The sequence below is a fragment of the Phacochoerus africanus genome, chromosome 8 (assembly GCF_016906955.1).
Source record: "Phacochoerus africanus isolate WHEZ1 chromosome 8, ROS_Pafr_v1, whole genome shotgun sequence".
Classification (NCBI taxonomy): domain Eukaryota; kingdom Metazoa; phylum Chordata; class Mammalia; order Artiodactyla; family Suidae; genus Phacochoerus; species Phacochoerus africanus.
The window spans coordinates 85,632,758-85,918,430 of NC_062551.1; the positions used below are offsets into that span (position 1 = coordinate 85,632,758).

At 49.1% G+C, this 285,673-nt stretch overlaps 3 protein-coding genes, 1 long non-coding RNA gene, 1 other non-coding gene and 1 pseudogene across 7 annotated transcripts; 2 read left to right on the top strand and 4 right to left on the bottom strand.

Annotated features, from left to right (window-relative positions):
- Positions 1 to 10,377: 10,377 nt before the first annotated feature.
- Positions 10,378 to 37,486, bottom strand: SRSF4 (serine and arginine rich splicing factor 4). The gene is made up of 6 exons (XM_047792934.1): positions 37,240 to 37,486; positions 20,316 to 20,458; positions 19,324 to 19,436; positions 16,898 to 17,112; positions 12,096 to 12,185; positions 10,378 to 11,849 (listed from the first exon to the last, which is right to left on the bottom strand). Exons 1-6 carry the CDS (start codon positions 37,344 to 37,346, stop codon positions 11,048 to 11,050), a joined length of 1,470 nt encoding a protein of 489 aa, XP_047648890.1. The 5' UTR covers positions 37,347 to 37,486; the 3' UTR covers positions 10,378 to 11,047.
- A 6,237-nt stretch (positions 37,487 to 43,723) lies between these two features.
- On the bottom strand, positions 43,724 to 76,472 carry MECR (mitochondrial trans-2-enoyl-CoA reductase). Of its 2 annotated transcripts, none has more exons than XM_047792935.1 (10): positions 76,247 to 76,472; positions 63,041 to 63,138; positions 62,444 to 62,575; positions 54,320 to 54,463; positions 50,897 to 50,999; positions 49,734 to 49,836; positions 48,720 to 48,793; positions 46,382 to 46,442; positions 46,156 to 46,228; positions 43,724 to 44,786 (listed from the first exon to the last, which is right to left on the bottom strand). In XM_047792935.1, the coding sequence occupies exons 1-10, from the start codon at positions 76,420 to 76,422 to the stop codon at positions 44,626 to 44,628; spliced, it is 1,125 nt and encodes a 374-aa protein (XP_047648891.1). In that variant the 5' UTR covers positions 76,423 to 76,472; the 3' UTR covers positions 43,724 to 44,625. The 2 variants fall into 2 exon arrangements, with proteins under 2 accessions (XP_047648891.1, XP_047648893.1); XM_047792937.1 differs by lacking the exon at positions 76,247 to 76,472 and adding an exon at positions 76,038 to 76,191.
- LOC125134857 (U6 spliceosomal RNA) lies at positions 74,902 to 75,008 on the bottom strand. Its single transcript, XR_007136844.1, has one exon. It is a non-coding gene; the product is annotated as a U6 spliceosomal RNA (small nuclear RNA).
- A 6,037-nt stretch (positions 76,473 to 82,509) lies between the features above and the next one.
- PTPRU (protein tyrosine phosphatase receptor type U) lies at positions 82,510 to 173,386 on the top strand. 2 transcript variants are annotated; one of them, XM_047792938.1, is made up of 30 exons: positions 82,510 to 82,695; positions 99,055 to 99,186; positions 102,036 to 102,307; positions 102,863 to 102,944; positions 103,059 to 103,174; positions 103,575 to 103,749; positions 104,327 to 104,620; positions 117,189 to 117,497; positions 124,510 to 124,619; positions 124,936 to 125,137; positions 125,492 to 125,594; positions 128,009 to 128,282; positions 129,025 to 129,061; positions 129,837 to 129,975; positions 136,730 to 136,887; positions 148,136 to 148,326; positions 149,008 to 149,083; positions 149,574 to 149,650; positions 156,327 to 156,363; positions 156,983 to 157,080; positions 157,161 to 157,277; positions 158,346 to 158,500; positions 161,762 to 161,897; positions 162,418 to 162,567; positions 164,326 to 164,499; positions 167,227 to 167,367; positions 170,018 to 170,143; positions 170,277 to 170,434; positions 171,783 to 171,918; positions 172,166 to 173,386. In XM_047792938.1, the coding sequence occupies exons 1-30, from the start codon at positions 82,623 to 82,625 to the stop codon at positions 172,226 to 172,228; spliced, it is 4,311 nt and encodes a 1,436-aa protein (XP_047648894.1). In that variant the 5' UTR covers positions 82,510 to 82,622; the 3' UTR covers positions 172,229 to 173,386. The 2 variants fall into 2 exon arrangements, with proteins under 2 accessions (XP_047648894.1, XP_047648895.1); XM_047792939.1 differs by having other exon boundaries at positions 156,983 to 157,071.
- Positions 173,387 to 249,912: 76,526 nt separating this feature from the next.
- LOC125133345 (translation machinery-associated protein 7-like) lies at positions 249,913 to 250,126 on the bottom strand (annotated as a pseudogene).
- A 28,546-nt stretch (positions 250,127 to 278,672) lies between these two features.
- Positions 278,673 to 283,818, top strand: LOC125134085 (uncharacterized). Its single transcript, XR_007136553.1, has 2 exons — positions 278,673 to 281,642; positions 281,930 to 283,818. It is a non-coding gene; the product is annotated as an uncharacterized LOC125134085 (long non-coding RNA).
- Positions 283,819 to 285,673: the final 1,855 nt, after the last annotated feature.

Sequence of the window (285,673 nt, forward strand, 5' to 3'; positions counted from 1 at the left end):
GTCTTTTTGCTATTTCTTGGGCCACTCCCGCGGCATATGGAGGTTTCCAGGCTAGGGGTCTAATTGGAGTTGTAGCCACTGGCAACACCAGATTGTTAACCCACTGAGCAAGGGCAGGGACCGAACCAGCAACCTCATGGTTCCTAGTCGGATTCGTTAACCACTGTGCCACAACGGGAACTCCTCTCCTTCTATTCTAAATGATAACTTTGCTTGGTAGATTGTCCTAGATTGCAGGTTTTTCCCTTTCAGGTCTTTTTTTTTTCCCCCCATTTCTTGGGCTGCTGCCAAGGCATATGGAGGTTTCCAGGGGGTCAAATCGGAGCTGTAGCCACCGGCCCCCGCCAGAGCCACAGCAATGTGGGATCCGAGCTGCATCTACGACCTACACCACAGCTCACGGCAATGCTGGATCCTTAACCCACTGAGCAAGGCCAGAGATTGAACCCGCAACCTCATGGTTCCTAGTCAGATTCGTTAACCACTGAGCCACGATGGGAACTCCTCAGGACTTTGAATGTATCATGCCACACCCTTCTTGCCTTCAGAGTTTCTGCAGAGAAAATAGATGATAGTTCTATGGGGGTTCTCTTGTAAATTATTTTTTTTCCTTGCTGCCTATAGAATTCTCTCTTTACAACTTTTGCCATTTTAATTATGTTATGTCATGGTGTGGGTCTCTTTGGGTTCATCTTATTTGGGAACCTCTCTGCCTCTTGTTCTTTTGGTTTGGGAAGTTTTCAGCCATAATTTCTTCAAGTACATTTTTGATCCCCTCCTGTTTTCCTTTTAGAACCTCTATTATGCATAGGTTGGTATGTTTTATATTACCTCAAAGATTTCATATGTTGCTTTCACTTTTTAAAATTTGCCTTTCTGTCTGCTATTCTAACTGGGTGCTTTCCATTATGCTGTCTTCCCGATTACTTATTTTTTGTCATTTCGTTGGCTAGTCACTATTTTCCGATTGCTTTTTACCTCTGAAACTGAATTGCCTATCTTTCATTGGTTCATCTTTATAGTTTCATAGTTACTTGTTACTGTGCTATGCATTTGTTGATAACTTTTCTTAATTCATCTAGTGTTTTTATTACTACCTTTTTGAACTCAGGGTCTAGTACACCAGTGAGTTTTATTTTGTTATTTGCTCTTTTAGAGGATTTCTCTTGCCCTTTTAATTGGGAGTATTTAAATGCTTTTTTAAACTTAATTTTCTGTCTCTATGAATTTCAGAGAAAGAGTTACATATTGTGGTCTTGAAGGGAGTGTCCCTGTGTAGACTCTGTGTGTCCAATGTCTTTGATGTGAGGGCTGGTTTTGGTATGGATGCCAACCATGTCTTTCCTCAGGGTGTCTGGCTGATATCACTTTGATAGGGAGTGTGAATGGTGTTGGAGGGTCTAAACCCCTTGCAGGGTGTAGGGTAGAACTTACTCTCTGTTCAGTGACTGTCACTGCCCTGTGAGGGGTGAGATTTTCTCCCCCATGGTTAGAGTAGAAGCCCTGAGGATCAGGCTCTGTCAGGTTCCATTCCCCTTGAATGTGTGTCCTGCCCCAAAGGAGGGAGACCCATGACCTCAAAGAGGTCCAGTGCACCACCTCTGTAGGTTCAGATGCAGTCCAAAGTCATGTTTCTTCCCCTGTGTGGTTGTATCAGACCTAGCACAAGGCTATGGCATGGAATGGATGGGGCTGGAGTGTTAGCTAGGCAGGGGGTTGGGGCATTGTAGCTGCAGGAATTATTGTGCTGCTGCCAGAGATATGGGCTGCTTCTGTGGCAGTCCTCTCCCAGGACCTGTCTGCCCCAGATCCAGTGCCAAGTTGTGGTGTGCAGTGTGCAGGCTAGAACATTTGCTAGGCTGGGGGGATAGATCACAGCATGCTGGTTTCAGTATCTGCTGTGGTGTTGCCACAGGAGTGTTGACAGCGGCCTATGCCACTCCACCAGGACCACACCCCAGGTTCCCAAGCTGTCTTTGTGTAGCTAGACCCCATCTTTTCCCAGGGCCTGACTGGCTCAGATCTCACACCAATCTGTGGTATGGAGTGGGGCTGGGGTGTTTGTCTTGCTCAGATTGGGTAGTATGGCAAGGTGGCAGCTGCCAGTATGGAGCTCTCTTTGCTCTATTGTTGGCAAGCCAGCACCCACACACTCTACATGAGTAGAGCCTAGGCTCCTCTAGCCCTTCTGTCCCAGCAATTTCCCAGTGGCTGAGGGAGCTTGTCTTCTCTGTGCCTGACCTGTCTGGGATGCCCAATCTGTGGCTTGACTGGCTTGCTCCCTAGGGTGAGGGTCCACCCATGTGGACCTTTTCATATCCTTCCCAGGGCTGGAGGTGCTGACTCTATGACTTTTGTCCATTCTACCAAATTATGTGAAAATCTTTTTTTGCACCTCTGGTTGTATAGGAGTTCCAGTTAGTTTTCCGTGAGAATGCTTCCACATGTAGATGTGTTTTTGATGTGTTCATGGGGGGAGGACATGATGTGTGCATGTCCTCCTCTTCCGCCATCCTGATCCAATCAAATCCTTGCACTTCTGGAGTTCCTGTCGTGGCACAGTGGTTAACGAATCCGACTAGGAACCATGAGGTTGTGGGTTCGGTCCCTGCCCTTTCTCAGCGGGTTAAGGATCCGGCCTTGCCGTGAGCTGTGGTGTAGGTTGCAGACGCGGCTTGGATCCAGCGTTGCTGTGGCTCTGGTGTAGGCTTGCAGCTACAGCTCTGATTCGACCCCTAGCCTGGGAACCTCCATATGCTGAGGGAGTAGCCCTAGAAATGGCAAAAAGACAAAAAAAAAAAAAAAATCCTTGCACTTCTGATGTTATTTTTTTTTTATATAATTTTTTTCATTTTCCCACTGTACAGCAAGGGGGTCAGGTTATCCTTACATGTATACATTACAATTACATTTTTTCCCCCAGCCTTTCTTCTGTTGCAACATGAGTATCTAGACAAAGTTCTCAATGCTATTCAGCAGGATCTCCTTGTAAATCTATTCTAAGTTGTGTCTGATAAGCCCAAGCTCCTGATCCCTCCCCCTCCCATCAGGCAGCCACAAGTCTCTTCTCCAAGTCCATGATTTTCTTTTCTGAGGAGATGTTCATTTGTGCTGGATATTAGATTCCAGTTATAAGTGATATCATATGGTATTTATCTTTGTCTTTCTGGCTCATTTCACTCAGTATGAGATTCTCTAGTTCCATCCATGTTGCTGCAAATGGCATTATGTCATTCTTTTTTATGGCTGAGTAGTATTCCATTGTGTATATATACCACATCTGATGTTATTGATTGTGTCTTTTTTATTGGTTAGCCTAGGTAGAAGTTTTTATCAATTTTTTCAAGACTCAGCTTTTGGTTTTGTTAATTTTTTTTTTTTTACTGTTGATTTCCTGCTTTTAATTTCATTGATTTCTGCTCTAATTTTTGTCTCTTTCCTTCTGCTTACTTTAGATTTGCTTCTTCTAGTTTCCTAAAGCAGAAACTTCAATTATTGATTTTAGATTTTTTTTTTTTTTGGCTGCACCTGCAGCATGTGGAAATTTTTGGACCAAGGACTGAATCTGAGCCACAGATGCAACCTATGCCACAGCTGCAGCAATATTGGATCCTTTAATCCACTGCACTGGGCCAGGGACTGAACCTGTGCTGCTGCAGAGACAATCTGACCCCACAAGTTGCTGTGCCACAGTGGGAACTCCTCAGCTCTTCTTTTCTGGTAGATTAATTTAATGCTATAAATTTCCCTCTAAGGCCTGCTTTTGCTGCATTCCACAAATTTGGATAAGTTAACATTTTCATTTAGCTCAAAATATTTCTCTTGAGACCTCTTTGACTCATGTGTCGTTCATAAGTGTCTTGTTTAATCTCCTTTTGGATTTTCCAGCTACCTTTCTGTTGATCTTTTTTTTTTTTGAAGTATAATTGAAGTATATCGTATTAGTTTCAGGTGTATGGCAAAGTGATTCAGTTATGTGTGTGTGTGTATGTATTCAGATTCTTTTCCCTTATAGGTTATTACAAAGTATTGAATATAGTTCCCCATGCTATATAGTAGGTCCTTGTTGGTTATCTATTTTATATATAGTAGTGTGTATATGTTAACACCAAATTCCTAATTTCTCTCTCCCTACATCTTCCCTCTTTGGTAACCATAAATTTGTTTTTCTGTCTGTGGGTCTATTTCTGTTGTGTACTTAAGTTCATTTGTACCATTTTTTTTTTTTTTTGGATTTCATATATAAGCAATATCATGTATTTATCTTTGGCTTACTTCACTCAGTAAAGTATATATATATCCATTCTTTTTTACTCATAAAGGTTATTACAAACTATTGAGTAGATTTCCCAGAGCTATACAGTAGATTCCTGCTGATTATCTATTCTATACAATAGTATGTGTTACTCCCAGCCTCCCAATTTCTCCTTCCCCCCAACGGTAACCATAAGATTGGTTTTGAAATCTGTGAGTCTGTTTCTGTTCTATAAATAAGCTCCCCTGCATCCAAAGTTTTGTGTCATGTTTTAGATTCCACATGTAAGTGATATCATATTTTTCTCTTACTTCACTCAGTATGATAATCTCTAGATCCATCCGTGTTGCTGGAAATGACATTATTTAATTCTTTTTAATAGCTGAGTAATAACTCCATTGTATATAATGTATCACATCTTTTTTTTTAATCCATTAATCTGTCAATAGACATTTAGGTTGCTGCCATGCCTTGGCTATTGTGAGTTGTGTTGCAGTGAACATTGGAGTGCATGTACCTTTTCAACTCATGGTTTTCTCCAGATGTAAGTCCAGGAGTGGGATTGATGGATCATGTGGTGGTTCTGTATTTAGTTAGTTTTTTTTTTTTTTTTCCTGGAGGGGCCACACCCACTGCATATGAAATTCCCAGGCTAGGGCTCGAATTGGAGCTGTGGTTGCCAGCTGATGCCACAGCCATAGCAATACCAGGTCTGAGCTGTGTCTGTGAATTACACCACAGCTCACTGCAGTGCCAGATCCTTAACCTACTGAGCAGGGCCAGGAATCAAACCCCTGTCCTCAGGTGAACTAACTGGGTTCGTTGCTGCTGAGCTACAAAAAGTCTGTTTGCAGACTTTTTGATGGCTATTCTGAGTGAGGTGAGGTGATGTACCTCATTGTAGTTTTGATTTGCATTTCTCTAATAGCAATGCTGAGCATTTTTTTCATGTGCCTGTTGGCCATCCATGTTTTCTTTGGATAAATGTCTATTTAGATCTGCCTAGTTTTTGGTTATTATTTTTTTTTTTTGATTAAGCAGTTTGTATATTTTAGAAATTAATTCCTTTTCTGTTCCATCATTTGCAAATATTTTCTCCCATTCTGTAGGTTTTTTCATTTTGTTTATGGTTTCTTTTGCTGTGCAAATGCTTCTAGTTTAATTAGGTCCCATTTGTTTTGTTATTTTTTGGCTACAAACCTGTGCCACCAGAGACAACACCGGCTTCTTAACCTGTTGTGCAGAGTGGGAACCCTTCCATTTGCTTGTTTCCATTACTCTAGGAAAGAGATCCAAAAAGATATTGCTGTGATTTACGTTCTGCCTGTTTTCCTCTAGGAATTTTATAGTCTGTGGCCTTACATTTAGGTCTTTAATCCATTTTAAGTGTGGTATATGGTATTAGATAATGGTCTAATTTCATTCTTCTACACATTGTTTTCCCAGCACCACTTATTGAAGACACTTTTTTTCTACTGTATGTTCTTGCCTCCTTTTTCATAGATTGACCAGTGGTGTGTGGGTTATTTTTCTAGATTAATATTGTAGTCTGAGACATAGTTAGCATGATTTCTATTCTTTTCAGTTTTGCTATGGTGTGTTTTATGGCCCAGAATGTGGTCTGGCTTGGTGAGATGTTCCATGAATGCACATTCTGCTGTTGTTAGATGAAGTATTTTATAAATATTAGATCCAATCATTGATGGCACTGTCCAGGTCACCGGTCCTTACTTTTCTGCCTGCTGATCTGTTAATACTGACAGAGGGACATTCAGGTCTTCAACTGTAATAGTGGATTTGTTCCTTTCTCCCTACAGTTCTATGTGCCTCATATATTTCATGCTTTGTTATTACTGGTGTACACACTAGTCATGTCTTCTTAGAGAACTAACCTCTTTACCATGAAGTAATGCCTTTATCCTTGATAATCTTCCTTCCTCTAGAGTCTGCTTTGTCTGAAATACAGCCACTCCAGCTTTCTTTCGATTAGTGTTACCATAATATCTTCTTCATACCTTCACAAAACTTTACTGTCAGCAAGAAATCCATTTTGATTTTTTTTAGGAGGTTCCCAGGCTAGGGCTCAAATCCGAGCTGTAGCTGCCAGCCTACACCACAGCCACAGCAACGCCAGATCTGAGCCAGGTCTGCAAACTACACAGCAGCTCACAGCAATGCTGGATCCTTAACCCACCGAGCAAGGCCAGGGCTCGAACCTGCATCCTTATGGATAGTAATCGGGTTGGTTAACCACTGAGCCAAGAATGGGAACTCCAAGAAACCCATTTAAAGTATAAAGACAATATACCTTGGGTCTTGTTTTTGCTTCGGCCTCCCCTGCAGCATGTGTAAATTCCCAGGCCGGAGATCGAATGTGAGTTTCTGCTGTGATCTATGCCACAGCTGTGGCAAGGCCAGCTCCTTAACCCACTGCACTGGGCCAGGGACTGAACCCACACTGCCACTGAGGCAGTGGAGGATCATTAACCCACTGCGCCACAGCAGGAACTCTGGGTTTTGTTTTTTAATCCATGCTGGCAGGCTTTGTCTTTTATTTAGAATATTGACATTTGAAGTGGTTACATACAAATTTAATATCTACCACATTTGTTAGTTTTCTATCCTTACCCTTGTTCTCTGTTCCTACTTTTGTTTTCACTCTTTTCAGGGATGGTAAGGAAATTTAAGTATGGAAAGAAGGGTACATGTGGCTTTTTAGCATACAGAGTTGAATTAATAGCAGGTCTGTGTATTTCCTCGGCGGCTTCCTATTTTGGGGAAATTCCTATGAAGTGCATTTTGTAAGCACTGATGCACTGTTTCCCACTGTAGGAGCTAAAATGAGCTGTCCTCCTTCTCATCACTCTCTGGCATCTAGAGGACCTTTTGATTCTTGATGAAATGACAAATTAAAACCCATTGTGGCGTATCGGAAATGAATCCGACTAGGAACCATGAGGTTGTGGGTTCGGTCCCTGGCCTTGTTCAGTGGGTTGAGGATCCAACATTGCTGTGAGCTGTGGTGTAGGTCAAAGATGCGGCTGGGATCTGGCGTGACTGTGGTGTAGGCTGGCAGCTACAGCTCTGATTAGACCCCTAGCCTGGGAACCTCCATATGCCACAGGTGCAGCCCTCAAAAGACAAAAAAAAAAAAAAAGAAAAAAAAGTAACATAGCAATGGGCTAGTGGCATTATCCTATATAACAACTTTGATTTTTTTTTTTTAAGGGCTGGATGTACCCAGGCTAGGGGTCAAATTGGAGCTGTAGCTGCCAGCCTACACTGCAGCCACAGCAATGTAGGATCAGAGCTGCATCTGAAATTTCCACCACAGCTCAGGGAAACATTGGATCCTTAACCCACTGGGAGGCCAGGGATCAGACCCACATCCTCCTGGATACTAGTTGGGCTCATAACCTGCTGAACCACAACAGGAACGGAACTCTTCATAGGCCCATTTTAAAAGCACCTGACCCAGGAGTTCCCTGGGGAGGTCAGTGGGTTGAGGATCCAATGTTGTCACTGCTGTAGCTTGGGTTGTATCCCTGGTCTGTGGGAACTTTTGGATGTCTCGGGTGCAGCCAAAGAAGGAAAAAAAAAAAAAAAAAAAAGGAGATAAAAGCATGTAGCTCTTAGCTCATAGTTGCTAGAGGCAAATTAATCAAGCTTAGGGTATTCCTCTTGCAGCTTCCCAAGGTCCTTCTTCCACTGGACTGTGGATAGGCGGCAAGGTGGGGGCAGGCATCACCCAACTTTAGTTTCAAGCAATACTGCTACCCTCTTGCTCAATTTGTTGTCTAGGGGATGTATTCTAATCTCTGGTGCATGTTGGAAGTAACAGATGCATTCCCATCTTTCGTTACTTCTTTTCATTCAGAATTTAAGGAGTTCCCATCACAGCAGTAATGAATCCGACTAGGATCCATGAAGATGCAGGTTCTATCCCTGGTCATACTCAGTGGGTTAAGGATCTGGTGTTGCCATGAGCTGTGGTGTAGGTTGCAGATATGGCTTGGATCTTGTGTTGCTGTGGCTGTGGTGTAGGCTGGCAGCTACAACTCCAATGTGACCCCTAGCCCGAGAATTTCCATATGCCATGGGTTCGGCCCTAAAGAGCAAACAAACAAAACAAAAAAACCCCACCAGAATTTAAGTAAACACATGAGTTCCCGTCGTGGCTCAGTGGGTTATGAACCTGACTAGTGCCATGAGGATGCTGGTTCAATCCCTGGCCTTGCTCAGTGAGTTAAGGATCTGGTGTTGCTATGAGCTGTGGTGTAAGCTGGCACCTGCAGCTCTGATTCGACCCCTTGTCTGGGAACTTCCATATGCTGCAAGTGTGGCCCTAAAAAGCAAAGAAAAAAAAATTTAATATAAATGAATTTTAAAATTGTTGGAAAAAAATGATTGTAAATCCATTCTATGTACACAAAGAACTTCCATACCCTTATATTTTTAATAAATTCATTTGGTTAGAATTAATGTGCCTTAAACATTTCAGTGAGAACTTTCCAATGCTTGTGATATTAAGTGACAAAGTTTATTATATGGGCATGACATTAACTATGTTCAAAATATGAACAGGAAAAAAAGCTTAGCAGAGAATTTGGGCAAATAAAGTTGTGTTAGAGACAGTGAAGTTAAGGTGAATTTTAAAAAATCAGTCTTATTTTGCTTTTTAGGGCCACACCCATGGCATATGGAGGTTCCCAGGCTAGGGGTTCAATCAGAGCTGTAGCTGCTGGCCTACGCCACAGCCACAGCCATGCCAGATCTGAGCCGTGTCTGTGACCTACACCATAGCTCATGGCAACGCCAGATCCTTAACCTGCTGAGCCAGGCCAGAGATCGAACCTGCATTCTCATGGATGCTAGTTTGGTTTGTTAGCTGCTGAACCACGATGGGAACTCCTTAAAATTTTTTTTACACTTGTAAAAAATAAACAGAAAAAACCCTCAAAGAATCTTCCAATCTTCATGGGATAAAATCGGAGAATGCCAAATTCTTGTCATCGACTAGAGAGCAACTTGAGGTCTGAGGCAGTGGGAATTCTACTGGCAGGAATCAGCCCCTGTCAGGATGACACAGGAATGCAGGAAACCCCTAGGAAGGTGGAAGGAGGCGCCTTGGTTTGGCTTCCCAGTCTGTTCCTGAAATTCCAAGTTTCTAGAACTGAACTCTGTCTTCATCTTCCCCATTCCTCAGCAGGTCTTCTACCATCTTGATCACCTGACAGTCCCTTTCTCAGGTCCCCTGTTGATCTTTCTCTTTTGTTCCCTCCTGTTACTGCCTCGTTCAGGCCCCAGAGCAGCAGCACTCACTGCTGACCTCCAGTCTCTCATATCACCTATGGTTAGATCCATCCTGTGGCACCAGAGCGCTACTCCCTGTATCCTCTATTCAAATAGCTTCTATGTTGCCCAAAGGCCAAATTCCTCCTCCTGGTGTTTCAAGTCCTCTAACTCTATCCATTTTGTCAAATTTGCTTCTCTTATCCCCATTCCCAAACTCTGTGTTCCCTAAGTGCCTGCCCAGTGCTTTACCAGCTCCATGGCTGTGCTCACAGACATGCCTTTCAACAGGAAGGCCTCCCAGCTCCAGAGGGGCAGCTCTAGGTTCCTCCTGCTTTGATTAATGCCTCTCCACACTCCGAGGGTGAAGACCAGGGTGGAACCATGCAACTCTGGTACCTCCTACAGAGATAGGTCAGAAAATACAGAGACTAGTGGGACAAAGATAATTCTGCATGGTTTTCCTTCCTGGTTTTTGTCCAAATCCTAAGGCAAAGACGTATTTTATCCTTCTGATTCCTCGTGGCAAGACATTCATCAAACAGCACAGAAAAAAGAACTCCAAGTTTACGAGGAGCTCATCCAGTGATGCTCTCAGGTGCCAATATGATTCACTTTTCACCAGCTTGGCTGTGTGTGTTTCAAGAGGAAGGATTTGTAAATTCCTAAGAAACTTGACTTTATTCTGTTGGGTGAGAAAAATCCTTTAGGAAAACTGTTGGCTCCCTAAGCATGCTCAAGGAACAACACAAGCCATTATAACTGATCTTTTTTCTTAGCATAAAAAGTTATCAAGGACGAAATGCAACTTCAATTTAAGCACCATGAAATTTTGTCAAGCAAAAATAGTCTTTATTCAAATTTAATGGAAACAGGGGTCACTATACTTTGCAAGACAGGGAAAAATAAAATTAAAAAAAATTCTTTTCTTTTTCTTTTTTTTTAATATAAAACAATATAATCACAATACCAGAATATGGAACTCTACAGTTTATTTCCTATGGGTTACTGCAGGTATCAATTTTCCTCGACTGTGCTATTCACAACTTTGTTAAGTCCAAAAATATGAAACCAAAGTGGTAGGAAACTTAAGACTTAGCACTTTCACTAAATGGCATACATCAAAGGGCATCAATTCAAGGGCAAAAGAGTTGAACTCACCATACCTACCTATGTCATCATTCCAGCCTTAAAGCCATCCAGGTACTGAGCTCCTTGTAGCAAAGGCCAGGCCTGAGAGCCAAGGCATTTTGGATATTCTACTGTGGGCCATGAGTAAAGGGGGTTTTCAAAGAGAAGATTGTTTTCAGTCGAGCAGGAAGGCCTGGCGCCAGGAGGCTTTACGGAGAGGAAGCACTTAGATTTAACAATTGTAGACACACCATTAGGGGAGTTAAAAACGTACAGTAGTGACGTATGTTCTACTTCAATCACTTGTGCTACGGCTACCAAACATGTACAAAAGACTTCTCGGGTAGTTCCAGCTGTGGTCGTAGCCAGTTAGGACCTTGAGTGGGACCTAGATCTAGACCGGGAGGGCGATCTGGACGCAGACCTGGATCTGGACTTGGACCGAGATCGGGTTTTTGATGCGGACTTTGATCTGGAGCGTGATTCCGACGGGAGGTTTGGTTTTGATTTGGAATTGGACCTTGACCTTGACCGGGTCTTCTGAACAGTGCCAGCATCCTCATTCTCCCCTCGGCCTTCCCTCTGGCCGGACTCGGACTTGGTGCGTTCCCGCTCCTTGGAGCCTGAGCGGGACCGTGATCTGGACTGGGAGCGGTCAGTGTCTTCCTTCTTCTTCTTCTTGCTGCTGCTCGACTTGCTGTCTCGTTTGCTGCCCCGTTTTCTGCTTCTCTCGCTCTTGCTGCGGCTGCGGCTCCGGCTGCGGCTCTCCTCCCTGCTTCTCTTTCTCCCTTTCCTCTTGTCCTTGCTTTTGCTGCGGCTGCGGCTCCGGCTGCCGCCTCGGCTGCGGCTGCGGCTCCTGCGCAGGCTCTTCTCCTGACTCCGGCTCTTCTCCTTGCTCCTGCTCCTGCTCCCGCTGCCCCGCTTTTCCTCCACGCCCCTCTCCTGACTCCGGCTTCTACTTTTGCTCTTGCTTTTGTGCCTGCTAGGGCTGCGGCTTTTGGACTTGCCGGTGTTGTCGCTGTTCTGGACCTTTTCCTCAGCCTGGTCTTTGCTCTTGCTGCGGCGCTTGTCTGCACTGCGGCTGTGGCTGCGGCTGCGGCTCTTCTCCTTCTTGCTGCGGCTGCGGCTCTGGCTGCGGCTGCGGCTCTTGCTCCGGGAACGGGAACCTGACCTGAGGAGACATGGGGATGGTCAGGTCACCCTTCAGGCTACTTGTGAGGTGGAGAGACTGAAGGGATGTGTGGAGCTACGCCCCATGAGGTGAGGCCTGGCTGGTGCCAGCCAAGGACTGCTTTCTGAACCACCACGATTCTAGTCCAGACCTGGGAAAACTGGGGTGAGAGAAGCTTGGGAACACAATCAACATCAAAGTGGGAAACGGTGCAGGCTGCCCTGTGTGAATGCCAAGAAGACATACCTGGATCGGGATCTACTCTTAGAATGACTGCTTTTGCTGCTGCCACTTCGGCTTCTGCTCTTCCGAGAATGTCTGCTTCGAGAGCGAGACCTAGAGAGAGAGAGAAAATTTTTTTTTGTTTGTACCCTGGGTATGCAGAAATTCCAGGGTCAGGGATCAAACCCATGCCACCACTGTGAGCCAAGCCATAGCAGTGACAATGCCAGATCCTTAACCTGCTGTGCCGCAAGGGAACTGTGAGAAAATTTTTAAAAAATACTTGCTGACAAAACGCTGGTTAGTAAAGAGTCAGTTATCTTTTCAACCAAAAAATATGCATGGCACTGGCTTGGTCCAGGCATGAAGTTGAAAGAGAACTCTCTTCCATGCTCTGGGCCCAGGGATCCAGTCACCTGCAAACACTTCATCTGGATGACTTACCTGAACCTTAGTGCTTCTAATCTGATTCTGAATCCACTTCCTCCCCAGAGCTGCTCTTTTTGCCGGGTTCCTTCCTTATTCCCACTGATGCCAATGTTATTTACCAGTTCCTCATCCCAGGAACCACTGCCATCCTCGACTCATCTCTCTCCCCTACTCTCTTCTGCACTGGTGGTTTGTCTCCTTTTTTTTTTTTTTTTTGCTATTTCTTGGGCCGCTCCTGCGGCATATGGAGGTTCCCAGGCTAGGGGTCCAATCGGAGCTGCAGCCACCGGCCGGCCTACGCCAGAGCCACAGCAACGCTGGATCCGAGCCGCGTCTGCAACCTATACCACAGCTCATGGCAAGGCCGGATCCTTAACCCGCTGAGCAAGGGCAGGGATCGAACCCGCAACCTCATGGTTCCTAGTCGGATTCATTAACCACTGCACCACAACGGGAACTCCCGCCTCCTTTTTTTGGTTGCACTTAACAACATACGGATATTCCCTAGCCAGGGACTGAATCTGAGTTGCAGCTTCGACCTATACACCACAGCTGCAGCAACGCCGGGTCCTTAACCCATTGCGCCAGGCGAGGATTGAACCCACGCCTCCCCAGTGACCCAAGTGGCTGCAAATTCTTAACCCACTGCACCACAACGGGAACTCCTGGTGATTCTCCTCTTAATCTTCCCCAGACGCCCCTCCTCTGAGCAAGCACCACCACTCTTCCTGGTATCACAGAAGCCTCCTAACTAGCCTTCCCTCAGACACTTGTTTTTGTTTTTGGCTGCCCCTGCAGCTGAGGAAAGATCCTGGGTCAGGGACTGAACCGGCGCCTCCACAGAGACAGGCTGATCATTAAACTACTGCGCCACCATGGGAACTCCCCTGCATACACTTTTGCCCTTCACTTATTAACTCAATTCACTGAGACCACAGAGCTGTTTTAAAAATATAGTTGACTCCTGAAAAATAAGGGTCTGGAGTGCATGCATGGGTCCACTTATACATGGGGTTTTTCCAATAAACACATACTACTAGAGTGCTCCATGCTCCGTGGTTGACCGAATCTATGGGCATGGAACTATGGGTATGAAGGGCTAGAGCCCCTAACCCCCACGTTGTTCAAGCATCAACTGACATTCCTGCTTAAAAAAAATCAAGCTTTACTAAACCAAGACTGTGGAGTCTTATCATTTCCCACCAAAAGCAACCAGGGCTCCTTGGGGAAAACGACCAATTCCAGGGAGTAGGGCAGGAAATGCAAAGATGGAACATCTCATTGTAACAGAAAGAGAGAGACCTTCAAAGATCCCTGGGCTCTATGAAAAGCCTCTTGCACAAAATGTGTAATCAGTATCTCAATCACACTTCTCTAGACCCAACTTCCAACACTTAGGGGATAAAGTACAAGTTCAACAAAAACAAAGAGGAAACAAATTCCAACTGAAGAGACCCAACAAGCCCCTGCAATACATGACTGGATGGATCCTGGCCAGTAAAAAAAGACAGCTATTAAGGCTATCCATGAATAACTGGGGAAATGTGAACAGAGAGTCTAGGTATTAGATGACTTCAATGTTTTAGGTTAGAAAACAGAAGTGTGGTTATCCTCATTTAAAGGGGTGAAGTTTTAATTTCTACAACTTCCCTTCAATTGCTACAGCAAAGTAAATGTATAGGGTATATCTATAAATATACTAGAGGAAGGCGAAAATGTAAACAATTTTGAAGCTATAAGGAGGGCATATAGGTGTTCCTGAACATTCTTTCAATATTTTGTTTGAAAATGATTGCAATAAAAAATTTGGGGAAATATTTAGTAAAGCAAAACCAAAAGATACAGAAGCCAACCTGAAGGATTCCCAATGCCCAAAGACAGAACAATTTGAGCATACAAAATTGACTGCAATGGATTTAACGTTAAATATATAAACACCTAAGAATTTACTCAAAATGATAATTAAACAATCAACCTCGGAGTTCCCGTCATGGCTTAGTGGTTAACGAATCCGATTAGGAACCATGAGGTTGCGGGTTCGATCCCTGGCCTTGCTCAGTGGGTTAAGGATCCGGCGGTGCTGTGAGCTGTGGTGTAGGTCACAGACATGACTTAGATCCTGTGTGGCTGTGGCGTAGGCTGGCAGCTGCAGCTCCAATTCGACCCCTAGCCTGGGAATCTCCATATGCTGCGGGTGCAGCCCTAAAAACAAACAAAAAACAACAATAAACATCATCACCACGTTTGGGGGTTGATAAAGCACATTCAATATTTTGAAAATTGGTAAATGAAGGTATCAACTTTTATTCTGCATTTCCAATAACCTATTTTAGGATAACAAGAGGGAAGAAGAGGGGAATCATCCTTTAGAGAACTATAACCCTTAAACGCACAAAGAATGAGAAAATTAGAAAAGCATTTTATAACCACTACTGAAGGTACCGGTTACCAGCAGACACTAGCACTGCTAGGTGGAATGTGGATGCAGAATTCTATAATGGATGGCTACCACTGTCAGAGTGGGACATCCAGATATCACGTAAGTGCTGCAACAGGAAGTGCAAAGCAACTGCTAAAATATTGTTCTTACTCTAAATGCCCTAAAGATCTAACTATGAGTTTGTAAGAAACATGGGGATAGGATAAAGGAAGGCGTTACAATACACATCACCAGAAAGGTGCAATCTGCGAAATCTCGACAATGGAAAAATCTTTAAAACAGAGAACCATTTCTTCAACAACTGAATGCATGGAAAATAAAGAGGGTGGAGGAGTATAAAACAATGTAAAAAGGAGAATTAAGAGACATGTGAGGAGTTCCCGTCGTGGCGCAGTGGTTAACAAATCCAACTAGGAACCATGAGGTTGCGGGTTCGCTCCCTGCCCTTGCTCAGTGGGTTGACGATCCGGCGTTGCCGTGAGCTGTGGTGTAGGTTGCAGACGCGGCTCGGATCCCATGCTGCTGTGGCTCTGGCGTAGGCCAGTGGCTACAGCTCTGATTGGACCCCTAGCCTGGGAACCTCCATATGCCGCGGGAGCGGCCCAAGAAATAGCAACAACAACAACAACAACAACAAAAAGACAAAAAAAAAAGAGAGATGTGATGGGACTGCAATGATCTGGCTGGGATTCTAACATGAACAAATCAACTACAAAAGACATACATATTTGAGGCAACTGGGAAAAGCTGAATACAAATGTGTTGTGATATGGCTTCATGATTTTATTTAAAAGGTAGAGATACCCAGTGAAGTATTTATAGGCAGAATGCTAAGATAGCTAGACTTGCCTTCAAACAATGCAGCAGGGGGTAGTGATGAAACAACCCTGCGAAATAAAATGTACTGAAGCTGGATGGGTGATAAGTATGAGGAGATTCAAGGTTCATTAAGGTATCCTCCATGATAAAAAGTTAAAAAACAGGAGTTCCCGTCGTGGTTCAGTGGCAATGAACCTAACTAGTATCCCTGAGGACATGTGTTCTTGATCCCTGGCCTCAGTCAGTGGGTTAAGGATCCAGTGTTGCTGTGAGCTGTGGTGTAGTCACAGACACGGCTTGGATCTGGCGCTCACTGCTGTGGTGTAGACTGGCAGCTGCAGCTCTGATTCAACCCCTAGCCTGGGAACTTCCATATGCCTTGGGTACAGCCCTAAGGAAAAAAGAGGAAAAAAAAAAAAAGTAAAACACAAAACAGCAAAACTTAGACTAATGACCTCCCATTGCTCCTAAATCCTTAACAGGGCCTGTGGCTCAGGAGAATCTGGCCCTTCTCTGCCCCAAGCCACTCCTCTGCTTCCCCTCCCTACCCCAGGGCCTTCCAAATACGGTATTCTCTCTGCTAGAAAGGCCCTAGCCCCTCTCTCTGCCTATCACCTCCAACTCATTCTTTGGGGCTCAGCTTCTATGACACGTCCTTAAGGAAGCCTTTGTCAGCTCTCCAGATGAGCTGTGCTACACACTTTTCTTCTGACACTCTCTTACAATGGCAACTATTTGCTCAATGCCAGTCTTTTCCACCAGACTGAGTTTTTATGAGGGCATGGACCATATGTGTCATGCCCCATATGCAGAGTAGCTGCCAAGTAAGACACAACTCTGCACTCCTGAGAGGCTGGAGCATCTGGGAGAGTAACAAGGGGCAGTGGTGCTGTGTGCCCCCAGTAATGGAATGGGCTGGGGGATGCGAGAAGAAATGTGAAAGGTCAGTGATGCCTGCGGCAGAGAGGGCACTTTACTGCCACTTGTACTCATACAAGAGTTTATGAGTTTTACAAACAAAAGTTCAGGTCGAAGTTCTGAGTCACCGAGTCCACACAGAACCACAGTACTGAGACCTCAAGAGGAGAACAAAAATGGATCATCTATGTGCTCATTAATGAATTTGCAGCAACAGTACCTTGAGTGACTCCGGCTCCTGGAGTAGGACCGGCGTCGTCGAGAACCTGGTTTGTCTTCAACTAATCTGATTTTTCTGCCATTGACTTCAGTGCCATCCAGTTTTTCCAAAGCTCTTTTCATATCAGAGTAGGACACAAATTCAATGACCCCCTCGTTTTTGCGTCCCTTATGAGCATCTGCATAGGTCACTTCTCCTGCCTGACGCATATAATCCTAAAGAAAAACAAAATCCCCAAATAGGTTAAGACAAGTTTTGTGAAAATGTCTAACACAGTCATCAGAAGGAAAGTTTTCCTTCTCCTTTAGGAAGCGTTCCTCAGAATGAAGTCTCCTCCTAAATATTTCCAGCTACACACCTTTTACTGAGGTTCTTTAAAGCCTCAGGTACATGGTAGAGATAATAAATACTTAACTGTTCCTTAAAATAGTTTTGTTTGACCATACATTTTTTTAGTTAACTGTAACTTGCTAAATTTTATAGTGCTAAGTTCTTTGTTTTCAGAAGTTCAAGTAACTAATGTTTAAGTCAGACCTTTTACATTTCATTATCAATCCTTATTGAAAATATGCATAGGTGTTGATAAATATCTAAGGTAAAATGTAAACAATTCGTAAATGGATTATGAAGGACAAAAAGACAACAGAACAACACTGTTGCACTCTGGCTTCCAAGTAAAATGACCGCATGTGCTTTCACTACTCCAAGCCTCTTTCCTCATTCTCCTTGAGGATTTAATATAATCCAACAAGGAATACAATTAACATGCTAGAGAAATACTGAAGTGATCCATAAAGATGATGAGATATGATTAGTGTTTAAGAAGAAAATGAAATTTGGATAAATTTAAACTTAGGGACTTAGGTCCAATTTCCTCATGTTTCTTTATATATAATATATACTCAATAAATATTTGTGGAATGAATACATGACTATTCAAGAGCAATTCATTTTTGCTATTGTTTTTTTCTTCGAAAGTTTTTCAAAGTTATGAACACTTGGAGTTTCCTAGTGGCTCAGCAGGTTAATGATCCAGCATTGTCACTGCCCTGGCACATGTTCAATCCCTGGCCTGGGAACTTTTGCATGCCACAGGTATGGCCAAAAAAGGTTACAGGAGTTCCCGTTGTGGCTCAATGATAAACCTGGCTAGTATTCATGAAGACTCAGGTTCAATCTCTGGCCTCACTCAGTGGGTTAAGGATCTGATGTTGCCCTGAGCTGTGGTGTAGGTTGCAGACATGGCTCATGATCCCACATTGCTGTGGCTGTGGTGGTGGCCGAAAGTTGCAGCTCTGATTTGATCTCTAGCCTGGGAACTTCCATATGCCACAGATGCAGCCCTAAAAAGGACAAAAAAAAAAAAAAAGTTACATATGCTGCATGTATGCCATTTGGTATTATTCCTTTGTTCATTGCATTATAAAATGTTTACATGTCATAATATATATTATGTTCATTGCATTATAAAATGTTTACATGTCATAATATATATTACATTTTTTATAATTAGTGTGTCCCGTACTTTTTCTGAGGATTTCCCAATTGTTGGGACTTTTAGGTTTCACATACAGTCTTTTGTTATTATCAATAATCTAGCAATGAACACCTTCATGCAGAATTTCTCTACTGCAACTGAACTATTTGCGGGATTGAGGGTTCTGAGCAAAATGCAAGGAGTCCATATAATTTATCATCCAAACTGGGATATACCTGAGAGTAAATGAAGATGTTATTAAGTTATGCCATGCCTGGGACTGTCCTGGGCAAGTTGAGACACATACAAACTCTGATAAAAGGGCCTGAAGAGGAGTTCCCTTGTGGTCGGGGGTTAAGGATCCAGTGTTGTCACTGTAGCAGCTCGGGTTACCACTGTGGCAAGGGTTTGATCCCTGGCCCAGGAACTTGCACATGCTGCAGGAGTGGCCAAAAAAAAAAAAAAAAAAAAAAAAAGCTGTGGTCAGTACAATGGATGGCCAGTACAGCACTGGATCTTAATTTTTGACATCAAAACTATTTCAGAACAAATACTGAATGAAAATCAAATAAACCTTAGAAAAGAACATGGATCAGATGGTCATTTTCACCAATGAGGACCTACATTGGAAGTGGACACTAATACTGCAGAAAACCCTGCCAGTTGCAATGTTTTCTATTATTAGGGAGAAACTACATTGCTATTTCTCTGTAACATTCTCTAAAGAAGAAAATTTCATGTAACATAAAATTGTCCACAGTGTGCTGGGCCCATAATGTAGAGCAGTAGTGAGATTCTAACTTTTTTTGTTTCTACAGAAGCTTTAATTGGAAGATTTCCAAATGCTTTGGGAAAGCTTTTGGGGTGTACTTGGGCCTGTGTAAAATGACCCCTTTTCCAACCTTAACTCCTACTGAACTGTACCCCGGAAGGTGAAGAGGGCCCAAACCTTTAGGTCTTGCCAGCTGCATCGACTTGACAAATTCTCCACAATAAGTCTGTATTCTGTGCGGGTAGGAGGGCCATATTTATCTCGGCCACTTCTTCTATAACCATATCCACCTTGGAAGGTTCAAATAGATGAGATTACTTTAGTGGAGGAAAAGGAAAAAAATGATACAGCACATATTCCCCTTAAATATACCATCACCCCCACCCCAAATAGCATATATGTTTTAACTCTATACCCACCCCTCAATTCTAATCTAGATTTAAAAAAAGCAATCAGCTAAACACGAATATTTAATTTAATTTACAAAGTTGTAAGTATATATATTCATTAAAATTTACGTTTAAAATCAACATGCATAAATTAAAAACTATTAACAATTTAGAAGTAAGTAACCAAATTACTAAATCAGTTACTGGTGTTACTCACAGTGATTAAAGTTTTTGTGAATATTTTATACGAAAGAAAGATTTTCAGGCACCTATTTCAGTTTAATCTCATCTGTGTCTAACCCTTGGGATCCTCACCACCCAGGTCTAATGGGGAAAGGTTGCGGTCGTCACATGGCTTCCTGTTTTTGGTCGGCCAAGGGCCACAATGGTTCAAAGAGCCACGCATGGAAAGGTAACCCAAGGTCAGCAAATGGAACAGGCAGTCATCTTAGCCTCAAAGGATTCTTTTAATTAAAACATTGAGGTCTTTGTTAAATCTATGTTAAACAATTGCATTACAGAGAAAGAAAACAACAACACAAACACACATCATTAAACATATTTATAAAGTATTAAAACAAGAAATTTGTCATTAATTTAATTAAAATTAAACATTATTAAAGATGTTTATTCGCAATTTTACATTTAAAAAGATACATAATTTATAAAACAAATGGCTTAAATAGCAATACATTTCAGTGTAACATTAATTAATTAATTAAAAATTCACATTTAATAACAGAGGCATGTCACCGATACACATGCCCTTTAAATGCTTACTGCGTCCAGAACCGTAACTGCCATCTCGTCGTGGGCCGCGGGCATGCTCAACAATTACTCGCTCACCACAAAGGTCTTTGCCATTCAGTTCATAAACAGCATCATCTGCATCTCGCAGATCATCAAACTCCACAAACCCATATCTAGAAGAGAGCAAACAAAGTCCTGGTTGGCACCATTCTGACACGCGGCTTTGCTAACATTAAAGAGAAAGCAATGAGGTTCATGCTTAGCAAAGGTTAGGCGGGTTCTGCAAAACTACAGATGAGCTTTCTCTTCCCTTCAGCTGAAACCACTCTGCCTGGTGCCCACAGGCACTGCAAAAGGGCAGGGAGACTTCTCAAGGTAGATTCCTGTTTCTCTAGTGGGAGGCTGGCTGAGTATACGGAGACCACTTCTTCAGTTCCCCATGTAACTGGTGGCAACTGCAAAGACCTCCACAGGGATGCTTGGTATAAGGTGTTAAAATATGTAATTCTACAAGACTGAGTATTTGCTCTTTCAAATCACATAAAAATTCATCTTTTTTTAGCTTTATCCCCAAAGTGGTATCTTAGAGAATAATTAGACCTACATTTAGGCACTGTGTCTTCTTAACTGTTAAATCATGTTTGGAATAATAAACCAGGTAAAAAGAAAATCAAAGGACCTTAACTAATCAGTGAAAGAAAAAGTTTTAAGCACCTGTTCCTCTACCTAAACAAGTAAGTCACAAGTGAATTACCTATTCTAGAAACAATCAAGTGAAAAAAATGTGGAGCTACTCTCTTCCCCAAGACATTCCAAATTCATTTTCATGACATTTTAGGTAGGCTGGAATTCTGTAAAATCTATATACAACTGTGCAAACTTCTTTTAAGTAGTGTTGCTGGGAATTTCCCAGCAAAAAGGTTTGGTGGTTTAACATCTATCTGAAAGAAAATAACCCCACACCACAATCCAATTAATGCCTGCTGAAGTGTACAACTTACACAACTAAAATGCAAAGTATGTTAAGATATTTTTAAGCAAGTTTAAACAAACGCCCTATTAATCATGTCATCAACCAACTTTTAGTTTGGTCTAATGTGGCTATGAGAAGTCTAGCTTTGTTAGCACTGCCTATACTTAAAAACCAAAACCATCTTGATCATGCTGGATCACAAGTTACAAGCAACATCTTTAAACAGAGCTACGTAAGACACTGAGTAGCGTTCCCCTGCATTTAAACACACCAGAACTGGAAACAGGTTATAAGATTGGCTAGAAGTTCATCTAGCCTGACCAAAATTATTCCAGTTTCTTTAGCAAGTAATGCTGTACTCAACAACATGTTAAGCAAGTGAGAGAACTCAGAATTAAGGAATACCTCCTTTACTGGAGAGTTCCTTTCAAACAAGTCTCTCAAGGTGACAATGTATACAGCTAAAAATTTTGGAGGGTTCTTTATGCTGAAATATCTGTAAGTGGCATTGAAACTTTAAGAAGCACTGAATCTCAACTGCATTAAAACAGAGTAACACAGAAACATCTAGTGATTAAGGGGAAATGTTCTGTGTAAGACAATTCAGGAGACACCTGGCTCAGCTTATGGGTTATGAAGTCTTTAAAACATGGTTTCATACTTCCATAAGCTGGAATTGCTAAGCAGCTTAATAAGAATGGTTTTGACCATGACTGCTATATTTGACAAAGTAATGCCTCTCCAAATCAGTAACTTACTAGTTAAAAAGTGCTTTATCATCACGAAAAATCTATAATAGAGAAAATATACTACAGCTGCCTTTTCTATATAGAGTGGGTCATCAGGAAAGTCATGCTAGCATTTTCTGAGACAAAATTAAAGTGCTCATAAAAAAGATCAAATCTTTTATTATTTCTAAATAGATCATAAAGTTCCTCCTGCCCCTAAAAGTACCTTCCTTAATTTAGTTATCAAGACCCATCACAGGTCTGCTTTGCCCACCTGCCCACATGCCGAGTATAGAGGGATGAGAGAAAACATTCGACAAGGGCATGATGAAATGGCCTCCATGCCACTCTAAGAGTTCACACTGGTTCAGCAACATTCAAAGCCTTTAACTCATCTGATGTGAAGTTAGAACAATGCTGACTCCTGAGGATTAAACAAAGAAATCACAGAACACCCTGTTTTCTTCAAAATAATTAGGGTTTACAACTACTCAGGAGTCAGAGAATGCAAGACCCTAAGCCCTGCAAGTCATCTGAAACAGCCAGGCTTCTGTTAACAAGCAACGCTTGTCGGAACTTCGTGGTAGTGCTTCTCCCAGATTCGAGGATCACCCTGTGTGTGCTCTGTCTGTTCCAGGCTTACAGAGCTCACTCTGACCAACAGTCTGTTACATGGAGGCACAGTGATCTTAAATAAATAAATAACTCAGTCAGCCAATCCTCACAGAGACCAATCTCTATTCTCAGTCAGGGCTGAAGCAAGGCATGCCTTGTCAGTAATATTCTTTTCTGAGTTCCAGGGATTAATCTGTGCTATTAGAAGAAAATGACCCTACAGTCTTTCCCTAATAATGACTTCAATTCTAAAAGGTCCCAACAAGTGGGCTGCCTAGTAGCCACATTTTGGGGATATTCTAGTCACTTATTCAACAGCTGACTTGAGATCAAACTTATTTTACAGAAAAATCTTGGCTACTACTTTGTGAAAAGCCACAAACTCTATTTGGAGCATTCTAATGTCAAAGTCCAACTCAAAGATTAAATCGGGAGCCCGACAGTCACTTCTCTCTGCCACTGACATGCTGAGGGGGCCGGGAAGATTAACCGAATAACCTCCTATACCACAAACCATCCCAGATAGGATTCCTGTTCTCAGAGCAAGGTAAAGACCCGATCAGTGGCTGGATGCTTCTTTCATGTCACTGTTCAACTGTTTCACAGATGAGGAAACTAAAGCCCACAGCATTCAGTAATGTGCATAAAATAGCAAAGCTGACACGCCAAGTCTGGGGCATGAGACTAAAGAACTCTAACTATTAAGACTGGAGCAGTAGGAACTGGCCTGGGTTCTATTCCTGGTAAAGTAATTCTGAAAAGTATGCATATATATTTCTTGTACGTATGTAAATATGTATTTATTTGCCGCACTGGTGGCACACGGAAGGTCCCAGGCCAGGGGATAAAACCCATGCCACGGCAGTGACAATGTCAGATCTTTATCCCACTGTACCACCAGGGAATTCCCTAAAGAGCATTATTTAAATCACTTTATTTCTCTGGGTCCTAGATTATCCATGAAATGGGGGAGCTAGACTATCTATCTCTCTTTTTTCCTAACATCAAAAGTATGACAGCTAACTGTTAAAATTAGTCCCCTTCTGGCTCAATGATGGAATAATTTAAAACCAATATGGAGGCACCAGAGGTATATGACAGTGACAAATGAAGAGGGATAAGTTTAATTTTTATCATTTAAATATCTTTGAAAACTAATTTCTGAGTACTTACTTTAGTTTTATTTCAATAGTTTAACTGTCTCTGAATTAAATTTAATGCCTTCAAGAAAGTAAAGCTCTCCCTGGTAACACCAATCTTTTTAAATTGATCTTAATGTCCCTTTGTGCTTTGTAGCAAAAACCATGAAACTGGGGGTTCCTGTTGTGGTGTAGCGGAAATGAATCCGACTAGGAACCATGGTTGTGGGTTTGATCCCTGGCCTCGCTCAGTGGGTTGGGGATCCTGTGTCGCCGTGAGCTGTGGTGTAGGTTGCAGACACGGCTCAGATATGGTGTTGCTGTGGCTGTGGTATAGACCAACAGCTGTAGCTCAGATTAGACCCCTAGCCTGGGAACTTCCATATGCTGTGGGTACACTCCCCCCCAAACCCATGAAACTAATCTCCTCTCCCCAAAAGTACTCTTTTGAATCCTTTGTCAAAGGAGGGATATAAAACATGCACATGAGGAGTTCCCATTGTGGCTCAGTGGTAATGAACCTGACCCGATGTGGTCAGGATCTGGTGTTGCTGTGGCTGTGGTGCAGGTCAGCAGCTGCAGCTTCGATGTGACCCACAGCCTGGGAACTTCCATAGGATGAGGGTGCGGCCCCAGAAAGAAAAAAGAAAACACACACATACACGTATACACACTCTATGTGCCAACATGCATGTATTTATGTAGGCAGGTCATCTCTGGTGTGACCTGTAAATAAGCCTCACAAACACAATCCAGAAGACAAATTTTTCCGTTTTAGCTGACACCTTTCCTCTTCTGTTAAAAATGACCATCTTTCAGTAATTCTAGTATGAGAATGAAGAAATAAAGGACTTAAAGAGGAGAAATCTATGACAAAAAAATCCCTCTCAGGCAGGGACTGATTTGAAAAAAACCCAAAAAACAAACAAAAAGACAACCAAAACCCCACCAATGTGCCTCATCTGGTCTGGCTCCCAGACGCCATGGCTTTGCACCTTTCTCTTTAGGCCTATGTGAAAGAATAAAAAGCAGGGACTATTAAATGTAAATCTTTTCAATTAAAAAGAAAAAAAAAATCCTTTCTTCAATGTTTCTATGCTATTGCCTTTTCCCAACTCTTTTCCTCTGGATCACATTTAATCCTGACAAATTTAGTCGAAAAATGATGGAAGGGGAATTCCTGCCATTTTCCAAGAAAAGTGGGCACCATGATTCTTACCAAGTATAGACAGGTATCTGGACACCACAAACAAAAAGCCCTGATGAATTATGTGGGCTGTTCTAAATTTCTGTCCATTCTTATACCACAGCCAATGCTCCGGCTATCAGTGGTTAACTCTAAAATGCTACAACTGGAATGACATGTTTTTAAAACAAAGCTCTCCAAGATGTCAATTTTAGAAATGTTAATCATACTTTTTCACCCAAGAAAAATGATCACTTGAGTTTGTGCTGTTGCTGAATAGTCCTCCCCTGATCCTAGCATCTCATTCCAGTGGTCCCAAATACCACCCTGTATGTCCTACCGAAGAGGATGGGGAGTCCATCTCCCCCCTCAGATGGCTTAGGGCCATCTCTGTCTTCCAAACATCTTCACTGAACAGGAGTGAATAAGGGGTGTGCACTACCAGCTGACGGATGGGGAGGGGGGACAAGGAGCGAGGGAAAGCAAGCCTCCATGCGTGTGCCTGCTGTCGCCCGCCAACACTGCTTACCAAGGGGCACGCCTCGGATGTTCTCTCTATAAGAAAAATTTGCCCCTTTCCACAGTAGATCTCCGCTCACCTTTGTCCTAAAACTGTGCCACATGCTTTTCTCTTTGTATGTGGACATGACAGTCCTCAGCCAACCATCAGCAGGATGTGAGTTTTGTTTCCCAATGTGGTGAGCCATTCCCACATTCACTCATTTTCCTTGCAAGAACCGAACCTCTCCATGGCTGGTCAGGATTAGGGATGTTGCTGTAGCCAAGGAAAAATTTTCATCTGTTGAAGTTAACCCACGGGGTGGCTTGAACCCTGAAACTAGGGTCAACAGCACTGTACTTTAAGGGCAGAGCCCTTAAATCTACCCTGAAAGAAACGGCATTCAGTGAACAGGAATCAAACAGCTCTTTGAAAGCACTCAGTGTTGGTCCTATGCTTCAGCCAGCTTGTGTTATAAGGTGAAAAAAGGGGACATTGATAGGACAGTAATAAAAAAGAGAAATTCTTGCTGTCTGTGTAAATTGCTTGGAAAACTGCAGAAAGACATTTCTGCAGCCAGCCCTTTAGTGCTCAGGTGAGGCCAACTCAGAGAAAGCTTGTGAATGACAACAGAGTAACTGCCCCCAATTCCAAAGGTCTCCAACATTCCAGGGATGCAGTGGTCAGGCCCTCCAAGTAGAATTAACCAATGCCACATCCACTGCTCTGGGTCACTGATTGTGGTTGCAATCTGACTATCCCACTAAGAGGGTTGTTTATAACCCACGACTGGGAGCTCCTACCGCATGAAGTAGGTTCCTGAGATCCTTTTATCCTGAAGAAGGAGGCTACTCTGGGCATTCCGGCCTCCCTCTCTTTAGCCTCAGAGGAGGGAGGGCCATCAAGGCCACCCGTGGAAGGTGGATGACTTACCCGTGCTCACTGAGTGGCAGAGCTGGGGTGCGACTTCAGGGCTCACCAGTACCCAGTCTGGGGCTCTTTTCACGTCGGCAAACTGGCAGTTCCCGCACACCAAGAGCTCTCTGATTAGAGCTAGTGTGGATTCCTGGTCTGCAAACGTTGGCCACAGCTCAGTCTGCACTTGATCTTTCCCCACCTTCAAAGAAGAAAACCTACCTCATGATTCCTCTCTTCTGGGTTCTGACCATCTGATTCATTCTTAACAACCCGGTGACCTGTGTCTGCTGCTCTCTGCTTGCCCACTCAGTGTGCTGCCTAGTTCTATGGCATGTTCCTTCTGCTGGGCCCTCAGGGTTGCCTCTTCCTGTTTGAGCACCTTACTTCATCCTAGAATATGGCTATTTTTACTCAGTGAACTTGTCTCTTTACATGTAGCAAGGAAAAGTCAGCTACTATATATATTGTTCTTTTGCTCAGAGGCCTATATTGACTCCTGAAGATCTTTCTTGATACCATTCTCTAAACCTGGAACACCTTGATTACACAAGGCGAATCATAGCAACGGTCTTCCACAGACTTGAGAGTTCTTTCATGAAGTATCAGAAACTTGCCTGACTCCAAGCATTTTAGCACTATTTCTAGTATTAGCACTTCTATTCCACCTGATGTTTTAAATGGAAATGTTTTGGTGACCTTTCAAGCCTTGTTCTTTTTACTTTATGCTTATCTTCTCATTTGATTATGAGCTCTTTAATATTAACAGAGGCTAATATTTACCACAGTACCTGGCACACAGTAAGTAAATTTACCTATAACATTTCATTCATTCCTCATATCTATTGAAGAATGTACTCCTACTCCCATTTTACAATAAGAAAAATGAAGCTGGGAGAGGCTAGGCAACTTGCTTGTAGTCAAGGAGTTCCTGAGTGGTGTAGCTGGATTAGAATCCAGGTCCATTTGACTCTAAGACCCAAGCTCTAAACCACAAGGTCACAGTGCCTTTGTAAAAACAGGTGTTTTTTCTCTCCCATAGTCCTGAGCATAAATATTTCATTCAACAACGCTGCTGCTTGACTTGATAATCTAACCTCAAATAAGCCAGGCTGTATTAACATTTTTTTGATAACAGTGGGGTAAATTCTCCAGAGGAAAAAAGAAATTGATCTCGGGGCAGGTGAAACACCTCTAAGCTTGGGATATGTGACAATCAGGTTACTTTCACTCTTGTCTTTTGGTTCCCATTAGCCAGTGTCAGCCATCTGGTCCTTCCGAAAACATGTGTGGGTTCAGAACATAACAGACTAGAAGAATAGAGGAAAAATAAGATTATTCTGTGCAATCCCCATTCTGGAGGCCCCATATCACCCCCTGGAACCTGTTTTTGGTTTTAAGGCTCAGCAAAAATTAGACCAGCATAGAGATGATGGAAAGTTGGGCCTAGAGGTAGTAGGTGTGAATGGATATTGAGAGTATTATGTATTTAAGAATGCACTTAATTAGTTCTATAAGGAATGGTGACTGGGACCAAAAAATATAAGCATGAATGGTGTGGGGGAAAAAAATGGGACCAGAAATCAAAGAATACTGTAAGGTTTATACACTTCCAACGACACAAAGATTACAACAGCAACCAAAAAAGTACTTTGCAGATGACAGACATCTATAATCTGATTTAATTCCAAACTACTGTTAACAAACTACTCTAGCCCAGCAGGACTCTTTCAAGTTCCTTTATAATAACATTCACAACTCTGAGGTTTACTGATAATCTCACAGATGAAGAAACAAAGACTTAGAGCAGTGAAGTAACTTGCCAAGGCTACCCAACGCCTGGGACTCTTCAAACCTAGATCCTAACCCAAGATCAACACTTGATCACCGTGTTCTACTTGTCTCCACACCAGTGGAAAGAAGTGGTCCCTAGAGCAAACAGTTGAGAAACACAAGCTTTAACACAAAAAATCAGTTACAGCAAACGATGTGCTGTGGAAGATAAACACCTACATGAATATTAGTATCTTATGAGGAATATTAAATGGCAAGAAATGCCATTTCTGCATCTGATGTGTACAAAGACTAGGAAGTTGTGAACATCCTTTAAGCAACTAACTTGTGGAACCAAACCTATACATCAATTATCAAAATTTTAACACTAATCTAGGAAAATAAAGATAATAAATCATTAACAAAATACCAGCCCATCTCTGAAGGAATATTCACATATTGGAGGAAAAGAAAACAGAAATAATTCTAAAAATTGCAGTGATAATACAAAATTCCCCCAGCAAACAGGGGGAGAGGAATTTGTAACCAAATTCAAATCTAGTCTTACTTTGTAATTGTTCAGTGCGCCTACCTGCCATTTTGTTTCAACTATCCAAAACTATCTCAAAAATGAACTAAGCCACTTCACTTTTTACTATGCTGCTACCATATTTCTACCCTATAAAATGGGACTACCCTGAGAAAGTAACATACTTGGAAAGAGTTTGCCGATCATCTATCACAACTGTTAATAACCCTTTTGTCATAATGAAATGTATTATTGTGACTTTGTAAAGTCAACATGGGTATTTGCCTTAAAGGGGGGTGAACACAATCACACCTGCGTCCATTTCAATTTTCTGACACTTATCAACACTAAGGGTAAATGGAATTAAAAAGGTTTCACAAGAAAAAGGTCAACTATTCCCTGATGACACACTAAAGTTCAAGACTTAATCACAAATTAAAAGCAATTAAAAACTCAACAGATGAAAGTCATATTACTAATTTAGAATAAAACTTGGAAAATCAGAATGTTATTTGTAATTAATAAAAGAAAGGTGTGTACACTCGGCAGCCAACACTACCTCATTCCACACCAAAGCTACACACAAAACCAATTTGCACTTACCTCTAAAATGACAGTACAAATTGGGTGACAGGTGTTAAAGCCTCTTAGAGATTAGGCCTTTTGGGAACATCTTGGATGTTTCCATGTCCCCCCTGCCCCCAAGGTCCCTGGCCTGCAATAAGTTTCTTTCTCTCTTTGGTTAAAGATTCCACTCCCCATGTTATTTCTTGGGAATACCTTTTCCTTGAAATCTGTCATTCACTTAATATTTTAATGGATGTTTCGAATTCCTTAAACATTAATTGATCAATAGCTTCATTTCATCCACATGAAATAACTTTTCTCAAAGTCAGTGCTTCTGGTCTGTGGTTCATGACCCCCAACCCAAGCCTCCTGCTCTCCTCTTTCACTTCTGATGGCTGAATTCAAACCTCCCTTCTCCAGCTTCCCCTTCTCTCTAGGTCTCGGAAGTCTCTGTTTGTGAAGGGCCCCATCCAAGCACAAGATGTGGTTGGAGGCCCTCGCAGCGGGATAACAAGTGTCCTGTAAGTGCTTCTTCAGGTACTGTGTGCAGTTCCAGGACCTCTAGACTTTCATCTCAACACACAGGAAAGTCATGTAGGGTGTTTCCTCAAAATACCGGTGTGCAAATCCAGAGCACGATCCATCCCTCACCTTCAGGATACTCCAAGACAAGACAGCCCTAACAATGACAACAGGACAGAGACTGTTCACAGCACTTACTGGCACAAACCCAGTCAGCCATCACAAAGCCAACACCACCTTTCAGCTCTTCAAAGTGTAGCCTGAGGAGGAGAATCACTAGTGGTCTGTCTAGGGCCAACATCCACCTGTTTCACTTTTAGCAGTAATTTGTCAGCTTGCTGGAAGCCTCTGCAGAGAGACTAGGGAATGAACAGACCGTGGAACCTGAACTATCTTCTCATCTGGAAGGAAACAGTATGAGAGCGGCTTTAACTACACTGCCTATACCACATCTGCTATGTGAACAAGAAGGATCTTCAACTTCCAAAGCTGATCCAGCCATTCAATCCCCTGTGCCTCAGTTTCCCAGTCACTACAAACTAGAGACAATATCTGTTTGTTTTTAAATTTCAGTGTTTGCTTACAAATTTATAAATACCACCCCCAACAGTATTCTCTTGGATGCCTGAAGCACTTTCCTTCTGAGGAGATCAAAATACAATTTTCTGTTGAGGTTACTCCGAAGTATCCCCAAATACTGGGAACCCAAACCACATTTTACCTAGTCCATATCCTGTGCCTACCTTTTAAGAAGGGAAAAATACTTCATTCATTTGATACCTTAATGAAGAAGGGAGGAGCAAGCTACTCAACTGAGGAACAGAGATTTAAAATGACTTGGCCAAATAATAACAGGTGATGTTTATTCTTTTTTTTTTTTTGCCTTTTAGGCCCATACCTGCGGCATATGGAGGTTCCCAGGCTAGGGGTCGAATCGGAGCTACAGCTGCCCGCCTATGCCTGTACTATGCCACGCAGGATCCCAACCTCATCTTCGACCTACACCACAGCTCATGGCAATGCTGGATCCTTAACCCCCTGAGCAAGGCCAGGGATTGAACCCACAACCCCATGGTTCCTAGTTGGATTCGTTAACCACCGAGCCATGACGGGGACTCCATGCTCACAGTTTCTTATTTAAGAAAAAGTTATTGGTTAAAACACCTGAAACCATTTTCACCTGTTAAATTAGCAAAGATTTTAAACAATATGGCTGCTCAAGGCTGGTGAGGCTGCCATGATGGGCACGCTCACACACTGCTGGTACAAGTGTAACAGGCACTGCTTTGCTTGACAGGTAGAGCACTGAGAGCTTTGCTTTGTTCATTCCCGCTGTGACAGAGGAGTTTTACTTCACAGAATCTGTCCTTAAGGAATGATTAAAAAAATGAAACAGAAGCTTTATGCACATGATATCCATCACGAGATTATACACAACAGTAAGAATTTATTTATTTAATTTTATTTTTTAGGGCCACACTTGCGGAACATGCAAGTTCCCAGGCTAGGGGTTGAATCAGAGCTGCAGTTGCCAGCCTACACCACAGCCACAGCAATGAGGGATCCGAGCTGCACCTGTGACCTACACCACAGTTCATGGCAACGCTGGATCCCTGACCCACTGAGCGAGACCAGGGATTGAACCCACATCCTCATGGATAGTAGTTGGGTTCATTACCACTGAGCCACAACAAGAACTTCCAGAACAGTAAGAATTTAGAGACACCTAGGAAGAATGGTTGGGTAAATCATGATACAGCCATAAAATGGATTTATGCAGCCATTAAATGATGTTTATGAGAAAGATTTTAATGTAACAGAAAAAATGTGAGAAAAACTAAGTAGAAAAAGTGGGACATAAAATTGCACTGAAGACCCTGTTAAAAGGATTCTTTTTTTTTTTTTTTTGTCTTTTTGTCTTTTCCAGGGCTGCTCCTGCAGCCTATGGAGGTTCCCAGGCTAGGGGTCTAATGGGAGCTGTAGCTGCCAGCCTACGCCAGAACCACAGCAAAGCGGGATCCAAGCCATGTCTGCAACCTACACCACAGCTCACGGCAACACCGGATCCTTAACCCACTGAGCAAGGCCAGGGATCGAACCTGAAACCTCATGGTTCCTAGTTGGATTCATTAACCACTGAGCCACGACGGAAACTCCCTTATGTTAAAAGGATTCTTAATGCTACTTCTTTTCTACTTTATGATTTTGGTACTATCTAAATTATCTATGATGGGATTTCCCACTGTGGCTCAGTGGGTTAAGAACCTGATTAGTCTCCATGAAGAGGCAGGTTCAATCCCTGGCCTCACTCACTGGGTTAAGGAACCCGTACTGCTGGGTGTAGGTTGCAGATGTGGCTCAGATCTGGCGTGGCTGTGCTGTAGGCTGGCAGCTACACCTCTGATTTGACCCCTAGCCTGAGAATGTCCATATGCTGCAGGTGTGGCCTTAAAGAGGAAAAAAAAAAATCTACAATGAACCTGTATTTGTTTCTAATCTGTCAAAAAGTTATTTTTTTAAAAAAAGTTCTTGAATCTGTTATGCTCGGTATACTAAATGGATAAGGCCTAAAAGGCTGCAAGTTAACTTCTTCATATATATATTTCAGACATTCTAAATAAAAATGTCACAATATTTAAAAATTATGATAAAAGGTAGCTGAAAATTCAGAAAAAAAGGAACTCTTAAATACAGCAGGTGAAAATATAAATAAATACTATTTGTTTAGAGAGCCATGGAAACCAAAAGGTAGCAAAAGTTAAAAATGTGTAGTTGGCTCTCCGTATTCATAGGTTCTGCAATTGTGAATCACTACATGCTATGCTAGTTCAATCAATGGGTGTGGAGAGATGACTATGGGACTTGAGCATCTGTAGACTGGGTACCCACAGTGGGTCCTGGAAACAATCCCGCGCACATCCTGAGGGATGACTGTATACACTTTGACTCCAAAAGTCCATTTTCTAGAATTTGCCCTAAGATTTACATAAAGGGTATTCGCCATAGTGCTATATCTGTAAAACAGTGGGAAACCATACAATGGAAATGTCTTGAAATATGGTTTTACTTACGTACATTACATAGTATGTACATGTGGGAATACTATGTAGCCCTTAAGAATTAGACTGTAGAACACTTAATGACAAAGAAGAGGATTAGGTTGTTAGGTGGAAATAGGTTACAAAATAGAATGTGAACTATGAATTCAAGTTCGCAAAAAATACACAATAAATATGTACTTTTTTTTTTTTTTTTTTAGGGCCGCACCTGCGGCATATGGAGGTTCCCAGGCTAGGGGTCTAATTGGAGCTACAGCTGCTGGCCTATGCCACAGCCACAGCAACGCCATATCCGAGCCAAGTCTGTGACCTACATCACAGCTCACAGCAACCCCAGATCCTTAACCCGCTGAGTGAGGCCAGGGATCGAACCCGCAACCTCATGGTTCCTAGTCGGATTCATTTCCGCTGTGCCACGACGGGAACTCCCGTAAAATTTTTATAATCAGAAATAAATATGTGCTATTTTTAAAATGTTACAGAAATTAAGAATGGTCCTTTAATAATAATCCAACAATTCAATTAACCAGAAACCAATAACCTGGAAGACTAATTATATTTTCCTTTGAAAGACAAGGAAAAAAAAAATGTTCTCATCAAGGATTCAGTCAAAAGAGAAAATCCTGTGTAGGTTCTGGGGTTGGCAGTGATTCATTCCAGTATCTGAGGCCTAACAATGCCCTACGGTGCTCAGGGACAAACAGAACAACACATTACTCACTGAAAGTCTTAGCTTGTTTAAAAAATTAAGTAAGATATCTTCTACTGGAAGGGATTTTAAGCAAAGGGTGAAAACAAAAAACTTCAGGTAATACTTAGATATCAAATCCATTACATAGATGAGAACATCCTTGAAAATTCTCACTGTTCACAATTCCACTGTAATATGAAACACAGGTTTTGGAAAGTTATAGCCAAGTTTCCCTGGAGAGTTTAAACTCTTACAATTAACCAACTAAAACCAAAAACCAAAAAAACCTCTCAGTGGTTTGGGGGTTTATCTGTCTAGCTACTAGCCAAACAAAATAAACTTAGGACATGATACGTTTCACTCATTAACTAAAACATGGAAAAATTAAAATATGAAGATCTATGACCAAAACCACAATATTCTGTTGCCACAATTCTCTGGTGGCAAGAGAAAGCACTGCATTAAAAAACCATGTACACGTCAGAGGAAAAAAGTGATTTACTTAATAAAAAGGAAAGCTCATGGAGTTCACAAATAAACAAAGACACCAAAAGTTATTATAGAGTTGGAGGGCTATTAAGTCTTTGCTTCCTTGACCCCTGCGGCCCCATGCCAGCTCTTGCTGGAGTGAGTTAGTGTGGCAGATAGGAATGTACGAGATCGAGATCTGAAGGGGATCTGGACTTGTCTATATTTGGTCTTGGGAGATTTACATCATGTTTGTAGTCCCAAACTGAACCATCTTTCTAGGAATTCTCTAAAACAAAGATAAACTAGATTACGGTTTTCCGGTACAATAAAAGCAGGTAATGAACTCCTGTATACACCTTCCTTTTCCTAATCCCAAAAAAGGCCCATAGAATGTTCTTCTGGATACTTATCTCCTTTGGAGGGTGCATTTGCTCCCTCATTGGGTCAACTTTCTATTATACCACTGATTCATGCCTATTTAATTCTGAACCTCACCCACAAGCCTTCAGCTCAACACATCTGTCTATTGATACATCTCACCTCTACAAATCTGAACTCTTCAGCAATTCTTCAAAGCCCCAACCATCCAAAATCTGCTTCTGAGTTTCAATTGCTAATAACTGCAAACCAGATATGTTAAAAATGCTCAAGGGGCTATCCTTCATAAGTTTCCAGGACTATAACCTTACACATGCTAAATTATGCCATCCTTTCAGCCTCCTCTGCTCTTCTGTCATCTCATACAGTCCACTCTTGCTTGAAATACATCTATACCATTGGTCCCTTGTTCAGAAGTCATCTTCCTCTTCAATAATGTCTGAATGCTGCCAGGAGGTGCACCTGTTTTGGTGACTGTCACACCTGCCTTCAAATCCCTAAAATGCCTTCCCATTCCTTATTCTCTTGACTTTCAATCACAGATTTCATGCATATCATGGTTTAGCAGCAGAACTGTAAAATGAATCACTTCCCCAAGAGACCCATGTATTCAGGGTCCTGGAAGGATTGGTCCTTCCTCTTATATCACCATTTCTCAGGTTGCTCAATTACTCCCTCCAGAGCATCTGAACTCCTATCCATAATTTTGAATGTTTAGTGTAAAATCTTAAAAGTTACTTCTGATTTATGTTGTTCAGCTTCTAGGTCATTCATGAGACTCAATCCAAGCTGGACTGTTTTATTGTTTCTCAAAATTGTTCCTTATTCGACCATCACCAGTTATGACATACACTATTCCCAGACACTTTGCTTCAAGCCCCAGTCAAACTGTACTTCAAAGCCCATTTCAAACAAATCTTTTCAAACAAACTATTCTAAGTTCCACTTACTGAGTTTACACTGAGGGCAAGAATTTCTTAATTTAAAGTGTGTGTTATAAGCACTTAATTTACACAAGAGCAGAACTGTTTTTCTGCCTCCTCCCCAATTCATTTAGCACAATAGCAGGCACATTCGTTAGCAACACAGATGATCCATTAATTACTTTTCCCATTAACATCAACAATCATTTCCTAAGTAACCTTAGAAAACAGACTTCAATCATTACCTGAGGAACCTTAGAAAACAGACTTCACCAAATATGCTTCACACTATTAAACACTCAACAAGCTAAGATGTGTCTCCTTATGATCATGGTCAAATCCCTTTGATAGCTACCATTTACAGCAATGAGCCAAATGCTTTACAATTATTACCTCTAATCTTCCTTTTCCTTGTGGATGAGGAAACTCAGTATCAGAGAAATAACTGGCCCACAGATAGTAAGTGGTGAAGCTAGGATTTGACCCAGGCCTGCCTGATTTCAAAACCTAAGCTTTCCTTACCAAATTTAATTATCCCGACAACTTAATTGGGCTCTAAAAGAAAATCTGTAAGTTTAAACTCGATTCTCGATCATTCAGATATATGATACATATCACAATAACAACCTCCCGCCCACTTTATCTAGTATAAGAACTGAAACAAGTAATTTCCGAAGACTTCTACTCTAAAAGAAATCAGTATTCATAATAAACACTTGATGACACTTTCCTTAGCAAGAAGGTGATTCTGCCTAACAATTAATTTGAAATAACTTTTTAAACCTAGGCAACAGTTTGAGTATATTGTAGCTTCCAATATTTTCCAAATGTGCAACTCAGGTATTTTTCTTAACTTCTCAAATGTTAGCTGCTAGCATTACATTGGGAGTAAACTGTAGCCATAACAAACCTGTTGCAAAGCAGGTCTTAAAAAAAAAAAAAAAAAAAGCCAAGAGTTCCTCTTAACACCCAAGGTTTAGTACACTAAAATGTCCCCCTTACTCCTTTTATTTTTGTATATCCATGCCTTTGTATACCCGCTAACATTTTCTGGTTCTCACAGTTTCCCCTTGTTGATTATCTTCTCCAGGCCTGACTCCTAATCTGTTTTCCCAGAAACTTGTAGCCCCCTGTGGGCCCTGCTCTACCAAAGTCAATTAGGAATACAAGTAACAGAACACACCCGGATAGGTAGCAAGTTAGCAGTTTCAAGCTGTAAGTCTCCGTTTACATCAACTAGTTAACTAGTTACCGGGGCCATTATTCTCTAACAAATTCTACAAAGACAAAGCAATTTTTTTGCCAAGTTAGAGAACGGAAACCACAGCATGGAAACTTCGTACGCAGTCTTAAAGATAGCATGCTAAGACTCTAATTTATCCTTGTAGAGGGAACAGTGAAGGCTTTCGGCACCACACACGCCGATACTTTCGAAACTGTCACTAGACCACTCAAACCAGAGTCTCCCGCTCAAAAAAGTGTAGCACAGGGCAAGTCTAAAAAGGGTGTCCCTTCAGAGCTCCCGTCCCTGGGAGAAATGCGCTGTGATCATCTGATCCATTAAACTGGGTAAGAAATGAAAAGGGAGCAGGAAATCTGTTTATTTCCAGCAGCCCTTAGAGCGGGAAAGGTCTGTCTCTACCGGAGATCGACCAGGCCCTGGGAAGGAAAAAGCCAGACCTCCCCAGCCGTCCTGGAGCTGTGCCCTCTCCCGCCCGGAGTCCCAATCCCACTCGGGTTTTCCTTTTCCCCGTCCCACTCAGAGCCTCACCATCGCTCCCATTATCCCTCCACCACCCCCACCCGCGCAGGCGCAGTGGGAACCGGGGCCTACCCGCGCCCCCGAGGCGCCGCGACTATGGCGGAGCGGGAGCAGGCCGGTAGGCGCTCTGCGCGGGGTAGGCGTCCCTCTCCCGTCCCCGAGGCCTCCCCGCCACCGCCAGGGTCCCATCCCCACCCAGCCAGCCCCTCCTCCGCCCTCCTCACCCGTTCTTCAGATCCACCTCTAGGATCTTCCCGTAGCCCTTAAAGAAGCGCTCCACATCGCGCTCCCGGGCCTGGTAGCTCAGGCGGCCGATGTACACCCGCGGCATCCCGGCAACTGCGGCGGCGGCTTGGCCCGGCCCCAGCCCCTTAGGCGGCGGCCGGCGAAGCGAGAGCGCGGCGACGGCGGCGGCAACGGGCGGGCGGCGGGACGGACGCAGCCGAACCCGGCGACGTACGCGAGCACGCAGCTCGCGAGCACGCGCCTCCCCCGCCCGCCCGCGGAGAGTAACGGGGGGAACGCGCCTTCTTCCCGCCCTGCCGGAGGTGGAGGCGGGGCCTGTCCGGAGGCGCGCCGGCGCAGGGCGGGACCAGGTGATCGACAGGCGGCGCGGGGGTACATACTCTCGCGAGCTTGGCGCGAGGGGCCTGCGCCGCTCGCGCAGCCGCCGGGCTTCGCCCCTCCCCCGGAAGTGTCCACGTCCCCCTCCTTCCAGCCCTGCGAGCATTGCTGCTTTTGTCCCTTGAACCCGGAGCTGTATCGACTCTAGAGCAGATTTGGAATTAAACCTGGCTTCTAATTGTCTGTGACCTTGAGCTCATTACGCGGCTTTCGGCCTCGTCTTCTCTGTAAAAGGGGGATTAGTAATTCCAGCCTTCCAGAGTTATTCCTAGCACCTCGTAAGTGCCCAATAAATAATAGCAATATTATTTTAAAAATAGGACACTTTGCTTCAGTGGAAGCAGTGTGCAAAGTAGAGACTAGAACTTTGGAGCTAGATTAGGCTTGTCACTGGCTAAATTATTAAATTACCAATTTAATCTATTTTCTGACTTGTAAAATTAGAATAATTTATCCCATCTCAGTGGACTACCAGGGTAACTAAGAGAGTATGTGGAAGGGCTTCAGTATCTGGGACGTGGTAGGAGCTCAGTAAATATTGGTTCCCTTCTCTCCTACCCAGTTTATCTAGAATCACAAAGGAGTTTTGTTTCTTTGCTGTTTTTATTTACTTCAGAAATTGTATTTTGAAAGGTAATTCATTAACTGGTTCAAATGATATACAGTGAAAAGTCTTCCCATCTCTGTCCTCTGGCAGCCTAGTTCCCCACCCCCCCACTCCCTGAGAGGCACACAATATAATCAATTTCATAAATGTTCTTTGAGGTATTTTACACATATAAAGCAACTTGTGGTGTACTACACGTATGGTTCTGCATTTAATATAATTTGAAACTCATTCTGTAAGAGTACAAAAGGAGCTTCCTCAGGATTATTTTTATGGTTTATAATATGCCATTTTATACACTGATTTGTGTAATCAGTGCCTAGGAAAGGACATTGAAATAGATTCAAACCTTTGGTTATAACTGCTTCAGTGAGTAATTTTGTATACATACATATATGTAGGATCTATTCCTAGAGGTAAGATAGTTGGATCAAAGGGTGTGGGAGGGCATAGTTTTGATAGATTTGCTCGATTTTCCATAAGTATCTGTTTCTCCATCTCATCATCACATTATCAAACATCAATCTGATAGCTGAAAAATGGTGTCTCAGGATAGTTTGTAATTACCTTGAGTGAGTCTTATTTCCTATGTGTAAGAGACACATTTTCCTTTTTGTGTCTGTTTATATTTTTCGCCTGTTTTTCTTATTATTATATAATTAGGAAAATGAGCTCTTTGTCAAATGAGTTGTGAACTTTTCCTCAGTGTGAGTTTGCCTTGCAAAAACAAAGGATGTTTATGGATTGAATTTATCTGTCCTTTATTTTTCTTTGATTCTGGATTTTGTGTTGTAGTTTGAAAGGCCTTCCTCGCTTAGGTAAAAAAAAAAAATTTTTTTTTTAAAAACCAGTCATTTGTATATTGTTACTTCTAGGGCTTTTTTTTTTTTTTTTTTTCCTGCTATGCCCGAGGCATGCACAAGTTTCTGGGCCAGCGATGGAACCTGTGGCATAGTAGTGACAATGCCAGATCTTTAACTACTAGGCCACGAGGGACCTCCTAAGACTTACTTTTATGTTGCAATCTTTGCTCCATTTGGTATTTAGAAAAGTGTGAGGATCATAGTTACTATGAAGAACTGATGCTGACCTTGATTGTTACATAATCTGGTCAACCTGGGGAAAGAGCACCCCCCTTCCTTGAGAGGAAATGCCTGTCTCCAAAACCTGCTTCTCCTCTGGAGCTCCCTAACTCAGGGAGTGGCATCTCTTTCTAGCAAGGTGCCCAAGTTCAAACCTCAAGCACCACATGCATTCTGTCCAGTTGATTCTCACTTCTAAATACTCAAGAATCCATTTACGTCTCTCTACTCCCACTTAACTAAGCTAGTTAAGGTTTGGTCATATTGTTTACACATCAAGGCTTTAAAATTAAACATGCTGCTCCCTCTGCCTGGAATATGGCTGACTTCTTACTCAGGATTTAGACCTTCTTTGCCCACCTTCTCTCAGTACCCTCATCACTATGATATTGTTACTTTTTTTCTTTCATAGCACTTGCCACACGCTGTAATTACCTCATTTATTCACTTATTCACTGTTTTTCTCCTCCACTAGAATGTAAACTCTTTGGTATCAGGGGCCATGTCTTTTGTCTCCTGCTGTATGCTTTCTACATAATAGGTGTTCAACTATTTACTAAATGAATAAATGAATGAGTTCTCACCTGGACTACTTCAATGGCTTCCTGATTCTTCCTTTTTCATGCCTCTCAAAGAAACACAGACTCAGGGAAATTTGAATTCTTCTGACTCACAGTCAATTATCACTGAACAAAATCAAGGAGACCTGAGAAAAGAGGGAGCCAAGGCCAACTGTGGGGCCAAAGGGATTGGGATTGACTGGTATGGTGACCAGATAGGGTCAGGGGACCTGGCTTCTGGTGCCGGCTTGCTTCCTGCTGGTGACCATGTCACCTCCTCTCTCTGCATCTTCCTTTTCTGAAAAGTGGGGATATTAAAATTTCTATGACAGCAGTTCCTGTTGTGGCTCAGCAGTAACGAACCTGACTAGTGTCCATGAGGACGCTGGTTTGATCCCTTGCCTCGCTCAGTGGGTTAAGGATCTGGCATTGCTGTGAGCTATGGTGAAGTTCGCAGACATGGCTCGGATCCCATGTTGTTGTGGCTGTGGTGTAGGCTGGCAGCTGTAGCTCCAATTTGGCCCCTAGCCTGGGACCTTCCACATGCTCCGGGTGCAGTCCTAAAAAGATAAAACAAACCCCCTCCCAAAAAAACCTGTGACATAGGCAAGTTGTAAAAATCAAATGAAGATGCATGTGGAAGTGCCTGCATGCTGCAGAGGGTCAGGGGCACAGGGAAAGCTTTCTTCCCTCTCAGGGTGCCAGCTTACCTTCAAGTCAGCCCTCCTGTCTCCCCAGGGTTTTCCTGCCTTCAGATGCAGGGAGATGCTGTACCAGGACTGAATCTCTCTTCTTCCACCGTTTCCTCTGGCTGTCTCAGCTGGCAGAGTGTCCTAGCATGGCACCTGTCAATAAGCTTGGGGCTGGTGGGAGTTGCTGCGAGCTTCCATGTACCAGGACAGACGCTTGGCACACACAGGTTAATGCAAGAACCTTTTTCTTCTGGGCTTTGGTCTTTCCTTGAGGAAAGCAGGCTTAATTATCTCATCTCCCAAGACACCAGTCATCAATATTATGGCACTGGCTGTAAGCAGATGAGGGGCGGATGCTAGGGGAGCTAGTCATCAAGCCTCAGGGCTTCAGGTGTGCCCAAGCTTTGGTTTAGGAGGTAATGCCTATTTGTCTTCTTTCCTTCTCCTGGAGCCAAAGGATTCTCCTTCAGCCATTTAAAAAGGATACTGTTTACTTCATGGGCCAGAAGAGCTGTCCCAGCTCCACAGAGATTATTCAGCCTGAAGATTAAAAAAAAAAAAAAATCTCCTGTATTTGTAAAGAAAGGATAAGATGATCCATTCTAAGTCAGATTCTCTTTTGACATTGTTAGGTCTCAGGCTCCTTTCCTCTGCTGACCTCATTAAATGTTGGTAATCCCTACGTTGGTCTTCAAATTATAGGGAGACTTGACTCATCTGGGAATGTCTGATGTTCTCTTTCTTTAGTACCTCCCTTCTCCAAATTGTCCCCCAACCTGCTGCCAGAGGGATCTCCTTTCCTTTTTCTTCCTTCCTTCTGGGGTCAAATCGGAGTTACAGCTGCTGGCCTACACCACAGCTCATGGCAACACTGGATCCATGACCCACTGAGCAAGGCCAGGGACTGAACCTGCATCCTCATGGATACTAGTTGGATTCGTTTCTGCTGTGCCATAACGGGAACTCCTCTTTTTTTTTGTTTAATATTTATACTTCTTTGTTTTGTTTTTTAGTGGTTTCTGTAGGGTTTACACATCTTTATGCCAGTCTAGCTTCAAATATTATAGCACTCCGTGTATATAGTATGAGAATCATACAACCGTAAATATCCATCACCTTCTTCCTGGCCTTGGTCTGGTTACTTCACTAATTTAAATTCCTTGTGTTATAAATCACACAATACACTGCTATTAGTTTTGCTTTACACAGTCTGATCAATTAAAAAGATTAAAATGAGAAAAATGTTTTTTTATATTTACATATTTATACATATATATGTACACACCACTTCTGTTGCTTGTCATTCCTTTGTGCAGAATCATCTTTTTATCTGATAGTTTCCTTCTGCCTAGAAAACTTCCTTAACATACATAGATCTTCTGATAGTGAATGCTTTCACCTTTTGCTGGTGCTAGAGGGATTTTTCTAAGAGGGATCTTCTGGCTCAGAAATCTTTTGTTCCCTACTGCCAAAAGGATATAGTCCAAATTCCTTAGCTGGGAATCACAACCTGCCACAATTCAGATTGTGATTTTTGTGAAATTTTCAGCTTAAGATGATTGACATGATTTCAATATAAACTAAATCATAGCATATTTATCAGTTATGATTAGATTCAGAGAAAGCCCAAGCACTAAGGGCTTAAATAACACAGAAGCTCGTTTTCTCATCTCAAGTCCTGAGGTGGACAGTTGGCCTCTGGGTGTCAGGAACCCAGGCCCCTTTGATCTTGCTGCTGTCCGTTCTCAACATGGTCAAAGACGGCCATGCAGATTCCAGGAATCATGTTTGCATCTCAGTCAGGAGGAAGTGAAAGGGGAAGAAAGAGGCATAGGATGGATGCCAGTTTTATTTTAAAGAGGTTCCTAAGAAACTGCCACCTGCCACCTCTGCTTACATCACATAGGACAGACCTTATCAGCTGCAAGGAGGCAGGGAGACTGTTTGTGCCAGCTACCACATGCCCGCCTAGAAGTTGTCAGTTTTAATTCTTACGAAGAGAATGGTATCTGGGGAAAACGAGAAGATTCTGACATAAATGTCCTCTCTATAACTTTAATCCTTCCCTTAATCAGTAATGCTTGTCCCCCTCCCCTGCCTGTGAAAATATCATCCTTTAAAGGCCAGCCTAAATGCTAGCTGCCGCCCCCCAGAGGTACCGTTCTCAGGACACCCCTCCACGAGGTCTCTAGCGGTGCTAGGAATCTTCCTCCCCGTCTGCCTCCTGAGCCTATACTAGGGGCCCACTGCTCTCCACGGCTGCAGGCTCCTCCCAGCCCCTAAGCTCAACCTTGTGGGGTGCCCTGGAAGAACTAATCTTAACTTTCACTCCTGCAGCCTGTGGGCAGCCACCCCCTCCCCGCTCAGACTTTTTGCACTTGCCCACACTGATCAACTGCATGAACCATCCATCTCACTAACCTTGAGGACAAAGGACAGGAGGGACTTGGGCGAGTGGGGGTGTACAAAGTGGCAAATCTTATCCAGGGGGCACCTGCAACCCTTTCCCAGCCCCAGGCTGACATCAATCCTCTTCTCCAGAGGACAAACAAGATGCTCCTGAAGGCAAGAGGATTGCACAGGGTCCCGTGTATGGGTCGGTGTGCAACAAAACCCGAGAGTCCTCTGGCCTTCAGAGCCAGTTCCCACATCACTCCACTGCTTAAAATCCCTCAGTGCCCCCTCTGTCTCAAGGGTAAGTCCTGAGCCCGCCCACTCTGCCCACTGCCCCCATCTCAGTCTTCGCATGCCCCCCACGTCCTAGCCAGGGGCTGTACTCGCCTGCAGGCAGTTCCCCCACCGTCAGGCTCTCTTGGGCCTCCACTCTGCGGTGTGCTGTTTGCTGCCTTTGCTTGGGGCCTTCCAGAGTGGCTGTGACCATACCTCCTCTGGGAGGCTTCCTTAAACCCTCAGGTCTGAACACCTCGGTGCCAGCGGCTGCGTTAGTACACTGTGCAGCAGGCCAGCCCGGGTCGCCCCAGCCTCAGGCACACTCGGGCTCCCAGTGAGTCCTCCCCCAGCAAGGCTTCCGAGCGCAGGGACAGAGAGCCAGGTGGTGAGGGGAGACGTCCCCGCGTCTCTGGCGCTTTGCTCTGAGGGATCACGAAGCAAACACCAAAGAGGCACAGCGTCAAACTCTTCTCTTTGAATAAAGCTACTCATTTTTTAGGGCTCAGCTTCAAGCTTCACTCAGGAAGGCCTAGGACAGAGCCTTAGTCATGAGCTCAAGGCACCGCACGCGTCTTTAGCGCGCTAACCGCTACGGTAATTACCGCGGGACCAGTGACCAGGGCTTCAACGCGGGGCTTCTCAACAGCGGCGCTGCGGCGGGAGGGAGGCTGCGCTCTGCACAAAGGCGCTCGGCGGCAGCGCCGACCTCTCCTCACTAGACAGCGGCAGCACGCCCTCAATTACGGCAGCCAGAGAGTCCCCCGGGGGCAAAAGACCTCAGGCTGAGAACCACCGGTATAACTTCTACCTCCTCTGTCAGAACAGACGTTCCATGAGGATGGTGTGGCCACAGGAGAGGCCGTTTCTGTGGTTTCTCAGCCTGGCACTGCTCGTCTGTGGAGCTGATCTTCCCCTTCCCCGTCCTGAGCTGCAGACCACCTGAGAATGAGTCGGACCTTCCTTTTCAGAAGATCCCGCTCTGTGGGCTCGGAGGGCTTGAGGGCAGAGAGGCAAAAGTCTCTGACTGGCTTTTGTACCTGCCAGCCCTGCCCAGGCGTTGCTTTCAGGGAGGTCAGAATGACAGCTGGATGAGAGGTGAGGGCAGGCGAGGCGGCTTCTTAGTGCTGGGAGATGGCCTTCTTGATAGGGATGACTTCTGCTGGTTTGTGTTTGCTTGTTTTTAGGAAATTTGGACTTTATTAGACACCCTGAGGCTGGCCCTGGGAAAGCCTTGGCTGCCCTCCTGATTCTCTGAGTCAGAAGTGACAGGAGGGAGAGGAACAGCCTGCGAAAGGGCGGGGGGCCCCAAAGGGAGGGCCTGAAACCGGTCCTGCTGATCTGCCTCCCCTCCCACTTAGCTCTGGCTCCTCTGGGCTCACCACATGGTGAGAATCTGCTTTGAAGACACGAAGGGCTGCATGGAGGCCTCCAGGGCACGCTGGTAGTCCTGCAGGGGGACCTCGCAGCAGGCGGGGGCCAAGAGCTGGCCTCGGCGGATGAGGTCGCACAGTGTGAAGATCAGCTCCTTGAACTGGTCTGTGGGAGGGTGGAGGTCAGACAGGGGAGCAGCCACAGGCTGGCGGGCCCATGACACACGGGCCTCCCCTGTGGGCAGGAGCTGGCACCAAGCTCCAGGGAAGCTTTGAGAGCCCAAGGGCTTGGCCAGGGCAGCCTGGTTCCCGCCTGTGTTCAGGATAGTGAGGGCCAGGGTGGGGAGAGAAGCACAGAGAGTAGCCCCCAGAGCTGATGAGCAGGCAGCACGGTGGCTGTGATGGCTCAGGCCCACAGAATCTGACTGGGTGTAGCGGGGAGTCCTGAATGGTGGGAGGGCAGGATCACTTTGAGGCAGAGAAGCCAGAAGAGGCACAAGGCAGGGGTGGGTGATGCCTGGCACACCAACTGATGTGGAATAGATGAGCTCTGCTCGCAGAAAAGAGCTTTTTCCGAGAGCCCAGGCCTCCTTTGGAACCTCACCAGTCGAGGTCACCCACATGCCCTCCCAGGGCCTGCCGCCCACTCAGGACCCCGTATGGTGGGGGAAGAGGAGAAGCGAGGGCCGGGCTGAGAAGTGCTTTTTCACACACATCAATTCATTCAACATTCAAATCCGGTCACAGCCCTTGCTTAAAACGCTTCTGTGGCTTCCCATTTCCCTTTAAGATAGAGTCTGAGCTCCTTAAAGAGGATTTTATAGTCCTTGTGTAATCTTATCATGCCTATCTGTCCAGCTTCCCATCTCTGTGCTAGGCTTTTGCACATGTTCATTTTTCTGCCCGAAACACCCCATTTACGCCATCACATGCCTCCCCCTGACTGGGACAACTCCATGTCATTCCTCAGGCTCAGCTTGGGGCCTGTTCTCCAGGAGAGGAGAATCTGTGCCTGCTCAGGTTCTGGAGCCAGAGAGACTGGCTGTTCACCTCCTGGCTGTGCATCCTTTAGGTGGGGGTGACTTGGGGCCAGCACTTAACCACTCTGAACCTCAGTTTCCTCCTCTGTCAAACAGGACTAACAACTGTTTGAACAACTGGGACATTTAAACTGAGGCAGAGGTCCAGTACCTTGCCCCGTGGCTCACAGCTCGGCTCGGTAGAACCTGTAGCCAGTAATGGCGGTTCCAGAGTTTGTCCTCTCTACGCGGCTGTCTTCCACGGCGGGCTTCCCCACCATTAGCTGCCAGGGGGGCGGCAGGGACTGCCTTGTTCTGTGTGGTGCCCCAAGGCCTAGCCCACTTTAAGCCAATAACTATTTGCTGACTGCAGCTGGGTTCAGAGATTGTTTTCCTTTATCCTATTGTGAGGCTGGGGATCTGATCACCTCTCCAGGGCTCAGAGTGGCCAGTCACTTCCGCAGTAGGCACTGGCCTCTTGTGTGACTCTTGGTAATGGGGCCATCATCCACTTACCTGGATTGTGGTCCTTCTTCCACTGGGACATCCAAAAGCCCCGAAGTTTGAGATCTTTAAAAATGAGCAGGCTCTGTGGACACAGGAAGGACATGCTGGGGCTCCAAGGCCATGAACTTAGGGCACTGCTTGAGGTTCTGATGCCTCCCAGGGGAGGGGCACTGCCTGAGTTTGTACCAGTGTGGTGTCCAAGCCTGTGTCCAGGCATATCTCCCCACCAGCTTACCACAGAGGCGACGACGGGCTGCTTGGCCATCCCCCCGTAGGTCACCATGGTTCCTCCAGGCCTGAAGAGTCCAGAGAGAACAGAGTGGTCGCAGGTAGAGACAGAGCCTGTCTTGAAAGAGCTACAGTGCTTCCATTCCACCCCTGCCTCCTAAACCTTGTTCTCAGAACCCCTGGAAGTAAAAAAATACAGATTCCTAGGCCTGACCAGCCCTAATGAATCAGGAGGTGAGGATCTGTATGAAAAACAACAGGAAACGAACAAGCAAACACCCCCTCCAGAGGACCTGGCTGTCCAGCCAGGGTTGGGAGCCTACTGATCTAAGCTCCTAGTCAGGCTTTGATGAAAACCCTCTGTACAAGCTCAGGACCCGAGTTCAGCCATGTGCGTATGTGTGTCTATGTGTATGTTGTGTGTATGTGTACAAGTGTACGTATGTGCGTGCAGTGATGTGACCTTGGGAACTGGCAACGGTGGGCCACACCGTCTGTCGTCTTCTGTACACACTCAAAGGCCCAGTGAGATGCAATAGCTCTGCCGCTAAGGAATAGTGTGGACAGTGCAGGGGACGATGGCAATTGTCAGGACCTGTGGCCTGATACCCACAGCCACCCCAGTGGTTAAACAGGAGAGAGGCTCCTAGACCTTTTAAGATGAATAAGCTTGGACTCACATGTCTGACTTAGCCTGCGTTCCCCTCCCAGCATATCTGGCTCCTTTAGGAGCCTGTGGATCAAGGATGACCTGAGGTACATTTTGGACGACACGAGGGAGGCTCTGTAAACTACAGAATGGAAGAGGCTGCTGGGCATTTTGGTCTTAAGTTCCCTTCATGCCACCTGCTCTAGAAAGTAGTTCCTGGGGAGACTGAGCCCTGCCTCTCTGGATCCACACCACACTTGGTCTAATCAGAACGGCTACCATTCATTGGGTGTTTACTCTGTGCCAGGCGCAGGCCCGAGCATTTTACACGTACCAGCCAGTGGATCCTCAGAGTAACGCTAAGGGAGGATCTTCTGACTCGGATTTTGCAGATGAGAAAGCTGGGGCCCACCTCTCATGTTCAGAGAGGTTTGTGCTGACCTCACAGCCCCTCGGGCTCAACTTCTGGAGCAGAAAAGGTTTAGCTCCTCCATTTTATTGACAGAGAGACTGAGGCCTGGGTTGTTTCTCGTGTACTGCCTAACTTTTCATAGGTTCACAGCTGGCAGGCAGCAAAGCTGAGACTTGACCCAGCCTGTAATGCCTACACTCATAACCACTGGGCAAGGCTTCTGCCCACGAGTGATGTGGGGATCACACTTGGCCTTGGAGGCTGCTGCACTAGGGCTGAAGAGGTGCGCTCAGGAGTCCCAGTGACCTGGGCAAGCTAGGGGCCCTCTCTGGGCCTTGTCTGGATGGGGAGGTGCCCCTTGCCCAGAGGGGTGTGGGAGGGGAACGTCAAGCACGCTGCACGATCTGGTACATGGTAAATGCCCAGTGATTGTTACCACGCTCTTTGATCACATGACCCATCTTCCCATCCAGCCTGCGAGTTCTAGAGGGTTCCCTCAGAGTCCCCGTCTCTGTACCTAGTGAGTACTCTGTACCCCGTGGCCAGTGAGTGCTAGCAAATAAGAGTTAACAACATTGGCGCTTTGGTTGGGAAGTGTCCTTTTCGGTGCCCTTCAGTTCAAGAAGTTTAAAGGAAAAAAGACCGGAAGGACACTGTTGGCAGTGTGCATCCCCCACTGTTGTGGGACGATAGGTAAGTTTTGTGCTTACTTTTTCCTTTGTACTTTCATATGCTTTTGAGATGTTTTATGAGTATGATGTTCTCTCTAACATTAGAGTCTGTTTCATTTAAAAAACAGGTTGTTTTTTTTTGCTACACCCATGGCACACACAAGTTCCCAGGCCAGGGATCAAACCTGTGCCGCAACAGTAACAACACTGGATCCTTAACATGCTGAGCCACCAGGAAACTCCTAGAATCTATTTTTAAAAGCTAATAAAAATTTTAAAAGTTAATAAAAATTTTAGAAGCTAATAAGCTAGGACTAAGTGACTTTTTCAAATGCCCCTAGGTTATGAATCCCTAACTGCTCCCCTATCCCAGAGCGCCCAGCAGTCTGCTTCTGGGGCCCCTTGGAAGACGAAGCTGGACAGGTGTCTCTGTGAAGGGGGAGGCTGACAAAGGACATGCCCAGATACCTAGGACATGGCCCGAGTTCCATCTTCCTACTCAGGGTCATGCTGACCTTGGCCTTGGCCATTGGGACTTGGTCACCTGGTGGTCCTCCTGGCTAGAGCCTGGGAGGGCACCAGCACACTGGACCCGTGGGGCCCAGGGACTTACGCCAAGTGCCGCAGCAGCTCTGTGGAGCTTTTCCCGCCAACACAGTTGAGAGCAAGCCGCGGCTGGGGTACGTTCTGGAAAATATGGGAGCTGCAGTGAGCGAGCTACCCCTCTGCCACAAACAGCACTTCCCTGGTCCAAGGGCTGCGTCACGAGGGAGCGAAAGGAATAGGACGTTTATGTCTTGGGAAGGGGCTTTTCTTCACCAGCTTAATCCTGTTATTTGGCTTAGGATTTTGTCCAAAATGCAAGTCTGCTGGGAAAGGACAGACAAAGGGCATCTACGTTCCATTGTGATGGACTTCATTTCCCGCTCTTCTGGACACTAACGACTCAGCTTATGTTAGATGTGCTGACCTCCTGCTTCAGAAATATTCTCAAGAGGTGGGTGTTCTCAAGTGAGTGTGTGCTGGTCCCTCCAGGGTTGAGTGACAAGAGGCTGAGATGTGGTTTGGTCACTTACTAGGTGTGCTGGGGAAGGTTAAAGGGCTTTGAGTTCAGAGAGACCTGGGGCCAGCCCCGACCCCATAGCTTGTGACCGTGTGGTTTTAGTTAAGGCCTTTCTTTTTTCCAAGTCTCCATCTTCTCATTTATAAAACAGCACAGAGGGCATCTACGTGGCAGAGCTTTTGTGGGGGTTGTTTTGTGGCAGAGATTTTTTGTGCGAAACTAGAAGAGAGGTGCTTTGGAAAGGTGCCTCAGTTTCCTCAGCTCCTCTCCCAGTCCTGAGTGTCCCATCGGCTGTGTGGGCTGCTGTAGTCCATCACAAACACAACTACAAATCACTCAGGGGTTCCTAAACCTCGCCTGCCTCTCCTGGTCCCTCATAGCCCCGGCCACTTAATGCACGCTGGCCCCCGGCGAGGGAATGGGCTTCACCCTTCCAGGAAGTGATGAAGGAGGGTTCTGGGAAGGAATGGCGGGGCTAGTGCCCAGCTTTTCTAGTTCAAGTGAATTTCTTTCTTCAGGGAGATGGGCCTGGGATGGAGGTGCAATGTCCCTCATCACTGGTACCTTAAAGAAGTTCTTCATCTCAGGCTTTCTTAGTTCTTCTTCTGTGACAACGTGATCGGCCCCCAGATTCTTCAGTCTGTCCATCAGCTTCTGGATGTCAGGTCTGGAAACAAACACAATCCAAGGTCCCTGGTCACATCTGCTCACTTTCTCCACGAAGGCTCCCAGGACCCCTCTGCCACAGCTGTGAGAACCCGTTTCTCATTGTGGGAAGCTGGGACTGGCTACCCAACCTCATCACACACCTGCATCTCTTGGCCTCAGTTTTCTCACTGGCATGAGAGAGCAAGACTAGGTGGCTTCTACTGCCCCTGGCACCTCAAGGATGCTAGAAACCATCTGTGCAAGGGGAAAGGTCTTTCATTTCCCGATTTCCTCTACTGGGATGGCAAACTCTGCATCCTCACCCCCGCCCCCCCTTTCCAAAGGGCTCTTCAGAGAGTTGTGCAAACACACTCCAGCCCAGGAGTGGCTCTTTACCGAGGCAAACAGAACAATTTTTGTTAGCACAGCTGAGAGGACGGGGCACTAGAGCGATTGTCAGTTCTTCTACTAAGACTGGACTTCCCTGACCGCCACAGCCATATTCGTGGACAGTGAGGCTTAAGGAAGCTGGATGATATGAAGAGAGAACAAACCAGAAAACTAAGCTTGCTCTGATTTGCTGTGTCTTCTTCCTGAGCAAGTGGCTTCCTCTCTCTGAACTTCAGATTCCTCGTCTGTAAAACAGTGATGACAAACCTGTCCCAGCTCCTTTATGTCTGTATTGAGTATACTTCAAAGTATCACACAAATGCAAGGGGAAAAGGGCCCTGGGTCAGTTCACAGAAAGAATAATGCAGCTTAAAACATTCCCAAATGTGAACTGTGGTTTTTGAAAACATGAGACTATCACGTCAAGCATCTCAAAAACTCTGAGCTGTTCAGTAAGGGCCTTCTCTACCTCCTTCCTGCATTCTGTTTACATTTCAAAGATTCACTCATCCTATAGCCCAAAGCTATTGGACTTCAGAGCTGGAGGCTGGCTCAGCTGTTGGCAAGCTGCGGGCCCACGGAAAAGGAGGATTGTGTAGGCAAGGGCGCCACCTGGTGGGGACACGGGCACCCACAGCAGGCGAGGCAGAAAAGCCCAGTGTGGGCAAGGAGTAGGCCTTCCCACGCACCTGTCTCGGACCACGTTGATGGTCCTCAGACCCAGGGCTGCGGCGATCTGGATGACTGCTTGCCCCACTCCACTGTTGGATGCATTCTGGATAACAGAATCCCCTGTGGAGCCAGGAAGAGACTCAAGTTGAGACCCGTGATAAGTCAAGGGCTTCTAGCCTGGGATCCTATTACAGGGCCAGAGGAAGAGTCTACAAACTCTCAAGGGATCCAGGACCTGGCTGCTGAGCCTTGGAGTGCCGCTCACTTTTCTCCTAGTGCCCCTAAACCTCTACACCCATGATGCCTGCCAGGATTTGGCAACTCACAGTTCACAATGGACGCAACTTACACACTGCTGTGTAAATGATTTTGTATCCATCATTCTCTCCATTTTTATGTCCTCAGTCTCTGCTTATGTTATTTCTTTGGTTTGCATGTTTTCCTCGTTCTCTCTCCCTTTGTGTTGAAATCCTATGTATCCTTTGAAGCACAGCTTGTGTGTGGCTTCCTTCAGGAGGCCTTCCCAGGTTCTGCCCCCATGTGCTCCCGTCGCATTCTGTGGCCATCTCTGTTAATGCTCAAGGGCAGCCCTGATGTACACTTGGTCATATCCACGTCCATTTCTATCAATGGCATGCAGCTTCTTGAGGGGAAGTCACACTGCCTCAAAATGGGATTAGAACCGCACTGAAGAAGCTGGCACCCCTGAAACAGGGTCCTCCAGATGGCCTGTGGTCAGAGCCCTGGCCTAACTTTGGACTTAGTCAATGCAGGAGGCAGTATGGTGTGCTGGGAAAAAGCGTGGGCTCTGGAAGGAGATGCACCAGAGCTGGGCTATGAATCCCAGCTTCTCCACAACTGCGACCCAAAGTGAATGAGGTGGGATGAGTCACGTCCTTTTTTTTTGCCTTTTCTAGGGCCACACCCACGGCATATGGAGGTTCCCAAGCTAGGGGTCTAATCAGAGATGTAGCTGCCAGCCTACGCCACAGCAATGCAGGATCCGAGCCGCGTCTGCTACCTACGCCACAGCTCACGGCAACGCTGGATCCTTAACCCACTGAGCAAGGCCAGGGATCGAACCCGCAACCTCATGGTTCCTAGTCGGATTTGTTAACTACTGCGCCACGACGGGAACTCCAGTCATGTCCTTTTTTGTTTTCTTTAAGGGGCACACTCATGGCATATGAAGGTTCCCAGGCTAGGGGTCTAATTGGAACTACAGCTGCCGGCCACAACCACAGCCACATCAGATCCAAGCCATGTCTGCGACCTACACCACAGCTCATAGCAAAACTGGATCCTTAACACACTGAGTAAGGCCAGGAATCGAACCCACAACCTCACTGCTCCTAGTCGGATTCGTTTCTGCTGTTCTATGACGGGAACTCTGAGTCATATATTTTTTGAGCTCAGTTTTTCCCCCAGAAAACAGGAGTCCTAGGAGCACCCCTGGGGCTCCTCATTATAGCCCAGTGCCGTTGTGCCCGGGTAAGTGCTCTGTTCTCCTGAAATGCCATGTGGGTTTTGAGAGGCAGCAGGGATTTCCTGCTAGAGGATTTTTCTGGAAGAAGAATACCACCCTCCTTAGCTGGGGTCAGCCTACAGATTGTCACCCAACGGTGAGGTATGAAACCAACCTAGTGGGTTCAAGCTTTTCTTTTCTTTTTTAAGTTAAAATTGAGGAAAATATAATAAAAAATAGTGGAGTGCATCACACATAGTGAGGGTAAATATTATTCCATGAAAGTCTGGTTCTCGTTACATATTCATATATGTCTGTGTACTGGATTCCAATGTTAAATGTAATTCTCATTACAGGCCAGGACCACACGTTTCACACCGGCCCTGGGGCAGGAAAGTGGAGTGATGTGCTGTGGGCATTTGAGGTGGGTGGTGGGTTGTCTGATGCGACTACTATAGCTGCGGCCCAAGTCCAAGGGGGCCAATGGGGATGGGGCATAGGTGACCCAAGCATCTGCCACACTAGGACTCGAGCAAAGGTCTCTGCCCACACCTGCCGACTTTTTCCACTAAAGGGCCCTGGGACTGCGCCGCCACAGCAGTGAGAACCTGCGTTTCTCTTTGTGGAAAGCTGGGGCTTGTTTCACCAGCCTTGGGCAAAGCCACCACCTCAGATGATCACTCTCTGACATCTCTCAGCCTCAGTTTCCTTGTCAGCATGTCAGAGCTGGACTGGGTGGTTTCTATGGCCCCTGGCAGCTCACGGATATGTGTGGTGTGTGGGGTAACCCCCCAACCACCGGGGACAGGACTTGGTGGGTAACTGGCTCAGCCTCCTGTCATTGGAGGTTAGGTCTGAGGAGGGTTCTGGGAGGTTTTGTGGAGGGTCCCCCAGCAGGATTGGGCCCTGGTCACCCATGGCAGGAATCAGCCTTCGCTGCTTTTCCTCTTTCACTGTCCCTGTCCCTACTCCTGCTTCCCGGGGTCACCTCCCCAGTGAGCTGTCTGCCCCCAGTCCTTATCTTAGGCTCTGCTTTCAGGGGAAGCCCACATGAAACACCAGGTTTTGTCCTTTCCTTACTGAGGGGATCTTACACAAATAATTTACCTCTCGGGACCAGTTTCCTCATTTGTAAAAAGGGAGAATCACAACAGCCTCACACCTTTACTGCACTGTGTGCTAGACCCTGTGCTAAGTGTCACACTGCATGATTCAGTTAGCTCTCAGGAGTCTTCACTTTCCAGTTTACAGATGAAAAGTCTGATGAATTGAGAGGTCAGTTCTCAGTTAGTGAGGCGAAGCTGAGGTTCCTTCCCAGGCTATGTGCCCAGGGCTTGAGCTCTTTTTTTCCTTAGTGGCCACATGTGGCACATGGAAATTCCTGGGCCAGGGATTGAACCTGAGCCCCAGCTGTGACCTATGCCACAGCTGCGGCGAGTTGCTAGATCCTTTAACCCACTGTGCCAGGACAGGGATTGGAGCCACTGTAGTCAGTTCTCAACCCACTGTGCCATAGCAGGAACTCCCAGGGCTTGAGCTCTTAACCCATGCTATAGACCTCACTGCACTGCTCTGACGATCCGGCACATCTGACGGGGCAACGCACGTGAAGTCACGTATGGGGACTGCAAAGTGTTAGAGCGATGCTGAGTGGAATCACTAAGTTCAGCATTTTACTGAAAACACAGGGACTGCGTCTATCTTGTCTGGCTCTGTAGGCCCGGAGCTCAGCACAGCTCCATACATTTTTGCTGAATGACAGAATTCCATCCCAAGCTCTAGGGAATGTGACCCTTCAGCGGTTTTCCAGGACCTAGGCTAACAACTTTCCAAGTAAAGCAGTGATAACACACTCACCAAGGTCAGGCTGTCTTCCTTGCAGGCCCTCACCGGTGAGTTCCCAGGTCTTGGGGTCAGGATGCAGGTCACAGCCCGGTTGGGAGTGCCTGGCCTGCTCCCCCACTGAGGGTCCTACCTGGTCGCAGCTGCTCAAAGTCCATCAGCATCCTGTAGGCTGTGCAGGGATTGACACCGAGGGTGGCCGCGCTCTGAAGAGGGATGTCCCTTGGTACCCTGATGAGCACATCCTCGCTGAACACCGCCTCCGTCTGCCAGGTTCCTGGGTAGGAGGGAGCCGGGGGGTAAGGAAGGACCCCCTCCACACCCAACCCCAGTTCCCCTCCTCAGTAGACCGGCATCCAGGACAGCAGATTTCAAGAAATGCTTGGAGAAAAAGGAAAATCCTGAAGTCTTTTTGACTGTCTTTAATCCCTCCTGAGAATTATGTTAGGGAGCCTGTTATTCCCACATTAGTCTCTCTCAGATTTAGCTAGTGTCACATAGCAGGTGGCTGAGGATCTCAAACCACCGGATTCTGAGGGTTGAGACAGCAACATCATCGCCAGGGTGGAGAAGCTGAGAAAGCCCCATTTCCCACTCAGCCCTCATTCTCACCTAAGGCAGGGTGACTTGGTGGTATTATGGAAAAAAGCATGAAAGTCGAAGTTGAAGGCCTAGGTGTGGGACCTGGCTTTGCTGGTCTGCCAGTCTGAGCCAATTTCCAGGTCATAGAGCTGTGGTTACTCTAATATGTAGATGACACTAGCAAGGAGAGACTGCCTGGCCTCCCCCAAGAGCTACTGCATCGATCAAATGAAAAAAATCCTACAAACTGGAAAAAAAAAAGCTCACTAACCCCAGCCCACATTCCAGTTACAGACACACACACACACACACACAAAAGAAAAACGTTTAAACTTCTCACTCAAAACAGGGCAGGAAACTGAGGCCATGACTTGCCCAAGGTCGCCCGGCTCCCTGGCCTCTGTTGGCAGATACTCATCCGACATCAGCTACGAGCCTGGCCCTCAAACAATGCAGACGGGGTCCATATGTCCATGGAGCTCTCACACCAGTGGAGCAAAACAGGTAAGACATGAATAAGCAGGTATGAGAATTACAAACTAAAAAGAGAGAGTAACTGTGGAGAGAATTACTTTAGAGGGGAGTTGAGACAGCTTCTCTGAGGAGGTGACAGGCTAAGAGTTAAAGGATAGGGATGCAGCCACTCAAAGGTCATTAAAGAACATTGAGAAGAGGAAGAAGTATGTTCACGGTCACTGAGGCAGGACAGATGTAGGAATGGAACCTCTGGAGGGGAGATAGTGGTGGGAAGAGTGGCCGGAGAGGTAGCTGATGTGGCTCAGGCTGGATGGACATCACACAGGTTTTCATGATCTTGGCCCACAGTAACTGTGAGTTATGTTCCTTTTTTTTTTTTTTTTTAGGGCCACACCTGTGGCATATGGATGTTCCTAGGCTAGAGGCTGAATCAGAGCTACAGCTGCCAGCCTACATACACCACAGCCACAGCAACGTGGGATCCGAGCCTTGTCTATGACCTACACCACAGCTCATGGCAATGCTGGATCCCTAACCCATTGAGTGAGGCCAGGGATCAAACCTACATCCTCATGGTTACCAGTCAGGTTTGTAACCCTGACTAGTAACTGCCGTGAGTTACATTCTAACTCAGTATGTGCACATACATAAATGTACACACACACACACACACACACACACACACACACACACACACAAGAAGCCAAACTGAAACAAAACTTACTTTGTGTAATGTACTCTTTTCTATTCTATTTTAGCTAAAAAAAAAAAAAGTTTGTAACCCACTGGATTGATTTTGCTAATGGGTCACAGCCTGCAGCCTGCAAAACACAGGTCTCAGGGTCAAGGGTAGAAAACAGATTTTGTCAGTGAATGGGAGGCTTCTAATTAAAAAAAAAAAAGGCTGAGATGATTGGCTTTATGCTTTAACATTACTCTGTTGCTATGTGGAAAAGACTGTAGGGTAGGGAGGCCAATCGGGGCTTCTGGAGGGTCCAGATGAGAGGTGTTGGTTGCCCAACCTTTGGCAGAGGGGATGAAGAAAGCAGACAGATTTATGTTTGAAGCTAAGAGTCAACAGGATTTGATGACATTGGGTGAGGGGTGACAGGTCTGTACCCACACAGGCAGGATCCAGTATAAAGCAGAAGTGAAGAGGACACGGAGTCACACAGACACACATTCAAGCCCTGGCTTGCCGAGGACTTGCTAGGTCATGCGGCAGAAACGACTTGAAGCCTTGCTACCTTGGTGTCTGCGATGCCTCGGGGCCCTTGGCCTCCCCTGTGGCTGAGATTCTAACAGGACCGGGCACTCCACGGTACAGGTGTGAGGACCAGGGGCAGCCTAGACTGCGAACTGTGCTGCAGGAGGGGAGAAGCAATGGAGGCTTTAGGGGCCAGGAACGGGGGCCAGGAGGCAGGAGTACTTTCTATTAAAGGCTGTGTCAATCGCAGAGGTTTCTGGCTGAGAAAATAAAGAGGTTGAAAAACCAAAGGATTTCTTTGGAGCCTGGTTTTCAAATTGTCAGTGACAGCTTCATAATCAGTGCCCCCTTCATCTTGGTCAACATTTACTGTATTCTACTCTGTGCCAAATGCTTAGTGTAGGGCTTTCTAGGCATGAAATCAAAGGTGTTTTCTAATTTCCCTGAAAGGCAGGACAATGGAAATTCAGCTCTTGACACGGACTTCTGTGTTCTAATAAAACTTAAAGAAAAAAACCCAAGAAAACCTGGCATTCTCATTGCGGCTCAGTGGGTTAAGAACCTCACATAGTGTCTGTGAGGATGCAGGTTTGATCCCTGGCCTCGCTCAGTTGATTAAGGAGCCTGCCTTGCTGGAGGCTGCGGTGGAGGTCTCGGATGCAGCTCAGAACCCTGTGTTGTTGCGGTGTAGGCCAGCAGCTGAAGCTCTGATTCAATCCCTAGCCTGGGAACTGCCATATGCTACAGGTGCAGCCCTAAAAAGAAAAAAAATACATAAAGTGACAGAAATAAAGTACGATGTTATAAAAAAATGTTCTAAGGCTTAAACATGGATTTCATAAGACATGAAATGGGGCTGGGCAGTCTCTAATCCTCTTCTTAAGAGAACTTTGGGGTATAAGGGCCACATCACATCAGCCTCCAGGGCTTTAAAGCAGAAACCCTGGGAATTCCCTTGTGGTACAGTTGGTTAAGGACCTGTTGTCAGATCCCTGGGTTCAATTCCTGGCCCGTGAACATCCACATGCTGGCAGTATGGCCAAAAAAAGAAAAAAAGAAACCCTTAGACTCTGGAGTTGGAGAGACCAGCTTAAAAACCCCAGCTCTGGGAGTTCCTGCTGTGGTACAGTGGGTTAAGGATCGAGGTGCAGATTTGACCCCTGGCCCCGCAGAATGGGTTAAGGATCCAGCATTGCTGCAGCTGTGGCCTGGATTCAGTCTCTGGCCCACCTCCCCAAAAAACCCTGGCTCTGCCACTCACTCGTTGTGTGATGTCAAATGATCACTTTACCCTTTCTGAGTTGCAGTTTTTCTGACCTATGAAATGCAGAGAATAACACTCCTGTCACAGTGCGAAGATTATGTGAAGATGTTTGTGCTATCATTGTGCCTTGTACACAGTAGGTGTGCAATGCCCCTTGCTTTCCTTTTCTGATCTGAATCCCCTGGCCCGAGTTCTGAGGACTCCCATGTGTGACTGACCCTTAACCATCTCCGTCATTTAATGTGGGGGTCTCTAAACTTTGGCCAATGGGCCAAATATGGCTCACCAGCTATTTTTGTAAATAAGGTTTCATTCAATCCAGGAAATTAAAACAGTGTGGTATTCATTCAGGGAAAGAACCAATGAAAGAACAATGAAGAACACAGATTTATATACAGGAATGTAGTTTATAAAAAACATGGCACTCCAAAACAAGAATGATGTTTGAATAGTCAGATTCCCTGGCAGGGTGTGGGGAGAGAACTCTGAGGCATTGCTTAAGTTTTCTTTTCTTTTTCTTTTTTTTTTTTGGTGGTCTTTTTAAGGCCACACCTGCAGCATATGGAGGTTCCCAGGCTAGGGGTCAAATTGGAGCTGTAGCTGCTGGCCTACACCACAGCCAAAGCAATGCAGGATCCTAACCATGTCTGTGACCTACACCACAGCTCACTGCAACGCCGGATCCTTAACCCATGGAGCAGGGCTAGGGATTGAACCTGCGTCCTCATGGATGCTAGTCAGGTTCGTTTCCACTGAGCCACGGCAGGAACTCCGCTTGCTTAATTTTTAAGCTTTTTAAATATTTTATGAACTCCATGAACTAAAGTCTTAGAATATTAATAAAGTTTCACTGGAACACAGCCCACTTTTTATTTATGGCTATTTATTGTATTGTTTATGGCTATTTACAATGGCAGAGTTGAGTAGAAGTGGAATAGCCTGCAAAGCCTAAAATATTTACTAATTGGCCCTTTAAGAAAAAGTCTGCTGACCCCTGACCTAACACATATGGAAACTTAGTGTTTGCAGAGATCACTTCATGCATTCTCTCAGGTGAGATATACAAGGCAACGACTATTAGCTCCACTTCAGAGACGAGGAAACTGAGGCTCAAAGTAGTTGTGACATAAACAAGGTTATAGAGGGGAGGTGGAAGGAGAGCCTGCCTTGTTCCCAGGCCAGTGCTTGTCACCCCCCGTGAAACTTGCGAGCGTTAAGTGTTTTCAATGAAGTCAGTTTGCACATTCTCTGGCTCCATCTCCCTTGGGACTGATTGTATGTGGGAAAAGGCTGGCTATAGGCACAGCAAGAGCTGAGCAGCTCAGTACAGGAAAAATGACCAGGAGCAGGTCAGTTGAGGAGTTCCCATCTAGTGGAACCCAACTAGGAACCATGAGGTTGCAGGTTCGGTCCCTGGCCTTGCTCAGTGGGTTGAGGATCTGGCATTGCCGTGAGCTGTGGTGTAGGTTGCAGATGCGGTTCAGATGTGATGTTGCTGTGGCGTGGTGTAGGCCGGTGGCTACGGCTCCAATTAGACCCCTGGCCTTGGAATCTCTGTATGCCGTGGGAGGGGCCCTAGAAAAGTCAAAAAGACAAAAAAAAAAAAAAGAGAGAGAGGAGTTCCCGTTGTGGCGAAGTGGTTAACGAATCCGACTAGGAACCATGAGGTTGCGGGTTCAATCCCTGCCCTTGCTCAGTGGGTTAACGATCCGGCGTTGCCATGAGCTGTGGTGTAGGTCACAGACACGGCTCGGATCCTGTGTTGCTGTGGCTCTGGTGTAGGCGGGTGGCTACAGCTCTGATTCAACCCCTAGCCTGGGAACCTCCATATGCCGCTGGAGCGGCCCAAGAAATGGCAAAAAGACAAAAAAAAAGACAAAAAAAAAAGACAAAAAAAAGAGCTGGTCAGTTGAGGACTTAGCTGTTTAATGATTGCTAAACATCAGTCTTCACTAGGAGAAAGACCATGTCTGTTCACTGCGGTATGCTAGAGCCTGGTACACTGCAGATGCTCATAAAATGTTTACTGAATAAACTGAATTAATTATCATCCCAGCAATGATAAAATCCTCATCTTCTCCAACTGGCACCTGGTTTAAAAGAATTGCTTTTCTCTGGGGAGAAATCCCTGTTCCGTCTACCACCACTACCACCACCAGTACCACCTCCATGCATGCAATTACCCACACACCTGGCACACGTCCTTAATTCTCTCCAATATAATTACCAAGTCCTCTTATATCCACCCGGTCCCTCCAGTCCTACAGCACTGATTGTTCAGACCCTCATCATCTAAAGCCTGGATTGCCCAGCCACCTCCTTACTGACTTTCTGCCTCCACCCTCTGCCCTTCCAGAGCATTCTGTGCCCTGCACAAATCTGATCAAATCACTCTTCTTCACTCTTCATCAGGCCCCCACTGATGGTGGGGGCACATCCTCCACGACCGGGCCCCAGCCGACCTCTCTACCTTGCTCTTCCCATCCCACCCACGACCCAGCCACGCTGAGGCACCTGCAGTAGTGACAGTGCCAGGTCTTCTCCCATTGCCACACCTCTGCCCACACTGCCTTCCCTGCCAGGGAAGCCCTCCTTCCCCAGGTCCACTGGCTGCACTTCTCCTCAGTCTTCTAGACATAGTTTAGGCATCACTTTTCTGCAAAGCCTTTCCTAATGCTTCCCAAGAGAGGACCCCTGTCTTTGTGGTCATCCTGTGATTACGGCACTCGTTACACTGCTTTCTATTAAGTGTTGTTTCCCCACTCCCAGCCAAGAGCACTTTGAGGGCAGAGGCTGTGTCTGACCTGTGTTGTTGCCCTTCATTCCGCATGGGGCTGGCCCAAAGCACCAGTCATTATCCAGGGCTTCCCTGCAGCTCTCACTTTGCTCACATGGCTGGGCTCCTTCCCTGCCAAGGGGGCTGTAGGAGAGGGTGGGGCCATTCTTGGAGGCATCCCTGATCTCAGAGAAGGAAAGAACTTCTAGTAGACTCCTGGTACCATTTTTTCCTGCCTGGTACCTTTTTCTTCCTAGAACTTCTCCCTCCTAACCTCTGGGGCTGTTAACTGCAAGGCCCCACCCTCTACACCACAGAGGCTGGCAAAAGACTCCACCAGGGCAACTGGAGTGGCCCAACCCCGTCCCCTGGTGATAGGTTCACAGATGGGCAAGGACCCAGGCAGGGCTGGTCAGAGCCCTTCCAGGGGATGGATATGGTTGTACCGGAGCTCCTGCACTTCCCACTTCCACAACCATTTGACTTCTTTTTTGGTAAAATAAGTTTGCGTTGAATCCCCTAAGTTATAACCCAGAGGGTCCTCACATTGGAGTGTAGAGGGAAAAGCATCCAAGGGGGCTTCCTCTTTTTTTTTTTTTTGGTCTTTTCAGGGCTGCACCTGCAGCAAATGGAAGTTCCCAGGCTAGGGGTTGAATCAGAGCTGTAGCTGCTGGCCTACACCACAGCCACGCCAGATCTGAGCCACGCCTGCGACCTACACCACAGCTCATGGCAACACCAGATCCTTAACCCACTGAGCGAGGCCAGGAATCAAACCTGCATCCTCATGGATACTAGTCAGATTCATTTCCACTAAGCCACAACGGGAACTCCAAGGGGGCTCTCTTTTCAGTTTGCTATTTAAGTTTAGACAAGGGCTGCTTCTTAGGTGTCAGTTCCTCATATGTCCAATGGGGTGGATGGTGGTTTTGCTCCCCTCTCGTGGCTGCTGTCAGGATCCATCTGTATAATGTCTGTGCCTCAAAACCCATCAAGGGCTAAAAAACAAATCTCGCCAATGACTCCTTACCACATACCAAAGAAAATCCCAATTCTCAGCGTGGCTTCCACAGGGCCTTCGCGAGGTGGCCCCAGGTGCTCTGGCAGCCCTCTCCCATGTGCCCGCGCTCTGCTGAGGCTATGCTGGGTTTGCCTCCATTTTCAAAACTCATCTTTATGTCCTTGCTCGTTTTAGTTCCTCCAAATGTCATGGTTTGGGACTCATCTCCACCTACCAAAATCCCTTCCAATGACTCCTCCTCCATGAAGCCCTGATCCTTCCTGAGACTGTCTTCTTCTCATGCAGAGCAGGCAGAAGTGCCCTCTGCTTCCTCTTCCTTCCTTACAGCACTCTTTTTTTTTTTTTGTCTTTTTGCCTTTTCTAGGGCCGCTCCTGCGGCACATGGAGGTTCCCAGGCTACGGGTCTAATCAGAACCGTTGCCACCGGCCTACAGCAGAGCCACAGCAACTCGGGATCCGAGCTGCATCTGCAACCTACACCACAGCTCACGGCGACGCCGGATCCTTAACCCACTGAGCAAGGCCAGGGATCAAACCCACAACCTCATGGTTCCTAGTTGGATTCGTTAACCACTGCGCCACGACGGGAACTCTGCAGCACTCTCTTTATTGAGGTTGTTGGTTTAGAGATTTCTTCAATTAGATTTTAGCCTCTTAAGGGCAGGGGCTGTCTTATGTGACTCCCCACTGCACCCGACAGCAGGGATCTAGGGATGTAGGGTCCAGAGCCACAGCTCCGATCAACATGGGCCCACTTCCTGAGCAAACGGAACAGAACCGCCCCTCTCTGTGTCTGGCTCATCTCCAGTATGCGGACTAAATGATAAACCCTAAACTGAGTACTTACGCTGGCCAGTGAACAAATGTGTTCTGTGCAGGTGAAATTGGATAGAAAAGAGCAAAAAGCTGCAGACACCTGGAGAAACTCACCCAAACCGGCATTTGCTGGAATCACCCAGTCTCTGGGCTTCACCCCGGTCACATGGCTGCCCACTGCCACCACCTGTCCAACACCTTCGTTCCCTCCAACAGCCGGCAGCTGGGGAAGGAGGCCGTAATTTCCTAAGGGGGAAGAGCACAGAGGGTCATCCAGTGTAGCCCTGGGCAGTGAAAGAGCAGCGATTCTGGAGTCAGACCTCAGCCCCACCTGGCCTCTGCCTGTGACCAGCTGTGTAAGTAACCAACCTCTCTGAGCCCCAGCTTCTTCATCTTTAAAGGGGGCTAATCCTCCTCAGCTTCATGGTTATTATGAGGATTAGATAAGATAATGTAGGAAACGAGCCCGAGCCGTATTGCAGGCACTTCACCAGGGTTGGTTTGTTCCCCGCTGCAATCTTCCTAACTCTTGAAAAGCCTCACATTCCAGAGAGAGGAGGCCAGAGGGGGCTCGCAGCCTGCAGACGGCTCATCTGGAGAACAGCTGCTGCTAATCACAGGAATTTCACACCCACACCTGAGGAGGAATGAAAACGAGGTGGTGGCTAAGCAAAAAAGCCAATTAACACAAGCCGCAGAAACCAAGGTTACCTTGGATCATATTGATGTCAGATGGATTGATAGGGGCCGCCAGCATCTTCACATGGACATCCGATCCGCCCACAGCAGCCAGCTCCAGGTTCTTCAGTCTAAGCACAAAGCCAAAGAGAGATGTTCATGTCACCCAGGCTACACGGGGAGTCTTTTGCTCCAATCATCTCCCCAAAGTAGGTCAGGCAGCAACATTTTTGAGCCGCCTTTATGTGCCCGGAATTAGGGTTCTGTTAGAAAAGAGAGGGGGTAACTATAAGCATATAAGGAATTAGCACAGGAGACAGGACGACTCTCATTAACTGCAAGTGGACAAGGCCTTGTGACCTCTCAACCTCACTGCCCCGCTGTAGGACAGAAAAGTTAGAACTCTGCAGGCATGGATCAGTCTCACGTTTTCCAAAACTTGCCTGATTTTAAGAGCCACCTGGTATGCTTACTAAGAGTACAGATCCCAGGTCCCTGCTCTGACCTTCTGAGTCAGCATCTCCAGATTAGGAGCACTCTAAAGAGGTCTTATGAACAGGCACAACCAGGAAACCCTGGGTTAGCTCATTGTTCTCCTATTATCTTTCCCCCAACATGCACGGGGAGAGGAGACACTTCCGTTAGTTGCAGTGGAGGTGAAGGAAAGAGACACATGGCCCAGAGTTGGGAAAGAACTCCCTGGGTGATGGTGATGCCCCCTGCCCCAGAGCGATGTCCCTTCTGGATGAGGATGCTGGTCTGTCAGAAAGGATGCTGGCTGGAGACCTGTGGGTCTTAGGTGTGGGGCTCCACCACAGGATGGCTGTGTCACCACAGGCAGGTTTCCCTGCTGCTCGAGGTCTCTGTTTCTCTATTTATAAAATGGAAGTGATGCCACTACTGTCCCCCTTTGCACTGGATCACTTCCAAGAGCTCCGCTCATTTCAAGTCTATGTGGTCATGCTCTCTGCTCACGGTGTGCGCGCCCCGCACATTAGGGGACCAACATCTTTATCCCCTGGAATGTTGGTTGATGGGTAAAACCTGCCCAGTGACAATACCTATGTGCTACCTTTGCTTTTTATAAAAGGAGACTTTTCACCAACTAGAAAGAGCTGATCAGTATATTAGGCCAATGGATCCTTGTGACTTTCTAATTATCAGACTCTTTTTCTGTCTCTCTCTACACCTTTGACTTCATGTTTGCAATGCATTTCTCTGCCCAAATGTACTTGTCAGGTAATAATTCTTATTTTCACTTACTAAAGCCACATCTAACTGCCAACGAGAGGTTCTTAGCTTTAGGCAACAGTGTCACTGCACTAAGCTGATGTAATTCCACCCACTTCCTGCTGAAATCCGACCTTTTAATTATACTCGAGGCTCCACTTGGAATAAAAGTGTGATTTCCAAGAAGTGCCTTGTACTGGTAGTAATACTGGTGGCAGGTATTTATGAGGTGTTTATTATACACCTGGTCCTGTGCAAAGGGCTTTAAATGCATGATCTGATCTAAGGTGTAACACTCCTGTGATGGAAGGATGAATATTCCTGTTCTATCAAGCAGGAAATGGAGGCTCCGAGAGATTATGAAACTTATGCAGGCTAAGTTAACTGGTCAGGGCAGAGCTTACCCACTTTCTGAGTTGATGCTCTTAATTACCATGCTCTGTGTTAGCACCTGAAATTAGTATGGGACTCCCACTGACTGCCCATGGGGCCCCCTGGGGACCCAACCTGGGGATCCCTGTACTGGATTATGACCAAAGTAAGGGAGGCCATGCTTTACCAAGACTGAGAACCAGCTGCAAGAAATCAAAATAGAAACACTCTCTACAGAAAACGGTGAACTAGGAAGGAGCTGATGACCAAGGCAGAGAGAATAAAGGGCCTTTTTCCCCTTCTAGGTTAAGTATTAAGGAATGTATGTATTTGTATATAGCTGGAGGAGGAGGAGTCCTTGTAATAATAGTAACTACTGTTCCAGCACATGCATACCAGTCAGGCATTCAGCTAACACGTTTTCAGTGCCAGCTTTCATACTATTATTCTGATTTTACAGCCCAGGAACAAAGGCACAAAAGAGGTAACTAGCTTGTTTAAGGCCACGGAAAGTAGTAAGTGGTTGATCTGATTTGAACCTGGCAGTCTGATGCTAGAGAAGCCAGCTGGTGAAGGGCTGACCCCAGATCAGGCTGAGGGCACCAAGAGGAGCACCAGCCCGGAGGGGTGTGCAGCCTCGATCTCTGCTGGACCCACCTGGGGAGACGGGGTGGGGTCTGGTCTAGAAAAAAAAAAAAATGAAACTACTGCTTTCTGGTTTCCAAAGTCTTCCCACATCCTGGTGGGGTCCTACCAGGATAAGCAGAGAGGCATCAGCGCTGTTCCTCTGTGAATGCATGTGTGTAAAAGTCTGCATTCCAGAGAAAAATCCGGCTCAGAGCAAATGGATTGTGGACTAGCTGCTCCTTTATATCATCTGTACCGCTTCTCTCTTGCATTTTGACAGATCATCAGAGTTTTTCTGTAAGCTGACAGAGTCCATGTGCTCCAGCTACTTAAAGACATATCTTCCTGGACATTTTCTACACACTCTCCCCTCAGCCCAGAATTCCTTTTCCAGCCTCTCCCTGAAGTGAGAAATTCAACTCACCCTTTAAGACCTGACTGAAATTTTACCTCCCCTAAGACGCCCCCTGACCCTCTTCCTGGTCCTGAAGAAAATCACCTGCTCTGCCCTCTGTGCTCCATTACACAGGCTGGGGGGCTACACCATTTAAGACCATCTCATACAAGTTTATTGCTTTCTAGGTTATGAAGTCTTTCTCTACATTTTCCTCAATTGGTCACAACAAGCCATAAGCTCACAATCCTTTTCCAACTCTTGGGGCCAGATGTCCTCCAGAGCTCAGGACTGTGCTATCTGCACTGCTTCCTGGGGTTGGGACAACACTCCAATCAGACATGTTTCTGCAGCAAAATGCAGGAATATTCACACCAAGTGGGGTGAGTGGTGACTCTATAAATACTTCACTTTAGGTTAGGTTTTGCCTCCAAATGACTTATGAAAACAAAACAAAACTGTTAGTTTTCAGAGCTTTCTGGATTTTGGAGTGCAGACATGAATTTGAATCCAGGTCAGTTCAGTGTTCCTTTTACTTAGCACTGAGTTTCAGAATGTCTTGCCTCCCCGATAGACAGTGAGTTTAGGGAGGGTAGAGAACTTTTAGTCTTAACTCAGTGTTTAGCCTCGTGTTTGACACCAAAATGCTGCTTTTTAAAGAAATTATTCCATTTCCCCTCTAGTGAGAAAATGTGGCATAAAGGCGAGTGATTTGGGGAATCAGGCATAGGGGTTCAAACCACAGGGACTTAGCTGTTGAGGTTGGTACTTGTGCTCCCTGGTTCTGGTCTGTTTGGGAAAATACCCTTGAAGAACAGGTGCAAATAAAGATGGAGATTATCCTTAAGAGAGTCCAACTGAAGCAAAAACCCATGCCTCTTTTCCTCACAGGTAAGTGCAGATCCAATTTGCAATAAGATTAGAGTTTAAAAAAAAATCTAGATGACCACAGTCAAGATGAAAATACAAGTAGAGCTCATTTCACAGAAAAAGGGTAGAGCATGGATCTGGAGTGAAACAGCAGTTCTGGGTTTGAATCCTACCTCAGTCACTGACCAGCTAGCTAAACCTCCCAATACTCAACTGTGGAATGGGAGAAAATGAGCAGTCAACTCACGGGATTAAATGAGTTAGTGGACACACAGCTCTGGCTAGAGAACCTGACGCACACAGATGCTGAAAAAATGGCAGCTATTATCGGTGGTAGGAATATCCAAGGAACCCTTTGAAACAGCTGGCTATACCTCTGAGAAAATCACAGATCACTCAAAGGAAGATGGCAACTTTTCGGCAAAGTCAAGGAAATCTAATCCAACAAATATTTATCGACAGACCTACAAAGGGCCAAGTACTGTGCCAAGGACTTTAAGGATGAAAAACATAGTATCTGCTGCCTGGGAGCTTGATGGCTTGGGACTGACACTCGGAAACACAGGAAGTGGTTTGTGGTGCTAACGCTGACGGAGGGTCTGAGCAGCTGGAGGGACTTGGGAAGGCCTGATACGTTAGTTAGAGCTTGAAGGGGTTTACTGGGTGGATGGACTGAGGGGTGCCTCTCCAGAGGGACTGGCAAAGAATCTGACCTGATGGTAGGTCGGGTACAGGTGCAGGCTGGATTAGAGCTGAGGGAATGGAAAGAATTTGATTAACCTGGAATCTCTTAAATAAGAAGTGGCGGTGATGTCACTTAGTGACTGATTCATGTGGGGCAGGGTGGGGAGTCTCTGATGGCTCCCAGGCTTCGGGCTTGGGCAGCAAGGTGCTGAGATAAGGAGGGAGTGGCTTACTGTGGAAGAAAGAGACCTGAAGCTTGAAGAAGGTGGCCTGCTGTACAGGATGGAGGCGAGGGCTCTGTGCTGGACATACAGAGCTATGTCAGCTTGTGAAGGTGGAGTTGGGCAGCAGATGAACCTCTCTGGGCGAACTAGCTGGACAATTAAATGATAACCAATGTTAACAGCTTACTAAGCTCCAGGCATCGTGCTTAGCATTTTATATACAAGATGTTGTTTGGTTCTCAAAATATCTATCTGGAGGGTGTTGTCACCCTAATTTTCAGATGGGAACTGAAGCTCAGAGAAGTACCTTGCCCGAGGTTAAACTGTTAGTAAGTGGTAAGGCTTGCTCTTAAGCTTGACTCCCAAGCTCAGACTGCTGAACACTAAGCCGGGATTCCCTACGCTGTGTGTGTGGAACTTCCATCCCGGGAGATGGTGTCAGGTATTCCTTAGGGTCTGAGGCTTTTGGGAAATGCTGCCTCCTCAACTCCCTTTATCAGATCCAAACTGCGTTATCAGTCATAAAGGCTCTGAGAAGTCTTTCAGTAAAGAAACACACAAGGGGGTTCTTTCTGGTTTCTCTGTAATCTAGAGTTTCCAGAGTTAACTCAGCCGGGAACACTGTCCTCACACCACACTGAGTAACCGCCTGCCCCTAACAGCAGTTTGAAAAATGCTGCCCTGGGCTGCAAGGCACTCCGGTTCTCTTCTTTGTCTTCTGCGAGCCGCCTCGCTGCTCTGCCCCAGCTGAAATTCACAGAAGTGGGAGGGAAGGAGAGAGCGGCAGGAGATGGAAAGTTGACGCTGCAAACACAGGTGGGTGAGGGCGGGGGACAGGCCCGACACTGGCTGCTCGCCCAGGGGGAGGTGTGTTGGTCCAGCTGCATCTCACCAGGGGGACCAGCCCCAGCCTGCCCCATGGAATGCCATCAATACCACAGACGCTGCTGCTCCCGCAGATGCAGACAGTTCTAACAGCGTCGTCAAGGATACCATGCTGCCAAGACAGGAAGGAAAATGGGGCTGAGTCTGAATTCCAGGAGTTCAGACTGGGTGGACCTTGGGTGTAATGAGAGCAATTTCTTCCTTTGCTGCTGTTGTCGTTGTTTGTTTTTTTAAACTCACCAAAGGAACTGGTGGCTGTGTTGTGGAGTGCAAACGAGGCACCCAAACAGAGTCTGGCTGGCTCTCAAGGCACTTTCCCAAGACTGTCCAGTTCCTTCCCCTGTGGGTGTAATGGCGCCACGCAACGTGGAGGGATGCCTCTGTCTTCACTTGACAGATCCCAGCCTGGATAAGGTCACAATGGCTCCTTTGAGGCCAAGCTGTACACCTGTGATGCCATATGAACTACAAGGGAGACAAAAGCAGGCAGAAGAAAGAGCCCTTTTGAGAGGGGAGAAAAGAGACCAGCACTCTGGGGACTGGCTCAGTTCTACTGGCTGTGTAAGGCGGCCATCGGCCAGCTCTGCTAAGATAGCGTTCCTGCCTTCTGCATTTAATTAGCAACCATTTGTCCTTATCTTGCATCTTCCACTCAATCACCTCAAACTGGTCGCTTGTCACTTTGTGCAGGAGGACCTGTCATGGGCCACAGAGACTTTCTCATCTGCTCACTACAGAGAGCCAAGGATGTGTGTTCCGTCACTGGGCACTGGGTGAAGGTAACCCGATGTCTTACGGGCCCTCCCTGGTCTGTCTGCAACCCCCATGGTCACAAACAAGACGCTTTCTGTGATTTAGTGAAATGCCTGGCATGCTGGGTACTGTTCTGGGATTTGATTAATAATTAAAAGCAGGGCACAACTGGGAAGCTGTGGAGGAAGGAAGTTCTCTAGCTCACAGCTCGCTCCCCAGCAGGGGATGTTGGCGGCCGCTAATGAGTCCTGAGCTCTCAGGGAAGGCTCCTTTCCCAGGGCAAAGCTCATCTGTTCCAAGTTCCTTGGTGTGCGGGCAACTCCCACTTGCCTCCCCCTGCCTCTTACAGTGTCTCCGCCTCAAAGTCATCTTGCCTTCCCACCATTCAGGACTTTTTGTTCTGTAGCACAATCACTTTGAATGGAAAGGAATCAGAGACTGAGGGCAACTTCTGGAAGTTTCTACCGGAGTTGGCAAAAACCCTTTCCCTACCCTCTCAATCTCCTACTTTCCCTCAACTAAGATTACCAGAAAGCTTGCAAACCCCATAATATTCTACCCCTGCTAACGTTAGGAAACTTGCTGAGGTCGAACTCTCCTTTTGCTTCAGAGAGCAACACTGGGCCACGGTGGGGGGCAGAGTCCCTGCCTGCGGCTGCTTTTATCTCTTTGCGGGTACAATGCTGACCGTGCAGCCTCTGCCTGGTGGGCTAATGATTACGTAACTAACCAACGGCAAAGTGAGGCTTTGGTGAAATCTTGTGCACAGGACTCTGGATTTCAGGCCATACCATCAATCCCTGGAGGCTTCTGGAGCAAACGGTGATGAGCAGGCAATCTAACGCCTGCTTTAGCTTCTCAGATTCATCAGGGCTGGACAATTGTTGGATCAGAGGACTCAAGCCTCACAACCATTTCCATGGCTGCAATATTATGTTGAGAAGGATGCTGAGGCCTCATCTTGTCTTGGCAGGAAAACGTGTTGTTTGAAGAGGATGAAGTACAGAGGTGTGTAGGTTTTGAGGTACATAGAAAAGGCAGCTGTGCAGGTTTGTCACTGGCACAGATGGGGGCAGAGGGACCACATGCACGTCTATGTTTACTGCTGTTGACCTTGGTCAGCACCTTAGTTTCCTCCTTCCTTCCTTGGGCTGCACCCGCAGCTTATGGAGATTCCCAGGTTAGGGGCTGAATTGGAGCTGCAGCTGCTGGCCTACACCACAGCCACAACACCACCAGATTCGAGCCGCATCTGTGACCTACGCCACAGCTTGCAACAATGATGGATCCTTTAACCCATTGGGCAAGGATAGGGATTGAACCTGCATCCTCATGGATACTACTTAGGTTCTTAACCTGCTGAACCACAACGGAATTCCTTTTCTTTCTTTTTATTTTACTTTTTATGTTTTGCTTTTTAGGGCTGCACCAGGGGCATGTGGAAGTTCCCAGGATAGGGGTCTAATTGGAGCTGCAGCTGCCAGCCTACACCACAGCCACAGTAACGGATCTGAGCCGCGTCTGCGACCTATACCACAGCTCACAGCAACACTGGATCCCCAACCCACTAAGCGAGGCCAGGGATTGAACCCACAATCTCATGGATACTAATTGGTTTGTTTCCGCTGGGCCACAATGGGAACTCCCTCTATCTTTTTTTTTTAAATGGCTACACCTGTGGTATGTGGCTATTCCCGAGCCAGGGACTGAATCTGAGCTGCAGCTGTGACTTATGTGGCAGCTGCAGGCAACACTGGATCCTTTAACCCATTGCACCTGGCTGGGGACAGAACCCATGCCTGCAGAGCAACCCGAGCTGCTGTAGTCAGGTTCTTTTTTTTTTTTTTTGTCTTTTCTAGAGCCGCTCCTGCAGCATATGGAGGCTCCCAGGCTAGGGGTTGAATCAGAGCTGTAGCCGCCGGCCTACACCAAAGCCACAGCAATGCGGGATCCAAGCCGCGTCTGCAACCTACACCATAGCTCACGGCAACACCGGATCCTTAACCCACTGAGCAAGGCCAGGGATCGAACCCGCAACCTCATGCTTCCTAGTCAGATTCATTAACCACTGAGCCACGATGGGAACTCCCTGTAGTCGGATTCTTAACCCCTTTCTTTTACCAAAAAATTACTGAAAAGGATGGAGACTGTAGTGATGCCCTCACTCTAATGAGTGGTGGGGTTGGGACTAGAACCCAAGCCAGTGCTCTTGCAGGTGGTCTCCAAGGACACACCTTGAGCCACAGAGTAGCCCCGTGTTATCTTTGCTCTTCCTTCTCTAAAATGAAGATCCTTCCCATCTCACTCAGGGTGGGACAGGCCCGGAGCCACACCAGAATGCTGCAGGAGCAGCTAGGAGGGCCAGACAGCAATAACTTGGAGCTGCGGGGCCGTGGCATTCCTCTCAGACGGTCTGGACACTGAAACCCCGTCTACAGTGCAGTTCATTGGGGGTGTGCTGCCAAGTTTCACCTTCAGTGGCAAGAATGAGGAAACAAGGGTCCAAGGGCTTGGCCCCAAACAGCCTAGTGTGAAGTCCAGAGGGAAGGTGATGTGCGAGTGTCACAGGGTGTGGAACCCGTGATCTCAGGCTCCCTCCTGAGCCTGTTTCCACAGATGCCTCCCTCAAGGATCACATACTGAGCACACTCTATCTGTTAGGCAGACCCTCTGGGCTTCTGCCCATGCAGGTTCTTCTACATGTTCTCTCCTTGTACATGGCCCACCTGATCTTCAGGGGGACTCAGACCTCGTGTCTAAGCAAGCATCCTGACCACCTGAGGGGGTCGGGTGCCTCTCTTCAGGTGTCCATAGGCTCTAAACGAAGCTATCACAGCGCTTACTGCCCGGACCATCTCCCGGAGGGCAAAGGCCACAGATTATTCATCTCTGCACCCTCAGTACGCAACACATAGCAGGCCTCAAAGAAGCGCTGGCTCACATGTTAGAGTACAATGAGTTCTGTCACCTCCTCCTTCACTCACGACCATAGAAAAGAACTTCAGAAGACAAGCAAGCAAGCAAAATCCCAGTTCTCAACAGAGCGCCAAATCAGAATGATAACGAATTTTGTAAAGTCCTGGAATTCTGGTTTAAAAACCAAGTCTTGCGCAGAGTTTTGGTTTCAAACACCGATGCCAAGTATAAAAGTAAGAAATCCCCTGAGAGTAAACAGTGCCCTGCAGTGAGAACTCACTACCTACACAGCCTGGGTCCCCACCACCTGCTTCCCAAATTCCATCTGGCTAAGACAGAACGGGTATTTGTCCAAAGGTTTCACAGCTTCATTTCATTCTGTGCTAGCAGCAGGCAGGTGGGAAAGCCAGGATGACTAGGATGCTGTTTTATGAAAGCTTCAGGATCCTGAAAAAGGGGAGAGACAGAGGAGAGCATCCCTACCAACTTCCCCACGGTGGTGGGAGGGTGCGGAGGGGGTGCCCTTCCTGTGAAGAGTAGAGACTTGGGATCACCTGAATGACCTATAATTTCACCTTTTCTTCTGACCTATCTAATCCCTTTTTTTTTGGCTGCACCCATGACATGTGGAAGTTTCAGGCAAGGGACTGAACCTGAGCCACAGCGGTGAAAATGCTGGATCCTTGACTACTAGGCCCCCAGGGAACTTCTCTTATTCTCAATTTTATACTCTATCTCATGCTCAAAAAACATTTGAGATGACTGTCATTGTTTCTTCAGGTCTATGTCTATATCACCGACTTTTAATGAAGAAAGGACATCCTAATTCTATAACCTGGGGCTTCAAAGTGTCTTGAACCTCAGTTCCCTTATCTGCCAAATGGTGATAACAATGACCAACCGGGATTACTCTGATTTTTAAATTTCATGATGCATGTGGAGAACTTGGCCCAATGCCTGTCACAAAGTAGGCACACAATATACGAGAGGTGTTTTTACCATAAGATCTAGGAAATGCTAAGTTCTAAAAGGGGACTTCCAGGAACAAAAAGAACACACTGAGTTTCCAGAAATTATCTGATAGAAAATCCAGAACTCTGCAGGAGGGCAATGGCCAAGGGGACCTCTGGAGTTTCTGGAATGTTTGTAATTCTCCCATGTCTGTCATTTTCTTCAGTCTTAACTTCATTTAGATTGGCAGTTCTTTTTTTTTTTTTTTTTTTTTAATTTTATGGTAAATGGAAACTCCCAGGCCAGGGATTGAATCTGAGCCTCAGCTGCAGCAACGATGGATTCTTTTAACCCACTGCGACAGGCAGGGGACTGAACCTATGCCAGAGTGACCCGAACCACTGCAGTTGGGTTCTTAACCCATTGCACCATGGCGGGAACTCCCAGGAGCTCAATCCTTTACATGAAAAAAGCCCAGGTGCTTATTTAGGGGATTCATTTAGGGAGGGTAAAAGAAACTCTAAGAGACCAGAGGAAAAGGCTCAGTAGAGTACAGCTGGAATATTTGGGGCCAAGGAGGCACGAAGAGAGACATTCAGAAGGTCGACATGAAAACAGGAGGTCCCTGGAGGCCTCATTTTGAGGAGTTCGGCAACATCCCCCGACCCAGATCCTTACTCCCTTCCTGCTGTTTCCAGAGCTCCGGTCATAGCAGCTTGGGGAACACTCTGCTCAGACACCATGACCCCACCTGGTGCAACCTGACCTGCTCATCCAGTCACTAGGATGCTTAAAGGACACTTGATTCTTTCTGTGACAGTGTGGTTACCCTAAACCACCTAAGATGTGACTACAAAGGAGAGAATCCCAGTCTCTGGCCTCGGTCCATCCACGAACAAGTCAGGTTGCCTGAATCTGGGTCAGAAGGGAAAGCTGCCCTGCGGGGGAAGAGAGAATGCCTGCCTGTCTGACAGTGTGTATCCACTAGGCAATGGCTCTCAAGCCAGGGCCATTCTGGACCCCCCTAAGTACCACAGGAGTAGCATTTGGGAATATGTAGATTCCACAAGTGACCCAGGTAACTGAGATGTGAAGCCAAGGTTGAATAAATGCTTCATGGAAGTTATGTTTTGAACTTCTGGGACATTATCAGGGTTCCCACACAAGGAGACAAGAGAAGCTGTCTTTTTTTTCCTAAGTGGCATTTGCAACCAGACCAGTCTGCTTCAGCTTCCCTGGCTCTCCAAGTGGAGGACATCAATCAGGAGGCAGCCGCACTCAGGCCTTTTCTGAGGGTCCCTGAACACTGGAGATGCCTTCCTCATCACACAGAACTCAATTTATTACGGAAATTAGATTCAGGCTCAACTAGCATTTTTGAAGCTCCTATTTTGTGGCAGGTCCTCCACCAGACACATAAACTACAAGCCTATGAGAGACTCACTACATTGTCTCCATTTGGGATGCATTCCTGGAAAAAGAGTGTTCATCAGAGATGTATCAACTCATTACAGCACAGCGCTCAGGGAGATGTCTTTCCGACATGGTGATTTATCACCTATGATCAACATACAATTTGGGGTTTATTTATTTATCTTTTTAGGGCCACACATGCAGCATGTGGAAGTTCCCAGGCTAGGGGTTGAACCGGAGCTGTGGTTGCTGGCCTACACCACAGACACAGTAACGTGGGAACCGAGCCGAGTCTGTGACCTACACCAGAGCTCACAGCAATGCCGGATCCTTAACCCACTGATCAAGGCCAGGGATCGAACCTGCATCCTCACGGATACTAGTTGGGTTCGTTAGGGCTGAGCCATGACGGGAACTCCTAATTTGGGGCGTACTGACTGAAGTTTCTTCTCAATATTCTTTTCAATTGCTCTAATGGTGGATGGGGCTAGGCTGAGTGCATGACCAGGAAATTGTCTGAGGCTTATCCCCTTCAGCTGTCAAAACATCTAGCTTGAATTTTTTTTTTTTAAAGTAAAAATATGGAACGCTTCACAGATTTGCATGTCATCTTTGCGCAGGGACCATGCTAATCTTCTCTGTATCGCTCCAATTTTAGTATATGTGCTGCTTAAGTGAGCACTCTAGCCTGCATTTTAATCATGAAAATAATTCCTTGTTTGCTTGTCCTTTGGAAAACAATCAAACCATTTTGCTGGGAATCAAAAAGTTGTAAACAAGGGAGTGCAAGAGAGTATGCAGGTGCTTTTTGCTGAAGAGCATTCATTTTATTGCAGCTGATTAGCATTATGAGCTATGACTATATTGTTTCTATTTTTAAATGGGATGAAACCGAGGCTCAGAGAACCTCAGTAACTTGCCAAACACACAGAGCTAAGATAGGAAGGACAAAGATTTGACCCTGGGTCTTCTGCTTTTGCCCCAGTGCTACTACAGTGGCCCCCCACTAGCTCTTTTGAATGACTGTAATCATTTATGTACAGATTTACAATCAATGAAAAAATTCATATACTGTTTTTATCAGCTGCATGCAAAAACCATGGACTAAGATTCAACAGAATTTTAGGACACGATCATAAAAGTAACAAGGGCGCAGAGGGGCTGAGTGGCTTGTCCAAGATCAAACAGCTACTTAGAGGCTGAGCCTGTTTTTGACATTCAGTCTGTATGGCTCCAAAACAGGAGCTGTTTTTAACTAGTTAAAGACACACATACAGTGCAGTGGAGGGCAAATTACACAAGAGGGGACTCTGAAGCCATGGATTCCTGTCTCAGTTGCACTCTTTATTAGCTCTATCACTTTGGACAAGCCCTTTGCCTGCTGTAAAATGGAAACAATCATCTCTGACCTACTTTCTGGGATGTGAAGATCTGAATGGATGAAAAAGTATTCTGAAAATCCTTCCATAAATTAATAGACCATAGGAACTCATGTAGGCCAGTCAGACAGACCTGGGTTTAAAAATTCCCACTCAACCACTTAACTGCTTTGTGTGACCTTGGACTAGAGAGTTTACCTCTCTAAGTCTCCGTTTTCTCATCTGCAAAGTGGGACTAAATCAAGTACCTACCCCAAAAGACTGAGAGCATCCATTTACACAGGGACTGCCTAACACATAGTACAGAACTAATAAACGTCAGCCACTGTTACCGTTATGACTGTGCCTCTCAGGTTTTCAACTTCTTCGAAGCACGGACTTTCTGAGCTACCACACGTGACCTGGACAACAGTTTCGGTCCGATTATTCTCTGCCTTCCTCCTCGGGCTCCGTCTCTCCCTTTCCAGACCCCTCTCCACGTCCGGTCTTAAAGCCCTCCAGGAACCCCAGCCCCCTGCCCCGTCTCGGCGCCGTGTCTTACTCGACGACCTTGGCTGGGTCCCCGTGGTGCCCATAGACCAGCGCCTGAACCCGGGAGGGCTCAGCAGATGCAGAGAAGGAGGCGGCAGCAGGCCGGCGGCGGCGGGAAGCGGGGAGCAGCCACCGCAGCAGCTGAGCCGGGGCTCGCGCCCCCCAGAGCGCGCCGCAGCCCCACATGCTTTCCCCAGTCAACTCTGTGTCGGACGCTCAGAGATACGTCATCTTCCAGCGACTGCGCGTCAGCGTCCCGGCTCCCGCCGCCTGACCACGCCCCTTTCTCCTTTTCCGCCCCGCCCCTTCCTCCGAGGCCCGGGCGGTGGCGCTTGGGGAGACTGTCTGGGGTCCGCCACACGGTGGGCGGAGGGATGTAAGGAAGTCGCAGAGTCTGAGCCAGCCAGAGTTGAACTAACAAGAAAAGTCTGAGACTGGCCTAAAACCGTGTTTACGGTCTGCATTTTGATCTTTGATTTTGAGAAAGACAATTTCCCTCCTCTGGCCTCCTTTTCTCCTCTGACATTATCTCATTTAGTCTCCGCTGAGTCTTAAGTGTAGCGTGGCAAACCTAATTTCCCTGCACAAAGTAGAGTAGATGAAGCTGATGTGGCGGTACTAGGACTGAGTTCAGAGATAGAAGAATTAGGTTCAAATCCTAGACCTGCCACTCTTTACCTCAGCCGCCCGGGGCAAGTGACTTACAAACTGAGTCAGCTTTCTCATTGGCGTGATGGGGCTAACATACCTCCTTCAGGATTGTTGTAAGGATAGGATATAACAATAGAATAGCGCATCGTAAAATGCAAAGTGTGTTCAGATTATAAGGGAGGGATCACAAGAAGGAGGGGCCCATCTCAAAATGCGCAAGGTGCAGAAAGGGACTGAATGGGACAATGGAAGTGCTTTGTAAAAAGTTGTAGCCCAGGAAAGATGCTAGATCATAGTGGAAAGAAGATGTGAGCATAACTAAAACCCCATTTGAGTGTTAGGGTGTAACAGAGGGCACCGCTGGAGTCTTAGATGTTTGGGGTCAGGGTGGGCTCTTGGAAGAGGTGCTATTGGAGCCAGTCCTGTGACTCGAAATCTTTAGTATGCATAAAAACCACTTGAGGTCCCATCTCAGACCTACAGAATTAGGATATTGAGGAGGGGTCCAGAAAACCACGTTTCTTATAGCTCAGGAATGTTCTAAAGTTCCCGTCATGGCTCAGTGGTCAACGAATCTGACTAGGAACCATGAGGTTGTGGGTTTGATCCCTGGCTTTGCTCAGTGGGTTAAGGATCCGGCGTTGCCATGAGCTGTGGTGTAGGCTGGCAGCTACAGCTTAGATTCGACCCCTAGCCTGGGAACCTCCATATGCAGTGGGTGCGGCCCTAGAAAATACAAAAAGAAAAGAAAAAATGTTCTGATGCAAGTGACCTGGGGAAAAAAGTTGAGAAACACTGAACCAAGGCTTCAAAGGATAAGAATTCCTTACACTGGATTTTATTGACCCCAAATGTGCCAACTTAGAGTCTTTTCTCTGAAGAAGAAAAGAAAGTGTTGAGATGAAGGGTGCAGGTGCTGGATTCTGGCAAACCTGGCTTTGAGTCTTGACTCTGCTATTTGACTCTGGCAAACCTAGCTTTGAGTCTTGACTCTGGCTTTGAGTCTTGACTCTGCCCAATTGTTGGCACATGAAAGCATGTAATACATGATATTGAGGTTATTGTAAAGAGTAAATGAGAAATGTCACATGCAAAACATCCAGACTGGCTCATAGTACATGCTCAAAAATTGTTTGTACTTGTTTTTATTATTAAAGTTGGTGTCCCATGATGGGGGAAAGACTTGGTCCTACATCACACACACACACACACACACACACTCAGTCTTGCCTGTCTTCTATTTTCATGGTGACACACAGTTCTACTTCTGTTGGAAGACTCCCTAGGTGAATGAGCTGTCATTGTCTTCTCTACTAAGTTGATGCCTCTGAATTCCCTGGGCAGCTCAGCCAGGAAGCCTGAAGAATCACTCAGCAAGTATTCCTTTCTGGGGCTGCACTTAGTCCCCTCTCCATTCTAATAGCCCTCACTTTTGGTCCAGGACATCAGCTCTTATTTGCACTTTTTTTGATAAACTTCTTCCTGAGATCCCCTCCCTTCTTTCTCCTTCCCCATGTCCTTCTTTCTCAGTCCTCATGAATGACTTTTTTTTCCCTAAAAGAAAGTCCAGATTTTGTCCTTCCCTTACTTAAAGTCCTTCCATGACTTTATAATAATAATCAGAAAGTACCAGAAGCCACAGTTCTTTGTAGAATATTGTGATCTATTAAACTTAAATTTGTAAACAAAAAACTATGATTCTCTGCTAATTCTATCATTCTAGCACACTATCAACAAGTTCTAAAATCTTTAGAAAAGAGTGTGGAGGAAAAACACCTTAAACAACAGTAAACTTTTTTTTTCTCATTATAATTAGTCTATCTTCCTACAAATTAGAAAAATACAACTGTGGTTAATTCAACTGCAGGGCCCCTCAGCTTGGCTTGAGGAATGGCTGGGTTCCCCCAGGAACACAGTTTGAGAACCACTGATTGAGGGGTTCAGGTCTAATTGTTCCATCCTTACATTTAAGACCCTTTGTACTATGACTTCCATGCTGTCTTTCTTTTTCTATTGGACCATGCACAGCATATGATCCAGCCATACCTGACCCCCACATTTCCTAGTATTCCATATCTCATGCCTTGACTCAGGCTACTCCCTCTGCCTAAAATTCTCTTCCCTGCCTTGAGTATCCAGGAAACTTCAGGTTCAGCTGTCATTTCTTTGATGTTATTTCCCAACCTCCTAGGCTAAGTCAACCCTTGCTGCTTTTGTGTTTTCTTCGGATTGGTTTTATGACCTTTAGGACATAGTTCTTATTTATTTATGTGCTCATTTCCTCCTCCAGGCAAAAGTGGGGCCATGTTTAGTTCATCTCCATGACGCCAGCACCTAATATGGGGCCTGGCACAGAGTAGGTCTTCATGAATATTCCATGAGTTGAAAGTAATTAAATTTCCTCATGGCCTGGCCCTGTCTGTGGTACTGTCTCCTTTTCCCTAGATTTGGGCTGGTCACTCCAGGCCAGGACTTTCCTTTTCCCTTCCCTCTTCTCTCAAGGATTATAGAAGGTTGTGGTCTTTTTCAAGTGAAGCAAAAGGTTTCCTTTTCATCTCCCCACCTGCTACTTGTGTTCTTTTTCTCCCTGCATCCATCATAGTCCCTACCCTGTAGTCTTCTGTGCAAAGAGCAGAGGACTGTGGAATCAGTCTGGTCTAGGTCTGAGCCCTGGGCCCATCCTTTACTAGCTGCATGACTTTGAGCAAGTGTCTTATTCTTTCTGAGCCTCAGTTTCTACATCCCCCAAAATGGGACCAATGGTAAACTCCTGCCACAAGGCTCCTGCAAGAGTCCTCTGCAAACAGCAGCATCCTTGCTTGTTTCTTTTGTTTTCACCTTGGCTTTCCTTTTCTGGATGGTCCTTTCAGTCTCTTCTCTGCATGTTTGCTGTTGGTCTCTCCCCCTAAAAAGTAGGCTTCTTAAAGGTAAGAGCCATATCACCACTCATTCATTCATTCATCCATCCATTCAATACTTACTGAAGACTGACTACATGCCAGATACCAAGCAGTGGGATATAAGGCAGAGTCCTTGACCTTAGGGAGCTCATGTTCTGGAGGTGCAGAGACATAATGAATACATGATAGAATAGGTGCTCTCTTTAAAACTGTATTAATTCCCTTTTCCCTGACTTTTTCTCTCCCCTATTTCTCTAGTATATTTCTGTCTCATATACCAGAGAACTTGCCTTTTTTTTTTTTGGTTGTTTATTCTTGTCATTGCATTGGAATATAAGTTCCATGAGAGTAGGGATTTTGATCTGTTTTATATCTCCACTTTGGCTTGGAGCAGTTGTCGGACAAAGGAATCAGTATCTAGCATCTGTTGATTTCTTCCAGATGGATGACAGGTCTTAGCTTCTATTCAGTTCAAGCCAGATGGCCTTGATTCAAATTTTGGTGCTGCTGCATACTATGAATAATCTTGGAAAAGTCACTCTCTCTCTATGTACCTCAATTTTCTCAACTGTGTAATGGGAATGATAGTGGTGAGGATTGAATGAGTCCATGTAGATGAAGTACATAGGAGGTGCCTGGTCTTACATAGTAATGGGCAACTACTTTGTGGTCATTGTACAAGGGCTTACACTGCACAAAGGCCTAAATAAACTTAACCCGTGTGGCCAGGGGATAGACAAGAACCAATGAGAGTCAATGAGGGAGGCAGATTTCATGGCACAAAGGGAAGGATTTTCTTTCTTTTTCTTTTTCGGCCACACCTGTGACATATGGAAGCTATTGGGCCAGGGGTTAAATCCATGCTGCCTCAGAGACAATGCCAGATCCTTAACCCACTGCATCATAGTGGGAACTCCAGGAAGGACTTTTTTTTTTTTTTGCCTTTTTGGGGCTGCCCTTGCGGCATATGGAAGTTCCCAGGCTAGGGGTCAAATTGGAGCTGTAGCTGCTGGGCTACACCGAAGCTCACAGCAATGCTGGATCCTTAACCCAGTGAGTGAGGCCAGGGATGGACCCTGAGTACTCATGGATACGAGTCGGGTTCATTACTGCTGAGCCACAAAGGGAACTCCAGGAAGGACTTTTTAAAAGCCAACATCGCAAGGAGAACTAGCTGAATCCACTATTACAGTTGAAGACTTCAATATCTTTCTGTCAAATGAACATATCCAGCAGGCAGAAAATCAGGAAGGACATAATTGAACTCCACAACAGCATCAATCAACTGAATATGAAGGTCATCCAAAGATCGCTTCATCCAACAACAGCAGAATATACATTGTTCCCAAGCTCACATGGAATTTTTACCAAGAGAGACCACCTAAAGGGCCATAAAACACAACTTACACTGATTGCTCTCAGACCACAATGGGGTTAGACTAGAAATCAATAACAGAAAGAGTGCTGAAAAATCCCCAGATACTTGGAGATTAAACAACACACTTCGAAATAACACCTGGGTCAAAGGAGAACTCTCAAGAGAGATTGTAAAATTTCAAACTAAGTGGAAACTAAATGAAAATGAAAACACAACTTACCAAAATGTGTGGGATGCAGTGAAAGCAGTGCTTAGAGGGAAATTTATAGCACTGAATGTGCATATGAGAAAAGAAGACAGATCTGAAATCAATCATCTAAACTTCTGCCTTAGGAAACAAGAAAAAGGAAAGCAAATTAAATTCAAAGAAAGCAGAAAAATGATAAAAATTAGAGCAAAATTAGTGAAATGGAAAGTAAGAAATCAATAGATAAAAATCAACCACACCAGGAGTTCCTGTTGTGGCTCAGTGGTTAATGAACCTGACTAGTATCCACGAGGGCATGGGTTCCATCCCTGGCTTTGCTTGGTGGGTTAAGGATCTGGAGTTGCCTGAGCTGTGGTGTAGGTTGTAGATGGGGCTAGGATCCTGCATTGCTGTGGCTGTGGTGTAGGCCAGAAGCTACAGCTCTGATTTAGCCCCTAGCCTTGGAACCTCCATATCCTGTGGGTGTGGCCCTAAACAGACCAAAACAAAACAAAACAAAACAACCAAACCAAAAGCTGGTTCTTTCAAAAGATCAATAAGTCAATAACCCTCAAGCTAGAATAAGAAAAGAGGCAAAGGACAAATGACTAATATTAGAAACGAAAGGTGGGACATCACCACAGATCCCATGGACATTGAGAGGATGAAAAGGAATACTGTGAACAACTCTAAAAGCTAGAGTTTCCAAAGACCCCACCACCTGCTCTTGGTAGGTGATGAGTTCCCTGTCCTTGGAGGTAACTATGGGTGAGCCTTTGAAGGAACATAGGTAGAGGGGATTCAAGGATTGGAAGGGGCAGAGGCCGGGTGTCCCTGGGTCTTTGTCCTAAAGAGCTGTTTGAGAGCTAGGAGTGGGTAGCAAGCAGAGGTGTGGGCCTGCTCATTTAGGAATGTCGGCGCCGGGTAGGTGCAGAGGTTGGGGGGCATCCAGGCCCAGCCAGGGACCTCGAGGGGTGGGGCGGGTGTGTGGTCCTGGAGTGGGGGAAGGGTGCGCCAGGGCTGTTGGCGACCGGACCGGGCGGCGGCGTGCGCGCGCGCGCGGCGGCCAGCAGGGGGCGCCGCGAGACCGAGGAACGCACGGCCGAGCCTGACGTCAGCGCCCCGCTTGCTTGGGCTCCCGCTCTGGACTCGGCGCCAGTCCCGCTCAGCGCCGCGCCGCTTCGCTCCGGCTCTGGCTCGCCTCGGGCTCGGCTCGGGCTCCGGCGGCAGCGCCCCCCGCGCCGGGCCCCGGGGCAGGCGGCGGCGCACCATGGCCCGCGCCCAGGCGCTGGTCCTGGCGCTCACCTTCCAGCTCTGCGCGCCCGAGACCGAGACTCCGGCAGGTAAGTGCGCGTCGGTCAGACCCAGCTTGCCCCGCGGAGCCCCGGGGCCCGTGGCGTAGCTCGGAAGAAAGTGGGAGTGTTGGCAGACGCGGCGTTGCGAGTCTGCTCCCTGTGTGTCTTAGTGTTGGATGTGCGATCTTATGCTCAGGGTGTTTGTGTGCCTGCGACTATTGTGTGTCCGTGAGTTATGTGCAAGAAAATGTGCTGTGTGTGTTGTGTGTCCAGGAATATGTTGGGGTGTTATGTGCATCGAGGCATGGAGTGTGCGCTGTCTTGTGTGTCTGCCAGTGTGTAGTGTGTGTGTGCGGCCAAGTGGATTGTGTATCTGTTGTGTGTCCATCTGAGTTCTGTTGTGTGGCTGGAGTTGTATCTGCTAATGTGTTGTATTTGTTGGCATTTCGTGTGTCCTAGCTCGGAGTGCTGTTTGTTGTGTATCCACGAATGGGTTGTGCGTTTGTGTTCTGCGTGTGGCAGGGAGTGCTCTGTGGATTGTGCCCGCATGTGGAGCAGGGGACCGGTGTGCGGTGTGTGTGTGCTTGCGAGACCCGTGTACGTGTGTGAAGGCGTGGGAACGGTCCGGAACGCGTGTGTCCGTGCGCTGTATGCGCGATGTGTACGTGTGGGAGTGTCTGGGGTTGGTGGTGTGCGCCTCCGGGGGCTACGTGGGTCCGAGTGAATGCCAAGTGTGCCGGGAATGCGTGTGTAGGAGCGTGTCTGGAGCGGATGTGAGTGTGTGAGTGTGTCCGTGCGTAGCTGGCTGCGTGTCCAGGAATGTTGCGAGTGTGGTGCACACCGGGGCCATGGTTGAGAGTGTGCCCGGGGCCGCCCGAGGGGGCGGCGGCAGGGTGTGTGTGTGTCCGTGTGTGAGTGTGAGTGTGTGTGCGTGCGTGGGGGGCGCGCGGGCCCGGAACAAGTTGTCGTGGAGGCGCCCCCTCCCTCTCCCTCCCCTCCGCTCCCCTCCGAGGTCGGGCCGGGCCTCAGGCTCGGGAGGGAGGGATGTGGGCCGGCGGCCGCGACTCCGACATGTCGAGCTGTTTGTTGTTTCGCAAGTTCGGCCCGGAGCGGCGGGCGGCGGATCCGAGGCGGCGCCGGGGCCGCGGGGCGCAGGGGCCGGGAGCGGGCTGCGCCGGGAGCGGGAAGCGGACGCGGGGGGCCGCGGGACGCGCTGAGGCCAGCGGGCGGGGAGGACCGGGCCGCGGCTGCCCCAGGGACGGCCAGACGGGGGCCGAGTCCCGGCGGGCCCGGCCTGGCTCCGGGCGGCCGGACAGCGACCCCTCCCGTGGCTCGCGGGAGGCACCGCGGACGCCGGGGTCTCCCCGGACCTTCCTACGTCGACTCCGCAACTTTGTGCGGCCTCCCTGCCGGCCGTGTGTGTGAGTGTACGTGTGTGAGCGTGTGTCTCCGTGCTTCTGTGTGCTGTATGACTGCGCCGTCTCTGGGTGTGTTTCTTGGAGTCCGGCGTCTTTTGGTGTGTGTGTGTGTGTGTGTGTGTGTGTGTCTGTACGTGTGATCGCGTTTCTGACTGTGTGTATCCAGAGCTGTGTCTGTGTATCTGTGTGTGCTGTGCACCATGTGTTGGCTGTGTGTGTTGGTGTGCTGTCCACCCCCCATCCCCCCATCCCACCCAGAAGCCCGGGATCCCAGACTGTGGCCCTCTCCAGCCGAGTTGAAGTTGCACCCGATGCGTCCCTTGGGGCGGGAGTGGCTGGTCCCCTCCCCCGGCCTCAGCAGCACCATCCCCTTCGGTTGGGCGGCTCCAGCCTGCTACCCGGGGCACTGAGTAACGGGGAGACGCCTGGAGCCAAGACACATGCAGAGCCACCTTGGCCCTGGAAATACTCCTTCAGGCGCTGGCCTCAGAAAACTGGCAGCCCTGGATCAGTTCGCTGCCTCACTGCCCCCTCGGGCCTCTCTGGTGTTGCTCCCTAGGCTCTTGCCACTGGCTCTGAGCAGAAGGTGGGCTCTGTAGCCCCAGGCCACCTCTGCACCGTTTTAGCTTTGACTCCTCGGTGCTTGAGAGGACCCCCAAGGCAACCTCCCTCTTTATCCTACCCCAGCCCCCACTTCGTCCTGCAGCAGCTTTGCCCCGCTCCCCAACCCTGAGATCAAGGGGAGAAGGTACTACATGCTCCCCATCCCTACCACCATCACCTTAATTCTGAGAACCCTTGGGTGCCCCAGCTCCTGCCAGCAGGGGGATTGTCAAGAACTGAGGTTGAGTGAGTTTTTGGGGCCTCAGTTTCCTCATCTGCCCCATGGGCTTCATAATAAAGGTGTGTGGTACTTGGTAGATTGTAAAGTAAGGCTCTGTGCGTGTCACAAAAGATGGTTTTGAGGACCACTACCGGGCCCCAGAGGCTGTGATTTGAAGCCAGGGGGACCTGGGTTCAAATCTGCCTCCTGTACTTGCTGTCCTTGTGACCTTGGGCAAATCACTTCACTTCAACGGTTCCTGGCACCTGTAGCTATTATTACTAGAGCTTAATTCAGAAGCCTTTAGTAGAAGGGGTGTGATCTCCCCTCATCCCTAAGCTGGGCAGAGTCAGTCCAGCTTCCCGAATGCCTCCTGAGCACCCCCTACCCAACCAAAGGGTGAGTGGTGATGTCTCTGAGCCAGGCAAATCTGGCAGTAATTTATTCCGCTGCGTTCTAGCTCATTTTGTCCTTTTGGTTGCTGGCGTTGTGGATAGCAGGAATGAGGGAGAGGCTGCCCAGTGGTTTCAGGTTGGGCAATAAAGGCTTGTCTGGGCAGCTGGCCCTTCTCCTTGGGGGTGAGGGAGGGACTCAGCAGGAAGACGTGAGAGTGGCCAGAGTGGGAGGTGCTGAGGCCCTGGGTGGCCTCCTGCCCAGCAGTGGAATCAGGGAAAATCCAGGGTGGATACCCTGCTTGCTCCAGGCATGCCATCATCAACCATCCTTCTGTGCTTTCATCAGCTAAGCTAGACCATTGGGGGTGGGGCGGGGGATAAGACAGTGGCTTTTCATGCAGGGCTGGGTTAGTTAGAGATGCTGGAGGGACCTTGTGCCCTCCTTACTCCAACCCCCTCCCCCTCCTCCAAGCCACTCTCCCTGCATCCTGATGCATCCTACTTTTATGATGGATCTCTCTTTATCTGTCCCCTTCTCTCCATCCTTAGCCATCTTTCATATGCAGGAAGGCCTCAGCCTTTTCCCCCCTCCATGGTGTCAGGGATCTTCCTAAAACACTATTTGAAACCCTGGTTTGCAGGCTCCCCGTTACCTCCAAGCTTAAGGTCCTTCTCCTTAGGCCCTCTTGGTTGCTCTAACCCCTCCCTGCCTGTGCAGCCCCATCTGCTTTTGTGCTGCTTCTCCTCTGCATCCTGTGCTCTGGCCAGTCTAACCCACTTAGCAAGACCCACTGCCCACCATTTCCTCTCTGGGCTTTTGCACAAGCTGTTTTCTCCCCAGAACTCTCTAACTCCACCTCTTCACCGGGTAAGCTTCTGCTCCTCCTTCAGGTTTCAGCTTAGACATCACCTCCTCTCTGAAGCCTTCCTTGGTTGTTCCCTTTTCTAGCCCAAGAAGGGAGGTTGGGGGTTGATTTTTTTTTTTCATAGCACTGTAATTATTGTAATTACAGTTTATTGGTCCTTTCTCCCTTAAAAACCGTGAGCTCTGTGGGCACGGGGATGGGTATTTAGTTCACCGCTGACTCATTAGTGGCAGGTACAAGGCCTGACCCATTCCTAAGGAAATACACTGGACACGAAAGAATGAGTGATGTCCAGTGGGTCAAGTTCTGAGCTGGAGATGCCAGGTGGGGGCGCACTGACTCCACTGAAAGTAGAGATTAAGGAAACAGGTTTCCCTCTAGGAATCTGGAAAATTCTGCTGCGGGATCCTGTTGTATGTGAAAAGACCACATAGACAGCGTCATCTGGGACCTGTGAGTTGGGGAGGTCAGCTCTCTGCCTGCCAGCCCCTCCCCCAGCCACTGTCCTCCGTCTCCCCCACCCCCCACCCCCACCCTAGCCTCCCAGCAGCTGGCAGCCCCTGGTCTCCGCTCTTTGTGCTAGAGGCTCGGCAGTTGGTGAGAGGCATGGAGTCCCAACCGTCAGTCTGAGCGTCTGGGGAGGAGGGGCTAGGGCCCTCTCTCTCCACCCTCTGTCCCAGATCTTGGGGTGAGCAGGTGGGGTCACAGCCTCTGTCCTGGCTGCCTGTGAGCCCAGGAAGGGAGGAGAGCTTCTCCCTGAGGTGACCTCTGCAGGTGGGGTTTGAGGAACCCACTGAGGTGTGGGCAGGTGTGATCCAGACAGCCAGGCAGTCAGACTGGGGGAGCTGTGTGTGTGTGCGTGCATGTATGGTTGTGATCGTGTGTGTATATATACATAAATAACTGTAGCCTGGGGCACGGGGCATATGAGTGACTTCTCAGGGAGTCTAGCCATGTGGTTTTACTGTGTGGCAGGACCTGAATTTGGAGTTGGGAGGCTACACTAGCTGCTTCATTCCCTGGGAAGCCTGATGCTGGAGTGTCTGGGTATCCAGGTGTCAAATTCCTGGAGCTTGGGAGCAGAGCTATTTGGATGGGTGGTGTCTCAGGTTGGGGTGTGGGTGTCCCAGAACCAGGATGTGGGAGAGTTAGGGTGTGTCAACATAAGGTTATCCCAGTGTCTCTGGGGCCAGAGGTGGGTGTGTCCAGGTGTCTGGGAGTCCTCAGGTAACTGGGTTTGGGGGAAAGTACTTGTGACCAGATGTGGGGCTGTCCAGATGCCTGGGGTGTCTGGGTGTGGGTACCTGAGTGTCTGTATATTTGGGTGTGGGGTATACAGCAATGGGGTGCCTATGCCTTGGTGTATCCAGGTGACTGTGAGTTGGGCTGTAGGGTGCTCTTCGGTCAGTGTGCTTATTTATATGTTTAGATGCCTGTGTCTCCAGGAAAGGGGTGTACATGTTTGGGTGGGAGCATCCTGGTGACCGTGTCCAGCTATGGATCAGGGACTGAGGCTCTGCCAGCTCAGCCTGTGGCACTGACTTCCCTGGTCTTGCCTCTTGATCTCCCTGCAGTCCCCAATGCCAGGATACTCTGGAGAAGGCTCCAATGGTTCTGTTTCTCTATGGTTAGTTACTCTGGAGCTGTGTTATCCAATAGAACTTTCTAAAATGACAGAAATATTCTCTACCTTCTCTTTCCAATATGGTGGCCTCTTACAAGTGGCTCTTAGATTTAAATTAGCTAAAATGCATTAAAATAAAAATTGAGGAGTTCCCGTTATGGCACAGTGGTTAATGAATCCGACTAGGAAGCATGAGGTTGCAGGTTCGATCCCTGGCCTTGCTCAGTGGGTTAGGGATCCGGCATTGCCGTGAGCTGTGGTGTAGGTCACAGACATGGCTCGGATTGCGTGTTGCTATGGCTTTGGCGTAGGCTGGTGGCTGCAGCTCCGATTGGACCCCTAGCCTGGGAACCTCCATATGCCTTGGGAAGTGGCCCTAGAAAAGGCAAAAAGACAAAAAAAAAATATATATATATATAAATTAAATTAAAAAAAAATTGAGTCCCTCAGTCTTACCAGCTAGATTTCAAGTCCTGAAGAGTCACCTGTTGTTAGTAGCTATTGTATCAGTCAGTGCAGGCAGGTAGAGACTTTTTATCTTTTGGCCATGCCCATGGCATGCGGAAATTCCCAGGCCAGGGATTGAACCCATGCCACAGCAGTGACCTGAGCTGCTGCAGAAACAGTGCTAGATCTTTAAGCCGCTGAGCCGCAAGAGAAGTCCAAGAGAATTTCCATCATGACAAAAATTCTATGGACAGTGCTGGCCTAGAGTTGCAAGGCCTGTGGCATCTTTAGTGAGGTCTGGACACCTCCAGGAGTAAATAGACTATCGCTTAGTGGCCACTGAAGGAGGTCTTGCTGAATCCATGTCCCCTTCTCTCCAGCCCCATCATTCCTTGCCTGGACTGTTGCAGCAGCCCTCTCCTTGGTTTCCATTCTGCCATCATCAGCCCACCAGTGCTTCTACCACCCTGGGATCTGAGTGACCCCTCAGGCACACATAAGATGCTGTCCCTCTGTTGCTCTAAGCTGAAGACTCTTGAGTACCCAGGGGACAAAACCCAACATGGCAGATCAGGCCCTGTGCGACTCAGCCCCTGCTTTCCACAACAGCTTCGTGTTTATGCCTCTCTTCCTCTGAACCCACTCCTCCCTGTCTGCCTTATGATCCAGGCTCACCAGGCCAGTGCTGATCCCAGAACCTGCCAAGCCCTTTCACAGCACTCAGCCTTTGCACATGCTGTGCCTTCTGCTGAGAACACCCCTCCCATCCCTCTCTCTTCCCGGAGGCCCACCTGCTTGCTCAGCCTTGAGAGTCCAGCTCCGATGTCACTTCCCCAGGGAAGCCTGCCCCGACCCCTCCCTGTGCAGTTGGCCAGGTGTCTCACATGATGCATGCATGTCAGTGAGCCACGTGTTTTCCTTCTCCTTCCCCAGTAGGCTGGGAGGAAGGGCTGGGCTGGGTCTTTGTCATCTCCCGTCCCAGGGCCTTGTACATGGCATGTTCCCTCTTACTCTTTGCACTGAGGTGAACCCTGGGTACACAGAGAAGGCTCAGAGGGGGTGGAGGGTGGAGCTGGGGCTCTGGAGGGCAGTCATGGTTGGGGGCTTGGGTCCCCCCCCCTTCGGCTGGCCCTGGGCAAGGCTGCCACTGCCTGAAGAATGGCTGGGGAGGACCCCTGGGGTGGGCGACTCAGAAGACAGCTGTTGCTGGATGACTCAGGAACTCAAGCAGATTCCCGGGGTGGAGACTCCAGGACCTGGTGGTGAAGCTGAAGGCATGGGGAAAAAAGGGGGCCTAGAGGCGATCCTGAAGTTTTGGAGTTGAGTGTAGAAGGAGGAGAAGATTGGGAGAGGGAAATAGGGAAGCGGTGTTGCTGGAGAGATTTGATGGGCAAGATCACAGCCAGGGGCAGAGTGACAGTTGGGGGATGGGGGCCAAGGCTGGGGGATGGCAGATAACTAGTAATGAAGATATATCTGGGGGATGGGGACAGCTGAGAATGAGGGGACAGGTGGTGTTGGGGGAACCGTGAGATGATGGATGAATAGAAGGGGGATATGGGACAGCTGAGGGACAAGAGGTGACAACTGGGAGTATCAGAAGCCTATCTGGGAGGGACAGGTGGATCTCAACAGAGAGAGTGTGAAATACATGGCTCAGGATGTGTGGACGTGTGCATGTGTGTGTTTACGTATGTATGTGAACACTCTTGTGGTTGTGCCCGTGTGCCTGTTGTGCCCATGTGCCCGCACCTAGAGGGTGGTGGCGAAGAGCATGAGCTTGGGAGCCACACTGTCTGGATTCCGATCCTCGCTCCACCACTGCTGGCCGTGTAAGCCTTGGGCAAGTTACTTGACCTCTCTGGGCCTTTTGTGTTCTCATCCGTGAGATGGGGCTAATAATGAAACTGGGATGCACTGTACGGGATTGCTGTGAAGGTAGGTTTTATATGCATATGTGTGTAGTTTAGGACAGGTCCTGGCATGTGGTAAGCATCGTATGTTCTAAATTATTATTAAGTGTGTGTGTGTGTCTATAGCATCCTGGGTGCTCAGAAAAGTTTGTTCTTGGCCGCTGAGGAAGCCCAGGCCTGGGAGGAGTGATGGTGGCAGGAGTGCTGGAGTGACCAGCCAGGTTCACTGGGCCTGGCTCACCTCTCGCCACCCTCCCCTACCCGTTCATCCCACGTCCCGCCCATCCAGTGTCAGGGCCTCATCCAATAGGTCTCCCTCTCTGTCTGTCTCTTGTCTCGCCTCACACTGCCCTGCCCTGGGCCCAGGGCCAGGGGATGTGCTTTCATTGTTCAAAAGCTTTTCAGCAGAATCTGAATTCATTGTTGGCCTGCCAGCGCGCTGGGGCCCTGCTCAGATATAAATACCTGGACAATGTGCTCAGTTCTGGCGGCAGTGGTTTCATCTTGTGCCCTTGAAGAGTCACTGGGGTGGAAGATGCTGGGGGTGAGAGAGGAGGTGGGGGGGAAGCCCCCAGGGTAGATGAGGCCTCAGCCCCCAACCCACGGGGTAGCCAGCCCAGCCTGGTTTCTGGGAGCCGGTCCTCCCCTCCCGTCCAGTGCCTCACAGGGAGGCATATGCCACCTCCTTGCCTCCCACTGCAAGCTGCTCTGCATTACGGCCCCAGACTGCTGTGGGTATGTGCTCTCTGGGGGTCCTGGAACCATTGCTTCAGGACTGGGCCATGTGTTGCATCCTTGCACTGCACTGCATCCGAGCCCTGCACCACACAACAGTACTTGGATCCCCTGTGGCACTGGCTGTGTGGACCCTGCACGTCTGTATGCTCCACCTGCATTGACCCATTGTGCTGTACCTGCATCCTGCAATTGTGCTGCCACTTGTGTCTTGTGGGTCTCTTCTGTGTGTGCTGTATGACTCTCTTGGACGTTGCTGTTGCATTGGACTTGTGGACTCTCCTGGGATTGGGCACGGCTCCTGGCCGTGCACCACTGCACTGTGCTGACAGATGGCATGCTGCCGCAACACAGCATCTGTAGCACAGGGTCCCTATGTGCTGCACCGCCTGGTTGCAGTGGGCATCTGCACTGCACCGGGTATGGCCGGGCATAGTCTGTCTGCATTCCACTGTCACTCTGTACAAACAGTGCCACTTTGCTCAGTGTAGCACTTCTGTCGCACTGCCTCACTGCACTGCACTGGAGAGGGGAATTCTCCTGGCCCAGCCTGATACACTCTGCTACTGCCACTATAACACTGCCTGCTATGTTAGCTCGGCTTTTCCCTGTCTGTATTACCACTGAGGTATCAGCTGGTGTCCTTTCCCAGGGTCCTGTTAGCAGCCCCAGTTGAGCAGCATCTTTGCTTCAAGCTGCCTCACTGCAGTGTCCCTCTGGCCCCCACTGCACGCTGCCCGAGGTATCGGTAGCTACACTGTAGCTTGAGGCCACTTTGTTGGGCTCGGGACTGCTGTGAGTTTTTACAGGCATTACCTTTGCAAGTACCTGGCTTTGGATCTGTGCACTGCTTGCTATTGCTGTCCTGGACCTCTGCCCTGCACTGTACCTGCTCACTGTTGGGTTGGGTGCAATCTACTGGATTTCAGGACCCAGATCCCTTGCACTGAATCCCCTGTTCCACATGGCATCTTCACAACATCCCAATTTGGTGCTGCTTTGTCCCCCAACCCCTCTCTCAAATCTACACTTACTGTACTCCTTGGGACTGCATCCAGCTTGTATTCTAGCCCGGGTTTCCACACCCAGCAGTTCCCTCCTCATGGCACCGCGTCCTTCTTTTCCCAGTATTTCTGTACTCTTCTGCATGCCTCCACTAGACATCCTTTTGGCGAGAATTCATGGAGTGCCAACTCCGTGCCTGGCCCTGAACAAGTGTCTGGAGAGGGAGAGAAGCTACCACCTTGGCATTCCTCCATACACCTATCCCTTGGCGCCGAGTGCCAGCCCAGAATGTCACCAGGTGCTCACTGGTGCACTGTGATTCTGTGCAGCTCTGGGTCATGCCATGGTGGATGTGGCACCTCTCCCCTGCATCTGTCCTGCTGTGCTGTTCCAGGGGTCACACGAGGGTCTGGGCACACTGCTCTGCTCCCCTGCATTGTGTAACTGCACTCTGCCCCTGTGCACTGGGAGCTGGTGCCCTGCATCCTCAACACACCACACCATGGCACCTCGTAGCCCTCTCTTTCCCCCGGACCTTTAGAAAGTACAGGTCTTTGCACTGTGTGTGTTGGTACACAGCCCTCTGCCTCTCTGTTCTGCCCTCTGTTTTTGCATGACATAGGGTGTCTGCACTGCAGAGGTCTTCGTACCTTTGCCTACGGTACTTCTGCACAGAACAACCCTCCATTCAGCCCTTTGGCTCTTTATGGAGTTTGGCCACACCCCATTGCTTCTACTAGACAGCCCGATACTCCCAATATGGCAGCCCTGCTGTTAACTTTGGAATTTGCATGTTGGTCTGGGAGATAGGGAGTGGATTTGGCCTAAGTTTCCCCTGCTGTAGTTGGCTTCCTTCTATCCTCTGTAGAGATGGAAGTATGCTAGCATTGTTGGGTTCTGCATTGGCTCCTGCAGGGGGTACCGGCTCAACTTTCTCCTCCTGTGGCCTGGCCCTGGGTGACCTTCTTGGTTGCAGCCATGTTGAGTTCTAGATGATTAGAAGGTGGGCATATCGTTGCCAGCCCTGCCCTTGATTAATTGCTCATCAATTATTTAGGGCTCTGGGAGTTCCCATCATGGTGCAGCAGAAAGAAATCTGACTAGGAACCATGAGGTTGCAGGTTCGATCCCTGGCCTCTCTCAGTGGGTTAAAGATCCAGCATTGCTGTGAGCTGTGGTGTAGGTTGCAGATGTGGCTCGGATCTGGTGTTGCTGTGACTCTGGCGTAGGCCAGCAGCTATAGCTCCGATTGGATCCCTAGCCTGGGAACCTCCATATGCTGTGGGTGTGGCCCTAAAAGGACAATAAAGACAAAACAAAATTATTTAGGGCTCTAGAAGGCAGCTCCAGGGACCCCCGGCCAAAGTCTGATTGTGTCGATCTAGGCAAGGAGAGCAGTAAAGTGGGCTGGGCCAGGTCTCCAGGCTGAAGTAATGGTCTTTGAGTCTGAGTGCGGTTGGTTAGGATCAGACTAGTTGCTGGGATCATTGGGTCCGTAAGTCCAGCCACTTTTGATACTCCATTATATGTAGGGCTTGGGGATGGGGTTCAAAGGCATAAGAGACAGTCTCTGACCTCAAGAAGGGGGGAGGTAGAGGTTAGACTGGCCTGAGGTGGAGCTGTTATTGGGGTGGAGAACAAGAGGTGGGGCTGGGTTGGACAAGAATGTCCAAGGGTGAGTCTGTGTTGCTTCCAGAGTTGTGCTGGGCCACCTAGACAAGGGGTGTAGTTTCAGATGATGAAATAGACCAACGTTGTTCTTGGGGTTGTGCTTGGGTTCCCCAGGCCAGGGTTGGGGCTGTGCCAGGAGTTGTGTATGATTCCAGCCCCTAAATTTATAATCTGTTGGGAGAAGTTTTGTTTCTCCTAGGGCTGTCCTTTGGGAACTGAATGTTCTATTGACAAATCAAAGGGAACAAAAATCTCATTGCAAACAGACTCTGTTTACCTAGGGTCTTCAGAAAACACTGACCGTGGCTGGCAGCTGCAGTTGGCACAGAACACCATTCCCTGTCTAATGGAGAGGAAAGTCTGGTGCTCCCATGCATGCACACACACACACACACAAACACACACACACATTCATGACACTCACCAATCACACTCACCTTCCCCTTAGGCACCTGCTTATTGGTGAAGATCCCCAAACATCTCTGCACATAAGCACACACCTACACACCCAGAACCTCACAGCACACCACCCGGGGATCCACACTTTGAGACACCTCTGCTCAAATACCTCTCCTGCATAGTTTCTCCCTCTGCCCTCCAGTTACTCTTGCTCACATGCCTGCTCGCACGAATGGAATCAGAATTTTAGAGGTGGAACAGCCTTAGAGGTCTCCTTGGTCCCCATTCTCATTTCATAGGTGAGGAAGTAGGGCTTCAGAGAGGGCAAGCCACCTGCCCCAAGTCACACAGAGTTAGAGGCTCAGCAGGAATTAGATCCAGGCCTCCTGCCTCCCAGTTGAGTACTCACTAGGCAGTTCCAGGCTATCACTCTCACAGCCATGTATGTGTGCATGTGTGCACTGCCCCTCCACCCCCCAATCCACATGTGCAAATACACGCCTGTGGAGGGGTAGAGAACCCCACACCAGCGAGACCCCCTCCCACACTCTGGCTCCTCCCGCAGAGGTTGCTTTGCCCCTTGCATCACCCCATCCAGAGCCCAGCCGGATGTGGATAAACCATCATCCTGCCTTCCCAAATTGTGGCTGACGGTTGCTCAGGCAACCGCCTGCCAGATTGGGGAGATTAGCTGAGGAATGTAGCTGGGCCAGTTTGAGCTGAGGCTGGGGAACTGTGGGGGTCCTAGGTTGATTTAGCCCACCCTCTCAGGGAGGCCCTGGTAGAGATGGCATACCCAGGGAGGGGAATGGTTTTCTCCCTGTCCCCAGGCCAGCTGTGACTGTGTCCCCAAGGCTTGAATGAGGCTGAAGGAGGAGAGACTGTGCGTGAACATTTCACTGTGTGTGTGTCTGTGTGTGTTGAGCATCTCTGTCATTGTGATTGGAGTGTGTGTCATCTGGGGACTTGAGGCCCCTTCCTCACCAGTTCCTGACATCTGACTCCCACTTTCTGATCCTACAGAGCCCTCTGGGGAAGCCACCTGCCCCCCTCATGGCTTACAGGATGTATCACTTCTCTCATTTGAATCCAGGTGTTTCTGCGCTCAAACACCTATTGTGCTTTCCACACTCAAAATGAGGCCGGACTTCTCATCCTGGCATTTGGCTCTCCAGGGTCTGGCCTCAGCCTCCCTCCCTTTGGTCTCATCTCCCATTGCTGAGGCCAGTCGGGGCTTCCCTCTGTGCCCAGGACGCCCTGTGTTCACTCACTACCTCCCTTTGCCCCAAATGCCCTTCTCCCCATCTCTGCTGGCCAGAATGGTGCCCGTCCTTCCAGGCTCTGCTCAGATGCACCCACCTCCAGAAAGCCTTCCCCTTGCACCCACCCTCCTCCCCAGGGTCCCCCTTGTGGCCCTGATCCTCCTCTGCTTCTCATTCCCTCACCTCCACTCGGATTAGGAGGTCCTTGTGGGCAGAGCTGAGTCTTAACCATCCATGTGCCTCTACTAATGTCAGCCTGGGGCCTGCTTTGTATTGTCTGTGAGCGAATGGCCTGTGAATGGAAATGAATTGGCACATGCGACCAGCAGACTAGCAGAGCTTTGCTTTGTTTGTGCCTAGTGTCTTCGAATACAGATCGGTGATTTAAATCCCAGCTTTTGGGACTTAAGATGTGGTCTTGGACAAGCCATCTCATCTCTCTGTGCCTCGGTTTCCACCCATAAAATAGGAATAACATGGTAGCACCCCCCTTATGAGTTACTAGGAGGGATCTGTGGTATGGGGCATCATGGTGGTGAGTGGCAGCTCTCTTGTGGTGACGTTGATTGTGTGGCCGTCTGTGTCTGTGTCTGTGTCAATGGAGTCGAGAGGAATTCTCAGCCCATTCTTGCCCTCAACCCAGAGTCTGATCTGTTTTTCCCCCTGGGCTGGTGGCCCCTGGCAGGAGTTGGGTCTCTAGCAGAAGTGGCAACTTGTCTTTGGGACTCCTAGCTCCTGAGCCATGGAGACTGGAGGTGATGGGGCTTTTCCCAGGATCCAGGAGGGCTGATTGTTCCATACCGTAGTGAGCTGGGGAGCAGTGGGGTGGGAGTCTCCCTGAAGAGCCTGGCCCCAGAGATGTTATGTCCATTCCAGGCTATCACTGGAATGGACCTGGCCCAGAGACACAGGGCTGGGGATGGACATGGACCAGGGAGAGGGGGACTTTTTGCCTCTGCAATGGGTTCTCTGGATGGTGATGGCTAGCCTAGGAGATCACCCTCTCTGGGGTCAGTTGTAGGAGTTATTTGGCAGAGGTCAGGGGTCACTTTGGCCATGGTACTCTGGTCTGGGGTCAGTCGGTCAGTCTGGTGGTCATTCTGGCTGAAGTCAGATGGTCTAGTGTTCATCTGGACGACGATGGGGCCACTCAGGCTCAAGTCTATCTGTCTAGGGCTCACTGACCTGGGTAAGGCCATCTGAGGCTTACAATGGCTAAGGTCCGATGGTCTGGGAGTCCCTTGGACCAGGTCAGTCAGGCTGGGAGTCCTGGCAGCTCATGTGGTCTGGCTCAGAATGGACAGAAGGAAGCCAGGAAGCTGGCATTCCCAGGCTTGCCCCACTGCCAGGGGTGAGGCATCTGGAACAACCGCCTTGTTACTTGCAAAGGAACAAGAAGGACTCAGCAGGACTCTAAGTCCTGGGATTCCCTTTCTGGCAGTTCATCTGCCTCAGGGAGGCTTTGGCTAAGACCCTTAGGCATAGACTCAGCTCAGACTGAAAGAAGTCAGCTGTCCCCTCCTCCAGGAAGCCCTCCCTGATCATCCCTACTGGGCTGTGCTATGGATCATTTTCTAGAGGGGAAGCTGAGGCTTCCCCAACACAGATGGAGTTAAATCCCACCTCCCACAGGCCACAGGGCATATGCCGCCCAGGGCTCTTCACACAAAGAGGCAAAGAACGCAGCCAAGATCCTGCCCTAGCCCTGGAGAGAGGCTTCTGTTATATTGTCCCCCGCACTGGGTGCCAGCCTCATGCCCACCTTTTGACATTTTGTACTCTGATGGGGTCTACAAAGAGGAAAGGGAGACCCCCTTCCCCCACCCCCGCCTCCGCCACCAACAGTGGTGAGTCCCTCTATGCCTGGCTGCGCTGATGCCTTTGGAGATGCTGCTTCACATGATCTGTGACAGCCTGGAGAAGTCCCTGCTGCAGAAGAAATGGCAGAGCCTAAAAGTGAAGTCACCGGCTATGAGTGCAAAAGCCCACTTCTGTGCCTGGCATGTGGCACTCACTCCCCAGTTACTCTGCTTCTCATCCCTCCTCTTCTTGAGGCCCGGAAGCTGCTCAGATTTGCTCCTTCTCATGGTCAAGGTTTTTCTAGTGGGATTCAGCCTCTGACCACCATGGATTCAAATCCTGCCTCTGTCACTCATGTGGCTCAGGTGGCACGGGTGAAGAGCTGCTATTTCCTGAGTGCTTGCACATGCAAGGTGTTGTGCCAACTGGACCCCCCTGCAACCCTGCCCCCACTGAATCCTCAACAGCCCCACGTGTGGATGGGGAGACTGAAGATGAGAAAGGGTCACGGTCATGGGCCCGGCAAATTGCAGAGTCAAGATTCAATCTCAGGTCCGTCTGATGCCAAAGCCCACTTGCTTATCTGCCACCTTACACGGTGGATGAGTCCCTTCACCCCTCAGAACCTCAGTCATCTCGTCTGTCAAGTGAGGAAACATACCAGTGGCTGGCAGGCACCCAGGACAGGGCCTGGCATGACTTGAGCCTGCTTCCTTGCCACTTGTCCAGGCATATTCCTGGGTCTCAGGTGCCTTAGTTTACCCTGATGAGACTCCCAATACTAAGGTTCGGGAGGGCGTACAGAGACCAGTTTGCGGTTACTTTCTGAACCAGTGGTGTTTTCAGGTGTCTAAGGTCCAACTTAAGGACCTTGATGAGCCAGCTAAGATATGTGGACCTCAGAGTTCCTGTTGTGGCGGAAACGAATCCGACTAGTATCCATGAGGATGTGGGTTCCATCCCTGGCCTCGCTCAGTGGGTTGGGGATCCGGTGTTGCTGTGAGCTGTGGTGCAAGTCGTGTAGGCCGGCAGCTGTTGCTCCAATTCGACCCCTAGCCTGGGAACCTCCATATGCCACAGGTGTGGCCCTAAAAAAAAAAAAAAAAAGATGTGACCCTCATTACCAAGCAGAGGGCTCACATCTATTTCAGTCCCCTCTTCCTGCCTCCCTTTCTCTTTATTTAAACTGTACATGTTGATTCCAAACCATGGGAAGTTGCTTCCTTTGGTCATATGTGTCTGCAGCCACACATGACTGCGCTTTTGCATGTCACTCCCCTGCAGGCAGAGACCTTGTTGGGTGACTTTGGGTAATGTGCACCCCCGAGCCCATCTGTCAAGTGGGAGTAAAATACAGTAGGATACCTGCCTGAGCAGGTAAGGCCTGCATGAGATTCCGCATCTGAAGCACGAGCACTATTCTGGGCTTTGCATAAGCCTGGTGTGGTCAGGGGACATGGTTGTTATTTGCAAGGAGATATCATTGGGACTGGCTTAGGGCGCTCATGGCCCTGCCCGTCCTGGAGTCCACTGTCTGTCCTGTATGCGAAGATGGAGGGGCAGAGCCGTCAGGGGATCTTGGTTCAAACCCGCCTCTCAGTGACCAGCTGTGTGACCTTAAGGAAGGGCCTCGGTTTCCTTGTCTGTAAAATGGGGATAATTCGAGTCCTGCTCTCATGAGTTGTTGTGAAGCTTTAAAGGTGCAGTGATCATGATCACCTGTGCTTGTTGAGGAGGGCTTTGATGTGTGGTTGAGCAGTGGGGGGTTCCTGGGGAGGGAGTACTGGGGGAATGGGCCGTGTTGGGGTGGGGAGGGGTCTTGGCATTGCGGGGAGGCAATGCAGAGAGGGGCTCAGTAGAGGAAGAGGATAGAGGAGTAAGAGTTTTGCCAGAGGGAGGGGGCCATGGGAGGAGGGCTCTAGGAGAGGGAAGGGAGGAGGGTGGGCTTGGGTAGGAGGGGACAGTGGGGGCACTTGGAGGGTAGCCCCAGGAGCCCTTTTGGCCAGCTGCCCTCCTCTAGGCTGGGCTAACCATGTCCTGCCCTCACAGCCGGCTGCACCTTCGAGGAGGCGAGTGACCCAGCAGTGCCCTGTGAGTACAGCCAGGCCCAGTACGATGACTTCCAGTGGGAGCAAGTGCGGATCCACCCTGGGACCCGGGCTCCTGCGGACCTGCCCCATGGTGAGCTGACTCCCAACCGCCATTCCCCCTGCATCTCCTTCCCAGGGCAGGCTGCCCACCTGCTGTGTTATCTTGGGTACATTGCTTAACCTCTCTGGGTCTCATTTGCTTTGGCATGTGTAACGACACACATGATACTGTGAGTGTGGAGCTCTCTGGCCGCTGACCAATTGTGTACATCAGGTATTTTACCTGTAGAATGGGTGCAGGTTCAAGTAATCAAAGATCCTTACAGGCTGTAAGTTGAAGTCCACCTCCCCTTGCTCCTGGAGCAGCTTCGCTCAGGATCCACCTTACTCCTGCCAGGCCTTCCTAAGTCCTCCAGCTTCAGGGAGACTCTCATTTCCCTGCGAGCCTCTGAATCCCAGTCTCCCAGGACTTGGAGATGCTGACAGAGCGGTAACACTGTGATGTGTGTAAAACCTTCCTTCCTCTGCCTCTTTTTTCCTGGAAGTCCCAGATCTTTCCCAGTGTCTACCTTGCTCTGCCCCCATTTCAAGGTGGGGCATTTTTGGCATTGTGAACCCTGGACGGGGAGTCAGGAGACTAGTTTCGTGGAGTCTAGTCCTGGCCTTCTACCCTGACAATGGCCTCTAGTGTACTGGTTCCAGAGTCAGGAAGACCGGGCTTCAGATCCCGGCTTCATCACTTTACCAGCTCTGTGTGGCTTTGGGCAAGTCACTTAACTTCTCTGAGCTTCCATTTCCTTAACTATAAAGTGAAGAGCCCAGTAGTCCATCTTGTAGGGTCGTTAGATAATGCCTGTGAAGTATATAACATGGGGTGGCACGGGAGGGTTCAGTGAATGTTTAGTGGCTATTGTTGGAGGTGTTTGTTGGAAGTGTTTGAAGGGGCCCCACTATAGCACAATGGAAGAAACACATGGGCTTGCTGGGGAACCCAGAACTGGCCAGGCTGTGGTCCCTGCCCCTTCGCCCTCTCACGGCAGTGAGCCAGGGCCTTTGCTGCCCAGCTCATGGCATGGCTGAGATGGCACCTGCTGTCAGGAGTGTGTGGGAGGGGCAGCCAGGGTTCTCACTGTGGGGCCAGGCCTAAAGCCAACAAGAGAGAGGCCTGCCATGACTTGGCCCAGGCAGGTGCTGCAGCCTGGCCTCTGCTTCGTTCACCTCCCGGCTCCCTCCCCTGCCTCCCCTCATCTGTGTGTTTGCTCACACTGTGCCCTCTCTGGGGCATTCACCTCCGCCTTCCCAGGGCTCTCAGCTCCTCATTTGACCTCTGTCCCGGCAGGTGTCAAAGTCTGACCCGTGTGACAATGATCTGTCAAGGTGCCCACCATGGCAGGAACCTGAGCTAGGCTGACTCCATATCCTAGGGCCCAGCCTCAGCCTGATACAGGCTGGCATTTGGGTACAAGGTGGCCGATTTGAAGTCACCTCTTAGAGTCCTGACCACCCTGTGTGGGCTTTGCTTCTCTCTCCCACGCATGAGCAGTGACATATTCTGGAGAATTCTGGAGAAAAGGAGGAGAGATGTTTCGTATGTGGCGTGGGCCTTGGGCTGCCAGGTGCACAGCATCTCTGCTCTCTGGGTGCTCCCGTCCTAGGGGAGGGAGTTGGAGCTGAAGAAATAAGATCCACCTTCAGAGACAGAGCAGGAGAGAGGAGAAGGAGGGGTATGGGGGTGAAGGGAGTGAATGAAAGAAGGGGAGGGATGCAGAGGGAGAAAAAACTAGGGAAAAAGAAGAGAGGCAGAGGGAGCAGGAGGAAGAGGCAAGAACAAAGTGTCAGATTGAAACGGGGGTGGGGTGAGGGGAGAGACACACAGCTGCTCACAGGGAGAGGAGAGAGGAGGATGGAGGAGGAGGCCGAGAGATACTGTGGGGGGGGGGGCTGGGATGTGTCCCTTCCTGGGTGGAGATGGGGACCTGGAGTTTTTACAACACTGCCCCCAGGACGGATTTGGGGGCTGCTTTCTGGCTCCCAGAGATGAATGCAATCCCCTCCAGCGGAGTCCCTCAGGGCCCCCCCAGAGCAGGGAGCCTTGTTGTTTGGGATCTGAATGAGCCTGTGTTGGTGGGCAGCCAAGCCTGGGAGAAGGCAGCCCTGGGTGGCTGTGGGTACCCCTTTGGCAGCTGCTGGGGGCCTTCGCCAGGTCCCAAGGAGAGTCCAGCCTCCTTTCCTGCTCTACCCCTCCCCTGACTCCCAGCACACAGCCTGGATTTCTGGGGAATGGGCAGGACTGCCTTTCTCCAGGTTCAAAATCAAGAGACTTGTATCCTAGGAATTTAGACTCCGGGAGTGGGGCCTGGGAAGGAAGTTAGTCCTGTCCATCTCTGTTCTACACGTTCATTCAGCTTGGGTTCAGACCTGTGCTGGGGACACAGCAGAGCCCCAAGGTATCACAGGCTGGTGGGGAGAGAGATATATACACATTAATGATATATATTCATTAATAGTCCAAGGACCAGGAGAGACACCCATAGAGGGAGAGGGAGGGCTTCAGAAGAGGTGGCCTTTGAGGGGCTGTCATGTGCCAGACTCTTGACTCCATGATGAGGTCCTGGTCTTTGCCTCCCAGGACAGCTCAGAACAGGGGGAAGCCGTGGATCAGCACATGATGTCATAGGTGGTGAGAAGCCACAGAGGGTTTTGACACAGCCAGATTTGTGTGTGTGTGTTTGTTTTCTGCTCCAACTCTCTCCTTTGGGAAATAGATGCAAGGAAATGAAGGGACTTACCTGTGAGTCACAGCTGGGACCAGAACTCAGAGGGGTCCAAATGGGTCCAAATGCCTGGAGTCCTTTGTTTCTGCCCCTCCTCTGTGCCCGCCCCCCATCTCTGGTCGTCCCCTGAGTTCTCAGTTCCTGCCTCTTCCTCCTCTCTCTCCAGGCTCCTACTTGATGGTCAATGCTTCCCAGCATGCTCCAGGCCAGCGGGCCCATGTCATTTTCCAGAGCCTGAGCGAGAATGACACCCACTGTGTGCAGTTCAGCTACTTCCTGTACAGCCGGGATGGGCACAGCCCAGGCACCTTGGGCATCTATGTGCGTGTCAATGGGGGTCCCCTGGGCAGTGCCGTCTGGAACATGACAGGATCCCATGGCCGTCAGTGGCACCAGGCTGAGCTGGCTGTCAGCACCTTCTGGCCCAATGAATATCAGGTGGGCTGTGTTCAGTCTGCGGTCAGTCTGTGCTTGGGGGGCGGGTAGAAGGGTGTCAACTGGAGGTCAGAGTAAGCAAGTGGCCAAGGTTGGAATTAGTCTGTGTTTAGCATCAGGAGTCAGTCTGTGGTCTGGCTAGTCAAGGTCACTAGCCAGTCTGTGGTCAGCACTGGGTTATTCAGTGATAGTTCAGTCTGGATTCAACATCAGGAATAGGAATAGCTATGTTAATAGGGATAGTTTATGGCTGGGGTCAGGATGAGTTGGAATAGTGCTGACTTGGAACCCCTGTCTGGCTGGGAAGAGTTTTGTGGCTTGAAGGTAATTGTCTGGGGTTGGGATAGAACCCCTGGCCTAGACCTTGTTAGCTCTGGGCACTGACACCCCCTCCAATAAGCAGCTGGCTTGGTATGGAGAGTAATTGTGAGCTGGGGTGACCTCCGTTCATTGAGGAGGATGGGGCTGGAGCAGAGCTTAACGGGGGCTCTTGTGGGCACCTCCCCAGGCAGGGCTGGAGGGCTGTCAGCATGACAGGGACCCTCCTGCCTCCACCAGGTGCTGTTTGAGGCCCTCATCTCCCCAGACCGCAGGGGCTACATGGGCCTAGATGACATCCTGCTTCTCAGCTACCCCTGCGGTGAGTCCCAGTTCACTGGGGAACATTGGGGCACAGGGTGAGGGGTGCAGGCGGCCGCGGCTCCTGCTGACAGGAAACGCAGGCCCATCTCACACCACAGCTCTATTCCTGCAGCAAAGGCCCCACATTTCTCCCGCCTGGGCGATGTGGAGGTCAACGCTGGCCAGAACGCCTCATTCCAGTGCATGGCGGCGGGCAGAGCAGCGGAGGCTGAGCGCTTCCTTCTGCAGGTGAGTGGTGGTGGAGGTGCAGGGGGACCTTGGGCAACTTCCTATGAAAAGTGCTGGCTTTCCTGTAGAGTACTGAGCCCTTCCTTCATTCTCCAGCACCATACATGCATCCTTGTTTTTCTAGGCTCTGCTCTGCCCTCTTTTGTGCCCTGTTCCCCAAGGACAGAGCACAGCTCTCTAGGATCCCCCAACCACATCCTCTGTCAAAGGCAGAGCTACCACATTCCCTTAATCAGCCCCACATCTCCTGTCGCTGGTTCCAGAAACTCCAAATGACTCTGTGTGGTAGGGACGGCTAAATGGGGCCAGGACATTTACCACGCCCCTCACCCGGGCCAGAGCGAGATCTGGACCCTTCCTCCTTGGCGCCCCTGACCCTGTGGCCCCTCTCCCCGTGCAGCGACAGAGCGGGGCCCTGGTGCCCGCCGCCAGCGTGCGGCACATCAGTCACCGGCGCTTCCTGGCCACCTTCCCGCTGGTTGCCGTGGGCCGCTCGGAGCAGGACCTGTACCGCTGCGTCTCCCAGGCCCCGCGTGGCGCGGGTGTCTCCAACTTTGCAGAGCTGATTGTCAAGGGTGAGCCCTGGTTCACTTGCGGAGGGCGGCACCTGCACCCCCCGAGGGGCGGGGCGGGCGAAGGAGGGGGCAGGGTCTACCAGAGGGCGGAGTCTTGTTGGGGGCGTGGCCCATGGCCGGGTAGGTAAGGCAGGGTCTGACCCCGGGCGCTGTCTGACCAAGGACCCGGTTTACGGAGGAGCTAATATCTCACCCGAGATAAAGAAGATCAGATCAAAAGGTAGTCTGACTGAGAGGTGGGCCCGCGTGGCGGTTCAAGATGTGAGCCCAGCGAGGCGGGATCTGGCTGTAGGGCCGAGGGTTGACCCCAGTTAGCCCTTGGAGGCGAGGACTTGGGGATTTGGGAGTGAGGGAGAGGGTGTAGGCTGAGAGGTGAGGGTGAGGCCAGCTTTTGGAGTTGGTCGCCCCTTAGGGCCTGGGGGTTTAGTGCCGAGAGGCAGTCTAGTTGAGGGCTTGGGAGCTGCCTGAGGATCCTGGAGGGACCAGAAGGGCTCTTGGGGATTTGGGTGAGGTGAGCTCAGGCTCAGGGACTCACAACGGCATCCATCGGCTCGCTTCTCCCCCAATCTCCTTGCAGAGCCCCCTACTCCCATTGCACCCCCGCAGCTGCTGCGCGCTGGTCCCACCTACCTCATCATCCAGCTCAACACCAACTCCATCATTGGCGACGGGCCGATCGTGCGCAAAGAGATTGAGTATCGCATGGCGCGCGGCCCGTGGGCCGAGGTGCACGCGGTCAACCTGCAGACCTATAAGCTGTGGCACCTTGACCCTGACACGGAGTATGAGATCAGCGTGCTGCTCACGCGTCCAGGCGACGGCGGCACCGGCCGGCCGGGGCCGCCCCTTGTCAGCCGCACCAAGTGCGCAGGTGGGTGTCTCCTGGCTCCACTCCCATCTCCGGATACTTGGGTATGGACTCAGGGCAACTGAAGGGTGAAGCGCACATTCCCAATGGTAATGTGGCCTAGATCTGTGCTTCAAACACTTTCTAAAACATGATTTTCCCTCAGTCCCTCTTAGGGTAAAGAAAATAGTGATGGCTAACACTTCACTTTGTGATGGACATATACATGCAGCACACAATTTATTGACCTAAAACTCTGAACAGCACCATAATCTAGGCACTCTTGGCATACCCATTTTACAGATGAGGTGACTGAGGTACAGAGATGGTGACTGCCTTGAAGTCATACAGCTAGTAAGTAGCAGAGCAGTAAGGGATTGGAATCCTTGACTGACTGGCTCCAGAACCTGTGTTCTTTTCTTTTTTTTTTTGGCTTTGTGTATTTTTTAGGGCCGCACCTGGAGCATATGGAGGTTCCCAGGCTAGGGGTCTCATCAGAGTTACAGCTGCCAGCCTACGCCAAAGCCACAGCAACTCGGGATCCAGGCAGCATCTGTGACCTACACCACAGCCCACAGCAATGATCCTCAATCCAATGAGTGAGGCCAGGGATCGAACCTGCAACCTCGTGGTTCCTAGTCAGATTCGTTAACCACTGAGCCACAACGGGAACTCCAGAACCCGTGTTCTTAATTCTAACATGATATCATCTAGATACAATAAACCACTAAAAACAATAAAGTGGAAGTGTGTTATTAAATTCTAGCTGGATTCTATTGTCTGGGTATTTGAGCCTGAGCTATGCTTTTCCTTGTTTAAAAGGGTAAAACAGCTGTTACAGGCAAGAGCACACCTGCACCAGAGGAGACTCTTGTTTGTTTGTTTAATCAGAGGAGAAATTGAGGACAACACAGTTTTCTTACTCTATGATTTCAGCTTTTTTTGTTGTTGAATTTTCACTGCAATATAAAAGATTTGTATGCAGTTGTAAGAAAAAAATACAGAGAGATTTTCCTATACCCTTTGCCCTGTTTCCTCCAAGAGTAACATTTTGCAAAACTGTTGTGTATCACATGCAAGATAACGGACATTGATAGGCTCCACAGATCTTGTTCAGACTTCCCCAGTTTCTCTTGTCCTCATTTGTGTGTATTTCCTTCTGTATAGTTTATCGAATGTATTGGTTTGTGTTTTTACCACCACAGTCAAGATACTGAACTATTCAATCAACTTAAGCGCCCTTCATGTTGCTCTTTTATATCCACGCTCATTTCTGTCCCTTCCTCTACTCCCAACCTCTAGTAACCACTAATCTGTCCTTCATTTCTAAAATTTTCTCATTTCCAAACTGTTATATAAATAATTAAATCATACAGTATATAATCTTTTGGAATTGGGTTTTTTTTTAAATTTGGTAACAGCTTTCTGGAGAGATATACTTAACATCTCATAAAATTCACTCATTAGAGGGAGTTCCTGTTGTGGCTCAGTGGGAAAGAATCTGATTAGCATCCATGAGGATGCAGGTTCGATCCCTAGCCTCGCTCAGTCGGTTAAGGATCCAGCATTGCCATGAGCTGTGGTGTAGGTTGCAGGTGAGGCTTGGATCTGGCGTTGCTGTGGTGTAGGCTGGCAGCCGTAGCTCCCATTTGACCCCTAGCCTGGGAACGTCCATATTCGGCCCGTGTGCCCCTTAAAAAAAAAAAAAAAAATTCCTCATTAGAATGTACAATTCAGTGGTTTTTGGTATATTTACAGAGTTGGGCAATCATCACCACCATCAATTTTAGAACATTTGAATCTCCCCCCAAAGGAAACATTGTATCCTTTGGCAGTCCACCCTTCCCCTCACTTCCCCTTAACATTTCCTGCCCTAGGCAGCCACTAATTTATTTTTTTGTCTCTATAGATATCGCCTCTTTGTGGACATTTCACATAAACACAATCATATAATATGTAGCCTTTTGTGGTTGGCTTATTTCATTTAGCACAGTTTTTCAAGGTTTATCCATGTCGTGGTATACATTAGTACTTTATTCCTTTTTATTGAAGAATAATATCCTTTTGTCTAGGCATAACCTAAATTTACCCATTTATCAGGCAGTAGACAGTTGGGTTGTTTATACATCTTTGTTATTATGAGCAGTATTGCTATGAATATTAATGTACAGGTATTTGTGCGGACATGTTTTCATTTCTCCTGGATTTATAGCCTGTATATATGTATATATCATATGGTAACTATGTTTAACCGTTTAGGGAACTGTTGGACTCTTTTCCAACATAGCCACACCCTCTACATTCTCATCAGCAGTGTATTGAGGGGGGTATTTTCTAATTTCTGTGCATTCTCACCAACACTTGTTATTGTCTGTCTTCTTAACCCTTTTGGTGAGAATGATGTGGCGTCTCATTGTGGTTTTGCATTTCCCTGGTGATTAATGATATTGAATATTTTTTTCATGTGCTTATTGGCCATTTGTATTTCTTCTTTGTAGAAATGTCTATTCAGGTTCTTTACACATTTTTTTTTTTGTCTTTTTAGGGCCACACCCACGACATATGGAGGTTCCCAGGCTAGGGGTCAAATTGGAGCTGTAGCTGCTGGTCTACACCACAACCACAGCAACTCGGAATCCGAGCTGCATCTGCAACCTCCACCATAGCTCACGGTAACATTAGATCATTAACCCAGTGAGCAGGGCCGGGGATTGAACCTGCATCCTCATGGATATTAGTCAGGTTTGTCAACCACTGAGCCATGACGGGAACTCCAGATTCTGTACACATTTTTAAGTTGGTTTTTGTCTTTTTATTATTATTGAGTTGTGAAAGTTCTTTATATATTTGGGATACTAGACCCTTATCAGATGTATTTGCAAATATTTATTTCCATTCTGTGGGTTGTCTTTTAATTTTCTTGATGGTGCCCTTTGAAGCACAGAGCTTTTCAACTTTGATGAAGCACAATTTATTTTTTCCTTTGTTGTTTGTGCTTTTTTTTTTTTGTCTTTTTGTCTTGTTGTTGTTGTTGTTGCTATTTCTTGGGCCGCTCCCACGGCATATGGAGGTTCCCAGGCTAGGAGTTGAATCGGAGCTGTAGCCACCGGCCTACGCCAGAGCCACAGCAACGTGGGATCCGAGCCACGTCTGCAACCTACACCACAGCTCACGGCAACGCCGGATCGTTAACCCACTGAGCAAGGCCAGGGACCAAACCCGCAACCTCATGGTTCCTAGTCGGATTCGTTAACCACTGCGCTACGACGGGAACTCCCTGCTTGTGCTTTTTGATGTCATCTCTAAAAACCACTGCCTAGGAAGGTCCCTTGTGGTGCAGTGGGTTGGCTGCAGCTGTGATGCAGGCCACAACTGTGGTACCGAATCAGTACCTGGCCTGGAAACTTCCACATGCTGCAGGTGTGGCACCCCCTCCCCCCAATCCCCCCCAAAACCCAATAGACATTGCCTAACTCAAAGTCATAAACACTTATCCCCCTCCCCCCTTTTTTCCTTAGAGTTTTATAGTTTTAGTTCTTACATTTGGGTCCTTGATCCATTTTGAGTTAATTTTTGTATGTGGTGTAAGCTAGGAGTCCAGTCTCATTCTTTTGCTTGTGGATATCCACTTGTCTCAGCATCATTTATTGAAAAGACTATTCTTTCCTCATTGAATTGTCTTGGCACTGAAATTGGCTTTTTTGCTCAGCATAATTCCCTGGAGATTCATCCAAGTTGTTGTGTAAATCAATAGTTAATTCCTTTTTAATGCTGAGTAGTATTCCATGATGTGGATATAACAGGGTTTATTTAACCATTCATCTGTTACAAGTAAAGCTGCTATGAACATTTATGTACAAGTTTTTGCATGAACATAATTTTTCATTTTTTTCTGGGATAAATGCCTGAGGGTGCAGTTGATGGGTCGTATGGTAATTGCGTATTTAGTTTTATTGGAAACTGCAGGAGTGGCTACGTTGTTTTATATTCTCACCAGCAATGTATAATTGATCCAGTTTTCTGTGTCCTTGCCAGCATTTGGTTTGGTCACTTTTTAGAATTTTTTTTTAGCCATTCTGAGAGGTGTGCGGGTTAATATCCATTCTGTTTTTGTTGTTGTTGTTGTTTTGTCTTTTTAGGGCCACATCTGAGTCACATGGAAGTTCCCAGGCTAGGGATCGAATTGGAGCTGCAGCCACAGCAACACCAGATCTGAGCCACATCTTCGACCTACACCACCACTCAAGGAGACTCCAGATCCTTAACCTACTGAGGGAGGTCAGGGATCAAACCTGCATCCTCATGGATGCTAGTCTGATTGGTTACCCCTGAGCCATAATGGGAACTCTTCCCATCCTGGTTTTAATTTGCATTTCTTTAATGCCTAGAGATGTTGAACAGATTTTCATATGCTGTTTGCTATCTGTATATCCTCTTTAGTGAATCATTCATGTCTTTGCCCATTTTCTAATTGGACTATGCATTTTTTTATTGTTGAGCTTTGAGAGTTTTTTACATATTCTAGATACTAGTCCTTTGTTGGGTACATAGTTTAAATATTTTCCCCTGGCTTTTAGCTTGTCTTTTTATCCTCTTCACCTGGGCTTTCACAGAACAACCATTTAAAAAAATTTTTTTTTTTGTCTTTTTGCCTTTTCCAGGGCTGCACGTGCGGCATATGGAGGTTCCCAGCCTAGGGGTCTAATTGGAGCTGTGGTCACCGGCCATAGCCACAGCCACAGCAATGCCAGATCTGAGCTGCATCTGTGACCTACACCACAGCTCACGGCGACGCCGGATCCTTAACCCACTGAGTGAGGCCAGGGATCGAACCTGCAACCTCATGGTTCCTAGTCGGATTCGTTAGCCACTGAGCCACAATGGGAACAATGAATTTTGATGAGGGCCAATTTATCAAAATTTCCTTTTATGAATTATTGTGTTTTTGGTGTCAAGTTAAAGAATTTGTCTAGCTCTAGATCCCAAAAACTGTCTTTTATTTTATTTTTTTCTAGAAGTGTTATAGAAGGTCCCATTTTGGCTCATTGGGTTAAGAACCTGACTCGTATCCATGAGGATGCTGATTTAATCTGACCTCACTCAGTGGGTTAAGGATCCAGTGTTGCCATGAACTGTACTATAGGTCACAGACGTGGCTCAGATCTGGTGTTGCTGTAGCTGTGGTGTAGCCTGGCAGCTGTAGCTCCGATTTGACCCCTAGCCTGGGAACTTCCATGTGCCACAGGTGTGGCCCTAAAAAGAAAATAAATAATTAAATAAATAAATAAAAGTGTTAAGTTTTACCTTTAAGTTCATGATCCATTTTTAGTTAATTTTTAGATAAGCTGCACAGTTTAGGTCAACATTTAGGTATTTTTTGCCAATCAATAGTCTTAAGTGTTTTTCAAAGCTGATCTGAGAACCATCTAAAATACTGTTTAATGCCACATTTGGAGAGACCCTTGGGTGGTGGGTAAGACTGTTCCAGTGGAAAGGGCTTTCTCGTTGAGGGATCTGAGTCAGTCAGGTTACTTAACCGCTCCGATCTTTAGTCCCACTGTTTTATAAAATGGGACTAATGATAATCTTTACCATACAGGCTAAGTGCGAAGATGCATTCAACAAATGTTTATTGAGTGCCTATGTGTCAGGTACTATTTCGTTGCTAGGGATATAAGATTGTGACAGAGACAGACAAATGCCACTAGTGTGTGGGTTCCTTGTGCTGGAACTCTGCGTGGAACCCACATTCTAGTGGGAGGAGACTTTAAACAAGTGAAATATTATCAAATGATGATCAGAGCTGTGACAAATGAAGCCGGAAGGGTTATGGGGTGTGGGGGTAGGAGGATTGTTATTTTTAAAAAAAGCTCAGGGACCGTTTTATGGAGAGGTGACATTTGAGTAGAGACCCGAAGGAGGTAAGGGGTGGAGCCACACAGGAAGCTGGAGAAATTGCTCGGGGAAGGGACATTCCAGATGGACCTAATAGCAGGGAGGTGTGTAGCGTGCTTGGCATGAGTGGGGAGTGGCAAGGGGACCAGTATAACTGTGGTCTAGTGACAGAGGGAGAGCTGGCAGGAGGGGAGGGCAGAGTCATGCTGGGCATGGGGGACTCAGAGCCATTTCGTTTCACACTGGGTGGGCTGGGGAACCACTGCAGGTTTGTTGAGCGGGGGTAACATCAGTTACTCTGCTTAAAAGGATCACTTTGGTCCTTTTGTGGAGAATAGATTGTAGGAGGGCAGGGGGACCAGAGGAGAGACCAGTGAGGAGGCCACTGCAACAAGTCAGCTGGGAGATGGTGCAGACCGGGAGCTGGGAGGAAGTGGTGGCGGGGGTGAAAAGTGATTAGATTCTGGGTTTATTTTGAAGGTAGAGCTAACTGCATTTGCTGATGGATTGGATATGCAGTGAGAAAGGGAAATAGAAGTCAAGGATGGCTCCAAGCTGTTGTGCTTGAGTAGCCGGAAGGATGGTGTTATCATTTACTGCGCGGGAGCAGACTGCGTGAGGAGCAGGTGTGATGGGTGTCGTAGATCAGGAGTTCTGTGTTGGAAATGTTGACTTTGAGATGCCTATTAGACATTCGAGTGGAGAGATCCATCAGGCAGATGGATTTACTAGTGTGGAGTTCAGGGAAGAGGTTTGGGCTATAGATATAAATTTGAAAGTCGTCGGTATAGACATGGTGTAGATGGTCTTTAAAGCCACGAGACTGGATGAGATCTTTTATGCTGGTGGTTCACAACCGCGGGGTAATTTTTGTCTCCCAGTAGATATCCGCGGTGTCTGGAGACACATTGGTTGTCACAACTGGGGGTGGGGTGCTAATGGCATCTAAAGGGTGGAGGGAGCCAGGAAGCTGATAAACATCCCAGTGTTTAAACAGCCTCCTCAGCAAAGAATGATCTAGTCCAAAATGTCAAGAATGCTGAGAACCCCTGATTTAATGCTTAGATTTTAGGGAATAAGTGTAGATGGAAAAGAGAGGACTAATAAAGCCTGAACCCTGGGGCCCTCCAGTGTTTTGGGTTAAATGCAGGTGTAAATGCATTTAAATGTCTGTGAAATATAGTGCCTAACACTCAGAAAGCACTCCGAAAATGACGACTATGTTTGTTAGGGGTTTTTTTTAACTCTTCAGAGGCAGTTCTGGTCAGATATTTAGAATAAAAGAAACCAGAGCCAGGGCGTCCACAGAGAATCTCTATTCCACTCCCCTTAGTGTATAGATGGGAGGACTGAAACCCAGAGAGGGGAAGACACTTGCCTGTGATCATACAGTGAGTTAAGAACCCAGGTTTTGGAGTTCCCATGGTGGCTCAGTGGGTTAAGTGACTAGTATCCATGAGGATGCTGGTTCGATCCCTGGCCTCGCTCAGTGGGTTAAAGGATATGGTGTTGCTGTAAGCTGCAGTGTAGGTTGAAGATGCAGCTTGGATCTGGTGTTGCTGTGGCTATGGCTGGCAGCTGCAGCGCCAACTCTACCCCTAGCCTGGCTTGGGAACTTCCATATATTGCAGGTGCGGACCTAAAAAGACAAAAAAAAAAAAAAAAAGGGAACCCAGGTTTCATGGTGATAGCTGTTGATCATTTCCATTTTATAGATGAGTAAACTGAGATTTAGAGGTTTAGTCATTTGCTCAAATCTCCATAGTGAGTCTGTAGCAGAGTCAGAGCCAAAATTTGCATGTCTTGATTTCCAATCTGGTGTCTGAAACCACCACTGGGAACAGCAGCAGCAACTGCTGTCGTGGCCTGAGTGCATACCATGTGCCGGGCACTGCTAAACACTCTGCATAGGCTGGCCAGGATGGAAGCTGGAGCAGGACCAGACAGACAGGGTCCAGACAGCTCACCCTGCCCCTCCTAATTACATGCTTCTCTTCGTTGACATCACCACCCCCTCCCTGCTTAGGCGCCTCAGCCTGTCGTTGTTTTGCTGCTGGCCAGCTGTGTTGTCATCTCTCTGTCCCATGAAACTCCCGTCCACAATATTATTTACTGTAAAAACAATAATAAAACACCAATAGAAGGCATTTTAAAAAAATCACTCTAAACCTCCCATTCTAGCCCAACAGCTGTTTCAGTTTTCCTGTCTTCTCCAAATCTCTGCCCATATGCCTACAGTACACATTTCACACCCTTGTCACTGGATGTAGAAAGCATTCTGTATTCTGCTTCCTTTGCTTAGGGTTTTTACATGTGTTTTGTTGTTTATAATTATGCTTATTGGCTGTAGAAGTCTGCCAAGTGTCTCCATATGGCTGGACTATTTGTCTCTAGATTCCTATTATTATAAATAATACTGTATAGAAAAATTTAGTGCTTATCATACACTATCTCCTCCATGAGTTTTTTCTTTAGGATAAACAGTCAGAGGTGGTTTAAGAAACAGCTTTGACATACACTGCTTTTTTTTTTTTTAATGTCCACACCCATGGCCTATGGAAGTTCCCAGGCCAGCAATTGTATCCTAACTGCAGCTGCAATTTACGCTGCATCCTTAACCTTCTGCACCTGGCCAGGGTCAAACCCAAGCTGCCACAGAGACAACGTCGGATCCTTAACCCACTGCACCACATTAGGAACTCCTTGACACATATTGCTTTAAAAAATGGTTGTACTGGAGTTCCCGTCATGGCACAGTGGTTAACGAATCCGACTAGGAACCATGAGGTTGTGGGTTTGATCTCTGGCCTTGCTCAGTGGGTTAAGGATCCGGCGTTGCTCGTGAGCTGTGGTGTAGGTTGCATATGTGACTTAGATCCTGTGTGGCTGTGGCGTAGGCCCGCAGCTGCAGCTCCAATTCGACCCCTAGCCTGGGAATCTACATATGCCGAGGGAAGTGGCACTGGAAAAGGCAAAAAAAAAAAAAAAAAGGTTGTACTAATTTATACTGCTACTCTAAAGGGTACTGCTATATATATGGGTGTATCTTACCCTTAGCATGCACATAGTTAATTAATTAACCAAATGCTATAGGGTAGGTTCATATCATCTCATGTAATTCCCACATTGCTTTTCAAAGTAGCTGTTGTTACATCCCCATTTTCTAGTCAAGGCACCTGAGGTTCAAAAGGGGGTTCAGTCCCTTGCCTGAAGTCATAGAACTAATGAGAGGTGGAGATAGGATTTTATCTCTGGAACACTTGACTCCACTCCAAAGCCTCTTCCTCAAGAAATAGCTGAATGGGAAGTTCCTCTGTGGTGCAGCACATGAAGGATCCGGCATTGCCCCAGATGTGGCGCAGGTTGTAACTGCAGCACTAGTTCGATCCCTGGCCTGGGAACTTTCACGAGTCAGAGGGGTGCCCCCCCCCACCCGCCTCTGCAAAATGTTGAATGTTTCAGGGTTGTTGAATCTGCCTTAGCATCATTATAATCAACACATTTTTGGCCTAATTTAACAGATGGTAACTGTTAGCCTTCTTGTTTAAATGTGCATTTTGACCTTTGATCTCTGAGTCCCCTCCAGCCCTATGGAATTTAGAGGGGTGGGACTTTGTGGCCCCAAGTTCTGTTTTGCCAGTGTGGACTGGCAGCCGAGGAGAGTGTGTCTGCCTGCCAGATGGTTTTTGAAAACACAGAGAGACTCATGAATTCACACCCCTCAATCAACATATCAGCCTGTAGTCAACAAACTATTTGAGCCTCTGGATCTGCCCAGATTTGTGCAGGGTGGGGAGAGGAGAAAAGTGAGCTTGCTTTTCAAAGACCCCTCCATCTAGCAAGGTGGGTGGGGACTAACACAGCTCTTGGAGAATGACAGAGCCAAGCACGAGGGTGAAAGTTTCATCCTCCAAGTTAGAGGTTGCTATTTTGTGCCCTGCAAAGTGGTTTTTAAAAACCTGAGTAGGTTGCCAGTATTTAAAAATCTGGAGATTTCACACAAAAATCTGAAGTTCTGGCTTCTCTTAAAAAATGGGAGGCCCTGGCAATCCTGAGCCTATAGTCCTGCATGGCAATGTCGTCTGGGGCTGAGTGGCAGCTGCCTCCTTTTGGATGGGACACTTACTGTCTTGTTTGTCATAGTCCTGACCCAGCCTGTGTCATTAGTTTACATTTAACTTTTCATGCCCTTCTGTAAGTGCTGCAGGAGGGCAAAGGAGGCAGTGCGCTTTGGCCAATCAAAGAATGTGGGGCAGGTTTTCCCCAGGGTAGGGATGGTGTGAACAGAGCTGCCAGGAACCGAGATCCACTCTCACTAGTGCAAATAAAGCCATGGTGCCTGGGCTCCTATAGACACCTTGGGACAGGGCACTTGGGGCAGGCAGAACTAGAGCCAGAAAGTCAGGGAATAAAGCAAGGACCTCTCAACAAAATGGCACATAAAGTCCACCCACTCCTCTTTAAACGCATAAGAATGATGGGTTAAACAGAACCCTATAGAAAAACATTTCGCAAATCTCTGTGGGCCGGGAACAGGAGAGAAAGCCCAAGCGTGGTAAGTGGGCTTGCAGCCAGCAGCCCTCAGGTTGCAGGGAGCAGGGAGCCAGGCTTTTAACATTTCTGTCAGGTGGGGATCAGGTCTATTTCGTCTGCGGGGAGAAGGGAGCCAGACTCTCCATAAGATGTCGAGAGGTAGGCCTTGCTCCCAGCAGGTGCTGAGCTATCTCTTTGGTGATCTGAGGTATGACTGGAGACTGCCACTTGCTTGTGGTCCAGGGAGGGAAGGAAATCTCCTGGGTGGAAGTGGAAACTTGCCCTGTGCTGACCTTGGGGCCAGCGTCTTAAGCTGAGCTACCTATTCACTCCCAAGTAAAAAGCAGCCTGATGTTTCTCTTTGCATCTTCTTTGTAAAGAGTATCCTGAGCAGATTAATCATGTGAAAAACAATAGTAGGGTGATACTCAATCATCCTGAGGTCAAGCAACAGCATCTTCTCTCTGGTTCATTAGGGCATATCCTGAGTTGCTCTACCTGGGAACACTGTGCAGGTGTCACAGAACTTGAGGGTGATGAAACTGCATTTCACAAACTGCAAGGGAGAAAAGGATTATTAGTGATCTTGGCTTCCATCATTTTATAGCTGAGGAAATTGAGGCTCAGAGATTTGTGCAGGATCACACACTGGTCAATGCAGATGCAAGACTGGGGCCTGAGCTCCTGGGCTCCATCCTGGCTTTGCTTCAGAAACCTTGATTTCTTTACTTATAAAATGAGGATAACTCTCTGGTCTTATGGAATTATCGGGGGCCGTAAAGCACAGTCATATACACCTACTTTGTGTTGGAGTAGCTATCTCTCCTGAGGCATTGGTGTGATTTATTTTTTAAGGTTTAAAAATTTTTGGACAGGAGTTCCCGTCATGGTGCAGTGATTAATAAATCTGGCTAGGAACCATGAGGTTGCAGGTTCGGTCCTTGGCCTTGCTCAGTGGGTTAAGGATCCGGCATTGCTCGTGAGCTGTGGTGTAGGTTGCAGACGCGGCTCAGATCTTGCATTGCTGTGGCTGTGGCATAGGCTGGCAGCTACATCTCCGATTAGACTCCTAGCCTGGGAACCTCCATATGCCGAGGGAGTGGCCCTAGAAAAGGCAAAAAGACAAAAAAAAATTTTTTTTTGGACAGCGAATTCCTTATGGGGGACAGAATAGTGATGGTTAAGAATGTGGATTTTGAGGCCAGCCTGTCCAGGTTTGGGTCCCAGCTTCATCGCTTACTGTCTGTGTGGGCAAGTTACTTAATCTCTCCTGTGGGCCTCCTTTTCTACATCTGTGTGACAGGGCTGATAATAACACCTGTCATTTGGATTATAAAGAGGATTAAGTGGGATAAAACACTGCCTGGCACATATGAATCCCCTAATAAATGTTAACAGCCATTATCATCATCATTGTCATCATCATCTAACAGATTATTTCCCTTTTTGCTTTGGCAGCCAGGGAACTCACCACCTAATTCGAAGCTTATCTTTATCTCCACATAGGACCTAATGGCATGCATTTCTATTTTCCTAACATTCTCTGGCATTATTTAACTAATTGGCTCTCACTTCCCTCATCATCCTGACTTCTCTGTATTATTATACTGTATATATTATTATAAGCTGTCTTAGAATAAGTTTGGAATTAATAAATTAAGAAAAATATAGCACTTATTTGATTCAGGCTATCTTGACATCCTCTAGGATGATCTTGAAATAGTGAAGTTATTAAAAAAAAATTCTAGCTAATTTTTTCAAGAGCCTATTGTGTATGAACCATTGCTGCATATGCTTTGCATGTATTGCCTTAAACCTCAGAGCCATCCTATGAGGTAGGGCCTATTGCAGTTGGCATTTGGCCTGTTGGGGCCTATTGGGAGGGCATTTTGCTGTTGAGGAAACTCAGGCTCAGAGAGGAGGAACAGCTTAGCCAGGGGTTGCCAGCTGCCACCAGCCAAGCTAGGATTCAGATATGGCCCCCACCTGACCCCAAGCACACACTTTCCCTCCCTGTTCACTGTTTGGGGGGTGGGGTGCGGATCCTTTGGGCTCCTGGGGGCAAAGGAGTGTTGATTTCGGTTAGTTGACTGGTATTTTCTCTCCTGTCCTACTTCTCTTCCCATTTCTTCTGTCTTCTCTCTCTGCTTCTTGGGTTCCCCAGAGCCCATGAGGGCCCCCAAAGGTCTGGCTTTTGCTGAGATCCAGGCACGCCAGCTGACCCTGCAGTGGGAACCACTAGGCTACAATGTGACACGTTGCCACACCTACACCGTGTCCCTGTGTTATCACTACACCCTGGGCAGTAGCCACAACCAGACCATCCGAGAGTGTGTGAAGATGGAGCGGGGTGTCAGCCGCTACACCATCAAGAACCTGCTGCCCTACCGGAATGTCCACGTGCGGCTCGTCCTCGCCAATCCCGAGGGGCGCAAGGAGGGCAAGGAGGTCACCTTCCAGACGGATGAAGACGGTAAGAGCTCCCCCTGCTTCCCAGTGTCCTCAGAGCCTCTCATAGACACTCCGTGTCTGAGACTGAACTTTCTATTTTTTGCTTAGGATTAAGCCAACCGTACAACAACAAAGTACTGATACGCATATCTATTCTCTGGAGCACTTTGGCTTAGATTGGTGTAGTTTCTTAAATGTTGGGGAGCATTTAATGTGGGCCTGGAGTTTTCTTCAGGGCAGTGCTTTTTTTTTTTTTTTTTTTTTTTAGGGGCAGCACTTGAGGCATTTGGAAGTTCCCAGGCTAGGGGTTGAATCGGTGCTGCAAATGCCAGCCTGCACCACACCCACAGCAACACTGGATCCTTAATCCACTGAGCGAGGCCAAGGATCGAACCCATGTCCTCATGGATACTAGACAGGTTTGTTACCACTGAGCCGCAACAGGAACTCCAGGCAGTGTTAATAACAGTTTTAATTTTTAAAATAGGTGTGGGAATATTCAGATTCTTTTTTTTATGATTTTTGTTTTTTCCATTGTGGTTGGTTTACAGTGTTCTGTCAATTTCTACTGTACAGCAAAGCGACCCAGTCCTTCATACACACACACACACACACACACACACACACACATATATACACATACATACATTTCTTTTTTTCACATTATCCTCCATCATGTTTCATCACAGGTGATTGGATATAGTTCCCTGTGCTGTACATCAGGACCTCATTTCTTATCCACTCCAAATGTAATAGTTTGCATCTGTTAACCCCAGACTCCCAGTCCATCCCACTCCCTCCCCCTCCCCCTCAGCAACCACAAGTCTGTCCTCCAAGTCCATGAGTTTCTTTTCTGTGGAAAGTTTCATTTGTGCCATATATTAGATTCCAGATATAGGTGATAACGTATGGTATTTGTCTTTCTCTTTCTGACTTACTTAGTATGAGAGTCTCTAGTTCCATCCATGTTGCTACAAATGACAATAATTAATTCTTTTTTTATGGCTGGGTAGTATTCCATTGTGTATATATACCACATCTTAATCCGTTCATTTGTGAATCGACATTTAGGTTGTTTCCATGTCTTGGCTATTGTGAATAGTGCTGCAATGAACATACTGGTGCAGGTGTATCTTTTTCAAGGAAAGTTTTGTCTGGATATATGCCAAAAAGTAGGATTTCTATATTCAGTTTTCTGAGTTACCTCATACTTTTTTCCATAGTGGTTGTATCATCAGATTTTCTATTCTTTTTTTTTTCTTTTTCCTTTTTTCGGCCGCATATGGAAATTCCTGGGCCAGGGATCAAATCTGAGCCACATCTTCAACCTACACCCCAGCTGTGGCAACATGGGTTCCTTAACCCACTGTGCCGCGGTGGGAACTCCCCAGATTTTCTATTCTTGTATCAATTTTGGTGTACTGTGTTTTTTTTTTTTTTTTGTCTTTTGTTGTTGTTATTGTTGTTGTTGTTGTTGTTGCTATTTCTTGGGCCGCTCCCACGGCATATGGAGGTTCCCAGGCTAGGGGTTGAATCGGAGCTGTAGCCACCGGCCTACGCCAGAGCCACAGCAACGCGGGATCCGAGCCACGTCTGCAACCTACACCACAGCTCACGGCAACGCCGGATCGTTAACCCACTGAGCAAGGGCAGGGACCGAACCCGCAACCTCATGGTTCCTAGTCGGATTCGTTAACCACTGCGCCACGATGGGAACTCCGGTGTGCTGTGTTTTTAAGGAAATTGTTCGTTTCATCTAAGCTGTCAAGTTTCTTGACATAAAGGTGGTTATAATAGTCTTATTATATTTATTTAACATCTGTAGGATCTGTAGTGCTCGCCCCCTCTTTATTCCTGATACTAGTAATTTGTGTCTTTGTTTTCATGTTCATTGTTGGTAGGAATGTATACATTTTATTAATCTTTCCAAAGAGACAACTTTTAGCCTCGCTTATTTTTCTTTTTGTATATGTGTTTTCTATTCTTTCTTTTTAAAAATACCTTCTTTGGAATTTTGTCAGCTGTTCTTTTAGCTTTTTGAGATGGAAACTTATTAGATCATTGATTTTGAGCCTTTATTCATTTCTAATATGCACATGTAAAGCTATAAATTTCCTAAGCCTTGCTTTAGCTGCATCCCACAAATTTTGATATGTCCTGTCTTCAGTATCATTCAGTTTAAAATATTTTCTAATTTCTGTTATGATTTCTTCTTTGACCCAAGAGTTATACAGGATTATGTTATTTGATTTCTAAGCAGTTGGGATTTTTCTGATTGTCTTTTTTGTTATTGACTTCTTGCTAACTTCTACTGTGGTCAGAGTACATTCTCTAATTCTCTTTTGAATGCCTGTCATATGTTGAATTTTGGTAAATGGTCCACTTGAAAAAAATATGCATTCTGTCATTGTTGTTGTTGTTGTTGTTGTTTTTTTTTTGCATTCTGTCATTGTTGAGTGCACTGTTCTACATACATCTAGCTAATATTTATTGCGGACTTACTACACATCATGCACTCTTCTGAATGCTTTTCATACATTAATGCATATGCTCCTCATGACAACTCAGTGTAGTTATTTACTAGTACTATTCCCATTTTGCAGATGAGGTCATAGATGGGTAGCAGAGCTGGGTTTCAAACCTGGGCATCTGTTTGAGAGTTGTTTTTCTTAATAGCTACACTCCTTGGTTAATATTTCTTTTCCAAAAAAAAGAAAAGGAGTTCCTTTCTTGGCCCAGCGGAAATGAACCCGACTAGGAACTATGAGGTTGCAGGTTCAGTCCCTGGCCTTGCTCAGTGGGTTAAGGATCCGGCGTTGCTGGGAGCTGTGGTGTAGGTTGCAGATGCAGCTGCGTAGGCTGGCAGCTGCAACTCTGATTTGACCCCTAGCTTGGGAACCTCCATATGGCGCAGGTGCAACCCTAAAAAGTAAAAAAAAAAAAAATTCTTTTTTCCTTTTGCTTTCTCCTCTTCTCCCCCTCCCTTCCCCTCCCCCTCCTTCTGTCTCTCCTCCTCCCCCTCCTTCCCCTCCTCCTCTTCTCCATCCTCCTCCTCCTGCTGCTGCTTCTCCTTCTTCTTCTTCTTCTTCTTCCTCATACGTGCAGTTTTCTGTTCTGCACAGCAGTGCCCCAGATACAAAATGCAACTCCTTTCTCGATTTCCAGAAAACCCCACTCACCGTAGGCACTGTGTGTGCCCTATGCCCTGTGCTGATGTACTGAGGATTTCCTGGGGGTAGAAGTGAGGACTGGAGAAGTTTACTCTGGATCATTGCAAATGCAGGGAAGGAAAAACTGAACTTTCTTTCTTCTACCCATCTTAGGTTGATTGGCTGGGGCCCTGTAAATTAGACTGAAAAAAGGCAAGTTGATGAGAGAAAAACAAACAGGAGTTTGTTTATTATTATTTATTATTGAAACAGTTTTTTAAATTGATTTACAATGTTGTGTTAGTTTCAGGTGTACAGCAAAGTGATTCGGTTATATATATATATATATTTTTTCAGATTATTTTCTATTTTAGGAAACAGGAGTGGTTTAACATGTCCCTTGCACCTATATAGTGGAGTATTCAGTGATGTGTAACTCAGGGAGTGGTTAGGACTTGGGCTTATAGTTTGTTTTAATAAACAAACAGTGAAATTTTAAAGAAGTGATAAGACAAAGGAAGAGGACTTTGAGGGAGTTCGCGTTGTGGTGCAGTGGTAACGAACCCGACTAGTGTCCAATGAGGGCGCGGGTTCGATCCGTGGCCTTGCTCGGTGGGTCAAGCATCTGGCATTACCCTGAGCTGTGGTGCAGGTTGCAGACCAGGCTCAGATCCCGAGTTGCTGTGGCTGTGGTGTAGACAGGCAGCTGGAGCGCCAATTCGACCTCTAGCCCAGGACTTCCAAATGCCACAAATAAGTGGCCCTAAAAAAAAAAAAAAAAAAAAAAGGAAAAGAAAAGAAAAAGACTTTGAGCTTCTAGGGGCAGCAAAATAGAAGTCAAATGTATGGGGAAACTTGGAGTTCCTGTCGTGGCACAGTGGTTAACGAATCCGACTAGGAACCATGAGGTTGCAGGTTTGATCCCTGGCCTCACTCAGTGGGTTAGGATCCGGTGTTGCCGTGAGCTGTGGTGTAGGTTGCAGACGCTGCTCGGATCCCACGTTGCTGTGGCTGTGGCGTAGGCTGGCAGCTATAGCTCCGATTCAACCCCTAGCCTGGGAACCTCCATGTGCCGTGGGAGCCGCCCAAGAAATGGCAAAAAGACAAAAAAAGAAAGAAAAAAAAATGTATGGGGAAACTAATAGTTGGTAAAGTTTGTTATGTAGATTCCTCCAGGCTGGTAAGGGTCTAGAGTTTTCTCAGTGATTAACTTCTGTCCTTCTTGGTCAAGAGGGGAGGGGAGCACCTTTACAAATTTATGTTCTATTTTTAGGCAAATAGGGGGAGGGGAGAGATTTTTTCTTATCTATGCTCCTCTATTGCTGTCTCAATTCGGCTCAAAATAAGCCTTGTACAAGTGGTACATTTCAGGGTGGCGAATTCTGCTACCCTTCCCAAGTAACCTCAAGCTGAACATCAGACCACTCCATTCTTCAAACTGTTGATCTTTCCTTTCTCTCCATAGAGGGTATATTGTCGTGGCTGTTTCACCCCAACCTGGGCCAAGCCTCACTTGGGCCACTTGGCTTTCCTTTTTACTTTTCTTTTCTTTTCTTTTTTTTTTGTCTTTTTTTTAAGGGTCACACCCTCGGCATATGGAGATTCTCAGGCTAGGGGTCAAATTGGAGCTGGAGCTGCTGCCCTACACCACAGCCACAGCAACGCAGGATCCAAGCCGAGTCTTTGACGTACACCACATCTCACGGCAACGCTGGATCCTTAACCTGCTGAGCAAGGCCAGGGATGGAACCTGCAGCCTCATGGCTACCAGTCAGGTTCATTTACAACTAAGCCATGATGGGAACTCCTCCTTCTTCTCTTTCTATCCTCCTCCTCCCTCCTCCCAAATAACTTCTTATTATTTAATATTTTTACTTTTCCCCGAAGTATTAGTGTAATACTTAGGGAAAATGTGCTTATCTTAAGCGGTCAGCTCAACGCATTCTCACAGATGGCACATATCAGGATACCCAACACCCAGACCAGGAGAAAGCAACACCAGCAGCCCAGAAGCCCCCCTTCATGCACTGTCCCACTCACAACCTCCCAACGGTGACCGCTATCTTACCCTGCAATGCCACAGATTATTTTCTGCGTGGTTTTGAATGTTACATCAACGGACTCATACCACGTATGTTCTGTTTATGACTGGCTTTCCCTCGGCTTTATGCTTGAAGGGTTCAGTCAATGTGTACATACAGTTCTGGAGAAGTCATTCTCATCGCTGAATAGTCCATTGTGTGAATATACCACGTTTATTTATCCTATTTGCTTTTATTGGGCATTTGGGTTATTTACAGTTTTCAACTATTTTAAATCGTGCTGCCAATAGAATCCTTGTAGATTCTTTTCTTTCTTTTTTAAAAAAGATACATGCATTTCTAATGGGTTTATGCCTAGGAGTGGAACAGATAGGTTGTAGGATATGTGTTTATGATAAGTAGCTATGTTCTGTTTTCCCAAGTGGTGGTATCAGTTTACACACTCACACTAGCAAGTATGTAAAAATTTCAGTCGCTCTGCATCCTCACCAACACTTGGAATTGTCTTTTTCATTTTATCATTTTGGTGGGTGGATAGTGGTGTCGCCTTGTTTGTTAAGTGTTCATTTTAACCCAAGGCCCTTGAGCTGTCATTGGTTGTTACCTTGGTTTCTGCATTCCCCCACCTTAGGAGTTTAGCTTCCCCACAATGGTTTATCAAGGTGTTTTCCCAAATGAAGATGATTCTTTTCCCAGAAGAAATTCCTTGAGCCTGCTATTAAGATGATACCTTAAAACAAAAACCAAGAGTTCCTGTTGCGGCTCAGCAGGTTAAGGATACATCTTTGCCTCTGTGAGGATGCAGGTTGGATCCCTGGCCTTGCCTAGTGGGTTAAAGATCTGGTGTTGCTATGAGCTGTGGCATAAATCACAGATACAGCTTGGATCTGGTGTTGTCGTGGTTGTGGCATAGGCTGCAGCTGCAGCTCTGATTTGATTCCTGGCTTAGGAACTTTCATATGCCACATATGTGACCATAAAAAGAAAAAAAAAAAAGACCCAACAAAAAACAAACCAAACCAAATCATACTGGAAAGGTTATATGCTCAAATGTTAATAGTACCTCTGGGTTGAATTTTCTTTATGTTTATTTTGATTTTCTTTCTTTCTTTCTTTTTTTTTTTTTTGGCTTTTTAGGGCCTCACCTGTGGTTTATGGAGGTTCCCAGGCTAGGGGTCTAATTGGAGCTACAGTACCTACACCAGAGCCATAGCAACACAGGATCCGAGCTGCATCTGCCAATCTACACCATGGCTCACAGCAACGCCATATCCTTAACCCACTGAGCAAGGCCAGGGATTGAACCCACAACCTCATGGTTCCCAGTTGGATTCTTTTCTGCTGTGCCACGACAGGAACTCCTTATTTTTATTTTCTACTTTGAACGTATTGTTTGTGTAATTAGTAATTTATAGACAAGAAAACATCTCCACCCATACACAATCCTGCCACTCTCATGCAATTGTTTTAATTTTTCTGGCAAATTTTCTATATTTTCTGAAAACCAGTCAACTGGAACAAAATAGGAGCATTCAATCTTCTTTGCCGAATGCAACCTGCACAGTGATGAAGATGCCAGCTGCCCTTTTCAAGTACTCAGGCGTAGGCTGAACCATATGGTAGTGCTGATTATTTGCCTTGAGGCTTTATGCACATCACATCCTTTAATTCTGATGAAGGAGGGGTTGTTAGCATTCCCATTTTGCAGATGAGGAAGCCGAGGCTCAGAGAACCTGAGTAATCCAAGCGTACCAGCTGGGAAATAAGCAAAGCTGGAACTGGAACCCAGGTGTCTGGTTCCAAAGCTTGATTTCCCCTGTCCCACGTCGCCTTTCCCTTCCAGTGCCTGGTGGGATCGCGGCCGAGTCTCTGACCTTCACTCCCCTGGAGGACATGATCTTCCTTAAGTGGGAGGAGCCCCAGGAGCCCAATGGCCTCATCACTCAATATGAGGTGGGTTCTGGACCTATTACAACTGGGGCCCCTGGTGGAAGGTGGGCCCACAGGTTGGAGAGGGAGGTGCATGGGGTGGGGGAACAGAGATGAATCAGTGGGGTTCCTCAGCTGTGGCTGGGATCTGTGCCCTGTGAGTTATGAGTCAGGGGCCCTGAAGGCAGAAGAGAGAGGCGAAGGTGCCCAGAGGCCTGGGCCTCTCCCTTTTGCCCAACTTTGTCCATAGTGCACCTGAACCATGATGGGTGCGAGGTTGCAGGACCAGTGATGCCTTTCCTCATCCCTGTGCCTGCCTGCCTGCCCGTTCTGCCCCCAGATCAGCTACCAGAGCATTGAGTCGTCAGACCCGGCAGTGAACGTGCCGGGCCCACGACGTACCATCTCCAAGCTCCGCAACGAGACCTACCACGTCTTCTCCAACCTGCACCCAGGTACTACCTACCTGTTCTCCGTGCGGGCCCGCACTGGCAAAGGCTTCGGCCAAGCGGCGCTCACTGAGATCACTACCAACATCTCAGGTGAGCCCCACCCGACCCGGCCTGGCCTCTTTGGAGGAGGCCCAGCATCCCTGGGTTCTGTGGGGAGGGGGTGGGGCTTCGTGGAGGTGGTGACGGAGAACGCCTGCTGAGATGAGTGTACCATTTAGAGGTTGAGGTCAGGGGTCAGGGAGGATTAAACCATAGGGGTCTGGAGATGAGGGTCTGTGGATTTGGAGGGCTGAGGTCAGGGGTCAGAGAAGCTCAGGTCAGAGGGAACAGGAGGCTGTGGCTGAAGGAGAAGCGATCTGAGGATAAGGGTCAAGGAGGCTGGAGCCCTGGCCTTCCTGGTCCAGTGGCCAGGCTCTAAGCTTATGTCCTTGTCCCCTTCCCCAGCTCCCAGCTTTGATTATGCTGACATGCCGTCGCCCCTGGGCGAGTCTGAGAATACCATCACCGTGCTGCTGAGGCCAGCGCAGGGCCGCGGTGCGCCCATCAGGTGGGGACGCCTGTGTGGAGGGGTGGGAGGTCAAGGCCGTAGGGAAGAGGCTCCTCCTCTGACCCAGAGCCCCCACCAGGCCAGCCACCCTGGTCCTCCCTTAGCCTTGCACTCAGAGTTAGAGTGTCATGAGGAGGACATTCTGTGAGGCCACGAGGTGTCTGATGGTGACTGTCATGAGACCTCTGGACAGTGTCCAGCCTGGAGAGGGGACTGTTCAGTCCTCTCTAGAGGGTCTCCCTTCAGACACCTTGGAGAATGGAACCCTGGGGGCCTTATTTCTTCCCAGCTTTTTCCCTGGAGGGTCCTGTCCGGGGAGACACAGGGACAGGCTTTGCAGAAGGCGAGGGCAGCCAGCCACATAGGGCTGTCTCTCAGGCAGGGCCAAGAGCTTGCTTCTCCACCTCCTTCTCTGCAGAGGAAGTTGATGCCCTAGTGGCTGCCTTCGTTGAGGAGAAGGTGTTGGAGACAAGATGGGGTGTGTGTGAAATGATGTGTGTGTGTGTGTGTGTGTGTGTGTGTGTGTGTGTGATGTGTGGTGTGATGTGTGGTGTGATTGTGTTTGTGGAACGTGTGCACATACTTCCCATTAGCCAGGCATCATGTCAGGGACTTTACCTGCACGTGTTATTTTATCCTCAAGGCAGCCTGTGGCCTGGGTTCTAGTACCCTTATTTTACACATCAGGGGACAGGCTCAGAGAGCCTCAAGAACTTGACCCCAAGGCCACACAGCTGGTGAGTGATAGGGCTGGGATTTGGAAGCCGGCTCTGCCTGCAAAGCTGGTACCTTTCCCTGAGGTCACAGAGCTGCCCTGCCCCTCTGGTCCACCATAAAGGTCATAAAGGGAGAGGGTGACAGCCCGTATTGGGCATGGGAGGGTGTTCCTCAGGCCCCCAAGAAGGTCATGGGTTGCCCAGGTGTTCCTGACACCCCCTCACTTCCCTCCTCTCCCCTTCTCTTCTCCTGCTTTCCCTCCCCTGGATTCACCACTGTAAAGCCTACCCTGAGCTGATTCCTAGACCCTCAGGGGAGACCCAGGAAAAAGGCTGGGCATCTCAGGGCATTTGGCATTTTGCAGGAGCCTCAGGGCCCTGGTGCCACTGAATCTGGAAGGAGCTAGGCAACCCAGCAGCACCTCTCCTTTCCTTGTCTCCTTGAGGGATCCCGTGAGCAGGCCCCATCAGCGTTGCTCAGGAATGATGATGGCAAGGCTGGGAGGGGGTGAGGGCTAGAACACGAGCGAGAGGAGAGGCCGGATGGCTCTGCAGCCCTGGGCATGTCCCTTCACCTCTCTGAGCCTCCTTTCAATAGGAGGCATGATGCCGATCATCCCAGATCCAGGTGTGCTTTATTCATGGCTAATGATTATTATCATCTCCTGGTGGGACCCGGGGTCAGGGGAGGCCTGACCTCAGTCTGGGAAATGGACCTGACAGGGGCCTGGGCTGGCTCATGACAGAATGACCCTGTCTGGCCCCAATCCCAGGGTGCTGGGGTGATTCCCTCCCAACTCAGAAGCTCAGAAGAAACATCTGGAGAGCAAGGAAAAGGCATTTCTACTTTCCCAGAGTGCAGGCTGTCAGTATCGGGTGTCACATGCTAAGACGTGACTGAGGCTGGGACTGGAAATATTTAAATATGTCAGCATTCATTTGTTTACGCTTGGCTCTGTTCCACAGAGGATTTGGAGGCGCTCACAGCAAAAGGCCATTCAGCAAAGTGATGAAAATAAGCAGAAACACACAAGTCGGGATCAGGAGACACAAATCAGACCAGGGAGCTCAAATCAGCCATTGGGACTGGGAGATGGCAGGCTCAGAGTTGCAGACTTGAGGCTGCCTCTGGGCTGGGAGGGTATTCGAGATGCAGGGTTAGTGGGACCTCGTTTTTCGGCTCAGTGACCAGCTTCCCGACTGGAGGGCAGTTTCAGGAAGCCCACATCCCCAGTACCCAGCACAGGGCCCAGGTCTGAGCTCAGTAAACATTTTCTGGAAGAGTGACTGCTTTCTGTACCTAACTAGAATTTACTGAGGCCTAGAGGGAGCTGTGGGGAACTGCAGTAGAGCCTGAGGCCTTGGGTTCCTAGGCCTTGAGGACTCACTCAGGAGTCAGAGTGGGGCTTTGGGTTTTTAGGGCTTGGTTCCCTTGAGCTGGGCCCAGTTTTTTCAGCCTGGGTTACAGTAGGAACAGCTGACAGGCACCTGCCTCCTTCCTCACCCCTGCCTGTGGAACAGTCCTGTGATCACTCCCACTTCACAGAGGAGGAAAACGGAGGCTGGGGGAGGTTGAGTGACTTGACAGCTGGTGAGAGGCAGAGCCGAGATGAGCCCTCTCTGCGGCCTTAGTCACCAGATGGCTCTCCCTGTCCTCTGGCCACCTTGACCGCCGTGCTCTCCTCTCCCCACGTCCAGCGTGTACCAGGTGATTGTGGAGGAGGAGCGGCCGCGGAGAGTCCGGCGGGAGCCGGGTGGCCAGGACTGCTTCCCAGTGCCCCTGACCTTCGACGCGGCGCTGGCCCGCGGCCTGGTGCACTACTTCGGGGCAGAACTGGCGGCCAGCAGTCTGTCTGAGGCCATGCCCTTCACCGTGGGGGACAACCAAACCTATCGTGGCTTCTGGAACCCACCGCTTGAGCCCAGGAAGGCCTACCTCATCTACTTCCAGGCAACGAGCCACCTGAAGGGGGTGAGGGGCCGGCTGGGGTCGTGGAGGGGAGATAGGCTGGGAACCCTTTGGAGCAGAGGGCTACACAGGCCAGAGAGCCTCGGGCTCCACCGCCTCAGGATCCCGCCGCCTCTAGTCGACCCTTGCCCTCTTGTAGCCCCGCCCACTCCCTCTTGCTCACCTGAGCCCCGCCTCCTAACCCTGGGCTCCTAACTTCCAGCAGCACCTGCTTCCTGAGCCTTTTTTTCCAGACTTTTCTCATCCAAGTTCCCAGTCTAAACGCTGGCCTCTCCTGAGGCCCTGGTCTTCTATCTTAGGCTTCTGTCGCCCCAGAGGGGGGGTCCATCTCGGGTTCCCCCTTTTACTAGACCTTGAGGCCTAGAACCCGCCTCCTCCTAGAAGCCCTGCCCTTCTCCAGGCTCCCCCCCCCCCATCGTTCCTTCCCAGGTTTCCCACTTCCTAATCAGAGCCCCCTCTAGACCCTTAGACCTAGGCTCTACCTTCGTTTCCTGAGACGCTCCCCCTCCTTTCCCTTTCCCGCCCATCTCATTCCCCTTTCCTAAGGCTTTTGCCTATTTGCAGGCTGCTCCCTCTTGGCCCCTCCCTCCCTGGTCCCCCCAGGCCAGCCAGCCAGTAGGGTGTCTTTAGTTACAGTCCACAGGGGGAAAGCCCTGACCAGGCCCAAGACTGGCTGTCTGAGTTCCCTCTGGGGAGGGTCAGGTCCCAGATTCAGCAGTGCTGAGACCCCCATCTGTGCCTCCAGGAGACCCGGCTGAATTGCATCCGAATCGCCAGGAAAGGTAAGCCCCCTGAGGTCAGTCCTTCAGCAGTGGGCTTGCTGGGCCCTGGGGAGGTGGACCCCTGAGCACCCAGGCCCGTGGGAGCAGAGGAGGGTGGTCCAACAGGCCTGGGGGCAGGAAACTTTTCCCTTCTTGGTCTCTATGTGCCCTGCCTTAAGGGCTCCTTGTCCCAGACTGGGCAGTGGGGGACAAACCCCCATCCTGCCATGGTCACAGAAAGGGCCTTGGCAGGGGCCTGGAGAAGGACGAGCCATAATGGTCAGGCTGTGAGGGTTTGGGGTACTGGCCACTGGTTCTGGGGTCTGTATCTGCCTTCTTTTCTGTGGTGGGAGAGGGGGGACAGCATGGACCTTGTGGTGTAGGGATTGTCCCTGCTCCCAAATGAGGAAACTGGTTGGCTCCCCATCCGCAGATGCCCGAGGTACAAAATTCTCTCCCCATCACCTCCCAGGAGGGCAAGAGGGTGGGTCTGAAGGCCCCAGGCATCCTCCATCCCCCATCCACTGAAGGATAGGGAGGATTTGAGGAAGTAGAGAGCTGAGAGGAGCTACTTCTAATAGGGCAACAGGGCAGTAGAGCCTCTGACCCGACATGGGGGGTGTGGCGGGTGGGTCTCATTGGAAGGCACTGAGACACTGCAGAGGATGTGGGGCAGTTGTCTTTGTGCTCCTCTTAGTGCAGCCTCGTTTATTCCTTGGAGCTTAGACTCCTGCGGGCAGGGGGAAGGTGGTCCTGATTTCCCCTCTGATCCTTTGTCCTGCTTTGTTCTCCCCAGCTGCCTGCAAGGAAAGTAAACAGCCCCTGGAGGTGTCCCAGAGGTCGGAGGAGATGGGGCTCATCCTGGGCATCTGTGCAGGGGGACTTGCCGTCCTCATCCTCCTCCTGGGGGCCATTATTATCATCATCCGAAAGGGGTGAGTGAGGCCCACCCGAGGCTTCTGCCCATCAGAGGCCTGCTGAACACAGAGGAGGCTGGGAGGGTGGGAGGGCAGTTGCCTGACGGGTGTGTGGAGGGCTGCCAGCCTGGGCATCAGGCCTGTGGATGGACCCAAGCTGGGTGGTGGGAAGCCAGAGACTTTGCAAGTGGAGCTGCCCCAGAGCAGCTTGGCTGGAGCCCAGGTCTGGCCGGTGCCAGGTGCCATTCTCCAGGGAAAGGCGCCCAGTGCCCACTGCCAGGAAGCTGTGCTGGAAGTGGGCCCTGCCCTCCTGTGCCTGCTGGGCTGTTCTGTTGGGGGTGATGTAAAGGTAACCTGACTTTGCACCCTCAGCCCCTTGCAGATATTCTGCTAACTTGTCTGCCCTGACCATGGGGTTGTGGGGTTGACCCTGAAGCGGTGGGGGTGGTGCTCACTCCCCTTCAAACCAATAACCCTGAGCCGTGGGTCTTCCCAGACCCCACCCTCTCTTGCGCTCAGCTTGCCCTGGACCCTGTTGCTGTGGGTCCCCCAGGAGTCCTCCTGGGCCCCTGACTCAGCAGAGACCTCCCTCCTGCACCTGCCATCTCCCAGGCCTCCAAGGTCCAGCCTTATGTTCGTGAGGATGAGTTTCCTAGTGTGTGTTGCAGGAGGCACAGTGAATCCCAGCGTATCTTCGAATCTAGAACTTAACAGTTTTGGAGTTTTAGAAATCCAGGATTTGAGATTCTAGGAATCTCAGAGTTTAGAATTGTAGAGGCTCAAATCCCAGAAATTGAGAGCTGCCAGGTAGTTCAAGGACATCTAGTCTAGTGGTTTTCCAGTGTTTTAAAGCAGCAGAACCTGTCTTTATGCCCGATAAACCTCTCCTGGGAGCCTGGTATATGGAGCAGCTGGGGGCTGAGCCTCAGGTCGGAGCCCAGGTGGGGGCTTCTGAGACCTTCTTCTCCCCTCCCCCCACCCCCCACTCCACCTCCTTCCTCACCAGGCAGCCCCAGGACTCTGTGGTCCAAGCCACTGAGGGATGGAGATGCTGAGGCCCAGAGAGGGCCTAGACCTGCCCAGCCTGCTTCACCCTCTCTCCACCTGGGCTCTGGCTTCTGTAGTCCTTGCTGCTGCCAGGCTGGGCACACATGGGTGGGTTGGCTCTGGGTGTCTGGGCTGCTAGGAGCAGATAAGAAAGACCCAGGGAGATGAGAGAAAACTGGCCAGGGCCCCCTTGCCCGAGTCCAAGCACCATCAGGAGAGAGACTCTTCCAGAGAGTCTGGGGGTGGGGCAGGCCAGCAGTAGGGGGGCAGAGGGGGGTGGCCTGTCCAGGGCATTAGGCTATGTTTTTTCCCTTCCTGTAGTCCCTGAACAGCTTCCTGAGACCAACTATTTTAAATTATCATTTGATGAATATTACTCTGTGCTGGGGGCGGGGTTCTACTCACACCAGCCATTAGAACGGTAGTTATTAAGCACCTACTGTTTACCAAGCACTATTCTGGCGCTTGAGGAACATCAGGGAATTTTTCCTTCTTGAATCCTGACCCACGAATCAGGTCTAAGTCCCTTTTCACAGTTGAAGAATCTCACTAAGCGACTTGCCCACGTCACTTGACTGATAAGGGGCGAGTCCTGATCGAACCCAGGCCTGAACTGCAAAGCCAGTCCTCACAGCTGAGCATGTGCAGGGCCTCACCAGGGCCGGTGCACAGTAAATGGCAAGTCTCTGGGGGTGCTGGGGTGTAGGGAGGATAGAGGGGGCTGTAAGGGAGGGGTCAGATTTGGGGGGACTTGTAGGTGGTATTTGAGGCCCTAGAAACCTACCCTCGGGGGAAGACTGGCGAAGTAGGGGGTGTCAGGCACCCTGCAAAGAAAGCGCTGGCCAAGGAGAGCCTGGGTCTGAGACGCTGCAGAGCCTCACTAGGAAACCCTCCACTTTATGCAGCGGCTGCTGGAAGCCTCTAGATACCACCACCCCCCAGCTCCTCTAAAAGCCATTCAGTCCCATTCTGTAGCACCTTGCTGCATCCCCCCGAATCCTACCTGGTCGTCAGGGTCCACTGCTCCTGAGGGGCCCCCTAGTCTGCCTTGTGGGGTGCCACGGGACAGGGCAGCCCTGGCAGGGATGGCGGGGGCAGATCAACTTGGGCTACAGATGTAATGGGCAGGTTAGGAGGTTGCCCGGGGAAGGCAGCTTCCGGTTAACTCCTGGGCACCCTTGTTGGAGGAAGGGGGCACTAGGGTGGGGGGATTATGGGAGACAGCTGGGGGCAGGTGTCCACCTCTCCATCTTGCCCTGCCCTGTGGACAGTGAGGCTGGAGGCCCCTGCCCCTGGGGAATTCCGGGGCATCCCAGACTGGTTGGATCCCCTGGTTTTGTTCCCAGAGGACCCCCCGCCTCCCGCCCACCGCTCTCTTTGCAGCATTACCCACCCCCTTCCCCACTTTATTCATGTACTTGCAGTGCTTTGCTCAATGCTTTTCTTCCCTGCTGGACTTGTCCCTGCGTGTCCCTACTGGACTGTCTTGTTGGCTGTGTATCCCCAGGTCTGGCCCAGGGGGCTCGGGTCCTCCTGAGCCTTCACCCCCAACTCAGCAGGCAGAGGGGGAATGGAAGAGCCGAGCATGTGCTTGCCATGGGGGGATTATTACTAACCTCATTTGTTTAGAGAAGGAAATGGGGGCTCGTAGAGGTGGAGTTCTTTTTAAGTTTTCCCTTATTGTATACTGAGTTCAGTGAAATATTTTTCAAGATTTATAATTTGCTGGGCACTGTCCTGGGCCTTGAGGATCCAGCAATGGGCAAAAAAGACCAGGATGCTGTCCTCTTGTGCCCTGTGGCCATAAGCAGGGAGCCTGGCATTAAACATTTTAAAAAGACCAGGGTGTCGGGGGTGGGGGACAGAGAGAGGATAAAGGGGGTCATAATGTAGTAGGGAGTCCTTAGGTAAAGTCCTTTTACTTTACTTTTATTTTATTTTTATTTTATTTTGTTTTGTTTTTGGGAGCTGCACCCGCGGCATATGGAGGTTTCCAGGCTAAGGGTCGAATCAGAGCTGTAGCTGCCGGCCTACACCACAGCCACAGCAATGCAGGATCTGAGCCACATCTGCGACCTGTACCACAGCTCAGAATAACACCAGATCCTTAACCCACTGAGCGAGGCCAGGGGTGGAACCCGCATCCTCATGGATACTAGTTGGGTTTGCTACCCTTGAGCCACAACAGGAACTCCGGGAAGGTCCTTTTAAAGTCTTGGTATTTCAGCTGAGACCAGAAGAATGCCACTCCTTCAGCCTGGCCCCCTACCCTCAGGACCTCAGTGACCAGCTTAGGGTCTGGACCCGCCCCTCTGTCCCCAGGATGGACAAGACCTACTGCATGACCTAGAGCCAATCTCCTGCCCTGGCTGGGCCTCAGTCTTCCCCTCCCCGCTCCTTCCCTCCCTCCCTGCTATTGGGTGACATGGGGATGGTGAATGGAGGACCCTAGAGTGGGCCTAGACAGGGTCTCAGGAGGGAGCTGGCTCTGGGGTCAAGGTCCTGGGCCTGATCTGGATTCTCGCTGACTCCCAGAGATCCCCAGGCAGACCATGACCAGCTTCCCGCCTGGGAGGTGGACTCAGACTCCCCAGCCCCAACACTGCGGGCTCCTCTAGGTCATGTCAGGGCTCTTAACCCAGGTGTGCTCTGGGTGCCCCGTGAGGAGGTGACCCAGCTCCTTTAATGGACCCCACACCCAGGGCAGTCTGAGTGGGTGAGGGCGGCCCCAGTTTGCCCTGGAGTCCAGCCTGCATCCCCCCCACCTGTCCCCTCCCTGCCCCAGCCACTCATTCTCCCCGTCATGGGCACAGGTGCCTGCAGAGGGCTGTCCCCTTGGGCTGAGGGACCTGCAGGGGAGGGGCAGGGAGACTGAGGCGGGGGCTGCCTGCAGGGGTGAGTGTGGCAGGTGCCTTGAGTGTGTGAGTGGGGCGTATCTGTGTCTGTAAGTGCAGGTACCTGTGTGTGTGTGTGGATGTATCTGTCAGTGTGTAAGTGTGTTTGAATACAGGTGTACGAGTGTCTGCATGTGTGTATATGTCTGTAAGTGCACGTGCATCTGTGTGTTTCTGTGTTTGGGCGTGTATGTGTGTATCCACATGAGTGTGTCTGCAGTGTTTTTTCTCTTCATGAACACATGTGTGCATGACTGTGTGTGAAAGTTCTGCTCTTCCCCAGCCCCTTTCCCCACCTCCTCCTCATCCCAGCAGTGGCCTTGGGGAAGGTTCTGGAAGGGATCCTGGGTTCTGGTCCTCAGCAACTGAGCCCCGCCAGCCCTGGGGGTCCCCGGCCAGCCCCATCCCCAGCAGGGACAGCACCAGCCCCCTCACCGCTGGTGGTGCCACCCTGGGCTGGCCTTGTGGAAAGTCTGTGGCCCACCTGTGCTGTTCTCTTTGCACGCTGCCAGGAGAGACCACTATGCCTACTCCTACTACCCGTAAGTAGTGTACCCGCCTCCCAGCCCTGCCCCTCAGGGGGGCCCTGTGCCCAACCCCCGCTGGGCTTGGGCTCCCCAACCCCTGCTTGGGCTCAGCCCCTGCTCCTCGGCCACCCTGTCTCTGAGCTTCTCTTCTCTGCTCTGTCTCTCCCCATTGTCCTGTGTGGAGGTCACAGGCCCTGGCTTTGTGGTCAGAGGCTCAGATTCAGACCTGGCTCTGATGAGCCACCCCAGGCAAGTCACTAAGCCTCCCTGAGTCCCCTGACCTCTCGCCCCCTGAGGCAGTCCCTTGTGTCTCGAGCCACTTTTGCCTGTTGGAACCTCCTGATGTCAGACCATAGCAGCTCCCACAGCGCGCACAGCTCCCAGGGGTGACCAGCCCTTCTGCATCTGGGCCCAGCTCCTCCTCTGGGCTCAGTTCTTCGTACAGAAACCTCACAACAACCCTGAGAAGAGGCACTATGATCACCCCATTTTACTGACGAGGAAACTGAGGCTCAGGGAGGTTAAAGGACTTGTCAGAAGTCACAGGACAGGCAGGCCCCTGACCGACTCTACTCTGTGTTCTCTGACTCTACAAGCTTCCAGAACATTCTCCTGCACTGGTGCTTGTCCCCTCCTTGCAGAGCCGACCCAAATGGCTCCAGGCTAGTCCTGAGGACAGTGGTCTCTCTCCTCCCTGGACCCTCTTCTTGCATCAATGTCACCCAGTGTCACACTAGCTTTTCCAGCCACCACAGCCCTGTCAGCTCACGTGGAGCGTCCTGCTCAGCTTTTCCAGGAGCTGCTGACAAGGCAGCCCTCCCTCCCTCTCTACTCGTGCAGCTAATTTTTGAACCTAAATGCAGAACTTTCCCAAGTGTCCACACTACATGGCATCTGCTTGCTCTCACCCTGAGCTGGGCTGGAGGCTGCGGCATGCGGTGTCCTCCTGGTTCTGTCTGTGGACCTGGTTGGCTGGTGTTTGAAGTTCTTCTGCCAAGTGGACCAGGAGGCCTGGGAACAGAGCCCTGTGGCACACCGCTGCAGACTGCCTTCAAGGCCGTACCCACTCATGACAGCTCCTCCTGGGGCCCCATTGTTCAGCCAGCCTGACTGGCTGTCCTCTGACCGTGGCCCTCTGTCTGTCTCCCCTGTGGTTTGCTGGTGTCTGAGCTGCCCCTCCCTCCCTCTGTCTCCTTCCCCATCGCCCTCTTTCCTTGTCATTGTCCCTTTCCTCTCCTCCTCCTTCTCTTGTCACTTCTCTTGCCCCCCCTCCTCCCTCTTCACCTCCCTTCCTCCTCCACCTTCTCTCTTATGTTGATGGTCAAGGTCACAGCCACAGAGGCTTCTCAAGCAGGTGAACCTCTTGCTTCTTCGAGCCTCCCCTGTGATTGGTTCCTGGCTCTTCCCCAGTCTCCATGAAGGTCCCAAGTCTTTTCTTGGCCTGTTGCTCAGCCCCTCTGTCATTGTCATGGTCACAGAGCAGTGGCCCCTGCCTCCCCACTCCCTGTTCTCCCTCCTACTTTGCTCCAAGTTCCCTGGGGTCACAAACTGCTGTCCTCATCTATGAAGCTGGGCTGGAGGCCTGGGCTGTGCGGGACCCTTGCCCAGGGGCTTCCCCAGAAGCTCTGCCCTCTCGGGAGGGCCTGGGGCCTCTTGCCTTCTCCCTCTGCTGGATGGACAGGTGGGCGGGACAGGAATATGGACCCTGCATGGATTTCTTTACAAATCCAGTGTGGCCTGTGGTAGGACCCTCCAGGGCTTCTGGGGGTAAGAAGAAGCCGTGATTGGAGTTCATTCTGTGCCCAGTGGAGACTCATGAGTCTAGCCAGGCCCCCTGCCAGGAAGGAGTGTAGTCCATCCCCACTGCAGGGCAGCTGTCTGGTGAGGATGGAGGAAGGAAGGTTACATATGGGACACGCTGGCGCTGGAGTGGGGACAGCTATCTGCCAAGTTTGGAGCACGGTGGCCCCAAAATAGGCCCAGAGTGACTTTCTTTCCAATTTCCTGAGGCCTTGGGGCCAGTGGGAGTCAGGATGCAGATCCCAGCCTGAGGCCACTGCTGCTTCATCCCCTGCTCTCAGCAAAGGTCCCAAGACAGGGACCGCGCCCAATCTCTCTCGGAGGAGGAGGCAGCTGTCTGGGTGTGGTAAGCAAAGGATGGAGGCAGAGCCCCCTCAGCATCCAGAGATGCTTCTAGACTGGATTCTAGCCTCCAGGACCCCTGACTGCCAGGTCTCCCCTCCCTGTCTGGGTGCTGTCCTGCCCAGCAGAGCACCCACGTCTCCCGTCTACCTACCTCTGCAGGAAGCCGGTGAACATGACCAAGGCCACCGTCAACTACCGCCAGGAGAAGACCCACATGATGAGCGCCGTGGACCGGAGCTTCACAGACCAGAGCACCCTGCAGGAGGATGAGCGGCTGGGGCTCTCCTTCATGGATGCCCATGGCTACAGCCCCCGGGGTGAGTGCCTGCCCCTTCCTTGTGGCCCCCAGACCCTCCTCCTGAGCCAACAGCTCAAGGCCCCCCATCAGACAATTCTGTAAACCCTGAGCTGAAATGGAAACCTCTACTGGGCCCTGCTGAGTACCAGCACTGGCACAGACAGAGAAGGCACACGTGTTACCTTTGTCCTGGAGGAGCTTGAAGAAAGTTGAAGACTTAGACACAGATTCTTCTAAGAGGAATGCAAGCTCACCTGTTCATTGCAGGAAGGGTCTGGGGGCTCAGGAGGGCTTGCTGCGGGCTCAGAGCAGCCTCCTTCCTGCTGTGTGGGAAGAAGTGCTCTGGACTCAGACAGACCTGGGTTTGCATCTCAGATCCCCTTAGCTGTGTGACCTGGGGCAAGTGGCTTAACCTCTCTGGGTGTCTGCTCCCTCAGGTATAAAATGAGGATAAAGAGGAGTTCCATGGTGCCTTAGCGGGTTAAGGATCTGGTGGTGTCACTGCTGTGGCTTGGGTCACTGCTGTAGTGTGTGTTCGATCCCTGGCCCAGGAAATTTGCCATGCCATGGGCACAGCCAAAAGAAAAGGGGGGGCGGGTAGTGGATAAAGATCATTCTGCTGGTAGGGCTGCTGGAAGATTAAATGACAGATGTTCGTACATCATTTAGTGCTATGCCTGGCCTGCAGGGAGAGTAGAATGAGTCGGCTGTATGTGCGAGTAGCTTATCATAAATTGCTTCATCGCACATTTTTTTATTTTACTTGGTGCTGATTTGTACAAAAGAAAATGTAATATTTATGAGAATCATAAACTCATAATAATACAACAAACACTGATGAACCCCACTGGTGAATGTGAATGTCATCTGGGTGCTCCCCTCTTCCACGGAAATATTCCCCTGAAATTTGTGTTTCTAACTTTCCTGCCTTTGGGGGAGTAAGTTTATCATATGTGCCTCTGTCTCCAAACAGTGCATTACATAATTTTGTTCATTTTTGAGTTTAGAAAAAGGAAATCACTATTTTTCAACTCAGCACCATGTTCTAGTATTTACCCAGGTGGATGTTTTGCTATAGTTCATTTGTTTTCTCTGATGTATAGTTTTCTATTGTATGAATATATCACAATTTATTTCTCCATTCTGCCATCCATGGACGTTTGATTTGTTCCTAGTTTTCTTGTTATTACAAACGAGGCTGCTGTGAACATTCTTAAATGAATCTCCAGATGCACCTGCATAGCAGATTCTAGAGGGTAAACTGCTGGATTATAAAGTAGGTGCCTGTTCTGCTTTATAAGACAGTGCCAAATTGTTTCCCAAAGTGTCTTTGCCTGTGTTCACTGCTAGCAGCAGGGGGTATGAGTTTCCATTGCTCTACATCAAGATCAAAATTTGCCGAGCTTCTTCACTTTTGCCAAACGTGTTTGTGTAAGCTGGTTATTCTCTATAGACCTAATTTGCATTTCTCTGATTACTAATGAGGTTTGAACATATTTTCAAATCATTATTGGCCATTCAGGTTTCTTCTTCCATAAAATGCCTGTTCATGTTTTTTACCTAATTTTCTACTGGGTTTTCTGTTGCTTTCTTAGTGGTTTTGAGGAATTCTTTATATATTTAGGATGAGGATCATTTGTCCCTTATGAATTGCAAATATCTTCTGCCAATTTGTGGCTCATCTTTGCAGGTTATTTATAGTGTCTTTGGAGGAACAGATTTTTATTTCAGCTCAGTTGAAATGAACTTAGTCAAGTTCATCAATCTTTTCCTTTTTTGATTTCTATTTTTCGTGTTTTCTTAAAGAATTCTTCCTTATGCAAGGGCATAAGATATTTTTTACTTTTGTCTAAAACTTTTACTATTTTGCATTTCACATTTAAATCTTTATCCATCTTAAACATTTTTTTTACATGATTGAAGATTTTTACATTTAATTTTTTATTTATTTTTATTTTTTTGGCCATGCTCATGGCATGAGGAAGTTCATGGGTCAGGGATCATACCTGAGCCACAGCAGTGACAATGCTGAGTCTTTAACTGATAGGCCACCAGGGAACTCCTTTGTCCATCTTTAGTTGATTTTTGTGTGTGATATAAATTAAGGATTTTACTTAATTTTTTTCTATTGGGAAAACCAAATGGCCCAGCATCAGTTATTGTTTTTAATTTTTTTTATTTTTTAGCATCAGTTATTCATATTTCCACCACCGATTAGCAGTTCCACCCTTACCGTATATGACATTTCCATATATATATGGGTTGTGTTTTAGCTCCCTATTCTCTTTCATTGGCGACTTTGGTGATTTCTGTGCCGGTACCAATTCCTGTAGGTATCTAAGTCTTGCTATCTGAAATATCAAGCCTTTCCAACTTTGTGCTCCATCAGGGATGTCTTGGCTGTATTTTCCCTCATTTCCTTTCCTATTTTAGATTTTTTAGAATCATCTTTTCAGTTTCCTTGGAAAACTTTGTTGGATAGATTTGAATTGAAAATATAAATCAATTTTCATCTTGTAAAGCTGAAATTTTACCCATAAAATAATAACTGCCCATTCCCTACCTTTACAGCCCTTGGCAGCCACCATTTTACTTTCTGTCTCTATGACTTTAATTACTTTATGTTATAGAAGTGGAATCATGTAGTCATTGTCTTTAGGGACAGGCTTATTTCAATTAGCATGATGTCCTCAAAGTTTGTACATATTGTAGTTTCTTTTATTTTTTTAATTAATTATTTTATTTTTTTGTCTTTTGTCTTTTTAGGGCTGCACCTGAGGCATATGGAGGTTCCCAGGGTAGGGGTTGAATCGGAGCTGTTGCTGTCAGCCTACACCACAGCCACAGCAGTGCAGGATCTGAGCCCTGTCTGTGACCTATACCACAGCTCATGGCAATGCCAGATCCTTAACCCACTGAGCGAGGCCAGGGATGAGACCCATGTCCTCATGGTTGCTAGTCAGGTTTGTTAGCCACTGAGCCATGATAGGAACTCCAGCAGCTTCTTTTAGAATTACCTTTCTTTTTTAAGGCTGAGTAATATATACCAGACTTTTCTTGTCCCTTCGTTGATAGACAGTTGGGCTGCTTCCAATGTTTTACCTATTGTGAATAGTGCTGCTATGTACATGGATGTACACAAATATCTCTTTGAGTTCTGCTTTCAACTCTTTTGGGTATATACCCAGAAGTGGAATTGCTGGATTATGTGGTAGTTCTATTTTTAACTTTTTGAGGAACTGCCATACTGGTTGCTCTACCATTTGACATTCCTCTCAGCAGTATATAATGTTTCCAGTTTTCCCCACATCCTTGCCAGCACGTTTTCTGTTAGAAAATTTTTTTCTTTTTGCTCTTCTTTGTTAAGATTCAAGTATAGTCGACTTATAATATTATGTTAGTTTCAGGCATACAACAGAGATTCGGTTATACATACATATACACACATGTATATATACATCTCGATTCTTTTTCAGAATATTTTCCCTTATAGATTATTATAAAATATTGAGTATAGTTCCCTGTGCTATACAGTAGGTCCTTGGTTATCTATTTTATATGTAGTAGTGTGTATATGTTAACCCCAACCTCCTAATTTATTCCTCCCCCAGAAAAAAGTTTTTTTATAGCAGCCATCCTAATGGATGTGAGGTGGTATCTCATAGTTTCGATTTGCGTTTCCCTAATGATGAACGATGTGATGCTGAGCTTACAGTATTGCATTAGTTTCAGGGGTATAATATAGCGACTTGATATTTTTATGGCCTGTATACCAAACAAAATTATTACAGTATTATTGACTGTGCTGTACATTACATCCCTGTGACATTTATTTTATAACTGGTAGTTTGTACCTCTTAATCCTCTTCGTTTGTTTTGCCCATCTTTCCGCCCCTCTCCACTCTGGCATCCACTAGTTTGTTCTCCGCGTGTATGAGTCTGTTTCTGTTTTATGTTTGTCTATTTGATTTTCCAGATTCTACACATAAGTGAAAACATACAGTATTTGTCTTTGTCTGATTTATTTCACTAAGCATAATATCATCCAGGTCCATCCATATTGTCATGAATTGTAAGATTTCATTTTTTTATGGCTGAGTGAATATTCCATGGTATATCTACATAACCCCATCTTCTTTATCCATCACCTGTCAACAGCCTTTTAGGTTGCTTCTGTATCTTGTCTGTTGTAAATAGTGCTGCAGAGAACATTGAGGTGCATCTCTCTCTCTCTCTCTCTCTCTCTCTCTTTTTTTTTTGGCTTTTTGCCTTTTCTAGGACCGCTCCCACAGCATATGGAGGTTCCCAGGCTAGGGGTCTAATTGGAGCTGTAGATGCTGGCCTATGCCGAGCGCATCTGGGATCCTAGCCGCATCTGCGACCCACACCACAGCTCAGGGCAATGCCGGATCCTTAACCCACTGAGCGAGGCCAGGGATCGAACCCGCAACCTCATGGTTCCTAGTTGGATTTGTTAACCACTGAGCCATGACGGGAACTCCCCAATCTCTTTTTTTAACTAGTGTTTTCATTTTCTTTGGGTAGAATCACAAAATTGTATGGTTGTTCCATTTTAAAGGTTTTGAGGTGCTTCCATACTGTTTTCCATAGTGACCATACCAATTTACATTCTCACAAACAGGAGGGTTCCCTTTTTTCCATATCCTCACCATCACTTGTTATTTCTTGACTTTTTGAGGATAGCCATTCTGACTGGTGTGAGGTGATATCTCATTGTGGTTTCAATTTGCATGTCCCTGATGATTAGTGATGTTGAGCATTCTTCGTGTGTCTGTTGGCCGTCTGTATGTCTTATCTGGAAAAATGCCCAAATCTTTAATGCATTTTGAGTTTATTTTTTAATATGGTATGAAAAATGGTCTATTTTCATTCTATTACCTGTAGTTGTCCTGTTTTCCCAGGTTTCTAAGCACCACTTATTGAAGAGACTGTCTTTTCCTCGTTGTATATTCTTGCCTCTTTGTCATAGATTAATAGACTATATGTGTGTGGTTTATTTTGGGGCTCTGTCTTCTGCTGCATTGATCTATATGTCTGATTTTGTGCCATTGCCATACTGTTTTGATTACTACACCTTTGTAGTGTAGTTTGAAGTCAGGGAGCTTGATACCTCCAGCTTCGTTTCCTTTCTTAAGATTGCTTTGGCTATTCAGGGTCCAAACTTTCTTTTTTCTTTTTCTTTTTGCTTTTTAGGGCCACATTGGCAGCATATGGAGGTTCCCATGCTAGGGGTTGAATCAGAGCTACAGCTGCTGGCCTAAGCCACAGCCACAGCAATGCAGGATCCGAGCTGTGTCTGCGACCTACACTACAGCTGAGGGCAGTGCCAGATCCTTAACTACTGAGCGAAGCCAGGGATCGAACCCACAACCTCAAAGTTCCTAGTCGGATTTGTTTCTGCTGCGCCACAACAAGAACTCCAAGAGGGTTTATTTTAAATGGGCATTAAACTTACTGAATGCTTTTTTGAATGCTTTTTTTTTTTTTCCCTTCAGCTAAGACCACAGATAGTCTATTGTACAGATGTTACATTCAGCCACAACTGAGAACAGAACTAGTCCAGAATGTCATAGGTCCAGGGCAAGAAACCAAAAGGGACCATTTTGATATGAGCAAGGTGGGTCTCAAAGTGGTCGAGGTGATCAGAATGGCTAAAAGTTGTTCTAGATCCATTGAGACACATTCTAGACAGAAGGCATGCAGTCCAACAAATTGTTCCAGCGTCCCTGGCCTCTAGGCTTTCCTTGTTTCCGGTCCTGTGGCTTTCACGGGTGGACAAGTTTCCTTGGACCTCTGCCTCATCTTTCTTCTTTTGCACACTTGCTTCTTCCTCCCCTTCACTCTCACGGCGCGGAGCTTTCTCAGAAGATGCCACTAAGGCCGAGAGAGCTAAACTTACTGAATGCTTTTTTTCTGGACTTACTGCGATGTCATATTTTTCCTTTGGTTTGTTAGTGAGGTGAGTGACATTTTTAGGTTTCCTAATGCTAAAATAACCTTCAAGGGAGTTCCCTGATAGTCTAGTGGTTAAGGCTGGTGCTTTCACCACTGTGGCCAAGATCCAATCTCTGGTCTGGGAACTGAGATCCCATATCAAGCCACCACACGCTGTGGTTCCCCCCTGCCTCAATAATTTAAAAAAAGCCCTTCAATTCTTGGGATAAATTCAACTTGGTCATGATGCATAATGTTTTTTATGAATGGTTGGATTCACCATAATTATATTTTTCAAGATTTTAAAGCTGTATTTCCTCGTAAGATTGGCTTGCAGTTTTTCTTTTTTGCACTATTTTTGTCTGGTTTCTGGTATCAAGATTGTATTCATCTTATAAGATGCATTGAGGTTTCTTTTTTTTTTCCTGATCACAGGAGATTGGAGTAATTGGCTCCTTGAAAGTTTCGTGAAATTCACCTGTGAAACCGTCTTCTGTTGTTTTCTTTCTTTCCTTTCTTCCTCCCTCCCTCCCTCCCTCTGTCTTTCTCTCTCTCTTTCTGTCTTTTTTACAGCCGCACCTGCAGCATATGGAGGTTCCCAGGCCGGGGGTCTAATCAGAGCTATAGCTGCTGGCCTACACCACAGCCACAGCAACGCCAGATCCGAGTTGTGTCTGTGACCTACACCACAGCTCACAGCAATGCTGTGTGAGGCCAGGGATCAAATCTGTGTCCTCATGGATACTAGTCAGATTCATTTCTGCTGAGCCACAGCAGGAACTCAGACAATTTTTTTAAAAGACAATTTTAATAAGTTATATTTGTCCAGGAATTTTGCCCACTTCATTTGTTTTCAAATTCATTGACACGCATACATCAATCATGTTCTCTTTGCCACCTGCCTCATTAAATTTACACCATAGTCCTGCATAGTAGTAGCTATTATCAATCTTTGATCTTAAAAGGAGGAAACAGAGACCCAAAGAGGAGAATAATCCTTTGTCCAGGTCAAACAGCCAGAAGGTGGCAGAGTCAGGATTTAAATGCAGGTTTTTCTGAATTGCAAATTGCTGTTTCTACTGTATGGGGCTGGGCCTGGAGGATCAGATGGGATTTGGACCAGCAGAGATGGGAAAGGAAAGGCACAGCTGCAAGAGGAAGAGCGTGTGGAGAGCAGGGAAGGACGACGTGGAGAGGTCTGCTTGGGCCGAAAACTCAAGCGGGTGTTGGGGAGAGTGGGAGGTGGGGGTGGCGTGGGCACATGCCTTGCTGCTGAGTCCTGCGGAGAGCTGCAGAGAGGCAGGAAACACGGGCTCTGCTCCGGAGGAACTCACTGACTAGCTGGGGAGATGAGACTGATCCAGAGAAATCCACATCAGGCCAATTGCCACGGGGGTGGCGGGAACCGCTAGTGCTGCTACCGTTTTAATAAGATACACCTCTGGGCAGGAGCGGTCAAGGTTTCAGCTGAGATGGAAAAGATTTGACTGCTGGTGAGGAGGGCGTGGGCACTGAAGGCCGGATGCAGCACACAGGGGAACCCAAGGAGTATTCAGGAGAGTGGGGCTGAGTTTCGGTGCCTTCTCTTCTTTCTTATGCCCCACAGTGGTCTAGCCGCCACCTCCTTTTCTTTTCCAAACAAGTGGGGGCCAGATTTTTGTGGTTTAGAACAAAAAGCCATGTTGATTTTGAGGCATCCTCAGTGTGAAAATTTTAAATAGGGACTGCCAGGAGTTCCCGTTGCTGCTCAGCAGTTGACAAACCCGACTAGAATCTGTGAGGACACAGGTTCAATCCCTGGCCTTGCTCAGTGGGTTAAGGATCCTCGTTGCTGTGTGCTGTGGTGTAGGTTGCAGATGCAGCTCAGATGCAGCATTGCTGTGGCTGTGGCGCAGGCCAGCGGCTGCAGCTCCCATTCGACCCCTAGCCTGGGAACATCCATATGCTGTGGGTGCGGCCCTAAAATAAATAAATAAACAAACAAATAAATAAATAGGGACTTCCCATGCTGAGTGCATGCTGAGCTGAGTTGTTTCCAAGATGTTGGGATGTGTCCCCATTGATTCCAATCCTATCCCTGAAAACCCTCACACCCTTTGAGCCCTGTCCCTCCGGAGCTCCTGACCCCATGGGAATCAGTGGGTTTTGGCCAAATGGTTTGTCAAATAAGTAGCCAGTTCTTTCCTCACCACAAATGCCCCTTTATCAGGAAGAGGAAAACTGACTAAGATAACGGAATCCCAGAGTCAAATGGGCCTGAGTTTGAATCCTGATGGTGAGCAGGTAACTTGACCCTTCTGGGCCTCACTTTCCTCACTTAATAGGGGGATCGCAGTAGTGCCTGCAGTATAGGGATATTCTAGGATTGAATATTCTAAGAATCATGCCAGGCCTAGGCAAGCACTCAGTTTGTTATTGTTTGCTGTTATTATGGGCCGTTTTTCTTTAAAGTTATTTTTGTTTCATTTTATTTTGCTTTTTAGGGCTGCACCCATGGCATATGGAGGTCCCCCGGCTAGGGGTATCATTGAAGCCACAGCTGCCAGCCTGTGCCACAGCCACAGCCATGCCAGATTTGAGCCGCATCTGCAACCTACACCACAGCTTACGGCAACGCGGGATCCAGATCCTTAACTCACTGAGCAAGGCCAGGGATCGAATCTCCAACCTCATGGTTCCTAGGCAGATTCCTTTCCACTGTGCCATGATGGGAACTCCTAAAATTATTTGTTAATTGCAAATAGTGAGGGCAAAGTAGAGCGTGCTGCTAGATGGTATAACCCATGACCTGTCTTCACCTGAAGGTGTATGGGAATCGGGGAAAGGGCCCATCTTTGAGGAAAGTCTGAGGATCCCTATTTTCAAACGTGGAAACTGAGCTCCAAAGAGGTCCAGTGACTTGAGTCAGAGTTCAGATTCAGGTTTCTTCCTCGAGGCCTCAGCTCTCTCTGCAAACATCAGCTGTCCAGCAGTTACTCCCAAAAGATGTCCCACAATCATGACGGAGCCGGGGAGAGCCTGGGAGAGGGCTACGCCACAGCCACAGCAATGAGGGGTCTGAACTGTGTCTGCAACCTACACCACAGCTCATGGCAGTGCCGGATCCTTAACCCAGTGAGCGAGGCCAGGGATTGAACCTGCATCCTCGTGGATACTATTTGGGCTCATGACCACTGAACCACAAGGGGAACTTCCTGTTTTTGTTTTTTGGCTGCACCCTTTGCATATTGAAATTCCTGGGCCAGGGATTAAATCTGAGCCGCAGCTGTGGCAATGCTGGATCTTTAGCCCACTGCACCAGGCCAGGATTTGAACCTGCACCTCTGCAGCCACCCGAGCCGCTGCAGTGGGATTCTTACCACAATGTGCCACAGTAGGAACTCCAAGAGTAACAATTTGAAGCTTCATTTGTCCTGTGAAAAGGGAAATTTCTGAAGAGTAAGTAACATCCCCAAGGTCACATGCAGAGCTGGGGTTTGATCTGAGGCCTGTCTGACTCCAGAGCCTGTCTCTCAATCCCATTACACACTGTTACCCTCAGGATGTTTCATGAAACAAACAAAGAAAAGCTTTCCATGGTGAAAGGCGGAGGTGAAACATTGCTATTTCCACCCATCTCTTAAAATACACATTAGCATGTTGGAAGCCCTAAGAGGTCTAATGGGGAAAAAAGAAAAAAAAAAAAAACCCGCAAAAAACCCCTACTTATTTTTGTTTAAGCTAGAATGTCACAGATTCCTTTAAAACATGGAACCGCTCTCATCTTCCTTCTCTGCTTTTTAATGGAACATGACTGAGTCATCTGGCACGACCAGTATTTTCTGGAACACACTTGGGCAACCACTACACCACTAAATCTCTCCTCTTTGGATCTTCGTTTCCCTGTCTGAAAAATTAAGGGTTTGGGGCATGTGACTGCGATGGTGTGTACCTGGCGCATGACTTGCCCTCCAGCTGGCAGCAACTGGAAATCTGGATAAAATACGTGAAACAGTTGTTTTCAGACCTGGGGCGCCAGGCAGCTCGCGACTGTGATTCCTGAGAGAAGAGAAACAAAGGAGATGAAGCCTGCCTCCCATCGCCTTCCTCCCTAGAGGCAGTTTTCAAACTGCAGCACAGAAAGGGGAAGGCGAGCAGGGCCTGCAGGCTCCCTGATTTGAAGAGGCAGAGAGTGGAGTTTGGGCAAGTGGAGCTGCACGGGGGAGGGATGGTGTCCATCCTGGAGCGCTTGCTATTCTCTTAGTCCTGCATTCGTGCTATTAGTTGTGACTCGGAATTAGAGGCCAAGCATCAGAGAAGGAGGGTCGTTTCCGCTGAAGCCGGAAAGGATGAATCTGAGTTACCAGGCATAAAGGGTGGGAGGAGGGTGTTTGAAGCAGAGGAAAAGCATGTGTGAAGGCACAGAGAAGAGAGGCGGCTGGCATTTAGGTCCTACTGGGAGTTTCCTACCTGCCCCTGCCAGCTCAGAGCTGGGCCGAGAACAACATGAGAAATGTGGCAGGCCGGCCCAGAGTGAGGTCCTGCAGGGCAGGAGTGGGGAATGAGTGTTAAGTGTGTGATTGTGAGAGTCAGGAGGTGGGTGTGTTTTCTGAGCCAGGCTGTTTTCTCAAACCCAGGACCTGATCTGGGGGGTGGGGGGCAGGGGGGGCAGGGGGGTAGAGTGGGACATCCTTGGGGGTGCTGGCCAGGAGTAGGTGGTCTGCAGGAGGGGGTGGTTTTCCCTTCCCCGGGCGTGTGGGGCACCGTGAACCTCTCCACCTGTTCTCCACGGGCTGAGCTGCCACACAGACTGACAATGGAAATGCTTGCGCAGGAGAAACGCCTCTATTCAGGTGCTTCCCGCTAATCTGCAGAGGGGGTGGCGGCGGCAGCTAATTTCGGGATTTGCTTGTCTTTGAATGGGGGTAATTGTGGGGAGTTGTCAGTGTTCCAGATTGTTCCCTGCAAGAGAGGGAGGAAGGAGGGGACTGTCTTGGGCTCTGCTGAGCACTGCCCCCTGCAGGCAGCCAGTGAAGTCACAGAGGGGTGGGTCCCGCTGGGGAGCCCAGAAGGGTGAGGGGACCACAGGATGACAGCGGGCGGGTCTGGGCCCGAAGGGACCTCAGAGGTCACAGTGGATCCGTCTCCTCCTTTTACACAGATGGGAAAAGCGAGATGCAGCCGGGAGGGACAACCCCACTAGGCTGCTTGGCTCCAGCAAACAATCCACATTGGCTGAGCTCCCTTCCCTCCTTCGGCCCCCAAATCCATCTGGGGCTCCCCAGGCTGGGTCTGTGTGTATTAGGAACCCCTCTCCCTTTCTCTGACTGCAGGAGACCAGCGCAGTGGGGGGGTCACCGAGGCCAGCAGCCTCCTGGGGGGCTCACCGCGGCGTCCGTGCGGCCGGAAGGGCTCCCCATACCACACAGGGCAGCTGCATCCTGCGGTGCGTGTGGCCGACCTCCTGCAGCACATCAACCAGATGAAGACGGCCGAGGGCTATGGCTTCAAGCAGGAGTACGAGGTGCATGGCCCCAGTCCAGCCAGGACCCTTCAAGGCCTTGCCTGGTTCCTTCTCACTGTGGACCCTGGCAACCCCCCAGCCCAGCCCTGGGTAGACCCATGCTCTGACAGTCCCCAACTCGACCTAATTTTTTTGACCTTGACCTTGACCTTGATCCTAATCCCAGACTGATCTAGTTTCTCACTCATCCTAACCCTGACTTGAAATCTGACCTTGAATCTTATCTCAGTCTCCATCTGGACCCTGCAAGAATCTTTATCCTATCCCTAATGTGACCCTGACCTTTAATCTAAACCCCAGTCTAACTTTGATCCTGTCATCCTAAGCTCGATTTGAACTCTGACTTGAATCCCGTCCTACCTCCACCTGGACTTAATTTCACCCTCATCTTTACCTTCTTCCCAGCGCAAACCTGGATTTGCCCTAAACCTGACTCTCATTCTAAAAGGTCTCTAAACTCTAACCATCTTTTCCTGTCTTTTCTCATTTTGCCCACACTGCTTGCTTTGGAACTTAGTGCATCACTGATGAAGGGATATACAGTGACTTTATGTCAGGCCCCAAGCTTAACCCTGAACTTGGCCCTTATTGTGGTTCTACCCCCATCCTTTTGAGGGGATTGGGTTCTTAAGAGGGGAGGGGCTTCCCTTCTCCATTGAGTACCACTTTCCTTCCTGGCAGAGCTTCTTTGAAGGCTGGGATGCTACAAAGAAGAAAGACAAGGTCAAGGGTGGCCGGCAGGAGCCTGTGCCTGCCTGTGAGTCCTGGGGAAGGGCCTGGAGTCTGGGGCAGTGGATGGGAGGGAATAGGAAGGGGGGAGAACAGCCCAGTGACCATTTATTGAGGTCCTGTCACCTGCCAAGCTGTGTGCTGAGCCTCACACCCACTATCTCACTTGGTCCTCTCAGTAACCCTGTGAAGTAGGACGTGTTAGAACCCCCACTTTGCAGATAAGTAAACTGAGGCTTGGGAGGTTACCCCCCTGCCCAAGGCCACACAGCTAATACTTGCCTGAGCAGTGTGGGACCTTGGGCCTCCTTGGCGCTGCAGCCTAGATTCTAACCACTGGCTTGTCCTGCCGCCAGCAGTGCCCAGAGCCTATTGGTCAGTCCTGAGCCTCCAGTTTCCCTGGCTGCCCTGCCTGTGCCCACCCCCTGGCCTGCAGGGAGCCTCCCCCAGCAGCCCCAGCTCTGGGCTCCCCAGTTTAGCTCCTGCCAACCCTGTGGCCACCTGTTCTTTGTTTCCAGATGATCGGCACCGAGTGAAACTCCACCCGATGCTGGGAGACCCTGACGCCGACTACATCAATGCCAACTACATAGACGTGAGTGCCTTGCCTGTCGTCTCTGCTGACTGGCCCTGCCCGCTCCAGGCTCACTGTCCAGGCGGGGCAGGAATCTGGCAGGGAACAAAGAGCAGTTCACACGGCTGGGTCCTGAGCGCCCCCCACCTCCTGCAGTCAGTGCCAGGGAGCTTGAAGAGGCGGGTGTCTGGAAGGCTCCTGCAGGCCAGAGTTGGCCTGAGAGATGGAGGGCTTCACTGAAGTAGGATGAAGGGAAGAGGACAGACAGGTAGGCCCAGACATGAGGAGGGACCCCCTCTTGGTGAGGGGCCAAGAGGCTTGGAGGTGTATCTCGTGATACACGGCAAGGCTGAAGGCAGGCAGGGGTGGACGGCGAAGGCCTCAAATGGCAGGCCGAGGAGTTTGGGCTTTTTCCTCGGGGCACCACTGAAAGTGTTTGACCGTGTGTTGGTGGTATAGCGGTGAGCATAGCTGCCTTCCCTAAGTGTTTGACCAGAGTGGTACTTTAAAACTAATTACTGGGAGTTCCCATCAAGACTCAGCAATAACGAGCCCGACTAGTAGCCATGAGGACATGGGTTCGATCCCTGGCCTTGCTCAGTGGGTTAAGGATCTGGTGTTGCCATAAGCTGTGGTGTAGGCTGGCAGCTACAGCTCTGATTCAGACCCTAGCCTGGGAACTTCCATGTGCTGTGGGTATGGCCCTAAAAAGCAAAAGCAAAAAAAAAAAAAAAAAAGAACAATTGCTCATATTTATTGAGCATGTAGTGTGTGCCAAGCACTGTGCTAAGCACTTTATACCAAATATTTGATTTTCTCTAATCCCTATAACCACCCTATGTGGCAGTTAGCTGGATGGCCTCACTTTACAGGCGAGGAAACTGGGGCTCAGAGAGGTAAAGCTGCTTCTCCTAGGTCACACAGCAAACGAGTGAACAAGAAGGGATCCAAGTCTCAGCCGGTGAGGCTCTCCAAAGCCTTTGCTGTGAGGCTCTCTGGGCAGCCCAACCTGGTTGGGCTGGACTGGAGGGAGAGGCCAGAGACAGGGCAGGCAGCTGGGAGTCCAGGTTGGGTGTGAAGAAGCAGCAATGAGTCTGTTCCCCACGTGTGGCTGGGGGTGAGACAGGACGGGCCCAGGGAGCCCGATCAGGTTCCCCCAGCTGCAGCAAGCCAAGTTCGGCAGTCAGTCATCTATTCATTTATTAGATATATTTTGAGCACCTGCTGTGTGCCCGGCATTGGTCCTGGGCATCATCAGGGAAACAGCTGTGAACAAGCAGACACGGTCCTCGCTTTGCCCAGACATGTAGATTCTAGTGGGGGAGACATGAACATAACAAGTAAAATAAAATTCAGTTTAGGTGGGAAAGCACAGGCCAGAAAAGAGGAATGATTTTCTCAGCATCATGCAGCAAGGTAGTGGTAGGGCCGGGGTTAGCCGGGGCGGGCTGCCTGGAGGCAGAGGGCTTGGCTGGCTTTGGGGGGCCAGAGAGAAGGGAAAGGTGTCGGGGTAGCGAGCAGCATGACAGGCCTGAGGTGGAGGAGGAGGCGTGTATCTGGGAGGTGGGGTAGTCAGCGACTCCGGAGGTGACCTTTCCTCTCCTTCTTCTTCACCTCCGGCTGCTGGGGGGCCAGCTGTGCTACCACACATTTTCCAGAATTCCTTGCTTTCTCCCCAACCTGCCATCCTCTCCCCTGGCTGGGGAACGGGCCCGGCCTGGCCTCTCAGACTTGGGCACCTTGGGTGACGGGGGGCCCCTCCTCGGTCTCCTCAAGGTCCCAGTCGGCTTCTCCCTGGGCCTCCAGCAGGGACCTGCCCCTCCCCGTCTCTTGCCCAGCCGGGCCCACCCGTCTCTGCTCTGCCTCCCCTGCTGGCATCACCCATTCTGGCCACTCCTGTGCTCCGTCCACCTCCATCTGCCTCTGGCCTAATATCTGTCTCTTTTGCTTTGTACTGTTCCCTCACTGGAATCATTAAGATTCGGATAAACCGTGAAGTAAGTATCTCTCTCCCCGTCTCCTCCTCCTCCTCCTCCTCCTCGTCTGTCTGACCGGCTGTATCTCAGACGCTCACAGTCTCTGGCTGTCTCTCTCTCTGTCTCTGTCCTCCTTCCCCTCCACTTGTGCCCAACACCAACCGTCCATTTCAGCAGCCTGGCCAGGGGCCGCCCAGGGCTGAAGATTCAACACGATCCCTGTTGTAAATTCTTCCTTCCATCCTCCTCTACCCCGAGATGGGCCGGCCGTGTTGGGGGGCCTCCCCAGTCCCCGTTCTTCACCAGCCACCACCTCTGTCTCTTCTGTGCCCAGCTCCCCTTCCCCATGAGTCCTCACCAGCCTCGCCATCTGTGGGCCTGGGAGGGGTGGGGCTGGGTGGGGTGGGGAAGCTACCCTGGGTGCCTTGTCTCCACTGCCTGGTGGGGTCAAGGCCTTCAAGGAAGCAAGGGTAGCCCCAGGCTGTCCCCCTAATACTAGTGTCCCTAGTGTTCAAATCCCTTTGTCATCAGTTTGCTTGAAATTGAGCCCTCACCACTCAGCCCTCAATTTAGCCCTAATTTAAATGTTTTATATTTGGGGAGCCGTTTGGGTATTGTGTTAAAAAATTGTGCTGTGTTGGGGACTTATAAGATTAAAAAAAAAAAAACATAAAAACCCTAATTCATCTAGCAATCCTCTGATTTGATTTTTAATATATATTATTTTCATAATAGTTAATGCCTGATGGGATTGTTTGCTGTTTGTTGGTATCTTTTTTGTTTTATCTTGTCTTTTTTTCTTTTACAAATATATTTCCTGCTTTTTTATGATTGCAAAAATATAGTTCATTGTTGGATTTTCAGACAATACAGAGACATTGAATATATCATGTTGCATCTCCTGGAGATGACAGTTGTGCCCTAGACACCTTCTGCCTTATTTTGAGTTTGTTTAAACAGTTGAGGTGTTCCCACTGTGGCACAGTGGGTGAAGGATCCAGCGTTGCTGCCGCTGTGGCATAGGTTGCGGTGGCGGCTTGGATTTGATCCCTGGCCTGGGAACTTCCATATGTCTCGAGTGCAGCTGAAAGAGAAAAAAACAAAAACAAATAAACAGTTGATTTATAAAGTTCCCATATGTAAATGGAATATGAGGCCCACACGATGCAGTGGATGTACTCAGCCCTAATGGGCTTTAAGGGCTGATGAATATAGGTCGTTGCACTTTATATCGCAGTCTCCATATGACACACTGTCCCACCCATTTGGTTGTTATCGGATTCTCACAAAATGCCCTGAGAAGCCTTGACTGAATACATCTTCAAATTCCACTTAACTAAAGTGTTGTTGGCTGAGCATCTGCTCTGTGCTAGATACCTCAGGCACCTCATGTCATCTTTATGAAGTTGGGACCTGCATTTGGCGGAGGAGACAGTTGAGGCTTAGAAAGGTTAAGTGGCTGACGCAGAGCCCTGTGGCTCTGGATTGGCAGAGCTGGGCCTGAAACCCAGCCTAGGCATGCCCACTATGGCTCAGCAGTAACGAATCTGACTAGTATCCATGAGGATGTGGGTTTGATTCCTGGCCTCGCTCATGGGGTTAAAGATCTGGTGTTGCTATGAGCTGTGGTGTAGGTCCCAGACCTGGATCAGATCCCTCATTGCTGTGGCTGTGGTCTAGGCCAGCAGCTGCAGCTCTGATTCGACCCCTAGCCTGGGAACTTCCATATGCTGCATGAGTGGCTGTAAAAAGCAAAACAAAGAAACAAACAAAACCCAGGCTAAATCTTCCACTCTTACATGAAACCATGACTTTCTCCTTTCGAGGGGCATTTCGAGGGGCAGAGGGATGCCCTCGGGGTCTTTCCCACTGAGCAAGTGGTCAGCCTCCCAGCCCCCCCACTCAGAGGCGCCTAGGCACCTAGGACTTGGCTTGGAGCGTGAGGACCCCTACTCTCTAATCCTGGTCTCTACAACGGGTGTGCTCAAGGTGGTTTCCTTTAACATTTGAGCATTTAAAACTTCCCATTTCACTGTCCTCTGTGTGGTATAATTGCGTAGGAACGTGCACATGCAATTAAAAAGGCAACATGCAGATATGGAAGGCCATCTGTCTAAAAACTTGTTCAGCGGTTTACTGTATGGACTGACTAGTGGTTGAGTACTGGGCACTGGAGGGACAGAAACAGATGAATCAGAAGAGACCCTGGCTCCCATGTGAGCGTCGCAGGCAAACTGGTTTTAGGTGGAGTCGCTTTTTCCCAGCTTGTCTAATGCTGGGGGTGGAGGCAGCCCTGACAGCATGTCTGCTGAGCTCCTCTACCTCCCCAGGAGTTCCCCTGAGGACTTAACGCAGAGGCAGTGGCTGGGGAGACAGTGGGAGGTAATTAGGTGGACCCAGAAAGGTCTTAGTGACTCTAGGAGGCTCTTCATCACTGGTAACTTTGTGTTTTGGCCATTTTCACGGGAACATGTTGATAAACAGCAGACTCTTTGAGGTGTGTGTCTTGCTGTTATCTTCATATTCTAGAGGAGAACAGGGACTTAGAGAGCAGAGAGCCTGGTTACTCAGTGTTTATAGGCCCAGCCTTGGCACCTTCTGGGATCTGGTTGGAAATGCACAATCCTGGGCCCTGCCCCAGATCTTCTAAATTTGAACCTGCCTTTTTTTAAAAAAAATTTTCTTTTCTTTTTTTTCTTTTGCTGCACCTGTGACATACGGAAGTTCCTGGGCCAGGGACTGAATCCGAGCCTCAGCTGTGACCTCTGCTATAGCTATGGCAATGCCAGATCCTTTAACTCACTGTGCCAGGCCAGGGTTCGAACCCACACCTCTGCAGCAACACGAGCTGCTGCAGTCAGATTCTTAACCCACTGCACCACAGTGGGAACTCCCTGAACCTACCTTTTAACAGGATCTCCAAGAGATTTGTGTGCACATTAGAGGCTGAGAAGTGCTGCTTAGGACCTAGAATCCACAGCTACTACTTAGCAGAGTTGCAACAGAGACCCAGGTCAACGTGACCCTAAGACTCACATTCTTCACCACTGTGATAAACCACCATGTGCCCAGAAATTCTTTTTTTTTGTTTGTTTGTTTTTTGTTCTTTAGGGCCTCGCTCGAGGCATGTGGAAGTTCCCAGGCTAGGGGTCAAATCGGAGCTACAGCTGGTGGCCTATGCCACAGCCACAGCAACAAGGGATCCGAGCCATGTCTGTGACCTACACCACAGCTCACAGCAACACCGGATTCTTAACCCACTGAGTGATGTCAGAGATCGAACCCGTGTCCTCATGGATCCTAGTCGGGTTCGTTAACCGCTGAGCCATGAAGGGAACTCCCTGTCCAGAAATTCTTGACATCCACCCCATTTGGATCTCCAGGGGTGCTCAGTGACCTTTAAAGTGGTGCTACTAATAATGGCTACTCTTGATTAAGTCCTGGCTTGTGCTCGCCACAGCGCCCAGCCCTTGCTGTATATTTATTCTTCACAACAGCCCTGGGAGGTACATACTATAATTATTCCGATTTTATAGATGTGAAAATACAGGCACAGAGACATAAAAGGATTTGCCTGAGGGCACACAGGGTAGAGCTGGGATTTAAACCTTGGCAGTTCGACGCTGCTCCTTGGGCCAGAGCAGTTGCTGGAGCCGAGTGGAGGGTGTGACGTGGAGGAAAATGGCCAAGCCTGGCTATTTTCTCTTGCACCAACCCTGCAGGACTTCTTATCTGTCCCACGTCACCCGCCCTGATTCTCTGGGTGTTTCTCGACAGCAAGACCTCATGGGCACAAGGTCCCCAGGGCCAAGTGGAGTCTGACTGATTCCTCTTCTCAGCCTGAGGGCTCTGGGGATGGAGGATGAAGTAGCTCTTGGCCTCTCTTTTGTGGGAGATAATGTAGGTAAAGTGCTTAGCATAGTATGTGACCATAATAGAGCCTGAAAATGTTTATTATTATTTTCATAAATAATAATTTTAATTACTTATTATTTTTACTAACATTATTATTGATGTTAAAAAAGACTTGGAGTTCCCATGTGGCACAGTGGGTTAAGGACCTGGTGTTATCACTTCAGTGGCTTGGGTTGCTGCTGTGGCTCAGGTTCAGTCCCCTGGCCAGGGACTTCCACATGCACGGCAAAAAAAAAAAAAAATTTTAAAAAGCATTTTATCTAACGGCCATGAGTAACTCCTGTGCTCCTTAACTCCTAACCTGAAGCCTTCATCTGGCCACCCCGAGCTCTGGGGGCAGGGGTGGTGGAGGTAGTGGGGAGGGGCATTGCCCATTCTGGTCACCCTGAGCGGGGCTGAGATAGCTGACAAGACCCGGCCTGGGGTCTGGGGTCGCTTAGGGCCTCTGGGACTTTGGGAATAGAGCAGGGTCACCCTGCAGTTTATTTGTTTCCAAATAGCAGCCAGGCTGTAAGCAGATTGTGGCTAATTATTTCCAGTTTCTGAATGGGGAGGTCCTCTAGGCCCATTAAGGAGTTGTGTCCTCCTTAGGGTCACGTGGCAAAGATGGGTTTAAGCCCAAGACACTGGTGTTCAGGCGCTGCTTCTTTCCTTACTTGGGGTGTGGGAGGACAGGGTCACCCTGGTCAGAAGGGTGGGGCAGTTCCCTTGGGGGGTGGATGCAGCTTCTGAGAGATGAGGGCAGAGGGGATCTGAGCGATGAGGGGCTGTTCCCTGGGGTCTTAACATGCCCTCTTCTGTTCCAGGGTTACCACAGGTCAAACCACTTCATAGCCACTCAAGGTACCTGGCACCTCTGCCCGTGTGCCCCCAGTGTGCTCAGTGCCCTCTGCCTGCCTGCCTGCCTGCCTCCCCTGCCAATTCTGCCTGGCTCCCTGTCTCCTTTCCATCTGTCTGTCTGTCTGTCTGAGCCCTGCTCTCTGGCTGGGTCTTCTGGAATCCAGCTGTCAGCCTCTGCCCCTCTTTGTGTCTGTGTCTCCCTGATGTGTGCCGTCTGCCTGCAGCTCCCTGGTCTAGCTGTCTGTCTGGTTTGCATGCAGAGGGCCCACTCAGGCTCGCTCCTCATGGATGTGCCTTATGCCTCTCGGTCTGGGGCCATCTGGGTTCCTGTGGCTGTGTCTTCTCCCTGTTACTGTCCATCTGTCTGTCCTGCCTGGAGACTTGTGCTGTGGCCTCCACCTCTGCCTCCAGGATGACTGGTTTCCAGGCAGGCCCACCCTCATCATACCCACCCCCAGGGCCCAATAGGCCTGAGTTGGCAGTTGGTGGGGTGTGTGTGGGGGAGCACGAAGCCCCCGCGGGGGCTCAGGAGCCTCCTGGCCCCGGGTGGTGGTGCGGGGCAGTGGTGTGCTGGCCCTGGGTGGAGACCTGGGCTCTGGACAAGCACCCTCTGTGCCTTCAGGGCCAAAGCCCGAGATGGTCTACGACTTCTGGCGCATGGTGTGGCAGGAGCACTGTTCCAGCATTGTCATGATCACCAAGCTGGTGGAGGTGGGCAGGGTAAGCGGGGCCGTGGGGGAGGGGCGTGGTGGGCCAGGGGGCGGTGAAAAGCCCACTCAGCCTGACCCTGGGGACTCCAGGTGAAGTGCTCGCGGTACTGGCCAGAGGACTCGGACATGTACGGGGACATCAAGATCACGCTGGTGAAGACGGAGACTCTAGCCGAGTATGTTGTGCGCAGCTTTGCCCTGGAGCGGGTGAGTCTCCTGTCGTCACTGTGAGTGGGTCCCTCCTGGGGTGCCTGAGAGGTAGGGCAGAGCCCACCTCCCCCAGGCCACGTGGAGGGTGGGGAGGGCAGCGCTGCATCCCAGCAGGGCAGCTACTCGGGAACTGCTGGGAGCACATTGGAGGGATGGAAAGGTAGCCGTCTTTGCTGGCAACTAAGAGGAAGTTGAGGTGACGAGGTGAAAGCTGCCAGGTGTTGGTCCTGTTCTGTCCTGGGCACTGAGCTAAGCCTGTTGCACCTACTGACCCAGCCCTGGAAAGCTCTGTGGGATTAGGTGTTTACCATTAGGCCCATTTTAAAGATAAGGAGAGTGAGGCTCAGAGTGGTGACATCACTCAAGAGAATCCACAGGGCCAGGGATGGCCAAGGCCTCTTGTCCCTGGTCCCATGTAATCCTCTGAAAGTCCTCAGAGGAAAGATAGTTTTCTCCCTTTGAAGGAAGACCCAGAAAGTCAAAATGATCTCCTAGGGCTATTGACTAACAGAGGTAATAGTGGTGGGTGATTAATAGCACAGGTTTGCCGTCAGGCAGATCCCGGCCCAGCTCCTGTGTACTATCTGTCTTGTCTGACCTCAGGCTAGCAGTTTCGCCTCTTTAAGCCCTGGTTTTCTTGATTGTTCCATTGAGTCATTAATACCACTTCCTAAGTCTTATTGAGGTGAACTGAGTTCCTGCGGTGAGAGCCTCACCACAGTGCCTGATGCACAGGAAGTGTCTCATAGATGCCAGCAGTGACTCTGACTGTTACCACTCACTTTTTTTTTCCTTCTCCTTTTTTAGTGCCGCACCCCGGCCTATGGAACTTCCTAAGCTAGGGGTCGAATTAGAGCTACAGCTGCTGGCCTACGCCACAGCCACAGCAATTTGGGATCTGAGTCACATCTGAGACCTACACCACAGCTTATGGCAGTGCTGGATCCTCAACACGCTAAGTGAGGCCAGGGATTGAACCTGCATCCTCATGGATCCTGATTGGGTTCATTAATCACTGAGCCAAGAAGGGAACTCCCTTGTTACCACTCACTCTTGTCTCCCCAGAGAGGCTACTCTGCCCGCCACGAGGTCCGCCAGTTCCACTTCACGGCATGGCCGGAGCACGGCGTCCCCTACCATGCCACAGGGCTGCTGGCCTTCATTCGGCGCGTGAAGGCCTCCACCCCCCCAGATGCTGGGCCCATTGTCATCCACTGCAGGTGGGGTGCTGGGGACCCCAGGGAGGAGAGGGGCTGGGATGGGGTTATTCAGAGTCCCTAAAGGAGGCTGGGCTTGGGTCCATCCTGCTTGGGGACAGAGGACAGGGGAGAATGACCCCTAGGGACCCTTTGCCATTTGAGCTTTGGATCTGGGGTTTTCACCCTCATACGCTTCCCGAGACCTGTGGAAACCCTTCATCCAGTGGCCAAGGAGGGGCTGGAGACATGGAAGCGGTGAGGGGGTGGTGAGGTGCCAGGCAGGACCGCGTTCCATTTGCTTCCATTCAGTAAGTATGCACGGCACACCTGCGTGCTAGGCTTGGCCCAGGTGGTGGGAAGGTCTTTGCCTTCTCTCCTCCAAACCCAGGGGGCTTTTCTCACCCCTTGGCCTTCACGCCCTCTGCAACTTTTTTTTTTTTTTTGCTTTTTAGGGCTGCACCCGCAGGCTATGGAAGTTCCCAGGCTAGGGGTCCAGTCAGAGCTACGGCTGCTGGCCTACACCATAGCCATAGCAACATGGGATCCGAGCTGAGTCTGTGACCTACACCATAGCTCATGGCAATGCCGGATCCTTGACCCACTGAGAGAGGCCAGGGATCCAACCCACAACCTCATGGTTCCTAGTCGGATTCGTTTCCACTGCGCCATGACGGGAACTCCACACCCTCTGCAACTTTGACCTCCGCTCCTTCCTTTCCCAGCTCCTACCGTGGTTGGCTGTGGACCCAGTTATGCTTTATCTCTCTGCTCTGCTTCATCCTTGCTCTTCATCTTCCTCTTGCCTCTTTTTAAAATTTTTATTTATTATTTTTTAGTAGAAAAAGTTGTTTTGTTTTTTGCTGCCTTTTTTTCTTTCTTCTTCTTTTTTTTTTTTTTTTTTTTTGTCCTTTGTCTTTTCAGGGCCGCACCCGTGGCATATAGAGGTTCCCAGGCTAGGGGTCCAATTGGAGGTATTGCTGCCAGCCTACACCACTGCCACAGCAACACGGGATCCGAGCCATGTCTGCCACCTACACCACAGCTCATGGCAGTGCTGGATCCCTAACTCACTGAGTAAGGCCAGGTATTGAACCCGCCTCCTCATGGATGCCAGTAGGGTTTGTTAATCACTAAGCCATGACAGAACTCCTTTGCCTCTTTTTAAAATGTTTTCTTTTCTTTTTTTTTCTGGCCTCCCTGTGGCATATGGAGGTCCTGGGCCAGGGATCAGATCTGAGCTGCAGTTGCCACCTAAGCCCAAGCTGCGGCAATGCCAGATCCTTAATCCACTGTGCCAGGCCAGGGATCGAACGTGCATCCCAGTGCTCCCAAGATGGCACTGATCCCATTGTGCCACAGCGGGAACTCCGCTTTTGCCTCTTAACTGCAGGCCCAGTGCTGTCTCCTGTTTCTAACCCCTACTCCTCTGACCCTGTGGAGAGCTTAACCTCTGACCCTGTGGTTTTGGGGGATCCTCTGGGCCCACAAGTCCTTAGCCTCTGTATCTTGTCCTGGCTTCTCTACTTGGATTCTTATCAGCTCCCAAATGGCCACACAGCAGGCCCATTCCTTTCCCTGCCCTGCCACCCCCAAACCAGCTTCCCTTTGATTTCTTTAGGACTCTAAGTTAGTATTTCTATTTATTTATTTCTAATTTTTTTGCTGTGCCCATAACATAAGAAAGTTCCTGGCCCAGGGATTGAACCAGAGCCGCTGCAGAGCCAACTCTGGATCCTTAACCCACTGTGCCACAGTGGGAACTCCTGAGATAATCTTTTTAAAATACAATTTCATTAATGTAAAATATACTTAAAGCAAAGCACACAAATAATGAGTGCATTATGTAACTAGGAATTTTCACAAACTCACTGTGAAGTAACCATCACTGCTCAGATCAAGAAACAGAATGTTGGAGTTCCCGTTGTGGCTCAGTGGTTAACGAATCTGACTGGGAACCATGAGGTTGCGGGTTCGATCCCTGGCCTTGGTCAGTGGGTTAAGGATCTGGCATTGCCGTGAGCTGTGGTGTAGGTCACAGACACAGCTTGGATCTCGCGTTGCTGTGGCTCTGGCATAGGCGGCGGCTATGGCTCTGATTGGACCCCTAGCCTGGGAACCTCCATATGCCATGGGTGCGGCCCTAGAAAAGGCAGAAAGACCAAAAAAAGAAAAAAGAAACAGAACGTTAACAGAACCCAGAAGCCCCTGGAGCCCCCTTCTGGTTTGTGCTGCCCCCCACCTCCAGAGGATCACGATCCTGACTTTAAACCGTAGATTCATTTTGCATGTTTTGAACTTTGTATAAATGGAATCATAGAGCTTTTTGGAGTCTGACTTTCCTTTAACCTTATGTTTGTAAGGTTCATCCATATTGTATCATATTCCACTGGGTGAATAAAGCACAGTGTGTTTACCCATTCTGCTGTGGGTGGGCATTTGGGTAGTTTCCAGCGTTGAGCTAGTATGAAGAGTGCTTCTAAGGAGGTTCTATTACATCTTTTGGCCGACACACACACACGCATTCCTGGGAGGTGTGTACGTAGGAGTGGAATTGCTCTGTGTGAATATTCAGCTTTACCAGATACTGCAAATGGTTTTCCAAGGTGGTTGCATTAATTCAAGCGCCCAGCAGTGGTGTGTGGGGACCCAGTGGCTACGTGTCGTGGCCGCTGCCTTGCTACCCCATGGTCAAGCTGAGGTTTCGGTGTCCTCTTTGTCTTCTTCCCGTCTTTTCAACTCTGCTCAGCCTGGTGCTGAATGAGAGGATCCCAGAGGGGGGTCCAGCCTAGCCGGGCTTTTGAGGAGCTCCTAGTCCCTTAGGGAGGTGGCCACATAAACAATGACCACAGAGCAGGAAGGGGGTTTTGGGAAAAGCCTGGGAGCTCAAAAGAATATCTCCTGGAGGCTCCATCGAGTATGTGAGTGGGTATGAGTGTGTAGGGCTTTGAAGATTTGGGGACCTCCAGGGAAGCCAGAACATTCTTGGATTGATGTTCTCCAAGCACCACCTTTGTTCTCCCCAAGTCAAAGCGGCCAAGTTGGGGTTGCTCTCACATCTGCCTTCTCCCTCCCCTTTCTTTCTTCTCCTTCCCAAGGCCCAGCCCCGGCTCAGTCCTCTATTACATTTCCAGCTGCCTTCTCCCTGGCCCCTCTTGTGTCCCCCATCCCCTGTGTGGTGTAGATTTGGCCAGGTGCCTGCCCTAGGTGCGCTCCTCTCTCCCTCTGCTTGGTCCCAAGCTCCTTCCTTAAGGCCCTGACCTGGCCGGGCTGCTCTCTCCCCAGCGCGGGCACTGGCCGCACAGGTTGCTACATTGTCCTGGATGTGATGCTGGACATGGCGGACTGTGAGGGTGTCGTGGACATTTACAACTGTGTGAAGACCCTCTGCTCCCGGCGCGTCAACATGATCCAGACTGAGGTGAGGGTGCAGCCCTCTCCCCACTTCTTCTCCGGGACTAGGGTCCCTTGTGCAGGAGCTCGAAGCGGGGGCAGTGTGTTGGACGGGTGTCCTAGGATTTCCCCTTGTTCTTTTGTGTCCTTGAACTTGGCCTGCCAGCCTCTCAGGATCTTCCCAGACTCAGCTCCACTGTGTTCAGTTGGGTGAGGAGGTCAAGGAGCACTGGGCCAAGGTCACAGGTTCTGCAGTCAAGACATAACGCATGCTGGGTTTGTCTCCTCACTAGATATGTCACCTTGGGTTGTCCCCTCACCTTCAGAGCTTCTCATAGGGCGATTATAGGGATGAGATATGATGTAAGTGAGCAAACTTAGCCATGAAGGTCGGTTCACGTATAGGTGGCCCAACCTGTAGTCACGTGGTTGGCCGCCACCTCAGAACTCCCCAGCCTCAACCTTGAGCTTGCCTCCCCGGTCACTACCCCCAAATCTCTGGCTTTTGGTCCCTTCTGGGTTCCTCATATTCTCACCTCCTGTTCCAGGAGCAGTACATCTTCATCCACGATGCAATCCTGGAGGCCTGCCTGTGTGGGGAGACCACCATCCCTGTCAGTGAATTCAAGGCTACCTACAAAGAGATGATCCGTATTGACCCTCAGAGTAATTCTTCCCAGCTGCGGGAGGAGTTCCAGGTGGGGCATAAGTGTGTGTGGGTGAGTGAGTGAGCATCTGTGCATGTGTGTGTGTCTGTGTTTGTGTGAGGTGTATTGGGAGGTCCTCGGTGCTGTGGGAGTTACTGCGAGCCAAGCAGGATGGACAGAGTTGGGCTACCAGGAGGGATTTTGAGACAGTGGAGGAGGTGGTACATCTCAGAGATTAAGAGCCCGGGCTTTGAGGTCAGATAAACCTGAGTTCAAAGCCTGCCTTTTCCTAGTTAAGAGCTGTGAATAACCTCGCTAAGCCTCAGTTTTCTTACCCAACAAAGAAAGATAGCTAATATTGCCCTTGAAGTGTTTGTCTTCCTTATGATTCTTTTGCTTGCAAGTGACAAAGATCCAGCTCAGTGGCTCTTGTAACTAAAAAGTCTGAGGATGGTCCAGCTTCATTTATGGCTGGAACCAGGGTCTCAAATGATGATGCCAAGATTTGGTCTCGTCCATTTTTGGTTCTACGCTCCTCTGTTTTTGGCTTCTTTCTCAGATCCACACCCTGGCCCCCGTCATCTTTGCTGTCAAGAGACTCTAAAAGGGGGTACTTCCTGCTCCCAGTAGCCCCCCCAGAAGTCCCAGGCCAGACTCTCATGAGCCCATTTCTGAGCCAGTCACTGGGACCAGAGAGATGGAGCCCAGTGATTGGCCCATGTGTGGTTCTGGGGGCAGGGCAGGTCGCTCTGTCACATGACTAGGATGGGAGAAGCCTGGTTCTTAGGAGAAATTGGAACGTGGCCACTGGGCGGGGAGAGACCCAGATGTTCTCTCCACTCCGGGGTTCCTATGAGGGTTCAGTGGCACATGCCGGGTGCCTGGTGCTCTAGAACTGGCACAGAGTGATGACACAGGAGGTGCTGTACTGATTCTTGGAGGAGGATGCTGATCTCTGGGGATCACGTTAGGGAGCCCCAAGCAAGAGAAAGAAGGTGCGTGAGGCTCGAAGGTGGGAGGGAGGGGACCCAGTGTCCTTGGCTTGCTGTTGTGCCCGGTGTTCCTTGACAGGGCTGTGACTGCGGAAGGGGACCACCAGTGCCCAGTCCCCGGAGTCCGCTTTGTGGAAGATGTGGGGTTTGACTTCTTCTTCTCTTTTTTTGTATTTTGTCTTTTTTTTTTAGGGCCGCTCCGGTGGCATATGGAGGTTCCCCGGCTAGGGGTCTAATTGGAGCTGTTGCTGCCGGCCTACGCCAGAGCCACAGCAACACCAGATCCGAGTCGCATCTGCAGCCTACACCACAGCTCACGGCAGTGCCAGATCCTTAACCCACTGAGTGAAGCCAGGGATCAAACCCGCAACTTCATGGTTCCTAGTTGGATTCGTTTCCGCTGCGTCATGATGGGAACTCCGGGTCTGACTTCTTGAAAGCACTTAGCAATGATCCTCACAGTGCCTCTGTGTATTGAAGGCTGTGCGTGCATCAGGCTTGATATTATCTCATTTCTTCCTCCCCGCACCTCCTCGAGGTAGGCATATCACTCTCCCATTTTATAGTTGAGGAAAAACAGGCTGTGTATCTAAAGCTACACAGGTGGTGAGGAGGCCAACTGCAGTCTCCAGAGCTCTGTTCACGCCCTGCACAGCCTGGGTACCTCCCTCTCTCTCTTCTCTCTGGACCTCAGTTTCTTCATCTGCAGTATGGGTCCCATAACCCAGCCCAGTCTACTTCATGGGGCTGGGAGGAGGCCCTGCAAACACAGGACGTCACCTCCCTGTCCTCCCTGTCCTCTTCCCACTCCTGGTAGACATTGAACTCGGTCACACCACCACTGGACGTGGAGGAGTGCAGCATCGCCTTGCTGCCCCGGAACCGGGACAAGAACCGCAGCATGGACGTCCTGCCGCCTGACCGCTGCCTGCCCTTCCTCATCTCCACTGACGGGGACCCCAACAACTACATCAACGCGGCCCTGACTGATGTGAGGGTGCGGGGGTGGGATGGGCCCTGGGATTCCCCCACCCAACAGTGTCTGGGAGGGTCCAGGAGGCAGAGGAATGGAGCTGAGGGCTTTGGTTGGGGGGACCTTGTGGCTTTCTGGGCTCCAAGTCCATGGCACCGTCATCCCTCAAGGATCTTCCATTCAGGGCACTTAAGCCAGTGCTCCCCCTTGGTATTATCCTTGGCCTGAGTTGGGGTCTGGATAGTGGAGTTCAGGCAGGGCTCTTTCCAGGGTCAGGCCCGGTAGAACCTGGGGTGGGATGAATGATTCAGGGACTTTGGCTGGGGAGGCTGGGAGTGGAACTTGAGACCTGGTGTCTGGAGCCCGGTGACCTTGTCCTAGGGTGGTTGAGCCTGAGGCTACTTGGAACCTGGCCTGGAATAGTGTCTTATTCTTTGGGCCCACCCTGGCCATAGTCTGAGGGCTCAGAAGCCATCTAGAAGCCCCTTGCCCTGCTCCCAGCTCAGCCCCCCTCCCCATCTTATTGGGCGTTGCAAGCAGAGCAAGGACTTTAGGGCTCAGTGAGTAACTCCAAGGTCCTGCTGCCTGTGGGGGACGAGCCTGTAAACATCCCCCTATTCCTTCCCAAACTGGAACCGGTTGAGAGAGAGGTACAGGGGACAGACAGGTGGAGGTCAAAATGTTACCTTTCAGAAAACCCCGGTGACACTGGGGAATGTGATGTTAGCGATGGGGCTAAGTGTCCTGGCCGCTCCCTCATGCCTCAGGACACAGCTGTCCACCCAGGGGCCCCCGACTCCATCGGGGACAGGCCTTTACGTGTGGCAGGGAGCAGCAGCATTTGGATGCACACCTTCTGAGGACAGGGCTGAGCTGAGCACACTTAGTCCTTAGTCCTCACAAAGGTGGACCGAGGCCAGGTGTGTCACCACTGGATGTCCCTGCACCTGGAAATGAGAGATGTGGGGGGGGGAGGTTCCCCCACCGCAGGGATGAGGGGGACGGGCCTCTCTCAGTCCGGTTCCTGGCCAGAGCCCCTTGGCACGACAGTGCAGGGAACAGTGGGGTTTCTCCAAAGGGGGAAAGCTCCCACACCTGCTTCCCTGGGGGGGCTTATGGCAGTGAGATGAAGGCACAGCGAGGAGCCCCAGCCACTGAAGGGAGTGAAAGAGGAGGGAGCCAGGGTCCTGGAGAGGTGGCCTGGGCTGCTGGAGAATTTGGACAGGGACATGGGATTCTGTGACCCCCCTCTCAGCGTACTCTCTGGCCTCAGCCTACCCCTCTGCTCCGGAGTCGGGGGTGGGTGGAAAGGAGGCTCTCTGAGGTCCTGAGAGTCTCTGAGCTGGGGGACTCCCTGGGCCTGGGTAGGAAGGGCCTGTCAGATGGAGAAGCTTTCCCGGGGCCGTGACACCTCATAGGGTTGGTGTCAGCTTCACAGAGCTGTTGGCTCCTGAACCAGGAGGCCCAGATTCCTGGGTTGTAGGAGCCTGTCTGGGGTCAGCTGGGCTCAGTCGAGGGGTGTTAAGTTTGCAGGGAGTCACGCTGGGCACCCAGGCCTGAGTGTTGGAGTCTGGCTGGGCTCGGCCTCGAGGAGCTGCCAGTCAGGGAGCCTTCAGTGAGTCCTGGGGATGGGATTGTCGGAGAAGAGCATCCAGAGAGGGAAGGGGACATGCACAGGTGGAATGAGGCAGGATGCCAGGAGGAGACTTGGGGCTGGAGTACTAAAACAGGGAAGGCTGGTGCCAGCCCGCCAGCAGGGCGAGGTCAGGAGTGGGGAGCAGAGTCAAGGCTGGCCACTGGTCTGGGCTCCTGGGTTGTGGTCTCAGAACTTTCATTCATGGAGTTGGAAGGGACCAAGAGACTTATTTCTTCAAAAATGTTTATCGAACTCCCCTACAAAGTTTTAGGCACAAGCCACACCCTAAAATTCTGCTCTCCTGAACTTTGCATTTGGGGAATGGATTGATACAGTCAACAAACAAATAAAAAATGGAATGTCAGTCACTGGTAATTTCCACAAAAAGCAACCAGGCAGAAGTATTTAATATGGATTTCAGGGTATATGTGAAGCAATTTTTTTATTTTTTGCTTTTTGGGGCTGCACCCATGGCATATAGAAGTTCCCAGGCTAGGGGTCAAATCGGAGCTGTAGCTGCTGGCCTACACCACAGCCACAGCAACGTAGGATCTAAGCCTTGTCTGTGACCTATACCACAGCTCATGGCAACACTGGACCCTTAACCCACTGAGCGAGGCCAGGGATTGAACCTGCATCCTCATGGATCCTGGTTGGGTTATTTACCACTGAGCCATGACTCCATGTGTGAGGCTATTTGTGATGAGTTGGTAAAGAGGGCCTCTTTGAAGAGATGAAGTTAAAGACCAGAAGGAAGTGAGGGAGAGAGCCATGTATATATTCAGGAAATTTGTTCCAGGCAACAGGAGTAGTAAGTGCAAAGGCCCTGAGGCAGGGAGCAAGCTTGGCCGGCCCCTGCCTACCCCGCTCAAGCTCCCATTGCTACCCATTGGGAACCTTTGGCTGTTCAGCTGCTGGGGGTCACGGGCTTAGGCATTAGAGGCCTGGGGGCTCACCCTGTCAACTGAGGCCTCTGTGTTGCCAGCCAACCTCTAAATTGGGCCCCTGAGGCAGCCTGGACCTGCGGGGTGGAGCTGTGGTGGGCGGAGCGGGAGGACAGCCTCGGGCAGAGGTGGTGGACGCCCTGCTGGGTCCTGGTTTCATTGCAGAGCTACACACGGAGCGCAGCCTTCATTGTGACCCTGCACCCGCTGCAGAGCACCATTCCCGACTTCTGGCGGCTGGTCTACGACTACGGGTGCACCTCCATCGTCATGCTGAACCAGCTGCACCAGTCCAACTCCGCCTGGGTGAGGGCCGCGCCGGGCGGGCAGGCTAGCTGCCTGCTGCCCAGGACCTCATGTGTTCAAGGGCACACCTCAAAAGCCAGGGTTGGCTCCCAGCTCTGCCACCTCCTTACTGGGTGACCTTAGACGGGTCCTGCTCCCTCCCAGAGCCTCGGTTTCCCGGCCTGTAAAACGAGGCTCAGACTGGAGAGAAGTAGCTGTTCTTGATGGAGCACCTGATACATGCCAGGGACTCTGCTTTGTACATGTGGGCTTCATGTGAGAAAATTAAGACCCAGACAGGTGAAGTGGCTTCTCCAAGGTCACATAGCTGGGAAGTGGCAGAGCGATGCCCCTTACCCCGGGCTGCCTCCTTCCAGAGCCTCTGCTTCTTCAGTCACTCAATGAAACTACCCATTATGGCGTTGTGGGGGCCTATGAGCCAGAGTAGAATTCCAGCTTCTGTACTCTCTGTTAATCTAGGGTAAGTTAATTTATCTCTTTGAAGCCTCAGTTTCCTTCTCTGTGAAATGGGGACTGTCACCACACCTGTTCTCTCATGGGTTATTGTCAGGACAGTGTGAGATGCATGTAGGATGCTTAGCAGGGGCTTAGTACATGGGAGGGATGAAGATGAGGGTGACAGTCGCTTTTGAGATTGGTCCAGACACTGGCTCCGTGATCTCAGCTACCCTCCTTTCCTTCTAGGGCTCCCAAAGCTGGACCTCCTGGGAGGCACAGATGCCCAACCTTCTAGCCTTACATGACCAGATCCTCAGGGCCCCTGAGCCCCTGCCTGCCCTGGCCCCCCAGCCCTCCCAGCCTAGGAGGTCAGGATGGATTTGCTATAAAACGAGCATGATAGCCTCTTTTTTTTTGGTCTTTTTTTTTCCCTTTCTAGGGCTGCTCCTGCAGCATATGGAGGTTCCCAGGCTAGGGAACCACAGCAACGCGGGATCTGAGCTGCATCTGCGACCCACACCACAGCTCGTGGCAACACTGGGTCCTTAACCCACTGAGCAAGGCCAGGGATTGAACCCATAACCTCATGGTTCCTAGTCGGATTCATTAGCTAGTGAGCCATGATGGGAACTCCGAGCATGATAGCCTCTTAATGGCCACCTGGAGAAGATTGTTAATTGTTTTTTTCAGGTCAGGCACTTGGTATAAATGATGAGGACTATAAGGTAATGGGCTCCAGCACCTGGGCAGGGATCTAGAGGAATCCCATGCAGCAAGAGCCCACCTTTGCTAAGATGGAAGGAAAGGACCCAGAGGGAGGCCCACACGGACATCATTCACTGGTCACCCATTTGCTCATTCATTCAACCACCATTCCCCATGGGCCACTCCTTGTCAGGCCCTGCAGCTTGCTGGGGAGACAGAAGGAGAACACAAAGCCCCTCCCAGATCTCATGGTCCAGGGGGAAGCAGGTACCAAAACTGATCCTGACACCAGAGCAAGAGGGCTGTCATGGATGGAGCTGGCACAGGGACAAAGAGGAGCTTGGGGGATGATGCATCAAGGAGGGCTTCCTGGAGGAGGTAATATCTGAGTTGGGATGCGTAGGAAGGGTAGAGTTAACTAGGTGAAGAGGTGGGGGATGAGTGATCCCTAGAGGGAGCAGCATGTGTAAAGGCTTGATTGCAGAGCTGCCAGGATCCCTGCCAGAAGAGGCACGTAGTGTTCTGTCTTTGTGGTCCGAGAGGGAGGCAGTTGGAGCATGGTGTGGTCTGGGAGGAGCTTAAGGACCATTTCACAGATGGAGAAACTGGGGCCTAGAGAAAAGACGAGCCTTATTAGAGGGCTACTAGAAGCCGGGGCCTCGGACCAATTGCCCTGGGACCCCATTTATGTATGTGTGTGGGACTATGCCTCCTCTGTCCCTCCGCTGTCTTGAGTCTGTGCCCCGGAGGGGGTACATTTAGGACCCTGATTCCATGGAGGGGTTCCTAGGGCGGCACAGGTCGCGGCACAGGTCGCAGCACAGGACACCCCATGTCTGTGATGCTGGAGGGCAGAGGCAGCAAGAGAGAAGACTGTGGGGCGGGGTGGGGGGCCAGGGTGATCTGAGGCCTTTCCCTGGAAGAAGGCAGCCTCCTGTAGATGTGTGCACCTGTGAGTGTGTTAGAAGTAGCTCTCTAGTGGCACAGCAGTGTCACGGTACCCACTACAAAGAGTTTGTCTTGGCTGACCTGAGTGTGTCTGTATAAAGACGTGGAGCGGGTATGTGCTGTGGTCTGAGCGGGGAGGGGTGGATTCGGGGGGACTGGAGGTGAGTCCAGAGTGAGTGGTGGGCCAGGGTCTGAGGGAGCCCAGGGCAAGTGTGGAGGTCTTGGGGTGGGTGTGGGTGTGGGTGTGAATGGCAGCTCCCCTCCCCTTTCTTTCTGTTTTTTTTTTTTTTTTTTTTTTTAAGGGCCATATCCGCAGCATACAGAAGGTTCCAGGCTAGGGGTGGAATCAGAGCTACAGCTGCCAGCCTACACCACAGCCACAGCAACACCAGATTTGAGCCACGTCTGTAACCTACACCACAGCTCACGGCAATGCCGGAGCCTTAACCCACTGAGCGAGGCCTGGGATTGAACCCCACATCCTCCTGGATACTAGCTGGGTTCATTACCACTGAGCCACAACAGGAACTCCCCCCTCCCCTTTCCACCACACTCCCAGCCCTGCCTGCAGTACTGGCCAGAGCCCGGCCGGCAGCAGTATGGCCTCATGGAGGTGGAGTTCGTGTCGGGCACAGCAGATGAGGACTTGGTGGCCCGCGTTTTCCGGGTACAGAACATCTCTCGGGTGAGTGGTCTGGGAGCCTCAGGGTTGAGAACCTGGGTGGTGACTGGGTGGCCTTGAATGATCCTCTGGAAGCCCCCAGGGGGCCACGTAACCCTGGTCGTCTTGTCCTCTGGCTGACTGCTCTCGCCCCCAGCTGCAGGAGGGCCACCTGCTGGTGCGACACTTCCAGTTTCTGCGTTGGTCTGCGTACCGGGACACGCCTGACTCCAAGAAGGCCTTCCTGCACCTGCTGGCCGCGGTGGACAAGTGGCAGGCAGAGAGCGGGGACGGCCGCACCATCGTGCACTGCCTGTGAGTGCCAGCTGCCCTTGAGCCGGAGGAGGGGCCGGGGCACCACGGGGGCAGCGGCAGGGGTCCGTGTGAGAGAGGGCCTCAGGGCTGGCCCCAAAACTGAGCTCCCAGATATCGAGGCCTGGAGGCTGGCCAGCCAGGCGAGGCTGGCCCTACCTTCTCTGCCTTTCCAGGGTGTGGACTCAATCCTGAACACCTGCCCAGTATCCTCTGTGTATTGTTTGACTTTGCCAGTTTAATTAGAGAGTCCCGTCAGAATAGTTTAGCCCTGATTCAGCAGTACACTTTGTAAGCCAAGGAAGTCTGTCCTTTGCTCCTGTCTGCCTGCATGTAACTAACTTCCTCCCTCCCTCCTTCCCTTCCTCCCTCCCACCCCCCCTTCCTTCTCTTCCTTCCCTTCCTTCCATCATTCACACGCCTCATTCACACGCCTCATTCACACATTCATTTATTCACTCACATCTGAGTTCAGTCACTCCTTCCCCCCCCCCCCATTTTCATGCTTTCAGCACTTACTGACCCTGCCCAGTGTCAGGCTGGGCATGCAGGATGCGGGGACAGGGAGCTGAGGCAGGCAGGGCTGGCCCTTGAGGACTTTTGGTTCTACTGGGAGACACCCCTCAAAATGAGGGCGGAGGGCCTCGTCCATCCCCCATTTCCCAAGAGAAATTCCCTGGGTCACAGGGAACAGAGGCAGGAGAGGGCCAGGGGTGGGGCAAATAGGAGGGTCTCTGTGTGAGAGGCTGCATCTATCAGTGTGTTTGCAGCCGCGTCTGTGTGACTGGGGGCGACTAGTGTTCTCAGTGTTTTCTGTGCTGCTCTCCGGGTTTTGCTTGCTGCTCTGCAGCCCTCCTCTGGCTCTGGCTTTGTCTCAGTGTCTTTCTCCTGGAGTGGGTCTGTCTGGCTTTCTTGCTCTCAGATTCTGCTCTGTTCTCCTGGAAGCTCTGTCTTCCCAGGCACCTTCAGTTTAGGATGTGAGTCTTTAATCCTGACTCCGCCCCCTTAACTTTCTCATCCAGCCACTTACGCTGGGCCCCCTGACCCCTCCCTTCTGGGCTCCCTGACCCCTCCTCTCTGGGTTTCCTGGCGCTGCCCCTCCCCCCTGGGCTCCCTCACCCCTCCCTCCTGGGCTCCTTGACCCCTCCTTTCTGGATTCCCTGACCTCTCCTTTCTGGGTTCCCTGACCCCTCCTTTCTGGGTTCCCTGACCCCTCCTTTCTGGGTTCCCTGACCCCTCCTTTCTGGGTTCTCTGACACCTCCTTTCTGGGTTCCCTGGCCCTGCTCTTCACCTTGCAGTTCGACCTACCCCTCGAGCCCAACCCTAAATCTTTTGTGTGTCTCCCCTTAGAAATGGGGGCGGCCGCAGCGGCACCTTCTGCGCCTGCGCCACGGTCCTGGAGATGATCCGCTGCCACAACCTGGTGGACGTTTTCTTTGCTGCCAAAACGCTTAGGAACTACAAACCCAATATGGTGGAGACCCTGGTGAGAGGCCACGTACCCTGTGCCCAGCCATTTTCAACTTTCTGGTCCATGCCCCACCGGGCCTCTCAGCTCCCCTCTCCCATATCTGGCCCCCACAGTTGGGCCCTGGGTTCTAGTCCTGTGGTGCCAAAACATTACCCCCATTTCTCCCCTTCTCCCCAGCGCCTGGCTAGGGCTCATGGCTGCCCTTGCTCCCCGGGCACTGGGAAGGGACCAGGCTGGTGATTCCTCCTCTCCCTCTCCCCAGGATCAGTACCACTTTTGCTATGATGTGGCCCTGGAGTACCTGGAGGGGCTGGAGTCAAGATAGCAGGGGGGCCCCTGGCCTGGGGCACCCACTGCGCACTCAGGGCCAGGCCCACCATCCCGGACCGATGAGGAAGACCTGTGCCCCCGACTCTGCTCAGCCTCAGCCCCCCCATGGGGAAAGCACCGGAGTGAGCCCTGGGCCATCTTGGTGTCCCCTTCCTCTGTGGGCAGGGCCTTTCGCCATGTCCGTGGACAGGCTGCGGGCCAAGGAGGAGCTTAGCAAAACTGCAGCCCAGCCCGCCTCCACAGGATCCTGCAGGCCTGTGCTCAGAGGCCTGGTACTGCCTGGCAGAGTGATGGGCTCAGAACTGCCAGCTCTGGGGGACCTGGGCCCAGCCCCTGGACTGCATCCAGCCCTTGGCAGAGATGAGCGAGGGCCTGTAGAGCATGTGCCAGGCCAGAGTTCCTACCCAGCTTGGCTCGACGTGGGTAGAGAGCGTGATGGGGCTTGGCACCTAGCGTCCCATCCAGCCCAGCCCCCGAGGGTCCTGGGGAGACTGGGTTCTGCCCTGATTTGCCAGTGGGCACATCAGACTGGTCCTCTGAGGGGCAGCTTCAGCTCCCTCCCCCCTCCGCTGCCTTCCTGCAGCCCCGGGGATGTTTTGCTCATAATCCCCCCATTTCTGCTTCCCTGAATGTGCTCTGAGCATCCCTAAACCAGGATCTGCCCATCCCTACCCTGTCCTGTGTGGGGTCCCTTCCCTGCTTGACCCAATGTCTGCAGAATGAAGTCACCTTAGCCCCCTCTGCTGGAACTCTCAGGCCTCGCTGGCTGGGTCCTGCTCAGCCTGGGCCAGTGACAATCTGCAAGGCTGAGTGACAGTCCCTGGGGTTGAGGTCCCTGTGGCTCCTGGTCAGGCTACCCACTGGGGAGGGAGCACTGTTAAATCAGGGGTGCTCACCACCCCTAGAGTTTGGAGGAAGAAGGTATATTTTGGGATGGAGGATCAATGCTTTTTTTTGTTTATTTTGTTATTTTTTGATAGGTGGGTGGGACAGTCTCTTTAAAATGGGGCAGGCCACACCCCCATTCCGTGCCTCAGTTTCCCCATCTGTAAACTGTAGATATGACTACTGACCTACCTCGCAGGGGGCTGTGGGGAGGCATAAGCTGATGTTTGTAAAGCGCTTTGTAAATAAACGTGCTCTCTGAATGCCACAGGGCGCCCTTGTGTGTGTCTGTGACCAGCGTGCCTGGGGTCTGCTCACCTGTCCCCAGCCTCCCAGGGCAGCCGAGGCTGGGGGTGGGGGGCCCTAGTCTGCCTCAGATTCTCCATCCATGAAATGGGGGGGGGGTATGGACCAGAGCACTGCTCAGGGACCTTCCACTTGCAGTGCTGGTTCCAAGGGACCTTGGCTGTTGCTCGCTCTGCCCTGGCCTCAGAAGTACTTAACCAGGCAGGGGGCTTTACCCTAAGACCTCCGAGGGCCAGAGCTGCCTCTTACCCCTGGGGACCTGGATCCAGGTTGAACTCTTCAGGGCCAGCTTAGGAGGCTCAGGCATTGGTGGCAGGCAGATGGTCCTCACCAGATGTGAGACCTTGGACAAATTACCGTGCTTCTCCTGGCCTTGGTTCCCCATCTGTAAAATGGGGACAGTTCTGTTACGATGAGATGATGGAGTGATTAAGTGCCAGCTGTGCTGAAAGAGCTCCATTTAAAACAATAGAGACAGGAGTTCCCATCGTGGCGCAGTGGAAATGATTCTGGTTAGGAACCATGAGGTTGTGGGTTTGATTCCTGGCCTTGCTCAGTGGGTTAAGGATCCAGCGTTGCTGTGAGCTGTAGTGTAGGTCACAGATGCAGCTTGGATCTGGCCTTGCTGTGGCTGAGGTATAGGCTGGCAGCTGCAGCTCCAATTTGACCCCTGAGCTGGGAACCTCCATATGCTGTGTGTATGGCCCTAAACATCATAAATAAATTTAAAAAAATACAATAAAAACACAACAGAGACAGGCACACATCTGGAGGGGGTGATTGTCCAGCCCATTCCCAGCCTCTGGCTGCCTTAGGGGGTGGAGGGGAGGAGGGGTGGGCTGGGCTGTCACTCCCGGCTCTGTCACAGACTTGCTGTGTGACTTGGGAAAGACATTTCCCATTTCTGGGCCTTAGTTTCTTCATATGAAAATTGGCTCTATTATGTACTGATTCTGTTCACAAAGTGGCTGTCTCTGTGCCTCAGTTTCTTCACTGGCTAAAGGATATGACCTGTTGTAATGACCTTGCAATTTGACCTCCTTTAATGTGAATTTATTTATGTATTTATTTATTTAGTCTTTTTAGGACTGCCCCCATGGTATATGGAGGTTCCCAGGCTAGGGGTCGAATCAGAGTTATAGTTACCGGCCTATACCACAGCCACAGCAATGTCAGGTCCGAACCGTGTCTGTGACCTACCCCATAGCTCATGGCAGCGCCAGATCCTTAACCCACTGTGTGAGGTTAAGGATCGAACCCACGTCCTCATGGATACTAATCAGGCTTGTTAACCACTGAACCACGATGGGAACTCCCTTTAATCTGAATTTTAAAAAATTTAGGTAATTGTCCCACTTAGCTAGGGTGCACCCTGACCCCCTCACACTTATTTTGAATTGACCTTAACTAAGCCTTATCTGATGGGCCACAAATGTATGTCACAGATATTGGCCAAGCAATAGGGTGTGACTTGTTTTGACCCACAGACTGTAGCAGAATTGGCATCAAGTGAGCTTTGGCTTCTAGACCTCGAGGGGCATTGCAGTGTGTGATTTTGCCCTCTTGACACTCTTGCCGTGTAATGAAGCCCGTCTAGCCTATTGGAAGATTTGAGGGCATGTGGAGAAGAACCAGTGTGTGGTAAACGAGGCCATCTTGGACTTTCCAGCCTGGCTGACTGGTCAGGTGAGTGTACCTACATGGTTAAGCTTAGCAGAAACTGCCAAACCAACTCCCAGAGCTGGAAGTTGTTCTTTCTTTTAAGCCAATAATTTTGGGGATTGTTTGTTATGCAGCAAAAGCTAACTGATACATATGTGTCCAGTGCAGTGGGTCAGTGGCCCTGCTTCTCCGTCCATCTGGTGCTGAGTTCCTTGAGGACAGCAAGTGTTTCTGTGTTCATCTGATTGTATCCATCGCCCAGCAACTTGGAGCAACCTGATGCTCAAGAAATGTTGGCATAAGGGTGGGGGGGAGAGGGGTGTGGTTCTGCCTGTCTGACCATTGGCCTCACGTGGCCTTTCATAAGAGCTGGGAAGGTGGGCTGTGTATTAGGAGGAGCACCAGCTCCAGACTCAACAAGCCAAGCTCCCACCTCGGCTCCACATCCCCCAGCTGGTGACCTTGCTCAAGCCCTGAACCCCTCCAGGTTCAGCTTTTTAATCTAGAAAATAGACATAACAATACCTACTTGGATGATTGGCTCTGAGGTCTAGAGGTAAAATGTTTAAAAAGAATTGGCATATCCCCTGGTAATGTCATTGGCCCTTGGTAAGTGCCATCTATGTCATAAACTGGAGTCCCTGAAATCCCACGATCTGCAGCCTTTGTCTCCTAATCCACACAACAGTCCTTACAGTGGGGGTCACTCCCCCTTCATTTTAGAAGGAAACTGAGGTTTAGGGAGGCAGTTTCCTCACCTACGGTCACAGCCATTGCATGGCAGAGCCCAGACTTGAACTTGAGCTCGCCTCAGGTTGACTCCAAAGCCCGGGCCTAAAACTGCCCTGCTCTGTGGCCTGTGGGGGGCGGGGTGCTGAAAGCCAGGGGATCCCTTGATGCAACACCAAATGGTACTCAGTGACTTGGGTCCTGGTTTTCAAATGCTGTGCAATGTGTCAGAGACAGGGGCCTCTGGGACAAGGTAGCCTGAAGCACAGGAAGATGAATGGTCCAGTGTGGCTGTGCCCAGAGCCTCAGGCAGAGCAGATGTGGGGCAGAGCCCCCACTCATCCCACCCCAGGAAATAGGATTTCTACAAGTGCACACGGCCAGCTGCCTATTAACTGCCAGGAGCTAAATTTTTTTCTTTATGTCAATAACATGTCTGGCTGTGGGACCCTGCCAAGGCAGTGATTACTTCTCACAGCCTCTCTGCCGGCCCCTGATTGGGACATGTTCTATATCCCGGGCATCTGGGAGGTGGAGCCGTGATGTTGACAGATTTGGAGCCTATTAGCAAGGCCCTAACTGAGAGTGGGGCCTGGCTGCTCCTGCCACTGAGCTCCCGCTGACCTCCCCTGGTAACCTCTGCTGGACAGGCGCTTAATAGACCCCCCTCCATGACCCCACCGGGGCAGAGGGCAGACCAGAAATAAGGGTGTCGTTATGTGGCCAGAACCTACCTTGTGACGATGAGGTGGCGGGAGCAGGGACTCTGGCATCCAAGGTGCTTGTCCACTGGCTCCCTTGCGAGGCATTGAGGCCACTTCTGTGAGGCTCAGGCCTCATCCGCGAGGTGGGAGAGGAAAGAACACGGGCCGTGGTGCTCAGGCAGCGGGAGGCTGGGCAGTGCCGATGGGATTGCAAGGACCTCTGGTTTCAGCAGGTTCAAGCCAAGCTACGTCCTGTTGGCAGAGGGCGAGGGCCTTGGCCGTGGTGATGTGAAAAATTACTTAGGCCTCCCAGGGAGTGTTGCCACCTGCTCGGTGTGGGTTGTCCTGTCGGTCTCCAAGGAAGCCAGTGCGGCAGGTACCGATGTCATCCCCATTTTATAGGTCAGGAGCGTGAGGCTCAGGAAGCTCCAGCCACCTGCCCAAGGTCACAGAGCCGTAGCGTGACTGACAAACAGCGGCAGCCCGAGTGATTGCTGAAAACAAACATGCCAGGTCCCGGCACCGACCTGCTCAGACCCTCTGTAACTTTGAATCGCTGCGTGAGCGAGCTGAGCTCCTGACCACGACCTCCTGACCTCTGAGGCCAGCCTGATGGGTCTCCTCCCTCTTCTGCCAGGTCCCTCCTGATGCTCCTTTGCTCCTTCGGGCCTCACAGTTCCTCATGGCTCCCAGCTCTCTGCCCAGGTGCCCTCTGCCAGTCTCTTTGTAGCTGGTCCTTCTTGGTGTCCCGGTCCCAGCTCAGATGGGCCCCCGAGAGGCCCTCCCTGACTGCCCTGAAGGGCTCCCTGCCCCAGTGTCCTTTCTCAGTGCCCCTGCCCTCCCTGGCATGTCCCTCCTTGCTTTCCCACTGTGAGCAGCGAGCGTGCTTGTTCTTTGCTTATTTGTTCGCTGTCTCGCCCTCCAGATGGTGAGAGGCATGCACCTTGGGGATCCCCTCCCCTGTGGCCCCTGCACCTGGACGCTGCCTGGCATGTGCCAGACACTCAATAAGCATCTATTGAACAAGTGAGCAGGACTTGAATTCAGGCCTGTCTTGCTCCAGAGCCCATACTCTGAAGCACATTACGCTTAGCCTTCAGGTGGTCAAAGGGCTTGATGCCATTGGGGGCCTGCTTCCAGTGCTGGCTTGGCCACTCCCATGCTGTGTTGCCTTGGGTAATCATCTGCCTCTCTGGGGCTCAGCCTCCTGATCTGTCCTGTGAGACAGTGGAACCAGATGGGGCACCGCTGGCTCAACATTAGTGACAAGGAACCCAGCATTGCTTGATGGTGAGGCCAGGCCACTGGCCAAAGCATCTGCTCTTTGAGTCTGGTGAAACCTTGGGTGTGGTTTGGGGTTTGGTCTGAAGGGCCTGGGCATCTCCCTGGGTAAGTCCTTGGATTCTATTTAATACAGACGTTATCCCTAACCTCCCCAGCAACCCTGAGGTTGATATTACCAAAAATATTTGATATATGAGGAAACAGGCTCAGAGTGCCTGGTAAGGCGAATGGCTTAAGGTCACACGGCTCCCAAGGAGCCGGGACAGAATTTGTCCTGGCTCATTGCCTTGACCAATGACTTCACTTGACTCCAAAGCCCTTGCTCTTGTAATCCTCACAGAAATTCTGGAAAATCTGAACTTGAACCATATTAACTACTTGCAATTTCTCTTGTCCATGGATCAGTCTTCCCTCTCAACATTCACTCAAGCCAGGCTCATCTACAGACGACCGTAGACAGGCTTAGCTGAGGTCCACCATCCAACAGCCTCCCAGACTCACCTTGCAGACCTGCTGATGATGCTGTTGAATGGATGTTTGAATGTCAGTTGCATCTGCAGATGGGCGGAGGGGTGGCCTGGGTCAGCAGCAGCCAAGGAGCTGAGAAATCCTCCTTGAGAAAAAATGAAATGCATCTCAAGTCACTTCCTACTTACTCCCAGGGGTGGGAAGAGGGAACCTGTCCAGGAATTTTTCTTTCTGTTCATTTGAAAGTTGAACAATGTGGCTTTATGAGCTGTGTTTATTATGTGACTGCCTTCTCTTTTTCTAAATTTTTAAATAATTTTTTTATTTTTTCACCGCCTCTTTTTGAAGAGAGCTGGGGACAGAGTTCACTCTCCAGGGCTCCAGCCTCTGTCAGCCCCTCTCCCGTCAAAGGCAGAGAAACCCCTGCCCCTCTGGCCTCTTTCCCTGGCGGACCCTCTGCTCCCTTCAATGCCTGTCTCTCTCCCAAAGCCAGTTTTCCCTTTTTTTTTTTTTTTCCCCATCTCTGAGCTTCAACTACACCCTTCTTTGCCCTGCTATTAGATACTAGAGCTGGACCCTGTAATCAGTTCTTTCACCAGCTGGAGCAATGTTAGGCTGTGTCAGTAGGGGGCGCTAGAAGGACACTGTAATGTGATGGCAGGAGGGCACGACTCTTTCAGGTTTTGATCTTTCATCCTTTTTTTTTTTTTTTCTTCAGTACAGAAGCCACGACCTATGGGCCACTCCAGACGTACCCTCAGGGTTCACTTTCCAGAGGGCCGCTTCTACAGACCAGGGCTAGCCCACAATCCCTGGCAAATTTCTTAGCCACTAGAGGCTGCTTGTTCGTGTGGTCCTCACATCCTCACTGAAGAGGTCTGAATCTCAGGCTTGGGGGAGGACTTCCTCCTCCATCTTTTAGTTTCATCATTATTCAATCTCCCTCAGCCTAGACATTTTAACTGCCCTTTCTTTTTTCTTTCTTTCTTTTTTTTTTTTTTTGCATACCACTTTTTCTTCTGAGTGTTTCTTTCTTGCTGCTTTCAGGTCCCTTAGAATCCTCTTTGATCCCTGGTAGTAATTAACTACCCTTTTGCTAGGTAACAATTCTTTATGTTAAAATTTCCATGCTCAAATTATGGGTTCTGGACTCTGCTGAATTCTAGTTGATATAGAATTGGGAGCAAGGGTGGTCCTGGGAGACAGATGCTCAAAGATGGGATTTTGATTGGCTTCCTTGTGCCCTGGGGCTTAAGCACAGTGTGGCTCCTTGCCAACAGGGCAAGGAATGGTGTGCTAGGAATCCACAGCCTATTGGCCTCATAATTACGCTATCACCTGTGATAGATTTTGATGCAATGCCAACTGAAGCATGTATCTGGGGAGCCCCAGTGACTAGTGCACCTGACCATCATTTCAGTAATTATGACTGTGAAGACTGTGGCGTGAGATGGAGTCTTGAATGCACGGGACACTTACTTGAAAGAAAATGATAAGTTCAGGTCATTTAATTCTCAGCTCAAATCATGGTTTGAGAACCACCGAGCTTCCATGGCATCTTTAAAAGAATCTTATTTCAGGTAGCCACAGGGATGATATTGCTGAAAATAAAATATGAAATGTAATGGTGTGGGTCACAGAATTTAAATGTCAGTTAAATTTACGGCATTGCCAAGTTCCTCACATGAGCGTTTGGGCCAAAGTTAGGAAAGAATGGGATCCTGAAACATCTGGCGGAGACATCTGTTTGGCCTCAGATGAAATGGAGAGCCACTCGGAGGCTCCCTTTACTAAGGGAAAGAACTCTCCCTCTTGTTTCCGAAGTGACTAATTTTCCTTTGTTGGAAAACCCTGTGATATGGGGCAGATGGCTTGAAAGGAGATGACTATTCTTCTCAAGACATAACACAAGCACCCTTTGTTGTTCAAACCATAACAAAGGTCACACCTCAGCAGGCTCCAAGGGGTCAGGGACACACTGCAATCCAGGAGGAGAAAGTTTATGCAATAGAAGAATGGCAAGATTTTACATAACTCTGGGGAATATATATGGAAGTTGATTCTAAAGGTGAACGATAAAACTAAGTCATTCTGAATTCATGGATGTGGAGTTGGGTTTAATGTCTCAGCTTGTGCGGCTGAAGGTGGTGCTAACATTTTAGTTGGTTGACAAAAACATGGACTTGAAAATGGCTTCCATTCAATGAATGGAGATGCTAGAGTTTCCATGGAATAGTATGAAAGCAGGGCTCCAAAGGCTCAAGGATAGAGGATTTTGGAGGGGATTTATTGTGTGTGACCTGCACAGCCACCCCTAAACTATGTTCTGTGGAAATTCCAAGAAGATACTTTCCTAAACTGGGCTTTGCAAAACCTATTAGTGAGATGAGGACCTACATCCTCAAGAAACACTGGGGATGTTCACCTTTGTAAGTCAGGTGTTATGATGAGGTATGCTGTCATTCAGGTGGGCTCTCTGATTTCATGGGGATGGTAGGATCCTGGAGTGGCAGCACTTAATAGCCAAAGACTATTGAGTGCATTTACCATAAGTGGCAGCAGGGATGTAACAGTAATGAGAGTGCCTTGGCCAACAGAAATCTTTGGTACTGACTAATTGATCAATGCATCCCTAGGAAGAAAGGAAGGAAGTAGGCAGACAGCCTATTAGAGTATTGCTTGATTTGCACAACAGAACAAACCAACCACAGGTGGCCAAAACCTGAGTTGACTCATCACATTGAAGAATTGTGGCCTCCCTTCTGTTTTGAGGCATATCAATGTCCCTTATTTAAAGAGGCCAGGTCCCTTGAAGAAGCTTCCTGCAGCAGTGTTATGAGTATATACCATGAATCTTCCTCCAAGCCTTCACCAAAGGGACCTGTGGCTGTTTTCTCGATGACTGCACCAGGAAAAGAAGGTCCTCAGTCCATTGGAGATTACTAGACACTGCTCTGAATTTATGGGAATTTCTGAGGATGCAAAATGCCACTGAGGAGCACCCGTTAAAGTGAAAACTTAAGAATTCAGGTGATAGCTAATTAGCTCAGGTGTGTCCAGTGGGTCACTTCCCCAGTTCCTGAATGTATAATTGAAATAGACATACTTGGCCACTGGAAGAATCCCCACTTTGTGTCTCTGACTCATGAAATGAGGGCAGTTTTGGAAAAAAAGGACTAAATGCAAGTTCTTGGAACTTCCTCTCTCTACCATAAGAGTAAATTGGAATCAATTCTCTATCTCTGGGGAAATTGATGAAGACTGAAATATACAGAGGTGGTGGAATTCCAGCTGTGGTGCAGTGGAAATGAATTTGACTAATATCCATGAGGATGCAAATTTGATCCCTGGCTTCACTCAGTGGGTTGGGGATCTGGTGCTGCTGTGAGCTATGGTGTAGGTCGAAGATGTGGCTTGGATCTGTTGTTGCTGTGGCTGTGGTGTAGGCCAGCATCTATAGCTCTGATTCGACCCCTAGCTTGGGAAATTCCATATGCTGTGGGTATGGCCCTGAAAAAAAAAAGTGAAAAGAGAAGGAAATATATGTGTGTATACACACACACACACACACGGAGGTGGTGAGTCCTATCCTGTTCCCATTTAAATTGCTTGTTTAGCCTGTGTAGACATTTGGTGAGTGAATGACTAGATTCTTCATCCTCTTTACCAGGTGGTGACTCCAAATGCAGCTACTCTCCCAGATACAGTATCTTTACTGGAGCAACTTACTATGGCTTTTGGTGCACAGTCATTGACATAGATACTGCCTTCTTCTCCAAACCAAAACAAGCTTTCCTTTATCTGGAAAGGCCGGCAATATACCTTCACAGTCTTGCTGCAGAGCTAAGTCAGTTCTCTTGTCTTCTTCCATTACATAGTCCACAGATAATGTGATCATCTTGACATTCCATGAAGCATCACACTGGTGCAATACACTGATGACAAACTTATTGCATTTGATGAAGAGGAGGCAGCAAGAATAATATATATGAATGAGAGGGTGAGAAATAAATGCCACAACGTTTCATAAGTCCATTATCTCAGTGAAATTTCTGAGGGTTCAATAGTTTGGAACATGTTGAGATATCCTCCCCAAGGTGAAAATCAAGTTGCTGCACTTTATTCTACTTACTTCAAAAAAAGGTGCAGCACTTGGCAGGATTTTCTCTTTTGGAGGGAAAATATGTCACATTTGTGTGTGTTTCTTTAACCCATGGACCCAAATCCCTTCAAGACAGTGAGTTTTGAGTGGGAACCAAATAAAAAGAAGGTTCTGTGGCAAGCTGAGTCTTCAGTGCATGTCCTTCTCCCACTTGGCCCCTATAATCCAGTAGGTCTAATGATTATCAAAGATTTTTTATAGCAAATAAAAAAGTATAGTCTCAGGCAAGCCCCCAAAGGGGGATCACAGTGCAGACTTCTGGGATTTTAGAGTTAATCTAGTCCCTCTAATGCAGATAACACTTTTTATTTTGGGAAATAGCTTCTAGCTTTCTCCTAGACTGTGGTAAGGGACTAGATGCCTAACTATGGTACAGCAGGTGACCACGGAGCCTGAGATCCCCATTCAGGATTCCCCTGACACAGCTAGCCATAAATTTAACTTTGTGTAGCAGCAATCTATCATTAGATTGGAGTGGTATGAAAGAGACCATGCTTGGGCAAGTCTGGAAGATAAGAGTTAGTTGTATGGGTCAATGACTCAGTCTCTTGCCTCATTGCCTCCCCTTCTTCAAATCATGCCCAATATCTTTGTGGGGAGTTCTTTATGGCCAGTTAGCTGAGGAATACAAACTTGAACTTGGCTTGCAGATGGTGCTACATGATCTGTTAGAACCATCACAAACGGAAGACCGCAACATTACAACTGCAGGGGGATGACCCTGAGGGACAGTGGTGAAGAAAAATCTTTTCAGTGGGTAGAACCTTAAGCAGTATATTTGGTTGTCTGTTTAGGAGTTAGATATGGCCAGAAGTATGAATCTACACTGATTTATGAGCAATTGTTGATGGATGATTTGGCTGGATGGTCAGGGACTTGGAAGGAATGGGGCTGGAAGATTGGCGACAAGGAGTTCTGGGGAAGAGGTATGTGGATGGATTCTTCGGAATGGGCATAGACTTGAAGATTTATGCCCCATGTGAGTGCTCATTCAAGGGAATCTTGCACTGGAAGCTTTCAATCATCAGGTGAACAATATGTCATACTTTGCAGTTGCCATTTACCCTGTTTATCAGTTATCCCTGTTCTTGTTTGATGGTATTGTGAATAAAGGGTCCATAGTGGCAGGGATGGAGGATATACATGGGATCAAAAGTGTGAATGTCTCCTTACTAAGGACTGCTTAGGATGTTACCACTGCTGGGTGCTCAATCTTTCAACAGGACCAACATGAGCCCACGATACCGCACCATTCCCTAGACAGACTAGCCATTTACCTGGTGGCAGGTTGATTTCATTGTGTCTCCTCCATCATGAATGGGGTAGAGATAATTCCTTGTTAGCATAGAAGTTTTTTTTCTGGATATTGATTTTTGGTTCACACCATGATCCAAAAGTACTTACAGAATGTCTCATCCCCCACCATTGCGTTCTACCCAGGATTGCCTCTTCTCAAGGAATTCATTTCATAACAAAGGAAGTGCAGCCATAGGCTCATCCCCATGGAATTAATTGGTTTTGCGATATGACTCATTGCCTGGAAGAGGATGGCCTCATTGAAAGGTAGAATGGCATATTGAAGGCTCAGGTATGGCACTAGTTGGCAGACAAGCCCTGAAAAGAGGCAATAGATGCTTTGAATCAGACACCATTGTGTGATGCTGCCTCCTTCATCATTAGCCTATATGGACCCATTAATCAAGGTGTGGAAATGGGAGGGTTCTGTGTCAGTCAAAGTCCAACCAGGAGACAGAAACCACATTAAATTAACTAAAGAGGAACAAAAAAGAATTCTAAAGAATACCATTAAGGAGTTCCCATCATGGTGCATTGGAAACAATCTGACTAGGAACCACGAGGTTGCGGGTTCGATCCCTGGCCTCACTCAATGCGTTAAGGATCCAGCATTGCTGTGAGCTCTGGTGTAGGTCACAGATGTGGCTCGGATCCCGTGTTGCTGTGGCTCTGGCGTAGGCCAGTGGCTACAGCTCCGATTAGACCCCTAGCCTGGGAACCTCCATATGCCATGGGTGCAGCCCCAAAAAGACAAAAAAAAAAAAAAGAAAAAAGAAAAAAGAATACCATTAAGGAGTTCCTGTCATGGCTCAGTGGTAACGAACCCGACTAGTATCTATGAGGATGTGGGTTCAATCCCTGACCTTGCTCAGTGGGTTAAGGATCCAGTGTTGCTGTGAGCTGTGGTGTAGGTCACAGACACAACTCAGAACCCACATTGCTGTGGCCGTGGTGTAGGCTGGCAGCTGTAGCTTCAATTCATCTCCTAGCCTGGGAATTTCCGTATGCTGAGGGTGCATCCCTAAAAAAGACAAAAGAGAGAGAGAGAGACACCACTAAGATTGAAGGAGTACATGCAAGGAATGAAATTGGGGAGGGAGGGAGGGTCCTCTCCATGGGTGGAATTCAGACCATTGGCCAGAGTGTGGATGCTGCCCCTTGGATAGAAGACAATTTCCCTGGGTTGTCCAGGCCAGATGTGGTCTAATGGTGGTCCAGCGTCAGTGGGTAGAGAATGGCTTGGTGAAGTGCTGATGAAATTCAGAATTTGCCTATGGGGACTGCTGTTGAACTTGCTGAGAAGCCTATGGGGAACTAGCTGCTAAGAAGTTTCCCACAGAGCGGGGGGCTGCTTCTCATCATTGGGAAGGTTCTCGGAAGTGAGCTGGGGGGTCTATCAATTTTGGCTTTGAGAAGCCAGCTGTGGGGGTTGCTGTTGAATCCACTAGGAGTGTGCTCCACTGAGTGTCCTGCACGCAGCCTGGTGCTGCAGCAGCAAGAAACAGAGTTTACTGGACTCAGACAGAGTGTCCTGTGTCTTGCCAGTACCATCTATTGAAAAAGACTGACATCATGCTTGTAAGGAAAGATGTTCTAGTACTACACGCAGGCCCTGATAGGTGGATTTGGAACTGAGATGCAATAGAGGGCAACTGGCACTTCTCACTGTCATTCTTTAAAATAATTTTTAAATTGAAGTATAATGGATTTACAATGTTGTGATAATTTCTCCTGTATAGCAAAGTGACTCATTTATGCACATATATATACACATATATTCTTTATATATATATATATATATACTCATACATACATATTTATATGTTCTTTTTCATTATCTCACTGTCATTCTTAATTCCCACTTGCAGAATTTTTGCTTCTTCTTTTTCTTTTTATGGCCATACCTGTGTCATATGGAAGTACCTGCAGCATATGGAAGTTTCTGGGCTACGGGTCGAATTGGAGCTGCAGCTGCCAGCCTACACCACAGCCATGGCAACACTGGATCCGTGCTGCTTCTGCGACTTACACTGCAGCTTGCGGCAATGCTGGATCTTTAACCCACTGAGCAAGGCCAGGGATCAAATCCATATCCTCATGGACACCATGTCAGGTGCATGTGGATACCCGCTGAGCCACAACGGGAACTCCAGAATTGTTTCTTCTTATTATAGCAAATTTCAACTTTCCTGGCCTGGAGATCTTTGTTCCTGAGGGGGCATATTAGAGGGTACAACAATGATTACAGTGAACTGAAGGATGAGATGGCCATGGAGTCATTTGAGATCTTTGTGTTCCTGAACAAACACTGAAGCCCCCAAAGGATTACTGAACTGTATAGAACGATGGATCCTGATTGCCAAGGGGAAGCTGGATTGCTGCTACACAAGGAGAGTACCGAGAACCATGTGTAGAACTCCAGAGATTCTCTGGGGCACGGCTTAATACGTCCAAGTCCAACTGTAAATATTAATGAAAAACTCCAGCAACCCCCCCAAAAGCAGAATGATTGAGGATTCATACCATTCAGAAGTGAAGTTTTGGTGTTCATTTCTCCTGGTTAAAAAAGAAAACAGCTCCAACTAGCTGAGGTTCTGGTTGAGGGTGGAAGAAATGTGGAATGAGCAGTGGAAGAAGGAAACAGTAGATATAAATGGTGAATTTGACCAAAGACAGAAATGAGGACTATAGTAGTTTCGCTGGTTGTGTTTTTAAATGTATACCTGTATGTTAACCATTTTCTTCTCCTCTCTCCTTCTTCCCCTTATTTTATATATATATACGTAGAAGTTGACTTTACAATTTAGATTTTAAGAAACAGGATATTCAGTGTGGCTGTACTGAATTGGAGGAATCAATCATTTAACCAGAAATGAATGCAAAGATTTTGGAACTATGTATCTTCTCTTTTTAAGACAAGGGTCAGAACTTTTTAAATTTTTTTTTTTTTTTTGCTTTGTAGGACCGCACCCAAGGCATATGGAGGTTACCAGGCTAGGGGTCGAATCAGAGCTACAGCTGCTGGCCTACGCCACAGTCTCAGCAATGCAGGATCTTGAACCACGTTTGCGACTTACATCACAGTTCAGTGCAATGCTGGATCCTTAACCCACGGAGCAAGGCCAGGGACTGAACCCACAACATCATAGTTCCCAGTCGGATTAGTTTCCAATGCACCACAACAGGAACTCCTTTTCTTAATTTTTAAAAAATATTTTCAGAGTTCCTATTGTGGCGCAGCAGAAACGAATCCAACTAGGAATCATGAGGTTAAGATTTGATCCCTGGCCTTGCTCAGTGGGTTAAGAGTCTGGCGTTGCTGTGGGCTGTGGTGTAGGTTGCAGACTTGGCTTGGATCTGGCATTGCTGTGGCTGTGGCATAGGCTGGCAGCTGTAGCTCCAGTTCGACCCCTAGCCTGGGAACCTCCATATGTCATGGGTATGGCCCTAAAAAGCAAAAAAAATTTTTTTCATTTTTATTATTTTAAAATTTTTATTAAAGTATAGTTGATTTACAATGTTCCTTCAATTTCTGCTGTCCAGCAAAGTGACCCAGCCACCCATACATACCTTTTTTTTTTTTTCCATTTTCCATCAGGTTCTTACCCAAGAAACTACACACAGTTCCCTCTGCTGTACAGCAGGACCCCTTTACCCATCCATTCTAAATGTAACAGTCAGCATCTACCAACCCCAAACTCCCTGTCCCCCTCTCTGCCCCCTTCCCCCTGGCAAACACAAGTCTGCCCTCCATGTCCATGATCTGTTCCTGTTTTGTAGATGGATCATTTGTGCCATATTTTAGACTCCGCATATAAGTGATACTGTATGGTGTTTGTCTTTCTCTTTCTGACTTACTTCACTTAGTATGAGAGTCTAGTTCCACCCACGTTGCTGCAAATGGCATTACTTTGTCCTTTTTCATGACTGAATAGCATACCATTGTATAATGTTCCACCTCTTCTTAATCCAGTCATCTATTGAAGGACATTTAGGTTATGTCCATGTCTTGGATATTGTGAATACTAATGTGATGAACAAACATATATGTGTATCTTTTTCAATGAAACTTTTGTCCGGATGTATGCCCAGAGTAGGATTGCTGGATCATATAGATCATAGTTCTATATTTAATTTTCTGAGGTATTTCCATACTGTTTTCCATAGTGGTTGTACCAATTTACATTCCTACCAACGGTGAAGGAGGGTTCCCTTTTCTTGATGTCCTCTCCAGCATTTTTTTTTTGTTTGATTCTATGTATATGAAATGTCCGTAAGCAAATATATTTAGATAGAAAGTAGATTATTATTTTCCTGGGATGAGGGTCATGTTGAAGGGAAATAGAGACTGATTGCATAGGAATAAATGGGTATGGGGGATGACAATGCAGAACTTCTTTATTTGTACAAAGGATAACTGTGTTTTGTTAAGTGGAAACAGAGACGCTGTGGTGTGAATGGAAGCTCCAAAGTGTGTGGAAGGTGTATGTGGAAGCTGATTAGTACAAGGCAAATACTGTGGCAGTTGTCACTTTATTTTCTCTCAGCTCCAAGTCTACCCTTCTTTGTCCTGCTCTGTGATACTGGAGCTGGACCCTGTACATATTTCTCCTCTGCCAGTTGGCACAGTTTTAATATCTGCCAGTAGAGGGCACTGGAGGGATAGTGCAAATTGGTAGCATCACAAGGCCCTTTTTTGGTGTTGGATCTCCTTCAGTGTGGGAGCTGCCCAGTGGCACTCACCTCATCAGCCATGAGAGACCAACTTCATGGCGCCTTCAGGCTATGCCATCATCGCCTGGCAGCCACTTTTCCACCAGCGTCAGCCACGCCCTCAGTCATTGCTAGAAGTAATACAATTTCCCAACATAGGCTATTCCTCTGTTCTCGAGTATTCTCTTTACTCCTTCTAGTAGTTAACCCCCTTTTACTAATTACCATTTGTGTACAGTAAATTTTCCACGTTCTGCCTCCTGAAGAGATCTTGACTCAGATACTCTCCACTCCATCACCTGGTCTCTTTTGCTGTCTCCATGTCAATCCTTGGAAGATTTGGGGCTCCCTCTTATTCTTATCATCTTGACCTTTCTTCTCACCTCTGCCTCTTTCAGGAACATCTTGGGAACACCCAGTTGCTGTGCACAGACAAAGATGTAGCATCCTCCAAGTATACCTTGAAGAAAGGTGGAATTTCTCAAAGCTGGTAATATGGAAACAGTCTGGAGGCAGGGTGCCTGGATTCTAGACTCAGCTCAACCTCTGAACTATGTATTTTACAGGTGGGAAAATGGAGCAGATGTTGTGATAAATAACTACTCGTTCCAGCTTCTCTAATCAGCTGTCAACATTTTCTCTCAGTCAAAGCTCCCATTAATTTAGGTGTTCCTTACAAGAACCCCTTTCCACATGGTTTGGCTGGATAAGTCATCTTCTTATTTCAGTTAGTACAGAAGTTCTCAGTCAGGGCAGTTTTGGTTCCTAGAGAACATTTGTTTGTAACAATCGGTGTGGGTTTGTGTTACTGGCGTCTATTGGATAGAGGTCAGGGATACTGTTCAACATCTTATAATGCACAGGACAGCTCCCCACAGCAAGGAATTACCTGGTCCACTGCAGGTGGGTTCTTAACCCACTGTGCCACGGCAGGAACTCCAGGAACAGAATTCTTAACCATCTCAGAAACAGAAATTTTTCTCTTCCGGTGGATGGCATCTCTTCCTGCCCTCTGGATCCATCCCTTTCTGCCTTTGCAGGGGGGTTTTCTCTATCGAATTCTCTCTCTGTGTCTCTGTCTTTCTCTTTCTCTCCCATGTATCAGCTCCCCCATCTCCACTACCTAAGGCCTCCCTGCATGAAGGCTGCTCACATCTCTCCCATAATTAATCTTAAAATGTTACTTTCTTGAAATCCTCTGGCTCTTTGAGCCACTTTTATTTTTTCCCCTCCCATCCATAGACTTACTGTTCGAGCTGCCTGGATTAGCCATTCCCCACGCCTGCTCCAGCTGCAAAACTCACACTTCAAACCCAGCGCAAATGTCAGCTTTTCTAAGATGCTACAGCAGATGCTGTTGATCCCCCACCTCATCTCCTCTCCACTTTCCGAGTTCTCCCGCAGCCACAGAAAGTTCCAGGCCTGCTGACAGTTTCTCATCTCAAATACCCGCATTTACTTTTTTCTTTCTTCAAAGGGCCCCTGGCGGGACGAAGCCCTTGGGGCCCCTCTCTGTAACCCGCTCATGATCCCAGGCTTTGCTGGCTTTCCTCCCTGCCCTGCTCCATCTCTCCAGGTTCTCACCTGTGATTCCTGGGCTCACCTCCCAGATGAACCACCAGCACCAGAGCCCTGGTCTCAGGGTCTGCTTGTGGGGCCCCCACCCTAAGCCCCATGGTTGCCCCACCTGCCCTCAAGGAAGTTTAGGGCTCCCTCCTTGCTCTCTGGTGTCTCCTGCTGCACATCTGAGGCTGAGCCTCTGTCCCCTGTGCCAGACTGAGCCCTCGAGGGTAAAGGCAAGCTCTCATCACTCCTATATCCCCTTCGCCTGGCACATTACCTGGCCCATTTCTGGCCAAGGAGCCAGGTAATGTTGAGTGAGGGGGTGGGAAAGAGAAGAGATAAATGATGAAATGAATCTCCAGGGCATCCACACCAGGTGATAAACCTTGTGAAGTGAATTATCCCATCAGCACGGCCCTTTCAACCCCTGCCTTCTCCTCTCCCACCAGGGGGCCTATCCCTGACCTTCCTCCCACCCCCACCAGACACCCCCTCACTCTGTATTGACACCTGGTCTGTCCTCTATAACACATCGAAGTTGGCTTCCAGGATGCCTCCTGCCCGCAAAAGTCCCCAGACAGGAAAGTAGGTCTCTTGGTGGGAAATTCCAACTTCAGTTAAATAAAGGTTATAGGAACCCAGTGAGATGCTATTATAATGTGACATAATTCAATGTCACTGCCCAGCAGATGTCACTTTGGAGGGATGGATTTGTCCCAGCTGGACTCTGGGGCTCATTTAGAAGCACTCAGAACAGCCACCTGCTGCTTCTGTTGTGAGCAGCCCCGGGAAATGGTCATTTCTACTAATCAACTTATTCAGCCCAAGTGCATGGAGCTGAGTTTCCAGCAGGAGGAAATAAGCAGCTGCTGCCAAGCCAAGGGGTCGTGGAGATCATGTCCCGTTCTGAAACCCCTGGGGGAACGGGACGCTCCGAGTACATCTTGAAAGATGGGGAACAGACTCAGTGGCCTGGTCACGTGAAAGATCATTGCACACATAGAAAACCGAGGTGGGAGGAGCCAAAGGAGAGGCTGCTCAGGGTCACAGTGAGTCCGTGCAGACTTAGGACTCTTAAGTCAGAATCCAAACAGATCTGCGCCCCATCCTCCTCCACTTCTCAGAAATGGGGATGTGCTGAAACTAAAAACAAAACTAAACAAAACAATCAACAGCCTCGACTGACTCACAGTGTGTCCCTGTCATGTTACAGACACTGGCCTGAGAGTTAGGGGTCTGGGGATCAAATGCTTTTCTGCCTTCTTCTTGCCAGTGACCACTTTCTGGATTTCAGTTTCTCTATCTCTGAAATAGAAGATTAATGATCTGTAGAATCTTTCAGCTTCCAAATCACTCTGAACCTTAGTTTCCTCATCTAAGGTGTATAATGCTCTACTTCCTAGATGCTGTGAGGCATCCAGAAGAAGCCCCTTGATGCAATTGTGTGACAGTCACCTCAGGAACAGCGTTATCCTCACTCCCATGTCTGCAGCAAGGTGCTGCTGAGGGTAGAACTCATTCCACATACGGGCTGCTAGGAGTGAAGAGAAACCAATGTGTCATCTTCCAGCCAAGTGGTCCTGGAGCCAGAGAAGGGGTTTCAGGGTGGGTTTAAGTCTGGAGTTCTTCTCCATATGGTGAGATTGTCTCTGAAGCCATTTCTCTCTTGCTGTCCCAGCAAGTGACATGGAATGTTAAATCTCAGGTGCCTGTCCGAAGGGGCCTTGGCAGGGCTGGGCTGTGGGTAACAGCGGAAGGAAGAGAAAGGAGAACATGGTGATTTACTTGGTGTGGGAGGAAGAAAAGGAGAGTGAGGGGAAGAAGATCGTCATTCCTGAAGGGGGGGTGACTGTCTCCATTCAATGGCAGAAGATGTAAGCAGGAGGTGAGAATCAAAAAGACCTTGGGAGTTCCGTTTTGTGGTTCATCGGAAACAAATCTGACTAGCATCTGTAAGGACGCAGGTTCCATCCCTGGCCTTGCCCAGTGAGATAAGGATCCAGCATTGCCGTGAGCTGTGGCGTAGGTCACAAAAGTGACTCAGGTCTGGCATTGCTGTGGCTGTGGTAAGCTGGCAGCTATAGCTCTGATGGGACCCCTAGCCTGGGAAGCTCCATATGCCAGGAGTGCAGCCCTAAAAAGACAAAAAAGAAAAAGAAAGAAGAAAAAGGAAGACCTTGGAGTTCCCATTTTGGCTCAGTGGGTTAAGGACACGACGTCTCTGTGAAGAGGTGGGCTCAATCCCTGGCCTCGCTCAGTGGGTTAAGGATCCATTGTTGCTGCAAGCTTTGGTGTAGGTCACAGATTCAGCTCAGAACTGGTGTTGCCACGGCTGTGGCACAGACCTCAGCCGCAGCTCTGATTCAACCCCTGGCCTGGGAATTTCCATATGCCACAGGTACGTCAGTAAAAAGAAGGAAAAAGATTTTTTTAAAAAAGAAAGACCTGAGCTCAAAGGTCAACTTGTGCAGTCATTATATGGGAAACTTTGGGCTGATCGTTCAACCCTTCTAAACCTGTTTCCACCTCTGTAAAATGGGGATCAGAAGGGTTTCTCTTCCTTAGGGATAATTTTGGCAAAGTGCTTAGCATCATGCCTGGCCCAGAGTGAGTTCTCAATACACAGTAACTAGAGTGGCCACATAAACAGAGCAAGTAGCTGTAAGTTTACACATTACTGTGTTCTTCAGGGAAGGGATGCAGCATCCACCCCAGTGACTGTGGATGCAGGAAGACATGAGGACTTATTCATGCAGAGGAGCAGGTGGACAAACAAGTTGACAGAAGCTTGAAAAGATCCAGAAACCCAAATCACACAAAGAAATACATTAACACATTTTTATTGTATTGATTATAGCAGGAATTGTTTTTTATGGCTAACAGCACTTATATTAGCGAGGACAACAATTCATGTACTAATGATGGCTAAACTGATTAAAATAATAAGAAGGCACGAGTTCCTGTTGTGGCTCCATGGGTTAAGGACAAGATGTTGTCTCTGTGAGATTGTAGGTTTGATCCCTGGCCTCGCTCAGTGGGTTAAGAATCCGGCATTGCTACAAGCTTTGGCACAGGTCACAGATGCAACCTGGATCCATCATTGCCATGGATGTGGTGTAGGCTCTAGCTGTAGCTCCAATTCGACCCCTGGCCTGGGAACTTCCATATACTGCAGGTACAGCTGTAAATAGGAAAAAAAAGAAGGCAAATTTCATGTCATTAGATCAATTAGGAAGAAGTGCCAATGTCACCCATGATCAAATGGCTGCCAGATGTATAAACAATGGGTGTGATAGTGAGATGGGGGGGGTGACAGACACTGACTGTGTACAGCCACCTGGGCACTCATGGGTCAGCATTGATATCAAACAAGGGGCAGAAGGTGAAACAACATTCCCCCAATCCCATGGTGGGTAAGTGGAGCCTGGACTCTAACCCACATATCTGAAACCTAAGCTCTGACCACCTGTCAAAGTTAGCCAGCACTACACCTGCAGGCTGGATCTTCTTAGACCTCACAGGCCCAGCTAGATCAGGGGATGGAGCAGCCAGAGATTAAGTGGTGTAGATGGCTGTAGCGAGGAGACCTTCTTTGTGGTCCTGATGGGTCGGACATGACATATAACCAGGAACTGTATCTGCAAGGCCAGAAGGATGGATACACTGAGCTCTATCCATCTCCCTGGCATTATGAAACCCGTACAGGCTTTCCCCTCAGCACCCACCAAGAGAAGAAATGTTCCCTCAGGGAGGCCAGAGCTGTTGCTTCTTAGATTTACCTGGTGGCTGTGACCATAAAGCTATGAGTGGAGTTGAAAAAAACTCAGGATGCAAACAATTAAAAAATTAAATAATTTTAATTCCTTATTCATTTTTCCTCCCAGTTTCATTGAGATATAATTGACACATAGCCCTGTACACATTTAAGGTATTCAGCCTGACTTAACTTATATACATCAAGAAATAATTAGTACAAGTTTAGTGAACATTCATCATCTCTGATAGATATGAAATTAAAGAACTAGAGAACATGTTTCTTTGTGATGAGAACTCTTAGGACCTACTCTCTTAATAACTTTCATGTATAACATAAAGCAGTGTTAATTGTATTATCATATTGTACGTTATGTCCCTAGTACTATTTCATCTTATAAATGGAAATTTGTACCTCTTAACTGCCTTCATCCAATTCCCCCTCACCCCATTCCCTGCCTTTGGCAACACAAATCTGATCTCTTTTTCTATGAGTTTTTTTGTGTGTGAAGTATACTTGGTCTATGACACTATGTTAATTCCTGTTATAGAGCATGGTGATTCAAAATGATTATGGAATGCACACATTCTTGAGTTGGTATAAAATGCCAACCCAGTCTTTGCCCTACATTTTCCCTCTTGAGTAACTGAAGTATGAGATGCCAATTGTTTAATATGAGATATGTATCATTGCATGGAGAATCTATTACATGCAGTGAGTCAGATACACACCCATGCATGTACACACACACACACACACACACACACGAAGAGAAGGTCTTGGGGTCTTTTTCCTTCTTCAAGAACACTGAATGTCTCTTAGGAGTGGAAAAAGGTCTCCAAACTCAAGAAAATATTTTCCCAGAAATCTGTGAATGCCACACATAATTGTCCTAATCATGTTTCTCTAGCTTTCCTTCTTAACCTCCATCTCTACCTTGCCTGAGGATTCTGTCCTCTGAACTGAAGGGTAAGTAGTAAAGAATATTCACTCCCCAGCACCCCTTAGGGTCACACAACTTCTTGAGGGTCTTCTCTGCACCCTGCCTCCTTCATCCCTTTCCAGGAGATGGAGATAGACCAGAAACGTTAAGGTCAACTCACCAGTTGAAATGATTTAATCCTGCTTCAGCACCACGGACAGCCCCCGCCCCCCCGCCCCCGCCCCCCCGCTCCCCATCTGCGCACGCCCCAGGAAACTGGGAGTTTCTTGCTAATGGCGCAAGGATATGGGAACACTCAGGTTACCAAAAGGTCTGAATGTAGATAGTGCTTCATCTAGACCCTAAGGCATAAGCTCACAGGTTCTCTGAATTTTCCAATTTAATATTTCAAATCTCTGCCTATTTTGCTTTCAATCTTATATCCATGATTGTTTTAATATAAAATACAAAACAATGGCTATTTTCCATGATATTAGAGTAAAACTGAAAAAGAGGGAGGATGTCCCATTCCTGTCTTCTGGCTTCTTGTACTGCCATAATTCCTCTGCTAAGTGTGTGTGTGTGTGTGTGTGTGTGTGTGTGTGTGTGTGTGTGTGTGTGGTGTGGTGGGGTACGGTGCTCACAGGGTGAAGTTCATACTTAACCTTGGAATTCATATCATCATCCATTATTTCCTCCTTTTCCCCTAACACTTTCACCACTGCCCCACCCTCACATTTCACACAACAGCTACACATCACACACACACGCCACACATATATAGGATTCCATTGAGCGCCTGATTCACCCTTTAGTGCTCTTTGGCTGGTATCCTTTCTTCATGGGAGAAGGTGGGTCTGTCTACCTCTGCCTTCTCTGAATACAGACACATGGACTGCACTCTGAGATGCCACCCAGTAGAGCAGAGCTGTGACTCTGCTGTCTTAAAGGAATAAACCTAGGCTGACCCCCATTGATTTATTTCACTCTCTGAGTCTTGTCCCCAGGCATGGGCTCCTCATCATTGCCTGGAATGAGCAGACTGAGGAGAGAGTCTTAGAGCTTGACTTCTCAGGTCAGCTGCAGCTGGAAAGTAAAGGGTTGAGCTTTGGTTTTTTTTTTTTTTCTCACCCTACAGACTAATTGTGGTTCAGTGAGCCATTAATAGGACAAGAGGTTCTGTGTGAGTTGAACCATGCAGCCTGCATGCAAAATCGCTTCTTGTGAAATCTCTTCCTGCTGCTCTAACATGGAGTTGGAATCAAGAGGAAAGGACTACCAACCCCACCCTACCCCAGGTCCAGGCACCCCTGGCTGCTCCTTTTCCAGCTGTATTCAATTCTGTCCTCCAGAAATGAGGACAGTTAGGAACTTTTCACTCGAGAGTAGCAATAAGCCGGCTAAACAAACATGGGAATTTTCAAATGGAGACCCGTACAGGTAGGTCCACCCAGGCTCCATTTCTCCGACATTCTCTGCCAGTGTTGCCTTCATCCCTGCCCCCTCATGGCACTCACTCTTTGGAGCCAGAAGAAAAGCACAGGTCTCTTCTGGGAACTCCCTTGAGGAGAGAGGAGGATCCTTTCCAGAAATTCCAGCAAACATCTTGCCTCTCATTGGCCTGAGCTGGGTCATGTGCCCTTCCCTGAACCAATCATGTACCAGCAGGGTGGGGTAGGCTGAGACTTAAGCCAATCAGGCCCTACCCTGTAGAAGAGGGCAAGTCATTCATACTACAGTGACTGGGGATAGGGTGAGACAGCTCCCCCAAAGAGAGTCTGGGGGTTTTGGTGGGAGGGGGAGAGATAGAAGCTGGGGTGGGAGAGGGCAGCAAAAACTGCAGATGACCAATGAGATGGGTTATGATATCCAATCAATGAGAAACTCATCCCCATTTCCCATGTCCTGGCTTGAGTCCAAGGCTGCCAAGAGGAGAGGAATCCTGGTCCTTCACCACCCTGGCTCATGACTCCACCCATTCACCCTGGCTGTGCCCCCAGCTGGGATTCTCCATCCCTACTCCAACCCCCTTCACCCTTTAGACTGCAGCTCAAGCTTCACCTTTTTCAACTACGAAATGAGTCACCTCTGCTTGGCGCTCCCATAACACCTGCTCCCACCACCACTTGCTGCACCATTATGGTTGGGCTTCCTATTGTCCACCGCCCACACCTCTACACACAGAGCTTGCTAGTTCCTTGAAGGTGTTGCAATAAACCTCTAGGCCCAAGATGGAGCTGGTCTTGTCCAGGGTGCCACATCAGCATAACAAAACTCAGAGAAATTTTGTGTCTCTGCAAATGCACCTCTTGATCAGAAATGAAGTATGTCGAGTCAGCAAATCCCCAAATGCCAAGCCAGCTTTGGGCTCCGTGCTTTTTCCTTGTTGCTTATTTATTTTCTCCTCTTTTCTTCATTGTTCTATATTCATTTTCTGTTTTTCTCTTTCTTACTCCTTATTCTTTTTCTTATAAATGCTTCCTGCCTTCTGTCCCATTTTCCCATCTCTGGACCTTTGGGAATGGAGACTTCCTGCTTCATTAAGTGTTAAATAAAGTTTGTATCACCTACATTGTCTCCTTTAATCATTTTAAAACAAAAGTATGGACCTGGACAAGTCTTAATTAATCTTTTCATTCCCAGCCTCTAGGTACTGCCTGGCTTAGAGCAAGAAGTCAATAAATATTTGTTGAATTAATGAAAATAAGTCTGTGTTAAAGACACAACTTCTGTGAAGTTGTTTGCATTTTAACAAAGGATAAAGCCTGAGGAACGAAGCTCCAGTGGTAGAATTTCAAGCACCAGTAAACCTGAGACCGAAGCTTCCTCTATTGTTTAGTGCCTGGAGGAGGAAGTGTCTGTCTCAGCCAGGTGGAATTTTCCATTCATGGCTTTCCAGTGCAAAAACAATCACGTGGTTTCCTGAAAACATGTGTCATGGAAACAAATGTATTTCCCTTTGGCTTTCTCATAGAAGGACATTTCTCTAGTCCTGTCAAGTTGCCTGCTCTGGTTCTGGTTGACAGAATATTCCTTCCTGACACCCTGTGAGTTGTGAAGATGACATCCTGACTGACCCTCCTTAGCTCTCTGAGCCCATGGCCACCAAGTCCGACCTCTCAGCCCAGCTCTGCCTGGAGGAGGAGACCCACTCTGCAGCTCAGATACTTCCACATCAAGCCTATTGGCCTCATCCTTATCTCTGGGCTCCTCCCTGATCCCTCTGACAAACCCCCATCCCCTGCCTCCACCATGCCCCAGCTCTGTACACTGACAGCCCCTCTGCCCTCAAACCCCTCCCTCCAGCCCCACCTCTACTCTGTCACAGAGTGAGCCTTCACAAGACAAAATTGACCAGGTCCCTCTCGCTGGACATCCTTCCCAGGTTTCATGGTGTCCTTAAATCACAATCCAGACTCCTTGGCCTTGCACCAGCCATGCAAAGGCACAGACTTTGGCCAGGCAAGGACCCGCCCCTGCCCCTTCCTCTGCCTCATGCCCCTCCTACCCTGTTGTCTTGGAGAGCTCTTACTCCTCAAGACCAAGTGCCAACACCTCCTTCTCCGTGAACCTTCTCTGGGGAGCCTAGTTCTGCCTCTGCTCATGGCCCCTCACTAATGATCCCCTGGTCTATCTCCCCTGCTAAACTGGGAGCACCTCCGGGTCAGAAGCCAAGTCTGATTCTCCATGTCCAGCAGAAAAGGTGTGCATGTGTGTTTGTGGGATGAATGAGTGAATGAATGGACTTACTACTGTGAAGATAAAAGCGACAATTTCTCTCTTATTTCTGGAGCAGACACTGTGTGCCAGGCATTGAACTAGGCAATTTGCCTGCATTAATCCCCATTGTAGTGTCACCGCCCCCGCTCCTTCTGAGTCTGGCATGATTATTAGGTCCATTTTACAGTGGAGGCACATTGGACTCAGAGAGGTCAAGGATCCAGTCCAAGGTTACAGTGTAAGGGAGTGAAGGGTCTAGAACTTGAACTCAGAGATATCTGGCTCCAACTTCTTCATTTACACTTGCTGGGTGCTGCCTGCCCCTCGCTATCCTTGGGTAAGTCACTTTCCCTCCCTGGACCTTGCTTTTCTCATCTGGAAAATGGAAGGGACACCCCTGGGTCTTTCGGCCTCCCGGGGAAGTTGTGATGCCCCTTCCCCAGGGGGGAGACAGACACATGATGACCTGATATTAGCACCCAGGACTGAGCTCTCAGGGAAGCCCTAGGGAGTAAGGGGCCTCAGCCCTGTTTCCTGAGGAGGGAGAGGAGGCCCAGAGAAGTTTAGGAGCTCACCCAAGGCCACACAGCTGAGTAGGACACAGCTAGGGCCCTAAGAGTCCTATCTGTTTGAGGACTCCCCCCTTCCCTTCCCTCCAATAGGAGCTGAGCCTCCTAAAACCTTGGTCGGGAGTGGTGGTAGGACAAAAGAAGGTTGAGCTTAAGGGGAACTTGAAAAAATTGGGTCATGTCACTTTCCCCATTTAAAAGCCATACTCTGGGAGTTCCCGATGTGGCTTAGTGGGTTAAAGACACAACTTTGTGAGGATGCTGGATTGTTACCTGGCCTCGCTCAGTGGGTTAAGGATCCAGTGTTGCCATGAGCTGCAGTGTAGGTTGCAGATGTAGCTCAGATTCCGAGTTGCTGTGGCTGTGGCCTAGGCCAGCAGCTGTAGCTCCAATTTGACCCCTAGCCTAGGAACCTCCATATGCTGCAGGTGCAGCCATTGAAAAAATAAAAGAGGTACCTGTGAAGCCCTCTGCAGCCGGGCCCGGCCCAATCCCCACCCTCATCTAAGCCCCTCCCCATCCCTCCATGCTCCCACCCACTCCTGTCTGTTCCTGGAACATGTGTCCTGCTCCTTCTGGCCGGCAACTGCCTATGAGCTGCTTCCTATTCCTGGAATGTTTTTCTCCTTTCCTCCCCTCCCCTCCCCTGTCCACTTTCGACAGAGCAAAGAGCTCCAAAAACACGGGCTCAGTGGCATCACAACCAGCTTAAAGCTCTCCTGGGGCCCCTGCAGGTGGGATGAGCCACTAGACCTTGGCACAGCCCATGGGGTCCTGCCTGACCTGGCCCTTGTCTGTTTCCAACCTTGTTCTAACCGCACAGGTGGTCTCTGTTTCCAGGTTGTCCTAAGCTCCTTCCTGCCTCAGGGCCTTTGCTTGGCAGTTCCTGTCACCAGGGAAGCTCTTTCTCTTCCTTTTTGTCTGACTTCTGACCCTTCTGGCCTCAGTTCCAATGTTCCCTCGGGGAGGCACTCCCCGGATCCCCAACATTAAGCCCCCATTTTTTTCCCTCTCATGTTGTTTTCTTCTCTCACTTCATGATAAGCATCCCAGTTTCAAATTATATTCATTTGTTCATCTATGTATGTTTCCCTCCTCAGGCAGACTGTATGATCTTTGAGGACAGGGAACTCGCGGTGGTGTTTAGAACGAAAGAGGTGTTAGGGAAATGTATGGAAAGAATAAGGGGACAGATGAACAAAGCTGAAGGTCCTTAGTCTCCTGAACGAGACAGAGATCAGAGCTGGGGTCCCCAGGAAGATCCAACAGGCCCCTTCTCTTCGGGCTGCCCATGTCCCCTTTGGTGCGTGGGGAGTCAGCAAGGATGTTGTCACCATGGCTACATACTCAGCAGCATCCTCGCCATTCAGGCTGATATTTAATTCTACTCGCTTCCGCGCATCACTTCTTCCAGGAAAATCATAACATTTTGACATCACTGGGGGCCTGGAGACACGAGTGTCTCAATGCGCCACTGAAATGTCAGATCTGGCTCCTGGCTCCCTGCGTGCCTCCAAAGGCTCCCATCCAGTGGAAGTCCATTTAGTCCTTTGTGAGTTGGGTAGGACGTGTCCCTTGATGGGGGAGGTCGGGAGGCCCTTGGAAGCCCAAGGTCATTGGGAATCTGGAGGTACCACCAATGCCAGCTCCACTGTCTCTTAACAGGAGCTCCTGGCCGCACTCAGCACATGACTGGCTGAACAAATGAATTCATCTGATTGGTCCAGCTGATGCAAGGTCCCCACTCATTGGTTCCTCTTATGATTTGCTTGCTGGTCCTTTTTCTTCCCCAACCCCGGTCATTCTAAAGTCTGCCTTTCTACGGCGTATTCATTTGCCCCCAGCTTCAGGAGGCAGCCTGGTCAGGCCCAGGGCCCAGGAGAAGGCTGGGGGCCTTACCTCTTCCAGGGGCTCCAGCCTTCCCTTCTCTCTGTTTCTGATCAGAGTCAGAGAGCAGATCCCTGCCTTTCTCAAGTTTCCACTGTCTGTCTTCTGAGCCCTTTGATCCAGTCCACCCCTGCCTGCACTGACCCCACTGACCTCACAGCTCACATTCATGGGCTGGGGTTTGGGAGCTACAGTCACACTGGGAGACAGACCCCCATTCTCCGGGGTCCTATGACCTGAAGGGTGCATCAGGTGGTCTAGAGGATCTACAAGGGGTCTGTCCAGACCCTTCCCTTCTTTTTCATTAACACGGTCCTCTCATCTGGACACTGGGAGGGGAGACGGGTTCTCATGGCTATAAGGACCATCTAAGCCTGGCGTCACTGATGGCCATCTCCCCGCCAGTGAGGAGAAGGCCTGTCTGGGAAGAGTGTGGACCCAGAGGGGAGCAGACCACAGAGGAGGGAGGAAGGGGGTGGCTCTTCTGCCTCCAGCTGTCCCTGTGAAGCCAATTCCACACCCTGTACATTCCAGTTACGTGGGCCAATAAGTCCTTCTAGCTTTTGCTTTAACTCTTTGTGTTCTGCCCCTTCCAATAAAAGGTTCTGCCTAAAACAAGCCACAATCAAGGAGCAGAACCCGACTCTGGAAGGGAAGCAAGACTTGGAATAGAGGAGGAGAGAAGTCGCAGAGCTGAGATGTGGGGAATGATGGGCCATGTCACCAGCAAGGGTGGCCGCTGTCAGTAGGGCTAGAGGCAGAGGTCTGGCCGTGCTAACCTGGGGCATTGGCCAGGCCTGCCTGCTCCACTGAGCCTGAGGAACTGCGCCTTCTGTCCTGACAGGGTGGACTAGGCAGCTTCTGGGGCCATGTGTTGAGGCCAAGTCATTCTCATCTCCATGTTACTGACCAGGACACTGAGGCCCAAAGAGGAGAAGTGACTTCCCTGAGCTGGTAAGGAGCAGAGTCAGGATTTGGACCTGGATCTGTGCCCAGAAGTAGGATGGCTGGATCACACGGCAGCTCTATTTCCCTTTTGCTGAGGAAGCTCCATGCTGTCGTGTATAATGGCTGGACCAGTTCACCCTCCCGGTAACAGTGCACCAGGGTCTCCTTTTCTCAACATCCTCTAGGCTCTCACCCTAACCTGTCTGCCAGAACCCCTGACTCCTGCCCCACAGGGCGCCTGGCCTGCCCCTCTCTGCCCCTTCCCCGTCCACTCCAGCCTGGGCCTCTAGGGGTGAGCCTTGCCTCCCCGCACGTCTGTCTGGCCGTCTGGCCGGGAGGTGGGGGGGGGGTGCGAGCTGTTCAGGACCTGGGCCTGGGTCTCGCGCTTAGTGTCTAGTTTCACCGCTAGTGAGAAGAGTTTGCAAAAGGTTGCCCATGGGGCTGATTCAGCTCACAGATCTATTTCCTCTGGCCCTTATGGTGTTTTTGTTCTCTTTAATAAACATTTTTATTTTAGAATAGATTTAGAAGTGCACTAAAGTTGCAAAGATGGTCCAGAGAGTTCCCATAAACCCTACACCCAGTTTCTCTTCTTTTAAAAAATGTGACAGTTTAAAAACAAAGAGGGCTAGTCAACAAAAACAAAAATATAAAAAAAGAGAGAGAAAAGAAAAAAAATCCAGCTGTTTGCCTTGCCCTGAAAAAAAAAAAAAATCAGAAAATCTGGCTACACTGGACCCACATTGGGCCATAGCTGTGGTGGGACTGGGTTCCCTGGACCCCCTAGCCTGCCCACTTCACGCAGTGTGTGTGTGTGTGTGTGTGTGTGTGTGTGTGTGTGTTTCTATCTGGCCCATTTCCATACATTCCTTGCCTTGCGCCTGTTGGCACTGAAGCTTGGGATCTTTGGTTAAAAGTACTAGCAGTTTATGATTCTTAATCCACAGAAACATGGAGTCTTAGAATCAGAGTCTTAGGTTGCTAGAATTATAAAATCTTAGAACTTGTTCATTCATTTAATAAATACTTTCTGAGAGTTCCCACTGTGGCTTTGTGGGTTAAGAACTTGACTACCATCCATGAGGGCACAGGTTTGATCCCTGGCCTTGCTCAGAGGGTTAAGGACCTGGCATTGCCGTGAGCTGTGGTATAGGTCACAGATGTGGCTCGGATCCCATGTTGCTGTGGCTGTGGTGTGGGCCAGCAGCTGCAGCTCCGATTCGACCCCTAGCCTGGGAACCTCCATATGCCGCTTAACCCACTTAAGTGGCAGTGGGATCCTTAACCCACTGTGCCGAGCTGGGGATCGAACCTGCGATCCAGCTCTGCTGAGATGCTGATCCCGTTGTTCCAGATCAGGAACTCTTGAGAACAGATTCTTAAAGCAGAAGTGGAAGCACCACCCCAAGAGGAAGAGCCTCACTCAGGCCTCCTGCCTGCTGAAACTTCATCTACCCTGCTTAGTGCCAGCAAATAGGGTTCCCACCCAGACAGGGCAACAAACCAGGAGCCCACGACCGTCAGGAATGGCAAGGTGCCCAGGAGCTGCCATCAGAAAGGAGTCCCCAGCCTGCCTCTTCCTCCCGGAGGAGGGAAGCATGTGTATGAGTGCATGTGTGTGTGTGTGTGTGTGTGTGTGTGTGTGTGTGTGTGTGTGCTGACCTCCAGCAGGGAAGTCTTAACTCTCTATAGACACTTGAAGATCATGTTCTCGCAGCACCAGCAGCCAGGGTGGCACAGAGGAAAGAAATAACGCAGGACGATGCTTAGGCAACAGTGAGGGTGTGATAACCTTGCTCACCATTTACGGAATCACTACTACACGCCAGACCCTGACCCACTTGTACAGATGGGAAAACAAGTTTGAGAGGTCTTGCTCAAGACCTTACAAGGGTCAAGTGCTAGAGCTGGAATTCCACCTCATGCGAGGTTGACTATGGAGCCTGTCTTCTCTCTTCTGTGCCACTGTCTGACTCTCTCACAATTCTGTAAATTGAGGCTGATTGTAGTGCTTCTTGTGAGATGGAAATAGGATGACGCATGTAAAGTGCGTCTCATGATGCCTGGCACGTAGCAGGTGCTCAATAAACAGTAGCTATTGGTATTAGGGTTGTGATTGATCCCAGAAGGGAGGCTGGCTTGGGTTCTCTCTTCTGGCCCCACCTCCCTGATGAGTTACCTCTGCGCTGAGGCTGACGTGTGTGTGTGTGGGGGGGGGTGGGGGGTGGGGGGGGAAGCTGCTGTTTATTTATTCTTCACCTTCAGCCTCTGCTGGAGGGAGGGAGAGAATGAGAGTGGAAGATCAGCCCACTGAAGGCAGAAGAACTTGAAATACCTCTGAATGACTTGTGATTTATTCATTAGTTCCCTCGGCAACTTTGCCTGACCTCTCAACCCATTCCTGAATTTTCCATATCCAGCCAGGCAGCAACTGGGACAATTCCAATAACCCCCTGAGAGGCAGGGATTATTGTGACTGATTCCCAGATGGAGAAACCAGGAGACTGCTGGGAGGGCCCGTCCTCTCCTGATCTGGGAGAGGTGGCGAGTGGAGCCACCCCTCCCCACCCTTCCCCAGGAGTGGGTCTCAGAGGAGGGTGCATCAAAAGGGGGATGCCTGGAGAGGTGGACAGCCCTGCCCTCGGCACTGGGCTTCCTGGCTCTAAACTCAGCTCTGAGTCACAGAGAGGCCTCCTGGGCCTCTGATTCCCCATCTGACATCTCTAAGGTAAGTGCTGCTCTAGATTGACTAATAAATAGAAAAGGATGAACCTCAGCCTGGAAAAGGGGGTTAAACCTTGTTGGGGACCCAAAGTCCAGACAGGGGAGGATCATGAGAACAGGGACCTGTTCCCTGAGGGTGAGCTCTGGGCTCCACGAGAACCTGCCAGAGGAGAAAAAACTAACAAGGATGCGGGCAACCACAGATCACCAGGTGGCCCGGGGCTGGAGGGCGAGGGCATCCTTTATGCGTCTGGGTCCCCAACAAGCCCAGCGCAAGGGCAAGGACCCCGTTGTACAAAGAGGAGGGTGACACCTGATGGGGGCGGGGCAGGGATGCAGGGCCAGGAACCTTGAACCCGAGCCTCTGCTCAGGGTGGGGCTGGAAGTGCGGGACGTGTGTGACATGCGGGAGAGGGCTCGGAGAATGAGCAAGGCCTGTCTTGGAGCCTTGGGAATTTAGACGGGTGTGTTAATCTGTTTCTTGCCACACAGAACCGTGAGAGGCGCTGGTTGGCGTGGGAGGTCGTGAGCGCTGTCTGCAGCCACAGCGCCCCCGCCTGTCGGGGCTTGGAACCTCCAGGGGTTCTGGGAAGACGACAATCCCCACGCAGCTTCCCAGCATATTTAGTGTTCACAACCAACTCTCCCGGGGTACGCGACGGTGCCCCACTTGACATAGGAGCAAGCGGAGGCTCCTAGAGGTGAGGAGGCCTACCCAGGTTGGCACAGCTTGGAAATCGAGACTCCCCCCCAGGGCCACAGGCTCCAAAGCTCCCATCTGCACCTCTGAGGCCTCCATTTGGGAAGGCAGCAAGATCAATGTCTGCGTCCACCGCCAGGCCTGCTGTTCCCAGCTCTCCGACCTGAATGGATGGCCCTGCAAATGTTTTATTACTTAAGTCAAATCCAATACTTATTACCCCTTTGGCTGGACATTGAGAAATTGTCTGGGCCACCAAGGTGGGAGGTGAAAGAGGAATTGCGAGAGAAGAGGAAAAAAGATCCATGTGACAGCAGCTGCGGTCGATGCGGATGCCGAGAAAGACTCGAGGCCAAGGAGACCAGCCCATGGTCTGGGGCCGTGCGCTCCCAGCCCAGCGATCCCATCGCTGACCCCTAGGCAGGCTCGTTAACCCCTCCAGGCCTGGTTCCCTCTTTGGCAAATGGCTCTGGCTGTGCCCAGCCTTTGGGCCGCTCCATTCCTGGAATTTTCAGGGACGCTGATTCTGCTGGACCCTTTCACCTCCTCTGTCCTTTGCTCGGCTGGTGGCTCTGCCGGGAGCCTCTTCCCCTCCTGTGGTCTGCATATCCCTACCCATCCTCCCAACCCCAGCTGAGACACCCTTTCCTCCGGGAAGGCCCCTGACCTCCAACGCTGGACTGTCCACCCACCTCTGTCCACTGCCTGTGCCCTCTTCCCAGGGGGTTGAATCTGTCCTGCTTGGTGTTGTGCCCCCAGTGCCCAGAACTGGGCCTGGCATGTAGTAGGTGCTTAATAAATAAATGACATTTATTTATGGATGGAGCACCAGTTCCATGCCAGACCTTACCCGGGTGCTGGGGATCCTGTGGAGGAGGGGGAGCAGGACCCCAGGTTCCAGAGGTCGTCCCTTCCTGATGTGGGGAGGAGGATGGGAAACACGTGGAGACATTAATATGATGAATGACAGAGGGACCAGGAGGGGGACATATATCTTGGGTCAGCCTCTCTCAGGGGGTGACATGTGAGCTGAAATTGGATGGACAAACCTGGTGGGGGGGTGCACAAACGGAGATGAGGCTGACCAGATGTCCTGGTTTTGTCAGGTCCTGAGGGGCTTCCTGGGCCCCAGGACTTAAGGTGCTGAAACTGGGACAGTTCCAGGTAAAATGGGTAGAAATGGGTCACTTGAGTGAAGACACTGGCCCTGCTCTCAGGAGCTTGGGGTTGGGTGAAGCCGACAGTCCCGAAAACAGCCCCTGTGAACGTGGCAGGAGGGCTCAGATGGAGGCGCTGTGCTTTACACACGTGAACTCACTGAATCCTCATGAGGGCCCTGCGAGGAAGGCGCCACCATCCTCCCCATCTGTCAGATGCAGAAACTGAGGCCCAGCTTGTCCCGTCATGCATCGGGAAGGGGTGGAGGCCAGATTCACACCCAGCCAGGATGACTTCTGTTGCCGCTGTGACGGTGACAACAGCCAGCACATGCTGAGCTCCTCCTACATGCAGGCGCGGGGCCAAGTGCGTCCAGACCTCATCTCACCAAATCCTCTGCTCCGCCCTCCAAGGTGACTGTTTTCCACCCCGTCTTCTTGCTCCCATCTTTTGCCCCAAGAACAGATGAGAGGCTGAGGTCCAGATGAGAGGTGATCAAGGTACATGCTCCAGGTCACCCAGGGCGCGAGTGGCGGAGACAGGACTCAAACTCAGGCCCGGCTGCATCCAGAGCCTGGGCTGTCAGGGACATCAGCCTGACCCCAGTGACCAGGTGATTGGGAGGGACGCCGGACAAGGCTGGGGTGTGGTTCCTTTCATGGGGAATCTGCATGTCAGGAGGGTTCTCAGTAGGGCCAGTGCTTCCCCCCAGGCTCCCCATACTCACGGTGGAGACCCGAGTGCCTGGCAGGTGGTGGCTGCTGACCAGCCAGAAACTCTCCTCCTCCCAGAGATGCTGAGTGTGGGCCCAGAGCTCACTGGGACACCCTCCCCAACTTGGGCACAGACAGTAACAGAGTGCCCAGGGCTGGATTCCAAGACAGTGAGCGATGGCTGTGCTCAGCAGATGCTCTAAAGGCAAGGCTAAGGCCTGACTTCCAGGAGAGAGCACAGGCCACAGACAGACACAGGGATGCTGGGGATGTGTCTGGGGGAGTGCAGAGGATGGAAAGCCCAGGGAGTGGTCAGAAGAGGCAGTGTGTTTGCAGCCTTGCCTGTGCCTGATGGTGGAGGCTGGTGGGTGGCTTAGGTGTGGTGAACCAACAGCTGCACAGCCAGAAAAAGAATCTGCTCCCCGGTGAGAATAACAGGGTGGTGGTGGTGGGGGAGTGTGTGTGGCTTTAATGACCACGGATGTTGGGATGGCAAGCCACTGGGAGACTGTAAGCACAGAGTGACTCGTTTAGCAGGTGCTTTAGGAAGATGGGGCTTTAATCTGGACAGTAGTCGGGAAGGGTGAGCCCCCCAAATAGCCACTGTCATCACTGCCCCCAGCCGTGACTCGGCTCAGAACAGTCCATGCTGTAGAGCTGAGGGGGCTGGGTGATGGGCTTGGGGTGGGCAGGTGGGGTCTGCAGGGCCTGGATATGCAGAGTTGGACCCAGAGGAGAGGTCAGGGTCCCCGGAGAGGGCGGGCCGTCGGCCACTGAGAGGGCAGGGATATAACCGGATTGGGAAGCGCTGAGAAAACAGGCCTAAGCCTTCACATTCAAACTCAGTCCACACATTCGACTCCAGTGAGTGGGAAGATCTGTGTAAAGCTGTAACCTTGGAGGGACTTCATGGTCAAGGTCCCCCTGCCCTTCCTGTTATATCACTCCTCGCTGATCCTACCAAACCCCACTTCTCTCTGTGCCCCTGAGATGCTCTGGGCTCCCCCACTTCCTGGCTATTCCTCTGGCTGTTTCTTCCATCAGGAATACCCCTCCCTCACCTGTGACCCACGTCCTGGTCCCCTCTGTCTGTGAGAGTCCTTAGTCTCCTTCCAACGCCGGCTCACAGGTGACCTTTTCGTCGACCTGCTCAGGTCCCCCAAAGCCACACATTGCCTCCCACTCTTGTGCTCTGGGGATGCGTGGAAAGAGCGTGGAGGGAGAGCCACGCCAGGTGGGGCTTCTCCCTGCCCGGCTGTGTGACCTTGGACCAGTCTCTTCCCCTCTCTGAGCCTATTTCCTCCTCTGTGGGATGGGGAGGTGACACCCGCTGACTATGGCCTCTCTCAATGAGACATCCAATCAGTGCTAAACGGATCACCATCCTGAAAATAGTCTCCTGTTCATTCCTCTTGTTCCACTTGCTCTCTGACTAGAAAACGGACTCCTGTTCTTTGGATCAGCACTTATTTATGAAGAGTCTTCCCTGCGCAGGCCAGGCCCTGAGCACCGGAACGACACACACAACCCCATCTCTGCCCTTGAGAAACGTCTGCCTCCTTCATGACGCTGTGACCTGGTTATAACTGGGCTTCCATGAGGCCCAGTCTCAACTCAATATTTTATCCAAGGAAACCATCATGTACAAAGGAATTTCTGGAGTTCCTGCTGTGGGACAGTGGGTTAAGAATCTGACTGCAGCTGCTTGGGTTGCTGTGGAGGTGGGGGTTCCGTCCCCTGCGCAGTGGGTTAAGGCATCTGGCATTGCCGCAGCTGGGGCTCAGTTTGCAGCTGGGGCTCAGATTCAGTCCCTGGCCCAGGAACTTCCACAGGCTGCAGGTGCAGCCATAAAAATAAATAAATAAATACATAAATAGATAGATAAATGGAATTCCTATCTCACTTCCATTTCCAAGAGAAGACTAAAGGGGATGCAATCTGTACCTCCCGGCTCCATTCCTCACCTTCGGGGAACTGCAGAGCCTCTCACAGCTGAAGCTTCCAGATCTCCCCAATCTGCATCTTGCACAACTGCTCCATCTTCTCTCCCCTCCCCCAGCGCTCCTTTGGAACCACCACCTCTGTCCGGGTTTCTCCTTTGTTTTTCTCCCCGTTGTCGAGCCTCCTGGCTCTGCGTTGCAAGCGAGCGCATGCACACATCGGAAACCATCTTGCAAAGATAACATTCTTGTTTAAAGGGCAGGGGAAGGGGAGAAGCTGGGCGGGTAAAGATAAAATTCTCGTGTGTGCAAGTGTGTGTGTGTGTGTGTGTGTGTGTGTGAATGGTTGCAAATATGCACAAGACAATAAATCCTGTTCCTGCCACGGCAAGTTATCAGTAAGGGCCTAGGAGGGTCCCTGCGGCCCTGAGGTGCAGCGGAGTCCATGAATTTTAAGATGTCAGACCTCAAGGGAGTGGGGATGAGTTGGAAGCCATCACTCCACCAGTGCCTCTCAGATTTTACCAACTGCACAGCCACGAGAGAAGCCAGACCGCCAGACAGCAGGCTCAGGTGTATCAACGCCTGCTTCTTCTCAGAGGAGAGAGGACACAGTTCCCTGGCTCTCTTACCCTGACAGCCCCCTCCTGGCCCCATGGCTCCAGGGTGCCATCTTGTTTCTTGTCCCCTCAGGGCCTCTGAAGGTTGCAGCCAAGTCTATGCCATAGATGTGTGTGTGTGTTGGGGCGAGTAGGCACCACGGCCCAGCCAGCAGAGCAAAGGGCCAGAGGGCCTTCTTTCTCTTCAAAGTCCCTCCCTCCTTCCTTCAACACACACTCGCTGTCCCCTCTCTGGTCCCGTCCTGGGGTGGGCACCCAGGCCCTAGAGGGAGTCCCACCTTCAGAATCTCTGGTCTGGATGGGGAGGCAGGAGAAGACACGGATCATGTACCCAGACCACCTAGGATGATACGGGCTCCAATGAGGGATAAACTTGGGACCCAAGGAGGACCTCAGGTCGAGTAGGGGGATCAGAGGAGGTTGATGGGAAAGTTCCAGGTTGTAGTCACAGGACTCAGCTCAGGTCTCGTCCCCTCCATTTGTTCATTCATTCAAATCATCCGTCCTGTATTTCTTGGGCATGAACTATGACGGTGGAGAGACAGGTGATCAGAGAAGGTGAGGAAGAGCCATAGGGACCAGGAGGGTGATCTAGGCAGAGAGAAGAGCATGGGAAAAGGCCCCATGGTGAGTGGGAGCTGGTGCATTCTGGGAGATGGAGAGGAAGCCCTAAATGCTGGAGGGCAGAGGGAACAGAGTGGGGAAGCCAGTGAATGAAGGAAGCTGGGGAAACAGAGACCAGGCTGAGGGATGTCTAGGGGAGCCTCCCCATCCAGGTCCCACAGCTGCCATCCCTTTACCAGCCTCGTGTCTCAAGGGACGCTCTCTCTGTGTCACACCTGGGCTGGGCACAAGGTCGTGGGGGTGGAGACAGGAGTGGCTGAGACCTCTCTCAGCTGCACCCAGCTCCCACTGAGCCCACCCTCTGCTCGGGGCACCTGCTCTTGACACTCTGATGACCCCCGCAGTGGCCCTGGTCTGACAGTCAGGGGATGGGGTGCCTGTGATGACCCTGTGACCCAGGACAGGTGCCTTCACCTGCAAGGGGGCGGGGTGGTTGTTCTCCCTAGTGGGCTGGTTGTGAGGAGTGAAAGAGGCAGAGCCGGAAGAGGATGGAGCCATAACCCAGCCACGGGCTCCTGCCAGCTTTCTCCAGCCTCTCCTTCCAGGGACCCGCTTTTCTCCAAGAGAGCACTGAACATGCCCCAAAGCAGGGCGTCCCCTCTCCCCAGTGGGATGAAACCATCCGTGCAGATGGCTGAGCTTCATGCTGGTTGCAGGGGGAGCATGTCCAGGTGAGGACTCTGCCTGACCCTCAACCAGATCAGACTCCTCCACTCAAGGCTGGGTTGGCTGGTATTACCTGCTGGAGGGGGCTGCTTCCCCGCGACGCCAGGGCCAAGTGTGTGGTATATATTTATTTGCTACCCTGACAAAGACAAATCTATAACAACCTGGGAGACTGGGTTTGACGTGAATGTCCCGGAGCCCCTCGGGGTTCCAGCCCAGATGAAGAGGTGCAGGGAGACCCCACCTCGGCCCTTCCTGGCCCACCCCCTTCTCTTTCCCTCGGTGGGTCCATCCCACACCACAGGGTTGTAGACACCCTGGCCCACATGTTCAAACTCCTTTCACGACCCCTCGGCCCCCTTCAGGCCTGTGAGCACCCCATAGTCTGTCCACCCTCAGCAGGACAGGCCCAGGATGGAGGCCCACCTGGCCCAGGGAGTGAGCTTCAGACCACTTGGGTGGGGATTTCTGGGGTGCTAGGTATTCAAACCATTTGGTCTTTTTGTCTTTTTAGGGCTGCACCCATGGCATATGGAGGTTCCCGGGCTAGGGGTCCAATCTGAGCTGTAGCCTCTGGTCTACGCCACAGCCACAGCAACAAGGGATCCGAGCTGCATCTGTGACCTATGCCACAGCTCACCAAAGCATCGCCAGGATCCTTAACCCACTGAATGAGGCCAGGGATCGAACCCGAGTCCTCATGGATGCTAGCTGGATTCGCTAACTGCTGAGCCACGACAGGAACTCCTCAAACCACTTCCTAAATTAGGGGCTCGTCTCTAATGGGTACCTCTCATTGGTCACACATGTGCCTCATCTTGTGAGGAGAGGCGTGGCTAGAGCCGGACAGAGCAAGGTCCTTTAATGTCTGGGGTCCAGGGTAGAGGTCTGTCTTGCCCCAGGCCTGAGGATGGGATGAAATCCAGCCCTGTTCCGCCTGCCAGGCCATCTGTCCGGTTCTGCAGTGGGATGACAGTCAGGGGATGGGGCGCCTGTGGAGGCTGGAATGAACCATTACAGAGAGCCAGACTCACAGACCCCACGTCAAGGCTAAGGACACAGGTCCAGAGACAGGACCATTTGAGCCTTGAGCCCCAAGGATGGAGCCAGCAGAGAAAGGGCCTGGGTTCAATGGTGCTGTACAGGTGAGAAGGTGCAGCTGGGGCCCACCTGTTGGCCTTGTGGGGCTGACAGACCCGGCCCCCTCTACCGTTTCCCTGCAGGGCATGAATAGAAACAGAGGTGGTGAGCACCAGTTAGGAGCAGGTAATTACAGACAGCTCTACAGCAAAACCATTCAAAGTGCGCCGTAATGGCCCATTGACCCTGCCCGCGTTTACATACTCTCAATCAGCTGTGTTTTACGCCACAAATGAATGCTTTTTAAAAGAGCTGTGTCTTTCCAGCAGTTCATGAATTTCCTAGATTCATCTTCCTTAACAGACCATTCACAAGAGAGAATGTCTTAACTCGGCTGCCATAACAAATGGGGGCTTAAGCAGCAGAAACTCACAGTTCTGCAGGTCTGAGCTTGGGGTGCTGGTGCGGTGGGGTTCTGGAGGGGGGACTTGCTGAAGCCCGCCTCCTTGCTGTGTCCTCACATGAGGTGGGGAGAGCGTGAAGGCTGAGCAAGCAGACTGAGGTCACTTCTTATAAGGGCCCTGATCCCATCAGGGGCTCCAACCTCATGACCTCATCTGAACCTAATCACCTCCCAAAGGCCACACCTCCTGCCATCACCCTAGGGGTTAGGGCATCAATGTGTGAATTTGGGGCAGGACATAATTCAGTTCATAGTGATGAACAAGGGTTGTTCTCATTTAATATATATATATATATATATATTTTTTTTTTTTGTCTTTTTTGCCATTTCTTGGGCCGCTCCTGCGGCATATGGAGGTTCCTGGGCTAGGGGTCGAATTGGAGCTGTAGCTGCCAGCCTACGCCAGAGCCACAGCAACACGGGATCCGAGCTGCGTCTGTGACCTACACCACAGCTCACGGCCATGCTGGAACCTTGACCCACTGAGCAAGGGCAGGGATCGAACCCACAACCTTATGGTTCCTAGTTGGATTCGTTAACCACTGCGCCACAACGGGAACTACCCTCATTTAATTTTTTTTAATTAAAAAAATTATTTTTTTTTGCTTTTTAGGGCCACACCTGTGGCACATGGAGGTTCCCAGGCTAGGGGTCAAATCGAAGCTACAGTTGATGGCCTAGACCCCCACCACAGCAATGCGGGATCCGAGCTGTGTCTGTGACCTACATCACAGCTCACGGCAATGCCGGCTCCTTAACCCACTGAGCAAGGCCAGGGATTGAACCTGCAACCTCATGGTTCCTAGTTGGATTCATTTCTGCTGCACCACGATGGGAACTCCATTTTTGTTTTTATTTTTTATTTATTTTTTGGTTGTTCTTATTTAAAAGAAAGGAGAAAAGCTACCCTGTAGTGAAGAGGAAGTTGCTTTTCACATGATGTGGCCTAGAAGGTGGAGACATGTGTCCCTGAATAGTTTTTATTGAGTCCCTCACACGTGGGGACAGCTTGCTTGTTCATATGTGCAAAATGCAAGAATGCTGGCGTGGCTTCTCTCTTGTCATCAACCATGTAGACGACGTTGCTTTCCATGGAGTTTTCTTGTGAAGAGAGGCTCCTTTTCCACCTGGAACCAGACCTGCTCTGTCCAGGGATGGGAGGGAGAGAGGAGGTGTCAGGGACAGGAGAGGGACAGTCCTGGATCCTGCTTGGGATTTTAGAAGGGACAACTGCAGTGAATGATAACTTGGGGAACAACAACCATCCTGGGGCACCAGGGCTTCACTCACAGGGTCTGCAGAGCCCCCACCTCGGGGTGACGCCGGCTGCCTTGGGTGGAGGGCACTGGTCCGTGTAGACCCTGAGCCAACACGTCATGAGGATCAGCTCCCTGGGTCCTGATCTCGACCTGCAGGGAGATTTTTCACCCCCATTCCCCAGATGAGGAAACTGAGGCTCAGGGATGGGGAGGGGCTTGCACAGGGTCACAGAGCCAGGAGGCGGGGGAGCAGGCAAGTCCCAGAAGAGTGGCGGTGGAGCCATGTCCCTGGCTGGGGTGTCCTGGCTGGGAGTGGGCAGGAAGGGAGCCTCCTCTGCCTCTGCCGGGGACTGTCCACCTGCCAGGCTCTGGGCTGGGCCTGTGACACATTTCAGGGCCTATTACTCCTCCTGCTGTCCTGGGGGAGGTCCTTATTATCCCCATTTCTCTGCCCAGAGCAGCGAGGCCACTGGCTCAGGGTCACAGAGAAGTGTGTGTGCAGCAGGGTGCTGTCTGGTCTGCTCACTCTGCACCCAGGAGCTCCTTCCAGCAGGGACAGTGGTCCCTGGAGGAGTGGCACCCAACTGGTACCCTGCCCCTCCTCCCTCTTGTGACCTGCCCAGCCTCAGGCACTGCCTCCTATGCTGCTGCCCAGCCCTCAGCCCGGGCTTGCTCCACCTCACAGCTGATCGCTGACCCCACTGCGTGACTGCAGTGTGACTGCCTGGTCTGAGAGGGACCCTGCTGTGGGGACAGGGCCCGGCAAGCCCTTTTCAGGCAGCGTGAGCCTTGATCAGGGGCTTCTGGAGAGGGCACACCAGCAGGAGTGTCCAAACACAACCTTTAAGAGTGAGACCTTGGCTAGCACGTTGTCAGAGGACGATGCTCTAAGGGGACAGAGGTGGTGGAGAGAGCGTCCGTCCTTTACTCTCTGTGGGCTGTCTGGGATGTGGCCCTGCTCTGCCCCTGATGTGCCGTGTGGCTGTCTGCCAGCTTACTCTTCTGCTCCCAGTATCTACATGTGTGGGTTTCCCCATACCAAGCAATTTTCCAACACCAGTTAGGTGACCTACCATTCAACACAATTCTGATGCTACCTACCTAAAACAGCATAAAGGCTCGGTCCCACAAGGCTGCCCCCAGCCTCTGCACATTTCAGACTTGAATGGAAAGTCCATGTTGTCACCTGGGCTTCTGACCTACGGGCTATAAATCAGAGGTTCCCACAACCCTCTCCTCGAGTTCGAGTAATTTGCTAAAGCAGCTCACAGAACTCAGGAAACCTGTTTACTCACTAGATGACTGGTTTATGATAAAAGGATATAACTTGGGGACAGCCCAATGGAAAAGGTACGTGGGGTGGATGTGAGCGCCTGTGCCCCGTCCAAGGGCGCCACCGTCCCGGCACGTCCACCTGTTCACCAAACCAGAAACTCTTCGAACCCTGTCCTTTCGGGTTTTTATATGGCCTTGTTATGCAGGCATGATGGATAAATCATTGGTCATTGAAGACTGATTCAACTCCCAGTCCTTCTCCTCTCTGGGGATGTGGTGGGAGACTCTAACCCTCTCTCTAATCTCATGGTTGGTTCTCCTGGCAACCAGGCCCAGTGCTTAGGTGGGGTCCAAAATTGCCTCATGAGCATAATAAGACGCTGTCACGCTCATGAAATCCCAAGACTTTGAGGAGCTCTGTGCCAAGAATGGGGACAAAGACCCAATAGATATGTTTTGTTCTAAACCACAATGTCCCAGGGCCATTGCCATCATAATGCTGTGTGAACACCTCCTGGAGTGTAGCAAGTCACAGCAGTGGGCCCTTATTCTGGTTCATGGGTCTGTGGACCAACTGGGCAGCCCGTCCCGGGTTGTGAGTTGGATGCGCTGGGCTCCAGGCCTTGGGCTGGGTTTTGGTCTCCTCCACATATCTCTCATCCTCTGTTGCTAGGATGTGATTTCTTTTGCAATATGACTCCTACTGATCTTTTGTGAAACTTATAGGACTTAAGCTCTGTAGAGTGGTCCAAAATGGAGCCACAAAGGCCAACATGATCTTCCATATTAGCTGTTTTGAAATGTCCGCTGTAGGACTGTGAGTGTCTTTAGAGGGATAAACTAAGAGAATTGTTTTAGACAAGAAGTCTGGGCGTTCCCGTGTGGCTCAGTGGATTAAGGATCTGTTGTTGTCACTGCTGTGGTTCTGGTTATAGCTGTGGTGCAGATTCCACCCTGGGCCTGGGAACTTTCAGAAACTGTAGGAGTGACAAAAAAAAAAAAAAAGTCTGATGGGTCATGTATGTTACTCAAACAGAAGGAGCAACTGAGAGTCAAGACCTCCTCTCCTGGGGCACCCATTGCTTTTGAAAAAGAGACCACTAAACCAAAAGATTGAAGGCTCTTTGTTGGAGGACTGGACTCCACGCTGCTGAGGGCTGTTCCTGACAGATGCTGCCCGGGGCCCTGTCAGAGCAGAAGGCAGCTTCCCACTCACGCTTTCTGGGGACAAATTGCAGGACCAGAGGTCACTGCTCATGCCCCTCCATCTGGACTTTCCCTGGGAGGGGTTCCTTTTCTTTCTTTCTTTCTTTCTTTCTTTCTTTCTTTCTTTCTTTCTTTCTTTCTTTCTTTCTTTCTTTCTTTCTTTCTTTCTTTCCTTCCTTCCTTCCTTTCCTTCCTTCCTTCCTTCCTTCCTTCCTTCCTTCCTTCCTTCCTTCCTTCCTTCTCTCTCTCTCTTTCTTTCTTTTTCTTGCCACACCTGCAGCAAATGAAAGTTCCCAGGCTAGGGGTTGAATTGGAGCTGCAGCTGCTAGCCTACACCACAGCCATAGCAATGTGGGATCTGAGCCATGTCTGCAACCTACACCACAGCTCACAGCAACCCGGGATCCTTTAACCCACTGAGCAAGGCCAGGGATTGAACCCGCATTCTCACGGATACTAGTGGAGTTGTTTCCACTGAGTCACGATGGGAACTCCCTCTTCTTTTTTTTGGCTACACCCATGGCATGTGGAAGTTCCTGGGCCAGGGATTGAATCTGCACCACAACAGTAACTGGAGCTGCAGCAGTGACAATGCTGATCTTTAACCTGCTGCACCACCAGGTAACTCCAGGGTTGCATATTGGCACGAACTTTCCCACCCCCAACTTTCCATGAAAGGAAAATCAGAATAGAGTCAGTATTGCCGAGGGAGCTGTCTCAGTGGAGCCAGGAGGCCTTATGTATATCCCGGTTCAGATGGCACCCGACTTTTTTTTTTTTTTGCCTTTTCTAGGGCCACTCCCGTGGCATGTGGAGGTTCCCAGGCTAGGTATCCAATCGGAGCTGTAGCTGCTGGCTTACACCACAGCTCATGGCAATGCCGGATCCTTAACCCACTGAGCGAGGCCAGGGATCAAACCCGCAACCTCATGGTTCCTAGCCAGATTCGTTAACCACCGAGCCATGACAGGAACTCCAGCTTTTGACCGTTTAGTGTCTTATCACAGGCATCCAAAACATCTGCCCCAAGTTCTAGAAACTCAAGATGCTTATCAGACTCTGACCCTAAAATAACTCATGACAGCCTGTGCCCCGAGGACAGGGATTTCCTTTCTTGGGTCAGGTTCCGTCATAATTCTTTCCAGACAAGCTTAACCTTGTAGTTTTGCCTTTGTAGGCCTCTGAGTCTTTCTCTTTCCCTGGATCACTCTTTCGGTTTCACCTAAATCTTTGTCTCACAGATTGTAGTTCCTAAGACCCCAAATAAACTTTTCCTTTTTTGCAGCCTTCTGTGTCTTCTTGGTTGACCCCCCTGTGATAATGAGGTTTGTTACATTTCCTCAATCCAGCGCTGCTCAGGCTCTCAAGGGAGAGATCAATAGTGAGCTGGGGTTGGGGTGCAGCTCTTAGAGCCAGGCTCCTGTTCCTTTAAGCCCTTGGGCCCCGCCCACACCTGGCCCCACATCCCACCCTCTCCACAGACCCCGGCCTCTTCCTTCCTCCCTCCCCTCGATCTTTGCTCTGAGCCTCCCAGGTCTGCTCAGTCCCACTGTTCTGCCCCCTGAACCCCTCCCCTCACTCTTAGCCGGGGTCACTCCTTGAACCCATGCCTGGTACAGCCTTCGCAGCTCCGAATCCCTTTCATCTTTGGTTGTGACTCTGCCCTTTCCCTCACTCCCAGAAAAATTCCAGCCTTATCTGACTCAGGTCCCAGGGGCTTCCCATCCCAGGCCCCATGACCAGCTGTCTGCATTTTAGGCTCCACAAAAAGAGATTAAAACTCAGCCCACGGACTCTCGGCATCTGAGGGGGCTTTGCTCTCCCCACCCTCACCAGGGGCCAGGGCACCTGCATGCGGACCCTTCACGCCACAGGCAGGGCAGCCCGGGCCCCAGCAGAAGTGTGCAGGCTCCGGTTGCATTTAAATTGCTCTTCTGCTGTCAGTTCCTCCCTTTCTTCCCCGGGCTTCTGCCTCTCCCTCTAATGCCTCCTTTTGTGTTGCTGCAAATTGTTTCCAGTTCCAGCAAAGGCGGTCTCGGCTTTGCAGAAAGTCTAAATTCTCGGGCCCTGGAGGGATGGCTTTCCACCTGCTTTCCCTCCCTCTCATCAGGCACTGAGTCCTCACTGTCTGAGCCACAAAGGAAGGTGGCATGGCAGCTCGGAGGTGACAGACACGTCTCTCCCTCTGGCCTCAAATGCCAGGGCCCACGACATCCATGATGTGCAGGTTCCCAGCACAACCGGATGGTGCCGCCCGTGTTCTGGATCCAGCCTGTCTTTGGGCTCCGAGATGAACCCATTTTGAGGTAGACCTGGAAACAGCTTACTGGCTGGTGGGTGAATTTCTAACTGATGGACATATTCTCCAAGGGGCCTCCCACATAATGCCAACCCTGGAGGCGTCCACAGACCTCGGCCTCTTCCTTCCTCCCTCCCCTCGATCTTATTTGCCCACTTATAACCCCCCTCACGCCCACTGCCTGGCTGGGGCAAGCCAGCCTTCCTTAGCTACCGAGGAAGATAATTAACTGCCACTGTTCTGGCGTAATCAGCTCCAGTGTGGGGAAGGCGGCTGTGATGGAAGGAGCCCGGCTTTGGGGGATGTGAATTATGTGCTCCCGGCGCTTCATCACCCTTGGTTACTGTCTTATCTTTATTCATTTCGGCAAATTAAATTAGCACTGTCTTTCCAATCTCGTTCTCCAGGAGGAATTAAACAACAGCGGCAAAGAGAGAACTGGCCGTCATGGGGTGTCTTGAGTACTTGAAAGCACACTGTGTCTGAAAGGCCCACTTGCTCTGGAGTTCCTGTTGTGGCTCAGTGGTAAGGAACCCGACTAGTATCCATGAGGATGTGGGTTCGATCCCTGGCCTTCGCTCAGTGGGTTAAGGATCCGGCGTTGCTGTGGCCGTGGTGTAGGCCGGCAGCTGCAGCTCTGATTTGACCCCTAGCCTGGGAACTGCCATGCGCTACAGGTATGCCCCATCCCCCAAAGAAAAAGAAAAAAAAAAAAAAAGGCCCACTTACTCTGGAAAATATCAGGCCACCGTATCGACTGGGGTTGGAGTTTGGGGCATTTGGGGTCAGACAATGGCTTTTCCCTACATTGGACATGGGTAGGGGCTTAGCAATCCCAGGTCCAGTGTGGGAGCCTGTGCCTCAGTTATCCCATCACTGACATGGGCCCAATCTTTGTGCTGGCATGAGAAGCACAGGCCTGCGTTCTGGAATTCTGATTGATGGCTGGCATCAACCTTGACAGAAGACTTTGTAATTTCACCCCAGAAGCATGAAGATGTAGAGAGAGGAGAACAAGCCAGGTGGAGGTTTTTTTATTCTAACCCAGCCTGACCTCTGAGGCAACTCCTAGCCCTGTGATCAGAAGACCTTCTACTCCAGGGGTTGCCAAACCAGTTCTGTACATTGACCTGGGAACTTGTTAAAAATACAGATTCCTGGAGTTCCCTTGTGGTACAGCAGGTTAAGGATCCGGCATTGCCACTGTGGCAGCTTAGGTTGCTGCTGTGGCTTGGGTTCGATGCCTGGCCTGGAAACTTCCCCAGGCTCTGGGCATGGCCAAAGTAATTTCAGATTCTTGGACCTTAGCACATAACTCTCTAAGACCATAGCCTGGGCTCTGCATTCCCTCAAAGCTTTCAAGATCCCAGCTGAGCCAGGGGTCTATAAATCAAAGATTGGGACTTACTGCTCTAACTTATGTTCCTAATTTTCAGGGGGTCCTCAGCGTAATTGGTGCCCATCAATATCCAGCTCTCCTCCCTTTGCTGGGGGCATGGAAGTCTTCCCAGCTTCCCTGGCAGTGAGGGCCACCACGTGACTAGTTGTGACTAAGGAATAGTGAGTGGAAGTGATGTCTGGGCTGCAGCAGTAAGAAGCCCCTGGAAGATGTGCCAGCCCTTTCTTCTTTCTTGGAGATCATGGAGGCAGCTTGTTGAGTTGGTTGAGGTATAAGATAAGGTAGCCTGGATCCCTGGACCAATATGTGGAGGACAGCAGCGCTGGAGAGTCACCTGCCCCACTGCGGAGTTTTTGAGAGATAGAGAGATAAACTTGGAGTTTCCATTGTGGCTCAGTAGGTTAGTATCCATGAGGATGCAGGTTTGATCCCGGGCTTCACTCACGGGGTTAAGGATCTGATGTTGCTGTGGGCTGCAGCGTAGGTCACAGATGCTGCTCGGATCTGGCATTGCTGTGGCTGTGGCATGGGCTGGCAGCTTCAGCTCCAATTTGACCCCTAGCCTGGGAACTTCCATATGCTGCAAGTGTGGCCCTAAAAGGGAAAAAAAAGAGATAAACTCCTAGTCAGGTTATTTTAGAGCTGTTATTTAATTAATACCACAGCATATGGAGTTCCTGAGCCAGGGGTCATTTAACCCACAATGCTAGGCTGGGGATCAAACCTACATCTTGGTGCTGCAGAGACACTGCTGATTCTATTGTGCTATAGCAGGAAGCCCTAGGGCTGTTTGTTACTAGGCATAATTCTGGCTTGTCCTGACTAATACAAATCCCTTTGAGAATCTGATAAAAAACTATGGATCTTCTCTCTAGGAAGATGTGTACTTTTATATAATCATAAAATGTAAGCTAGCTTCCTGGAGTCCCTTTGTCTTCCTCAGACCAGGCATCACTGGCTCAAGTTGCTTCTGACTTGGCCTCTTCACTCCAAGGAGGACAGCGCATTAGACAAGGACAGAGGTGAGATGGAGCCTGAACCAGGGTGAATGGGGGGACTTGGAGGAGGGGTAGAAAATATTAATAATGCTAACAGCTGCCATTCATTGAGATTTCTACCACCCAGGCAGTTGGTACCATGTTATCATATCTTTTTTTGGCTGTGTCTGCAGTACGTGGAAGTTCCCAGGCAATGATCAAACCTGTGCCACAGCAGCGACTCCAGTCACTGCAGTGACAACTCCACATCCTTAACCTGCTGCATCACAAGACAACTCCTACATTATTGTATTTGCTCCTTACAGCCACTCCATGAGGTACGTACTGTTGTTAGCCACAATTTGCCAGCATATTCCTGAGGCTCAGAGAGGTAAAGACACTTGCCTAAGGTCACACAGAGAGCATTATAGATGACCCAAGATGGGGTCAGCTACTTTCCAGTGTCTGTGCTTCAGTTGTGCATACAGGCGCTGGGGATGGGGAGGATGAGAAAGAAAAAGGCAGACTTAGAGAGTAACATGGTTAGAATCTGATTATGAAAGGGAGGCCAGACTTTTCTCAAGATCTGAGGGTCTGGGAGTTGTGACCAGCTTCCTTGGATGGGGCTGAGGGTAAGTGTCTGGGGAGTTGGCTTTGGATGTCTGGGTTCAAGGGACATGTGAGATTTGGGGAAGGGGAAGGGCCAGGAATCCTGAATGCAGCTGTGAAGTGAAGGTGTGGCAATTGGAAGGGGTGAGGTGGACTCTGAGGGATCAGAGAAGGTGAGCAGCCTGACCAAGGCCACCCAGTGAGTGAGGAACCAAGCCAAGGCTGATCCTGAGTACTCCAGGATCCAGAGGATCCCAGACTTCATCCCGTGCCATCTAAAGCAGTTAAAAGCACAGGCTCTGGAGTCTGACAGAGCTATGTTCATATCCTAGCTTTGTCACTGAGCCACTGGACCAACAAATATAGTGAAAATGAAATGAGATAATATAAGGTGCTTGGAATATTTTCTGACACATTGTCAACATTTAATAGCTTTTGGCTGCTCTTTGTTTCTGTGTCCATTGTTTTACTGCCTTTATTGTGATAGAATCATGGTTAAACATGTTGACTCTGGAGCCAGTGCCACCATCACTCACCAAACGGCATGACCTTGGGCAAGTTACTTAACACATTTATTCCTTGGTTTTCTCACCTACAAAATGGGGATATTGTAGGCTAGGGGTCAAACAGGAGCTGTAGTTGCCAACCTACACCACAGCCATAGCAACGCCAGATCCTTAACCCACTGAGCGAGGCCAAGGATCGATCCCGCATCGTCATGGACACTAGTTGGGTTCATTACCGTTGAGCCACGACGGGAACTCTGGGGATAATATTGATACCAACTTTTTAGAATTGTTGGGAAGAGCAAATGCATCAACATGTAAAGCTTAAAACACTGCCTGGTACATAGCTGGTGCCTTATAACTGCTGGATATAGTCATCCTTACTATTATCTTCGCCATAATAATCACCATCATTATCCTTACCATTGTCATCCTTGCCACTATCCTCCCCCCCGACCACCTATCCTCCCCCCCCCACCCTCCACACCAACCACCACCCTCCCCACCACCACCCTCCCCACCACAAACCACCACCCGCACCCACCACCACCACTCACTCCACCACCACCACCCACCAACACAACCCACCCACCACCACCACCACCATAACCCCCCACCACCATCACACCACCACAGCCACACACCACCAAACACACCCCCCACCAGCACCCTCCCCAACCACACCCATCCGAAAAAACAAAAAGAACCACCGACACCAGCCGCACACAACAAACAACCGACAACCACACCAGACCCACTCAGCGATAGACGAAACCACAGACCAGCAACCAAAACACAAGAAGAAAACACACAAAATAGCACAAACCAAAAACCGCCAAAAAAAAACAGCATGAAAAACACAACAACACGCAAAAAAAAAGAACAGACCAAAGACCAGCCGAAAAAACAACCAGCCCAAAACAACAAAGAAGAAACAAAAACAGAATCCCCACCACCCCATCCTCACCACCACCAAGCAGGCTTGAATCAGTGAAGGGTAGATTCTCTTTGTTCCCAATCCTCCTCCTCTGGCGCTTTCTCAAAGGGCAGCCCACCTCCCCCACTTTGCCCTCCCCCAACACTGCCCCCACACCTATCTGCCCCCAGCCTGGCCCTCGGAATGAGCCTTTGCTGATCCTTAGGGAGCAGGCAGTAAAGTGTGGTGCTCTGGACATGGGGCTGCTGTGCAGGGTGGGAGTGTGAAGCTCTGGGGCTGCTTCCCTCCAAGAAGGGAATGGAACCGGGGGGAGGGCAGGGTCACAGGTCACCTGTCTGGTCAGCACTGAGGGGAAGAGAACTAGAGTGTGGGAGCTCCCACTGTGTGCCAGGTGCCCCATATAAATGATGACTCCTCTCCCCGCCTCCCCCTTCTTCCCCAAAGGCCCTATCTCTCGGCTCCGCAGCCATTCACCTCCCCCACCCCTCCCCCCTGCATCACAGCACTTACACTTGTGTGTAACTGCTGGTCTGTCTGCCTCTCCCACTATGCTGGGGGCATGCTGGGGACAGAGACTGTGGCTGTGTCACAGCTGCAACCCCAGAAGCCAGCCCAGGGCCTGGCACTCTGTAAGAACAGATGAAAAAGCCACCATGGCTATCTGCCAGTAGATAGCTCATCAGTGAAGGAGTGACTGTGATCATTCCTTCAACTATTGAGAGAGCTGCTGTGGGAAAAGGGGATTCAGGCTGTGTGGCTCCAGGAGCTGTGTCTGGGACAGAACAGCCAGGTCTCAGGGACAGCTCTCAGGTGAGTCTGAAGGAAGGCTCACTAACAGTTAGAGCTGCCTCCCTGTGGTGGGTGACTTCAGGGAGTGAGTGTCCCATCACAGGAGGTATGTAAGCAGGCCTGGCAGTGAGGGCTGGTGGCAGTGCCTGCCCTAAGAGGTCTGTCGGTACTGGTCTTGGCAGTCTGAGTCCCTGTGTTAGGAGGGGCCGCGGTCCACTTCCTGGGATGGTGCAGAGCATCTGTGGGGAGGTCGCTGTTCCCTGACCTTCTGGTGGGGAGGACACAGGAGAACATCTCCCTGGAGGTTGTAGGGAGCAGAAGGGGGCACCAGCTCCATCGGCCTGCTGAACGCCCCACGTTTGGCCTCCCAAGGCAAAGGTCAGAAGGGGGCTGGGGCAAGGGCTGTCACAGCCTCTGGGTGGGAGGGGACAGGGAGGTGAGAGTGCAGAGGGCCTAAGAGAAGGAGAAGGCCTGGGTCCGGGGACCCAGCCTGGGAGAGGTCAGAGAAGCCCAGGGTGTGAGTCCTGACCAGCCCTGGCACCACCCCACCTGGTACCCTTTGGGCTCATCCCTGCCGCTCTCCCTGATCGGTCCAAGGAGCTTTGGATTCATTCTTCCCCAGAAGCCAGAGCACAGCTGCTGCTGTGTGTTCTTGGGCAGGTTGCCTCACCTTTCTGAGCCTTTACTTCATTGTCTAGAAAGATGAGAGAAGGGCAGTTCCCTCTGCATTCCGCAGCGGCATTCTGGCAACCATGTCAGATCTGCGCGTGTGACGAGCTCCATTCATTCCGTCAGTCTTCATGGTGGACCTCCTGGCGCTTTGTAAAGTCCCAACTATCCTCCCCTTTCCAGCTGTTGTGTGAGGTTATGTATGCTGAGGTGACTCCACTTGGCCTCCCTGTGCAGTGGATCCGTGACTCCCTCTTCGTCCCATCGCTGAGGGCTGTCCTTTTCCTTCTGTGATCTGCAGAATTAGCATGGGGACTCCTGCTCTGAGAGCAGCCGCAGCCTCCTGGAGCTGCGTCCCTAGTGTTAGGGGAGCACAGGGCCGAGTTCTCATTAAACTCTTTACTCCTTCTCTGTATTTCAAGAGGCCCAAGAGAAAGTGTATTTCATGGGTGAAACATCAAAACTGTTTAGAAGAAATAAGCAACTGAACATTGTCCTCGTTTTCTGGATGAAGTGATGGATGCATCTGGTGGGCCCGGATTCCTCTGGACCCTTCCTTGGGAAGCCCAGCCCAGATTCCACCCAATAAACTTTCCCAGAGAGAGTGGTGTTGCAGGGGCCACGTTCACTGAACATCTATTGTGCGCTGGTTCTTGAACCCTCCGGGGTGGTGCCATGATCGCTCTGACTCACAGAAGAGGGGCAGAGTTACCAGAAGGTGGGGGGCGAGGGTGGGATGTGAGTGGAGAGAAGATGGAACAGCAGGGGAGTCAGGGAGGAGGGAGAGCCCAGGCCAAGCCAGGGATTCACTGTTACTTTTCCTTCTTTGTCTCTCATTCTCTCTGTCTTTGTTTCTCCCTTTTTTCTGTCACTTTCTCTTTTCCATAGTTCTGCTTCTGCCTCTGTCTGCCGCGCACGCACACACACACACACACACACACACACACACTCTGTGTGTGTCTCTCTCTCATATCCACACCATCTTTCCCACTGGCTTCTGGCCTCTCTCCCAGCTCCTTCCCGCTGCCTGGGCGCCTGGCCCTTTTCTGGGCAGAGGCTCAGTGGCTGGCAGGTCTCCAGGTGTCCATCTGGCTCTGGTCCAGGCATAGAAGCAAAGCAGGAGCCCCTGAGGGTGGGGAGAAGGGGGCAGAGAGCCAGGACCCAGCAGGAGGGTCCCCGCCCGAAACCTGGAGGGGAGTTTTGGTTTTCAAAGCTTAGGCAGGCAGACTGTTTCACTTTTAAATGTTTTCTTGTTCTCTTTCACTGGCTGGTACTTTCTCCCTTCCCAGGGTCATGGAAAGACATTCCATCAAGAGCAAAGAGGTGATGGAACAGTGTGGCAGCCCCCACTGGCTGTGATGACGTTTAATCCTCTCGTGGCCCAGGACGTCGGGTCCTTGTTCCCATTTAGAGCCAAAGGAATGAAGGCTCAGAGGTGGCACGTGAATGGTTGAGGCTACGAGTTCATTCCACCGCAAAGTGACCTAGACGTGCCTGTCCCTAGCCCCTCCTTCTTCCCCTCTATCCCATGACAGCTCTGAAATTGGCTCCATGGTTTTGGATGTTTTAAGACAGTGATAATCTGCGAAGCAGGTTGGGAGGGTGGTTGGTGGGTGGGGGGAACAGCCAGGAGCCGAGAAGGAAGCTGGTCCCTGCTGTGGTCACTTCCTGAAGGTGGTCACGACCAGCACTGGAGTTGATGACTTTCCTGAGGATGAGAGACGAGGTAAGGAGATGACCTCTGACTTTCCTGGGCTCAGTCAGAGCTGCCTCCAGCCTTCTGGAAGGTGATCAAACTTGGGAACTTTCCCTTACCCAGAAGGCCCTGGCCACTCCCTATAAGAGAAGGAAATCTCTGAATCTCCCAGTGACTTCCCTTCTCAGGGGTCATGGAGTCTTCAGGCTGCTCTGGTTCCAGCCCCCGCTTGATGCAGAACCTGCTTCCTACCCTCAGCTGAGCCCAGCAGCCACCAGGCTCCCCAGGGCCAGGTGCTTGCCATTCCCCGTGTCGCAGGACCAGGGGCTCCATGACACCAGGCTGAGTGTGGTCACTCTCCACAGGGGTGTCCCGGGAGGCTCTGGGGACTACAGGGACGGGGGGATGGGGACAGTCCTTGTCCTCCTGTGGAATTGATGTCTTTTCACCCCAGCTTCCCCTGAGCCTCCCTCTGGGTTCTCACTGGGCAAATCCATGGAAAACCCAGGAAACCAGGGCTAGAGGCTGTCACAGGGCTCATCATGAGGATTCAAGAGCCAGAGCGTCTAGTCCAGTTCCGGCTCAGCCGTTACTGGCCATGTGACCTTGGACAGGTTACCTAGCTTCTTTCTGCCTCAGTTTCCTCCTCTGTAAAATGGAGACAATTGTTTCTTTCCAACAGGCTTGTTGGGAGCAGCAAACAAATTCCTGCGTGTGAGTTATTCAAAGCAGCGCCTCGTACTTAGGTGGTAAATGTTCACTAATCAACCCTTTGTTGTTATTATTGCCTGGCACTGCTTTTTAATTTTTGGATTTTTCTTTTTATTGTGGGAAAGTACACATGACATAAAATTAACCATCATTATTAACCATTTTTTAAGTGTATCATCCAAAGGTATGAAACGCATGCTTAATGTCGTGCAGCCCTCATCGTCACCCATCCCCACAACTCTATCTTGTAAAACTGAAACTCCATCCCCATTAGGAAACGTCTCCCCATTCCTCCCTCCCCTCAGCTGCTGGTGAGCCCGCATTCTACCTTCTGTCTCTGTGATTCTGACCTCTCGAAGTAGCTCATTTAAGTGGAATCATACAGTGTCTTTCTGTGACTGGCTTATCTCTCTGAGCATAATGTCTTCAAGGCTCGGCTGTGTTGTAGCACATGTCAGAATTTCCTTCCCTCCTCTTTTTTTTTTTTTTTTTTTTCTGGCCGTTCCAGTAGCATGCAGGAGTTCCTGGGCCAGAGATCGAACCTGAGCCACAGCAGTGACAATGCCTAGTCCTTAACTGCTAGGCCACCAGGGAACTCCAGAATTTCCTTCCTTTTAAAGGCTGAATAATATCCCATGATAGGGATAGAGTACTTTTTATTTTTATTTTTATTTTTTTTATTTAATGGCAACACCCATGGCATATGGGAGTTCCTGTGCCAGGGACTGAATCTGAGCTGCAGCTGTGACCTATGCCGCAGCTAAGGCAGCACCGGATCCTTTAACCCAATGCACTGGGCTGGAGATTAAGCCTGGGCTTCTGCAGCAACCTGAGCTGCTGCAGTTGGACTCTTAACCCGCTGAGCCACAGCAGGAACTCCTGGAATAGACCACTTTGCTCCTCCATCCATCTGCTGATGGCCAGCAGGTCTGTTTTGGCTGTTGTGAGCAGTGCTGCGGCGTGAGTGCTGAGAGCTCTTCCATACCCTGCTTCCGATCTTTCTGTGGCACCGCTTTCTGAAGCATAGGTTGCGGGATGACAGCTACAGGAAGGAGCAGTTAGAACTTCTGGGTTTTGTCCTCACACGTCTAAGTTTGGGGCTTGGAGCAGGAGAGGACCCCACCAGCTGCAGGGAGACACTCAGGTCTCTGCATCCGACTGAGCCAGGCTGGAATACTTCCATCGCATCTGGGAGGCGGGGGTGGGAGTGAGGGTGGTGCCAGATGGGGCCTTCGGGGATGGGGAGGGAGGCAGAGGGGCCCGGGGGTGGGGGGGGGGAGGCAACAGGCAGCTAGGCAGAGAGGCCTTGTCTAGTTCCCACACCTGCCTCCCATTGAGTAGATCAATCTGCATTGGATCCAGAACCTGGACTACTGGAAGGAACACTGGTGTCTGTCCTGTCCCCTGTTTTACAGATGACACATCTGATGTGAGTGTTCCTTCCACACCACCAGTTAACTCAGTTCTGACACTATCTCCCTGGAAACAGTGGCAGATCCCACAGGTTAAGGTTTGGTCCTATGTGACTGCCTTCCTGCCTCCCTCACTTCAGATGCCAATTGCAAGTCCAGGTTGTCACCTGTGCTTCTGACCAAAACCCTATAGATGGGAGGGTCCCAAGACCCCCTCCTCAGATTTGATTAATTTGTTAGAGCAGCTCACAGGATCCAGAGAAACATTTTACCTGATAGATTACCGGTTTATTATAAAGGGATATAACTCAGGAATGGCCAGATGGAAGAGATGCAGAGGGCAAGGCAGGTGGGAAGAGGTTTCATTACATGGGATAGATGGATTAAAGCAATGGCTCTTGGTGACTGAGTGGAAATTCTAGCCCCTCTCCCCTCCCTGGAAGTTGGGGTGGGGGTGGGACTGAAAGTTCCAAACCTCCAATCTCCTGGTCGGTTCCCCTGGCAACCAGTCCCCATCCTGAGGTTAACCTAGGTGCCAACTAATTCATACAACAACAGACGCCTTTATTGCTCTCAGCATTTAGGGTTTTAGGAGCTTTGAGCCCGAAAGAGTGAATAAAGACCAACATCTATTTCTTGTAAATCCCAATAGCTCAGGCCCCAAAGAGGCAGACCCTTGACCCAAGGTCACACAGCAAATCGTTGCACCTGCTAGGCTGAGGCCTCTGAAAGGAAAATAAACATGGGGTTGGCCTTGCTAAGAAGAGAGCTCTCTAGAATGGAGCTGGGAGGGCATTGAGAAAGGGTGACTTAAGCACGTCTCAGCCTGGCTGGAATCTGACCTTTCAACCACTTATCATCCTAACAAAGGCATCCAGAACATGTGCTAGAAACTCAAGATAATTATGGGACTTTTGCCCTAAAACTACTCTTGAGTGACAGCCATCACATAAGGACAAATATTTCTTCCTTTCCTTTTCCTTCCCCCTTCCCTTCCCTTCCCTTCCCTTCCCTTCCTTCCCTTCCCTTCCCTTCCCTTCCCTTCCCTTTCCCTCCCCTCCCCTCCCCTCCCCTCCCCTTCCCTCCCCTCCCTTCCTTCCTTCCCTCCCCTCCCCTCCCCTCCCCTCCCCTTCCCTTCCCTTCCCTTCCCTTCCCTTCCCTTTCCTTTCCTTTTTAACGGCTACGCCTGTGGCACCTGGATGTTCCTGGGCCAGGGATTGAATCTGAGCTGCAGCCATGACCTACGCCAGATCCTTTAACCGACTGCACCAGGCCAGGGATCAAACCCATGCCTCTGCAGTAACCCGAGCTGCTATAGACGGATTCTTGACCCACTGTGTCACAGTGGGAACTCTGACAAAAATTTCTTTTCTTGTGTCAGAGTACAGCCTTGTGGCCTTGAGCAGAACACTCTTTCGGTTTTAACTGGATCTCTCTCTCTTGAATTGCAGTTCTTAAGACCCTAAATAAATACTTTTCTTATATGCAGCCTTCTGCATTCTTGGGGTTGGCAGGCCTCAGGTTTCCTGACTCCCTGTCCAGCAGTCTTTCTATTCAGAGAGTCAGGGAGAGAGGAAGCTCTGGTTGGGGCAGGGCTGACCCCCAGGGCTCCTCAGAGGTCCATGGTGGGGAACTTTCTTCTGTGCTGGCCCTTGTCTGCTCACCGCACTAGTTGGGTAGATCACCCCTGAGTGACAGCTCCCAACATCCCTCTTCAGCTTCCGGAGGCCCAGAGAGGGCCTGGCTGGCCTCAGGTGGCACAGCATGGAAGCAGCAGTTCAGAGACTGCTTACACAAGTCAAGAGCTCTTGTGTCTAAGCTGAGTCAAGAGCTCTTTAAGCTGAGCCAGCATCCCTTGAGCTGATCCTTTCCTTTAAAATCTCACCTAGAGCTCTGGAGCAAAGCCAGTTTTATTACAGCTTTGGTGGCTTGCACACGCTGTGCCCGCATGCCCATCATCTCCTGCCTCTCTTTGTGTCCAGGGCTCAAGCCTCCTTCAGGCTCTGCGGCCTCTCCTCCCACTGCCAAGCTCCCAGCACGGGCCGTCGCGTGGCACTGAGGGCCTGCACTATTTATGTCCTAATAAAAAAGACAGCCTGGGTGGCCCCATGGGAGATTAAAACAGAAATTTACTACGAGATGATTAACCATAAAACCACAGGTTAAATCAACATTAGACAAGGAGGAGGAGGGAGCATGGACCAGAGCTGCAGGAAGCCTCAGCCGAGTGGCTTCACATTCGCACAGGTGAGTGGCACTGCTGCCGCTTCCAGGCTTCTGCCCAGAGAGGGCTGAGAGCGGGGGCTGGGGCTCCATTCTCGCCTCTCTCGCTGTGTGACTCCAGGCATGTCCCTTCCACTCTCTGGACCTTGGATTCCCTATTTATCTAAGGCAGAGACTGGACCAGAGGCTTCTCGCTTGGAACAAGTGAAAAGAATGTGGTCTTTGGCACCGGACGGGCTGGGGCTTGGAGTCCGCGTGGCTGTGTCCGGGGGTGACCTTGGGCAGGTCATTTCTTCAAGGTTAAGTTTTCTCTGGGGGTGGTGGTAACAAAGGGGATGATGGTGATGGTGATGACGGCAATAATGGTAATAGCCAAGCTCTAGGGAGGGCTTACCTGTGCTGAGCGAAGTACCATTTGTTCTGAGCCTTTCACACGTATTAAATTGATGGATCCTTCCAACAACCGTGTGGCTCCTGCCCTTAGTTCCATCTTGCAGAGGGGGTGGGTTTGCCAGCGAGGTTCGGTGGCCACTCAGAGGGCAGACGCCTGGTAAGCTTGTTTGGCCCTGTGCTGTTTCCTCAGCTCATGGGATCTCTGCAAACTCTTTACCAAACTTCAGAGGCTCCAGCTCCATAGATGAGCGATTTCTGTTTAATTTAGAGTTCGGTTCACTCCTCAGCTGTTAATCCCATGACTTGCCAATCATGTTTTTTTCTTTTGAGGGCTGCACCCACGGCATATGGAGATTCCCAGGCTAGGGGTCGAATCAGAGCTGCAGCTGCCGACCTAGGCCACAGCCACAGCAGCACTGGATCCAAGCCACATCTGTGACCCACGTTGCAACTTGTTGCAACTTGTGGCAACAATGGATCTTTTAGCGGCTGAGGGAGGCCAGTGATCGATTGGAACCCCATCCAACAGTGCACTGTCAGAATCTTGCCTAAGGAGTATGGCAAGTCTACTGTGGCTGGTCATGAAGTCTTGGCTGTCTTGACATCCCACAAACATCACAGATCCACTTCTCCCTAATGGCAAGATCATCCACAAAAGAACATCAAGTTTGGTGGGGGAACCTAGGAAGACATGTCTCTGCGGTAATTCCATGCTGCCGTGTAAATTGCTCCAAGATTTTGCCTTATAATACAACAGAGCCAATGATATTTAAAGTACCTGTGGGGAGTTCCTGTCGTGTCACAGTGGAAACAAATCTGACTTGTATCCATGAGGATGTGGGTTCGATCCCTGGCCTTGCTCAGTGGGTTAAGGATCTGGTGTTTCCATGAGCTGTGGTGTAGATTGCAGACAAGGCTTGGATCCTGCATTGCTGCGGCTATGGTGTAGGTCAGCAGCTATGGCTCTGATTTGACCCCTAGCCTGGGAACTTCCATATGCCGTGGGTGTGGCCCTAAAAAAAAAAAAAAAGAATCTGTGGTGAAAGGGATGCTATTTGGAGGGCACCAGTTGGAGAATCACACTGCAGATCCCTAGGACTTTGAAGCAAATCCGTGCCTGGCAACTAAGATGCCTCTCCTGACCCCCTCCTGTGTGGCACTGGCCCGTGGGTGCATGTGCAAAGGGCAGGGCCAGGGAGCGCTTGCTATCAGGGTAGGGTCGCCTAATGTCTGGGAATCCTGTGTTCCTTGAGTCACTCATTCGCTTGTACAATGTATTTCACCTCTGTGCCTGTGTCACCTCCTCTGCAGAGTGGGCCCGAGATTGTCTACACTGCTGGGCTGTTTGAGGATGGCCATCAACAGGCTTTACTCTGCACAGGCACTATTCTGAATGCTCAACATACCTTGCAAGGACCTTATGAGGGAGGTACCGTTATTATCCCCACTTTCCTATGGGGACACTGGACACAGAGCAGTTAGGTAACTTCCCCTGGGTTCAAGCTGGTCAATAGGAGAACTATTCCTTAGAGGGTCCAGACTGGATGAATCTAGACTCTTAGATCTTAAGCACTGGGCTGTGAAATGTCCATATAGAACTGCACAGGGGGCCTGGAACACCCTAAGCCACGTTTCTCTGAGTGTGATCTGCATGCATATGACCTGCCAGAAGCAACTGGATGATGCTACGCCTTGTAGAAAATACAAATTCCCTGGCTCCATCCCCGTCTCTATTAAGTTAGAGTCTGAGGGTCAGGCCTGGGTGTATGCATTTGAAACAGACATAGCCACCCTCGCGAGTAGTTCTTCAGCAGCCTAAAGACTTAGAGCCAGGGACAAGGAGTGCTATAAAACCTATCCCAGTTTCATGGCACGCAGCTTCAGCTGAAGAGCTGGAGTTCTGAGCTCTGGAATAAGCCTGGCAGCAAACAAGCTGCAGGACCTTGGACAGGTCACCGTGCTGTCTTATCTCTGTTTTCCTGCCTGTATAATGAGGATCCCTGTCCCGCATACTGCCCACCTCTCAGGACACATGAGCGCATGAAGAGGACGGTGGCTGCCGATGGCCTCTTCTAACAAGGCAGGCACCAGAGTCACTCTGACCTGAGGTCTAATGCCAGCTCTGCTGCTGTTAATGTGACCTGACACAGGCCTGTCCCCTCCGAGCCTTGGATTCCTCATCCTTAAAAGGGAGTTAGCAAGATAATAATCCCTACCCCACTGTGGTTATGGTGCAGTTTAATGAGACAGAGGTCTGAGAGCACAGGTAACATCAATCCTCCATCCTTCCATACAGAGAAATTATTATGCCTTTTATCTGTTCTAATTTATAAAATCTCCAGGGACAGCCAAACCCACAGGGGACTCTCACTCCAGAGATTTCGCTGAGGCTTTGATGGAGTCAGGATGGGATCTTATCTCTCCTTTCTCCCAAATCAACAGGAGCAGGCTGGGGTGCTGAGAAACCACCCAGGCACAGTCGGGGCAGAAATCGCAGCCGAACAGACCCACGAGCCCCGGATTTGATTAAGTTCATCCAGCAGCAGAGTGAGCTGCACTTGGCCTCCTTTTCAACCTGTGTCCCACTGTGCAGTGAAGGTGGAAATGCGTCCCTTCTCCTCCCCGCCCCACCCTGGCCAGACCCCAGCCCTGAGGACCGGGAGCCTGGTGGTCTTGTGCTCCCGTGTTCCTTGGTCACCAGCTGTGGAGAAAGGACAGGGACGGAGTTCACTGCAAGGGCCAGGACTCCAGCTCTGCACTGCAGGTTGGATCCAAGAGAGATGACCGAGGCCGGGGGTCTTGTTTCCCCCAGGATGGCCTTTGGAGGGCAAAGAGGGAACAGCTCAGAGGGGCCATGGCTGGGAACACTCTCTGGACCTACTCACCCCCTTGCTCTCCCCTCCCCTGTCCCCACCCTCACCTAAGCAGGAATGAGCGCTGGGTGGCCAGGTTCTGGGCCCTCTGCCTGTGAAGGCTGAATGTGAGAAGTCATAGGAGGGGAGGGAGGCGGCTGGGCTTTGGGGCAGGGTACCCCCACTCCAGGGATCTGACATGGGGCTGGGCTCTGGGGGGCGGAGCTCTGCCTTAAAGCTACATTCACCTTAGGCGATGGTGTTATTTAAGGAGGCTTGTGGGGGATGGTGGAGATGATGGGGACGTTCTGAGCCTTAATTCAGGCCCGGTGGCCACTGCATTGACACCCTGACTCTACCACGTCCCAGCTGGGTAACCTCAGCCCTGCCACTTCACCTCTCTGATCCTTTGTTTCCTCATCTGCCAACTGGGACCTGCAGTGCCCGCTTCCTCCGCTTGTTGTAGGTGCAACAAGATCTTGCCTGTTGAGGGCCCAGCAGAGGGCCAGGCCTGTGGGGGTCACCCGAGGGTGGCCAGTCACAGCCATTGTGGCCTTGGCTGTAGCCACTCCCAGGGCCCTGTGGGCAGGAACAGTGCTGTTTGTGTGCAAAGAGGCCAGCAGTGAGGCTGCAAAGATGCAGGTAGCAGCTGCCTTTCTGGAAAATTCCTGACCTGGGTGCCAGATTCAGCTCTGACCTCCCCGCAGTGATAAATTATTCAGTGCACCTGTTTCTGATTACCTGGTGGGCAAGAGCACGTGACTCGCTGGAGGAACGTGCCAACTGCAGAGCAGGCTCTTGATTAGTGTTGTTTGCTTTGAGATAATTCTGAAAATAATGCCTGTCTCTTGAGGAAAGATGTAAGGGAGAAAGTAGCAGTTACCCAGAATCCCAGTCCTCAAAGGCGACCACTGTCCATATTGCAGCATATTTCGAGTTTCCTTTCCGGTGTATTACTCCACATCAAATTAAATTTCTTTCCGTCTGTTGTCCCAGTGGATGAAAATGACTCTGGAACTTTTACCAAATGTGGAAGCTTCATTTGGATAGTCTGACATGAAAGCAATGAGGTCACCTCAAATTTCACTGGCGACACCGCAAAGAAGTTAACAGCCACCCAGTGGTACAGTTGAAACCGGAGACCAGAGAGGCCTTTGGGACTGCGCTTGGGTGGGCCCTGCTGCCGGCATCCAGGTGCAGTGGGCACTTCATGCACCCATTCTCCTCTGCTACTCCCCCACTCCCCTACTTCCCCCTGTTCCCTCCCCTTTGCCCCCCCCCCCAACCCCCGCTGCATGAGTGACAGGGGCAGGTGCACTGGTTTGAGATTAACTTCTCATCTGGGCAACCCCACCCAGATGAGCACCAGTGGGAGACATTTACCTGGTCATGGTTGGTTATTCTCCCAAGCGATGCCCAGGCAGCCAGCTGGGCACAGGCCCAGCACATGGGCACATGGCCACCTGCTCATCCATATGTATGTGCCTGTACCTGTGTGTGTGTGTTTTGTCTTTGTAGGGCTGCACCCGTGGCATATGGAGGTTCCCAGGCTAGGGGTTGAATGGACCTGTAGCTGCAGGCCTATACCAGTCACCGCAATGAGGGATCTGAGCTGTGTCTGTGACCTACACCATAGGTCATGGCAAAGCTGGCTCCTTAACCCACTGAGTGAGGCCAGGGATTAAACCCACGTCGTCATAGATACTAGTCGGGTTCATTACTGCCAAGCCACCACAGGAACCTCTAGACCAGACCTAGTTTAGAGCCAGCACCTCCCTGAACCATGTTCTTGGCTTCCCCAACCTCCCACAGGTGCACCCTTTGAAACTCACTCTCCTGCCTCTAAATACGATGCTCCCCTGCAGTTGTATCCCAAGCCCCAGAGCCACCTCCCCAGGTCTCCCCTTCCCCCTGGAGCTGCAAATGCCTTCCACCGTGACCGCCAGTGGCAGCTGAGAAAGAGGATGCCCACTTCTGGGTTGGGCTCAGGCACTGGTCCCAGGACTGTCCTGTCCTGGTGGGAGATGATAACGATGACTAGGTCAACGATCATTCATCCATTCAACAAAATTTACTGAATACCTGCTACGTATTGCCAGGCACCATCTCACATACTGGTGATGCATCGAAAACAAATCGCAACAAAGTCCTTGCTGATCTGGAGAGGACACGCTTGTGTTTAGGTGTGTGGTTTGTGTGTCCCTGTGTGTGACAGATAAACAATACACACAATAAATAAGAAATTACACAGTATGTTTGAAGATAATAAGAGCAGGATGGGGGTGTTAGAAGGGCTGGGGGGTGCAGTTGCACCCAGATTCATCAGGGTGAGCTCACTGAGGAAGATTCTGGAAGGAAGACTTGCAGGAAGAGGAGAGTGTTTCTGGACCTGTGGTGGTTGTTTGCTGCCAGGCACTGTCCGATGGTCAGTGGACCCAGGAGGAAGGGGTGGTATTTGCTATTTGTCCCCAGGTTCTTGCCACCAAGCTCAGGGCCGGGCACTTAGTAGGAGCACAATTGGTCCTTGCTGACTTAGGAGACGCATGGATGGTCAGAGGGACCAGTAGGGGAATAAACACATGGCCAGCCCCTTCATCATTCCCTCCCTAGGGAAGAGGGGAAGGTGTCCATGGGCAGGAGAGAAACGATTCAGCATCCAGAAAGTCCTCTGATTTAATTTTACGATTGTTTAGGTCTTTTTTCTTCCTTGACAACTATGGATTGGGAAATAATCTGAAAATCAATCTTTCTCCCTCCAAGTTCACCCAGGCCCCCTACTTGGTTCCACTGGCGGTATTCATGGGAGCTGATGGACCGTTCAGGCCATGCTGTTGGTGGTGATGGATGCTTTTCAGGACAGTGGAGCTGGGGCCCTTTTCTTGCACTGGCCTGGAGCCCCCGGTGGGAGCTCAGAGAAGCCCCAGGCATCACCTGGGTAGAGCAGAGGAGACTGGAGAAGCCCCAGGTATGAGGACATGGGAGGGCATGTCCCTCTCCTCATGGTCACACTGTTGCTGCCCCAGGATATCGGTGGGTCTTCCAGGGTCTCTGCCCTTTTCAGAGCATTCTTTCTATTCCAGGGAATTGGGGGCCCCATATCACTTGTGGATAGATACCTTGGTTGGTGAAGGCACTCCAGTTGCAGATGGACAGTTTCCTGTAAACAGGCTGAGGGCAGAATCCAGCTTCGAACTCACATTAAAAACATTCTGGCCCAGGGATTTCCCGTTGTGGCTCAGTGGTTAACGAATCCGACTAGGAACCATGAGGTTGCAAGTTTGATCCCTGGCCTTGCTCAGTGGGTTAAGGATCCAGCGTTGCGGTGAGCTGTGGTGCAGGTTGCAGATGCGGCTCGGATCCTACGTTGCAGTGGCTCTGGTGTAGGCCGGTAGCTGTAGCTCCGATTAGACCCCTGGCCTGGGAACCTCCATATGCCGAGGGAGTGGCCCTAGAAAAGGCAAAAGGACAAAAAAACCCAACCAACCAAACAAAAAAAAAACCCCAACATTCTGGCCCAGAGTTCCCCTTGTGACTCAGCAGTTAATGAACCCAACAAGGATCCATGAGGATGTGGGTTTGATTCCTGGCTTCGCTCAGTGGGTTAAGGATTTGGCCTTGCCATGTTGCCGTGAGCTGTGTGCAGGTTGCAGATGAGGCTTGGATCTGGCATTGCTGTGGCTGTGGCACAGGCTGGCAGCTGTAGCTCTGATTCGACTGGGAACTTCTATATGCTGAAGGTGTGGCCCCAAAAAGGAAAAAAAACAAACAAACAACCATTCTGGCCCGGACACTTCTGACCCACATCTGAGTCCTGCCACTTTTTAGCCTAAGTCTTTCTCACATGGGTCTTTTTAGGGCTGCAACTATGGGATGTGGAAGTACCCAGCCTAGGGGTGGAATTGGAGCTGCAGCTGCCGGCCTACGCCACAGCTGCAGCAATACCAGATTTGAACTGTGTCTGATACCTACACCACAGTTCATGGCGATGCTGGATCCTTAACCCACTGAGTGATGCCAGGGATCAACCCTGCATCCTCATGGATACTAGTTGGTTTGTTACTGCTGAGCCACAATGGGAACTCCAGCTTGATCTTTTGTTAGAAGTCCTGTGAAGCCATTTCCATTAGGCTTCTGTAAATTCTTAGCTAGTTCAGTGGCATGATTTGAAACTTTTTAGAAACTTGTATTCTAGATTATTTGTTAGATTCCCTTCCATGAATTTTGCCAAAGATGAAACATATTTGTACAAAGCTTTTGTAAAATCATCTGAATAAAACAATAACTGTCTAGAAATGATAAAAGACTTGAAAATGTACATTATTAAAAATCCAAGGAGCATTCATTATAATAGAATCGACAAGGAAATTTGGTTATTTCTGTAACATGAAATAATTTAAGATAATAAATGAAATTATAAGTGATAATGTTATACTAGGACATATCAGAATTTTAGGATTTTTTTTTTGTCTTTTTGCCTTTTCTAGGGCCACTCCTGTGGCATATGGAGGTTCCCAGGCTAGGGATCTAATCGGAGCTGTAGCCGCCAGCCTACGCCAGAGCCACAGCAACATGGGATCTGAGCCGCGTCTGCAACCTACACCACAGCTCATGGCAATGCTGGATCCTTAACCCACTGAGCAAGGGCAGGGACTGAACCCGCAACCTCATGGTTCCTAGTCGGATTCGTTAACCACTGCGCCACGACGGGAATTCCCTAGAATTTTAGGAATTTTATGTTATTTTTATGACACTTATGATACTTATCTGTATATATAGAACATAAAGAAAGCTTTGAATTACTTCTTACTTGACAATGCTGCCCATGTAATGTAACATATCAAATAAGCCTAATTAACTTCATATCTCTCTTTTTATAAGGAAAGAGAACGAATCTTTTAAAATATTCCAGAGACCCTCTTGAAAATCCCAAAGTTAGTTCAAGGTAGAAAAAAAGACCTCATTTAGAATTTGATTTGGGCAAGTTTGTAAAAAAAAAATCAAAATTTAGGATTATAGATCATTATGAAATGATACTCAGTTTTCTATCTGACCAAAGTGACAATAAAAGAGAGATACAAGAAGTTATACAGTTGTGGACAAAACTTAGCTCTTTTAATATTAAGAAGGCTCTTGGGGTTCCCGTCGTGGCTCAGAGGAAACTAATCTGACTAGTATCCATGAGGATGCAGGTTTGAATCCTGGCCTTGCTCACTGGGTTAAGGATCCAGCATTGCTGTGAGCTGGGGTGTAGCTTGCAGACTTGGCTCGGATCTGGCGTTGCTGTGCCTGTGGTGTAGGCCGGCAGCTAGAGCTCTGATTCTACCCCTAGCCTGGGAACTTCCATATGCTGTGGGTGTGGCCCTAAAAAAAAAAGAGGAAGAGTTCTCCGTTTTCCTAGGTAATTAAAGACCTGATAGAAAGAAACACAGAAAATTATTCTGACAAAAACCAAAATTACTTAAAAGCTAAAGAAGATTTCATAAAGCAGATCAAAAGTCCAATAAAAATGTGTCCTTTTTACAGAGAGAAACCAAATTCTAATTCTGTACCAGCTTATTATTGATATTAAAACTCATTCATTCCAATCTTGGCCAGTCCTTGCCGTGTATAAAATTCCTTTCCCACAAATCTTCTATAACTTCCTACATCCATTTAGATTTTGTTTATCTTTCTCTTCTTTTTGTTTTGGAACAATCCTTTTACTTTAGGACGAAATTACTTTCATTTTCCTCAATAAAAATGTATTTCCGGGAGTTCTCTTATAGCCCAGCAGGTTAGGTATCCAGCTTTGCCAAATGTATTTCCATTCTAGATACCTTCTCTTATTGAAAATATATATCTTACTTTTCATATATGGTCATTTTATTTTATCCTTATTACTTTAGGAGATTTAATGATATATATTAACTAGAATTCTTAACCTTAGAATTTTAGTTTCTAGTGAAAACTAAGAAGAACTTGTGAACTGTTATATCAGCATTTTTTAGATTGGAGAATTTATGTATACATCTAAAAATTTCTAGAAATCCACATTTCCTCATAGCACATTTTTTTTCAGTGTGGCACAAAGCATATTTATTAATAGACCCAAACATCTATAGTCTCTGGAATAAGATGTCAAACGTAGGTAAACTTAGACTTGCTTGGCAATTGTTTCCTTATTTTATCTTATTTGGAAATAATCCAGACATTCAGTGAATTCCTATCATATAATTTAGCAAAGCTCTAGACTTTTAAGTTACTAAAATGATTTTGGAAGATATAGGCATATCTTACCGTAACATGTAATTATTAAAAAAATCCAACTATAAACTCATCTCATTTACATTATTTAAGTCATTTTCTCACAGCAATTATGTTTAGACGACCCATGAAAACTTCATGAGACATTAGACAAAGTCAACCATCATTCTGAGCTATTTTTTCCTGCTGTCAAATTCTGTAACCAATAGCAGAAGCTTCTTTCACTTTTAGTAAATAAACCTAGGTAGAATGAAAGTATTATATTTAATGTTGATTACTCTAAAGACATGTCTCTATTAATTAAACCAAGACATTTAAACTAGCTTTTATTTACCAAATGTTTTTCTTGGATTATGTGAACTTGAAATCATTGGGTTCTGGTCTGTATTTCTGAGAAGTTAGAAATACTGATTTTATATAAGTGCTTATTTTTAAGTCAGTTAAATAAAGCCCCTTAACAAATTAACGTTGGCAATACCATCTAGAGGTAGAAAAATATCACACCTTTAACATACATACATACCTGCAGACATCTTATTGCTTCTGTTTTAAGACAGTATAAATCTCACTAATTTATAAGTAGCAGTTGGAATACATAAAGTTTACTTGCACAGATAACGAAAGTCTCTTACTATTGTGGAGAAGACCTTTAAAATTTGTGTTTGTATCTGGAAATAATCTTAAGGAATCTGTGGGCTAGAGTTTGGCTAGAGAACTTTTTCGCACTTTGTTTTTTGAAAAGGTTTTTCTTTTTTTTTTTCTTCCTTTTAGTTTCAGGAGATGGTGGGCTGTGTTTACATTTGAAAGACATGATAAAATGTATAACTTCAAGGGACAGAGACATAACGCAAGCGTTTTTTTTTTTTTTTTCCCTCAGGATTTTTGGGGTATATTTGTCTATTATTAGAAGCTTAGGGTAATTATTATTAAAATTTTCCTTTTTTTTTCTTACGTGTAGGACAACTGTACTTTCAATGTCCTGATTTTTTGTAATATCTCCAAATGCCTGAAGGCAAATAGGAAAAGGTCTGAGTGGATTTTAGGATGGTTTCAGAGTTATACTTTTGTTTTTCTAAAGAGTCATGTCATAAATTAAGAATTGTTGATTTTAACGTGTGTGTGTGTGTGTGTGTGTGTGTGTGTGTGTGTGTGCGCGCGCGCAGTCCTTCAAACTATCTTTAAAAATTGGGTGGCCATTTCCGCTAACAACACTTAGAAGCTGGTTTGCCCACTCCATCACACTGTTTTGAATTTGCCTTTTTATATCAGGGAGAACATTTCCAACTAAAATGGAAATAAAAGGATTTCTACACTTTGTGGCCCAGGGGACATGACTTTTTGGGTGGGGTTCTACAATTATACCTGCAAAAGACACTGCACAGGAAGACCTGAAGCAGGCAAAGCCTGATTAGAGAGTTTAGTAGAACAAGCCTTATTGTCTGTCCTGGCTGCCTCTGTTAATTTTTTTTTTCCTGCGTTTTAGCATTTACATGAGTAACCTGTATAATCTAGGCCTACACATCAGGCTGGTGTGCTCTTTGTAAATCTTGTAGGGAAAGGGAAGTTAAACCAAACAGCTGGGCATTTAAGGGATTTTCTGGGGAAGGTGAAGTTTTGGGAGTTAAGGGAATTCATTGAAGAGATGGGGCTGGATTTTAAGAAGGGAAATTCATGTTGGATGTAGACCTTAATTTTGTTCTAAATTTAATTCTTGTTCTTTCTATATGTATATATGTATATTTTTTGGGGGGTCATTATACTTTTTATTTGGTCTTTCCATAGGTACCCATAAGACACTTGTCTAAAAAAATTTTTTTTGGTCTTTGGTCTTTTTAGTGTCGTACCTGAGACATATGGAGGTTCCCAGGCCAGGGGTCGAATACAGCTGTAGTTGCCAGCCTACACCACAACCACAGCAATGCTAGATTTGAGCTGTGTCTGTAACCTACATCACAGCTCATGACAATGCAGGATTCTTAACCCACTGAGTAAGGCAAGGGATAGAACCCATGTCCTCATGGATGCCAGTCGGGTTCGTTAATCACTGAGCCATGATGGGAACTCCTAAAATTTTTTTTTTCAATTTAGATTTTTAATTTAAAGGATCCATTGTCTGGTCATTGACAAGTAGGATCTTATTAGCAACTCAAACCAATAAGCCTTTTTAGGTTAAGCAAAAATGCAAGGGGTATCCCATAAGAGGGTGCAGCCCTCATAAGATCCAGAAAGTTCATTCTCAAAGGTAGTCTGAGAAAGCCAAAGTCCTTGTTGCACAGGTGCTAAGTGAAAATGGTGTCTGCTTATCTCTCATGGGAACATGAGACATCTCCAGTTACAAACCTGCCAATCTGTGACACCAGGCAAATGCCACTGGAATGGGATTTTTCCAGCACTAACAAAAGTGGTGAAAGTTGAGATGACAAAGGCTCCTTATGGACTGGGACCCCTCATGACAAACTCCTCTGACAGCTGGCAGAGCTGGACAAAAGGAGTCTTGCTTGTGACTGTATGTCTTGAAATCTGGCTATTCAGATGGTGAAGACTAGAGAGAATATTCTCAATGGCCACCAAGCAAGCTCTCAGGAAATACAAGAGGGAAGGGAAAATCTCCTCCAGTTTTTAAACAGGGGATGTTTTAGGCAAACAGCAAAGTGAACTCACAGTCTGTGGGGCTGGCTCAAACAACAGACTTTAGGGTCTGTGCCTGTGTCCTGCCCTATGATTTCACCTCCTTATGACATATGATAGAACAGACAAAGACAAAAACAACAAAACCGCAAATCCCAAACCCTAAATACAGGAGTTCCCGTCGTGGCTTCAGTGGAATCTGACTAGTACCCATGAAGACCCAGGTTCCATCCCTGGCCTCATTCAGTGGGTTAAGAATCCAGTGTTGCCTGAACTGTGGGTATAGGTCGCAGTCGTGGCTTGGATCTGTCAATGCTGTGCCTGTGGTGCAGGCTGGCAGCTAAAGTTCGGATTCGACCCCTAGCCTGAGAACCTCCATATGCCGTGGGTGCGGACTTAAAAACCAAAAAACAAAACCCCTAAACAGAAGTTGTCATCTCTGGGAAGAAAAGGATCAATAAAAATCAAGAGTCCTCAGTGCCAAGTTTAAAAAAATTTATTGGAGTTCAGGTATACAGCAAAATGTTAGTTTCAGGTATACAGCAAAATGATTCAGTCATACATATACATAAATCCATTCTTTTTCAAATTCTTTTCCCATAAAGGTCATTGTGGAATATTGAGTAGAGTTTCCTGTGGTATATGGTAAATCCTTGTTGGTTATCTATTTTATATATAGTAGTGTGTATATGTTAATCCCAAACTCCTAATTTAGTCCTCCCTGCCACTTTCCCCCGTTGGTAATGGTAAGTTTGTTTTCAAAATCTGTGAATCTGTTTCTTTTTTGTCAATAAGTTCATTTATATAATTAAAAAAATTAGATTCCAGGAGTTCCCTTCATGGCTCAGTGGTTAATGAATCTGACTAGGAACCATGAGGTTGCAGGTTCGATCCCTGGCTTCTCTCAGTGGGTTAAGGATCCCTTGTTGCCTGAGCTGTGGCGTAGGTCGAAGATGCGGCTCAGATCCCGTGTTGCTGTGGCTCTGGCATAGGCAGGTAGCTACAGCTCCAATTAGACCCGTAGCCCGGGAACCTCCATATGCTTCGGGTGCAGCCCTAGAGAAGACAAAAAAAAAATTAGATTGCACGCGTAAGTGATATCATATGGTATTTATCTTTCTCTGCCTGACTTACTTCAATTAGTATGATAATCTCTAAGTCCATCCATGTTGCTGCAAATGGCATTATTTCCTTATTTTTTATGGATGAGTAATATTCCATTGTGTATATGTACCACATCTTCTGTATCCACTCCTCTCTTGATGGACATTTAGGTTGTTTCCATGTCTTGGATATTGTGAATAGTGCTGCAATGAACATGAGGTGCATGTATTCTTTTCAAATTGTGTTTTTTTCCCAGATAGATGCCCAGGAGTGGGATTGCTGGATCATATGGTAGTTATATTTTTAGTTTCTAAGGAACCTCCACACTGTTCTCCATTAGTGGTTGTACTAATTTATATCGCCACCAACAGTGTATAAGGGTTCCCTTTTCTCTTCACCTTCTCCAGCGTTTATTGTGTATTGACTTTTTGATGATGGCCCTTCTGACCAGTGTGAGGTGATACCTCATGGTATTTTGATTTGCATTTCTCTAATAATTAGGGATGCTGAGCATCTTTTCATGTGCTTTTTGGCCATCTGTTTGTCTTCTTTGGAGAAATGTCTATTTAGATCTTCTTCTCATTTTTTGATTGGGCTGTTTGGTTTTCTGATACAGCACTGCATGAGCTTATTACCAAGTTTTTTTTTTTTTTTGGTCTTTTTGCCATTTTCTTGGGCTGCGCCTGTGGAATATGGAGGTTCCCAGGCTAGGGGTCTAATCGGAGCTGTAGCCGCCGGCCTACACCAGAGCCACAGCAACATGGGATCCGAGCCGCTTCTGCAATCTATACCACAGCTCACAGCAACGCCGGATCCTTAACCCACTGAGCAAGGCCAGGCATCAAACCCACACCCTCATGATTCCTAGTCGGATTCGTTAACCACTGAGCCACGACGGGAACTCCATTATTACCAAGTTTTAACCAGGGTTGTTATGTCTCAAAGAACAAGTTCCACAAACATTTTTGTGGTTCTCTAGGGGTTACAATATAAATACTTATCATAAAACATATATACTGAATGGTCTACTCAAAATTAATATTTTATAATGTCAAGTGAAATTTAGAAGCTTTATAATTCATTATTTATTTTACTCTCCATTTTTGTATTACAGTTGTTATATGTTTTACATGTATACACATTAAAAACCCCATCAGATAATAATTTTTGATTCAAAGTATCATACATAATTTAAAGAACTACAGGGAGAAAAATAGTCTATTATTTTACACAGGTATTTACTAATTCTGTTGTTCTAACTTCATTCCTGAAGTTCCAAGTTTATCACTGGTACAATTTCCTTTCTATCTGAACTCCTTTTAGCATTTCTGTTAAGAAAGTCTGCTGGTGACAAATTCTCTTAATTCTCTTTCATCTGAGAATGTCTTTATCATGCCTTCATTCCTGAAGAATATTTTTTAGTAGCTATAGAACACTAGATTGACAGTTGTTTTCTTTTACTACTTTAAAAATATTCCACTGTCTTCTGGTTAGAAATTCATAGCCATTTGTATGCTTTTTCTTCTGTATGTCATGTGTTGTTTTTCTGTGGTTGTTTTCAAGATTTTTTTCTTTGTCTTTGGTCTTTAGTAATTTGATTATAATATATCAAGGCGTAATTTTGAATTTATCTATTTGGGGCTTGCCAAACTTCTTGAGTCCATTTATATCTTTCTACAACTTTGAGAAGTTTATATCCATTATTTCTTCAAATGATTTTTCTGCACTGATACCTTTCGTTTGTTCTAAAAGGACGGCCAAGACACACGTGTCAGACCTTTTGATATTGTCTCAAAATTTCCTAAGGCTCTGTTTATTATTTTGCCATTTCTACACTCACCCATTGCTGTTTGTATTGGGTAAATTCTATCGCTCTATCCCCAGGTTAACTGACTCATTCCTCTGATCATAACCATTCCTTTATGGAGCCTATCCAATGAAATTTTAAATTTCAGTTATTGCCTTTTTTTCAGATCTAAAATTTCCTCTTTTTTTCCATTTAAAAAATTTCAGTAAAGATAAAATTTACCATCATAGCTCTTTAAAATGTACAGTTCAGTAGTATTAAATACATTTGTAATGTTGTATAACCATCATTACCACCATCCATCTTCACAACTCTTTTCATCTTGTAAAACTATATTCACTACACAATAACTCCACATTTCTCTCTCCCTCCTGCCCTGAACTTTCTCTATGATATCAACTACTCCAAGTACCGCATATAAGAGGAATCATACAGCATTTGTCTTTTGTGACTGGCTTATTTCACTTATCCTAATATCCTCAAGGATCCGCCGCTTTGTAGTATATGTCAGAATTTTCTTCTTTTCCTAAGTCTGAATAATATCTTTTGGTTCTTTTTTAGCTTCTCTTTCTCTGCTGAGAATTTCCATCTTTCTACTTGTTGTAAGAGTATTTCCCCTTCTTCCAGGGAATATTGTTATCATATCTGCTTTAACAAGCCTTGTCTGATAATTTCAACATTTCTATCATCTCCGAATTGGCTCCTACTGCAAATTGTTGCCTCCTTGCAATGGCTTGTTGAGATTTTCTGATTCTTTGGATAGTTAGTAATTTTGGAGGATATCCTGGACATTTTGAAACTTTTGAATCTTTGAAAATTTTGTGCAGAACTTTTCTTATCTTTTTTTTAGTGTAGGCAGTCAGCCTGGGAAGGTGTGGACCACAAATCCTTACCCATCTTCTGTGGGCTGCAATTTCAGTTAAGTTTTCAAAGACTTTGTAATATTATCAGATTATTCCCCATGTGCTTTCCCTCCCCCCAGGACATACTACACTGGGATTCAGGTCTCCAAGCCTTTACTATGTTGTTTTGGGTCAGTTCCATACACACCCGACTTGGGCCTAGGACTTCACACACAGCATTATTGGATGGCTTTCTCAAGCTCCCTTTTCCCCATGCTTTTCTCCCACATGCCCTGATTTCCAGGGGTCCCTATACTTTTTAAGGCCTCACTTTGGAAGTGCTACAGTCACCTGCACCCATATTCCATTGGCCAAAGCAAGTCATATGGCTAAGACAAGATCATGAGGCAGGCAAGCGCAGCCTGCCTTTTCTGCTTGTCCACACAGCAGAGGCAGAAGGGGAATGAAAGGTGGGAAACAAAAACCCAGTCTACCACTGAAACACTGAGACTCAGTATCACTGAACACTCAGGTCTTAGATGGTGCAGCTGGATTGCCCACAATCTTCCAGCTTACTGATGCCAGTAATCATTGCTTTTTACCGTCTTATAACTTGGCTTGAACCACATCTCAAGCTCTCTGCAAAGTCCAAGGGATTCCCTCCAAGGTCTACAAATTCCCTGGGGCTTAGGATCTTCTGATCACTGCTTTTCCGGGTTTCCTTTTCCTTCTCAATTTTATCCACCTCCTTCCCAGGTCTGTTCTCCTCTTTCCATCTCCACCTCCACCCCATACTAAGCTTAGGGCTCATGTTTGCATAATCAAAACCCCCTCCTTGCTTGACTGCACAAAAAAGCTCTTTATTCTGAGCCTCTCTTTGGCCTCATAAAATGCTAGTGTATGTTTCTTTTCCTTCCTTCCTGTTAACTCAATAACATTCTGAGGTGCGGTAAACTACGTGTCTGGGTACAGACATAAACTAAAGGGGACTGGCAAAAAGATTTATCCCATACTTAAAAAAAAAAAAAGAGTTCCTGTCATGTCTTAGCAGTTAACGAATCTGATTAGCATCCATGAGGATGCAGGTTCGATCCCTGGCCTCGCTCAGTGAGTTAAGGATTCAGCTTTGCACTGAGCTGTGGTGTAGGTCACAGATGTGGCTTGGATCCCGTGTTGCTGTGGCTGTGGTGTAGGCCAGTGGCTACAGCTTTGATTTGACCCCTAGCCTGGGAAGCGCCATATGTCAATGGGTACAGCCCTAAAAAGCCAAAAAAAGATTTATCCCACACCAAGTCCTTTCTGGAGTTGCGGTGTTGGGGGAATGTCTTTTCTTTCTTCCTGCTGTTTGTATTAGCAAAGGAAGGGCACTGAGAAACACTGTGGTGGGGAAGTCAGTTCATGGTTGCTTAGCTCAGCCTCACCAAAACTTACTTGGCCATTGACCATCTTTGTCATGGAGCATCTATGAACACCTGAAAGCTCCAGGTATGGGAAAGCCATTGAGAATCGGGGGGTGGGCATGAGGATTAAATGAAGGAAGATGAGCTTCTGGTAATTTTTGGTGATATTAGTTCCCTTTTCTCTCCTGAGGGTCTCCCACCCCCAACAAGGTTGTCCCTATGGCAGCTGAGGAGCTGCTCCTCAGGAAGAGAGAGGGAAGAAAATTACCTTCTCCTGTACCTCACCACCTATTTGGACTGGCAGTCGTAGTGACAGCTTGCATCCTGCCAAGCTTGATAACAGAACTGTCATGGTCCATGGACGATCTGGCCCTGGGAGGTGCAAGGTGACGATTCCAGGAAATTGTGGAGATTGCTTGCAATTTGGGCTTCCTTAAATCAGATTGCCTTGCTGGATGATTTCAAGCTCTGCAAATCACATCTTGCACAGGGCTTGTTACTTTGCTTCCCTCGGCCTAACTCTGAAAGCTTTTTTCAAAGACTGTCACCACTAGACACAGTTGGATTTGGGCTTGAATCTTTGTGCATGACTAGGTCTGTGACCATAGATAAGTTACTTCTGGAGGATGATATTTCATGGGGATAATATTGCTTCGGTCAGGACCCCTTTTATTATGGGGAAAGAAATGCAGAACAACTGTAGGCTTATTAAATGAGAAGTCCAGGGGAACTGCAGGTATGGCTGGATCCAGGTGATCAGATGAGGGCTTGAGGAATCCAAATCTCCTTGTAAGTTGACATCATTGGATCGCATTATATTTGTTTATCTGGTTATTGTCCATGTTCTACAGTAGAATGCAAGCTCAAAGATTTGGTTGGTTTTGTTTACTGCTATTTCCTGCTGTCTAGATCATATCTTGGCACATAAAAGACAATCAATCCAATCACGATTTTTGTGCAAATTAACCTGTACAAGGCGGTGACAACATCTCCCCTATACATGTACTGTGACAATTATATTAGATCATATACGGAAGGTATCATAGGGCCTGACTCAGGGTAACTTTTCAATGAAAGTCATTAGCATGATCTTTCCTTCAGCTGTGCTCCTGCCCCAGGGTTCTGTGACTTGCTAAAAGGCAGCAGCAGCCACCCAGTCACCCTTGCTGGAAAGCTGGGTGTGGGTCACTATGCCTGCTTTGCATAAAGAAGGGTTGACTTCCTGGTGCCCTGTGGTTGTGGGGGGAGTAGTGGAGCTACTCATTCTTGCCACTTTGCTGTGAGCAGAAGTGTTTGCTATGGACTGAATTGTGTCTTCCCAGAATTCATATGTTGAAACCTTAACCCTTAATATGATAGTATTTAGAGATGGTAATTAGGTTTAGATGAAATCCTGAGGGTGGGACCTTTGGGATGGGATTAGTGTCCTTATAGGAAGAGATACAGGAGCTGACTTCCTCTCCCCCTCTTCATCCTCACACATGGAGCAAGGGTCATGTGAGGACACAGCAAGAAGGTGGCCATCTGCAACCAAGAGAGAGAGCCCTCACTAGATGCCAACCTTGCCAGCACATTGATCTTGGGCTTCTAGTCTCCAGAACTGTGAGAAATAAATTCCTATTGTTTACCCACCCAGTGCTAGTCTGGTGTTTTGTTGTGGCAGCTTGATCTGACTGAGGCAGGCTTCTCTAAATCTGAGTCTTTGTCAACAGCAGTCCCGAGGAGCACATTTGCCCCCGTGACATATCTGCCACTAGCCACTGGCTTGGGGGCTTCTCATGCCAATTTCCCCAGTAGTCTGGTCTAAGACCAACACAGAGATTTGACACACTGATTTTTTTTTTTCCATTTTAATTCCAGGTGGTATAGAATTCAGGATAGCATAAAGACTATGGCAGGATGCTGAGCTGGGTTTATGCAGACCTTATAACTAAGGTAGAAATGGCTGAGAAGAACACAAAATGAAATGAGCTACTGTCTATCTGTCTGTCTTTCTGTCTCTCTCTCCCTTCCTTCCTTCTTTTCCCCTTTCCTTCCTTCCTTCTTTCTTTCCTTCTTTCTTCTTTTTTACAAAAGTTTATTCTTCAATGTACAATAGGTTCCAAGATAACACTTCATTCTAGCTATAAGTGGCAACAAATATTATGGTGGGGAATCCAGATGTTTATACAGGAATGGAATCGTCATTGCCTCAGGCACAACCAATTTTTGCCAGATTTCTTAATTCCAGCTGTGGCCAGGGGGCCTTTCCCTGAGGCCCTCACTTTTAGCTCCTCAAGTTTCTTCTGCTCCTCCTTCTGTTTCTTCTTGAATGCCTTATCTTCCTCCTCCATCTCCTCAAACCTGTTTCTTGGGCTGCTTCAGGGGTTTCTTCTTGCCACCTTCGGGGCCCAACATGGCACCTGCCACTCATTCCCCAGAAACACATTGCTGTTTGAATCCAGAGATGGTGCCAAGCAAATGCTCCATAGCTGGCCCCTATCCAGAAGATGCCACCAGTGTCACTGTTTATTAGACAGTGGACATGTGCTTCCAAACATATCACAAGTTTCAATCTTTGGTGTCTCTGAATCAACCACCTAGACTGGGCCAAGAGAGGGTTCTCCCCAAGCCAAAACTGACCCATCTCTCTGTTGCTGAAGAACAGTGTACTGGCTATAAACATGGGTTCCAGAACCTGAGTGTCCTGGTTCAAATCCCTCTTCCACCACTTAATGGCTGTGTCATGTTTGGTAATTTACTGAAACCTCTCTCTGCCTCTGTTTCCACACTCTTTCTTTTTCTTATTTCTTTTTTAAGGCTACACCAGTGGCATACAAAAATTCCCAGGCTAGGGGTCTAACCAGAGCTGCAACTGCTGGCCTACACCACAGCAACGCCGGTTTCTAGCTACATCTGCAACCTACACCACAGTTTATGGCAATGCAGGATCCTTAACCAACTTAATGAGGCCAGGGACTGAACCTCCATCCTCATGGATACTAGTCTGGTTCTCTACCGCTGAGCCATGCTGGGAACTCCTATCTGCAGTCACAACAGGAACTTCCTATTTCCACACTTTTTTTTAAATTTAACTTTTTAGGCGCACCCACAGCATATAGAAGTTTCCAGGCTAGGGGCCCAACCAGGACTACAGCTGCCAGCCTACGCCACAGCCTCAGCAACTCGGAATCCGAGCTATGTCTGCAACCAACACCACAGCTCATGGCAATGCTGGAGATCGTTAACCCACTGAGCAAGACCAGGGATCAAAACTTCATTCTAATGGATACTAGAAGGATTTGTTTCTGCTGCACCACAATGGGGACTCTTGTTTCCACACTCTTGAGGGGAGAGGGAAACTTGAGGGGAGAGGAAACATCTCCTTAGCTCTAAATAATGAAATTTTAGTCTCACCACTACTTGCTGAGCATGGCTCTGTGCTAGGGGCAGTGGTTGCCCTCTCGCAGAAGAGGAAATGGGCAAACAGACTTAGGAAAGTGAACTCACTCTTCCAAATTCCTTAGAAGTTCAAGTTGGAAAATGGACCCTGGTATGGCCCAGAGCCCTTGATTTTCACTGCCTCCCACAGTGACCACACTGGGCTCTGGACTCTGCTGTCCCTGGCCCCTGACCCCCAGCCTCCTGGCACAGCTCACTTGGTGCCCTCTGGCTGTGATGATCAGAAAGTGCTTCTTTCTTTGAATTTCAACCTGCCTCCTGGAAGATTCTGCCAACTGGTCCTTGTTTCACCCTCTGGAGCCATACAGTGAATTTAAGCTCCTCAGTGACCTGCAGAGTAAATTTAATAAACTCCCTAAAGTGTGTAATCTCGTAAACAGGGTGCTGAATTTTTGTGCTTCGGACTCCCCCCCGCCCCACAATTACTAGCACCACGGAAATTGCAGGGATTAGAGACCCGACTGGAGACAGAGATGGATTTTGTCACCAAGAAAGTACAAATGAACCCAAACTCCCACGCAATAAGGAGGGCTGGGATTTGCATTCAATTAAGAAAGCAGGTTCATGCCCATTAATCCCATGAGGACTAACAGTGGCCTAGGGTTTGTTCAGAAAATGGAGAAGGTGGGAGGGGAGGGAGTTGGGATTGGGGTCGCATGTGGTTATTTGGTGGTAGCCTCTCATTAACAGACTGACTCGTGGCACATTTCGGAGTTCATTCATCTTCCATGTCAGACAACATTCCTCCTGCAGCCTTTTCCTACCATCCTCCATCTCTGGGAAGGAAAAGACTCATACTGACATTCCACTGTTGGTCATGGAAACTGGAACCAGAATGCAGGCTTTCCGAGGCTACACCCAGTGACCTTCCCACTGCACTCATTCATCATGGTCCTATCAGCTTTTGTTAAAAAAATGTGGCCTACCACCTTGGCATCAGGTTAGCAAAACATGCCACACTGTCAAAAGACGACTCTTCCTTTATGCACTGTGATCCATGGTGGGGAGGGCACGATGAAGCGGGGCCTACCTCCTCTAAGCTCCAGTCTCACTGCCTAGTGAGTGCGTGGTGGCCCCTTATCACTGCCTCCCATCACATGCTGACAGCACACAGCGTTGATGGATTTCAGCACCTTTCCCACTAAGTGTGGATCTTGCCATCTTATCCAATACTGAAGTTAACTCATGAGATAAAAGCTATTTGCCATATCCAGTTTTTATAAGCTCCATCAACCAAGAGAAGAAGTAGGCAATTTGTGACTTTTAATTTTTTTTTCTCTCAAACTCACTACTGAGATTTGGCCGTGGCTGTTAGTGCGTGAAGGGCTATATGCTAGACTTGCTGCAAGAATGGCCACAGTTCTCCACCTGTCCCTGTAATCAAGCCCTTGCAATATGACTTTGCAGCTCCTTTCATCAAGTGGCAGAGTTTATTTCCTCCACCTTGCACTGGGGCTGGCTTTGTCACTTCCTTTGCTGAATAGAATGGGAAGGAAATGACAGTATGACAGTTCAGAGCCTCAGCCCCTGTTTTTTTTTTTTTTTTTTTAAGGGCTGCAGGTACAGCATATGGAAGTTTCCAGGCTAGGGGTCGAATTGGAACTACGGCTGCCGGCCACAGTGACAGCAATGCCAGATCCGAGCTGTGTCTGCAACCTACACCACAGCTAATGGCAACACCAGATTCTTAACCTACTGAGTGAGGCCAGAGATCGAACCCGAATCCTCATGTATACCAGTTGGATTTGTTTCCACTGCACCACAGTGGGAACTCCCTCAACCCAGGTTTTTCTGACTCTTTTGCCTTTTTTTTTTTGGCTGTACCCAAGGCATGTGGAAGTTCCTGGGTCAGGGATTGAACCTGCACAAAAGCAGTGACAATGCTGTATCCTTAAACTGCTGTGCCACAGGGGACTCCTTCTCTGTCTTTTTTTTCTTTTTAGGGCTATACCTTCAGTATATGGAAGTTCCCAGGCTAGGGGTCAAATCAGAGTTGCAGTTGCTGGCCTACACCACAGCCATGGCAACACTGGATCTGAGTCACATCTGCAACCCATGGTACAACTTGCAGCAATGCCAGATCCTTAACCCACTGAGTGAGGTTAGGGATAGAATCTCCATGCTCATGGAGACAATGCTGGGTCCTTAACCTGCTGAACCACAATGGGAGCTCCTCCTGTCATTTTTTGATGTAGCTAAATTATCAGCAAATAGCTTTCATTTCACTTGCCAGTGTTAATTAGTTGGTGTTGAAAAGATGAAGGGGAAAAAAAAGATTGCTGTGGTTGATTAGTGATGTCTGCCATGGATGGTGGTGGAAGCAGCAGTGGGAGTGCTTTGCATTTGCTATGTAAGTGTTATATATACCAAAACCCAAAGTATGAGAGAATTTTGGCAGACATATCAGGATTTATCATTGAGGCAGAGCAGGGTGCTCTTACCTAAGATGACTAAGAACTCTTGATTTATGGTCAGGCATTTCATCTTCTAGTCATCAGCCCTGCTGCTACCCAGCCCAGGATGATAGAGCATAGTTCATCTCTTAAGACTGGTATTAGAATTAAAAGAGATAATGGGTGAAAAATTGTTTAATTTCCAGGTAAAAATGATGGCAAAAGGTGTCTGAATCACTTCCTCTTTCCAAATCAACTAAAGACAACAACTACTAAAATTAGAATATAGGGGATTTTTTTCTCCTGAATTTTTATTGAAATCAGAAATGGCCATAGCCCCAAACCTCTACAAACACTGGAGTCTTTCTACCCCAATACTGTGAAATCTAGCATCACACAGAGGAAACAGAGAATCTATGCAAACAGCCCTAGTATGTTTTGTGGATAGGAAAGCTGAGGCTTTGCAGGATACATGCCAAACCTCAAAATTTTAACCAAAAATCCTTGGCTTACAGCACTGGGACCCAGTCACAGCCTCCCCAGAGGCTTTTCAGGGGCCACACGGACCACTGAGTGTCAAACACTGAGCTGTTTTCCCACGGCAAAGTGAACAACTGATGTGGTAAAGTAATCTAAGACGACAAACCCAAATGGAAGCTGTGGTCTCTCCAAGGCCATCTTTCCTACCCCTTCCCACACTAGCCTCCCACAAAGAGCTGGCCCCATTCAAAACTGAGTTAAGAAGAAACCAACACAGGAACTGTGCATAGATGCTGCGAAAGACAGAAAAGGAACATAAACGAAGGCAAATGAGGAAAATACACCACAAGGGGAGTGGCCCAAAGAAGTAGGGAAAAATATTTTTCTTGACAGTCTTAATCAATTTCAAATGACACAATGTTTCTCTAAAGATATGAAAAAGAAAGGCAAAGATTGAAATAAGTGCTTATAAAATAGTGAAAATCAAACTGGCTGTTTTTAGGAATAAAGTAGAGAGAGAGAGAAAAGAAATAGAAGAAATTAGAAATACCAGCAAATAAAATGAATATGATTCAACTACAATAAAAAATATTGTCAGTAAGCTATGGAAAGCCTGCAACATTAAATAGAAAAGAGGAACTTCTTTGAGGGGCTTAAAAATTAGAGCGATTGAGGGGTAAAAGATAGACAAAGTTTTTCCAACAAATAAGACTTGTATGGGACAAATGATATAAAAATATCCAAAGATAAGGAATTCCCTGGTGGTGTAGAGGTTAAGGATTTGGTGTTGTCATACTGTGGCTCAGATTTGATCCTTGGCCCAGCAACTTCCACATGCCATGGGGGAATTAAAAAAAAAATCAAAGATATACTAAAATAAAAGCCTGGAAATAAAGTCATGAATCTGTAGGTTCAAAATGCACATGATCTTCAGGAATAATTGCATAAATATCAGTGATAAGAGAAATCTGAATGAAATAATTGAGCTTCAGAAATAAAAGATTCATCTGTTCATCTAGGTAGAAAAACCAAATTGCAATGTAGGGGAAAATCAGATTGGCACAAAAGTCTCCACAGTAATGCTAGAAGACAGCGGAAAAATGTCTACGAATTCCAAGGGAAAGAAAATACAACTCCCGAATTTTATACCCAACCAAGTTTTCTCTCAAGTAAAAAGGTAACAGGGGCATTTTCCAGTGTGTGGAGCTCAGGAAACAACATTCATAAGTCTTTTTGGGAAAAGTAGGCTATCTATTAACAAAAAATTGAAAAGAATTTTCTTTTTCCTAAAAGAAAAAAAGGAAAGGCAAAGATACAGTTAAAAATTAAAATAAGGAAGGAAGGAAGAAAGGAAGGAAGGATTAGGGCTGAGAACTGATTCTATTTAAATGCAGAGCTCATTTTAAGTTGCCATGAGAATGGTGCTTCCATAACAGCATGAAATGTAAACCCTGACAAGGTAATAATAATGTTTTAAAGAACAGTATAAGCGTGCTAATTTCCTAACCTTTATAACTAGGGAGTCAATACATGCAGTCTAAAATCAAAACATGAAGTTTTTTTTTTAAAGCATGACCGCAAGATCTTAATGTTTTTTTGTAAGTTTTCTTCCTAGCTGTAAAAATATTTTTAGGGGAAAAAACTCTCTCGTGAAGCAACATTTATTTGAAAGTAATACTGATTTCAGTTTAACCTCTATTTTAAATTCTTCTGCTAAATTTAAGTAAAATTGTATTTAATACACTTTTATGAAAATGAAATGTATAATTTCATTTTTCCTCATTTATCTTTCCTTCTGTGCTACGTGTGTGCATGGAGAGGTCCCTAGAAAGAGATTCACCAAATATGGAATTTTTTTGGTAATAGTATTGCTCGAATGTTTTACACTATACATTTTCCATTTTTACAAAATCAAAATTCATTATTTTTAAATTGTTTTGGTGACTTGGGTCAGATTTCTGATTGTGTCTTCCTCAATGAGATCAAAGGTTTCTTTCTTTCTCCCTTTCTTTCTTTCTTTCTTTCTTTCTTTCTTTCTTTCTTTCTTTCTTTCTTTCTTTCTTTCTTTCTTTCTTTCTTTCTTTCGAAAAGTGGGGTGTTAGGGGATATCTGTGCAGAAAATACAGGATGATATCAGAGGGCCACAGGGAGGAAAGGCTGGGAGGGGGCCTCCTTGGTGAGTAGCAGATGTTCAGTTTTGAGGGGAGGTTGGGGAGGGTGGACCACCATGACTAGTGTGGTGTCCATCTCCATCTTTGCCATCCAAGTGGTGGGACCCGCAGACTCCAGCTTAGGTGACATTTACTACAAGCCTACCCTATAGAGCCTGTTTGGGTCTGGACTATAATTCCAAATGACAGCTGAGCTCTTCACACCCAAGCTGGCTCCTTCTAATCCATCTCTCTGCAAGCCCAGTTATACCACCCAGCCCCCACCTGCTGAAACCCTTCCCTGGGTTCCTCTTGTTCTCAGCCCAAAAGAGGTTGGGTCACTTGCCCAAGGTCACACAGCTAGTAACTGGAAGACAAGGGATTTGAACCTGGTGAGTCTGGCTCCAGAGACTGTGGGCTGAGTAGCAAAGACCAAGGTCCTGGACATGTCATGCCTTCCACCCCATCTATTCAATAGCTCCCAACTCTTCTCTCACACTAGTGAAGCCCGGACTGAGGGGGCTTCTTTAAGGAAGAAAGAAATGGATTTGGCATCTCTCCTTTGGCCCTTCCTCTCCTCTCTTTCAACTTGGCCAAGGTTTTGAATGAGGGCTGAGACCCTTGGGGAACTTATCTATCCTGCAGTGTGTTCTCTCTACTAGTGAGTTTTTCATGGACCCTTACATAGCACCTTCTGTGTGCCAGGCACCACTGAACAGCTTTGTAATTATGAACTGACTTAAACCTCACCTCAGACTCTTGTTAGTGCCCATTTTACAGATAAGGAGACTGAGGTACATGGAGGTTAAGTCACTGGTCCCAGGTCCCACTGCTCTGAATGGCGGAGCCAGGATTTAGACCAGGTTGTGTAGCCCCAACATCTACATTCTTAGCCATGATGCTAAGCATGATGCATGGCCACTTCTCTCACCCTCCACCCACCTCCCTCCCACCTTCCAAGCCTCTGAGAGGTCATATGGTGACAGCGGAAAGATTTCACCCAATACCCCATCCAGAGGCATCCACCTAAGCCACAAGGCAGCAGAGCTGTCTGGGGAGATTGGAGACTGAGTATGTGGAGATGGTTCAAGCCCTGGCTTAGCCTTGTAATGGCTGTGTGACCTGGGGCAGGCCACTTAACTTCTCTGGGCTGCCCTTTTCTCCTGGGCTCTGCTTCTTATGTGGTGCAATGGGGAGGTTCAAGTGGACGAGGGTAAATTTTATATATTTGAGAGGGGTAATTGTGAACCTGAGTATCATTGTCATCACTGAGCAATTCCAGGGCTTAGCAAGAAGCTCTTCTTTCCTCCCCTGCCACCATTCTTCCTGAACCAAATCACCTAGCAGGTGAGCAAGTGAAAGCTATGATTGACTTGTCCTTGTCAATATCCCTCCCACTGCCTGCCATCCTTCCTGTGGACTGGGCAAGGAAAACTCATCCTTGCCTCTGGGAGCTCCAAGCTTTGCTAGGCCCTTAGCTTCCTTAGAATTTCAGCATGTCAGAGCTGGACTCTAGGGTGCCATCAGACTCAATGCTTTCACTGTGCTGATGGGGAAATTGAGGCCCGAGGGTAAATAATGATAGTAACGGTAATAATAATAAAATGTCGTTGCTTTCGGTTGCAATGATGAGAAGAACTGGCTTCAGCACAAAGAGGAAGTACTGGCAGAGGCAACTGAAAAGTCAAAATGAGGGTTTCAGGAATAGCTTGATCAAGATGTCGAACAATATTACTAGGTCTGAATCTCACTCTCTCTCCCTGCTATGGTCTGCCACACTGGCTCCATCATCAGACCCTGTGTGGTGGCAAGATGCTGCAGCAGCCTTTTTGTCCCCTCAGGTTCAATTTCAGAGGCAAAGAGCAAGTGCTTCAGTTCCAGAATCCTAAGCCACTCATTGCAACTTGTTGGCTCTTGTTGGGCCATGTGATCATCTTTGAGCCAAAAACTGTGGCCAAGTTAATGTAAATCACTGACTAGCTGGGGCCATCCAGAACCACAGACTGAGAATAGAAGGGGGGGGTGTACCTTTGATCCCTCCCCAAATCAAGGACTGTTGTTGGAATAAGAGGACATGAGCACTGGGGTGGCAAAGAATGGATGACCCCTAAGGTACGCATGTTGGGTGGAGCACCCACTGCCACAGATGCTGATCTAAACACGTGGCATCCAGGACCACACCTCCCTAGCAAGCTGCCAGGTGGGCATCCTCATGGAGGAGGAAACTAAAGTCAGAAGGGGAGGTGACCTGCATAAGGCATAGCCAGGAAGGGTTCAAAGTCAGTAGCCAAAGCACATTTCAGAACAGTTACCACTGGGGGTAACTGGGGATTAGTCCCAGTGGAGAGTGCTAGGAGACATTCTAGAACCTTCCACCAAGCTAGCCCACATGGGCCAGGGAGCTGGGTGTGTGTCCTCCAGGTCCTCACCCATCTTGGGTGAAAGGCCGTCTGCCTGGTATGCAGGCTGAGAGGAAGCCTCAGATAGAGAAATATAGGTGCTGCTGGAACATTCTAGTGATGGGGTCAGGGATGGGGAGTGGTGAGGGGATGTTCCCTTGCTCCTGGGCAGCATCTCCTGAGTGATGCTTGACAGAGGCAAAGGGACTCTTCCCCCTCCTTTCCAGTGTTGCCCACCTCTGCCCTCCTGGCCATGGTTACTGGGGGACAGGGTTACTGTGCTATGAGACTGGAGCCCACAGAGTCTTTCTCTTCTGCCTTCTGCCACTGCCACGTGGTGGGTGGAGAAGGCAGGACTCACCTTTGCTTTCCCACTTTGTGCAAAAAAAACAGTGGGTGGGTATGCCACAGACCAAAAGCTTGGCCCCAGGGTCCCCTTTCCATCCTTGAATGTCCTTCTCTCTTGAGTCAGCCAACAGTAAACTCACAGAGGAGCAAGGTTGGAGGCCGCATCTAAGCTTTGAGCCTATGCTAGAAACATCTAGAAGAGGCACAGTCAGGGTGTGGGGAGCATAGCCTGCACAGAAAGACCCAGAGCAGAGGGCAAGAGAACCAGTGGATGTGGCAAAACACAGCCTTGTCATTGTGGCCAGATTGTTAGGACACCTTCAAATGGGCTGCCCAAAATCCCAGGGTGCTGTGAATCCCCAATATTGAGAACCATCCTGGCATTGGCAGGTGGGCAGCCACCCCTTTGCTCCCCAACTCCTGGCTGCACAGCAGCCTTGGCTGGAGGCGCTGGGGCGAAGTGAGCCTGGGTGTGCCCCTCTCTGTGCTGGGTGCCCTCTGCTGCCAACCACCCCCTCGTTTCCTCTACCCTCGAAGGTGGGGGCTCTGGGACATGGGGACAAACCTAGAGACGCCTCGGCGGGGGCGGGGGGGACTCTTCCTCTGCTTTTCTTCCTTTTCCTTCTGTTTCAGCCAGCTTGTCCTCATCCACGCATCAGGCCAGCACTCCAGGCTCATCATTTCAAAGGCCTTTTAACTTTTCTAGGTCAGAATTTTATTGCTTTTGGCCAAAGGCCACTTCAAAATTTTCAGAGTGAAGAGTAGGCACAGCGCGATGGTTAGACTAAGTTACAGGCTAAGGAAGGAGCACGTGGGGCTGATTCAGCTGCTCTGTCTGGACCAACTTCCACTCCCCTTCCCGCAGCCCTGCCCCTGCGGGCTGACATTTTGCGTGGGGTGGGGGCTGTGGTTTCTCTTTCCCAGGTGAGCGGAGCCGAGGGGCCCTGCATAGAGGGGGAGGTGCCAGAGGAGGGGAACTTTGGGGACCCAGCACCCATTTCATCCCCAACGCAGCCATGTGTGTGGTGGGTGGCCCAGGATCCAGACCCCTCCAGGCCTCGGTGTCCCCATCCAGGACCTGGCGGAGTAACCGACCCCATGTGGCTGTGGTGAGGGTTCAATGAGGGGATGTGGGATAGAGTCTGTGTGTCTGGCACAGGTCGGCTTCCAGGGACCTTGAACTCAGAGGTTCTAGAACTTTCCATCAGACTTCAATCTCCTGGTGATGGAAAGTTAGGACGCAAACATGGCAGGATTTTGTCTGTCACTGAACCATGAATGAACCTGCACCCTGAGGTGAGGTTGGGGACTGTAACTGAGAAAGTAGAGCTGTGGCTTTGGCCCTGACTGACGGGGGCTCCTGGGGGCTTGCAGGGGACATGGGTCCATGGCCAGATAGAGGCCTGGTGTGGACAGAGGGGGCTGTAGACTCGCGACGAGGCATTGCTGGTGGCTGAGTCACAAACACGAGTGCTTCTAGGCTTCCGGATTTCTTCCTGGGGCCTCAGGTAAAGATGAGGCCCAAGGCCGGGAGCTCAGAGTCCCATGGGGGAGAGGGTGTGAGCGAGTCAGCAGGGCCTCCCCACCTAAGACTCCCCAGAGGATATGCTGGTCTGCGTCCTCTGCCCAGGGTTGGGGTCCAAGGGCAGAGATAGGGGTGGGGCGGGAGCGGAGGGCAGAGACCAGACAGTCATTCCCCCTCTGAGTCTCGCCTGACACCCCGTAGAAGGGCAGTGGTGGTTCAGGCCACAGGGCTGCCGAGGATGGCAGGGGGCAGCTTGAGGGGAGGGCAGTCGAGGTTGGCACCACCTGAGAGGGCCTGGGGGGAGGTGGGAAAGTGGTGAACTAACTGGGACAGGGGTTCCCGGAGGTTGGATTGTGGCAGACTCACCAGGGAGGTGGTTAAGTACAGATTCTCTGGCCCTGGCTCATCCCAGAGGTTCCGGTGTCTGGGTCTGGGGAGGGTCCTGGGAATCAGCATTACAAGCCCCTCCTCCATTCAGGAGGCTGCAGACTGCACTTTCGGGGGCCCTGAGGTATCTCCTCTGGGCTTGGGCTGGAACTGGAGGACTGAGTGGGCCAGGGGTCTGGAGGTGACGGGTGAAGGTGTGGAGCAGAGCTACTGGAGCAGGGAGCAGGGCTTCCTCGGAACGGCAGGTGGGATGGGATCGGTGTTTGAGCCTGGGGCAGGTGAGGTCTGCCTCTGGGCCATTCTGTCACACAGAACTCACAAGCTATGGTTCTGCATGGTTTTGTTCCCTTGAACCTGGACAGGGTGGTCCTCGGCTGCTTTGACCAGTAGGATACGGCAGAAGTGTCACTGCTTTGGCTTCTGTGCCCAGGCAGCTGCCCCTTCTTGCCTCTCATAACGCTCCCCCTGGGGGAGGCCAGTGTTAGGTGTCTGACAGGTGGTGAGGAAGCCCAAGAGGCCACCGGAGTGATGGCTTTAAGAAAGCAGGGCCTGCCGGCTCCAGCTATGGCGCTGAGCCATCCCAGGTGACACACATGTCGGGGAAGAAGGCATCTGGGTTATCACTGCCCCAGCAGTCATGATGGGGGGAAGAACTGAAGCTGGGGACAATCAGAACTGAGCCCAGACACATTGTCCCATCCAGCCCTGCAGCCTTCTACAGCCCTGGTAGTCACCCGGCTGTGGCTTATCACTGCAGCCCCACCAGCTGTCCTCCATGTGCCAAATTCCTCACCCTGAAAATTATGAGCAAAAAACAATGGTGGCTGTTTTAAGCCCTGGTGTTTTAAAGCAGCTGGTCTGTTTCATGGCGATAGAGAATTGGGACCCCTGGGCGAGCCTGGGATTCCATCTGTAAAATGGGGAAATAACACAGCCCAGGGGGTCTCAGCCTCCAGAGGACACTCAAGGTTTAGCTCTGCCACTTGGCTGCCAAGTGGCCTCGGTCCGTGACTTAAGTCACCTGTAAATGGAAGTTAATAATAGGGCCTGTCTCCTGGGGCTTTGTGGGATTAAGGGTTAATCCATTTGAAGCCCTTAGAACTGTGCTGGCCTGTGGTGCTAATAAGTGCCAGCCATGCCTGTCACCCATTATTATACATAGGACTGAGGTGGGCATTAAATAAGAGCTTGTGGGGGCTAGGCACCCAGAAAGCGTTCAGTGTATGTGTGCTATCGTGACGAAGGATGCACTTATTGTTTGAACATCTACTCTGTGCCCATCACTGTTCCAGGAGCTTGGGGCACACCAGGAATGAACAGACCAAGATCCATGTGTGATGGGGCAGGGGGAAAGGGAGGGGGGGATTGTAAACCGGTGAAGCCCTCCCACCCTGTGGTTATGTGACTGTGCAGACCTTGAGAAAAACAGGGCAGAGGTGAGAGTGTTACTGAGCTGAACTGCCCTGAGGCTCAGGGAGGAGGCAGCTCTCGCTGGAGTGGTGCCCTGTGCCCTGCGCCCTGAGCGAGACAGATCTGCCACTCAGCCCTGTCTACCCAGGCACCCTCTGCGACCCTCCAGCAGGGGGAGCAAGTGCCTAGCCAGGAGGTGTCCTGGACAATAAACCCCTGGTGACCCAAATGAAAAACATATTGCTTGGAAAGTGCTGTTCAGATCGAATCACCCGAACATTTTATCATCAGAGCCGGCGTCTCATGGCAGACATCTGGCGAAGGTGTCAATTGTCATAATTAATTAGACCTTCCCCAGATTCCTGGCACCACAGTCTGTCAGCAGGAGCCACCTGCCTCGTCTGCGAGGATGGGGGATGGAGAGGGATTGACCCCATGCCTGGGTGCACCTCCCACTCTAGGGAGCTCAGGGCACCCGTGGCTCCTGCAGAGGGAGCAGCTTCATCCAGGGGAGGCTGTGCTCACCCCAGACCCCTCGCTGATGGCTTCTGAGACCTCAGAACAGGTGGCGATTGGGAAGCACTTGTGAGTTCAGACAGTAATAACAAGAGTGTAACAGTGAGCACACTCTCACGGTTGGTGTGTGCTGAGTGAACACCTACTGTGTGCCAAACACCTACTGTGCACCTGTCTCTTCTGCCTACTGCTGCACCCCAGTGTCTGGAGCAGCGTCGGGTCCATCATGACAATGGGTAGGGGGGAGGCTGGCTGGCTGGCTGAGTGAACGAATTGAGGAAAATAGAGGATTTGAGTTCACATCTCCTCTCTGTGGGCTTTGCCAGGGCGACAGCTCTTCTGCGGGAATCTCAGTCATTTCATAGGCCTTGGTGGGGGGAGGGCCATTCCTGGGGCTGAGCTGCTTGGTCCGAGAGGCAGGCTGGTGGACAGGCAGAGCACCCTGCAAGGTGACTGGAGTTCAGGGAAGCGCTCAGGGACTTTGAAAGCCAGAGCCTGGGGGTTCAATCACCCACAGAGCTGGGGAGGAGGAGGAAGGAAGCAGGGGCTGCTGTCCCAGTTCCACCACCGAGTAGCCGACCCTGGACTTGTCACCTCCCCGTTGTCTTCTTCCAGAGTAAACAGCAGCTCCAGGGCTGCTTTGAAGATGAAGGGGGGAGGGGAGGGAAGGGATGTGGCGGGGTGCTTTGAACTGGTGCTCAGGGCTCTGGGAGTTCCTGTAGATGCTCCTGCTGCTTTCCAGGCCACTACATGGGAACTCACTCCCTGCAGGAGGGCCACTGCTAACTTTCCTCCTCCCTGTGCATGCCCCGCTGCCCCCTGCTGAATATGGGGTGCAGTGGGGGGACCACCCCTTAGGGCAGAGAGAGGAACCAGGGCAAGGGAGATGAGAACACCCAAGAAAAAGAGGGTGGGAAAGGGGGAGGGGCATCCCTCAAGAAGCCTCCTGAACTTTCTCTGGGGCTCTCCTACTCCATCCCTCCCTTAGGCACTTCTGTGCCTGGTGCTCCCTCTACCCACTCGTTCCGCTTGTGCAGATGTTTAACCCAACTGGGGGAGTTCCTCACGGGGGAAAAGTCTGCACTGAGCACATCCGTGACAGGGCTGCTTCTAGAGGTTTCGGCTGTGGCACTGAGTGAATCAGACAAAAATCCCTTCACTGAAGGGTCTGTTAAATAAGCCCACAAAAACATAATTATCATTCATGTTATGTGCTCTGAAGGAAAAGAAATAGAATCTTAGGGGGTAAAAACTCATTTAGATGTGGGATGGTGGTCAGAGAAGTTTCTCTGAGGAGATGACATCTAAATTGATGTTGGGAAGGGGGAGGGTCCTCTGGGTGACTGTGAGGGGGAGGGGGGACCGATCTCTGAGCAGAGCGGAGCACTGAGGGGGTTCCAGCCAGGAAATGATGGGGCCATATGGACGTTTTGAGAGATGACTGCGATGGATGGGGAATGGATGGGGCAGGTGTGGAAGTGGGGAGACCAGTGGGGAGGCCATGGGAGTCACACAGGCAGAGGACAGGGCTGAGGTTGGGGTCCAGAGATGGAGAAGAGGGAGACATGGCAGATGCAGCTCTTGGTTGGATTGATACCAGCGACCATGGTGGGGGGGGGGTGGAGTTGGGGGTGGGGGAGGGAGAGGATGGGGACGGTGCCCGCAAGGGGATGGCGAGCTGCCCCCATCTCTCCAGGACCTCTGTCGATCCAGGGTCTGGGATCACAGGGGTCTCCACCCTCATGCCTGCTGGAGCCCCCACCCTGTATGTGACTTGGAAAATGGCAAACCCCCAACACGCCCCACATCACAGCCTCTCTCAGCCATGGGGCACCCCCCCAACATACCCCAGTCCCTGAGGGGCCGCAGGCAGGTCTGGAAGGAGCCAGGTGGGGGGACGAGGGGCTGGTGTCCCTGACTCTGCCCTCCCAGAGCCCCCACAGGAGCTCGGCTGCAAGAGGGCCAAGGATCTGGGTCAGGGACCCCAGTGAGGCTCTGAGCCGAGGCTTCCAGGGAGGCCCCGGAGCCCTGCCCTCCCCAGGCCTCAGTCGGGACCGAAGGGTTAACGCCTGAGATGCTGACGGGGACGCTGGCGCCTGTCTGCCTCTCCTCACCTGTGATTAATTCACTTTGGTAAAGCTGTATTTACGCTGGAAATTTAATCGTCATTTCTGATGGTAAAGGAATTGAAAAATAAATTGAAAGTGTCAGACGATGCATTAGGGTGGGTGACGGAGTGAAGCGGGGGCCGCCCACCTGGCCTCCCCATTGGGTGACTTAACGGCCCCAAGAAATTAGCCAAGTTTCTGTTTTCGCGGGACCAAGAGCCAGGGATGAAGTGCGAGGAGGGGGGCAAGGGGATGGGGGGGAGGCAAGGGGATGAGGGGGGGCAAGGGGATGGGGGGGCAAGGAGATGGGGAGGTGGAAGAGGAGATGGTCCAGCCTGGAGGCAGAGGCAGCCTTAGTGTCACCCGGCCCATCTGCGGTGACACAGGATGCTGGGGACACAGTGAGGCTGGGGTCCAGCTCCCTCCTCCGACTCCCAGAGCAGGGAGGATACTGGCGGGGGTCTGGCCTCTCAGGAGAGGATGCTCTTGGCAGCTCTGACCAGGGTCACCATCTGGGAAGGGCAGCCTCCCCTCCCAGAGCTGCCCTCTGCCCCTATGAGAGGGGCTACCTCACCCAGGGTCTCTGTCGGGACAGTGTGAGCTCACGTCTCTGGGAGTCTGCAGGAGGGACCAGGTCTCCTCAGCAGCTCCTGGTGTCTCCCAGGGGACCCAGACTCCCCAAGCTTATGGCAGGTTTCTAAAGGCAGGGCTGTCTCCTGCCAGCTAGCGTCTCCTTAGAACAAGCCCTGATGCCTCCGGGAGGCTACGGACTCCTTGGGGCAAGCCTTTGAAGCTTCCCCCAGATTGGTGGCTCCTTAGAGCCGCATGTGTGTCTCCTCCCTCAGATGGGGGTCCCTGAAGTCAGGACTCCCCTCTCCCACCAGCCTGAGGCATCCCTGAAGGTAGTGGACAAGCCTTCCACACTGGACATCTGCCACTGCGTGTGGAGCAAAGGGGGTGCTTGTATGCTATTGGTGGGAATATAAATTGGTGCAGACACTGAGGAAAGTAGTATGGAGGTTTCTCAAAAAACTAAAAATAGAACTATATGATCCAGCAATTCCACTCCTGGGAGTATATCCAAAAAACCCCAAAACACTAATTCAAAAGATACATGCACCCCAATGTTCACAGCAGCATTATTTACTGTTGCTAAGACATGGAAGCAACCTAAGTGTCCATCAACAGGTGAATGGACAAAGACATTGTAACACACACACACACACACACACACACACACACACACGAATACTACTTAGACATAAAAAAGAACAAAATTCTTCCATTTGCAGCAAAATGAATGGAGGACATTTTGCTAAGGGAAATAAGTCAGACAAAGAAAGGCAAGTACTGTGTGATATCACTTATATGTGAATCTAAAAAATACAACAAGCTAGTGAACACAACGATAAAGAAGCAGATTCGCAGATGTAGAGGCAAACTAGGGGTTTCCAGTGGGGGGGACGATATAGGGGTAGGGGAGTGAGAGATACAAACTATTGGGTGACAAGGATGAGTTTACCACATGGGAAAATAGGCAGTGTTTTATAATAACCATAAATGGAAAGGAACCTTTCAAAATTGTGTATATATATAATATATATGTATATAAAATATATTTACTATAGATATAAACACATTTTGTGTATGTATATATGTATATGTAGATATGTGTATGTGTGTATATATATAAAGCATCCATGACTCCCCATTGCTTGCGTAACAAGGTCCAAGCTCCTCACTGGGGCATTTGGGCCCTCCCTTCCTGGTCCTCTCCCGTACAGCAGCAAACAGATCCCATTTGTTTTCTCTTAAACAAGCCTTTTATTTATTTATTTTTTGTCTTTTTTAGGGCCGCACCTGCAGCATATGGAGGTTCCCAGGGCAGGGGTCAAATCAAAGCTGCAGCTGTCGGCCTACACTACAGTCATAGCAAGGCCAGATCTGAGTGGCATCCGCAACCTACACCACAGCTCACGGCAATGCCGTGTCCTTAACCCACTGAGCGAGACCAGGGATCGAATCCACAACCTTGTGGATACTAGTTGGGTTCATGATTGCTGAGCCTCAACAGAAACTCCCTTAAACAAACCTTTTACTCCCCCACTCAGAATGGCCTGAAGAGGCGTGGCTTGAGAGGTGACCTGGGTTCTAACGCTGCTTGTAACTGTTAGCTTGGGGAAGTTTTTTGCTCTCTCTGGACCTCAGTTTCCCCAGCTGAGAAATGGAGGGGTGGGCAGGGGCGGAATGCCATCATCTAAGTGCTTCATTCGAAGGCAAACATCTGCCTTCTGGAGCCAAGCGACTACCCGCTTCCCAGCACGGCTTGGCCTACTCCGCTCCATCTCCTCCCCACCCAGCGCCCCTTCCAGGTGAAGAAGCACAGCTGTGCCGCTGCTGGGCCGCTGGTCTCAGAGATGGTGCAGACAGAGGCGGCTGGGACCCCGCAGGTCTGAGTAATTAAACTTCAGGGAGGCAGGTTCTGATCAGCAGTAAGGCTGGATGGAAACTCAGAAACTGGATGGAAACGGCTCTTTGTTTTTGTGATTCGGAGAGTGGGTCCTGGGAGGTAGCAGAGCTCTGAGGCTGGGGGTGTGGGTGGGGTCCTGTGAAAGGAGCTTGGTTGGTGAACTAAGGCCCAGGGAGAGGTCAGCTTGGGGCGGGCAGGGAGGGATGGGGACAGGGATGGTCCCTGAGTTTGTCTTGAATAAAATGCTCACCAACATCATATCCTTTTTTCCAAGTGTCATACAAGTGTGGGTTATGATTATTATGCTTAATCTTCATAATTCCCCATCATCACTTAACACAGGCTCCCATTTATTGAGCATTTACCTTGCACCAGGCCCTGCTGTAACTTCTCCCAGGTTCCTGCCTCACCTCATCTTTTGACACCTCTGTGAGACAGCTGTTATTTGATCGTGGTCCTCCTACTTTGTGGATAATGAAATTGTGTGGGTAAGCAATTTACTTACGATTGTATAGCTCGTAGGTCCTGAGGGCGGGATCTGAACCCAGGCTTGTGTGGAACCACTGCGCTGACTCCCCAGGTGGGGTCCTTGTCCTCATTTGACAGGTGAGGTGGCAGAGGCTGAGAGGAGGGGAGAGACCCCTCCCCCAAAGTCACACTGGAAGGTCCCGTAGTGGAATCTGCACCTGTTCTCTCCACTGCCATAATGTTTAGAGGGAGGGGGGCTCACGGGCTCACCCCAGGACCCCGAGTGAGCAGTCACTGGAGGCACCTGTTCTATGAAAGACCCAGGCTCATGTCCCCGCCCTGCCACTCGGGCCTGTGGCCCCGGGCCACTCACCCAACTGCTCTGAGCCTCAGTTTCCTCCTCCATAAAATGGGGCAGCAGTGGCTTGTTGGGAGGATGGGAGCCGAGGCAGGAACAGGTGTTTAGCACATAGTAGGTGCTCAGGAATGGGGTGTCTTCCCATCACCTTGGGGCTGAGGCTCTTGCAAGCGGGGTTCTGGCATTGGGTCCTGATGGTCCCCTCTGTGGGGTTCTAAGTGGCTACTGGGAGGCATGGGGGGTGGGAGAAGAGGCTGGCCTGGACATAGCCCACAGACCACCTCTTGGGGAGGACCCCTTGGCCCCAAGTCAAGGCAAGCCTGATGCCTGGGCCCTGCTGCCTGGACCCTCAGACCTGACTCCTCACCAGCCATGGTCATGACCTGTCACCTGTGTGACACTGTCTCTCCCCCAATACTAATAACTAACTTTCTCTGAGTGCTCACATGAGTCACATCCCAGCTCACTGAATTCTCACAACTAACAGTCTTGTGCAGGAGAAACTGGTACTGGTTGGAGATGAAGAAACGGAGGCTTGGGGGCGGGAAATATACAACCAGGAGGCGGGCACAGGGGCCCTAGGCACAGACTTGCCCCTGCCCCTGTCACCCACCTGACCCCACCTCCCGGGCTCTGCCCCTGACATAGTGCAGCCTTCCCATCATTGCAGGGGCACACAAGCACATGCCTGGACAGTCACATGCACACACACTCATGCACACTCAGGCACACACGAGGGGCCCTCACCCCCAGGTGTGTCGCCACATCCACATTCGCCGCACTCACTGCTTTGAACTCCTTGCACGAAGTGTTCTCACACTTATTTCGGGGCGTGTTCTGAAACTCGTCATCGGATTTAAAGCTGAAGGGAGCGACAGGCGAAGAGGAGCCAAATTTCAGTTTATTTATCTGTGGCAGCAAAGCAATATTTCAAGGGATAATTATAATAATTAAAAATTCTGTTATCATCTGTGTGGGGAGAAACGTGCTGCCTGTGTAGCCGGCTGGGGGCTGATGAGCGAAACAGAACGTTCCGAGAAGATTCCAGCTCTAAACCTTTCAAGTCCCAGGACATTCTGGAGCTAGTGACAGGGTGGCAGAGTTCAGGGAGGCAAAGCCAAGAGCTACTCTTCCTGGGGGAGGCACATGACCAGGTGACCCTCACCCGTAGGGCCCGTGAGCCCTTGGATGGGCCTGAGGAAACGAGGGGACTCAGGAGGGCTCAGCCTCCACCATGAGCTGAGGTTTCCCCGGGGCCCTGACATCCCTGCACTAGGAAGTGACCTCACTCTGTGTCACCCCCCAACTCTGCATCGCTTCCACTCTTGGCACCTTGCAAACACTTCCTTGGTCAGCCCCTCGCTGTAGCCACCGACAACCCACCACGACGGAAGCTCCAGAGAGCAGAGGCCTGGTCTCCACGGCCCACCTCCGTGTCCCAGTGTCCAGACCAGGGTCTGGCACACAGGAGGCTCCCAAGAAATGTTTATCTAAGGGTGATGAGAGTGTGAAAATAATCAGGACAAATCCATGAGGAGGCATTCGCATCCCCCTTTAACAGGGGAGGAGCTGAAGCTCAGAGAGGTGAAGAGCTTGCCCAAAGTCACACAGCCGGTGAGGGGCCGGGGTTAGGAAGGGGAGGGGCAGTGTTAGGGCTGGGGAAGCGGCGTGGATGTTGGGGAGGGCTCAGCTCAGAGCCGCTGTCCACTCCAAGCCCTCTCCCCAGCCTCTATCCCTGAGCCCCAGACCCTTTGCTCCAGCTGCCCCAGACACTCAGACACTGGGTCAGGAACCCACAGAACATCAGGCTGGCAGGGGCCCCAGGAGTATCTGGTTCACCCCCTGGGGGCGCAGGTGGGAGCAGTAGTCCCTTTGCACCCTGCTGTGCCCTCCCCTCTGTGAAGCCCGCAGCATGTGACTTGGGACGCTGCTCTTCTCCCAGCATCTCTCCCCCTGCTTCCTGCCTCGTGTATCTCCCAGCAGATTCTGCAAATCCAGGGCTAAGGTTTGATTTACAAACTTCCTGGGGTAGGAGGGCGGCGCCTGCCCCTTCCAAGACTAAGAGGTCGGGTGATTGACTCTGCCTGAAGGGCTTGCTTCCCCAGAGGGATGGTCTCTATCCCTCCAGGTTGAGACTTACTGAGGCTTCTCTTTCCCAGGGACCCACCTGGTGGCTTTTGGGGGACAACAGATGTGGAGGAGCCACAGGTTCCCCCATGCAGTGAAGAGCAAGCCTAGATAGTATGGTTGGGAGGAAGAAGATGGACTTGGGAACCTGGGGTCAACAGGGGCCTGGGTTTGAATCCCTGCCCTACCACAGCCAAGCTGTGTGACCTTGAGAGGGTCACTTAATCTCTCTGGGCCTTGATTTCCTCACCTGCAAAATGGGTATAATCACACAATGGGATTGATGACAACATCGCTCCCAAGGTGATGAGGCTTAGACGAGGGGTGTGTATAAATGCCTGGCACGTAGTAGGGGCTCAGGAAAGTGGACTTCTCCTCTCTAGCCCATTTGCTTTCCCTGCCAGATCACCGCCTCCAGGTCTTCCCCCTGGCTCTCCTCTAAGTGCCCTCCTGCCCCTGTCTCTGTCCTCGGGGAGAGCAGACCCTGTCAGGTTCCATGTCCCTGTGACTTAGCAAAGAGGAGGCTGAGGTCCCGTTGGCAGGCCGGCCCCGCCATGTGCAGGACGCCGGACACAGATGGTTCATGAGCCCAGGGGTGGTTAGCAGGGCGGCTGCTTCCCTGCTGATGGGTTAGCAAGTCTTGTCTGTAAATGGCCCTTGGCAGAGTAAGGGGTCTCGGGGACCCACAGTCCTGCTGTGACCCCAGGAGTCAGCAGATTTCTCTAATCTGTCTGGACTCTAATAAGGAAGGAACGAGGGGTGGACATTTTCTCTGGCGTCCGCTCTGTCCTCCTGTCATTCCAGCTCCCTTACCCCTCACATGTGGGTGCACAGGTGTGCATACACACACACACACACACACACACACACACACACACACACACACGTCTCTCTCCCTCACCTTCATGATCTGGAGGGCCAGGGCTGTTCCAGCGCAAAGCGCAAGGAGGCCTCGCCCTCCCTGGGCCAGGGCCCTGTCCTCACCACAGCGTGTACAGCAGACAGGGGCCTCATGGGGCCAGTTCCCCCCTCCCACCTCTCCACAAGCTGCCTCATCTTTTCACTGACCTTGGAATCTGACAGCCAAGTGCCCCCAGTCCCTAAGGGACTCCTGGTGGTTTGTTTTTTAAATTGAACTATTATTAATAGCTACTAATTTGAAGATTTCATACAAAAAATCCAGTCTTCCGGCTTGTTTCTGAAGTCAGAGGTGTAGACATGCTGGGATGGCATTCTCACAGCAAGTCGGCAGGAACTGAGGTGCAAGTGTCCCTGTGGTTGGGGGCCCAGGGTCTCCCTTGGCCCTGCTGGTCTCCATGAGTCATGCTCATGATCTGCCTTGCACCTGCTGACGTGTTAGCTTGTCACCCAACCCCAGAAACCCCAGCCAGCTCTCTGTATTGATGGCTAACCTGAGGCCAACCTTGGCCCGGACATGCCTCCCCTAGAACTGGGATGTCAGCTTCTCCAGGGCAGGCCCTGACTGTGCCATGTCCACTGATGTATTATCCCTGGTGCCAACAGAGCCCGGCACATGGTAGATGCCCAGTATTCATTTGCTGCAGGTGGAATTTGCTGTCATTTAGTGAGTTAGAGGCAGGACCAGGGCTTGGACCTACATCTCCCAGACCATTAGCCTCCCCAGCGCCAGCTGATTTCCCCAAACTATCAGGTCCCCAGACAGAGTTCCCAGTCCCCCAAACTCCCCTTCCCCATACACATACATCCTTAGTGCCTCAATCAACTTAAGATGCTTTGCAGCCTATTCCAAATAGACCCTAGGGAGCAAGCACCAACCCTTATCACTTATCATCACTCATCACTTAGAAGTGCAAGAAACCATCACTATCACCAGGGCATTTTGAGTGTGAGGACAGTATTTAAATGGTTTTTTTTTTTTATAAGAATCATTAATAGGAGTTCCCATTCTCAGCAGTTTACGAACCTGACTAGTATCCATGAGGCTGTGGGTTCAATCCCCGGCCCCACTCAGTGGGTTAACGATCTGGCATTGCCATGAGATGTGGTGTAGGTTGTAGAAGTGGCTTGGATCCTGAGTTGCTGTGGCTGTGGCTGTGGCTGTAGCAGGCAGCTGCAGCTCTGATTCGACCCCTAGCCTGGGAACCTCCATATTTTGCAGGTGTGGCCTTAAAAAAAAGCAAAAAAGAGTCATTAACAAAAAATTATGAGACCTGGTATGCTATGAGATATCATCATTTTAAAAAAAAAGAAGTATCATCAACACAAAGTAAACCACATATACTTAAAATGTATATTTTGGTAAGTTTTGACACATGTTATACATTCTCACCACAATCAAGATAAAGAGCATCTCCATCACCCCCCAAGTTTTCTTTGTAAAAATTAGTGCCCCTTTGTAATCCTTCCCTCTCACCTATCATCCCAACTCCTGCTCCATCTCCAAGACACAACCAGTTTGCTTTAGGTCACTATAGATTCATTTGCAATTTCAGACTTTAATATGAATGGTATATAGTATGTACCTGTTTCTGACTGGGTTCTTTCCTTTAATGTAGTGATTTGAGATTCATCCATATTGTTGCATGTATCAGTAGTTTGTTTTGGAGTTCCCATTGTGGCACAGTGGAAATGGATCCGACTAGGAACCATGAGGTTGAGGGTTCGATCCCTGACTTTGCTCAGTGGGTTAAGGATCTGGCGTTGCTGTGCACTGTGATGTAGGTCGCAGACGTGGCTCAGATCTGGTGTTGCTGTGGCTGTGGTGTAGGTCGGCAGCTGCAGCTCTGATTGGACCCCTAGCCTGGGAACCTCTATATGCCGAGGGTGTGGCCCTAAAAAAAGCAAAAAAAAAAAAAGTTTGTTTCTTTTTATGGCTGAGGAGTGTTCTATTGTGTGAATATATCTAAATTTGTTAATCTATTCACCTGTTGATGGACATCTGGGTTGTTCCCTGTTTTGGGATATTACATAGAAAACTGCTTTGAATATCTATGTACAAGACTCTGTATGGGTGCAGGCTTTCATTTCTCTTGGAAAATACCTGGGAGTGGAATGGCTGGGTCATATGTTTATACTTTTAGGACAGTGTTAAACATTTTCCAAGTGCTCAAACCATTTTATGAGAGTTCCAGTTTCTCCACACTCTTGCCAACACACTTGTTATCATTAGCTTTTTTTTTTTTTTTTTTTTTTTTTTAGGGTGGCACCCATAGCACATGGAAGTTCCCAGGGGTCGAATTGGAGCTCCAGTTGCTGGCCTACGCCATGGCCACAGCAATGAGGGGTCTGAGCCAATTCTGTGACCTATAACCACAGCTCAAGGCAACGCTGGATCCTTAACCCATTGAGCAGAGCCAGAGATCAAACTTGAATACTCGTGGATACTAGTTGGATTTGTTACCACTGAGCCACAATGGGAACTCCTGTTTTAGTCATTGTAATAGCCATGGAGTTATAGTTCATTGAGGTTTGTTTTGCATTTCCCATTTGCCTAATGATTAATGATGCTGAACATATTTTCATGTATTTATTGGTCATTTGTGCATGGTTTGAGAAATGTTATGCATGTATTTTGCCCATTTAAATTGGATTATTTGCCCTTAAAAAATTTTTTTTAGGGCCCCACCCATGGCATATGGAAGTTCTTAGGCTAGGGGTAGAATCGGAGGTGCAGCTGCAGGCCGATGCCATAGCTATAGCAACGCCAGATCTGAGCAGCATCTGTGACCTATGCTGTAACTTGTGGCAATGCTGGATCCTTAACCCACCGAGCGAGGCCAGGGATCAAACCCACATCCTTATGGATACTAGTTGGATTCTTAACCCACTGAGCCACAATGAGAACTCCCGGTCATTTTATTATTGAGTTGTAGGAGTTCTTTATGGATTTTTGAATACAAGCCTTTTATCCAAATACAATTCACAAATATATTCTCCCATTTCTTGCTTGCCTTTTGATTCTCTTACCAATGTCTTTTGAAGTGCAGAAGTTTTTAATTTTGGTGATGTTCAATGCATCAATTTGTTCTTTTATGAATCTTGCTTTTTTTAAGTTTTATTGAATTAGAGTTGATTTACAATGTTGTGATAATTTCTACTGTACAACAAAGTGTGAATCCTGCTTTTGATGTTACGTGTAAGAAATATATGCCTAACCCAAGATCACAAAAATATTCTCTTATATTTTCTTATGAATGTTTTATAGTTTAAGGTTTTACATTTAGCTCTAAGATTCATTGAAAGTTAATTTTTATATATGGCCTGAGGTATGGATTGAAGTTCTTTTTTTGTGTATGAATATTGAGTTGTTCCATCACCAGGTGATGAAAAGACAATCCATTCTCCACTGAATTGCCTTTGCACCTTTGTCAAAAATCAATTGTCTTTATATTCCTGTGGGTCTATTCTGGACTTTATTCTGTTCCACTGATCAATTTATTTGTTTCTTTTTTATGCCAACACCAGGCTGTCTTAATGACTATAGTTTTATAGTAAGGCTTGAAATCATGAAATGTTAGCCCTCTAACTTTGCTCTTCTTTTTCAAGGTTGTTCTGGCTATCGTAGAGCCTTTATGGTTCCATATGAATTTTAGAATCAATTTATCAATTTCTACAGAGACGCCTATAGATTTTTTTCAGTTTTTTTTCATGACTATTTTGCTTAAGTTTGGTTGTGTTCTTTGACCTGGGGTATTAAAGTTCTTATTAAATGTAGCAACTTTGCTGCTATTATTTTTTTCAAATATTTTACCCCCTCCCTCCTTTGGGGACTCCTGTGATACATGTACATTGGAGGGTTGGAATCTGTCCCACAGCTCACTACTGATTTCATTTAAAAAATATTTTTCTTTTAGTCTCAGTGTGCATAGTTTCAGTCACTATGGTATCAAGTTTATTGAGCTTTCCTTCTGCAATTTCTTGTCTGCTCTCAATTCCATTCAGTGTATTTTTCATCTCACGCGTTATAGCTCACACCTCTCAATGTTCCATTTGATCTTTTTAATATCGTTCACGTCTCTACTTCATGTTGTGAACATATGGAATACAGTTATAATAACTGTTAAAGTCCTTGTCTGTGAATTCTATCATCTGTGTCAAGTCTGAGTTCATTTTGATTGATTTGTTTAATCCCCGCATTCTGGATTGCATTTTTCTGCTTTCGAATGCCTGCTAATTTTTATTTGACTCCTAGGCATTGTAAATTTTACCTTGTTGGATGCTGTACAAAATTTTTCTATAAAAAATTTTAAGCTATATTCTGGGGTATAGTTAAGTTACTTGTTAATAGTTTGAGCCTCGCAGATCTTGTTTTATGGTTAGGAAGGGACTTTCCTGGTGGCACAGAGGGTTAAGGATCCAGCGTTGTCACTGCCATGGCTTGGGTCACTGCAGTGGCAAAGATTTGATCCCTGGCCTGAGCACTCCCCACCCCCCACCCCTGCAAAAAAAAAAAAAGAAAAAAGAACGATTAGGAGAAACTGAAGTCGTATTTAATCTAAGGAGATTTACTTCGCATTCTCTAGGCAAGATCCTTCTGTGTACTTTACTCAATTCCCTGAGAACCACGAAGTTTTCCAGTCTGTCTAGTGGGAACAGGCCCTGTTCTGAGGGCTGGCACTGTTATTCTCATTCTTGTGGGCAGTTCTTTCCCCAGAGTTGGGTTTCCTCAAATGGGGGCATTCATCGGCTCTCAGCTGAATGCCCGGGAGGGACCATCCTGGTTCTCCATCTTCCTCTCTCCTCTGGGTACCCGCGTCTTGCTTTTCCTTGTTTCTCAGCTCCATCCCTTTAACTCACTTCCAGCCAGCTCCTCTTCCCAGCTTCTTGGCCTGGGAATTCTCTCAAGACAGGAAGCTGGGGAATCACCCTTCTCACCTTTCTGTCTGTCTCTGCGGGATCACTGCCCTCTGCTGTCTAATGCTCAGTGTCTTGTTCTCGGCATTTTACTCCTGAGCCCCAGGGTCCTGATACACAAAAGACAAATAATAGCAATATCTACCCCCTCCCCAGCCGAGGTCTGCTGGATCACTAAGTGCTCATTTAGATGGTGGCTGCTATTATTATATCACTATGACAACTGCTACTATTAACATCAATGACTGAGCAAGTATATAGTGGGCAAAAGCTACCAGGAATTCAGAAACGCTTTCAATGAATTTCTCTGACATTATAATTGCTGTAGTGCACACATGCAATAAAATAACGGCCTGTTATGTGCTAAGTCAATTATTCCACGTACACACAGTGCTTGGTGCTGTTAGATGCTGGGTGTACCATAGATGGACTTGAGGATTTCTTGCAACCATCACTCCTGGGAGTTTAACAACCATACTCAGACCTGGATCTAGTCGAAGCCAAGGGTGGTGGTGGTTACTGACTGCATAGTGATGACAGCATTGCAGTAATGAGCCCAGGAGTCGCCTGGGTCCAGCTTTGTCTTGTCCCTGCTTCCCCATTCAAGCAGGGTGCTCGGCAGCCCAGGCCCTTCCTGGATTCAGAGCTGCCATCACCACCACTGCCAGACTGAGTAGCTTCTCCTAAACATTTGAAGCTTTTGAGGGCGAAACTAACAACAACAGGGACTTTATAAAGCAATGAGTTAGAGTGGCATTCCATGCCAACGCCCCAGTTCTCCAGAGACAATCTGGGGGCAGAGAAGGAGCTTTAGGCTTAGAATAAGGAGCGCTAGGGCCTTTGAGATTTCCCAAAGACACTGTGGGACATGGGAAAATGTATGTTCTCTTTGCGCTTTAGGTACCTCCTGTGGAACTTGAGGCGTTTTAGGCCAAATGATTCGAGAATTCCCTATGTCCACACACATGCCTTAAATGTCTGTCCTGAGCATGCTCAGACCCAATGCGGGGATGGGGTGTGGATGGTAGGAGAGGACAGGTATGGACAGCATCCTAGGGTCCTGGAGAAGGAAGGAGAGCCCTGCCAAAGATGGGGGCATCAGGGAGGCTTCCTGTAGGAAAAAGTATCTGAGTGGAGCACTGAAGGATTTATGATGGTATAGGAGGCAGAGGGCATTTCAGTGAGAGCAAAAGTCTCAGATTCTAGTGTTCAAGGGTCTGTGATTCTGGGTTCTATAATTCTGGTTTCTCTGTTCTGGATTCCATGGCTCTGAAATCTGTGACTCTGTGTTCTGAATTTTTTTTTTTTTTTTTGGTCTTGTTTTTAGAGCTGCACCCATGGCATATGGAGGTTCCCAGGCTAGGGGTCGAATTGGATCTACACCACAGCCACACCAGATCCGAGTTGCCATCTGTGACCTACACTATAGCTCATGGCAACACTGGATCCTTAACCCAGAGTGAGGCCAGGGATCGATGGGTTATGAATTTCTGAGTTTAGAATTCTGTGATTCTGAGGTCTGGTGGTTCAAAGTTTTATAATCTATAGTTCTGGGGTCTAGGATTCTAGTCTTTTTTTTTTGGGGGGGGGTCTTTTTAGGGCCGCACCTGTGGCATATGAAAGTTCCCAGGCTAGGGATTGAATTAGAGCTGCAGCTGCAGGCCACAGCCACAGCCATGCCAGATCCAAGCCTCATCTGTGACCTACACCATACCTCATGGCAATGCCCAAGATCCTTAACCCAATGAGCGAGGCCAGGGATTGGACCTGCGTCCTCATGAAGGCTAGTCAGGTTTGTTATGGCTGAGCCATGATGGAAATTCCTAGGATTCTAGTCTTGATCCTGGGTTATATAATTCTGACTTATGCATACTGAACCTTATGGTTCAGAGTACTGTGTCCTGTTTATTCCTCTTCAAACCCCAAAGCAGGTGATGGGGAAGAGGAGGAGATCTGACCCCCTCCCAGCTCCTCAGCAGGATGTTGCCTTCCTGCCTCCACCAATAGGCAGCCTGTGAAGGGAAGCCCCTCCTTCCATCCCTTTCCAGCGTCTTTTACAGCCCTGGCTCTTTCTCCGGGTCCTCTGCCCCTAACAAGGTGCTCCACGTAGACAGAGGAACAAGCCGAGAAAGGGTGTGGATGGAAGGGCCAGTCCAGTTGACTCAGCAGGGCTGAAAATAACCATCACCAGGCTCTGCCTGTCCCTAAGTGATGGATGGCTTGCACAGGGCACTGCTTTCAGTAGACAGGTCCCCCTCCAATCCTGAAATAACCTGAGGATTTACTCTTTGGTGAAGGAGGAGAAAGAGAGAGTGTGATTTAAGGGACTCTTAAAGGCACTGCACACTATCAGGGAGCCATCCCTTTGGGTTAAGCATTTTCCCACCGGCCCTGCTGCTTTGCTGGGCTTCTGAGGGGGCTATCCACAGTCCCACCGACCCGCTCCATCCCGCCTGAGCCAAACCCAACAGAGACAGGAAGCAGTGGAGTTAGTGTAGCTCCTCCCCCAGGACACACACACACACACACACACACACACACACACACACACAGATGCATACCTGTGGCATAACCACCTCTGGGGCCCACACAGCCTGGGGTCTCTTGAGGGACAGTCTGTTGGAATGAAATATAAGAACACTTTGTCCATGCTCAAAAACAGATAGGGCACTTGTTTCAGGATATGAGTGTGTGTGAAGGTGACTGGGTGTATGAGAAAGGCCTGATGGTGGGACCCTGGCTGCCGGCAAACACAGATTTTCCGCTGAGCACAGATCTCCCAGGGCCTGCAGGTGACCCGTGTCAGAGGTTCTGCTGGGGCCCCTGCCCATCTGGTTGTAGCTTGACCCTCTCTCTAGGCCAGTGCCCCCATCCCAAGGGATTCTCAGCCAGAGGGGTGGGGATTGAAAGCCCACTCTTCATTTTTTTGTTGATGCTGGTTTTAGATGATGAAACCCAAACGATTAAATCGAAACTCTTTGCAGGGAGGTAATTTTCCCTAATCACTCACCCTGCTGCACAGATCTCCACAACTTGATTACTGCTAATTAGATTAATTAGGTGGAGAATCATTTCCTTTTTCTGGGAATACGAATGGTCTGTGCAACAGCACCGATGTCCCAGAGTCCAGCGGGAGGCTGGCCCAGACAAGATGTCTGTCCTTTGAGCGGTGGAGGGGACTTGCCCAAGGTCACACCATGAACAAAGTTGAACGTAGGTCTGTCCAATTCCAAAACCTAAACTCTTAACCATCGTGCTGTTGCTCTCAGCTTGGCCACCTCCCCTCCCCTCCCGACGGGGGCCTGGGGTCAACGGGCCGCATGCCCCTCAGGGTCTCAGGACCCAGGGAGGCCTCAGAAGCAGGGGTCAGGGTGTGGCCCTTGCCGCTGGACAGGGAGGTGGCCTCCTGGACAAACCCTTCCTCGTGTTCCTCTCTCACTGCAGATCCTATGTTCTAAGTCATGGAGTCCCTTCACCAAAAACGAAGATGAGGGAAGGACTCTGGGAAAACAGAGTCAGCAAAAAGCCAGGATTTTGGAGGATCATGGTGCAGTTGATGGACAAGGAACTAAAAGAGACTTCGGCAGGCACCTGGCCCTCTCCCCTGACATCCGAGGCACCAGTGATCTACTTCTAGGGATGCAGGTCATGCTCTGAGCCACGCCAGCCACGGCCCGCATAGTCTCGGCAGGCTGACTTCCTCCCTGACCACGGCTGAGGTTCCTTGGCCCCAATTGTGGGCTGGATGCCCGAGCCTTGGATTGGAACCTGACCCACAATAGGAGAGGGTGGGAGTCAGTTTCACTCCCTGGGGCCCAGCATGAAGTTCTGGAATCGTGCTTTGTCTTCAGTGCCTGGCACCTGATCCCCACTGAGTTCTGCAAGTAGTCACCGAATCCCCACCCTGGGTGGCTTTGCTGAGACAGGAACCCACGTGCTCTGAAAGAGCAGCCCTGTCTCGAGACCACCACTCGGACCCTGAGGCATGGCCACCTCCACATCCCTCTCAGGCAGTCATACACACCCACACCCTGAGACTGAGGCACAGGTCTGTCCTTGTCACCTTGACCCATGTGCCCTGAGATCATCACACACACATCCTAACAAAGCCTGTGTACACACCCATAGGGCAGACATGCATATGCATAGCACGCACACACACACACAACCATTTCATACAGATGTACTGACTCAGGAGTCCACACTGCCCCACAGTGTAAACTTCTGGTACCTTCTCAGAGCCTCAGTTTCCCCATCTGTAAATTTGAGTTAGACTCAGCTTTTGGAGGAGCATTCTGGCTGTAGAATTTTGGGGGTTGATTTTTCTCTTTCCCCTCTCTCAACATGACATTGACCCAGGAGCAGCTCAGAGAGGGGCCCCTGGCTGATGTTTGCCATTAGCCTGTGTCAGCAAACTGGGAGCTGCCCCAGCAGCCCCTGGGCAGAGCCAGCGTTGGAATCCAGGGCCTGGGCAAGCAGCGAGGGATGCACAGCCCCCACGCATGCACACGCGGATGCACACACACCCTGCTTTCACGCTGAGACACATGTGCAGGAAAAGTCATTACCAGCTCCAAACGATGGGATTTATCATCAGTCCCCGTCCTGGGGCCAGGCCTTGTCCTTCTGCCACCTGGGGTCAATGACCACCATCTGTTCCTTGAATATTTCTCTGAGAATTTCGCTGGCAAGGGGTACTAGCTCAGAATGGCAGGGGAAGAGCGGATCTGGAGCCAGAATCCTAAAGGCACCTCAGTCATGTGCTGAGGCTACAGACAGGCCCGGGGGACAGTTTGGAGAAAGGGGACGAGCCAGTGTACAGACAGGCAGCTGGAGTGCCAGGTGGACCACAGACTGGGGGGTCACCAGAGGGGCAGGGAGTCACTTGTCTCATCCTAGTCCTGCCAAGGCATCCTGTCCTGTCCTCTCTAACCCTCAGCATAGCTATGGCTGTCTGGGTCCCACTTGTGTGACCTGACCCAAAATAGGAGGGGGTGGGAGTCAGTTTCACCCCCTGGGGCCCAGCATGAAGTTCTGGCATCGTGCTTTGTCTTCAGTGCCTAGCCGCAGGCTAGGGGACCAATTCTGTCCCTGCTGAGGGGGTTTAAAGACTTCTGTGGGCAGGTAATGGGGGTAGGGGTGGATTTGGAGTCTGGCCTGGTTTGGGTCCCCTGCTGGACCTGAACTGCTCCACCCCCACCTCCGCCCTGTCTCTCATCTTCCAACAGGGCAAGGGGTCTGTAGGGACCCCACGTGGGCACCCACCCAGAAGTGGGGGTGGGGGGATCTGCAGGAGTCAGTGATGTTTGTCCCCATCTCCTCTGCAGCCTCCGAGATGCTGGGCTCCAGGTCAGCGCCCAGGAAATATCGACTGACCTGGTGAGATGATGAAATGAGCTAACGCCTCTGTCTGGGCCTCATGGCACCAAAATCTAAACCTGTGCTGGGAATTTGAACAACCTGTGAGCCTGCTGGGTGGAGGCATTGAGGGTTTGGCTGTGAGTCATCAGGGAGGACTTCCAGGAAGAGGCAGGCCTTGGGCTGGGTGGGACTTGGATAGAGGAGGGAAAGGGTGCTGGGCGGGGAGAGCGCAGTGCAAAGCAGGGAGGTGGGAAGGGGAGGGTGGAGGGGAGAGCCCTCTTGTGTTTTGAGGCTGGCATAGGTTATTGTGTGGGTGGGTGGATGGAAACTCCTGGCACAGTGCTGGGCTTCCAGGGGACACTTGGTAACAGTGACTGTCTCTTCTCTGTCAGCTCATCCCTCACCTTCTTCCCTCTGTCCCCAGGGGTGGCCTCCCCACCTGGTTTCATGTGGTCCCAGTGGAGAACAGGCTTCAATGCGGGCATCCCGGGGGACATGGACACGTCACCCCCTCAAGGAAGACCCCTCACCTCTACTTGCTGTGAAACACAGACCCTATGACCTTGGAGCTGGGAGGCCCCTCCAGGCCCTCCACCCACTGGGAATCTGGCACAGAGAGGTCAAGGGAGTGGCACAAAGTCACTCAGCCAAAAACAAGGGCCCCTTAGTGCTCTGCTCTCCAAGCAGCCTGGGGAAGGGGCTTCTGTTAACCAGCACCTGAACTACTCCCTTCACCTTCAACTTGCCCTCACACCCGCTCCCTCACTGGGCGGAGAAGAGCCTGGAAAGCTCCCTGGGAGCCCAGACCAGTGATCTGCAGACCTGTCGGGCCGAGGCCTGGGCCTGTGCTGGGAAAGGGAGGGTTAAGCCTTGAGTAGCCCTTGGTTGGTGTTTAACTTACAGCTTCTAAAGGCCGTCAGAAGCCCCATGGAGCAAATGTTTTCTGTCTTCATGACACTACAGCAGATTAAGGAGGCCCTATCTTCCAGAGAGCGTGAAGGAAAGGCCATCCGTTACCCTGCATGGTCTGGCCTGGCAGCTGGAGGAACTTTCCCAGAGACCTTCCTTAGTGGAGGAGGGGTCCTCTCATTTCATCAGCAAATCCTGCCTGGTCCCTCTGACACTCACTCCAGGAGAGGAACGGTCTGGTCAAGACATTGAGACCATCTAAGGCCCTGCTCAGCACAGAAGAGAGCTCCCAGTCCTAGTGGACCACAAGTCAACCCCCATTCGCCTTCATGGCCAGCATTACCTTCACCCTTTTTTTCACCCCTCTTCTGCTCCTTCTTTTTCTTGGCAATCAGTCATCAGCTTTTTGTTAATATAAATTGGTTTACATTTTCTAGAATTTTATGGAACTAGAATTATGGAACATGTGAACATGTACCAGAAGCTAAATCTTTGTGTTTTGAAGTAAAGGGCCTTTCCTTTAGCCTCCCATGCCTCCCCTCAGTCTCAAAAGGCTGATTCAAGAGTTAATGATTACGAGTTTTTATTACAGCTAAAAACTCGTTAAAACAGTCTCCATGATGTTATGTGCTGCCTTGGCCCACGAACTTACTGCTAATGTTTACTTTCTAGTGAGAGTTACATTAAAGTGTCTGGCTTTTCACAAATGATCTCTTCCTGGATTCATTGGTTTCTTTTACTGATGGTTACTTTCCAGTTAAAGCTACGTGGCACCTTGCGTTTTCTTTCATCATCGAAACACCCCTTCCCTGTAAGCAATCTTCATTCCAGACAGAAGGTCAAGGAACGATAACCCCGAAGACACCAGACGCTATCACTGGGTCCACTGACATTGGCCTCGATGTCTCTGAGATGATCTATGGATGGAGAATAATGCAGACACCTTAATCCATAACCCTACCTTCTGAGCTGAACGTATAAACCCCCTTGTTGTCTCCTCTCAAGTCAGGACCTAGTTTTGAGGCACTAGCTTGCTGGGTCCTCCTTTGCCTGACAGAGCAAAGCTCTGTCTCTGAGACTTAATTGGTGCTGGGGTCCAGAGGCTGCATTTTTGGCTACACGTGTATTTTTGTTTGTTTGTTTTCACTCAGAAAAGATTTTCATCCATGTGTGTGTATAAATCAAAAGTTTGTTTCTTTTATTGCTGAATCCCCTTTATAGCCATTCACAAACCCATTAAAACTCATTTAATCCCCTTCATAAACCCATGAAAACCCATTTATGATATCCATTATATGTATATGTGATTAATCCATTCACCTGGTGACAGACATTTGGGGTGTCTCTGCGTTTTTGGTATTACAAATAAAGCTGCCATAAGCATTTGGGTATGTGTCTTCTAGTGAACTTGTGCTTCTATTTGTCTTGGGTAAATACCCAGGGGTGGAATGGCTGGGGCATGTGGCAGGTTGCATATTTAGCTTTTTGAGAAACTGCCAGACTGCTTTCACAGGCGCTTCCACCGCTCAGTGTGTGGGGGCTGTGTTTTTCCACATCCTCCCCAACATTTATTTATTTATTTATTTTTCGTCTTTTTTTTTGCTATTTCTTGGGCCGCTCCCGAGGCATATGGAGGTTCCCAGGCTAGGGGTCGAATTGGAGCTGTAGCCACCGGCCTACGCCAGAGCCACAGCAACTCGGGATCTGAGCTGCGTCTGCAACCTACACCACAGCTCATGGCAACGCTGGATCCTTAACCCACTGAGCAAGTCCAGGGACCGAACCTGCAACCTCATGGTTCCTAGTCGGATTCGTTAACCACTGCGCCACGATGGGAACTCCCCCTCCCCAACATTTAGAATCTCAGTCTCTAATCTTCCCCCTTCTAATAGCTATGGAGTAGTGTCTCGCGGTGGTTTTGATTTGCGTTTTCCTAAAAACTAAAGATGTGGAGCCGATTTAATGTACTTCCCTGTTCTTATCATCCGTATCTATTCAAGTCTTTGGCCCATTGGAAAAATTGGGTTATTTTCGAACTTATTTACAAAACAGAAATAGACTCACAGACCTAGAAAACAAACCTATTGTTACCACAGGGGAAAGGGTGGGGGGATGGATAAATTGGGAGTTTGGGATTAATCTATGCACATGATTGTATATAAAATAGACAAACAACAAGGACCTACTGTATAGCACAGGGAGATAGATTCAATATCTTGTAATAACTATAACCTATAATGGAAAAGAATCTGAAAAAGAAAGAACACACACATATATATGTTTAACATATATACACCATATAAAACATGTTATGTTTGACACATATATAACATATAAACATATATATATGTTAGTTATACATAAACTGAATCACTTTGCTGTATACCTGAAGCTAACATAACATTATAGATCAAGTGTAATTCAATGGGAGTTTCTGCTGTGGCTCAACAGGTTAAAGATTCGATGTTGTCTCCCTGAGGATGCAGGTTCCATCCCTGGCTTTGCTCATTGGGTTGACGGTTCAGTGTTACCCCAGGCTGCGGCAGCATAGGTCGCAGATGCATCTTGGATCTGGTGTTGCCATGGCTGTGATGTAGGCCTGCAGCTGCAGCTCCGAATTGACTCCTGGCCTTGGAAGTTCCATATGCCACAGGTGTGGCTGTAAAAAGAAAAAAAAAAATACTTCAATTTAAAAAAAATCAAGTTATTTTCTATTTATTGTGTTTTGAGAATTCCTTATATTCCTTATATATTCTGGAAATAAGTCTTTTTCAGATATGTGATTTTGAATCTTTCTCTTAGTCTAGGGTTTGTCTCTGACCAGTGTCTTTTAAGCTCAACATTTTTTAGATTTAATGAAGCTGCCATTTTAACCTTACTGCTCATTATGATAATTATACCATCTGCCACTGTGGGATCCTTTCATCCCTGTAGCTGCCAGGAAACCCTGCTTTGGAACAGGCCCTTGGCAGGGTGTTATTTCCCCTGTCACAGGACAGTCCCCCTATATCACCATGTTCCTTCACCCAGCTATATAGTCGGCCCTCCTTGAGCCAGGCCCCCCAGGATCCACGTCCAGCCCATTTTCCTGGTTTCCACTGGCCCTCAGAGCCAGGTCCTGGAGCTCCTTGGATATTAATCAACCCCTCTCCTTCCCTGGCAGACCCAGTGCTTTGGAGGTTGGTTCCTGCTTAGCTTTGAGCCTGGCTGCAGCTCTGGTGGCCAAAAGGGGAGTCAGGGGCAGGTCCTGAAAAATGCA

Excerpts from the sequence above, each read along its gene's own strand:
- SRSF4 (XM_047792934.1), bottom strand. The coding sequence starts at position 37,346 with ATGCCGCGGGTGTACATCGGCCGCCTGAGCTACCAGGCCCGGGAGCGC. Across the intron at positions 12,186-16,897 it reads AGGAGCCGGAGTCACTCAAG|GTCTCGCTCTCGAAGCAGAC; the intron begins GTACTGTTGCTG and ends CTCTCTCTCTAG. Across the intron at positions 11,850-12,095 it reads AAGAGTAGATCCCGATCCAG|GTCAGGTTCCCGTTCCCGGA; the intron begins GTATGTCTTCTT and ends ATGTCTCCTCAG.
- MECR (XM_047792935.1), bottom strand. The coding sequence starts at position 76,422 with ATGTGGGGCTGCGGCGCGCTCTGGGGGGCGCGAGCCCCGGCTCAGCTG. Across the intron at positions 54,464-62,443 it reads TCCAGCAAATGCCGGTTTGG|GAACCTGGCAGACGGAGGCG; the intron begins GTGAGTTTCTCC and ends CCTCCTACCCAG. Across the intron at positions 46,443-48,719 it reads GAGCTGCTGCGGCACTTGGC|GCCTGGAGGAACCATGGTGA; the intron begins GTAAGTCCCTGG and ends TGGACTCTTCAG.
- PTPRU (XM_047792938.1), top strand. The coding sequence starts at position 82,623 with ATGGCCCGCGCCCAGGCGCTGGTCCTGGCGCTCACCTTCCAGCTCTGC. Across the intron at positions 128,283-129,024 it reads CAACGAGCCACCTGAAGGGG|GAGACCCGGCTGAATTGCAT; the intron begins GTGAGGGGCCGG and ends CTGTGCCTCCAG. Across the intron at positions 161,898-162,417 it reads TCAACATGATCCAGACTGAG|GAGCAGTACATCTTCATCCA; the intron begins GTGAGGGTGCAG and ends CTCCTGTTCCAG.